The 274,169-nt window shown below is 49.6% G+C and overlaps 17 protein-coding genes and 1 non-coding gene across 49 annotated transcripts; 11 read left to right on the top strand and 7 right to left on the bottom strand.

The window, feature by feature from the left end:
* Nucleotides 1-887: 887 nt before the first annotated feature.
* LOC112308130 (small nucleolar RNA SNORA66) lies at nucleotides 888-1,019 on the bottom strand. Its single transcript, XR_002975130.2, has one exon. It is a non-coding gene; the product is annotated as a small nucleolar RNA SNORA66 (small nucleolar RNA).
* Nucleotides 1,020-13,316: 12,297 nt separating this feature from the next.
* DNPEP (aspartyl aminopeptidase) lies at nucleotides 13,317-22,055 on the top strand. Of its 3 annotated transcripts, none has more exons than XM_024563944.4 (15): nucleotides 13,317-13,377; nucleotides 13,964-14,057; nucleotides 14,139-14,227; nucleotides 14,345-14,458; nucleotides 14,716-14,841; nucleotides 15,056-15,186; nucleotides 15,475-15,550; nucleotides 15,667-15,774; nucleotides 16,377-16,454; nucleotides 17,658-17,741; nucleotides 18,681-18,841; nucleotides 19,210-19,249; nucleotides 19,347-19,448; nucleotides 21,385-21,552; nucleotides 21,916-22,055. In XM_024563944.4, the coding sequence occupies exons 1-15, from the start codon at nucleotides 13,372-13,374 to the stop codon at nucleotides 21,964-21,966; spliced, it is 1,428 nt and encodes a 475-aa protein (XP_024419712.1). In that variant the 5' UTR covers nucleotides 13,317-13,371; the 3' UTR covers nucleotides 21,967-22,055. The 3 variants fall into 3 exon arrangements, with proteins under 3 accessions (XP_024419712.1, XP_024419713.1, XP_045054438.1); XM_024563945.4 differs by lacking the exon at nucleotides 13,317-13,377 and adding an exon at nucleotides 13,780-13,839; XM_045198503.3 differs by lacking the exon at nucleotides 13,317-13,377 and adding an exon at nucleotides 13,815-13,889.
* A 17,755-nt stretch (nucleotides 22,056-39,810) lies between these two features.
* Nucleotides 39,811-45,725, top strand: RESP18 (regulated endocrine specific protein 18). Its single transcript, XM_024564097.3, is given in 7 exon segments — nucleotides 39,811-39,981; nucleotides 39,984-40,048; nucleotides 40,050-40,106; nucleotides 42,003-42,108; nucleotides 43,485-43,617; nucleotides 44,011-44,098; nucleotides 45,675-45,725. Coding segments are annotated over 7 exon segments (621 nt in total). The 5' UTR covers nucleotides 39,811-39,860.
* A 4,407-nt stretch (nucleotides 45,726-50,132) lies between these two features.
* PTPRN (protein tyrosine phosphatase receptor type N) lies at nucleotides 50,133-68,127 on the top strand. 2 transcript variants are annotated; one of them, XM_053919092.1, is made up of 23 exons: nucleotides 50,133-50,310; nucleotides 51,751-51,801; nucleotides 52,033-52,146; nucleotides 55,307-55,403; nucleotides 56,284-56,545; nucleotides 56,629-56,983; nucleotides 57,408-57,539; nucleotides 58,129-58,163; nucleotides 58,832-59,106; nucleotides 59,275-59,361; nucleotides 59,676-59,755; nucleotides 59,919-59,983; nucleotides 60,625-60,843; nucleotides 61,296-61,496; nucleotides 61,596-61,743; nucleotides 61,905-61,978; nucleotides 62,211-62,288; nucleotides 62,362-62,481; nucleotides 63,208-63,374; nucleotides 66,213-66,266; nucleotides 66,940-67,004; nucleotides 67,149-67,222; nucleotides 67,451-68,127. In XM_053919092.1, exons 1-23 carry the CDS (start codon nucleotides 50,196-50,198, stop codon nucleotides 67,520-67,522), a joined length of 2,940 nt encoding a protein of 979 aa, XP_053775067.1. In that variant the 5' UTR covers nucleotides 50,133-50,195; the 3' UTR covers nucleotides 67,523-68,127. The 2 variants fall into 2 exon arrangements, with proteins under 2 accessions (XP_053775067.1, XP_053775066.1); XM_053919091.1 differs by having other exon boundaries at nucleotides 50,177-50,310; nucleotides 57,405-57,539.
* Nucleotides 68,128-69,707: 1,580 nt separating this feature from the next.
* On the bottom strand, nucleotides 69,708-76,804 carry DNAJB2 (DnaJ heat shock protein family (Hsp40) member B2). 4 transcript variants are annotated; one of them, XR_008426213.1, is made up of 10 exons: nucleotides 76,596-76,804; nucleotides 76,220-76,320; nucleotides 75,521-75,630; nucleotides 74,423-74,476; nucleotides 74,138-74,260; nucleotides 73,293-73,385; nucleotides 72,989-73,091; nucleotides 72,748-72,818; nucleotides 70,824-71,915; nucleotides 69,708-70,612 (listed from the first exon to the last, which is right to left on the bottom strand). XR_008426213.1 is itself a non-coding variant. In XM_024564127.2 (10 exons), the coding sequence occupies exons 2-10, from the start codon at nucleotides 76,282-76,284 to the stop codon at nucleotides 70,602-70,604; spliced, it is 834 nt and encodes a 277-aa protein (XP_024419895.1). In that variant the 5' UTR covers nucleotides 76,285-76,320; nucleotides 76,596-76,804; the 3' UTR covers nucleotides 69,708-70,601. The 4 variants fall into 4 exon arrangements, 3 of the variants coding, with proteins under 3 accessions (XP_024419895.1, XP_024419894.1, XP_071076820.1); XM_024564127.2 differs by having other exon boundaries at nucleotides 71,712-71,915; XM_024564126.3 differs by lacking the exon at nucleotides 69,708-70,612 and having other exon boundaries at nucleotides 70,619-71,915.
* A 5,954-nt stretch (nucleotides 76,805-82,758) lies between these two features.
* LOC112307926 (tubulin alpha-1D chain-like) lies at nucleotides 82,759-88,608 on the bottom strand. The gene is made up of 4 exons (XM_045198391.3): nucleotides 88,505-88,608; nucleotides 84,998-85,220; nucleotides 84,488-84,657; nucleotides 82,759-83,764 (listed from the first exon to the last, which is right to left on the bottom strand). The coding sequence occupies exons 1-4, from the start codon at nucleotides 88,505-88,507 to the stop codon at nucleotides 82,766-82,768; spliced, it is 1,395 nt and encodes a 464-aa protein (XP_045054326.2). The 5' UTR covers nucleotides 88,508-88,608; the 3' UTR covers nucleotides 82,759-82,765.
* An 8,911-nt stretch (nucleotides 88,609-97,519) lies between these two features.
* TUBA4A (tubulin alpha 4a) lies at nucleotides 97,520-101,331 on the top strand. Its single transcript, XM_024563881.3, has 4 exons — nucleotides 97,520-97,638; nucleotides 99,363-99,585; nucleotides 99,895-100,043; nucleotides 100,289-101,331. Exons 1-4 carry the CDS (start codon nucleotides 97,636-97,638, stop codon nucleotides 101,258-101,260), a joined length of 1,347 nt encoding a protein of 448 aa, XP_024419649.1. The 5' UTR covers nucleotides 97,520-97,635; the 3' UTR covers nucleotides 101,261-101,331.
* A 1,438-nt stretch (nucleotides 101,332-102,769) lies between these two features.
* STK16 (serine/threonine kinase 16) lies at nucleotides 102,770-106,466 on the bottom strand. Of its 7 annotated transcripts, none has more exons than XM_024564194.3 (8): nucleotides 106,360-106,466; nucleotides 105,809-105,998; nucleotides 104,960-105,236; nucleotides 104,637-104,770; nucleotides 104,344-104,464; nucleotides 104,108-104,218; nucleotides 103,580-103,701; nucleotides 102,770-103,472 (listed from the first exon to the last, which is right to left on the bottom strand). In XM_024564194.3, exons 2-8 carry the CDS (start codon nucleotides 105,892-105,894, stop codon nucleotides 103,334-103,336), a joined length of 990 nt encoding a protein of 329 aa, XP_024419962.2. In that variant the 5' UTR covers nucleotides 105,895-105,998; nucleotides 106,360-106,466; the 3' UTR covers nucleotides 102,770-103,333. The 7 variants fall into 7 exon arrangements, with proteins under 7 accessions (XP_024419962.2, XP_045054076.2, XP_053775064.1 ...); XM_045198141.2 differs by lacking the exon at nucleotides 106,360-106,466 and adding an exon at nucleotides 106,204-106,349; XM_053919089.1 differs by lacking the exon at nucleotides 106,360-106,466 and having other exon boundaries at nucleotides 105,809-106,350.
* A 15-nt stretch (nucleotides 106,467-106,481) lies between these two features.
* Nucleotides 106,482-116,333, top strand: GLB1L (galactosidase beta 1 like). Of its 6 annotated transcripts, none has more exons than XM_045198140.3 (17): nucleotides 106,482-106,650; nucleotides 107,076-107,135; nucleotides 107,830-107,937; nucleotides 108,096-108,262; nucleotides 108,520-108,670; nucleotides 108,828-108,888; nucleotides 112,941-113,035; nucleotides 113,134-113,308; nucleotides 113,395-113,677; nucleotides 113,787-113,827; nucleotides 113,956-114,074; nucleotides 114,388-114,462; nucleotides 114,607-114,696; nucleotides 114,834-114,947; nucleotides 115,246-115,377; nucleotides 115,575-115,790; nucleotides 115,957-116,333. In XM_045198140.3, exons 3-17 carry the CDS (start codon nucleotides 107,869-107,871, stop codon nucleotides 116,224-116,226), a joined length of 2,058 nt encoding a protein of 685 aa, XP_045054075.2. In that variant the 5' UTR covers nucleotides 106,482-106,650; nucleotides 107,076-107,135; nucleotides 107,830-107,868; the 3' UTR covers nucleotides 116,227-116,333. The 6 variants fall into 6 exon arrangements, with proteins under 6 accessions (XP_045054075.2, XP_045054073.2, XP_045054072.2 ...); XM_045198138.3 differs by having other exon boundaries at nucleotides 107,818-107,937; XM_024563911.4 differs by having other exon boundaries at nucleotides 106,484-107,135; nucleotides 107,818-107,937; nucleotides 113,395-113,453; nucleotides 113,556-113,677.
* ANKZF1 (ankyrin repeat and zinc finger peptidyl tRNA hydrolase 1) lies at nucleotides 116,327-122,659 on the bottom strand. 2 transcript variants are annotated; one of them, XM_045198136.3, is made up of 13 exons: nucleotides 122,128-122,659; nucleotides 121,220-121,332; nucleotides 120,675-120,777; nucleotides 120,362-120,555; nucleotides 119,857-119,969; nucleotides 119,618-119,765; nucleotides 119,119-119,347; nucleotides 118,778-118,927; nucleotides 117,656-118,139; nucleotides 117,387-117,498; nucleotides 117,085-117,252; nucleotides 116,821-116,949; nucleotides 116,327-116,662 (listed from the first exon to the last, which is right to left on the bottom strand). In XM_045198136.3, the coding sequence occupies exons 1-12, from the start codon at nucleotides 122,273-122,275 to the stop codon at nucleotides 116,842-116,844; spliced, it is 2,070 nt and encodes a 689-aa protein (XP_045054071.2). In that variant the 5' UTR covers nucleotides 122,276-122,659; the 3' UTR covers nucleotides 116,327-116,662; nucleotides 116,821-116,841. The 2 variants fall into 2 exon arrangements, with proteins under 2 accessions (XP_045054071.2, XP_024419678.2); XM_024563910.3 differs by having other exon boundaries at nucleotides 116,864-116,949.
* A 184-nt stretch (nucleotides 122,660-122,843) lies between these two features.
* ATG9A (autophagy related 9A) lies at nucleotides 122,844-132,430 on the top strand. Of its 8 annotated transcripts, none has more exons than XM_045198354.2 (16): nucleotides 122,844-123,020; nucleotides 123,985-124,039; nucleotides 124,484-124,615; nucleotides 124,734-124,853; nucleotides 125,300-125,372; nucleotides 126,192-126,353; nucleotides 126,548-126,689; nucleotides 126,929-127,677; nucleotides 127,759-127,912; nucleotides 128,016-128,195; nucleotides 128,566-128,814; nucleotides 129,021-129,199; nucleotides 129,309-129,426; nucleotides 130,494-130,716; nucleotides 130,913-131,058; nucleotides 131,340-132,430. In XM_045198354.2, exons 3-16 carry the CDS (start codon nucleotides 124,513-124,515, stop codon nucleotides 131,343-131,345), a joined length of 2,604 nt encoding a protein of 867 aa, XP_045054289.1. In that variant the 5' UTR covers nucleotides 122,844-123,020; nucleotides 123,985-124,039; nucleotides 124,484-124,512; the 3' UTR covers nucleotides 131,346-132,430. The 8 variants fall into 8 exon arrangements, with proteins under 8 accessions (XP_045054289.1, XP_045054288.1, XP_024419748.1 ...); XM_045198353.2 differs by having other exon boundaries at nucleotides 123,982-124,039; XM_024563980.3 differs by having other exon boundaries at nucleotides 122,845-123,020; nucleotides 123,982-124,039; nucleotides 124,734-124,777; nucleotides 125,308-125,372.
* Nucleotides 132,431-132,789: 359 nt separating this feature from the next.
* On the top strand, nucleotides 132,790-140,132 carry ABCB6 (ATP binding cassette subfamily B member 6 (LAN blood group)). The gene is made up of 19 exons (XM_024564224.4): nucleotides 132,790-133,646; nucleotides 133,951-134,088; nucleotides 134,348-134,534; nucleotides 134,688-134,789; nucleotides 134,966-135,149; nucleotides 135,670-135,791; nucleotides 136,564-136,673; nucleotides 136,873-136,938; nucleotides 137,110-137,235; nucleotides 137,397-137,473; nucleotides 137,559-137,622; nucleotides 137,744-137,829; nucleotides 138,027-138,084; nucleotides 138,288-138,392; nucleotides 138,804-138,978; nucleotides 139,106-139,218; nucleotides 139,440-139,534; nucleotides 139,609-139,677; nucleotides 139,858-140,132. The coding sequence occupies exons 1-19, from the start codon at nucleotides 133,098-133,100 to the stop codon at nucleotides 139,955-139,957; spliced, it is 2,526 nt and encodes an 841-aa protein (XP_024419992.2). The 5' UTR covers nucleotides 132,790-133,097; the 3' UTR covers nucleotides 139,958-140,132.
* Nucleotides 140,133-140,260: 128 nt separating this feature from the next.
* On the bottom strand, nucleotides 140,261-143,132 carry ZFAND2B (zinc finger AN1-type containing 2B). 3 transcript variants are annotated; one of them, XM_024563902.4, is made up of 10 exons: nucleotides 143,086-143,132; nucleotides 142,890-142,965; nucleotides 142,518-142,612; nucleotides 142,216-142,347; nucleotides 141,933-142,084; nucleotides 141,566-141,661; nucleotides 141,431-141,491; nucleotides 141,279-141,346; nucleotides 140,879-140,951; nucleotides 140,261-140,668 (listed from the first exon to the last, which is right to left on the bottom strand). In XM_024563902.4, exons 2-10 carry the CDS (start codon nucleotides 142,942-142,944, stop codon nucleotides 140,624-140,626), a joined length of 777 nt encoding a protein of 258 aa, XP_024419670.2. In that variant the 5' UTR covers nucleotides 142,945-142,965; nucleotides 143,086-143,132; the 3' UTR covers nucleotides 140,261-140,623. The 3 variants fall into 3 exon arrangements, with proteins under 3 accessions (XP_024419670.2, XP_024419672.2, XP_024419671.2); XM_024563904.4 differs by having other exon boundaries at nucleotides 140,261-140,564; XM_024563903.4 differs by having other exon boundaries at nucleotides 142,890-142,962.
* Nucleotides 143,133-154,506: 11,374 nt separating this feature from the next.
* On the bottom strand, nucleotides 154,507-159,620 carry RETREG2 (reticulophagy regulator family member 2). 3 transcript variants are annotated; one of them, XM_024564147.4, is made up of 10 exons: nucleotides 159,212-159,620; nucleotides 158,817-158,923; nucleotides 158,084-158,114; nucleotides 157,602-157,737; nucleotides 157,139-157,223; nucleotides 156,730-156,873; nucleotides 156,511-156,605; nucleotides 156,215-156,350; nucleotides 155,665-155,960; nucleotides 154,507-155,559 (listed from the first exon to the last, which is right to left on the bottom strand). In XM_024564147.4, exons 1-10 carry the CDS (start codon nucleotides 159,484-159,486, stop codon nucleotides 155,335-155,337), a joined length of 1,530 nt encoding a protein of 509 aa, XP_024419915.2. In that variant the 5' UTR covers nucleotides 159,487-159,620; the 3' UTR covers nucleotides 154,507-155,334. The 3 variants fall into 3 exon arrangements, with proteins under 3 accessions (XP_024419915.2, XP_024419914.1, XP_071076816.1); XM_024564146.4 differs by having other exon boundaries at nucleotides 154,507-155,960; XM_071220715.1 differs by having other exon boundaries at nucleotides 154,507-155,960; nucleotides 157,602-157,649; nucleotides 159,212-159,581.
* Nucleotides 159,621-160,930: 1,310 nt separating this feature from the next.
* CNPPD1 (cyclin Pas1/PHO80 domain containing 1) lies at nucleotides 160,931-165,438 on the top strand. The gene is made up of 8 exons (XM_024564017.3): nucleotides 160,931-161,179; nucleotides 161,618-161,726; nucleotides 162,262-162,343; nucleotides 162,507-162,627; nucleotides 162,713-162,841; nucleotides 163,421-163,482; nucleotides 163,845-163,962; nucleotides 164,189-165,438. The coding sequence occupies exons 1-8, from the start codon at nucleotides 161,111-161,113 to the stop codon at nucleotides 164,732-164,734; spliced, it is 1,236 nt and encodes a 411-aa protein (XP_024419785.2). The 5' UTR covers nucleotides 160,931-161,110; the 3' UTR covers nucleotides 164,735-165,438.
* A 900-nt stretch (nucleotides 165,439-166,338) lies between these two features.
* On the top strand, nucleotides 166,339-173,521 carry SLC23A3 (solute carrier family 23 member 3). Of its 2 annotated transcripts, XM_024564018.4 has the most exons (12): nucleotides 166,339-167,073; nucleotides 167,211-167,368; nucleotides 167,485-167,582; nucleotides 167,793-167,866; nucleotides 168,058-168,239; nucleotides 168,535-168,658; nucleotides 168,807-168,921; nucleotides 170,362-170,615; nucleotides 171,139-171,244; nucleotides 171,527-171,694; nucleotides 172,515-172,610; nucleotides 172,705-173,518. In XM_024564018.4, the coding sequence occupies exons 1-12, from the start codon at nucleotides 166,909-166,911 to the stop codon at nucleotides 172,995-172,997; spliced, it is 1,833 nt and encodes a 610-aa protein (XP_024419786.2). In that variant the 5' UTR covers nucleotides 166,339-166,908; the 3' UTR covers nucleotides 172,998-173,518. The 2 variants fall into 2 exon arrangements, with proteins under 2 accessions (XP_024419786.2, XP_045054306.2); XM_045198371.3 differs by lacking the exon at nucleotides 167,211-167,368 and having other exon boundaries at nucleotides 172,705-173,521.
* A 789-nt stretch (nucleotides 173,522-174,310) lies between these two features.
* Nucleotides 174,311-249,752, top strand: NHEJ1 (non-homologous end joining factor 1). Of its 2 annotated transcripts, none has more exons than XM_045198268.2 (8): nucleotides 174,311-174,404; nucleotides 177,171-177,394; nucleotides 177,776-177,919; nucleotides 184,526-184,664; nucleotides 185,263-185,321; nucleotides 247,783-247,900; nucleotides 248,452-248,570; nucleotides 249,037-249,752. In XM_045198268.2, the coding sequence occupies exons 2-8, from the start codon at nucleotides 177,218-177,220 to the stop codon at nucleotides 249,109-249,111; spliced, it is 831 nt and encodes a 276-aa protein (XP_045054203.2). In that variant the 5' UTR covers nucleotides 174,311-174,404; nucleotides 177,171-177,217; the 3' UTR covers nucleotides 249,112-249,752. The 2 variants fall into 2 exon arrangements, with proteins under 2 accessions (XP_045054203.2, XP_024419899.2); XM_024564131.3 differs by having other exon boundaries at nucleotides 177,776-177,988.
* Nucleotides 249,753-261,684: 11,932 nt separating this feature from the next.
* Nucleotides 261,685-268,401, top strand: IHH (Indian hedgehog signaling molecule). The gene is made up of 3 exons (XM_024564099.4): nucleotides 261,685-262,671; nucleotides 265,065-265,326; nucleotides 266,966-268,401. Exons 1-3 carry the CDS (start codon nucleotides 262,360-262,362, stop codon nucleotides 267,622-267,624), a joined length of 1,233 nt encoding a protein of 410 aa, XP_024419867.2. The 5' UTR covers nucleotides 261,685-262,359; the 3' UTR covers nucleotides 267,625-268,401.
* The last annotated feature ends 5,768 nt before the right edge of the window (nucleotides 268,402-274,169 follow it).

Raw genomic sequence — 274,169 nt, 5'->3', positions numbered from 1 at the left:
CTGAGACAATCCTGCCTCCTCACCTCCTGCTGTCCCACCTTTGCTCAAGGCAAGGGGTCCCCAAATTCCGGAGGACAGCATCTGGAACCAGACAGCCTGGGTTCCTTGGGCAGGTTGCTTCCCTCTTTTGGTCTCTGTATCTCACCTGTAAACGGGGATCCCATGTAAACAGGATCCCATCACCAGCCTCAGCCATGGCTTGTGAGGATTAACTGAATTACTTGCACTTCTAGGTACTAAGTAAGTGCTTCCCCCCTATTTATTTATTTATTCTTAGAGAGAGAGAGGAAGGGAGAAAGATAAGGAGAGAAACATCAAGGTGAGACAGGAATATCGACCTGTTGCCTCTCAAATATGCCCCCACTGGGGTGGGGGCCTGCAACCCAGGCATGTGCCCTGGCTGGAAATCGAACCAGTGACCTTTCAGTTCACAGGCCGGCACTCAATCCACTGAGCCACACCAGCCAGGGAGGCAGTAAGTACTCTTTAACTGTTAAACAAAAAATTATTTTTTCCTGCCTTGTTTTACAATGACTTTATTTGCTCCAAGTTAAGACACCATGAATTGTGGAACACTTCATTTATTTAATAACACCATTTCAGGGGGGAAGAGAAACGTTATGTGAAATGTACAAATTTCTGTGAGCCATCTTCCCGTTTCGCATATGTGTGTAAGTTGCTCAGCAACAGTTTTTTGTATCGCATACTCGTCTCTTCTCCTACCCAGTCCCTTTTCAGCTTCTGTGCATTCCTTGTTGAAGGTTGGCGCCCAGTGGTTCGGAGTCAAGTCCTTGTTTCCAAATTGTACTTAGCTGAGCCACCTTAAGTAAGTTCTTTGACTTCTTTCAGCCTCATTTTAAAATTTGTTTTTAATTTTATTTTTTTCACACTGTACTGGGACAGAATGGACCACTTCAGAAGCTTCTGAGGCTAATGCATTTCTCCCACCATACTTACTTTAGCAAACCTGGTTCCCCTCACTTCTGCAACAACACGTAGGCATCGATCAGAGTTTGCAGATAAGCCTCAGTGTTTTCTAAATAGCCAAGATAACTCACAGCAATTGTAGTGAACTTAAACAACATATGTTTAGGCACTGAGCGTGTATTGGATATTCAACACTAGAGAGCTATCAATATTGTGATGATTTTAAAATGTTTGTTGAGTTGAATCGCAGCTCTCCAAACCCCGGGGAAGATGAAGATCTGGAATTTCATGGTCGAAGTGCCCTCCAGTGGCCATTCTTGGAAACTGCAGGCCTCCTGATGTGCTTGGGGAGTCCCTTTGCTGGTCCAGGAACTACAGTAACTCAGCTCCCCCACCCCCCATGATAGGCTTACCTAACCCAGCTGGAATTCTTCACTTTCTTTCCTTTTACGGAAGACTCAAGGGGCTTTTAAAAGTACTTAATAGGATAAGATACTAGGGGCAGAGCTTTAGCCCAGGAAGGACTCATCCTGAACATAAACTGTCTCTCAAAGCTGTGGGCTGAGTGCCTGTGGCAGGGAGGAAGGATGGTGGAAGGCTGGGTGCTGGGCATTAGTTCTCCTCTGACCTGGGCGCTGTGCGATCCCGCCGGTGAGGGACCCCTCTTGCTGCCCACATCCAGATATCTAGTGTAGAACAAGTATAACCCATTTCAAACATCTGCTTCTTGGCTTCAACAGATTTGTCATTTGTTCTCCCTCCCTCCCTCCCTCCCTTGCTTCCCTCCTTCCTTCCTTCCTCCATCTGTCCAATTCATGGAACACTGGCTGTGTACCAAGCCTGAGTTCCTAGGTGCTGTGGGTTAAAAAGATCAGTCTAATACAGACACAGACACTGCTGCCAAGAGCTGTTAACAATGTCCCAGACACCGCATGCAGAGTTAATCCTTGCATTTGAGTGTTTACAGCTTCTCTGTGTGGCTGAGAGGGAGGACAGCAGCAGGGACATCGGACCCAGGCTGCCTGTTTGCCACTGATGAGATGTGTCCACAGCAGAAGCTTTGTCTGGCTGGGTTTGGGGGCTGACTTCCTTCTCCTGGGCCACCCTGCTCCTCTGAGAAATGTTCCCCATCTCAAACATTGACCAAACTCCAAGCTCCACCTGCACCGGGGTCCCTATCTCCCCTCGCCTTCCCACCCCTGCCCTTTGCCCAGGGTGCAGGGCTGGGAGTCAGAGAGGGGTGGCGTGTTTGTTAACCCACCTTGCAATGAATGGCCTGAGCAGGGATTAACTTCCTCAGTACTTACCGTGCAAACCCAACAGCTCACTGGCCAACTCCCCAGCATCCAGGAGCCTTCTCTGGAGTCTTTGGGTGGGAAAGTGGCTTGGACACTCTTTCTGGAAGATGGCCTGAGGGGGAGGAAGAAGCTGGGTGCGTGTGTTACAGATGTGCATTGTTCCCGGGACTCTGTGGCCTCTTTGGGCTGCCGTCTTCCCCCCGACCCTCAGGATCAAACTTCCCAAACACGTCCACCTCTTCCTCAGTAGCCCCTTGCTGCTCTGAATCCCGGTTTCCTCAGAACTTTTTGCAGCTGCAGTAGCACCAGTCCCTCACTGGGTCCTCCCAACTCCTAGACCAATGCTGTCCAACAGAAATATAATGGAAGCCATATACACCATCTTATGTATGTATGTATTCATGCATGTATATATGTATTTGCTTATTGCCATAATTTATTTTATTTTATTTTTAAATTACAGTCAACGTTCAGTATTTTATATTAGTTTCAGGTGTAAATAATTATTATTTTTTAATTATATTTTATTGATTATGCAATTACAGTTGTCCCAATTCCCCCCCCCTTTTTCCCCTTCACCCAGCACCCCCCACTCCCTCAGGCAATCCCCACACCTTATTCATGTCCATGGGTCATGTGTATAAGTTCTTTGGCTACTCCATTTCCTATGCTGTACTTTACATCCCTGTAGCTATCCCTGTTTGTACTTCTTAATCCCCTCACCTCTTCACCCATCCCTCCATCCCTCCCTCCCATCTGGCAACCATCAAACCACCTGGGGCCACTTAGCAAGAGGTTCTGGAGCTAGAGGCTCACTGAGGCTGGCTGGGGCTTGTTTGAGAGGATTTAGGAAGCTGTGAAGCAGGAGCCAAGACCAGCCATTCATAGGAAAAGCAGTTTCAGTGAGAGTTGGGTGAGACGGAGTCTCTGGGGATCTCTAGGCCTGGGCAAGCAGTATGAGCCAGGCTGATGGAGTCTCAGGTATGGCACACCAGCCTGCTGGCTCTGTGGCTCTGCAGGGGGAGGGCTCAGAAAAGGGACAATGGCCTCCGCCTGCCTTTCTGTCTGGGAGAAAGATCTATCCCCCAGCTCCCACCTTGATGCCAGACACTTCAGTTCCTCCCTGTACATATGCCACTGGTGCCTTTCAAGCTGCTACCCCTGTGCTGGAGCTTAGAGGGAGTGAGTTTGTATAATTCCGTGTGTGGGTTCTTTAAGGAGAACTGCTTGGGAATCCAGCAGTTTCTTCCACCAACTCAATCCCCATTGGTTTTGCAGCCAGAAGTTGTGGGGACTTGTCTTCCTAGCAGTGGAACCCTGGGCTGGGGGCCCTGGTGTGGGGATGGGACTCCTTGCTCCCAAGATATCCCTCCCAAATTTTAACCCACCACACATGGATGTGGGACCAGCCCGTTCCACATCTCCGGATAGATGTGGTTTCTTGAATTCCATAAATTGTCAGACTTCTATTCAACTCGATTTCTGACCGTTCCTAGTGATGTTGTTCTGTGTTTTAGTTGTAATTTCGATGTGGTTGTGTGAGGCGGCGAGCCGTCTTTACCTAAGGTGTAAATAATTTTTAAGTAAAAATGACAACTGAAAGTTCTTAAAGTGTTACTGTCTTAGCTAGTTTTGTGTTTTGTTTTCTGGTGACATTGGTTAGGGTAAAAGGGGGACAAATGGTGATGGAAGGAGACTTGACTTGGGGTGGTGAACACACAATACAATATACAGATGATAGATTATAGAATTGTACACATAGGCCATTTTAAATGTTCTAGTAGCCGCCTTTCAAAAAGGTAAAAGAGACAGGTAAGTATCTAACACATTTTATCCAAAATATTGTCATCTCAACATGTAATCAATATTGCGTGATTGACATGTTACACATATCTTTGGTGCCTTAGTTCATATGTCTGGCCTCCCTCAATCTGCATTGGCCGCATGTGGCCAGTGTTCAATAGCTGCTGCCTTGGGCAGCACTGTTCTAGAGCCTTCCTTCACTACTTGGCATACACGGTCTCATCCCGACCTGTCCCCAGGGCGATCGGAAGGCCCTGGCTCAGAGTCCTCCTTTCTCTCACTACTGTACCTCCCCTAGCACCTTAAACTGTCCGCCACACTCAGAAGGACCCCCGCATGCCTTTGTTGACGGGAGCCAGCGCTGCGGATTGATTTCTGTGGTTTCGCTATGGCTGTAAATGGTGTTTTATAGATTGCTTCCATAGAAGCGCCCTGCTGCGATATTAGCAGAAACAAGCAGCCGTGGCTGTCAGCAGCGGCAGAGGCCTTGGGGCAGATGAGGCTCCCTGAATCGAGCGCGGGAAACCCTGCCAGGCCACATGCCATTTCTCTGGTTTAAGAGCCTGTCATTGCCACCCTGTGCTCCTCTCTGCAACCCCATCTCCGTTAAACCTCGGATATATGGCCCTTGTCAGGGTGTATTACACAAAGGATGTGTCTCCAGCGTTCCACCACCAGGCTGGGAGCTCCTCGGGGCAGAAAAGGAGTTATTCAGGTTAACAAGAGCCTGACCTACAACAGATGTGCAAAACCTGCTTGTCAAATGAATAAATGAATGGCTGGCTGGAGCTAGTGAAGCCTCTCGTTCAGGTGTTTGTGCACCGCCCCCAAATCTTTATTGAGCACTTACTATGTGTCAGGCATGGTGCCAAGCACTGGGGACTCTGCCGTGAACAAGGCAGCTGTGGGTTGTGCCCCCCTGGAGCCCACCTTCCGGTGGGGAAACAGGCAATGCCCAAGAAAACACAAAATAAATAGCACATTGACTGAGGCAGGTAACAAAGGGGCTGAGCTGGAGAATGAGGGTGGAGGTCTTCGAATAAAGAAGGAAGTCTAGCCCTGGCTGGTGTGGCTGGCTGGATTGAGTGCCTGCCTGTGAACCAAAGGGTCGCCAGTTTGATTCCCTGTCAGGGCACATGCCTGGGTTGCGGTCCAGGTCCCCAGTAGGGGGCATGGGAGAGGCAACTGATTGAAGTTTCTCTCCCACTCTTTCTCCCTCTCTTCCTCCTTCCCTTCCCCTCTCTCTAAAAATAAGTAAATATATATATAAAGAAGCAAGTCTAACCCTGGCCGGGTGGCTTGTTTAGTTGGAGCATCGTCCTGTACACCAAGGAGTTGCTGGTTTGGTTCCCGGTCAGGGTGCATGCGAGAGGCAGCTGATCAATGTTTCTCCCTTTTATCGATGTTTCTCTCTCTCACCCTTAAAATAAATTTAAAATATATATATATCCATTCTCCGGTGAGGATTAAAGAAAATGTTCTTTTTAAAAAAAAGAAGATCAAAAAAAATAAAATTAAAATAAAAAAGAAGAAAGTCTACATCTATAGCCCCAACTCAGGGGACATCACTTGGACACTGGCCACAATAGACTACCCTGAGGCCTGGGTGCTGTGAGGACATCACTGTGTCCACTTGCATTGATGATGTCATAATGGGTCCTGCAAGCTGGAGCAAAGGGGTCGGGACAGGGGGAGGGGCCGGCCAAAGGAAAGAAATGCAGTAGGTCCAGCTGTCGTCCATTCAGCCTCTGGAAAACCCGGCCCAGCTCAGGAAGAGCAAGCAGCTCACCATGGCACTCAGCCTCTCCGACACATCTGTCCCCAACAACTGGCTCCCAGGCCACCCTGAGGTAACCGGGCCTGTGTCTAGGTCTGTCTCCGGTGGGAGCATCCCAGCCAGTGCAGAGCACCAGCCTATAAGCCGTGCCCTGTCTTAGGGATTGTGGGGGGTGACAAGACCCACGAGACCGGTCCCTGCCCTCAGGTTACTGACAGATTAGGCCCTGAGCAAGGGGTTTACCAGAACAGTACTCCATCGGCCAGCTCTGCAGGACACAGCCACTCCACCCAGCCCTGTCTGGGGCCTGAGCTTCTCTCCACATTGCCCCACAACATGGCAAGTGAGCCCAAGGGCAGACCACCGACGGAAATGGCGTTTTTGAGATTGCAGATGAGTGTTTCCCAGGGCGGTCTCAGGATAGGAGAATTGTTTGCAGCATGGCACGGGTTAAAAATGCACATCCCTGGGCCTCAGCCCCAACCTTCCAAATCAGAATTTTCAAGTGTTGGTCTCATGAATGTGCATGTTAAAAATCACCCTAGGTCACCCTCACCCAAAGCACTGCCATAGAGTTTAAACACCCCCACAGTACCCAAGTCCCATGTCTGGCTGACCAAAGTGGGTCCGTTTCTCATGATGGGAATGAGTTTTTCGTGTTTTTATGACAAATGAAAAGCCACGATTCATAGGCTGCTGGTGACCCGCTGTCAGCTTGGAAGGAACCAGAGGCCACTGAGTACAGAATTCTCTATATTTTCGACCCATCTATAAAATGCTTACCTGAGCAGACACTGTTTAAAGGCTATTAAAATCCCAGACACAGAATAAACTAGTCCCTGGAACTTTATAGATATATTTACTCAAACCCAAGTGCTTGCAAAAAGTAAATAAAAGGGAAGCAAAATGAGCAAGCACCCTAGAAATACGAACTGAAAGTAAATAGCCCTGTCCACCAAAATAAACAGGACAAATCCAGCGAGGATTAAATGACCTCTAGTCAGACAAGCTCAGAGCCAGAAATGCCGCATCTTGGCTTCCTGAGGAAGGGGAGGTGAGGACCGTCCCCAACACCAAGGGGTGTGCCCCCATGGTGCCACCGAGGGAGGCCAGGGCCAGCCTGTGAGGACTGACGTTCCCTTTGGGGTGGGCTGTGTGAGCGCTCCCCAGACCTCCCTGGCAGCCTGCCAGGGGCCTGAAAATCTCATGACAAAAGATCGAAGTGTACCTTAAAAGGCCTCTGATAAAATGAAAATTTCCTGGAGGTGGAGTACCTCGAGTCACTATTATTTGCCATTTATTCATTAACTGAAGTGACATTTGTTTAGCCCTTGCTGTGTTTCAAGCCCTGTGCCAGTCACTAAAGATACCGAGATGAGTAAGGCATAAACTTGGCCTTGGGTTGCTCACAGTTTACTATGAGAGATACTAATAGTTAACATCTATTGCTACTTGGCAGACTTCATGATAAGTACCCTACAGGATGATCTCATTTAATCCTCCTTACACTATGAGGTTATTACTGTTATCTTTCCCCATTTTACAGATGAGGAAACCGAGGCTCAATGTCTCTGGTATGGTGGTAAATGCTTAACAACTAGCTCTCTCTTGAAGAAAAAAATAAAAGCGCTGATTTGTTGTGTTTGCCAGTCTTGGTAGTATAAGCTCTGCCAGGCCAATTTCAAGTCACCAGCCTGCTGTCACTGGTGGCTCCAGCATGCCACTGCAAACACGACCCACAGCTAATCGATAGAGGAGCCAGGATTTGAACCCACATCTCTCTGATCCTGAGCCCACCATATAACCACTTCGTTTTACTGTCAATAACTCTACAAGATCATTGACATTCAAGAGGAACACGCCTGAAGGCCTTTGAGAAATGCCAGTTTTACAATGCTCTATAAAACTTCCAAGGTTAATAATCAGCACTTCCCAGTATCTCTTTTGTTTTTTATCACCAACAGGAGCACTGGGTTTTCTTTTGTGGGCCATCTAAAATGCCTTTTTTATTTTGGAAGAATTATACACTCACAGGTGGTTGCAAAAATAGTACAGAGAGGCCCTGTGTACCCTTCACCCAGTTTCCCTCAATGGTTGCATTTGACACAACTACTGTCCAATCTCACAACCAGGCAAGTGACATCAGTGCGTGTATGGTTATTTCTATACCATCTTTTTCCAGGGTTACCAGGTTTAATGAATACAAATACAGGACATGCAATTATATTTTGTGGATTCTTTTTTAGTGTAAGTATATTCCATGCAATATTTGGGACATACTAAGAAATTATTCTTTGTTTATCTGGAATTTAACTGGGTGCCCTATATTTTATCTGGCAACCCTAATTTTAGCACATGTGTAGAGTTAGGCAACCACCCCCATAATCAAGATCCAGAACTACTTCGCCTTTAAGGTCACACCCATCCCTTCTCCCACCCTTCCTAACCCTTGGCAACCAACCCTCCTGTTTTCCATCTCTGTAATTTGGTCATTTTTTCGCTCACTATAATGCCTGTGAGATCCATGCAAGTTGTGACAGCAGGTATCCACAGTTTCTTCACTTTTATTGCTGAGGAATATTCTACAAGGACCATTTTTCACAACGAACCATTATTTTTAAAAATTTCATTCATTCAAGAAATAGTTGCGGTATAGCTACCATGTACCAGGCACAGACACGGAGCAGGTGAGGCACAGACTGCAGTCAGGGCTAGGGTTTTTGCCTGGCGTGTAAGCAAATCCCGTGCAAGGGAGTGATGATAATGACGGAGCATAAGGTGGACACTGGGTGGGAGGGGAGTGGCGACCCGAGGAGAGAGGAACAGGGACAAGGTAGGATGAGGAGTTTGTAGTTCTTGTGTAGGTGAAGCATTAATGCAGCCGAGGACCTTTTTCTGAAGGTTTCCCTATCTCATCCCCAGTTGGTTTTCTTTAAAATATCAACATCAAAAGAAACATTCCATCCATTCTCCCTTCCTCATGTAGACACAATTTTCACATCAGAAGTACACACAGCTTTCTATGGGCATTTTAAACTTCAGGATTTAACATTCGATGCTAATCAACACATACTTACTAACTTAATTAGGGTATAGGAGAAAACAAAAATTATAGTCATGAAACACACTTCAAAATCATATTTCCACCTGTTACTTTTAGGTTTTCCTTATCTAGTTCTTAAAAGCAGCCCTGTCTGGGTGGCTCAGTTGACTGGAGCGTTGTCCTGTACACCAAAAGGTTGTGGGTTCCATCCTCGATCAGGGCACATACCTAGGTTTCAGATTTGGTCCCTGGTCAAGGCACGTGTGGGAGGCAATGATGGATGTTTCTCTGTCACATCCGTGTTTCTCTCTCTCCCCCCTTCCTCTCTCTCTCTAAGATCAATAAAAACATCTTCGTGTGAGGATGACTAAAAAATTAAAAATATGTGATTTAAAAAAAATTAAAAAGTGCAAAAGGATTTATAGGAAAAAAAGAAGTGTCTCTTCCTCCCCAGCCCCTCAGCCCCTCCCATTTCTTCTTCCCAGAGTCAGTTACCATTTTCTTGTGACATATTTTAAACATATAAGAACACATATGTGTGTCTGTGTGTTCACACACACAAATGGCAGCATCTCATTACTGCTATTCTGCACCTGGTTTTTTTTCACTTAATAGTATATCTTGGAAATTGTTTCTTATTAACACCTATACAGGTGCTTCATTCTTTGGAACAATATAAATTACTTTGTAAACCTCCATCCTAGAACGCAATTGGTTGGAAATTATAATTTTGCCTGAGCTACTCACCTCAAGGCATCCTGGGAGTTGTAGTTCTTGATCAATTTAGTCTTGCTCAGAAAACAGAACTTCAGCAGAAGACACGTGTTGGAAACTAAAGTGCCCTTCCAACAACACTGTCAGAGGGCAAATTGTACCGTGTTGTGTAAGTTCCTTTCCTTATACCCAAAAGCAAATTATTTATTCATTTAAACCACCAAGATATCTACCTGCAATAAGATACCCAGAGCTGTGTTGGCATCAGGAAATCAAGATCATCTGATTCAGCCCCGGCTCTGCACCCACTTTAGCATCCACAGGAGACACACACACACCACGCCTTCTCGTTCTTACAGCATTGCTTTGGTCTTCTGTATCCCAATCACCCTTAACCATTATGTGACAAATTACTACTTAGAAAGTTCTCTCATAAACTGATGGCTCAGCCCTGGCCTGTGTGGCTCTGTTGGTTGGGCATCTTCCCGCAAAGCGAAGGATCACCAGTTTGATTCCCCGTCAGGGAACATGCCTGGGTTATGGGTTTGGCCCTTGGTCAGGGCACATAGGAGAAGCAACTGATCGATGTTTCTCACATCGATGTTTTTCTCCCTCCCTTCTCCTCTCTCTAAAAATAATAAAATCTTTTTAAGAAAATAAATAAGCTGAGGGATCAGAAGAGACATGCGTACCACATCAGCCCACACTGAAGTGTGTGACACTGACCGCCATGCTAACACACCCACGTGTGCTACCCCTGGAAGATGGGTGCATGGCAGTGTGTAAACACCAGCTAAGGACTGGTGGGTAAGGTTTCCTCTGGAGGCTGAGGGTACAAATGATTCTCCGAAACTCTTGGAATAGCTAAGATCCCCCCTTGATCCTCCCACTTCATATCCCATACCATCCCCTTGTCCAGAGATGACTTGTCCTTCCAAATCCGTTTCCACGCATTTCCATGTATATTTTTATAAAATCTAGAAAAAAGCTCATTGTGTGAGTTTTACCTAAATGCCTTGTAAATATTATCCTGTAAGTTCCCTTTTTTTTTCACTCAACAATATGCTTGGAATATTTTCTATAATACATAAAGTCTGACCTCATATTGTATTTTACTACACGTGGTATTCAAACAAATCAGCTAGGGATCTCGTTCTGCATTTCTAAAACACTAAACACTCCCAAGTGAACAATCACAATCTGAGGAACGAAGATGTAGCTGGAGTGTGGGCGAAGTTGTGTGCTAGAGCAGATGTGAACCAGCTCATAGGAACTGAGTGTCCAATTTCCAGAAATTTGCGATCCCGTTGTTAAAGACAGCAAGCATTAAAAAAATTAAATTGCATAAACTTACAACTAAGTAAATTATATCACAAACGGAATGAATAAATACTCAAAAATCATCACTTTCCTAATTATCTTACCGTAAATCTAGGCTCTTGAGGTTATGTGTTTACCTTTTCTCTTCCTGGTTTCTCAAGAGGATTTCGTTTCGGTTTTTATCAAGAATGGATGTTCAGTTTATGTTTCACTTTCTAAGTTATGTGTTTTGGTGAATTTCTCACATTTACATGTACTCTCTTTTTTGTGATTAGAAGAACACTAGAGATTTTTCTTTAAGTGTCCTTCCCTTATATATTGTACCCCTGGTTCAGCTGTTTTTGCTGACCTCGAATGTGTCCCTTCCCCAAGAATGTTCTCTTCATGACCCATTCTGAGGCAGGAAAGGGCACAGGAAGGACTCTGAGACTGCACGGCTGTTACTGGCCAGCGTCTAGCATCCTGGTTGCCAGGAAATGCCTTTTAGCACTTAGGTAGAATGAATAGCAAACCAAGACAGGGAGAAGGAGAGAGACATGTCTCACCCACTAACTCAGCAGTCCTGAGCCTGGCCCGATAATATAGCCAGGTGTTCCAACGTCACAAGAACCACTATGTTAGCACAGGAGGAGGGAAGTCCTTGAAATTCTATGTAGCGTTTCCACCATCTGGGAAAGAAAGCCTTGTGAAACTGTGCTTTCATCCCAAAGCCTGAAATGTGGGACAGGGTCCACAGTGCACAAAGAAACAGCACAAAAATAACTTTGGGTAACTGCCCCAACTTTAATTAACTGCCTCCTGTAACGTATCTATTTTACAACAAGACGAACAAATGGAGTCTGGAGCAAGATAAGGATTCCAGCTAACAGACCCCCACACATACCTAAGTTTGGGTAGTCACATTCCCCCAGGAAAGCTGGCACCACATTTACCTGTCAATCAATATGTAACTTTTACTCCCATCCCGCCAACTATATAAGTCCTCAGAAAAAAGGACTTGCTCTCTTGGCTCTTGCCTCTCTGGCCTCCTGGCCTCTGGCCACCCCTGGGCTTGCCCCTCTGGCCTTCAGCCCCCTTGCTTTCACCACCCTGCTTTGCCCTGAACCTATGCCTTTCACCGGTCCCCCCCCCCAACCTTAACTAGGCCCGTTCTCTTCCATGGGAACGGACCACTAATAAACTCTGATTGCACGCTAATAGACTTGCTGATCTTTACACGCAATAGATCTTTACACTTGTAATTCTTTACACGCGGGAAGGGAGGCAGAGAGGGAAACATCGATAGGTTGGCTCTCGCACACCCCCAGAGGGGGACCTGGCCTGCAACCCAGGCATGTGCCCTGCCTGGGAATCAAACCAGCGACCCTGTGGTTCGCAGGCCCATGCTCAGTCCGCGGAGCCACACCAGCCAGGGCCATAATGTCACTTCAGTAAACGGCTAGGGAATGCCATGAACTTAACCTATCACCTGGTGTGTATGTTCTCGAACACTCCCCTGCAATATCTACTCCTTTGAAGTGAGGGTTGCAGGACCTTTCCAAATGCTCCCCACTCCCTGGATGTTCCCACCCCAGTACGTAAATGAAGATGGCTCCATCCACCTGTCCCCCCTGCAATGTTGATGACACCCCTGGCGGCAGGACCTAGGGGCCACCAAGAGCCCTGACCACAATCTGTGGTTAGGCAGCTGAACATTTTTTTTATATTGTTACTCACCAGTCTCGATAGGAATATTAGAAATGCCTCCAAGGACATCTGGAGCTTTTTTTCCTGCCTTAAGATGTGGAAAGAGTACATATATCACAGTCCAACCCCAGATGCCTCCTAACAGCTGTGTGATCTTGGGCAAGTCATTAACTTCTCTGCCCCTCAGGGGCCTCCTGTTTAACTTAAGATTTACCAAGAAAAAGAAAGGCCCAGGAAGGATCTGAGAAGGGGTTGTCCCAGGCCTCTGGAATTGAATCCAAACTCCACCTCTGCCATTTGCTACCTTGGACAAGGTTACTAGTCTCTCTATGTAGGTTTGTTCATGTATAAAATGATGGCAGTAAAAAGGACAAAGTCGACAGGGCAGGTGTGAAGATTAAACGATAGGGCACGTTAAGCTTTATCATAAAGCTGAAGGTCATGGTGAGCGCTCCATGACCATTAGCCATGTTGTTTCTATTATCTCAGGGTGCCTGTGGCGAGAGAGAGCACTTTGTACAGTACCCGTCGGACCAGGTGAGCGGGCGGGGTCGAGCGTTTTCTCAGACTTTCCGACCTCCTGGAGAGATCGGGGCGTGGGTTGGCGGCTGTCCTACCACCTCCCGCGCGGCAGAGGGCCCCCGCGGTCGCCGCGGAGTGCGGACTGAGGGCGGGGCGGACAGCGGAGGCGGGGCGGACGGGGAGGCAGGCGCGGCTCGGGGCGGGACGGACCTGGCGGAAGGAGGTGGGGCTGGCCTAGCGCAGGGCCCTGCCGAGTCAAGTCCAGCCCACGAGTGGGACCGATGCAGGTAGGTGGCCAGCGCCCGTCCCGCTCGAATTTCTACCTCAGACCCAGCCCGGCACTGGATCGGGCCCAAGCTCAGCAGCGCTCTAGGGTGAAGGCCGAGCCCGTCCCAAAGCGAAACCGAAAGTTCGGCCCCGGGTGACCTGACCTTCCTGGGGTTGGACAGAGAGACCAGTGGACGGGGGAGAGGGGTGGAGGAGAGATAGGGTATTCCCTGGAGAACAGGGCTTTAATTCAGAAAAGGGGTCGCGCACGTAGTGCTTGCGGGCTCAGAGTTAGGGACCGGCTTGGGAGTTCAAGAGTTTGCGACCCGACCAGGATTTCTCAGTTGGGCGGGCACATGGGGGGTGGGACTTAGGGGGCGGAGCTAAGGGCTAGGGGGCGCGGCGTCTTGGCCAAGTGGGCGGAGATCACGGCTAGAGATGTGATACTTCTGCTGGAGGGCCGAAGCTTTCGGCAGAGAGAGGTTCGGCCTGGCAAGGGCGTATCTCCGTCTGGCAAGGGGAGGAAGTAGAGGTCTGAGCCTTGGAGCGGGCACTTTGGGGGTTTAGTGGAAGTTCCCGGAGACTCTGAGCACCCTTCTCCCCTAGGTGGCCATGAGCGGCAGGGCCCGAAAAGAGGCGGTGCAGGCTGCGGCCCGGGAGCTCCTCAAGTTTGTGAACCGGAGCCCCTCTCCTTTTCACGGTAAGTGACTAGGGCAGCAGAGGAGGGTACGGTGCCCCCTACCGGCTTCCACTGCTGTAAAAGCGGGTTCTTTACCTACAGTTGTGGCTGAGTGTCGCAGCCGCCTTCTCCAGGCTGGCTTCCGTGAACTCAAGGAGACAGAGACCTGGGATATCAAGCCGGAGAGCAAGGTACTAGGGGTGGGGTGGGGACCAAAAGGCAGGTCCCTAGGCTGGGGCTCAAAGTCCTGTGTGCCAGTTGGCTGGTTAATCTAATTCAAAAACCCCCTCCCCCTGCCCCACGACCAGTACTTCCTGACCAGGAACTCCTCCACCATCATCGCTTTTGCTGTGGGAGGCCAGTATGTTCCCGGCAATGGTTTTAGTCTCATTGGTGCTCACACGGACAGCCCCTGCCTTCGGGTAAGGAACTTGGGCTGTGCTGTAATGGTGGAAGGCATTGTGGGGAAGGGACAGGCAGAAGGGAGCCAGGAGGTGCATCTTGGGGACACCATTCCGTGGAGCAGGGACTAAGGCTTTTAGCCCTCTTCCTCCACACTTTGGGCCCTCTGTGTCACTAGTGTTCATTCTGCATTACCTAGCTTGTGAACAGCCTGTCTCGTCTCCCCACCATGTCACACAGCCATCTCTGACTTCTCTTTCCCCGCCTTCACACTCAGGTGAAACGGCGATCCCGCCGCAGCCAGGTGGGCTTCCAGCAGGTTGGTGTGGAGACCTACGGTGGTGGGATCTGGAGCACCTGGTTTGACCGTGACCTGACCTTGGCTGGGCGAGTCATTGTCAAGGTAGTAACGGGTTGAACCTGGGAGATTCTTAGTTTCAGCTGCTTGAAGATTGACTGTCACCTTCCTTTAGGGTGCCTGTGGAGACCTGCCCTGGGGAAGGCGGGTAGGGGCAGTCCAGGTCAGAGGACCACCTCGTTTAGTTTGTGTGAAGTGGGGGATTTAACCAGCTGGGCTTGAGAGGCCCCCTGGGCTGACCAGGCCTGCTTGGCCACAGTGCCCTACCTCAGGCCGGCTGGAGCAGCGGCTGGTGCACGTGGACCGGCCCATCCTTCGCATCCCGCACCTGGCCATCCATCTGCAGCGAAATGTCAATGAGAACTTTGGGCCCAACATGGAGATGCACTTGTGAGACGGGGGCATGGGCTGTGGTGAATGGGAGGGGTGGGCGTGGCACCAGGTGACGGACGGGCCCCGGTGGAACCTGGGAGAATGCTGCCTGATGGTGGCCGCAGTCAGGTTCTCCTCTTGGGACCCAGTTGATGTCCAATGGCCCTCACAGCTGTGCCATTTGGGGGGTGAACTGGGAACTAAAAGGCCAGGGCCCCCATCAGGAGATGTCGGAGCTCAGGGGTGCCCTGTGCTGCGGTGCCCTCTAGCCCTCCCCACGACCCCTCCTCCTGTGTCTCCCTGCAGAGTCCCCATTCTTGCCACAGCCGTCCAGGAGGAGCTGGAGAAGGGGACTCCCGAGCCAGGGCCTCTCAGTGCTGCAGTAAGACAGTCCCCTGCTCACAGGGAGGGGTGAGCAGGTGGGGAGGGGACCCGTCCCCTGAGAAGAGGAGAGGAGGGGAGGGCAGACCCTCCTGCCAGCATCCTTCTGCCCTGCAGGATGACCGGCACCACTCGGTCCTCATGTCCCTGCTCTGTGGCCATCTGGGGCTGAGCCCCGAGGACATCTTGGAGATGGAGCTCTGCCTCGCCGACACCCAGCCTGCGGTGAGGAACTGCTGCAGGAACTTGGTGGGGGGAGACCTCGGGGATCTCAGCCTGTCTCAGCGTGTCCCCTGAGGCACTCATCAACTCTGCCAGTGCCCCAGTTACTCTCATTCCTGTTCTTCCCAGTAGACGCCACCCACCTCTGCCCCCCGGGCGGTGGTTCTAAAAAAATGGCCACTTCCCACCCTAGACCTGCCTCCTCCGACTCTGGTGTGGCGCCTGGGAATCAGTTTTTCCAGATTCCCTTGGGGTTTCTAGTACAGGTGGTCCTGTCCACTGTGACCCACACTGGCTCTGACCTCCACACTGGTCTCTTTCTTTGCTCATCTTCTTAATTTTTGTGACCATTCCGTTCCACCCTTTTCCTGCCCCATAGGAACTGGTCAGGAACTACAGGCCTGCAACTTCTGTCCCTCAGCCCCAGCCCCACCCCATTCTCCACTCCACCCTGCACAGCAGTATCTCAGTCCTAAGCCGGAGGTCAGGGAGAGGTTGTGCAAGGAGCCAAAGAGGTAGCTCCAGTGCCAGCCCTTGAGAGCAGGGAAAAGCTGGTAAGTTGGGATGAGGGTTTAAAGGTCAGGCTGAGTATCCTGTCTTTCTAGGTCTTGGGTGGTGCCTATGAGGAGTTCATCTTTGCCCCTCGTCTGGACAACCTACATAGCTGCTTCTGTGCCCTGCAGGTGAGGAGCTAGGACACCCCGAGGCATCACACAGCACCAAAAGAGGTGGGATGTTAGGGTACTGGGACTGCCTCCAGCCCCAGCAAGCTGTGAGACAGCTGCTGGCCAGCCCCGCAGTCTGCTGGTCCTGGTGGACTGTGGGCAGGGGCCTGAATGCTGCAGCCTTAGCATGACTCCTCTTGGCTCCATCCCTGCACTGGGCTGGGGGCTAGGGGCTGGGGCTGAGTGGGGAAGGCCGAGAGCTTGTTTCAAGCACCACGGTGTCTTGTCCTAACCCTGTTCCTGCTGCCTACCTTTTAAGTTAACCTTGGTTTCCAGGGAAAGACCTAGGTTAAACTCATTTTCACCGAGGGCCACATCAGCCTTGCGGTTGCCTTCAAGGGGTGGAATGTAATTTTAGGACTGTATAGATGTAACTACTCCTTAACAGTTAAGCAAGAGCTCAGCGCTGCCACCAGGTAGAAACAAGGTGCCGGGCCGGATAAAACAAGGTGGAGGGCTGGATTTGACCTGCGGGCCTTGTGCTTGCCCTGTGCCTTACCCCATCAGGCAGTATCACTCACCTCCCTCTGCTCCTGCCTTCCCCTATACCCCAGACTTAAGCTCCCCTGACCTTCTCTGTGCCTTGGGATCTCAGGGCGTGGTCTCTCTTCCTCCTGGCCACCTTGATATTCCCACCTTCTCTCCTCCTTCACTCACCCCTCCCTCTGCCCTTTTCACGCCTCTTCTTCCCTCCGCATCCTATTCTTAGAGACACACTTTGGGCTGTAGTTGAGACCAGAGCCAGACCTGGGAATTGTACCCACTCTACCACCAGCCAGCCAGTCATGCCACCTTGGTAGAGCTCCTGTCACCCTCTTGGACCCCGATCTTTTCACTGAAGCCACTTAGTTTGCATGATCTATGTGGTTCCTTTGACTTCATGGGACTCTGAGCCCTCCCCCTTTGCCTTACATCCCTGCCTGTCTTCCGCATGGGAAAATGTGGGAGAAGGACACCCAAAGGGTGGCCTGTCACCCCAGAGGTCCCCCCGACCCTCTCCCGGGCAGCGCCCTCGGAGGGGAAGGCCTATGAAAGCCCAGGCCTGCTTCCCGCTGGCCTTGGCGACAGCAGGCAGGTCGGGGTGGCCCCTCTGAGGTGTTGGTGGGCTGTGAGGGAAGCATGAAGGGTGAGGATGATGCTCTGGATCCTTCCCCAAACCAGGCCTTGATTGACTCCTGTGCAGCCCCTGCCTCCCTGGCCTCTGATCCACACGTGCGCGTGATTGCCCTCTACGACAACGAAGAGGTATGTGGGGGGCTCTGGGGGGGGCCTTCCATGCCAACCTATGCCAGGCACCCATGGCGAGCTTGCAGGGGAGACACTGCCTGTGCCCCCTTAGCACTGGTCCGCTCTGGCTCAGTGTTTACCTGCCTCTAGTGTCACCGTCCCTCTCCTGTCTCTCTGTGCCACGTGGACGGTGCCCTTCTGGCCTCAGAGCCCCAGGGCTCAGTGTGTTGTGCCAGCTCCTGTTCGGGGGCACTCCCAGGCGCTGCAACAGAATGGGAACAGCTGGCTAGTTCTCTCTCATGGGGCCGCACAGGTCAGAGTAAGCAGCTCAGGACGGGTCTCTGCCCTCCCGGACACAGGGCTTCTATCTCCGGATCCAGGGTGGCTGTGCCAGTTCATGCCGTCACGTCTGTTCTGAGTTAGTAGAAGGGGGGAAGAGGGCACATGGGGCGTGCATGCCCACCCTTTTACGGGCCTGTCCCAAAGGTGGCATTCACCACTGCCTACATGGCCCAGAGCTTAGCGTGGCCACGCCTAGTTTCAGGGGAAGCCAGGGATGTCATCTTTCCCTGGGAAGTCACGCGCTTAGCTGTAGCTTTGCCGTTCTATTATAGACGGTATCATGGACAGTTGGAGTCTCTGTCACACGCGTAAGAGAAGACTCATCCTTATGATGGGGTGTGCGTGCTGAGCCCTGGTTACAAGTGCCCAGGGAGAAGGCAGGAGGCAGTGCAGGAAGCCCACTAGAAAGCGCAGTTTCTGCCCCCGAGATGACTGAGGATTAGTCTGACCCCAGCCCACCATCAGGGTTTTAGTGACAGAGGGTTGGGGAAGTTGGAGATGAGACCCCGCTGACTCAGTGGAGTCCTGGGCCAGTGAGGGCATTGGCCCCTCTCCCGGGCCTCTGACTCAGGCCGTCAACCCAGACCCCCAGAGCCAGGTCTCTGCTGTTGCCAGGTGGGGTCTGAGAGTGCCCAGGGGGCCCAGTCCCTGTTGACGGAGTTGGTGCTGCGGCGGATCTCAGCCTCATCCCAGCACCTGACGGCCTTTGAGGAAGCCATTCCCAAGTCCTACATGATCAGCGCAGACATGGCCCACGCCGTGCACCCCAACTACGTGTGAGTGCCAGGCCGGCGGTCACATGGTCTTCACACAGCTGGAGACCCGGGCCCAGGTCTCCTCCCCTTCCCCTGCCTCATCAACCAGGAGGTTCACTGGGGACTTCCTTTTGATGGCTCCAGGGCTGAACTTGGGCAAAGTCATGTAAGCCCTAAGCCAGGGATGTTGAACGGGCTCTGTCTACAAACTTCTTTGCACTTGTTGCTAGAGGCTGCCTAGGACACTGTTGGCATGGCTGTGAGGTCCTGCCGGCCTGGTGGGAAAGCACGCTGTGACCCATTAGTGATGTCTTCCATGGGAGAGCTGCTGGGTGTTGACAGGCCCAGCTCCTGTTTGCCATCCCTTGCCCTTAAACTGTCTCTCACAGGGACAAGCATGAGGAGAACCACCGGCCCTTATTCCACAAGGTGAGGTGCTCCTGTTTCTTTCCTAGGGACTCATTGGCCTGGCTGGTTCGGGCCTCATCTGTGCCTCACTCTTGATCCCTGGCCTCCCTCTCCCCAGGGTCCCGTGATCAAGGTGAACAGCAAGCAGCGCTACGCCTCGAATGCAGTTTCAGAGGCCTTGATCCGCAAGGTGGCGAACAACGTCGGGGTGCCCCTGCAGGTGAGGGCAGGCCCCGCCTGGGAAGGGGTGATGGGGGCACAATCAGGTGGGCCCCCAGTAAGGGGGGAGCACGGTAGACAACCTTTAGTGGAGAGGGTTGCGGTAGAGTGAGGAGAACGGGGGTTTTAAATGCAGGCAAAGCTGGGATTGGCACTGATTCAGACATGGTGCCAGCCCTGTGACCTCAGACTAGTCTCCTAATTTCTCTGAGTCTCAGTTTGTACACCTGTGAAATGGGGGGCTGATGGCAATGGCCATTCTGCTGGATTTCTCTGAGGAATAAAGGCACCTGGTGAGTTAGTCCTGCCCGCTCCTCTGTGTCTCTCTTACATACCCTGGGAACTTCCATAAGGGAACCCCAGTGCTGGGGAGCTTGGAACTCCGAGTACTCATTTTCTTTCTTTCTTTCTTTCTTTTTTAAAGATTTTATTTATTTTAGAGAGAGGAGAAGGGAGGAAGAAAGAGAAACATCAATGTGTGTTTGCCTCTCTTGCGCCCCCAACTGGGGGCCTGGCCTGCCAACGTAGGCATGTGCCCTGACTGGGATTGAACCAGCGACCCTCTGGTTCGTAGGCTGTTACTCAATCTACTGAGCCACACCAGCCAGGGCCAAAATGTGTTTCTTAAATAACAAGACTTGAGAGTCAAATTATTCCTTGATCCATGGCCTCCAGAGTGGATGTTTTGTTAGCAGGAGTGAAAACACTAATCTCCATTAGGTCTCTTGGGTGACCACGTGCAATAAGGAGTAATGTTTTGAGGGGCGGGGTGTGGCCAGGCATGGTAACAGCTCCAAAGCTCAGAGGCTGTGCCACATGGAGGCAGGGGTCCTGTGGTCCGCTGCTGCCACTGCTCCAGCCTGTTCCACTGGTCCCCAAGGGTCCCGCCCAGGCCCTATGATCCATGGCCTCTGGAGCAGCCACCGGGACTTCTCCTTCAGGCCCTGGAAGTTGATGGCAACCAAGACCCACATCATGAGGTCGCAGATGTGAAGTTAGCTTATCATTGCATGTCCCATCTCCCCCCAAAATACTGTTCGGAGACCACATTTTAAGAATCCGACATGGTTCTGGCTTTGGGATTGAGATGATTGCTACAGATGCTCTACGACGTGGAAACAGCAGGCCCTGGCTGGTGGGTTGAGTGCCGGCCTGCGAACCCGAAGGTCACTGGTTCATTCCCAGTCAGGGTCCCCAGCTGGGTTGTGCGAGAGGCAACCACATGTTGGTGTTTCTCTCCCTCTCCTTCTCCCTCCCTTCCCCTCTCTCTACTTCAATAAAAAAGAAAAAGATACGTAAACAACTAGCAGGGAATGCTTAGAGTAGCGTGTGCGGAAGAGTGGCAGGGAAGCAGGATGCAGGGTGAACACATCGAGGTGGTTATTTAACCGTATGGTTGGGTTTTCTTTTTGTTATTGTTGGTGGTGGTTTCTTTTTATTCTCACCCAAGGACAGTTTTTTCATCGCATTTTTGGAGAGAGAGGAGGGAGAGAGATATTGATGTAAGATAGAAGCATGGATTGGTTGCCTTCTCGTATGCACCTCTACCAGATATGGAACCCACAACCTAGGCATGTGCCCTGCCCAGGTATCGAACCCGCAGCCCTGCAGTCTGGGGGACAACGCTCCAACCAACTGAGCCACACCGGCCAGAGCGAAAATGTATTCTGTACGGGAGGCTAGATGATGGTAGCTGGAACTAAGGTAGCAGTAGTGTAGATGGAGAGAAGAGGACCAATTCAGAATATACTGTCCTTTGGGCCTGCCATTTAAATGCTGCTTTTGTGATTTTATGTTGGTCACATCTGCTTTCCGAGGGGGTAGAAGGAGACCACCTGCCAGGCCTCCTTCAGCCCTGCAGCTGTAAGGTGACTTCCTTCTTGGACTTAAATGGCACAGACCACATGTTGCTCATAAACCTCTTCGCCTGTCCCCAGGATCTCATGGTCCGGAATGATTCCCCCTGCGGGACCACCATTGGGCCCATCTTAGCCTCTCGGCTGGGGCTGCGTGTCGTGGATTTAGGCAGCCCACAGCTGGCCATGCACTCCATCCGGGAGACAGCCTGCACCACAGGAGTCCTCCAGACCATCACCCTCTTCAAGGTGACTCCCACCCCACCCTTCCCATCGGGCTAGGCTCCCTGCCCCTGTGGTGCCAGGATTGGTTGCTCAGGCAACAGCACCACCAGGAAGCAGCTGGCTTAGGTGATAAGGCCGGTCATCTTGGTGCTACCAGGTAGAAAAATAAGGGTCTCCAATTTTTCTCAAGGCTTAGGGGTCCTGATCAGCCCCCAGAGGATAATGAGGGGACAGAGAAGGGGCCAGGGATGGGAAGACTGGAGCTGTTGTCACATGTAGGAGAAGCAACTGCGCTTCTCTTGCTGGGGCCTCTGTTGGTGGGAGGCGAGTCGGGGCCACCCCATCTAGTCTCTACTGATTCCAAATCCCATTTGCCTCCCATTTTAGGGCTTTTTTGAGCTGTACCCTTCTCTGAGCCGAAACCTCTTGGTGGATTGAGGCCTCCTGGAAAAACTTCTCTTTCACTTGAGAGGGGAAGTTCTCAGCTGAGCTGAAGCTAGATTATTAAAGTGGATTTTTCACTCAAACTTTCTGTTGTGCTTATTCAGCAATTGGGAGGGTGGAGGTTTGGTCTGGTTTAAACCTCTGGGGCCAGAACAGCAGGGAGGTTGGGGTACAGGGAGAGGAGACCACCACTCCTGGGAGCTGATGGAAGCATCATTTCCCATCTCTTTTCCTTAAGCTCATACCTGAAGTGGGCAATGGGTGGGTGGGTCCACAGCGGGAAGGCCATTTCTGCCATCCTCAGTCCTCCTGGGAAACGGCTGGGGTGCTCTTCTCCAGTCCCATTCCCAGAATCATCCTGAAGCCCCGCTCAGCCCTCTGAGGTCTCAGGGCTCGGCATCAGCCCCCTTGCTGCCCCTCCTCCTACCCAGCTGCTGCCCTGGGCAGCCCAGGCTGTTTCCCAGTCTCCACCACCCCTCCCTACCTCTCCCAGGCACCGCAAAGAGAAGGTCACAGCCTGGGCTTCAGCATCGCCCTTCATCATCCAGTTCACTTCCCAGCATCTGCTGGCATGACTTGATTGCTGATGTACAGGGTGGGCAAAAGTAGGTGTACAGTTGTGAGTACGTGACAGTTTATTCTTGCATCATTATTATGATGATTTGGGGGGTATTACAACTGTACACCTACTTTTGCCCACCTTGCATTACCAGGAAAAATGGTTACCACTGAAAAAGTCAAAATAGGAAAAGTCACAGACTCCTTATAAACTCTTCCATCAAAATAATTGTATTAACCGAAGTTTTTTTTCAATTCTTTGGATACCAATTTAAAAAATTTTATATGAATAGAACCATTTTTGTTTTTTTAAATAATATAATGATCATAAGACAATAATCATGCTCATAGGGTTTTAAGTATATCTAATAAAATTACCACAATAGCATAAGACTCGGGAGAGGTCAACAGGCTCGAGTGCGCTAAGGTTCTTGCACCATCCAGGAAGAGAGTGAAGGAACCAATTAATACGATACTTTGAAGTCAAGGACACCTATGGTAAGTTTTAGGAAAACCACTAAAAGAAAAGAGTATGTAGCTTCTGTTATGGGTTGAATTGCATTCCCCCCAAAAGACACTAAAACCCTAACCCTGGTACCTGCCCACACGATAGTATTTGGAAATAGGTGTTTGCAGATTATCAAAACGCAGCCATCAGGGTGGGCCCTGATGCAATATGACTGTCCCCCTACAAAAAGGACAACTGTGGGCACAGAGAAGATGACAATGAAGACACTGGGGATGTCTTGTGGCAATGGGGGGCTGGAGAGATGCCAAAGATCGCTGGCAAAGAGCTGGGAAGAGGCGAGAAGGATTCACCTACAGCGTTCAGAGAAGCCCAACCCTGCCAAAACCTGACTTCCACAATTCTAGCTTCCGGAACCCTTAAAGACAAATGAATTTATATTATTTTAAATCACCTAGTTTTTAGTACTTTGTTATGGTAGCCCTGGGAAACTAATACAACTTTGAACTAATTGAGTGGGGAAAATGGGATAATAAAAAATAATTGGTCCATTCTGCAACTTTGCTTCAAAGGGTTCAGCAAAACCGTATTATGCATATGTGTGAGTAATGTAAGATAGTGAAATGGGTTGGTTCTAGGTCAAAAAGTATTGCCTCTAGATGGAGAGGTGATGGGGGTCCATCATGCTATTCTTACACATATTTTCTGTTTGAACATTTTTATACTGAAAATGTGGGGATTTAAAAGTCAGTCCAGAAGAAGGGGAGAAGTGAGGAAAAAGAGATGAAGCCATACAGAGCACTAATAAGACGGCAGATACCCAGACACATCTAGTTCATACACAACATTCCGAAAAAGCGGGCTGACATCTTGATAAGGAGGCTATTTTAGAAAAGAATAAGTGAACTACACATTTCCGCTGAAACACAAAGATTGTCGGACTCCATATAAAAATCATCGTCGTCTCCAAGTGACACACCTAAAACCAGGAGACACAGAGGCTGACAAGACATCGCTATGGATGTGACGTTTTGAATTTCACAAATTTCGGAAACAGATGGGCTCTTTTTCTTTTTTATACAGATTTTTCCAAACATGTCAGGCTTTTAAAAAACCAATATAATATTTTTGAGGTTTATTTGTGTTGTTGCATGTGGAAGTTGTTCTCTTTTTATTGCTGAATAATATTCCTTTATGTGAGCAAACCATGGTTCTTTAAAACCCGTTCTCCTACTGGTTACGTTGGGCTACCCCTGGGGTCTGGCTGTGATGCATAAAGCTCCTAGGGACGCTCTTAAGGGCAAAATGCTCAAACAGGCGCTTCATAAAAGAGTGAGTCCAAATGGTCATTAACCACATGGAAACATGCTCTACTTCATTCTTCATCAGAGAAATATTAAGTCGACTCGTGAGATTGACTGTATTTGACCACTTTGACCCACAAAATGGTGATTCATAGGGTTTAACCTAACACAAGTTAAACGTGATAGGACAGACACCACCACACATGTTAGAAATAGCAAAAATATTGAAACCTGGCAATACCACGCGTTGGTGAGGATGTGGAGCAGCAGGAACTCCCATACGAGGTTAGCAGGAGTGTGAAGTGACCACAGCTGAGGCGTTATCCTCGCTGACGCAGCCATTGTGCTCTAGGTGCACACCCTTAGGTTCGCCTGAGGACCGGGAGACGTGCGCGAGACCGCTCACAGCAACGTTGTTCCTGAGAATCCCCAAATGGAAACAACCCAAGGGTCTGTAAACAATACAGTGGGTAGCGGCAGAGACCCCAGCTTTGTGGGTGCTGAAACATACACAATTTGGGGACCCTTCTTAAGTAGAACACAAATTTACAAATATTCATTATGAATTCATTATGAAAGCAAACACTGAATTATCACGAGGACAAATGTTTAAGGAAGAATTAACACCGGTTCTTCACAAACTCTTCCAAAAAGTAGAAGAGGTGAGAACACCAATATTACCCTGATACCAAAACCAGAGACATCACATGAAAAGAGAAGAAATTCATCCTGCACGAATGTAGATGCAAAAATTGCCGACGGAATAGCAAAGTGAATTCAGCAGCAAGTAAAAAGAAGTATACACCACGACAAAGAGAATTTATCCCAGGAATGCAATCTTGAGGAAGATTCTCAAGATTGAGTCTTGAGTCTCAAACAATACACCATATTAATATAATGAAGGACAAAACCCACATGATCATGTCAATAGATGCAGAAAAAGCGTTTGACAAAATCCAACCTCGTTTCGTGATCAAAATATTTACCAACCAGAAGTAGAAGGGAACTTCCCCAGCCTGATAAAGGGCACCTGTGGAAACCCACAGGCACCATCGCACTTAACGACGAACGACTGACAGCCCCCGCCTGGGGTCAGAAACAAGACGAGCGTGCCTGCTCTCGCCACTGTTAGTTAGCATTCCACTGGCGCTTCTGTCCAGGGCGATTACACGGGGAAAATGGAACTAAAACGAGAAAACGTGACAAATTACTTTTGCAAATCATGCAAAAACAATTTGGCCATGTGAGCACAGGGCTAGGGCTCCTCCCAGAGCCTTGGAAGAGGTCTGTGAAGAGGTCTGTCTGAGGACCCTTGAACCTAAAGGTTAGCTTCGTGGCACATCCTAGTCTGAACTGCAGTATAACATTATCACACAGTGGAAGACGACACGGCAATGAAAATGAATAAGAAATAGCTACATTCAACAATATGGGTAAGTCTTTAAAATATAATGTGGAGAACCTTGCCGGGTAGCTCAGTTGGTTGGAGCATTGTCCTAGGATGCAAAGATTGTGGGTTTGATCCCTGGTCAGGGCAAATACAAGAATCAACCAATGAATGCATTAATAGATGTAACAACAAATCTCTTTCTCCCTTTCTCACTCTCTCTCCCTCTCCCCCACCCCTCCCTCCCTTCCACTATCTCTAAAAATCAATCAATAATAATGTTGAACAAACGAAGTCAAACACAGCATAATACATATTGTATTGATGAGTTAAATAGTGTCTCCAGAAATTCATGTCTACCTGGAACCTTAGAATGTGTCCTAATTTGGAAATAGGGCCTTACAGAGGTAATTAGTTAAGTATCTTGAGATGAAATCATGCTGGGTTTAGGGTGGGTCCTAAGTCCAATGATTAGTATTTTTTATAAGAGAAAGAAAAGGGAGACTTGGACGCACAGAGACACCGAGGAGAAGGCCGTGTGCAGAGGGAGGCAGCCACTGGAGTGCGCTGCCTCGAGCCAAGGGGTGCCAGGAGCTGGAGGAGGTGAAGAAGGACCCCCCCCCACAGAGCCTTTGGAAGGAGCACAGCCCTCCCAACACATTGGGTCCAGACTCTGGCCTCCAGAACTGAGAATAAACTTCCACTGTTTTAAGCCACCAAGCTTGTGGTAATTTGTGGTGGCCCTAGGAAGCTAACAATCTGTACAATTACATTTCTAAACACGACTTCTTACAAATGTGAACTTACTTCTGTTGGTGATGTCCAGATAAGGAAGGACGCTGTGCCCACAAAGTCAGGAGACTGGTTACCTCTGGGAGGAAGGAGAAGAGAAGGAAGGCTGTCATTGGGAAGCGGCAAGGCGGCGTGTGGGGTACTGGTGGTGTTCTGTCGCCTGGAGAGTATCATACACTTGTTCACACGAATAATCTGTTGAGCTGTACATTTGCATGTTATCCACTTGTTTATCTGTGTTACTTTTCACAATCACAAAGTAGGAATACTTTTTAGAAGAGGAAAAAAGAAAAAAAGCATAAAGGCCTCCAAACACAAAAGTTGGCTTCAGAAACGTTCTAAATAGGAAGAGGAGTTTCTTCTGTGATGATTAGATTATTAGAAGTAGAGAAATGCCCCCTTCTTGCCTAATAAACCCAGGAGCTCCTGGTTTGGCCCCAGGCAGAGAATACGTGAGAGGGTCAGTCCGGCTCTCCCGGAAAATCCCCTTTCCCTCGTTCATCTCCCTTTGTTTCCCCCAGAGGGCGCTGCTCTCCACCGAATTAAGCTTCCACGGACTAGAGTCAGCCTTCTGCTTAATGCCCAGCTCAGGGAAGACTGAAGTGTTCAGACAAAAATGAACGGACAAGGAAGCCTTGACAAAGGAGAGCCAAATGCAGAGAGGACCATGTAGCTATGTATTCTGGATTCTGCCACATAGCCGGGGACATTTCTTAGCTTACGTGTGTGTGCCAGCACATAGTTACACACAAACACAGCATGTACATACTCATATTCATATACCTACACATACATGTCTCATGCACATGTATAAACATATCATATATACGTGTGCACAGGCATGTGCTCACACACACAATGCACCTACACAAACACACACACAAATATATAACATATAGGTGCACACATACACATACACAAATAAATGCATGAGACACAAGACATCCACCCATATGCACACCACCTGTAAACACACAAACCCATACATGCACACACATGTGTACACACACAAACACACTACCCCACACATATACCTGCATGTACGTACTGCACATGGTACCTCTTCCAAGATGGCCTCCAGTGATTCTTACCTCCTCTTATTCATGCTCTTGTGCAGTCCTCTCTCACAGCATCGCAGGGTTGGTCTGTGTGGCCAATAGAATATGGTGGAAATGATGGTACGTGCGTCCGAGGCTAGGTTATAAAAATATGGTGGCTTCTGCCTTGTTCTCTCTGTGTTGTAAGGACACTTAAGTGACCACAGGGAGAGGTTGGCACAGCAAGGAACTGAGGCCTCCTGCCAACAGCCAGCGCCAAACTGTCAGAAGGCTGAGTGAGCCACGCTGGAGGTATGTCTTCCAGCCCTGGGAGAGCCTTCAGATGAATACGGCCCTGGCTGACATCCTGACCACAGTTCCATGAGAGACTCAAGGGAAGGGGGCTGGAACAGAGAGGAAGATAAGAGGAAGCCAGGCTGGAGAGGAAGGCAAGGCTAGATCATGCTGGACTTTGTAAGTGGTGGGCGGAGGCTCCAAGGTGTAGAGGAAGCCGTGGAAGGATGCTGAGCAAGGGAGTTACATGCTTCAGTTTGTATTTTAGGACGCGCCCCCTGGTGCATGTTAAGAGCTGATAGGGAGGCGAGGATGGAACAACAAACAGTCAACAAATGTTTACTGAGCACCTACAATGTGCTAGACACGACAGCAGGCTCCTGGAACACAACCCAGTTATCAGTTTTCTAAGCAACCAGGGAAGGTGCAGTCCCAGGAGCAGGTAAAAGATGATAGTGGTTTGAACAGGGCAGTGGCTTAGGGTCCGGAGGAAATACGGACAACAGGAGAAAATTTCTGCCGAGGAAACCCTATCTGCCCGGGTGGGGGCACTGATAGGAAGGCAGGGTCAGAGCACAGTAATGGCAACGGTTAACTGAGTGCTTGCCATGTGCCGCTCGGGTCACGTTTCTAAATGCTTCTTGGGTATGAAACTAAAGAGTCCTTCTAAGAACACAGTTGGCTGGACACCGTTATCGTCCTCACGGGAGACAGAGATGAGCAACGGGGTGCAGAGACGGGAAAGAGCTGCGCGCAGGTGCGGGGATTTGACCCCAGGCAATCTAACCCTGAGCAAGGAGAGCCCAAGAAGGGACCCTGCTTCGCAAGAACTCCAACCCAGGTGCCGTTTACCGATACGCAATTACGGATATCAGCCCCCGTCCCCATCTTCAATCCTTGGAGATAAGAGCTGGGATGGAGGTGAAGCCCCTGTGCGTGGGGTGCGGTGCGGTGTGGGTGGGGATTGTCCTGTGAGGATTCTAGACAGGGGGTAAACTATATCAGGAGCAGCCCACTCTTAAAAGCTTGACTGATGCCAAGACAGACAAGAGTCGGGGTGGGGGCCTTGTCACCACCCGCGGCGACGGGCCGTCTGCCGGAGGGGGCCGGCAGGGCTTCCGCGGGGGTCCGGGGAAACCAGCAGCGGCCGAGGCAGGGGCCGGTGGCCCGGAGTCCCCGGGGCCCGCGCGGTTGCGCCTGATTCTTTGCTTCCTGCAGTTGACACCGTTAGTCCGCAGGGTCTGGAGGAACACCCGGGGAGGGTGGGGACGGTCGCGGGAGGAGGGGTAGCGGGGCAGTGGGGGCGCAAAGCTCGGAAACTCTAGGGGTTGGGAGGGAAGTTAGAGGGCATCTTGGAGATGGGGGTTGAAAATCGGAAGATGGGGGTGGAACAAAAAGAAGCGGGCTTGGTGGTAGTGGGAGATTGGGGGTTCCGCAGGGGGAACGGAAGGGACCACCGAGTGGGCCAAGGGACATAGAACTAGGCCGCGAGGCCGGGGAAGAAACTGCAGGCGCCCAAGGGCCAGGGCAGAGGTGTCTGGAGCAGAAGGGGCCGGGCCGCGGGCGCTCAGACCTCGGGAAGGGGACTGGGCCCCACCACGCGCCGGGCTTCCCCTCCAGCCTGGGGAGACGCGCCGGGGTAACGCGACCTCAGATGGGAGGGGCGGCTGCGGGAGCGCGACAGAGGCTACCGAGGGCTCCCACCCTTCCCCGCGCTCGCCCTCCTCGCCCTCCACGGTTCCTCCACCGGCCCTCGGACTGGGAGACCCCGGCCGGCGGCGCTGGGGTTCACGGAGTGTTGGGTGGGAGCGAGGGGAGCCAGGCCCTGGGGGGTGCCCCTGCCCCTTCACCTCCACCGTTTAGCCCTCTTTGGGGGCCACCTCCCGGCCGCGGCCGGCCCAGGGTTTCAGAACTGGTGAGAGCTGGGGCTGGCCCGGGGTCCGTCCCTTTGCCTGTCAGTGCTGGGATCGCCGCCTCAAACGCCCAGCTGCCCGAGGCCCTCGACCCCCGGCCCGCGGCCCCCAGCCCTTTCCCCCACAGTAGGGTGCTGGGGAGGGACGGGGCTTTCTCCCCCCCCTCTCTAAAAGTTTCTTCTTTATTTTTTATAGTCACTGCTGTCTATCGTGGCTATAGACATAATGATTTTCCACTTACATTGGCAACGCTTCCTTTTAAAATAATTTTACTTGAATTAAAAAAAGAATCAATTTTAAAAAGTAAGCCAACAAAAGTACAATGGCACAAAGATAAGCCAAAAATCTTGTCTCAAACAACTGAAATTTGGGAAAAGCTGTGTTAAGCCATAATACTTCCATTTTGTTAAACTAAATTTGTTGGTGACTTTTAAATAAATGCATTGAGATATAACGCCTTTATTTAACGGTTTTTAGCGTATTCACGGAGTTGTGCAACCCTCACCACAATCGATTTCATTACATTGTATCATTCCCAAAGGAACCACACCTATTCCCCCTTCGCCCCTCCTTCCCCCGGCCCTAGGCAACTATCCGTTTACTTTGTTTCTGTCTCTGAATTTGCCTGTCCTGGACAGTTCATAGAAATGAAATCATACAATACATATGTAATTTTTGTGTGACTGGCTTCTCACTTAGCTTAATGTTTTTGACGTTCATTCATGCTGGAGCATGTATAAGTACTTCATTTTTTTCATTAATGAATAATATTCTAGTGTGTGGATATACCATATTGTATTTATTCATTCATCAGTTGATGGACATTTGGGTTGATTTTACTTTTTTGGCTGCTGTGAATAATGCTACAGAAGTTGGGTGGACATGTTTTCACTTCTCTTGTGTGGGTACTTAGGAGTGCAATTGCTCTGTCACATGGTAACTCTACATTTAACCTTTTGCTGAACTACCAGACTGTTTTCCACAGCAGCCGGAGTCCTTTATACTTCCACCGGCAGTGTATAAGGGCTCCGGTTTCTCTACATCCTGGCCAGCACTTGTGATCATCTGCCTTTTTGATTCTAGGCATCCTAGTGGGTATGAAGTAGTATCTCACCAAGGTTGTGATTTGCATTTCCTTGATGGCTAATAGTTTTTAGCATCTTTTCATATGCTTATTGGCCATTTGAGCATCTTCTTTGGAGAAATGTCTATTTAAATCCTTACATTTTAAAATTGGGTTATTTGTCTTTATATTGAGGTCTCTGCCTTTTTTGTATGATTGTTAGGGTCTGCTTATGAACCGGAGGAGGAGAAAGATTCAGGATAGAAACAAACAAACAAACATACCGAGATTCTCTGCCATCCCAGCTACCCAGATTGAGAAGGGGCTGTATAATGGAAAGGTCATTTCCCGCATTGTGTCGGTGGGTATACTGTGGCTTTCAGGAAAAGAACCTGAACTTGCCAGCCCAAACTGTCTGAAGCCAGGTTCCATGCTTTATTCTTCCAAGGATTCCAGAACTTCTTCCAGCTCTCCTCCCAGGAAGCAGCTGGACTTCTTCCCTCTTTCCTAGCCTGTCCACTTGTCTGTGCATTCAATTTTTGTAGCCATCTGAGGCTCTGTTCACCTGTCTGTCCACAGGCTGCCTCTTTGCCTGAAGACTCTGCTCTTACCTGGAAGTCTGTGCCAGAGGATGCTACTGGGACCTTTTGAAGTCTTTTGTCTGAGGTCCCTACAGATGCCATTCTTGTGCCCTTAAAGGGACAGAGCCAGTGGGAGTGTGGCCAGACAGGCCCCTCCAAGAGTTCATCAACCTATTCTTCCAATACCAGCAAGATGTGCTCCAGCAGCTTGTGCCTCCAGATAAGACCTGAATTGCTGGAGGAGAGAGGCTGGGCCCGTGGGATACAGGGGTAGAGAGGGAACCCCCACCCTGACATTGAAAGCTCATTCCCTAGCCCTGGCTGGTGTAGCTCAGTGGACTGAGCACAGGCCTGTGAACCGAAGGATCGCCAGTTCGAGTCCCAGTCAGGGCACATGCCTGGGTCGTGGTCCCTAGTAGGAGGTGGCATGTGAGAGGCAACCACACATTGTTGTTTCCCTCTCTCCCTCCCTTCCCCTCTCTCTAAAAATAAATAAATGAAAAGAAAAAGAAAGAAAGATGTGTATAGCATTAGGGACTGCCCTCTCCCACCCCCTGTCCTGGAGAAGCAGCCACGCATTGATGTTTCTCTCCCTCTCTCCCTCCCTTCCCTTCTCTAAAAATAAATAAACAAAATCTTTTTTTTTTTTAAAGAAAAGCTCATTCCCCCAAATTTCTGCCTGAGCTTTCTCCTCATACCCACCTCTGGAGCCTCCCCTATCCAGATCCCGGGTGAGACGGGATGGTGGTCCCCCAACCTCACAGGGAAGCTGTTCACACCTGCTCTCTATAGAGAAGTGCAGTGAGGCGACTAGAAGTCCCTGGAAGAGACAGCATCCATCTCCTTGGGATGGGTCCAATGCCCTGGTGCCGTCTGCATGCTCCAGAGCCCAGAATCATGGGGCTCCCAGCCAGACGCTTCCCCACCCCAAAGTATCCCAGACTCTGAATTGGACAGTGGGCAGCTCAGAGCGCATGGAAATGGAAGACATAAAAGATAGGGGTGGAGAGTAGGAGGCGGTGCCTCGTAATAACGTGTCTGGCCCTTCCTAAAATCAGAGTTTCGTGGTTGCTCTCTCAGGTTCAGAGGAGACATCTGTTTTCAATTCAGATTACTGCTACTAATAATCACACTGTTCAATGTGTAATACCTTAATGTTTTAAAGCACTCTTCCCATCCTCAAATCCACTTGAGAACAACAACATCATTATTAAATTCCCATTTGATCATTTACTGCATGCCAAGCACTGTGCTAAGGAATTTATATGCACTACCTCCTTTAATTCTCTCACCAACCCTATGAGATTAGTCATTTCATGGATGAGAAAACTGAAGGGTGGCAAGTTTCATTAAGTTTCCCAGGGTCACAGAGCTAGGAAGAGCAGAGATTCAGATGCTGAGGTGGGCAGAATGCAAACTTCTGTACCACAACCCGTCTCTGGTCCCTCCAATGCCCCATGGTCCCTATGCACTTTGGGGAAAGCAAATTCTGGTTTTCAGGGTGGGCCAACCAGACTCTCCCAAGTGTCAACTCACTCCATCCTTTCACCCTTCAGGGCTGTTCTGGAAGGATGATGTCACTCAAGATGTGAAGACCCAGAAGATTCCCAGGTTCCACGCCCCAGAGACCTGCATGAGGGATGGGCAGCCAACCTTTGCCACTGCAACCATGGGGCTGAGGTGGGTGAGGCCTGTGGTCTGGCAGACCACCTGGGAAGGGAATGAGTGTTAGGGGTGCAGGTAGGAGCTGTCAGAAGTCCAGTGAATAGAATAAAGAGAGCACATGTCTGATTTTAGCCCTGTCCAGTTGGAATCTGGAATCTAAGGTGGTACCTTAGACTAAGATTCTGGCAGCATCCCTGGGAAGCTCCTAGCTGGGCTCCATCCAAAGGCAGCCTACATCTCAGAGGTGCTGTAACCTCTCACCCCTTTCAAGGAAATTGATCTCCATCCCTGTCACCATGGCAGCTGGGCCTCTGTAGCTTGGATTGGTTGCTGGTCCACAGGTTGGTCCTGTGACTGACCTTGTGATGGGGACTGGTTGCCATGGCTCTATCAAGTATGCAAACAAGGAGCTGCCATTCTCCTCCAGGCTCAGGGTACGCCCACACCTGTCTGACAGAAAATTCCAGGGAGGAGACAGGATTAGAGGTGGGGATCAGGAAAGGGCCTACAAAAACCTACTTCAGAAGTCTTCCAACTTTTAGCAGGGCTGAATCACTGGTCTCAGGGCTTATTCAGATCAAGACTGCTATTGAGACTTTAAAAAATTTGGTGGAGTAGGGGTAAGGGAGGGAGTGGCACCCATGCCTCAGTGCATTCACTGAGAATCCCTTGTTTCTCCCCATTTTAGGATGTCTTTGAGCCATATCTTACTCTGACTCACAATTCTGGAGATGTTTAAGGACTGGAGGGTGGGTGCGGAAGCCTCCCATACCCCACACTTGCCCTAGTGTTCTCAAGAAGAGCAATTTCAGGCTGACCCAAATCTGGATTATTAAAGCCAATTTCAAATCAAATTCTTTCTACAGACTTTTCTGGAGACAGGACGGGTAGGGTTTGGACCTGACCAGAGTCGGAGTTGAGACAGGAAGGTTGGGGTGTGGTGTGCCCTGGCCATGCCAAAGGCCTGGTTTCAGACCCCTTCCTCCCACAGATCATTTCTAAAGCCGGTGAAAGGCAAGGAGAAATCGCAGCTGGAATGACCTCCATCCCCACTCACAGCTTTCAAATGTCTTCTTAGTTTTCCTTCCAGTTGTACAAGGAAATCCTTCCCTCCAGCAGCCCAGGTCAGGCAGGCCTGGGACCTTTCTTTGCTTTCTGAGGTTCACTGTGCCATCTGGGCATTAGAATCCCCTACAGAGCAGTCATGCCAGCCCTGACCCCAAGAAATCACACAAATAATTCTGCAACCAAAGGCCCTGCATACGTAACATTTTGCTGCCCCTGGGAAAGGGGAGACCAGCCACCATTGCTCAACTCATACAAACCCCTGAGTCCCATGCTTCGAGCATTATAGCAATTCTCAAAGCACCCTCACACTCAGCTCACTGGGTCCTCACGAATGGGGACACATGGGAAAGTATCCAGCCCACTGTCTTAGACCATTCAGGCTGCAGTTACAAAACACCATGGGTACCTTATAAACAACAGAAATTCATTTCTCACAGTTCTAGAGGCTGGGAAGCCCAAGATCAAGGCACTAGCAGACGTGCTGTCTGCTGAGGGCATGCTTCCTGGTTCATAGAAGGTGCCTTCCTGCTGTAACCTCACACAGTGGGAGGGGCCACAGATCTCTCTAGGGTCTCTTTTATAAGGGCACGGATTGCATTCATGAGGACTCCATGACCTAAACACCTCCCAAAGGCCCCTCCTCCAAATACTATCACCTTGAGTATTAGGAATTCAACATATGACCTTGGGGACGGGGACACAAACATTCAGACCATAGTACCCACCCATTCATAGAACCCAGAGAAATTAACAGACACTCCTCCTGTAATACAGGCTTAGCCATGCAGCCAATGCATGTCTTCTTCCCTGTATCCTTGCATCTGAGGACATGGCTAAACGTAACACTCATCATATCAATTTATACAGTACCTAGTTCTTATTAGCTAAGCTGACCCCTACGACCCACCCTACTTTTTCGTATCATACATTGACTGTGTCTCGCCACTACAATACATGGTTCCTGCCTCAAGGCAACTGCAGACTAGTCAGGGATGTGAGTCATACATGTGACACATTTATTCAATAAATGCTTAATGGACACCTGTGTAGCAGACCTGTCGATGTCTTGCCTCACAGCCCCTGGCTCGACTCTGAGCTCACCTGCAGCTGTTGGTGGACAGTGTCTGCATGTGTGGACAGCCTCCCCCTCAAGCCCTGGGCTCTCCGTTTCTCTTTCTGTGGGTTTTCTGGAATGCTAGAGGAACTTGCCTACCTGTGCCCAAGACAGCCCAGATGTGTCTGGATTTAACACCCCCAGAGGCAGCCGTCAACCAGTTAAGGACTGAGTTGAGTGGATAAATATTCCAACATATCCTTCCCTTGGTAGGGTAAATCTGAGATAAGTTCTATACAGATCCTCAGGGGTTCCCAGCAGGGTTCATGTCCAGTTGCCCACTGTGATGGTCAGCTTCATGTGTTGAACAACCTGACTGGGCTAGGAGATGCCTGGACAGCTGGGAAAACATTATTGCTGGGTGTGTCTGTTGGGGTACTTCTGGAAGAGATTAGCACTTGATTCAGTAGACTTTGTAAAGAAGATGGTCCTCACCAATGCAGGTGGGCGTCACCCAATCCACTGAGGGCTGAAGAGAACAGGAAAGTGGAGGAAGGGTGAATTTGCTCTCTCTGATTGAGCTGGACATCAGTGCTCCTGGTTCTCAGGACTTTGAACTTGGATTGGGACTTCCACCATCGGCTAGCACTGCTAGACAACGTATTGGTAGAGGGCAACAGTGGAGCAGATAAACCTATTAGGAAGTATTGTTTTGGATGGGGACACTGGAAGTATTGTTTTGTACTGGGATTTCTCGGTGGGCCCAGCACCTCCAGCTGGCCATGGACTCTACCCAGAGGCAGCCTGCACCTCAGGGGGTATTCAGACTCAGACTCTCCAAGGAAATGACTTCCGACTCTTGTCACCATGGCAACCATGCTTCATCTGCCTGCATTGGTCGCTGGGGTGACATCAGCACTAAGTGACTGATCCCCACAAGAAGAACTGTTGCCATGGTGCTAAAGTATGGAGCCCTATTCTTCTCCAGGTCAGGGTCCTTGACTAAACATAAGGGAAAGTCAGAGGCAGGAGAGATCAGACACAGAGCCAAGGGGAGGCGAGCTGTCAGGCAGCTGCTGAGTCGCTAGGGCTCAGGAGGTGCCCAAACCAGGACTGCTATTAGAGCAGGTCATTTATTGGGGGAGGTGGTGTTCAAGTTGTGGAGGGAGAGTCCTCCAACACAAAAGCACACAGATGCCAAATCCCATGTTTCCTCCTATAGCAGAGCTTCCTTGAATTGTTTCCTTCTTTGAGCAAAACTTTGCGCACCCCATGCCCTGCAGCCTGTGTTCACATTCAGAGATGTTCCAGGACAACCTGCGTCCGATTTTTAAAGCGGGTTTGGCTGAGACTCTTATTGTGGGCTTGTTTGGCGTCGGGACGGGTAGGCTCCAGCCAGACCCTCTGAAGTAAACTGCGCAGGGCAGAACAGAGGGGACGTGTGGGGTGGGACGGAGAATAGATCCTTGGAAGATAGAGGCCTGGTTTCCGAACCCTTCCTCCTTCCAGGCACCATTCATAATGTGAATGCAAGGCAGGGTAGCACCGCAAATGAATTGGAATCTCCTCAACCACTCCCCCCTCCTTCTGCCAGACTTTATGGGGGTCTTTTTTCCCTTAGGAAAGGAACTTTCTTTGAACCCCAAGTCCAAAAAGCCTGAGATTCTGTTTGGTCTTCTGAGAGTATTAATCACAGCATTAGGACCCCCTCAAATAAATAGCAAAAAGAAGCACAGTATAAATGCAAACGTAATTTGTCATTTTGATAGGTATTTCCCTGGTAGTTTGACATCTTAAAAGAGAGAGAAGCACACCCACCTATGCTCAACCCACCCAAAGAGCAGTATGTCCCTTTTTCCTTAGCATTATACTCCTCAAAGAAGATTCACACTCATTTGCTCCTAGGCCTCAAATTATTTCTGCAATAATTTAAAAACATTATGTATAATACAAATCAATGATAACCAGATAAACCTCCAGTTCCTGGAGGGACAAAATCACTTGTGTCAGATTCTCCTACTAAGAAGACAAAAGAAAAATAACTGTGGGAAAGCATGGAGACTACCCCAAAGCAGGAAAAACTAGGTGGAATATAATCCCTGAAAAAAGGGTGAGTTACACATTCTCCCCTGAGGACACCTCACCGTTCCCTGCAGCACATGGGGAGATATGCCTCAGGTGGAAAGTGGCACCGAAACATCAGCGCAGCTGGAAATTGAGCATGAAATCTGGCAAATGAGCGAGCTGCAGAGAGGGGAAACCAAAATCCACATACAAAGTCCACTCAATTCCTTAGCTACCTTCTAAACGAGATGTGCAGGGTGGGATTTCACGGAACCTAGTAGAAAAGTCAAATATCTGACCTGAAAGTTGGGAAGATGCCACAGTGTTAGGGAGACCAAGTTTGGGGGTCAGGACCCATAAAATTAGAGGAACTTGGTAAAAAAAACTTGGGGTTTTCTTTGAAATCCTAAAAGGACCACACCCTAGGTATACTGTAAGTACAAAGCCCCAGGACTAAGGGATACAGCCTAGGATTAAGACAGAATTGAAATACTCCTGCCTTGACCAGGCTGCAAAGCTTTCTGCCAACAATTTAATGGCCTACTAGAACAAAGTCAACACCCTTTAGAGGAAGATAATTCGAAGTATCTACCATGCTTCAACCAGATGTGTACAATATATAATAAAAAATTAGTTGGCAGGAAAGCAGGAAAATGTAAACTATGATCAAGAGGAAATCATTAGTAGAAGCAAATGCATGGGTGAGTGAGATGTGAGCAGAAATAGAATTAAAAACATCTATTATAAATATGTTAAATAATTTATAAGAAAAGATAAACAATTGGGGGACCTCAGGAGAGAAATAGAAACTATAAAAAAAAGAATGAACCTCAAATTCTGTAAATGAAAAAATAACATTTGAAATGAAAAAATGTGTTGAATGAGTTTAATAGCAGACTGGAAGAAGCAGAAGAAAGAATCAAATCGATAGAAATTATCCGAACAGAAGCAAGGAGAGAAAAAGATTAAAACCAAAAGAGAACATGGAGTCTGAGACCTGCAGGATAATAGCAAGGAGGCTAACATGCGTGCAAGTGGAGTCTCAGAAGGCGAGGAGAGACACAACGGGGAACAAAAAGTGTTTGAAGAGATAATGATTAAAAGATTTTCAATATTGTTGAAATACCTTCACCCACAGGTGAAGCGGCTCAGCAAACCCATGGAAGATAAACACAAGAAAGTCACATATCGGCCTATTATCAAGTTGCTCAAAACCAAAGAGGAAAATATTTAAAGCAGATGAAGAAAAAAGATATTTCTTTCAATGAGGCAATACTAAAAATGAAAGATGTCTTTTAGACATATAAGCCAAAAGACAATAGAATGTCTTCCAATGCTGAAAGAAAAAGGTATACCCAAAATTCTATACATATTAGATACTATGTATAGAATATTCGCAAACCAGAATTATGTGAACTAAGGACTTGTAAATATTTCTAGATGTCGGAGTTAGTAGCTGCTGTACTAAATCATGTCGAACTTAGTGGCTTGAAACAACACAGACTTGTTACTTTAGGGTTCTGGAAGTCGGAAGGTTAAGACAAGATGTCGGCAAGTCTGTGTTCATTCTGGAGTCTTACAGGGAGGACCAATATTTGTGTGTGGGTTTCAGCTTCGGGAGGCTGTTTGCATTTCTCGGCTTGGGGCTCCTTCCGTGCGTCACTCCAGCCCCTTGTTTCCAATGTCATTGTCTCCCACCCCTGACTTGTTTGACCTTCTTACTTCTCTCTTACAAAGGTGCTTGGGATTACATTGGGCACACCTGAAAATCCAGGATCATCTCCTCATCTGAGGTTAGTCACCTTCTAAGGTTAATCACTCCTGTAATGTCTCTTTTTCCAGGGATTCAGATGTGGACATCTTCCGGGGCCATTATTCAGATGTCGTAATGGTGGTGTGGTTAAGTAGGAAAACGACCATGAATTCTGAGAGACGCATACTGAATTACGTAGCAGTGGAATGTTATGATGTTTATAAATTGCTTTTAGATACTTTATCAGCAGAAAGGAGCAATTGTGACCAAATCTTAACAATTGTTACTCTGGGTGGTAGGTATAGGGGCATTCATTTTCTTAATACTGAAAACTTTCATAATAAAATTTTAAACTTAAGAAACAAAATATTTAAATGCCAGTCTAGGGTTGAGAAAGCTCCCACACTAACCTGTAATTAAACAAGAGTGGAAATGAGGTTAGTTAGTTCATCCGCTAGTCAGTTATTGCAATAGCTCTACTGCAGAAAGAGTGCAGTGGTGTGAACCAGGGTGATGGCGGTGGTGTGGACAGAGATGTGCAGTCTACGTTGCGAGTCAAATCCATGTATGCTGAAGGCCTTTGGGAGGATGAGGGTAAAGGGAGCGTCGAGGAAAATAAAATTTGACAATACACTGTCTACTGTCCAGTCCTTGTTCATATTTAATCCTCACAACAACCTTAGAGGTGGGCACAATTCGCACTCACGTCTTACGTGCAATCCATTTCTCCAAGCCTGGAACCGGAGCAGAGGCAGTAATTAGTCCTTGGGCCCTGGCTTACAAACAACAGGAGCGGGCGCCTGGGGATGGTGACCTTAAACGGAAGGAGTTGGGTAGGCCTCCGCAGGGGCAGGGCGCGCCGGCGATTGGCCGAGCTGCCAAGAGAAGGATGTGCAGATCAACCCCACAAGCGGGTGGAGAGCATCAGCCCTGCTTAGCCTCTCCGGCCGCGATCTCCTCCTCCGCTGAGACTTGGGTGAGGAACGAGCGCGCTGAGCCTGGGAGGATGCGGCGCCGCTGTGGCCTGGGAGCTCCCGGGGGCTTCGTCTGCTCCTCTGCTTCCTGCTGCTGAACAGCCAGCCGCCCAGGGGGCTGCAGAGACCTTAGTGGCCACGATCAGGAGGAAACCTGGGGAGTGAGAGCAGGTCCAGAGAACGATCCTGAAAGAAGTGGGTCAGGGCGCCTCAAGGTTAGACACTCAGGAGGAAAAGAATGTGTTTGGGGGCGTGAAAAACTATAAATGTAAAAAGAGGCGCAGGCCTGGTGTGGCGCTCCGCATATGGGATCTAGACCTAGAAGAGGAGGACTGGGGAAAACTGGAGATTCTGGAGGAGGACGGGAAAATGGGCCAAGGGACCTATGCGACCACAGAAAAGCAAGACGCGCCACATGACCAGGGAAGAGATGCCCAGACCCGAGGGAAGGGCAGGGGACCAGGATCTCTGAGTATAGGAGCAGGGACCGCGGGTATCGGGGTCCTGGCTCCGGAGAGAATCTGGGCCGAGAGACGAGCCAGGGCTTCTTCACAAGCCCCTCAGAGCCTGTGCGTTCTGGTGACTGTTAAGAAGGGGGAGGGCTAGGGTAGAGTAAAAGCGGGTGCGAGGGGACAGGGTCCAGCCTTTCCCTCCCCCTCGGCTCTGCGCCAGCCGCGTAGACCAGCGCACACTCAGGTCTGAGCGGCCGGAGGCCAACTGCGCAGACTCGGGGTTCTGCGCCAGGCGCGCGGGGAGGACAGCGCAAACTCCTGGTCTGACGCCAGCTCTCCCTCCCGATTTTTGGGTCTAGAGGCCAAACCAGAGGACTTGGGAAGAACTGTGAGAGGAGGCCTAATGGCGGATGACACGAGAGGGCGATCGCAGGGGTGAGGGTGGAGGATGGTCAAGCCTTGTGGAAATACCTCGCGCTGTGAACCGCTCAAAGCCTCTTCTATGCCAGGCTTTGGCCGCCTCTTAGCACCACGGACAGCGCCTGGCGTTCTGTGGGTCTGACCGAGGGTTTCCTAGTCACCTCTTTTCCTATCAGTCCTGGGAGCAATGTCTCAGAGAATGATCCTCCCTTCCAGAAACGCTTTTCCTTCTCAGTAGGGTGCTGGAATTTCTGCTCCTTTCTAAAGCGAGGAAATTGATGTTAGGATCCATTTGGGAAGGAGAATTCCCTTTTCTTAAAGCTGGTCCCAAATGACGCACAGTAATTCCGCTATAGAAAAAAACGGACTATCCACCAACCCTACCACATCCAAATGGAGTAAGAAAGGGGTGTGTGTGTGTGTGTGTGTGTGTGTGTGTGTGTGTGTGTGTACAGCCCTGGCTGGTGTGGCTCAGTGGATTGAGAACGGGCCTGCGAACCAAAGGGTCGCTGGTTTGATTCCCAGTGAGGGCACATGCCTGGGTTGTGGGCCAGATCCCCAGTAGAGGGCGCGCGAGAGGCAACCACACATTGATGTTTCCCTCTCTCCCTCCCTTCCCCGCTCTCTAAAAATAAATAAATGAAAAGAAAAAGAAAGAAAGGTGTGTATAGCATTAGGGACCGCCCTCTCTCACTCCCTGTGCACAGCTGGGCAAACAGTGGCTGTCATGACGGGGACCCAGACACTCAAATCCTGCGCCTACTAATTCTTCCTGCTGTAAGGATTTCAGGCCTCCTCTCTGATCCCCCAAAGGCCTCAAATCCTTCTGCAAGTTCACCTGCTTCCCATGCCCCACCTGTTCACCGGATTATGCATTCCAGGTGTGTAGCTGTCGGAGTCTCTGCTTACCTCAACCTCTATAGGCTATTCTTTGCCTGTAAGCTTTGTTGTTACATGGAAGTTGGTACCAAAGGTGAATGAGGTGCAGGGGCTGAAGAACAAGGTAGGTGGTGATGGGGGAAGGAAAAATGAAAAGAGCAACACTTGAAAGGAGGAAGGAATCTGGAGAGAGGGAGAGAGACCAGGGAACTCAGGGGTTGTAGTGGAAGGAAGCTGCTTTTTTTTCAACTGGAACTTGGCAAACTCCAGGCCACGCTGCTTGCTGATGCCACTCTTTTGCCTTAGGCCGGTCAGGGCCAAGTGGGAGTGGGGCAGCTCTGGCCCTTCCAAGGATTTCCCACCCCAGTCTCCCAGCACTTGCAAGTTGTACTCCAGCAGATTATGCCCCAAGGTGAGGAAGACCTGAAGAACAGAGGCTGGGGCATGGTCATATATGAGGGCAGTGGGGATAGTGAGAGGCTGTTTGATCTGAGGACAAGCTTCCTTCTTCAGATATCTCTACTTGAAGCTTTCCTGTCATGCTCTCCTCATAGAGTGGGAGTGGAGTTGGATGGGTGGGCTGTTTGCCCTTGACACTCTCAGGAAGAGCCCAGCAGAGGTTCCTAGCAGAAGCCCCGGAAAAAAGTCAGCATCTAACAGTTAGGTTGCCTTCAGAGGGCCGAGTGTAATTTCAGCTCCTTAACAGTTAAGGAGTCGTTACATTTATACAGTCCTACAATTATTTCAGCCCTTTGAAGGCAACCACAAGGCTGATGTGGCCCCTGGCGAAAATGAATTTGACGCCCCTGATCTAATTCCTTCAATCTAGTCCCAACCACTGGCCCTATCTTGGTTTTTCTAGAACCAGGAATCCTTAAGTTCTCAACGTGGAAAACACACACCTACCCCCATGTCTGAGTGGGAAGAAGAGCAAATTGTGTGACAAATAGATGTGAGGAGTGAATGGGAGTAGAGTCTCTTGGAGACAGATGGCTGACTACTCCTTAGAGCAGAGTTTCATGAATGAGGGAGGATCAGATAAGAAATCTGCCTTAAGTCCATGTTACTACTGCTACAGATGTCTGGTATATGTGTAATGCCTTAGAGCAGTGGTTCTCCAAGTGCATCCTAAGACCAGCAGCATCAGCAGCATCAATGAACTTGTTAAAAATGCTAATTATTTTTTATTTTTTAATTAAAAATATTTTATTTTATTTATTTTTAGAGATGGGAAGGGAGGGAGAGAAACATTGATGTATGAAAGAAACATCGATTGATTGGTTGCCTCTTGCACACCCCCAACTGGGGACCTGTCCTGCAACCTAGGCACGTGCTCTGACCAGGATTAGAACCAGCAACCCCTTGATCTGCAGGATGATGCCCAACCCACTGAGCCACATCAGTCAGGGCAAAAAAAAAAAAAGCTAATTCTTGAGCTTCATCCAGACCTACTGAATCAGAAGCTCTTGTAGGAGATTCTGATGCACATTAACGTTTGGGAATCACTGCCTTAAGAGTTTTGAAAGCACTCTTTACCTCACTAATCTTATTTAATCCTCACGATAGCATCAAGGGAATCAGCAAAGATAATATAATCCTAATCCTAATGGCATATTATTACATGCCAGGCACTATGCTAAGCAGTTGTATACTATCTCATTTAATTCTGTCCACAAATGGTGATTGTTCACCTACTTGAGGGGGAGGGGGAGTGTTGATCTCACCTGGTCCCTGGAGTGGGCTACGGTGTCCCCAAGGGTCAATTCACTCCATCCTATCACCCTCAAGGTTTGTTCTGGAAGGATGACATCACCCAAGATGTGATGACCCAGAAGATGGAACACACAAGCAGACTCCATCCCCAAGATTTCTGTCTGAGGGGTGGGCAGACATCCTTTCCCACCAAAACCACTGGGGTGAGGCACGTGAGGCACATGGTCAGGCCACGCTGTCTGGCAGACAGACTGAGCTGGGAGGGAATTAGTATTAACACTAGGGGTAAGAGCTGCTAGAAACGCAGTGAGAATAATTCGGAGGTCCTCTCTGGGATCAGCAAGGAACAACTCCATGAGCCATTAGTGATACCTGCAAAGGGAGAGGAGGTGGATGTTAGCAAGCCTTGGCTCCATTGGTCATTTCTGTCTCTTCTAGGGGCAGGCAAGAGGAGAAACTTCGACTCCTATTCCCCAAGGTGAGACTTGTGTGTCTTCTTAAGAATTTTAAATCCCTGACTTTGGGTCCCTTCTCTTTCCCTCTGGGGCCCTACCACCCTTTTCTGTCTCCTTCTTGACTCCTGGCTTCCCTCCTCACACAGGCCAATGGTCCAGGTGAACAGGGATCAGTGCTTTACCTCCAAAGTGGTTTCAAAGGCCCTGAAACAACAGGTGGCCAACCCTGTCAAGGTGGGATTGAGACCCCCAAGGCCCTGTTTAAATGAGGGAGGCAGATATGAAGAAGGGAATGAGTATGGAGGCATGAATGGATAAGCCAAAGGAAAGATCTTTTCTTTCCCAGTGGAGACGTACCCCTTTCCTCTTCTCTCCTACAGACCACCTGTGTGTATCTGTGTGAGAGGTTGGGAGGGCAAGTGCTGGGAGCCTCCAAGAATGAAATGGTCTATGGGATCAAGTGTAAGCACAGAACTGCAGAGTTTTCAAAATTAAGTAAAACATTTTCCTTTTCTCCATGCACTCCCTGTTTATAGCGAGTGGTAGCAAAGCTCCTTTAGATAAATGGGAGAGGTAGCCCAGAGGCCACCACATTCAGAACACGCACACACTCACCACCCCCACCCCCCTCTACTCTGTGACCTGGGCTAGTCAGCTGGTAAAGTTCAGGGTTATTTCCTCAAGATGTTTGAACTCTTCAGAATCTAGATTGGAAACACCCATCCAGTACTCCTGTCTGTCTTTCTAGATGAGATATTGGGGTGCAGGCTGGTCAAGGGACTTGCTCGAAGCTGCCTAGCAGGTTCCGGACAGAGCCAGCACTGGGCCCAGCCCTTTCCCCTGCCGCCCCTGCTGCCCCTGCTGCCCCTGCCTTTCCTCTCTGGGACCACAGTAGGGATTGGGCTGTTCCAAACATCAAGTTCCTCCACATTGACCAAAGTCTTTGGTGGGGGGGGGGACTAAAACCTCAGTTGTAAGAAGGTGGCAGCCAGAGGAAGATATGAAGGAAGGGCCTCTCAGAGAGCACTGCAATAAGTGTTCTGTGACAAGGACATCATGGCTGGTTCGAGGAGCAGCGAGAGAAGCCAGGGGTAGAAGATTAGGTTGCAGAAGCAGGCCCAGGACTGACCATACAGGGCCTCATAGATCCTGGTAAACAACTTGGATTTTATTCTAAGTTTAGTGTCAAGTTAACTGGGAAATTTTAAGGAAGAGGATTGCATAATGTGACATGAGTTTATCAAAAGGCCACTTTAGTGATGTTAAGGAATGGATTGTGAAGAATAAAAACTAAATAAAAGCCTGTAAGGAGCCACCACCCTGATCCAGGGGAGACTTGAGTGGGCCTGGACTGGGGTAGTGGCAGTGGAACTAGCGTCCCCAGCTGGCCGTGCCCTCCATCCAGAGGCAGCCTGCACCTCAGGGGGCTTCCAGGCTCTCCTAGGAAACTGGTTCCCTTGGTTCCCATTCCTGAAAGATGGCACTTGGGCTTTGTAAACCTGGGTTGGTTGCTGGATCAACGCACTCAGAGCTAAGTGACAGACCTACCTGTGAGGGACTGGTTACCATGGTGCTTCTGCGAAAGTAAACAAGGTGCCCTTGTTCTTCTCCAACCCTGAGCCCAAGGGGAAAGTCACGGGAGGGAGGGTGAACTATATGCGGAAGCTGAGGGGAAAGGTAATTGGTGGGCTGAGTCACTATGGGCTTACTCAATCAGGCTGTTATGTAAGCATTTGGAGAAGAAGAGTAGAGGAGGAAGGAGCCACCTTGCCACATACTGATCCCAATCCTTTTTTTCTTCTTGTTTTAGGGTTTCTTTGAGCCACCCTCCACTGTGGGATGCAACCTCGCCACTGATTGAGACCTTGTGTGAAAGCTCTCTGCCCCAATGCCCTCCCCAGTGTCCTCTAGGGGGGCAGTTCTAGGATGACCCAAATCTGGGTCATTAAAGTGGACTCTCATGCCAATTCTTCCTGTGACTTGTCTTGAGGCGGGATGGGTGAGGTTTGGACTTGGCCAGGGCTTCTGAAGTGAGAGAAGGGGGACCAGAAAAGGGGGTGGAGGTGAGGAGAGCACAGCCCCTTGGTGCTGATGGCGGCTGGTCTCTGTCTTGTTTCCCTGCCCATGACCAGTCCTGAAGTGGGGAAAGTGAGGGTGGGACTACAGCTGGAAGGTCAGCCTTCCCCACCGGCACCCAGCTACATTGTGTGGCCTAGTTGCCCACCCTTCCATGTCAGACAGGCCAGCACCCTGCTGTTTTATGAGTCTTCACCTTTGGCATTACACCTCTTGCCAGGGCTCTCCTACTCATCCTGCTTCCAATAATCAACAGAGAAGCGCTACAAAGTGTATACACATTAACTGTTTCAATGGCTCTTGCCAGTTTGTTCCTAGTAGCCTAAAATTTTAAAAGGGAATAGGGCCCTGGCCCATGTGGTTCAGTTGGTTGGGTGTCATCCCATAGACCAGGAGGTCTTGGGTTTGATTCCCGGTCAGAACACATGCCTGGGGTGAGGGTTTGGTCCCTGGTCAGTGTGCCTGCTGGAGGCAACTGATTGATATTTCTATCTTGCATTGATGTTTCTCTTCCTCCCTCCCTTTCCCTCTATCTAGAATAAATAAAATTTTTAAAAATCTTAAAGGTAGTGGGTAATCCTACCTCCATGCTCAGCCCAACCAAACACTGGAATATCCTATTTGCGGAGCTTTATACTTCTTGAAGTACGCTCACTGATTGGATATTCACAGGTGTAAGCAAACAGGCAGGTATTCGGATTTAGTGTCTTTAAGAGGTAAGGAAGTTGTAAATATGTACTAATAATCACTCTATAGCTATAAACAAGTTTGTATACTTTAGTGGATATGTTATAATTTAATAAATAACTATGAACCTCTCAACAATGTGAAGAGTGAATAAAAGAAAAATTATTTTCGAACAGGAGTTGGTATTATTTGCTCTACCTGATATGAAGACTTAGTATGAAACCAGTCATTTAAAAAGTGTGGTATTGATGAAAGGATAGATGGGCAGGCCCATGAAACAAAGGGCCTGGAGACACACACAGCATGGATGCTTTATAATAAAGATGGCAGAGAAGAGGGTAATCTTTCCAATAAATAATAAATCGGGAACCATTCGGTACCCTTGTAGATGAAGAAGTCACTTATGTCCATAACTTAAAACACACACACAAACAGGATCCAGGTGGATTATAGATCAATGGGAAGAATTAAACAATGATGCTTATTCCATAACTTTAAGCCATTTGATGGTTGTATTTCATTCCTCTGAACTCCAACTCTGCAAAACTGTGTGGATGAAGCATTTAAAGGAGAGTATAAGACAACACCTTCATGTCCTAATGGCTGTAAAAGATTTCTTAAAGAGGAAACAAAAGTGCTAAAAATAAAGTAAAATATGGTACATTTGATATATTAAGTTAAGAAAATCTATAAGCTCTTCCTTAGAGCTGAAGTAAGACAGTTTTAGGGTATACCATTTTTTTCTGCAACTATGTACATACAAACATCTTCCACCGTCTGTCCCGAGAATAGAAAAGAAAGAATTTTCTGAGTCAGTGGTTGTCCAATAGGAATATAATAAATAATCATATATGTAATTTTAAAATTTCTAGTAGTCACATTTTTTAAAAAGTAAACAAGAAATAGGGCTATGTCCACTCTATTCTTCTCTGTAAATGATTCAATTGGAAACATACAACATCACCTATAAAGCATTTTGCTTAAAAATTTTTTTAAGCCTGATCAAATCAAAACTTTAGATGTAACTTCCAGTTTACAGGAAGTAAAGGTGAAATACAGGATATATACACGGAAAATACATCATGAGGAAATAATCAGACAGCACCAGGAGAAAAGCTGACCTCATCTCTTCAACCAGAAAATATCAAAAATTGGGGGTGGGGTAGAAAGGGAAGGAACCCTAAATATGCTAGTTTAAACAGAATTAAGAAACACAACCAAAACAGCACCAAATTACAAAGAGAACCGACAGTATGGGAAAACATATTTGCTAATGATACCTCAGACAAGGGCCTGATCTCCAAAATATATAAAGAACTCACACGACTCCACTCCAGGAAGACAAACAACCCAATTAAAAAATGGGCAAAGGACTTGAACAGACACTTCTCCAAGGAAGACATACAGAGGGCCCAAAGACATATGAAAAGATGCTCAGCATCACTAGCCATCAGGGAGATGAAAATTAAAACCACAATGAGGTACCATCTCACACCAGTCAGAGTGGCCAACATAAACAAATCCACAAACAAATGTTGGAGAGGATGCAGAGAAAAGGGAACCCTAGTGCACTGTTGGTGGGAATGCAGACTGGTAAGGCCACTGTGGAAAACAGTATGGACTTTCCTCAGAAAACTAAAAATGGAACTGCTCTTTGACCCAGCAATTCCACTGCTGGGATTATACCCTAAGAACCCTGAAACACCAATCCAAAAGAACCTGTGCACCCCAATGTTCATAGCAGCACAATTTACAATAGCCAAGTACTGGAAGCAACCTAAGTGCCCATCAGCAAACGAGTGAATCCAAAAACTATGGTATATTTACACAATGGAATTCTACGCAGCAGAGAGCAAGAAGGAGCTTATACCCTTTGCAACAGCATGGATGGAACTGGAGAGCATTATGCTAAGTGAAATAAGCCAGGCAGTGAGGGACAAATACCATATGATCTCACCTTTAACTGGAACATAAGCAATAGAAGAAAAAAGCAAACAAAATATAACCAGAGACACTGAAGTTAAGAACAATCTAACAATAGCCAGGGGGGAGTGGGGTGGGGACAGTGGGAAGAGGGGATTACAGGAACTACTATAAAGGACACATGGACAAAGTCAAGGGGGAGGGTGGAGGTGGGGGAGGGAGGTGGATTCAGCTGGGGTGGGGTGGAGGGATGGGGAGAAAAGGCATACAACTGTAATTGAATAACAATAAAAAATTTTAAAAAAAAGAAACACAACCAAACAAAATGATGGTCTATGACTCCTATTTTGAACAAAACAACCAAAAAATGCATTTTTAAAAACAATTTGAGAAATTTGAATATGAACTGATCACCAAACAATATTTGGCCATCATTATAAATTTATTGGATGCCATATAGCATTTTGATTATGTGAGAAAGCATCTTTATATCTTGGAGATGTATATTGAAATATTTATAGGGAAATATGTCTGTTATTTACTTTTAAGTACTAAAAGGAAGCAAATGTGGCAAAATATTAATAACTTAAGTCTAGATGATGAGTGCATGCGTATTTACTATGCACTCCTATCATTTTTTGTATTTTGGGAAACTTTTACTGAAAAGAGGGAGTAAAGTGATCAAATGTGAAGTTTAGAAAGCTCACTCCCTAGCTCATTGGGTGACAAAAATGGAAGCCAAACACTAGTTGGCTTATTACCACAGTGGTTGTGAGGAAAGAGCACAATGGTTTAGATTGGATAGTGAGTATGGAGAGACGTGGACCAATGGGAGAGACAGTATTTTGCAGGTGGACCACAAGATTGTTTGATAGACTCGAGGAGGAAGAGGGCAGAATAAGGAGAGTCAAGGCTAACAGCAAAAGCAAGTGTTCACCGATTGCCTAGTAAACGACGGTGCAATCATTGCTCTGAGAGGTCCACGTGTGTGTAATTCCTGCAATCCTCACCACCACCTCGTAATTTAGCTGCTAATATCCCCTCCATTGTGCACATCAGGAAATTGGGGCACAGAGAGGGTAAGCAACTCGCCCCAAGTTATATCCTCAGTAGGTGGCATTGCTAGAACTGGAATCCAGCACACACGCACAGCCATTCCTGCTCTTAATGGGGAAGCATAAGAATGCCTGTCCTATTCACTTTTCTGCTTCTCATCCCAGGGTTTTTACTACTCCACTCACGTATCTTTCCTGGTCCCCTCCCAACTATAACCCTTTTCATCAACCCTGTGACTGAGTAATGGAGGTGGTGGCCGTCGGGGAAAAGCATGTGTCAAAACGGGCAGAGCCAAGTGGGACTTCTAGCGAGGAACACACAGCGTGCGGTGCAGGGGCGGTAGGTCGCGGGTAGCTCCCACGCCCGGACAGTGCTCTTACGCCACGTGTGACGCAAATAAGCGTAAGAGCCGAAGGTGGAGATGGCGTCACCACCCGCCCCGGTTGGCCAGCTGGCGCGCGAGAGGGGCGAGTAGACCCCGCCTCTTGGGTGGGTGGGGAGTGGCAGGCCCCGCCTTGGACCCTCCGCCAGGCTCCTGCCTGCGTCTCTGCGGCGCCGGCTGGGGAGCAAGCGCGCGGAGCCCGGAAGGATGCGGCGCCCGCGGCGGCCTGGGGGTCCCCGGGGCCCCGGGGGGCTCCGGGTGCTCCTCTGCCTCCTGCTGCTGAGCTGCCGCCCGGGAGGCTGCAGCGCCATTAGTGCCCACGGTCAGGAGGAGAGGGGCAGCCGGGGTGGAGGAGGGTGGTGCCGGGAGCAAAACTCAGCGGGGAGCGGGTGGCGGGGAGGTGGCTGGAAGGCGGGACGCCCGGGTAGAATGTGTGGAGTGGGGTCGTGGCAGGCACTGTGAGATGGGAAGACGAGAGGGCTTCCGAGAGGAAAGGGGCGTAGGCCTGGAGGTGGGGCAGGGAGTACGGGGGCGGGACCTCGGAGAAGTGGGCTCGGGAAGATTGCGGGGTTGGGAGGAGGAATGGGGTGCATATGGACAGAATGACTTAGAGATAGGCTACAAGTCCCCGGGAGAAGCAAGTCGTGCCGAGGCGCCAAAGAAGTGACGACCGGTGCTGAAGGGTGGAGAGGGGGGTAGGAGGAGGGCGGGGGACCCTGAGCTCGAGGCCGTAGGAGTCGGGGCCGCGAGCATCGGAGTCCCAGCTCCGTGTAGAAAATCGGGCAGAGGGAAGAGTCAGGGTTTCTCTTTAAGCTTAGAGGGGCCATTGGTGTGATCTCATCTCCAACAAGCGGGGAGAGGTGGGGTAGCGGACAAAAGAGGGTGAAGAGGGCAGGGTCCTCTCCCGCCCCCCTCCCCACAGCCCCCCTCCCCACAGCCTGGCCGCATGCTGACTCACATCTTAGCGGACAGAGACAGTCAGCGCTGACTCATGGGCTGGGGGAGGGTGGGGGTGGGGGGCGCATGGGGGAAGGGGCGCAGCCTCGCCGTCTGGCGCCCTCCTGCACCACGGTCTTGCAGACTAATGAAGGATACTTCCTGTGGCGCTGTATTGGTAGGACGGTAGGTGAAGGCTGGAGCGGTGGAGAGCTCACGTCCAGTGGAGACTCCTCGCCCTGTCACCCTCCTTCCCCTGTAACTGCTTCCAGGCAAGCCCTCGGCAGCCCCAGCTCAGGGCTTCAGCACCGCGGACAGCGCCAGCGGCTCAGGGTCCACGCACAGGAGGGACGGTGTGGGGAGCCTTAGCGTCACCCCACCCTTTTCCCTTTCCCACACAGTGGGGAGATGTACTAGGGTTTTTACCTCTTCTGAGTCCCAGCATAGTTGGGATGCTTTTGGAGATTTGGGAAGGAAAGTCCCCTTTTCCTCAGAATTTGGCCACAGACTCCCCCATAGTAATTCTATGAGAATAGAAGTGTATGATCCTACCCCCATGAGTCTGGGAAGCTCCTTTTCCCCATCACTCAGTTAGTCAAACGGAACCTTTTAGAGAAAGAATCCAAGACTCACAGATCCTTAAAATCCAAAGCCAGATCCTGTGTTTCCTTAAGAATTCCAGACCTCTTCCCTCCTCTCCTCTCAGCTCAAACCCTTCCTAGGATGAAACAATGGACTCATCTGCCCCCCTTTCCCAGCCTGTCCATTCATTTGCCCATTCTGAGTGTGTGGTTGTCTGAATCTCTGCTCACCTGTCCTCCTACAGGCTGTCTGTTTGACCACAGACTCTGCTCTCACCTTGAAGTCTGTATTCAGGGTGAGTGACACTTGGGCATAGGTAGAAGATGGGGAGGGCACAATGAAGACTTGGGGAAGAGGCCTGGAAGGGAGAAGGGGTGCTGGGCTTGGGCAGCAGGGCAACTGGCCTGGAGGAACAGAACCCTCTGAGGCCAAGAAAGGAGGCGAAGACAGTACTGCCCATTTGCAGCCTGGACTTTGGAAGGCCTTTTGTTCATGTCCCTTATTAACCCAGCTTTTGTGCTCTTAGATGGCCTATTTGGACAGTGCCAGGTGGGAGTGGGGCAGGCTCGGCCCCTTTTGCAAGTCACCTCCCCAGTTCTTCAACGCTTACAAGGTGTGCTCCGAGAGCTCATGTCCCAAGGTGAGGTCTGGGTGCAGTGGAGGAAAGAGACTGGAACTTAATCAGATAAGGATGAGGGAGTGAGGGGCTACCTGACTCTAGGATTTCTTTCATGCAACATTTCTATCACACTTAGTCCTGGAGCCTCACCTTCCCAGACCTTGCTGGAGAAGGAGGCAAGACAGGAGTGTGGTGGAACCCCAGAGATGGGCTATTCACACTTAGGCTCTCTGAAGGAACCCAGAGGAGGCTTCTAGAAGAAGGCACTGGAAGAGGCCCACACCCATCTCTTTAGGACCATCCCACTCCCTGAAACTGAATGCTCCAGAGCCATGAATTCTGGAGTCCTCAACTAGAACATTCCAATCATCCAGTTCACTCATCCAGCAAGTATTTTTTGGGTACTTCCTATGTGGCAAGCACAGTTTTAGGTACTTGAGATGTAGGAGGGAATGAAACAGACACAGATCTGTCTCCTGGAGTTTGCCTTCAAGGTTGAGGGGAGGCAATACAAATAGTGTATCAAAAGGTAGTAAGTGCCATGAAAAAAAAAATGAATACTACAGCAGGATAAAGAGGTCAGAAAAGTGAGGTAGGGAGCTGCAGTATTAAATTGAGTGATCAAGATAGACTTTATTGAGACTATGAAATTTGAACAGAGACATCAAGAAGGTAAAAGTGTTTTCCGGAAGGTTGTCTGGAGCAAGAGTGTTTCAAGCCAACCATAGAACTAGAACAAAAGCCCTAAGATAGGAGCATGAATCTGAGGAAAACCATGGAGAACACCTGTATGGTATGTCTGTACAGGAGTGATCGAGAGGCAAAGCAAAAGATGCAGCCGTGTGGGTAGTGGGGAAGGGATGCAGACTACTGTAGAGCCTCATAGGAATGTGTGGACGTTGGCTTGACTCTGAGTAAAAGAGGAAACCATCACCAGGTTTTGAGCATCGGGGTGCATAATCTCACTTCTACTTTAAAAAGATCACTCTTGCTGCTGTGTTGAGAATAGCATGTAGGGAGACAAGGGTAGAGACAGAGAAACCATTAAAAGCTACCACAACATCTTTTAAATGTAAAAGAGAAATGCGATGTGGAGCAGGACGGCCGCAGGGAGGTAGTGAGGAATGACAGAATTCTGCATATATTTTTAAGACAGTGAGCATGATTTCATGAAATACTGGTTAAGGCTGTGAAAGGATGGGAGGAGTGAAAGATGACACCCAGGTTTTACAGACCAAACTACTGGGTTGATGAAGAACATTAATTATGCAGAAGAATCAACTTGGGGGAAAGAGTGTTTAGTTTTGAGTATATTGAGTTTAAAATGTCCATTAAGTAGAGTGGACAGTGAGTACTTAAGATTGGGTTTTAAAAGAAAGAAAGAAAGAGATCTGGAATGGAGATATGAATTTGGAGTTCTTTGATATATATTATAGATGGTAATTAAACCCATGAGGTGGATGAGATAATCAAAGGACTGAGTGTTAAGAAAGAAGGGCCCTAAGAGGACCAAGAGAAGGAGAGGAACCAAGAAGGGAGACTGGGAAGGTAGGTAGGTAGTGAGGTAAGTGAGGTAGGAGAGACAACAAGAGTGTTTGCTGTCTAGACGCCAAGTGAAAGTATATCAGGGAGGAAGAAGTGATCAGGGTCACATGATGAGGGTTGGTTAAGTAAGATGTCCTCTGAGAGCTGACCGCTGGATTTAGATATGCAGAAGTTGCTGGTGATCTTGATGAAAGCAGTTTTGTTAGAATAGTTGGGATTAAAGCCCTGGCTGGTGTGGTTCCGTGGATTGAGGACCAGCCTGAGAACCAAAGAGCCGCTGGTTTGATTCCCAGTCAGGGCACATGCCTGGGTGGCAGGCCAGGTCCCCAGTAGAGGGCGTGTGAAAGGCAACCACACAATGATATTTCTGTCCCTGTCGCTCCCTCCCTTCCCCTCTGCTAAAAACAAATAAAATCTTTTTTTAAAAAAAATAGTTGGGAATAAAATCTCTAATAGAGAGAACTAAGAGGGAGTGGGAAGAAAGGAATTGGATACAGCCAGTGCAGATAAGGGCTTTCAAGGAATTTTGCTATAAAGAAAAGCAAAGAAATGGGGTGGTGGAGGAGGCTGTGAGCTCAAGCACTGTTTTTTAAGATGGGAAAAATCATATCATGCCTGCATGCTAATGGGAGTAATTCCGTTGAGAACAGGAGAGGATGATCAGGGATATGAGAGAACTGTGAGGAAGATGTTCTTGGATAGGCAATAGGGGATGAAATTTAGTGCTCAAGCGGAAGAATTGGCCTTAAATAAGAACACAGACAGTTCATCTAATGCTAATAGGCATAAAAGCAGGTGTGGACGCTAGCAGCTCCCAGAAAGGACTCAAGAGCCTCACAGACTGTTGATCTAGAACCAGGGAGAAGGAATGTGGGTGGAGAGTGGGGATTACCCCTTTAGAATAAGTGACTGCTCTTTCCTGAGAGCAGTTTCATTGTGGGAAGAGATCAAACAGATCTGCCTCGGGATAAGATGATGATGATGATGATGGTGGTGGTGGTGGTGGTGGAGGAGGCAATGGAGGAGGAGGTTTGAAACAGGTTTATAGTGCTCTAGCATTTTCTAATCACTTTCATTTCCTTGATCACATGTGATTGTCATAACAGCCCCATGAAGTAAATGTTATTTCCACTTTAAAAATAAAGAAAACTAAGGTTCAGGATCAACTAAAAGAAGAAGAATAGGAATAGGTATGATAATTATAATAAACACAGCATTTGCTGAGAGTTCATTATGTGATGGGTACTATTCTAACCAATTTGTATTGTGTTATTTTAATTATCACAACAATCTTAGGAGGTATAAACTCCCATTTTACAGATGATGGAACTGAGGCTCAGACACGTTCAGCAAATTGCCCAAGGTCGCACAATTAGTAAATGGCAGAGGATTCAAACCCAGTCTTCCTGGGCAGTCTGACTCCAAAATCTGTTCCTGAGGGTAGGAACAGAGGGTAGGACTAGGGCAACTCAGGTCAACCACCGGCTCTCCAGACACCCCCCGCCCCAGTGCCCCTCTACTCTGCCAAACCCAACACACTGCAGGGAAGGGGGTGCAGCTTTGATCTCCACTGATCCCTGCTACTGGGCCCTCAGGCCACCCCGAGCCAAACTTACCCTGCCCTGTCCCCTGGCAGGATTGTCCTGGCATGATGACCTCACCCAGTATGTGATCTCCCAGGAGATGGAACGCATCCCCAGGCTTCGCCCCCCAGAGCCCCATCCAAGGGACAGGTAGGCATTCTTTCGCAGCCACTAGCATGGGCTGGCAAGTCTGTGGTCTCCCGGATGGACAGAGGGAAGGGAGAGGGACGTGGGCACTGGGGTCAGCAGGCTGGGGCATGGGTGTAAGAGGTTCAGGAATGGTCACACTCCCAGTTGGAGCTGAGTTCATCCCTGAGGATCCAGTACAACAAGGGTGTTTTTTTAATGTTGTGAAATGCTTGGATATTTTGCATTTTAAAAGAGCCATCATAGTAGTCACCATGAAAAAATTAGCATTTTATTAGAATTTTTTGTTTAAGGTTCAGTTTCATTACTATGCAGAATTGTACATGGTGGGAGATAGTACCATCGTCTTGTGGTTTGGGCCTCTGAAGGCAATGTTCAGGCCCTGTAAGGCAGAGGAAAGTAAGTGAGGGCCTAGGGCACAGAGGATGATGCCAGGATGAAGCAGGCGGAGTGGGGCGGCATGCAGAGTGTTAAATATTTGGACCTATATGGAGAGCCAGGTGTGGGGGGAGGGGCATGCACACTGGCAGTGGGGGAAGCTGCAGCCAGAGTTCATTGGGAGAGGTGCAGGCTGCCTTTCCCTGCTGCTGTTCTCCCCTTCTCCACCCATAGCCTCACGTTCCCCTAGCACCTGCCCCTGTGTTTCAGGGACCTAGGCATGCCTACCAGGGAGGCAACAGCTTCTGCCCCCCACTAGACCTTCTGGCCCTTCTGCATGTTATTCTCTCCTCTGCTGAGGCTGCCTCCTTTTTGAAGAGGTCAGGCTTACTCTAAGCCGCTGAGCCTGTCTGGTCCCACCAGCTCTGCTTCGTAGGCTCCGGATGCCCTTGTCCCGCACAGCCAGCCTTCTCCCTTCCCACACACATTGTGCTTTCCTCCCCAGATCTGGCTTGGTGCCCAGGAGACCTGGTCCTGCTGGGGAGCTGCTTTTACAGGGCATCCCCACTGGCTCTGCCCCTGCTGCCCCACACCGACTTCCTCGACCTCCAGTGGCTGGGAACAGAGCTGGGGCTGGCTCTTCCCTGTCCCCAATGCAGACTGAGCTGCTGCCCCCTCTCTTGGAGCATCTGCTGCTGCCCCCGCAACCCCCTCACCCTGACCTGAGTTATGAGCCTACCCTGCTGCAGCCCTACCTGTTCCAGCAGGTGAGCCCTAGACACTGCCCCGCCCCCACCCCAATCCCCCAGGCCTGAAGTCTACTCTTACCTGGATCTCTGGTTTCTCACAGTTTGGTTCCCGCGATGGTTCCCAGGGCTCAGAGAGCTCTGCAGGGATGGGCAATGCTGGCTCCCTGTCCAAGGCTGAACCCCCTGCCCTCTTCAGCAGAACTGCCCCCAAGGGCATGTTCGGGGCTCACTCTGCCTACTCCTATGGGGGCCCTCCAGGGCCCGCACCTGCTCAGGTTTTCCAGGAGGCAGGTCTGCTCTATCTGGCCGAGGAGCTGCCAGTGCCCAGCAGAGCCAGGGCACCAAGCTTGCCAGAGCAAGGGGACAGCAGCCAGGAGGAGGACTCCTCAGAGGGCTATGAGGAGGGAGAACTAGAGGGTCTTGGGGAGAAGCCTCCTTCCTCAGCAGAGAAACCAGGTAACAGAGTCCTCAGCACCTACTCCCTGCCTGTGGGGGCTGCTTTGGGGGGCTCCCTTCTGACTGTCCCTGCACTTGTTAGTTTGTCATTGAAGTCACGCGTACACTTAAGTAATGTTCACTGGCAACCAGATCTATGCCAGGCACTATGAAGGCAGTGTGAATATGGGGGCTGCGGGTGGGGGTGGAGCTGACATGACTTTTTCCGTTAGAGAGTCAAGATGTCCATGAACTTGGGTGTTTGCCCCAGGAAGGTCTTTCCCCCAAAGTGTGGACAAGGGCTGGAAGGGGAGGGCATTAGTGTCCTGGTATCTGAGAAAAAGCTCTTACGTGTGCTGGTCCCCACCTACCCCCAACTCACGCATCTGAATGCCCCAAGTTCATCTTGCCAGCCGCCCTTAGCTCTGTGTCTGGCTCCCAGCAGACACGACTCTGCAGAGACTGGCAGCAGTGTTGGCGGGCTACGGGGTGGAGCTGCATCAGCTGACCCCTGAGCAACTCTCCACTCTCTTGACCCTGCTGCAGCTGCTGCCCAAGGACACAGGACAAAATCTGGGTGAGTGTCCCAGCGGAGAGACTAGCAATGGCCTCTTGCCCCACCTCTCAAGACCAAATGTAGCAGCCTAGGGGGGAAAGGTCAGGGTCAGGGAAGAAGAGTTCTTTCAAGACATGGGGTCACTGCCAGCAAAGGGCAGGGAGCAAGGGGGTACAGTGATGAGCTGGGGAGTAAGACGAGGTAAGGACTGGAGGGTGGAAGTACTAAGAAAATAAATCAATAGGGTGAGTGAGCAGCCATCAGGAGACACTGAGAAGGGGGGTGGATGATACTGAGGACCTAAAGAGGGGCGGGGCCGACAGGAAGGAGAAGGCAATATTTATGGGTAGAGGGAGGACTACACAAATAGCTGAGAGGTGTGGCCAATGACAGAGGGACGAGTGAATAAAACAGTTAAGACTGAAGCACAGGGACGTGAGGCCACACTAAAGATGAGACCAATGACAGGGTCTTGGTCACTGACCGAGAGGAGAGGCCACAGCAGAGGTAACAGGGTCAGGCCTCTGGCCCTTTCTCCCACCTGCATTGTGTGGACCTTGGCCTTGGACTTGGCCCTGTGCCCAGAGTCTTGTTTTTCCTGTCTCTGCAGGAGGGGTTATGAACATTGGAGCTGACATCAAGAAAGTGAGTTCCCAGTACCTCTCTGACCCATACGTGCCCCACGGCAGCGAACCCCCTTGCTGAAATCTAAGCCCCAGGATCAGGACCCAGAATCTGTAACATCCAACCCCTTGTTTTGGGGAAATTGAGGCCCACGGACTACAGGCCATTGCCTAGGTCTCACCTCAAGTGGATGGCGGAGCTCAGACTAGAAGCTCAAATTCTTGATTCGTTGCTGTTTTCAATACAGTCATTTGAGACCATGCTCTGAGGACCCTTCGGGGAGGAGGGGAGCTGTGAGTGGGTGGGGTCCCGATGCCCCTGGAACTTGAGTAACCCTATCTGTTTCATGCCTAAGATTTTGTGGCTAAATCAAAGCCTGAAAATCATTGCCTACCTATTCACCTTCTACCCTAACTATACTCCAGAGATTCTCTCCTCTGCAGCCCCATCCTGGGGATTATCACTGATCATGTTCCACTCATTCAATCCTTCATTTATTCACCTACTTCGCTTTCTTTTCTGGGTACCCTCTCTGTACCAAACCTTGCACTGGGCCCTGGGGATAGAGAGAGAAACAATCGCCACCGTAGGGAGCTCAGGGTCCAGGGAGTAGACCCCCGGCACACCCCAGCCCCTCCCCAACCCTTCCACTGTCCAGAGACCGTATTTCTATCATCTCTTCTAAACAGACAATGGAGGAGCAGGTGCAGGGTGGAGACGCAGCGGAGCCTCCGTCCCCTACACCATCCCTGTCTGGATACCTCACTGCCCACCCCACCTCCAGTAAAGCCCAGCAGGTGCTGAGCTCTGGATCCTCTGAGCCTCCCAAAGCTGCTGGCTCCCCCACCATGCCTGTCCTGATGGAGAAGAAAAGTCTACTGGGCCAGAGCCAGCCCACAGTTGCAGGGCAGCCTTCAGCTCGGCCATCAGCAGAGGAGTATGGCTACATTGTCACTGACCAGAAGTAAGGGCTCCAGCCTGGGGAAGCCTTCCAGTCCCCGGGGGTTGGGCTGGCCTGCCTGAAGGAAACAGAGTAGAAATCCATAAGTGAAGTAGAAAGGGGGATGGCCTATTTCAAGAAGGTGGCAGAGAGGGTCCCCACCTTCTCTCTTCTGCCTCCTGCCCACTCCAGGCCTCTGAGTCTGGCTGCAGGAGTGAAGCTGCTGGAGATCCTGGCTGAGCACGTGCACTTGTCCTCCGGCAGCTTCATCAACATCAGGTGGGGCCGGCATCTGGCTGGGGAGGCAGGGCTCAAGAAGGCAGCCTAGGTGGGGAGGTGGCTGGAGGGGCTTAGGGGAAGAGGGGAACAGTCCGAGGTGGGGTCAGAGGTGCTCCCAGCTGCACTGAAGGCACAGCCACACCTAGCCCTGCTGCTGGCCCCATCCAGTGTCTCCCTGGCCTCAAACACCCTCGGAGGGCATCTCTGATCGGCTCCAGCCCCATCCTCCAATGGGAAGAGGGTCAGAGCTGGCCTCTCTTTTAGAGTCTTGGGCCTAGCGTGGGTGAGGTAGTAACATAGCTCCTATTCGGCAGTGTGGTGGGACCAGCTCTCACCTTTCGCATCCGGCACAATGAACAGAACCTGTCTTTGGCTGATGTGACCCGGCAAGCTGGTAAATCCTTGGCCCCCCTAGTAAGATATATCCTGGCCCATGACTGATGCTCCCCTTGAAATAGTCCAAGTCCACGTCAGCCCTGCCTGCCAACTGGCATAGCATGACATGGGGCGGGGACCACGTGGGGCTGGAGAGACCCTGACCTCTGTCCTCTCTGCAGGGCTGGTGAAGTCTGAACTGGAGGCACAGACACAGCTCCAGATATTGCAGACAGGAGTGGGTCAGGTATGAGCTAACTGGGGAGTCTATCAAAGCCCCAGGGGGCTGATGTTGCCCACAAGAGATAGAGGCAAACTTGACAGGAGACCCAGAACTGAAATCTCATATATTTGGCTGGCTCACCCGCTTCTCCAAGGCAGCCCTTCCCCCTGTAGTTCTTTTTCTGGCCAGCAGATGGCCCCAGTGGCTCCTCCCTGCAGGACCAGCCTACCATCTGTAGGAAGGCAGCGTGCTTGGCAAGAACTGAGATGCCCATAGCCTTCGGAGCAATCTCTAAATTCCAAGGGACAACCTTGCACAGAAAGGACATTAAACTCAAAATATACTTCTATTCTGCATCCAACACTGATGCCTCACAGTCTATCATCCAATGCCTTGGGTTCTCTCTTCCCTAATTCCATTTTTAAATGCAAATACTGCTGGTGGGGTCACCCACTAAGTCTCCAGCAGTGCACTGTGGCCGAGTTGGTCTGATGTAGATGGAGAAGGAGGATTGCGGGGCCATCTGAGGCCTTTGGCCCATGCCACCATGGCCCTGCCCTCCCAGCTTTGCCCCAGGGGTTACCCTAGCTGGGAGCGTGGCGTGGGACAGGGGTGAGAAGCAGCTCCTAAATCTCCCCCCACCCAAGCCCCCCTTGTTCCCACAGAGAGAGGAGGCAGCTGCCGTCCTTCCCCGACCAGCCCACAGCACCTCTCCCCTGCGCTCAGTGCTGCTTACTCTGGTGGCCCTGGCGGGCGTGGCCGGGCTGCTGGTGGCTCTGGCAGTGGCTCTGTGTGTGCGGCAGCATGCTCGGAAACGAGACAAGGAGCGCCTAGCAGCCCTGGGACCCGAGGGGGCACATGGCGACACGACATTTGAGTACCAGGTGTGTGGCCCCAGAAGCTTGTTGAGGAGAGGGTATGGAAGGGGTTTGGGGTCCTGGGTCTCACACGGGATGAGGGTGGGGAGTTGGATGGAGGGTGAGCACCCATTCTTTGGAATGTTTGGGGGATGCTGGAGGAGCCCCAGGGGGGGTGCCGTGGGGTGTTTTGAGTGGATGAGAATTGGGAGCAGGTGGTCCCTAAGTTCTTCCCAGTGCTGCAAGTTTGGGGTCCTGAGACACCACTCAGTAATATCTAAGGCTGTAATATCATAGGCACCACCCACACAGAGCAGTCCCAAAAAGGACAGGGGTCTAGGCAGAAAACTCTACCCTAGAGGAGATGGGTGTCATTCAAAAATCAATCAAGGATCAGCCTAGGGACCCAGAATTAAACCCAGGACCCTGTTGGAAGTCTTCAGGAGACCCTTGGACCTCTGTCGATCCTTTCTCTGCAGGATCTGTGCCGCCAGCACATGGCTACAAAGTCCCTGTTCAACCGGGCAGAGGGTCCGCCGGAGCCTTCCCGGGTGAGCAGCGTGTCCTCCCAGTTCAGTGATGCGGCCCAGGCCAGCCCCAGCTCCCACAGCAGCACGCCGTCCTGGTGCGAGGAGCCTGCCCAGGCCAACATGGACATCTCCACGGGACACATGATTCTGGTCAGGACAGGGCCTGGGCCCAGAGGGGTGAGGGGACAAGATGATGGGAGAGGCAGGGCTGAAGGGGTGGGCCAGAGCCAGGCGGTGGTGTCCCTGCAGGCATACATGGAGGACCACCTGCGGAACCGGGATCGCTTGGCCAAGGAGTGGCAGGCCCTGTGTGCCTACCAGGCAGAACCCAACTCCTGCGCCACTGCCCAGGGGGAGGGCAACCTCAAAAAGAATCGCCATCTGGACTTTGTGCCATGTGAGTGAGTTCTGCTGGCCGACCCAGGCCAGCCCTCTCTCAGCAGGGGCTCTGGAGGGCCTGGGGGAAGGGGCCGGGCTCCTGGCTCAGGCTGGGTGGCAGACGTGCCAGGACCCCAGTAACTTGAGGGGCACCCGGGATGGGATGTGGGGTCTGCGCAGATGACCACGCCCGCATCAAGCTGAAGGTGGAGAGCAGCCCTTCTCGGAGTGATTACATCAACGCCAGCCCCATTGTGAGTGGCCCTGCCCCACCCTCTACCCCATGTTTATTCTTCTCCCCTAAACTCCATTCCTCTATGACCACCACCCATCCCACCTGAGGTCCTGGAATTGTGGGGCTTGACATCCTAGCATGGGAGTGGGGGGTTCGCAGGCTCCCCCGGACCCTGACCTTCTCCCTTTGATCGAGCCTCTCCATAGAGGCATCTCCCATCCTGGCTCATGTTGTGTCTTCCCTGCGCCCAGATTGAGCACGACCCTCGGATGCCAGCCTACATAGCCACACAGGGCCCGCTGTCCCATACCATCGCAGACTTCTGGCAGGTGGGCTCTTGGAGGAAGGGCTTCTCCAGGGACCGGGGGTTAAGAATGGAGCTTACTGAGTTTCTGTCCCTAGATGGTGTGGGAGAGTGGCTGCACTGTCATTGTTATGCTGACCCCACTGGTGGAGGACGGTGTCAAGCAATGTGATCGCTACTGGCCAGATGAGGGCTCCTCCCTGTACCACATATATGAGGTCAGCAGGACCCCCAGCCAGGAGACAATGGGAGTGGGGAGAGTGGACAATAAGCATCCATATGTAGGTGAATATATATGTATGTAAACATACATATGCATACACGCATATATTCACATTCATATACCTGTGTGTGGGTATGGGTGTGCCTGTCCAGTCTAGGGCCCAAAAGCATTTGTAAGGACCTATCATGAAAGGTACAGACATAAAACTATAAAACTGCTGAAACTGAGGCCAGGAGACAGGGAAGATAAGGGTGCCCCAAGACCCTGATTAACCCCTACTTTAAATAAGCCCAATTTAGTGCTGAGTTCCCTGAAGGCCAAAGCGAAGAAAGAAATACCGTTAGTCACACGTTGCTTATGAAAAATAGGAACAAACTTCTTCATTAGAAGAGAGACGGGGAGGGAACTTGGCTGAGGCAAGGCAGAGAAAGGAGGAACGGTTCCCGGCCAATGGGAGGTAGCCCTCCTGTAAGACCTGAGGCCCAACAGAAGCTTCTCATCACCAGATGAGCAAAGCTACCAGTTGTCCTAAGTGGTAGATAAGCGACACAGACAGGTAGGATTCTTGGGGGCAGTTGGGGCAGGCGGTTGGGTAAGCTTCATGGAGGATTTAGAATTTGTGGTGGCGTAAGATGCTGGGAGGATTTGGAGAGGCCGAGGAGCGAGCACGCCGACGTGGAGTGGCCCTGATGCGCTCCGGCCGGCCCCCACTCCCGGGCAGGTGAACCTGGTTTCTGAGCACATCTGGTGCGAGGACTTCTTGGTGCGGAGCTTCTACCTGAAGAACGTGCACACCCAAGAGACACGCACGCTCACGCAGTTCCACTTCCTCAGCTGGCCGGCAGAGGGCACTCCGGCCTCCACCCGGCCCCTGCTGGACTTCCGCAGGTGAGCGCCCTGGGACCCTGGGGGTCACCGGCCGGGGGCCAGCGGAGGTGGGGTGTCCTTGGGGCAGCCCTGGAGAAGCCGGGGAGCAAGCAGCACAGGAGCAGGGGGCCCGGAGCTGGGATCCTCACCTTCTCCCAGCCCACCAGCTCCTCCTTCATTGGGAGGCTGACCCTGACGGCCTCAAAGCACAGAAGTGCCCATCTCTCCACCCCTGTGGTCCAGCTCCGTTTCTGCTCCCTCAGATCTTTGCTGTCTCCCTCTCCGGCCCTCTTTTTCTCCCTGCCTCTCTGTCTGGCTCCTCTTTTACACACTTCTCCCTGGGGAGGCTCACCTTGTTTCTGACTCCTCCCCTTTCTCCTTCCCTCCCGCTCCGTGGCCTCCGCCTGCGGACTCTGACTCTCCTTCTGTTTCCTCCTGTTCTGCTCTTCCAGCCTCTGGTACTGTTCTCTGTGTCAGCTGTCCCCTCCCTCCCTCTTACTCCTTCCACCCATCTCCTGTTCTTCATTTCTCTCCATCTCTTGGCCCCTATTTTTATTTCTCTTCCTCTCTGTCTTTCCTTCTTTTTCTCTCCCTTCCCTCTCCTTTTCTGTCTCCCCTCCACCCGCCTTCTCCCCCTTATTTCGTCATCTCTTTGCATCACTGTCTCACTCTTACTGTCTATCCCACTTCTCTCCATCTGCACCTCTTTCTTGTTCTGTCCTTCCCCACCCCTCTTTTTCTCCACTTGCCTCCCATCTCTATTTATTTCGTCCTCTTTATCTCTGTCCTCCCCCTTCTGTCTCTCTGCATGTCTCTGTCTCCCCCTCTCTGTCCTTCCTTCTCTCCTCCCTCTTCTGCCTCTCTCTCTCTCTCTGTCTCTCTGTCTCTGTCTCACAGCTGCCAGTGTCATTTTTGTGATCTGCAGCTAGTGTTCTTGCTCCAGTTGCATAGTCACAAAAGTGACCATTGGCAGGTGTGGCTGCAGCATGGGCAGGACAGGCAGGACATGTGGGCCCAGGGACCACCCCAAAGCTGCTGGGAGGGCTGAGGTTTGGGGGGACACAGAGAAGAGACAGATACTACCCAAGGGGGTGCCTGAGGATCTCTGGATTCTTGGCGACTCCGTGGAATGGTGGGGCTGGAAGCTGGCTGAGGGGCTTACCTGCTCTGAGACAGAAGCCACCGCCAGGCCAGGCCTCCAGTGTCCACTGCTTTCCCTACCCAGACAGGTTGCTGAGAAGCCTGTCACCACTGGCAGGGGCCTCCCAGCCCCGCAGCCTCCTCCTGCTTCTCTGCCCCTTGCCAGGCTGGCCTGCAGTCCCTAGAGGCTGGGCAGAAAGCAGAGGAACAGAGCTGTGGTGGGGCCCTGGGGGTAGTTTCTGAGTCTCAGGACAATAGTTTCTCACCGAGGCCCATAGGGCCTGAGGCACAGGCTTCTCTGAGCCATGCCAGGGGCATCAGAGCTCTTTCCTGTTCCCCGTATTTTAAAAATCCTTATAGAACATAGACCCATTTTAAGGCTGCACAGGTAAGCTAGAAGGTTCTGTTCCTTGCTTTAGGCATTAGACACCCAGAACAAATGAATTGCTATTTAGTAAACACAGTATTTATTGAAGGTCAGCCAGAGGGAAGGCAAAATGATTTTTTAAAGTCTTAGAAAGTGACCCCAAGCAAGTCCGTTGACCTCCCTCTGTTTCCCTACCTGTGAAATGACAATGATGACCCATACTAGTGGCAATAATCAATAGGATGCAGCCTGTGAAATCCAGTTCAAGTGTCTGGCACATAACAAGGCTCCATTAATTCTAGATACTGTTTATTACCATTATTATTAAACAACTGGGAACCACTACTGAGACTTCTGTTCAACTCCAGCCCTCTGACGTACGCACCAATGTGCTAGAAAACTGTGCGGATTCCCATTAAACCACCCCAAGTCCCCTGGCCCTTGCAAGTCTGGAGGAATCAAAGTGGGGGACCACTAAGTCCCAAACTTCCACTAAAACAATCTATTACCCCCTAAGAAGGTCCTCCCTAGTCCTCGCCCATTGTGGATATCAGGATTCTGCAGGTTACTCTTGAAGCAAGAAGGTTATAAGGGTCAAGGGCAGGTCAGATGGGGCCACTAAGAGAAGGAGAAATCCTCTGGTCCTTGGTAAGCTGTGCTCAGGGCAGTAGAGAGGAGTCTGAGGTCCAAGTGGACCCCAAGTCTGCATATAACCCACCCACAGAGCGCCTGCGCTGAGGTGAGGTTGATCTGGGGGGATGGGCAGCAGCACAGTGTTCGAGTTGAGGCCAAACCAAAGGGAGCCTGAGTAGGGAGGGGTCGGCCTGGTCAGTTGTGAGGAGGGCAGAGGGGCAGAGCAGTGATGTGGCAAGACTGACACCCTTGAACTCACCAGAAGGCCCATCTTTCCTGGACTTCTGGCAGAAGTGGCTGTTCATATTGTTCTGTATTGTCATTAATAGTAGCTACCATTTACTAAGCACCTGCTGTGTGCCAGGGCTTGTGCCGAGTTCTTTACATGGATTATTTCCTGTAATCACGGTGAGAACCCTAAGGAGAAGGTTACTATTATTATTATCATCCCTACTTCACAGGTAAGAACTCCGAGGCTCAAAGAGGTTAAATCAGTGGTTCAGGGCAGTTTGGGCACAGAGCTTGTAAGTGACAAGGCGCGCCCAAGGCTACCCACGCCACCTCTGGTTCTTTGCCCTCAGCCAACGCCTCTCTCAGTCCTCTTCCTCCTCTGTCCCGGGAACGTGGGAGAAAAGAAAGAGAGGCCCACAGGTGTGCGTTTCGGCTCTCTTTTCCCTCTGCTGGTGCCCCCTTCCCCTCACACCCGTTTCTCGTTACAGAAAGGTGAACAAGTGCTACCGGGGGCGCTCCTGCCCCATCATAGTGCACTGCAGGTGCGTGGGGGGGGGCGGCTGTGGGGCGCAGGTGGGGGTGGAAGGGGACAGGACGGAAGGGCCCAGGTAGAGGTCCCTGGTCTGGTGCCTTCCTCAAATTTGCCCCTCTGGTCCTACACCCTGGTGCACGTCTCCCAAACACACTGCCTGCCCGTCCCCTTGATGCCTGGAGACGATCAACAGCCCATGGGTGAGGTCAGCATATCACGTTTTTGTTAATGGCCCACGAGCCAAGGACGGTGTTCACACGATTTTAATGGTTAAAGGAAAAAAAGAAAATATGCCCCAGAGGCTATACATGGCCCACAAGGTTGGGAATGTTTACCACCTGGCCATTCACACAAAAAAACTGTTGAACAAAAACCTGGCCAGAGGCTGGAAACCTATTCCCATGTCCTGCCGTCTCCACCCCGGGGCTGAGCCAGGGCCCTCCTTTCTTATTGGCCCATAGCCCAAGTGACACCCTGTGGGTCACAGGCTCCCAACTCAAGGTCTATTCCTGGGACCCAGATGCTACAACCGGTCCCTCATCCTCAGCTCACTGACACCCTCCCCAGCCAACCCTAGCGGCTCCACCAGTGTCCTCTCCGCCCCTAGCCTTCATGGCTCCTCCACCCCTCCCCCTTTCTGCTGGCTGCTGAGCTGAGCTGAGCATCACCATCTGCTGTTTCAGTGACGGTGCAGGGCGGACTGGCACCTACATCCTTGTCGACATGGTACTGAACCGCATGGCAAAAGGTGAGGACCTTCCCCGTGGTGCCTGCAGCCCTGGTGCTGGCTTCGCCCAGTCCTTGAGGCCTCCCATCCCAGGTTGGCCCAGGCTGTCTGGGTCCTGTCCTTCTCTGGGCACCCCCTGAGCAGCCCCGTGCCCCTCGCACTCAGGAGTGAAGGAGATCGACATTGCTGCCACGCTGGAGCATGTCCGTGACCAGCGGCCTGGCCTTGTCCGCTCTAAGGTGACTTCCTTCCACCCCAAACCTCACTGCCACCCTTCCCCAGGCAAGCCATCAGCAGCCTGCCTTTCCTGCCTTCCCCTCCCTCTGCCCTCCCCTGCCTGCCTCTATTACATCCTCGAAGGACTCCCACCCCCCTCAAGTGACCTCCCAGCTCCCCTTCCTAAAGGCCCCTGTGGGGCTGGAGCAGAGACCAGGCCTCCCCTGACCCTCCTCCCACTGCCCTCCCAGGACCAGTTTGAATTTGCCCTGACAGCTGTGGCAGAAGAGGTGAATGCCATCCTCAAGGCCCTGCCCCAGTGAGCCCCAGGCCGCCTGGTGGGCAGCCAGGCTCCGTCCCTTCTCTGCCTGTGTGAGCATCTCTCTGTGCACCCATGCTTCATTCCCCCATCCGCACCTTGGCACCTCCAAGGCACATCCCTTCTGAGAAGTGTGTGTAAGGAAGGCAAGGGAAGTGGGAAGGGGCAGGCCCGCCCAGCCTCCCACATGCTGGAGCCCTGGGCGTCCCCTGGGGGAGCTGGCAGCCAGCCAGGAGGAGGGAAGTCATGGGCAGTCACTGCCCCCAGAGCCTTCTCCTGCCTGATCTCCCTGGCCCCCATCTCTGACCGTTCCAGATGCTCCTTCCATGTTTGTGGGGACACCCCCGCCCCGCCCCTGTGTAAACAGAACAGGGTGGAGGGGCCACCACACGCAGCTCCCACTGCTTTCCCAGTCCCTGCTGCCCGCTGTCCTGGCTTGCTGACCTACTCCGCCCCCTGCCCTTCCTGACCTGTCCCTCAGAGCTCCTGTGCCCAGCCCCCTGCCCTCCCACCACGTGCCACGCAACTCACCCTCTGGCACAGGAGAACATTTCTAGAAAACTCTACTTTTGTATCAATGTGAATAAAGTTAGTGTGTTGTGTGTGCAGCTGCAACCTCAACTCCTACGTACTTCTGTCTGCTGTGCTTCCAGACGGCAGCCCAGCCTCCATCTGGAGCCGGGCTGCCGTGTTCTCGGGGGACGTGCAGGCTCCCTGGGGTCTGGCCACCAGGCCTTCATTCTTCTGTGCTTCCTGAGTGTCGGGCAGCCTCCCAGGTGCCTACATACATTCATTTAACCTTCATGTTTAATCTCACGCATGAAGAGACTGGCACAGAACATGCCTGAGGTAACATGACTTGAGAGAAGTGGCGTTAGGATCCAAACCCGGGCATGCTGAAGCTCTACTGCCTCTCAGTTCTCAGGCAGCTGCCTCATGTCCTTGGGCCTCGGGAATAACGTACATTGTGCAGGACTGAGGATTAAGTTAAAAAACTGCCTTCCACACCTTAAGCAAAAGCTAGCTAAACTCGGATAGACCGAGCCTGTGAGATGTCACAACGGACATTCACCTGGTGGCAAGGGGCGCCTTCTTCCCTGTCCCCTGGCTCCCAGAACTGTCCATCTGCTACGGTCCCAGAGGAGCCCACGCCTGTGTCACCCTTGGACAAAGGTGATAGACATAAAGTGAGACAGAATGAGCCTTGGCCCTGGAGCTACTTGGGATTGAAGGCTCCTTAACCTTCCCAAGGTTCAGCCCCCTCTCATGGAAAATGGGGCAAGTACCACCTGCCCCGCGCAGGGAGTGAAGGCGCCAGCGGGCAGCTGCGGGTCCTCTACGCCTCACCTGGGCTCGGTTCAGGTGCATCCAATTCCAGCATGTTTGACGTCTCACAGGCTAGAAGTTTGTCAAAACAGCCACTGCACCAACTTCCAGCAGATTCTCTCTCTAAGATAGAGGCTTGAAATTCTTCTTTCAGGGCAGGCTGCTTCCTTGCTTTGAGAAAAATACACTATAGGCCCTTTGGCTCTTGAAGATGAAGGCAAGCATTTATCCTGGAGTGGGAGAGGGAGTTGGTGGGGGACCGCACTGCCCTGCTCGGCAATGGAAAGGTGCTTGTCCCGTGGCCGGAGGGGCATCTCTACAGGATCTGGAGAACAGGAGCAGTACCTGGCTTTCTCCTCCCTGGGTCCTCACAAGTTGGGGGCCTGGACCCTGAGTGGCTCGGACTTGTGCCACTCCACGTGGGAGAGGCGGGCCTCTGAGACTCACCACTGGCTCTGGGATAAGGAAACCTGGGAAGAGGTGAGTCTACATACATTTTCCTGTAGTTCCCTGCTTTTGGTTGTCCCCATGCTTTCAGTCAACTCACACTGTAGTCAGGTCCTAACTGCTGCAGAGTATTGCGTGGGGGGTCCCCACTAAGGGGACCACAGCTGTGTGGGGAAAGCTGTTTGTGGGGCCCCAGGGGGTGAGGGCAGAAGAATGTGAGCATTTCTCAGGACTCCACAACATACTCGAGGTGGGCCAAAAGAGCCCGGCCCGCGAGGGGACATCTGCTGTCAGCTACGAAGGCTCACAATCTCTAGATGTTCGGACAATAAAGGGAGGTGTGTGTCAGCCACCCGTCCTGTAGGTCCCCGGGCCATCCTGGAAGGAAGGACACAGGACAGAGCGTACAGCCGAGCTCTCGAAACTCAGCTTTATTGGCTTCCAGTGTTTCCCTCTGGTGTGAGCTCAGCCCAGCTGGCTTTGATAGGTCTCTGAGACACAGTGTCACAGGGTCTGGCGATGCCCTGGCGCTGCCCTCCCCTCCCCAGCCACTGGGCTCCCCCAGCAGGGAGGAGGAGAGGCGGCTCAGCTGTGGTGTTGGAGAGAGAATGGGCAGCAGGGGCAGAGGCCAGAGAAGCCACACAAGCAGCAACATGCCTGGAGTGCCCATTGCATGCCAGTCCCAGACACAGACACACATCCCAGAGGGCCCTTCCCTGCAAGCTCTCCGCCGGTCCACACCCATCAGCTTCTTGGTGATCCCGTCCCAGCGTGTTCCTCAGAGCCCAGCACTGCCCACAGGAAAAGAGCTGCTCCCAGATGCCACGGGGCCTTCATTTGTACACTCAACCTTTCTAACCTCGGTGCTAGGAACAGGTGTCAGGGAAATGGAAGCTCGGACCATTACCCCTTCATCCACATTCTCATCACCCCTGCCAGGGACCACTCAAAGGATAAGATCTCCCCCATCTCACAGTGAGTGACAGGCCGACCTGGGCTGGAACTACATGGCCCAAGATGCACAGCTCCATAACCACACACCATTTCCCACAAGCAAGATCTATCAGAAATGAGGCAGGGTGTGTTGCATTCTGGGACTATTAGTCCCCAAGAGACAGCACCAAACACCCAGTGAAGAGTTTATAGGCTAAGACTACTGCCGCCTCCCACCCGGCTCCCACCCACCATCCAGGCCCAGTTCTATGCTTAGCACAGGTGAGGGAGAGGAATGGAGGGTCCCCTCCCAGAGCACAGGGGAGGGCGCTGTCCTGTTGGAACTGTGCATCGACTCTGGATCCCGGACATCCAGCTCAGAACACATCTGGGGAGAGAGTGGGGGTGGGTGACAGGAGAGAGGGTCAGCAGCAAGCCATGGAGGATGGCGCTGCTAAGCATGCAGACCTGGGCTAGCCCTGTGGCCTCTCCCTGAGCCCTGATGCATGGTGAAGTAGGACAGGGCACAGTCCCCTCCTAGACCTCCCTCCTGGGGCACCCTGGCCCTATCCCACTTCTCCAGGGTTAGCCGGCCTCACCTCTGCCTAGTCCCGAGGCCTGGGGCAGGCTGAGGCAGCAAGAGGAAGGGAGGAGGAGTGGGCTCCGGTTCCGAATCTGGATGGCCGAGAGGCTCCCGCCCCACCCAGCTAGCCTCCCCGGAAGACCTTATGGCCCTACCGGCCACAGCATCTTCCTCGTCACACTGAGGCCTTCTTGGGGAAGGAAGAAGGGAGTCCTAGCCAGACGGCAGTGAAAGCAAGCGATGCGGCCCACGGGGAATTGCAGAGAGTGTGAGGAAGAAGAAGCAGCACCAGAAGGGAAGCAACAGAGACAGTCAGAGCTCAACACTGCGCAGAAACCAGGGTGGGGTGTCCGCAGCTGAACAAAGAGAGCCGAAGACTCCCCGGTGTAGCTGCCAACTTGGGCTCAGAGAACCCCAGGCCAAGTCCTCCTTCCTTGACATCATCAGCAACACAGGTGGCAGAAGACCTGGGCACAAAAGGCCTGCCCCAAACCACTAATGCCCCTTAGAAGCCCCCCGTCAAATAAGAAGTGCATCCTGGCTCCTCAGGCCCTCCCACAGCCCTGAGGCCCCCACCCTGGGCTTCACCAGGGACCTGTCAGCTCAGCAGAGCAAAGCCCAAATCCACACTGGAGCGTGGAGTGGGGGGACCTGTAGAGGGAGCATGGAGTTGAAGGGGCCACACTCTTCTCTGTTCTGACAGTGAGCGGGACCCCAGGCCATCCTGAATCGGGGTGGGCCGAGCCTGGTGATCAGAGGATGAGGCACCGAGAGGCCTTCTCCTCCGGGGGTGTGCCGGGTTTGGCTGCATTACCCCTTGAACTCTCGTGAGTCCCCCCTGTGCCCCATTCTTGGTACTGAGCCTTGGGATGCCCATGCCGTCTTCGCTGTGCCTCCCGCCCACCTGCCGGTTTCTTCCCAGCTGCCTCCATCTCTGACAGGCTGTAGGCCATGGCGAGCTGCAGGTCCTCGTCATCCTCCGAGAGGTCGCTGTCCAGGCGGGAGGCAGGGGTCTGCCGCACCTGCGTGCCTCCGGGTCTGGAGGTGACAGACTGTTGCTGCTCGCGGCGGCTCAGCTCCAAGCCCAGTGCCAGGTCATCTGGAACACCTGCAGGAGTCATGGCCCCCATGAGGCCCTCTGGCCCAGGCCAGGGGGGCCTGCCAGGCTGCCACATGCACGATGACTCTGACCACTTCCAGCCCCTCTTTTGGATCTGCCATGCACATGTTTTAACACCTAGCACAGTGTTTACAGCCATGCGCAGGCATTCAGCTCCCGTAGGTATAAGCTACCTCCTCGGGCAAGTTACGCAACCTGCTTGAGTCACCCTTTCCTCATCGATAGAACGGGAATGATGAGAATGTCTACCTTGTCAAAATGTTTCAATGGTTAACTAAGACAGCATAGTGTTCCCAGGGTGAGCGGCATGAAAGGGTAGCCATGGCGAACACCCTGTACAGCCAGGTGTAGTGGCAAGAGATCAGCTCCAGGAATCCTGAGTTTCATTCCTGGATTTCCCCCTCGCTAAGTAGGACAGAGCCTTGGACCTGGGGGTACTCGGGATCGCGGCCATTTAACTGTGCTGAGGAGCAGCCTCCTCAAATGAAAACTAGGGCAAACACCAACTGCCCTGCTTTCCCCTGGCTGTTTGAGGAACACAGGGATATGGAATGCGTGCAAGTGCCTTGAAAATAGTAAGAGTTCTGCAGATGCACCCCGATAATGATGACAGCCATTAGCTGGCCCTCTGACGCTCCTCCAGCCGCTGTCCTGGCCCCCTTCCATGTGATGACCATCCAGAGATCCTGCCAGTCTGGCCTGGGGTTGCCATTCCCTCCATGCCCCAAGGGAGTTCAGACTGGAGCAGCTTGGGGAGGGAGCTTTGGGGCCTGGAGCTGGGGCTTCCTGCCAGGGACTGAGCGGCAGAGCCACTCCTCACCATTGATTGTGATCGACTTCAGCTGCCCGTCCTCCTCCACTTCCACCCGTTCCTGCCCGTTCTCCATGATTCTGTGGGAGACAGTGCAGGTCACTCAGCGGGCATGCCTGAGAGCTGCAGGTGCTCGTGCCAGCTCTGGGATGCTGCGGTGACCGGGACAGACGGGGCTCTGCCCTCAAGGGGCTGACTTTCCGGTCAGTGCAGCTTCTCCACCCAGCAGGGTCCCAGGAGGAGCCCTCACCTGCGTGTGGTGATGCGGCGTCCCTGGACAAAGGTGGTGGATGTAGAAACAGAGCGAAAAGCACCAGCTCCAGGACTGAAGGAGAAAGATGAGGAGGAGAACTCTGGCATTGGGACAGAGGAGGAGAGCGGTTAGACAGGGGCCGGCTGCAGCAGGCTGCAGTCACAGGGGCTGCGAGCCTCTGTGGGCTCTCCCCGCAGGCAGGGCTCTGGGTGCGCCAGAGAGAAGTCTTGGAAGAGCTACGAGCTGAGGTGAGGTGTCCCAGGACTCAGAGCTTGCAGAAGTGGGAATGGACAGCACTTACCAGAGTGCCCAGGGAAGGAAGAAGAGAAGGTGAAGAAGGGGCCTGAGTGTCGTGAACCCCGATTCTGAAGCTCTGAGAAGGGGCCCAGGTCATCTGCAACAAGCAAGCAGATTAACAATCATCTGGTGAAGACATTTCCCCACCAAAATGTGATGTGTAAATCCTGCTTATAAGACTAGAAACATAAGCTGCTGAGCAACTGGCTACATTTCTGATTTTTTTTTTTTCTTTTCTGCTAGGACTGACTTACAAATTAAATTCCTTTTCAATATTATATATGAAAAAGTTCCCTAGTGAGTTTTGTCCACAATAGAGAGTAAAGGAAGGAATGGTGGGAGGGACAGTGGGAGGGAGGACAGGCAGCTCCTTCGACAGAAGATCGGCACAGCGCGGTGTCAGGCCAGCACGGCTCCGAGACCCGCGCTCCCACGCGCTGTGTGTCTGCAAGTGAATTACTCGAACATGCCTCAGTCATCTTCAGATGGGGATAAAATGATCTGCCTCACAGGGTTCATGTTCACCATTCCAAAACGTGGTATCTGCTGTTGTTTGTAATGGCATTATTATTGTCACATGAGGCTTCGAGGCTTGCTTTCGTGGCTGTCATTGTGGAGGTCTAACAATGTAGTATTGTTATCGTTTAATAAGACAAGTCTCTGAAGTGTCACTACAGGGTCATGTGAGGTCAGGCCTGTGTAGGGCTCTGTCTCCACTCTCACTGGATGCACCCCCACAAAATCCTAAGTCTGTGGGATTCTGCTTCCCTCTCAGCCTCCCCCCAGGACCTCCCAGCTGATGGAGGGCAGGTCTGGAGGGGGCAGCCGAGCTAGTCAGAGTCCACTCACCAAAGAGCTCCGCAAAAGGGTCTGCACTCCCGAAGAACTCCCGGAAGACCTCCTCAGGGCTGCGGAAGGTGAAGGTGAAGCCAGGCCCACCACTGCCAGCTTCCGCCCGAGATGGGCCAGTTCCTAGAGGGGAGGCAGGATGAGAAGGGGGCTTAGGGCGTATGCTTGCCCGGGCCAGGGGACCCCACCTAAGGCACAGCCAGAAGCCCCGAGAGAACATCCATTGCAAGAATCTGCCCTCCCCCTCACCTCCCTGGCCCACTTCTGTCCCACTGTTCCACCTACCTGCTCCAGTCAGCCCTTCCCGGCCATAGCGGTCATAGATCTCTCGCTTATGCTCTGGAAGGAGAGACCAGATCATGTGTCCCTGCCTCTGGGGTGCTGGCCTCCCCTGCTGGGCTAAGACCCTCAGAGGACTGCCCGGAGGCTGACACTTGGGGGCAGCAGGGTGCACAGGGGACGGGGGCTATAGGTTTTAGCAGCAGCTCAGCCCTTCACACAGTGACTCCTCATCGGTAAAAGGGACGTGATAACAATGCCTACCTCCTAGGATTGGTGAGGATTAAATGAGATAATTCATGTAAATGGCTCAACACACAGTGCCTGATATGTGGTAAGTGTTCCATAAATGTTAACTAATTATGACTGTGTTATCATTGATCAGGGCTTAGCCTAGATGTTACTTTCTCAGAGGGGCCTTCTGGGACCATCGCCACAACAACTGCTGCCTGGTATTCCCTGTCACACCCCCTGCTACTTTCCTTTGGAATATCTCTTCTATTTATGTATTTGGTTAATGTCAGTCTTCCCTGAGCAGAATGTGATAAGCCCGTCAGGACGAGGACAGTGCCTGCTTGTCCTCCATTGCTCCCCAGTACCCAACCAGGGCCCAGCACCGTAAGCATCCAAATGAATAGTTTTTGAATGAATGAAAAAAAGACCTGGATTCATACTCCAGCTGTGTGACCTTGAGCAGGTTACCTCACCTCTCCCAGCCTCAGTTTCTTTGCCAGTAAAATGGGGCTGATAAATCCTGCCTCGCGGGATGGCTGCGAGGACTCACGGAGGCTACACCCATCAATGCCTGCCACAGAGGAGGCTCAGGACACATTGGTTGCCTGTCCTGCAGCCTTTCCTTTGCCAGGGCTCATGCTGCCACTAGTAGATGCTAGGGAGCAGGCACTGAGCACAGGGAATTAGGGGAAGAGTAAAAAGATGCTTTGCACATAGTATAGGTGCTCATTTAAAGGGAAAAAAAGCCCCAGAGTCCCTGTGGGAGGAGAGCACTTAAATGCCAGGTTGGAAAGGCACAGCTTTGGGAAGGAGTGCAATGGGGCGTGAAGTGGGGGTGATGGGTGCTGCCCACCCGGACCCTGGCCTTACTGTCTGACAGCACTTCATATGCCTCGGCCACCTCCTTGAACTTCCTCTCAGCAAATTCTTTATTATCTGGGTTCTTGTCTGGGTGCCACTGTAGAGCCTTCCGCCGATACCTGTAGGAAGTGGGTTCAGAGGGGAGGGGAAAGGGACAAATGTAGCCACTTTCCACCAGAGAACAGAATGACCCATTTTCCCATTAGCCAACCAATGTCCTTTCACCCCAGCTGCTGGGGCTGCCTCTGCTGCGGTGTTTTAATGGGCTCCCTATCTCCCTTCTGCAGCCAGTGCTAGGACTGCTTACATTAACAGATGATAATGTGAGGGTGAGAAGGCCCCAGTCCTAAACCCTCCCTGGGGCTCGCTGGGGCTGGGGTTGCACAGGTGGGGTTCCAAGGACAGTAGAGGGGCAGTGGTCCCTCCTGGTCACATTGCCTGGGCATTTTTGCACTGCCTCCTAAGAAAGCCCACGTCTAGGGCTGGGGAGAGGAGTGGAAGGGAGGGTTTACTAGAGAAGGACCCACAGTGCAACTCCCAGCAGAACTTCACAGCTATAGACTTTCTCCTACCCACCCAGGGGTCTCCTCCCTCCCTACAGATGTCAAGGACCTGGTTCCTCGGGCACTGCCTCTGAAGGGCCCCGTGGTGCTGGTGGCGGGGACCAGGGGTTTGAGAGGCTTTGTGGTGCACAGCGGAGGCACTTACGCCTTCTTTATGTCATCAGCGGATGCACTTCGCGGCACGTCTAGGATCTCGTAGTAGGATGCCATGGCAACTCGTCAGCAGTCGGGCTGGCTTCCGAGGGGCTGTAGGAGAGAAGGACAAGTTAGGCAGAAAGACCCAGGGGCGGCTCCCTAGGGTTGAAGCCGCCCAGAGTGCCGGGAGGCGCTCCTAGGGGGAAGCGGAGCCCACTTGGCTCTGTTTGGTGCAGGTGGCTGGGCTCGGTCGGGCAGTCTTATCGGCCCCTGCAGGCCGATGCCACTGTCTATCTCGGTGCCTAGGCCCGGGGAGCCCTACCGCAGTCCCCTAACTCCGCCACCGGGCCCAGGGCCCCCAGCCTGACGGGGCACCCTGCCCGCACCTCCTCCTCCCCGAGTCCTCGGGCTCCTGCGGTGCCCCGCCCCTGCACCAGCCGGGAACCGTCTGGCACCCGCTGCCGGGCTCGCGGCTGCTGCGTAGGACGCTCCGGCCCAGCTGTGCGCGCAGGCCTGCGTCAGCGGCGCCGAAACTACTAGACACTCGGAGGAGGCCGGCTTGGCCTGTCACCCGGGGGATGGTGGCCGGGGTGAGGGGGGGAGGGGGAGGGGGGAGGGGGAGCGCTGCTGCAGGGGTTGCCGGGAGATAGGGGCGGAGCCGGCTATTTCGGGCTTCGCTGGGACTACGTCATCCCCAGCTGGGAGCTGGGAGACGGAGGCCGACTCCATCCCGGCGTGACGCACTTGCCACCCGGCAAGCCACCTAGTTGTTGGTCCCTGTCACTTTTCTGGAAAAAGGCTCGATGATCGATGGTTACTCACCCCGCAGGAAATCCGCACCTCAAAGACTCACAGACTTCCCTTTGGGCTAAATCCTCCTGCAGATTCCACCTCTAGCCCCAGGTCTTCAAAAGAGGCTGCCCCGACTCACCTGAATAGGTCGGACCTGCCTCTCCTCGCACCTTGTGGCATCCTTCACCACTCCTGTCAGAGTTACAAATTAGCATTTGTGTATTTGATGGACATCCGCTTCCCCTACTAACATGTAAATTCATCAGGGCAGACGTAGTATTAGGGCAATGGTGGGGTTCAAAAATAACCATTGGGTGATTAAATAATGGACAGATGCGAACCTTTTATTGACAGTTTTGACACATTTGGGGACATGGGGTTAAAGGATACAAGGAAAACAAGAGGGTGAGGGGGGAAGACAGAGAGAGAGGGAGCGAGGGAATTCCTGGTTTCAAGGTTTTTCTTCCCAAAGTAGATTTCTACCTGAAAGTGATTCCTGAGTTCAGGCCTCATGGGATATGTAGAGAACCTTCCAGAATTGACTCCTGCTTGATACGGTTCAGGCCAATCCACCAAGCATTAATTGAGTGTCTTCTACATAGTAGGTGTTGCCAGGATATAAAAAGAAGAATGTGGCCCAACCCCTGCCTTCCCAGAGCTCCAACTTGGAAAAATACCAGCCCGTTAATACAGCCCACTGGGAAACCCCAAGGCTTTGGAAATAGACAGACCTGGGTTTGCGACCTGGCGCTACTGTGTGATTTGGGAAGACCTCTGAGAACTGTTTTTCCTCCCTAAACACAGGTAATGTCTAGGGCTGTTTAAAAGTCAGATGAGGCGGGGTATATAGTAGGTTTTAGTACAGATCTTCTCTGGCATCATTGCTGGCCCGAGCAGTAATGGTTATATGAGTCCAGAAGAGTGTTTTAGGCTAGTGACCCAGAAAATCTTCACCGAAGAGCAGAGCTTGAGCCAGATACGAGAAAAGAAGAGTGGTGTGTATTTGTCCAGCTGCCCCGCCTGCCCATAGTCTGGGCCTCCTGCCTACACCTGGGGAATTCCCATTGCGTAGGTCTTGGTGGCAGGCAGGCCGGCCACAACCTGCCTCAGAGCCCGGACACTTGCTCTCCTAGACTTCTCGGCTCCAAGGGTGCAGGCAAAAGACATAAGCTCTGCTAGTCAGAAGCTCCCACTGGGAGTTTGAATCTGGATCAAGTCACGGAGAAGCTGGGGCAGTTGAGAATTCATTTCTGCTCTGTGGTGGCAGCAGAGCCAGCAGTGGCCTCTAGTGACTGGAGGAGAAAATGTCAGCCTCAGTGCCTGGTTGGGAGGGGGCTCCACTGCAGGGGGTAGAGGGGACAGGGGTCTTTCAGGCAGTCAGTCTTGTACCCTGACCTTGACAATGTGCTGACTGCCCAGGTTTCCTTGGTGTCTACCGGTTTGCAGAGGCCTGTTGGGGGGCCATCGTATGGATTCTGTGTGCTACCCAGTATCTCTCCAAGTCTCTTCATGTTTTTTCTTTTTTTAAAGAGTTGTATTTGTGGGGGGGAGGTGCAAGGCAAAGGGGTAAAAAGGGGAGAAAAAATGGGACAACTGTAATAGCATAATCAGTAAAATATACTTAAAAATAAAAAAAAGAGTTGTATGTTTTAATCTGCACCCAAGGATATGTTTGTTGATTTTTAGAGAGAGAGAAAGGGAGAGAGAGAGAGAGAGAGAAACATCCATCGGTTGTCTCCCGTACACACCCCGAGTGCGGACTGAGCCCGCAACCTTTTGGTGTTCTGGACGATGCTGCAGCCACCTGAGCGGCGGGGCCTGGGCTTTGCCGGAGTTAGTTTCTGCTGTTTACAAGAGTCCTAGTGATCTTGATATAAGAGGGAGGAATGGTTAAGGTTAGATTACTCCAAAACCTCCCAAATCTTTCTTCTTACTTCTCTTATCTCCACAGACATTTGTCTAGCACCTACATGGGTGTGATATTATGTTAAGAACAGGAATACGAAGAGGTTTAAGTTTCAGTCCCTGTACTCAAGAAGATGAAAATCTAGTTGGGCCATAGACAAATGACAGCTGAGGGAAATTAAATAAAACACATCAGGCAAACAGGGTTAATTTCCTTCGTTCACAAAGAATTCCAACAAATTAGTGAGAAAGACAAATAATGCCATTCTTTAAAGGGGGAAGGGCACAGACAAGACACTTCACAGAAGAGAAGGCACTGACTTTTAAACCATTGAAAGGATGCTCAATCTCACTCATAAGAAGAGAATTATACAGGAAAGCTGTGACGAAATACTGTTTTACTCACCAGATGATTGACAAAGGTCACAAAGTTTAATACAGCATTCAGGCAAGGCTGTGGGCACGGGCATTCTCACACACTGGTGGGGGAGTGTAACTGGGTACAACTTCTAAAGAGAGCAATATGAGGTGTATCAAAATTAAAGGTTCACAGCCTTCGATCAGCAGTTGCAATTTTAATAATTTATGGTTGTACATATGTACAGAGAAGTATGTACAAGGGTTACAGCATTCTTTCCGATAGCAAAGAGTTGGAAACGACCTAAATACCCATTTATAGTACAATGGTTAAGTAAGTAAGGTGGCGGAATGGAACACAATGGAATATTACATTGCCACCAGAAAGAGTGAGGTATATTTATATGTTCTGATGTAGACTATCTTCTAGATTTATTGTTACGTGAAAAAAACAGGTGTAGAATGAAATGTACCTAGATGTGTATGTACACATTAGTATATACACAGATGCCTCTGGAAGGAAACACTAACAAAAAAGTTAACAGTGATGGCTGTCAAGAGGGGAGCCAATAAAGGAAACATTTTCACTGTATACACTTACTTTTGCTAGATCTGTTTGTTACTTTTTGAATTCTGAAGCGTGTACCGATAACTGTACAAATACATACAGAATTTTAAAAAAATCTAATTGGGGAAATAGGGTAGTGGCAAGAAGCCAAGTGCTACCATTCAAGGCAGTCCATGCCAAGTACCAAATGAGTGACAGAGACACAGTAGGGGCCACGAGAGTTGAAAGGATCCAGAGCTTCCCAGGGTTAGATGGGTTCTGGGTGACCGTGACCTAAGCTGGAAGGAATGGCAGCATTGAGACAAGCAGGGGGAGGTGGCATTGCAGAAGGGAGGAATGGTGAGAATGCAGCTTTGGAGGCAGGCCTGTTCCTGCCACAGCAGAGGCCCGGGAATAAAGGTGCTTGGTGGGATCCAAGGCTGGGAATCTGTATCTTGTGTCTGCCTGCAGGAGATAATTGTAGCCTGGCTTTAGAAGCATCATGGATGACATCATTCCCCTACACAGAGGGAGTCCCCAAGAACCAGGCTGGGTGGCACTCCCAGCTGCCCCGTGGAGACCAGAGTTACCACTGCCCCACACCCACACCCACACCCGCACCCAGTCCAACCTAGGCCTGCCAGTGCCTGCCAGCAGAGTTTCTAGCTGGGGGGACTTTCAGGGTCTGAGAGGAGATGGCCTCACAGCTGCCCAGGGTGGGCTGGTTAGTACAGCTGACAGGAGGAGAGCCTGACCATCTCTCTGGATGCCCAGCCATCCTGGCAGGTGAGACTCACCTCCCATCTTGGCTCTTCCTGCTGGTCTCTCCCAAGCCCTCACCTCACCTCCTATGGGATGTTGGGGGTTAGGGAGAAGGCTTTCCAGAGGGCACTGATGGCCCCAAAGACACCTCTGTCTCTGCCCTTGTTCAGCCCAGAAACTGGGTCCCTACACCCTGCAACACATGCCCTCCACCACAGCGCCTGGGCAGGGTAGTGTCAAAGGGAGTATCACCCCCCTCCCTGCCTTCTAGGCACCTGAGTCACTGTCTGGGAACTAGGGACCTGGCAGGCGCAGAAGAGGTGGTGTCTGGAGGGGTGCCTAGGACTGCTGTGGGCAGGAGAGGAGGGGAGGGCATCTGGAGAAGGGGAGGGCAGCAGCATAAGCTTTGGCCCAGGCTGGCCTGGGTTTGAATCCTTACTCCTCCCTTTACTAGCTGAGTAACCTTGGGCAAGTCACATAACTTCTTTAAGCCTTAGTCTCTACATTTATAAAATAGGCATTCATTTAACTAGTCTACTCCACAGATATCGAGTTAACTAATATATGTTGGACAACATTCTGGTACTGATGGGAGAACAGGCCTTATTCCCATGAAGCTTCCAGTCCTGTGGGTATAACTGCATTTACCTCGGGGTTAAAGAAGATAATATGGATGCTGGACCTAGTACATAGTTGATGCTCAATAAATGACAGTGATCTCTTGAGGTTTAAAGTGTCCCCCCAAAAAATCTCTTCCCTTCCCAAGTTTGACGTGAGTCAGGTAAAGATTTGGAAGTCATTCCTTTTAGTGAAAAAATAAACAGATTTGAGAATATAGCTGAGCTATTCAGCCAAAATGGACTTCTAAATACCCCCTCTGAATTCAAGTGTCCTCCACCAGCAACACCAGACACTCATATACACACACCTACAGGCCTCCTTCTCCTTGGGACAGAACTTCTCCTGGGAGCTTACATTCTCCAACTGGAGTTGAGAATACTGCTCTGCCTGGACAAATGATTCCAGACCAGAAAGAAGAAAGTGCTACGCTGGGCACGCCCATTTTCTTCTCTAAACCCTCCCCCCACACACACCCTGTTGCTTCCACTCCATCCTCTACTTATAACAAAGTAATTATTGGGACAAGAGTGAGTGACAGGGACAGATAATGGGTCCCTGGGGAAGGGCAGGTGTCACTCCATTTCCAGGGCTAGACCCAGGTGTAGGTATGTATTTTACTTGCCTGTTTTCTCTGAGATCCATTCACCCACCTTCCCTGCCGTGCTCTATATCTGGCAGGCTGCGCCCTCTTTTTCCTAGGCACCTTTGCCAACGAGCTTCTGTTTTGACTCAGCCAATGGGAGCCACTGCCTGGAGGTTGAGGGTGAGAGGAAGGAAGAAGCCAGGGTATTTCTCTCCCTCTCTCTAGATCAGGAGCTCAATTGTCTTCTTGGGTGTTGATGGAGTTTCCTGGAAGGTACGCCCAGCCCCTCCCCGCCATTCTCCCATTGTTGCTATCAGAGTGCCACTGTTCTGCTTTAATGCCAGCTTGGGGTCTGTCTAAACCCAAACTGCCTCCCTGAAGAAGATAGAACCCCAGTCTGTAGGGTGAATGAACACCAGCTATGTCAGACTGTGTCAGCTGTATCAGACTCCTCTAAGGCAGCATTTCACACCCTCCTGGCCTCCCCAGGCTCTGGCTGCAGTCATGTGAGGCTCGGACCAACGTCACACGCGTGCAACTTAACAGCACCTTACTTCCTGTCCTGGGGATTCTCTGTTGACCCTGCAGCTCACATGTGTATAACCCGGAAGTGCAGGGGGGTTCCTGCTTAATGCACTGAAGGGTTAACCAATGGAAGGATGGAGTCAGCGCACAAATTCCCCCTCCCTCACCACCACTCCTACACCCTCACCCGAGGAATAGTTCTGAGATGCCATTTATTCAACTGCATCTACTCCAGGGTGAATTCTCCCTCTTTCCCTGCTTTACTCACCTCTGCCCCTGGAATTTTACTCCCATTCTGCTTCCTGGAACTGCACCCTTTGTTATTGTGAAGTCTGAAATCAGATCTTCTTTCCAGGGAGCTCAGGTTAAGATACCAGCCTTCCTAACTCTCATTAAGAAGCTTTCCCCCCATGGTTTTTCCCAAGAGAAGACATTTGTGAGACAATAAGGTCACAGCACTTTATTTAGGGCAAACATGAAGGATTCCCCTTGTATTCATCCGCCTCCTCCTCTTCTCCCTCCCACTCCATACTATCCATGCCCACCTCTTTGTAATCCTTCTCCAGGGCGGCCATATCCTCCCGGGCCTCAGAGAACTCACCCTCCTCCATGCCCTCCCCCACATACCAGTGCACAAACGCCCTCTTGGCATACATCAGGTCGAACTTGTGATCCAGACGGGCCCAGGCCTCGGCAATGGCTGTCGTGTTGCTCAGCATGCACACGGCACGCTGCACCTTGGCCAGGTCACCCCCGGGCACCACAGTGGGCGGCTGGTAGTTGATGCCAACCTTGAAGCCCGTGGGACACCAGTCCACGAACTGAATACTGCGCTTGGTCTTGATGGCAGCGATGGCGGCATTGACATCCTTGGGCACCACGTCCCCACGGTACAGCAGGCAGCAGGCCATGTACTTGCCATGACGGGGGTCACACTTCACCATCTGGTTGGCCGGCTCGAAGCAGGCATTGGTGATCTCTGCCACCGACAGCTGCTCGTGGTACGCCTTCTCTGCAGAGATGACTGGCGCATAGGTGGCCAGGGGGAAGTGGATGCGTGGGTAGGGCACCAGGTTGGTCTGGAACTCCGTCAGGTCCACGTTGAGGGCCCCGTCAAAGCGCAGGGAAGCTGTGATGGAGGAGACGATCTGGCTGATGAGGCGGTTCAGGTTGGTGTAGGTGGGGCGCTCGATGTCCAGGTTGCGGCGGCAGATGTCATAGATGGCTTCGTTGTCCACCATGAAGGCGCAGTCTGAGTGCTCCAGGGTGGTGTGGGTGGTCAGGATGGAGTTGTAGGGCTCGACCACGGCTGTGGACACCTGGGGGGCTGGGTAGATGGAGAACTCCAGCTTGGATTTCTTGCCATAGTCGACAGAGAGCCGCTCCATCAGGAGTGAGGTGAAGCCAGAGCCGGTGCCCCCACCAAAGCTGTGAAAAATGAGGAACCCTTGGAGTCCTATGCACTGGTCCACCCAGCAGGTGAAGGCGAAGAGAATGCAGGGTGAGAAGCACAGCTGACAAACTGGAAAGAACCAGCTTGTGCTGTTTCAAATTCCTCGAAAGGAGAATCCTTGGAAGACTTTTCCAAGAGCACAAAACAGATCCTCATAAAGTCGGCCCACTTTCTCTTCCTCATTCCTCTCCTCTCTAAAACCTCCTGAGGTCCCTAACAGACAGCTCTCTTGAATCTTGTAACATTGTCATTTTTGTCATCATAATTTGCTAGCTCCACGTGTACCTGTGTTTCCCTGATTAACTTCAGATGTTTCTGAAGGGCTTTCTCTACTGAGATCAACAATCCAGGAGGTCTGTCCCCATCCTCAGTGGAGAACAAAGCCTATCATAGAGCCTTGGGCCAGCATTATCTGGACCCCTGTTTTTCACAGGGCCTCTGCCCACACCCTTATAATACCAGGTGATATTCTGGGAATGCTTATGGATCCCCATTGCTTGGCCAGGCAGCCCATGGACAGGTCTGCCCTGGTGGCCACACTGCCCAGCATTGGGCCTGTTGCTAGAGAAGATAAAGAAGACACCCAGCTCCAGACTTCATCCCATACTCTGCCTCCCCTGATCAGAGTGCAGGGCCCGGATCCTGAGTGTGTAAGACTTTTCCAGGAGGCTCTCCTAAGGGCTGAAGCTGCCCTTCCTCTCTTTGGTCTCCAGACCACACAACAGGAATCCACAGCCTCCAGCCCTTCTCTCACCAGCTTTCGAGTCCAGTCCAACACCAAGTCAATGAGCTCCTTTCTAATAGTGTAGTGGCCACAGGCATAGTTATTGGCAGCATCTTCCTTGCCTGTGATGAGCTGCTCTGGATGGAAGAGTTGGCGGTATGTGCCTGTCTTAGCTTCATCTGCAATGAAGACAGTTTTAGGAACCCCTCCTCTTGCAGCCTGGCTCCCAGAGCCCCAGGGAACCCAGTAGAAGTGGGATCTCTAGGCCCTGAGTTCCACCCTGGAGGAGCCCCATTCACACTGCTGCTATTGCCCTTGATTTTGAGTGTTCATCAATGAAAAGGGAAGGGCTGTGGGGTGACATTGAGACGCTGGAGCTGAGTGACAGGGGTTCTTCAGATCTGGAGTTCTAATTGGCTGCAGCAGTTGGGAACCACAGACTCCAGTGCTCTCAGCTATGGAGAAGGACTTGCTGGGGTGCCTGGGACAGGGCCACAGCAGAGACGGGTCATCTCTCACCAATCACAGTGGGCTCCAGATTCGCAAACACCGCCCGGGGCACATGTTTTCCAGCCCCAGTTCCACTAAAGAAGGTGGTGAAGGAGCCATCCCCTCCCCCGATGGTCTTGTTGCTGGACATCTGCCCATCTGATTGGATCCCATGTTCCAAGCAGTAGAGCTCCCAGCAGGCATTGCCCATCTGCACGCCGACCTGCCCCACGTGGACTGAAATGCATTCACGCTGAAAGGACAAAGGGCAGAAAACACCCTCAGCAGAGAGAAGAGTATCCTGCCTGGACACAATTCCTGCCTTCCTTCCTTGAGTGGTTCTCTGGCCGAGGGCATAGGTTCCTGGACTCTGCTTTCCTTGCCCCACCTACTGTGGCTAAGCATTTACTGGTGGCATTGAGCACCAACAGGCATTGGCGGGGGGTGGGGTGGGGAGCACTGGGCCAAAACCCTCAGGGGAAGCAGAAGATGTGGGCAGTTCTCAGATTATAGAGTCTCACTCAGTGACTAAGCATCTTGAAGAATGTTGAAGGGATCAGATGAGTCTGGTAGAACGCAAAAGTCAACTCACTCCTGTTCAGAAAGAAATTAGGGGCCACTAGTGTGGGAAGCAAGATCCAAATGAGGTTTCAGGGGTCAAAGACAAGGAAGAGTCCCCAGCTGAAGTGGCTCATTGGGTTGGGTGTCATCGAAAGGTCCCCAGTTCAATTTCAGGCCAGGGCAACTATACCTGGGTTGCCAGCCAGGCCTGCAGTTGGGAGCAGGCGAGAGGCAACCAATCAATGTTTCTCACACATCGATGTTTCTCTCCCTCTCTTTCTCCCTCCCTTCCCCTTTCTCTAAAAATAAATAAATAAAATCTTTTTTTAAAAGATAAGGAAGAGGTTTATAAAAGCAGGAAGAACCCTGGATTTATGTGGCAGCCAGAAATGCCAGCAAGGAAGGGGAAATTGGGCCCGGAATAGGTGTGCAAAGGCTGCTCTTTCCTCTCTCGCGTGTGCGTGGTTCTGGAGCCGGGTGGGACTGGGGAGAAAGGTCTTCCCCACACGGTTCAAGGCTGGTGATCAAAGAACTCTCGGTCCCTGACGCAGGACTGGGATAAGCCTGTCAGTCTAAGGAAAGAGAAAGGTCGGTGCCCTTCCTGGGGAGACCCATGAGAATCAAGAAGGCTTGACCCTCCTGCTCCATCAAAGATTTATGGAGCCTCTACCATGTTCTGAGCATGTCTGACACTGGGAACACATAACAGCTAACACTCAGTCCAAGAAGCTCACTGCCTAGGGAAGGGGGAGTTTCATATGTTAACAGATGTACAACAGTGTGGTAAGTGGGATACCAGAGTACATCTCCCAGAATACTTTTCTGGGTGCTACCAGAGTGCCTCTCTGCTTGAGAAGAAATTACCACAGACCTTAAAAACAAAATGAACACATTCATCAAACTTCCCCAAATGTTAAGGTTTAACAATGTGAAGGATGCGGAGAAATGTGAACTTTTAACATTGCTTTATTGATGTATCTCAAATTAAGAAGAATCATACAATATGATGCCATTTATATCAATCAGTAACTTGTAAAACAATACTATGCATCATTTACAGATACATTTATATATTTGTTATGTAGTCGTATAAATCTGTGTATATTGCAAAAATAAAGCAAAGGAAAATCTTAGCTCTAAATTTGGAATAACAGTTCTCTTTGGTAGAGGTGAATGCAATTGAAAAGAGGTTCTATTTCTTAACGTGGGTAGCAGGTGTTCATTATATTAGTCTTTATAACTTTCTGCATTTTGTAAAATAGTTCACAAATGTTTTTAAAATATTTTATTTATTTTTATAGACAGAGGGAAAGGGAGGGACAAAGAGAGGGAGAGAAACATCAATGTGTGGTTGCCTCTCATGCGCCCCCTACGGGGTCCTGGCCCACAACCCAGGCATATGCCCTGACTGGGAATCAAACTGGTGACCCTTTGATTCACAGGCCTGCACTCAATCCACAGAGCTACACCAGCCAGGGCTAAAATAGTTCATAAATTTTAAATGAGGATGCTTTCTCCATGAATTTAACATGTCAGTGACGTTTTTAATGACGTAAGGGTACTGACTATGATTTTTAGATGGCTGGGATTAATCCATCAATCATTTGTATCCCAGCCTCATTACTTCTCTACCAATCCTGAACAAGAGTCTTAATCTCTCTGTTGATGTCTTCCCTTATAACATGGGGCAATAGTAAAAGCCCCCTCCTAGAAATCCCCTGAGGATTGAATGAAAGAATGCATGCATGTTGCCTGGCTCATTTCATGACACATGCTAGGGTACACCATATGTTGGCTCCCCCTACCCCCAATTGCTGGTGTCATAGTAAGAGAAGTTAATGAATTAATCTGGGAGGGATTTAAAGACACAAGGAGTTCAGAAATCCCCTGTCCAGGAGAGAGAGCTGACTCAGCTTCGCAGCTCACCAACCACCTGGCAAGGCCAAGGCCAGCTGCTGCACCTCCGAGCCTGGCCAGGCTCTGTCTACAAAGCCAGATACTGTCACTGTCCCCAGAACCGCTGGTTCACGTAAGGTGTTTCTGACCTCTCAGGTGTGCCCGGAGTGCTGGATCGATGGCCCTTATGGTGGGACAGCAGGTTTGGGGCAAAGAAAGCCCCTGGAGTCGCACAGACTTGGCCTCAAAGCCCCATCTGTCTATGACGACAAATGACTTCACCTCAGCTGCCCTAGCTCCTTTTTCTTGACTATAAAAATAGCATAATCTCGTACCTGTATGCAATGAGCTTTGTCATTACATTGATTAGTCCCCGTATATTAAGCTTTAATTAGGTTTCAGGCACTATGCTAGGAGCTTCACATACATTATCGCATTTGATCTTCATAACAACCACATGGGTAAGTACTTTTATTAACCCATTTTACAGAGGAGCAAACTGACTCTCAAAGAGGTTAAGGAACTAGCTCATGAGCAAAATGAGGACTATTTAAAGCAGGGACACCCTTGCCCCAACCATTCTCTTAACTGCTCTTCTCTCCTGCCTGGTCTGGAGACAGGTTAAAGATATCAAATGATCCCATGCCTAGCCACCTCTCAATGACTGGGAACCCCCCCTCCCCACTGATATGTAACTGCAGTTGGGCAGGGCTATGAGGATGTATCCCCACAGCTGGGAGACGGGGCCCAGGTTTTGTAGGGTAGTGCCTCCAGTTTGTGCCCCAGTCCTGCTGACCCCACAGTCCCTACCCCTAAACCCAGAGCCCCTTAGCAGCCCTGCTCCTGAGCCCAGGCTCAGACCCACATCCTGGTTTCCATCACCCTGTCCTTTAGCCCCTGCACATGCCCCCACCTAACAGCACTTTTGGGAAGGGGCGCAAAGTCTCTTTCTCCCTCCCCCACCCAACCTGTCCACACACTGTCGCCCCATGTGTACCTGGACTCCCAAAGGTCCTTCATACCACCCTCCTGGGCCCACTGGGCCCTCACTTGTTTGCTCAGGCCCCCACCTCTGCTCACCATGCTGTTTGGTTAGGAGCTGCCTGGGGTTGTCCATCTGCTGCTGGATGGAAAACAGGGAAGGGTCTAGGGTCTGTGAGAGACCCACAGCCTCTGGCCTCCTTATACTTTCTGGTCTGTTCTCAGGGTGGGAGTGTTGTTAGAAACATCCCCAGGAGGGCAGGTCTGTTGACTTGGTTACCAAGCAGCAGGCAAGTCCTGGGCCTGGGCCCAAATAGGGGAGTGAAGTGGATGTGGGTGGGGTTATGAAGTGTCTGCAGTGAACTAGAAATAAGGAGTCCTGGGGCATGAGATCAACCTCAGAGCCTTCTGGGTAAGAACATTCGATACTAGAGCTCAGTTTTAGCCCCATCTCTAGCATTAAAACCTTTTGCCTCTTTTTTCGCATCTGTATAATGGGGAGAGGTAGTATTATGAGGATTAAACAACATAAAGTTTCTTAAGTGCTTTGTCCAGGATTGCTGTTGATCTCCATGGGGAAAGCAAGCTGACGAGGAGGCCTCAAGGCTGTCTGTCAGTGTTTCTCCCTATTTCCATGCATGTTGTTGCTGGTCTAGCCTGGCCTGATTTCTCCACAGAGGAATTCGCCCTATGGCTTTAGGCAAAATTATGAAATCAAAATGTTTATCTCTCACATCTGTATGCGTGTTGTAGTTCGTAAGGCAGCTTCGCCCCTTATCTCCTTGGAGTCCCTCAGCAAATATGTGAGGTAAGCAAGGCAGGGCGTCTGTTCCCAAGACGAAGAAAAGGAAGTGGAAGCCTCTTCTGTCTTGCCCAAGGTCACATGGGAGTTAATTAGTGGTAGAATTAAGAGTCATCTGGGACTCCAGCTCAGTGCTTCTCCTCTTTCCACATGGCAGAGCTGTCATTGTCCCTCATCCCTTTCTCGTGTTGTTATTTTCTTCCTCCCTGTTTTAAATTGCATGGTCAGTGGTGACCAGTCTCTTGCATACTGGTTAACTCTATAATCTGAGACTCCCTTGCCTTCCTCCAGCTTCGGCAGCCTCTTTGGTTAAAGCACAACCCTCGTTAAGTCCATTTCTTCACCAGCTCTGTGCCTGCATGGATCCAGCGAAACAGTGGAAAAGCCCAGAATCACGTTGATGGATTTGACTTCAAATTCATGACCTCAGATGAACCCTAATGCTGCCTGGAAACCACACTACATCTTTCCTGTCACTTTTCCAAATAGCAACCATGACCTGGAATAGGAATGCCAGATTTAGCAAATACAGAATTTTATCTAGCAACCTTACCCAGGAAGTATTGGGTTGGCCAAAACTCCATTTAGTTTTTTCCATAAAATAAAAGATATGTTTTTATTTTCACCAATAACTTTATTGATTTGGATATTTTGAGTATGTTGGCTATCTCCCATGTGGTATAATGTTGCTTGTTCTCAATTAATGTCTCAATTTGATCGCTATTAACTTCAACTGGTCTAACCGACTGTGGAGCATCGTCCAACAAGAAATCCCCAGCATGAAACTTCCCAAACCACTTAAAAAAAAGATTTTTAAAATTTATTTTTAGAGAGGGGAAGGGAGGGAGAAAGAAAGGGAGAAAAACATCGGTGTGTGGTTGCCTCTGCTGCGCCCCCTATTGGGAACCTGGCCTGCAACCCAGGTGCCTGCACTAGACTGCTAATTGAACTGGGCGACCCTTTGGTTGGCAGGTCGGCACTCAATCCACTGAGCCACACCAGCCAGGGCCAAAAACTGCTTTTTGACACATCGGATCAATCGCAGTACCTTTTCCACACGCTGCACAAATCTTTTTTGTTGTTGTTGCACTTCAGTTGTGGTTTTACCTTTGTTGAAATAATAAAGCATAGTATGCCGAAAATATTGTGCACTTTCCTCCATCTTCAATATTAAAATGGCTACACAAAAATTCACCAATTTTGATGTTTTATTCAATGTACGCTGATATGACAGCTCTCACAATACAATCTAACAAAATTGTTTCAAATGAAGTTAAAGACTCCTAAGCTCTACTAGAGCCATCTTATGGAAAAAACCAAATGAATTTCTGGCCAATCAGTAACTGGTACAGTGAAATTTCAGTTGCTGTGGATCTCAAATCATGGGGGTCATTTTGAGGCAGGGGCTTTCAGAGTATACGAGGGAGTGACCCAGAATATCAAGATGGTTAACTCTGGTTTTGGTTGTGGACTGAAGTCTTCTCTTCCCACCTGGAACTAAGAGGCCAAGATCCCCAGAGAGAAGACATAGCCAACGAGCACTTCAAAGGTGCTCATCCTTCCATGGGGTCGATCCATGAAGCCATGGGCCTGAAGAATTACCATCCTGAGGAATTATTATCCAGACTGGGGGATTTAGAGCCTAGAGGCCCACTGGGCCTAAAACTCTGTTGTCTAGCCCTTCAACTTCTTCCAACTGGTCTCCCAGTTGGGCTCAGAGTCAACCAAGATATTACTAACTCTGGAAGGAAAATGATACTAAAGGCAGGTGAGGGAGGGGCCTTATGTAAAACAGCATAAAGAGACAGATTTTTAAAGCATATTAATGTATCTAAGTTATAAAATAGGAGGCAGCCAATACTGTTAATTCCTTCAACAAGTATTTATTGTGTCTGCTCTGTGCCAAGCACTGTTTCAGATGCCAGGCGTACCTTGGTGGACAAAGAGGCTGTGCTCTTAAGGAACTGACATTTTCACGGGGAGACACACACCAAATAAAGAAGACAGCTGCAGAGAGCAATAAGCACGTGAAGAGAGCAAAACTGGATAATGGCACAGAAAGAGATGGGAGGTGGGGGCTACTGCTGAGAGGGAGCAGCTCTCTAAGAAGGCGACATTTTAACTGAGACTGAATGACAAGGAGTCAGCCTCGGCAGGACCTGGATAAGAGTGCTCCAGCAGAGAAAACAGTGAGTGCACAGATTCCTAGGCAGGAGCAAGCCACACGTGTTCAAGGAAGCAGAGTGAGGAAAGGAGAGAACTATACAAGATGAGGTTAGAGAGGGAAAGGGGACTTGGAAGGAGAATAGCTTTTTATCACAACTGTGGTGGGAGGGCTTAAGCGAGCACCACTGCCTATTTTATGTTCTGGAGAGATTACTGCTGCTGCTGCTGCGTGGGGACTGCATTATAGGGCTTTGAGAGTAGACACAGGAAACTGGTTAAGCGGCCACTGCTGTAGGCATCCAGAAGTGATGGGAGAGGGGCTTGGACTACAGTGGGGATGGTGGGAAGTATTAATAGCTGAGTTCAAAGTAATATAACATGCTAATGTGTGTGGCAAATCTACCCAACAGTCTTACCTGCCCCCTGCCTCCACGTCTTTGCTGGCAGAGTCTTGATTTCGTTCAATTACTTACCCTTCCACTTGCTCAAGGAAGATGGCCTTTCCCCAGACCTAGAGGTGAGTATAGAGCAGTTGAAACCATTCATGATAATTCTGTTCCCTCTTTCCAGTGACTGGTTTAGGCATGGGGCTAGTGAGATATAAGGGGAAGTCTGCCAGAGTGCTTTAAGGAAGGGTTTCCCCCCCTGATAAACAGTAATGTGGGAGGAAACCTCCCTTTCCTGCCTTAGGACAGTGTCAGATGAAGACTTGATGCTTGGAGCTGCCGCAGGCATCTTGTGATCACGAGGGAAGATGTCACCAGCTCTCTGAGGATGCCAGAGCCAAACGCTGGAAACACTGGAGTTATCGATGACATTACTGAGTCACCCCTGGAACCGCCCCATGCTCGGATTTCTTGTGGGATAATAAATATCCTCATTGTTTCAGCTGCTGTTAGTTAGGCTTTCCATTATTTGCAGCCAGAGAAAAAATTCGAACTAACAAAAGAGGAGAAGGAGAGAGGGAAGGAGAGGCATGCCCGATGATCCTAGGTTTTTAACTTAGGCACGTGGGTGGGAGGGGATATTGTTCCCTCGGACTCATCAGCCTGGGACAGAAGCAGGCCTGGCAGGGAGCGGGGGCCTATTGAGAGTTCTACTTTGAGATGGCTAACGCGCTTTCAAGCAGTGATGCCAAGGAGGCGAAAAGTCGCATGAGTCTGAAGTTCATAGAAGAGGTCCAGAATGGAGACACGGATGTGAGAGTTATCAGCATATAGGTGATATTTCTTTCTTTTTATTCCATTCTTCACTGTGATTTGGGAATGTAAATACTCTAGGTATTTTCCTTTTGGATAACCCTAGAAATGTTATAAATTTTTATTAAGGACATGTTAAGATATACTTAAATTAGAGATAATATCATAAAACCCCATATACTCATCACCCACTTTCAACAGTTGCTTTTTCAGGGACAAAAGCAAAGAAAAGAGAGAGCCTGGGACTGAGCAATGGGAACTCCCTTTAGAGGTAAGCCATCAAAGACCACCAAGAAGGAGCAGCCAAGACAAAAACCAGGAGAGAAAGGGTGTCATTGAAGCCAGGAAGGAGGTGCTTCAAGGAGGAAGGAAGGATCAGCTGTGTCAAACACAGCTGAGAGGCAGAGAAATGTAAAGATAGAAATGTGACCTATGGCTTTGGCAAGATGGAACTCACCAGAGAAGTTGGCAAGAGCATCTCAGTGGAGCATGGGAACCAAGCTTGCATAGGGAGTGGGGAGGGGAGCAGACAATATCCCTTTAGGAAGGTTGAGCTGTGGGAAGGAGGACAGCTGGTAGATGCTCCAGTCTGAACAACACAGAAGGATGTGCACTAAGGCTCAGCTCCTCCTCTCGCAGAGGGAGTTAGTGGAGTACTGGAAACTTTGGGGACCTTGTTGCACTGTTCCAGGATGGAGGTGTGAGGTTCTGGGAAGGGGTTAGAGAAGATGGAGATGGCAGTGGGCAAGGGAAAGAGGGACAGAGATCCAAAGAGAGTGGGGCTTGCTGGGCACCCATGTAGGGTAGCTGATTCAATGGGAAGAGTGAAGAAGGGCCTGGAATTATTTTTTAGGTTCATGCCTGTGAATGTCTGAAAGTTCTCAGTCTGGTCCATGTTACCTGCACACCCACCCAGTGCTTACGGCCCTGATTCAGAGGCACCTGTATATATCCTGAGGACATACACAGTCACGTGTGTGCACATGTGTACACACACAAAAATCAGAAGCAGAATCTGCATTTCACTACATGCCTTGGTATTTCTCCCTGCACCCTTGTCCTCTCCATTTTCCCTGCCAGAAGGCCTCCTCAGGGATTGTAAACTCCTTGCTACCTGGGCCAGGGTAACATAAAAGTGTAATGTAGGCCCAGCAGGTGATGTTAAATGGCAACAGGCGCTTGTCTTCTGTGTCAGGGAGACATAAAACAGTGTGGACCGAGTGAACTGGTGCAGCTTGTTGCTTATCATAAGGCAGCCACCACCCAGCTCCATTTGTCGCCATAATAGTTTCCTGATACTGCTGTAACAAATTGCTACAAACTTAGCAGCTTAACACAACACAAACTTATTCTCCTACAGTTGCAGAGACCAGATGTCCAAAGGTCCTAACTGGCTAAACTCAAGGTGTTGGCAAGGCTGCCTCCTCCTAGAGATTCCAGAGGAGAATCTGTTTCTCGCCTTGTCCGTCTTCTAGAAGCTGCCCACACTCCTCGACTCATGGCTCCCTTCCACCTTGAAAGCCAGCATCACATCACTCTGACCTTTGCTTCTGGCCTCTCCTTCCCTGCCTCTGACCCTCCTGCCTTCCTCTTCCCCTTATAAGAACCCTTGTGGGTGCAATGAGGCCACCCAGAAAGTCCAGAATTATCTCCACATCTCCAGATCTTTTTTAAAAAAGATTTATTTATTTCCTTTTAGAGAGGGGGAAGGGAGGGAGAAAGAGAGGGAGAGATACATCAAATGGTTACATCTCACACGCTCCCACGGGGGACCTGGCCCACAACCCTGGCATGTGCCCTGACCAGGAACGGAACCGGCAAACTTTCCTTCGGTTCGCAGGCCAGCACTCAATCCACTGAGCCACACCAGCCAGGGCTCAAGATCCTCACCTTAATCACATCTGCAAAGCCTTTGCCATGTAAAGTAACATAGTCACAGATTCTGGGGATTCTGATGTGGATCTCCTTAGAGGGCTGTTATTCTGCCTACTGCTGTGGCTAAATGGGAATGCAGGCCTAGTAGGGCCAGACATTCCAATTCTTTTCCTTCAAAGCTAGAAATCTGCACTTTTCTATGACTGCTGAAAAGAGTCAACACGGCAGGCCTGAGATTGCTGTCCTCAGAAAGGCCTGCTCACAAGGTAGGCCCTGGGCTGGCACTCAGGAACTTGGCTCTCAAGATGTTCCCGATCAGCAGTTAGCTGACAATGGCGGTTCATGGTACCTAGATCGTTAATGTTAACGATGCAGTTTGTGCTGAGCACCTGCTCTTCTTCCAGGAGTCTGGAATTTTAGTATGTGCTAAGGCAGAGCTGTCTATGTGTCCAGCACTCAATAAAAACCTTGAGTTCAGAGTCTCTAATGGGCTTCCTCGGGCAGAAGCACTGCAGGGAAGCATTGCTCCATTTTCATTCTACAGGAAGAATACCCTTTGCGAGCCCTTTTGGGAGGGAGAGGGCATAGATTCCTCCAGACTCCCCTTGTGTCTTTTCCCCTTAAAATCCAGCTCTGTATCCTTCCTACGTTGCTGTAATGAAGCTTAGTTGTGAGTATGATTTTATGCTGAGACTTTTGAGTCCTTCTATCTAATCTCCTAACATAGGGGTGGTCTTGGAAATGCTCCAACACAAAGATAATTCCTGATTTTTTGGTTCATATTCTAACTGTTACAGGGTTAACACTGTGAGGGCCAAACAAAACATTTCTGAGAGGGAATGTGGCCTCCAGGCTGCCAATTGATAACTTCTGGCTTCTCAGACTTTTACCCTAAGTTTAGTCCCATCTCAGACGTGAAACAATTAATCTGACACACACCCCACAAATGCCCACCATGTGCTGAGCACCATGCTAGATACTAGGGACACAAAAATGAATAAGACAGAATCCTTACCTTTAACAACTTTGCTATGTAGTAAGCTGGAAATGTACACAAATAACTTCAGCATGATGTGCTACGCACACTAAAATACATGAATAAGCCCTGGCCGGTGTGGCTCCGTGGATTGAGTGCCAGCCTATGAAACAAAGGGTCACTGGTTCAATTCTCAGTCAAGGGCACATGCCTGGGTGGTGGGCCAGGTCCCTAGTTGAGGGCACCTGAGAGGCAACCACACATTGATGTTTCTCTCCCTCTCTTTCTCTCTCCCTTCCCCTTTCTCTAAAAATAAATAACATCTTTTTAAAAAGTAAAAAAAAATAAAATAAACGAATAAAATGGTCTAAGAATCCACATAGCTAAGTACCCAGTGCTTTGCTGTGTCTTCCACATTCCTAAATTCATTTGGTCCTCACAATCTGAAGTTACCCCAGTTTTACAAATGAAGATCCTGAATCTGAAAGCAAAGAGGTTTAGGGTTTTGCCTAAGCTGAAATCTTGTTTGATATTCATTTCACTGGGGTGAGGGTGCACAAGGGGAAAAGAGAGCCAGGGAAGGTGTGCAAGAGGCCACGTGTTCTGTAATCACCAAGGGTTCTTGCTCAGGAGAGACCATGACCCCATTTCCCAAAGCAGCCTCACTCTATGCCCTTGTCAGTTTTCTTTTTTGTGAATGAGTCCTGTTCTCCCAAGCAGATGGCAAGTCCACTGGGAAGAGAGACCTTGTCATATTTCACTGTATTCCTTTCCATGCCTTGCCTAAGTAAGGTGTTGGTTAGCTATTTTGTTGATAGAAAGTTGCCATGCTAGTTATTTTATCCTACTGTGTTGTGTTGTCAGATAGCCCTGGCCCCGGGAAACACAGTGGCAGGAGAGGCAAGTGAATCCTTTCCAAGGGACTAGCCTGGGAGACAGGTTTCTTGAGGGTGTGTCGATGGGCCCATGGGGCACTTCCTGAGGAATTTCCCCAGTGAAGGGAGACAGCTAGAAAATGTAAGGGACGTAAGGTAAAACAGAAGCAGATTGAAAAGCTGATTCTTGCAAGAAACATAGAAAGAAGGAAAAGCTTCCCCCTAAGGCCTCCAGCTGTATGCTGAAGGTGTTAAGGTGTGTGCCGTGTGCTGGTAGTTGATCCTGCCCAGGCTTGAGGGACAGAAGAGGATGTGAAAGTCAAAATCGGCCACGATATCAGAATCTTCATTTCCTTTTTCCCTCTTCAGCGTCAACAAACACTTTGATAGCTCACAACAATGCTTTCAGGGCGGAATCGTCTCCTTTTCACTAATGGAGAAGCCAAGGACTAAGTGATGTTAAGTCACTTGCCCAAGATTACATAGGGCAGTCAGGATGCGAATTCTGGTCCTAAGGACTTCAGTCCAGAGCTCCCACGGTTCTGAGAGCAGGAAAGCGGGCAGGTGGTAGTGGCAAGGGCTCGCTAATAGTGACAGCGCTGATGACGAGGCCACTATCGGTCGGGCAGCGGCCGGTCCGCCGCACATTCTCCATGTCGGCTGTCGCACACAGGCTGCGGGTCTCGGCTCGGCGGGGGCATTCATTCTAAGAAGTCGGCACGCTGGGGCTCAGGCTGTGCCGCTCGAGGTCCTCGGCTGCCCACAGGCGTTAGCGAAGGCCAGCCGTCGCGGCTGGGGACCGGCAGGCGGCGTGCAGCCGCACGGGGTTCCTCGAGGACCAGCCGGAGCCAGACGGCTTGTTGGAGCCTCCAGGGAGGCAGGGCGGGGAGGGCACCGGCGAAGGCCTGCCGCAGACACCCCGGACAACAGCCTCCATGGCATCCGGCCTAAGCCAGAACACCTGAGCCACCGGCGCCCCCATGACGCAGGTGCAGGCGAGGCGCACTCTGGCACCGCGCCCCGCGTACCTGCAGCGGAGGTCGAGAGCCCGGAGTATCAGCTCAAAACCGAGAACGAGAGTATAAACCTGGGTTGCTACTCCTAAAGCTCGTCAGACAGGTGAGGGACCAGTGGGGGAGGGGACCCGCTCTTGCCCCGCCTCTCCGAGACTCCTACCCCCTCGGGGGCGTGGCCTCCGGGCCGCTCTGCCTCCAGTGGGCGAGCGGAGCGCGCGGCCCCGCCCCCGCATATAAGAGCGGTGCGGCAGTGCAGCTAGCGCACTTCTCACTGAGACCCGTCGCCCGGACTCTACGTGAGACCCACCGCCCGGACTCACCATGGTGAGTGCGGCCCCACCGTGATCTTGCCGGTCCCCTCATTGCGCTGCTCCTTCAGGGGCGTCCCTCGCGAGATGCTCGGGGACCGCCATCTGGCGTTCCGGGTCTCGAGGAGGTGCAAGGGTGTTTGCATTACCCCCACCCCCACCCCACCTTCCTACTGACTTTGGCCGGGCTGTGTTGTCCACTTTCGAAGGCTGGGGAAGGGGGGTGGGTGGAGTGTGATTCTTCACTAGCAAAGAGGAGCCCTCCTGGAAATCCCCTCCTGCTCCACCAAGCATTTATGCCCTAATCCGCCTGAGGGGCGTCACGCAATCCTGCGCCCAGTTTCCGCGGGAGAGGGAGACCCACTTGGCTGCCCTCGCAGCCAGCCTCCCCCACCCCCAGTCCCTGGAACTGACCGAACACATGCTTGGCACAAGAAGGTGGAAGGGGGTCAGGTTACTTGGTCCAGCATCCCCTTTTCCTCCGACTGTGTGTGCATCCCTCCTACCCACAGTCTCCCTACACCGTGACTCAGCACCCCGCTTCTGAGCCAGGAATGGGGTTCGGTCTCGTGAGGCGGGCCGGCCCCTCTCCAGCCTGAGCCCGGTTGCGCGGACGGGCAGAGACAGCTGTCGCTGAGCGGGAGCTCGGGCCGAGGCCAGGTTGGGGGGAGGGGAAAGAGGTGTGTGTAGGGGGTGGTATTTATAGCCCAGGAACGGGGGCCGAAATCCAATCCCCGCTTTCCGCTGGGATGTAATTAGAAAGAATCTAGAAAAGGGGCGAATACAGGTCCAGGGTGCAGGACGGTACTCACATTGCTGGGGGCAAGGCGGGTTACCTTTGGGGCCTCACCGCAGGTTCCGCTTCCTTTTCTGAGTACTTGGAAGCCGTCACCCCGCCATTTCGGTGTCGGTCAGGGAAGGCGCCACACCACTTTGGCGTTTCAGGGGTTACTTTCAGACTGGCATGGACGAGCCTAGGGCAGCGACTGCCCTAGTGCTCACCACCCTTATTGCCCGCACGTGCCCTCCGCGCTTACCAGCTTTATCGCTATTTTCCCGAGTGGGGGGGTGGGTAGAGGTGGGAAGAGGAGCCAGATGGGACTGATCTCCAGGGCCAGATGGGATTTAAAGGTGGGGGAGAGGGCACCCTGATGGCACTGTGGTCAGTTGACGCCAGACTGGAAGGCCGAGATGCCTCTGTAGCCCACAGAAAAGAAAAGGGGAGAGGGTTATATGAAATTCTAGTGGTTAGTCCTCAAAGCAAAGAGTTCATCGAGTGGGGGGTCTCTAGCTATAAACTCGAAGGTCTGGAAAACCTGTCTTTGCTCAGGCTCTGGAGAAGCTGGTTTTGTGGGAGTAGAAATTGGGAGCAGCTGAAAAGTCGCCTGTCCTTGTCTGTTACTGCAGTCGCTGCTGGTCTCACATGCACTTGCCCTCTCCATTCTCCCTGAGTGTCTTATAAATGTGGCAGGGTCATGTGGAGTCACAGCTCTTACTTGACAAGGTCCCCATGGAGAAGTAGGCTGAGGGGCTGGCCTGCAGGTGGGTGCCTCCAGGTGGGGAGTCCTATGCCAGGGGCAGGGGGCAGTGGTGATGGGGCAGGCTGCCAACCTTTTCTGACCTCTGTCCAGCCCCAAGCCTCCACTTTTCCAACTGAGTCATCCTAGCTGGTAGGTGATAAGGTGGGGGTGAGGTTTATGAAGTGGGGCTTATGCTGTGTCCCCTCTCTTTATCCTGCAGCGTGAATGCATCTCAGTCCACGTGGGGCAGGCAGGTGTCCAGATGGGCAATGCCTGCTGGGAGCTCTACTGTCTGGAACATGGGATTCAGCCTGATGGACAGATGCCCAGTGACAAGACCATCGGTGGGGGAGACGACTCCTTCACCACCTTCTTCTGTGAAACCGGAGCTGGAAAGCATGTGCCCAGGGCAGTTTTTGTGGATCTGGAGCCCACTGTGATTGGTGAGAGAAAGAAGGGGGTGGAATTGAAGGGAGTGGAGAGTGACTCTGGGCTTCTTTCTGGAGAGCTGGTGTCTAGACCTGTCTTTCCTAGCCCTGAAAACTCCACCCAATTTGAATCTAAAGAAGGCAATCTAATCGAAGGCCAGCCTGCACAGCAGGTCTGGGCTCCTCACACACTGGTATCTCAGGCTGGCAGAAGGATGGACTCTTCCACATATCTGTCTGCAGCTACCACAGTGAGGGAGGGAGGTCCCTGCTGGGCACAGCCTTGTGGTTTGGGCCCTGACGATGTGGTTTATGCCCTTGCAGATGAGATCCGAAATGGCCCGTACCGGCAGCTCTTCCACCCAGAGCAGCTCATCACTGGGAAAGAGGATGCTGCGAACAACTATGCTCGTGGTCATTATACCATTGGCAAGGAGATCATTGACCCAGTACTAGACCGGATCCGCAAGCTGGTGAGAGTCTGGTGTGAAAGGGAGGGAGCTTTTCAGATGACGCTAATGGTCAGGGACATTTCTTTTTCCAGATCTTTTTCAGGGAGTCGTCTCTAATTGTAAATGTTCCAGAGCATACTGCTGCTATGGAATCCTCATTAATCTTTGCCCTGGCTCCGGAGATATTTAGGCTTTTGTGGAGCCAGTGATAGAGTTCCTCAGGCCCCTTCCCACCTACATTGCTCTTTCTCTTTCTTGCCTTTCAGTCCGACCAGTGTACAGGGCTTCAGGGCTTCCTAGTCTTCCACAGCTTTGGTGGGGGCACCGGCTCTGGCTTCACCTCACTCCTGATGGAGCGGCTCTCTGTCGACTATGGCAAGAAATCCAAGCTGGAGTTCTCCATCTACCCAGCCCCCCAGGTGTCCACAGCCGTGGTCGAGCCCTACAACTCCATCCTGACCACCCACACCACCCTGGAGCACTCAGACTGCGCCTTCATGGTGGACAACGAAGCCATCTATGACATCTGCCGCCGCAACCTGGACATCGAGCGCCCCACCTACACCAACCTGAACCGCCTCATCAGCCAGATCGTCTCCTCCATCACAGCTTCCCTGCGCTTTGACGGGGCCCTCAACGTGGACCTGACGGAGTTCCAGACCAACCTGGTGCCCTACCCGCGCATCCACTTCCCCCTGGCCACCTATGCGCCAGTCATCTCTGCAGAGAAGGCGTACCACGAGCAGCTGTCGGTGGCAGAGATCACCAATGCCTGCTTCGAGCCGGCCAACCAGATGGTGAAGTGTGACCCCCGTCATGGCAAGTACATGGCCTGCTGCCTGCTGTACCGTGGGGACGTGGTGCCCAAGGATGTCAATGCCGCCATCGCTGCCATCAAGACCAAGCGCAGTATTCAGTTCGTGGACTGGTGTCCCACGGGCTTCAAGGTTGGCATCAACTACCAGCCGCCCACTGTGGTGCCCGGGGGTGACCTGGCCAAGGTGCAGCGTGCCGTGTGCATGCTGAGCAACACGACAGCCATTGCCGAGGCCTGGGCCCGTCTGGATCACAAGTTCGACCTGATGTATGCCAAGAGGGCGTTTGTGCACTGGTATGTGGGGGAGGGCATGGAGGAGGGTGAGTTCTCTGAGGCCCGGGAGGATATGGCCGCCCTGGAGAAGGATTACGAGGAAGTGGGCATCGACTCCTATGAGGACGAGGATGAGGGAGAAGAATAGACCAGCTGCCTGGAGCCCACTCACTATGTTCGTTGCAAAATCCTTTCGAAATAAAGTTTCCTTGCACGGTTTCTGGTTCCCTCTGTGAGTACTTGAGCTTCTGCTGCCTTCTTTGTGCTGCTTGCTGCTGCGTCTGCTGCTGCCCTCACTATAGGCTGCTCATGACCCCTTTCCCTTCCATGGCTGAAGGTGAGACCTGCCAAGGAGCCCTTGCCAGGCCCGGGAAACATGACCCCATGCACCTTGATGTAAGATCCTAAGGGGCACCCAGGATAGGGAGGAAATGAGGACTGAATCCTGGACCTGTCCATCCACCCACAAACTCTTGAAGGATATGAGTCTTCAGTTCCTTTCCAAATGGGAGTTTAAGTCCAGCAGTTTCTGTATTTGAGTTAAGACTAGTACCCTGTTCTTCCTGTGGCTTCTGCATGCATTGACTTTCGAAGCAAGGCTTGGCCCAGGCACCTTGTGTTATGAGGGCTTGGGAGTGGGGCTGAGCTGCCCTAGAGTTCCTTGGCATGGAGCCTAGTCATAAGCTTGGGGGATGGGAGGGAACAGGGCCACCTCCTGGAGTTGTTTATGTCACTGCATGAACAGCTTTGCATAGCTCACTGACTTGCTGCTTTGCTGGGGCCTAGGGCTGTGCCATTAAAAGTCAGGTCATCTCCCCTGTTTGTGCCTTCTTTCTGGCCTCAGCCTTTGTTTTAGCTGGTGCGACCCTCCTGCCAGGGCCCTAGGGAAATTTTCAACTTTGCTAATAGGCACCCCAGGGCCCACACTGACGTCAGCATGTTGGGGTGGCCAGGGTTGAAGTAAAGCAGCTTCCATCTCAGGAGCAGGAGATGCCAACCCTGCCCTTGCCTTCCCTCCCTGTGATTCAGGGACGTAGTCCCCTTCCCTGGGGAACAGGTTGTAAGCCCTACAAACGCAGGGCCTCTGTTTACTCAGCACAGTAGGCAGGAAGTGGCAGCCGGACACTGCCACACCACACTGGCCTCATTAATCATTAACCATGAGCGAGCTAAAACCATCTGGGAGAGATGGTAGGCCCAAATGGCTGCCACCTCCACTCCCTTTGCCTTTGGGCTGAGGCTGGGAGACCTATTATGTAGCTGTCCCAAAGCTCCCTACGGTGTCTCCACCCAGAGCCCTTGCCTGGCAAACCAGCTGGGCTGCTCTGACTAAGCTACCCACCCCTGGGAATGAAGGAAGGAAAGAATGAGTTGAATGGGCCTTTTAGGGGACCCTGTTCCCAGTTCTTGGCATGGAAGCCCACTCAAGCCAGAGCAGCTTTAAGTTTTTAAGTTAGACAAGCTAGATGTGCCCATTGCCAACCAGCCAGGTTTAACGTAAGAATACCTGCCTCCTGACGTGGAGTGATGACGTCATGCCATCCTGAATCTACACCAGTCCCTCTTCTTTCCAGGCTGTTCCTTGGAAATGGCAACAAGACTTTGGGCCCCTCGCATCTCTTTTCTCACTCTGGGAACAATGAGACTGAGATCCATACCAAGTTGCTCTCCCTTTATTTTTTTAAAGATTTTATTTATTTATTTTTTAGAGAGAGGAGAAGGGAGGGGGAAAGATAGGGAGAGAAACATCAATGTGTGGTTGTCTCTTGTGCACCCCCCCACTGGGAACCTGGCCTGCAACCCAGGCATGTGCCCTGACTGGGAATCGAACTGGCGACCCTTTGGTTCACAGCCAGCACTCAATCCACTGAGCCACACCACGCAGGGCTCACTTTATTCTTTCATTTATACATTCTCCTGCTCCCAGACTTGGAGGCAGACCATGATGTAGGTTCAGCAGTCCTGCTCGGAACCTTTACCATATTCTTTCAGTTTCCCTTTCCCCATACATCACCCTCACCCACCCCAACTCAGGCTCCCTGCCCAATTGTTCTGGAAATAAGAGAACAGAGCAGAGATAGAAGACCGAGCTGACTCTCCCTAACCCCCCTACCCCCAACTATAAGAGAGCAGGCCTGGATAGAAAGGACAGAGATTCCAGTGAGGAACGGCAGACTTGTTCCAAGGCACAGGGGCCTCCTCGATGTGGCCACTGGTTTGGTCAGATTTGGGTAGTGTGCTGGCCTGGAGCTGGGGGTTGCAGTGCCTCCAACTGACTGAGGAGGACAGGAATGTGAGGGCGCTGCTGGGGGTCCACAGTCATCATCGAGGCCAGCAGCTGCCGCAATGCTGAAGAATGTCTGTGGAGGGAGGAGTGCAGGGTGACTGAGGGGTACCCATCCGCCATGCCGAGGCTCCAATAATGTCAAGGAGAGTCTGAAGTGCTTGGTGCCCTTCTATTGCTCACCTGGGGCTCTGTGGGATGCTGAGTTGGTTCTGCACAGCCAGGGCCACACTGTCGCCCTTCTGGAACACCATGTCATAAGGGCCTTCTCCAAACATCATAGCATATAACACACAGCCTAGAGACTGAGCATAACTTGGTTACTCCATGGAAGGGGATCGGTGGAGGTTATAACCCTCCTCTTAATTCTGTAGTGAAAGGACACTACATGAGCTAAAAGGACTATGCTGACTTCAGCCACATGACCCCACCAGGGCCCAGAGAAACTGCCAGGTAGCTGGAAGCCTCTGCAGCCCTTGTTTAGCCACTGTCTTCAGCCCCAACACTTAGCTGTACCAACCCTGTTCAAAGGGCAGGGTTATACCACTTCCTGAGCAATTAAGTACAGTGTCGGTGACAGTTGCCAGGAAGGAAGTTGAGGGGGATGGGGACATACATGTTTCCTGGGGCCCCATGCACTGGAAACCAAAGACCTGCTCCTCTACTCCACAGTAGGTACAGAGCAGAGCTCCTCCCCTCCCAGATTCCCACCTGCATGCTCCTCACCCAGACATCAGTCCGCTCATCGATGACACACTGACTCTGCACAGAGAACAGCTCCGGGGCCCGGTAGGAGATGGTGCACCGCTGGGCTGCCCAGTCCTGGAACAGTGACCCCAGAGCTCGAAAGTGGGGCACAGGTTATGGTCATGTGACCAAAATGGGGAATGCACCTGAAGAGGTCAGGGATGGGGAACAGGTAGGCAAAGGACCCTGGAGACTCTTACCTGCAGAGCCAGGGCTTGGCGGGAGCTCTCCACATGGATCCGTGCTTGATTCATGGAACCCAAGTCCATTAAAACCGGCTGCCCCTCATCTCCAAGCAAGACATTGGTGGGCTTCAGGTCCCTGTCAGGAAGTGGAAATGACCCATGAGCATCCCTGGACAGGGAGGCTAGAGTCCCAGGGGGGCAAAAAAATCGTAGGGGCTGTTCCTTGGGAGGAGAGCCAAGACTTCTCATTTCTCTTGATGGAGCTCTTCCTTTCTGCCCCAGAAAGCATACAGGGCCCTCCCACTGACCTGTGGGCATAACCCTGGGCATGTATGGCCTCAAGACCTCTGCAGATACCCAGCAGCAGCTGAAGGATTTGCTCTTCAGTCAAGAAGTTGTCTTTGTCTTTCAGCCTCTCTATCTCGTCCCACAGCGTACCTCTCTGCAACATAAGTATGCCCACAGTTGTTTTTCAAGCCTCTGCTCCCTGAGCCTGGTCCCTTCCCCATGTCAAAAGCCTATCAACCTTCTCACCACACACACCACACACTCTACAGCCCCATTTGGATTCCTCTAAACTCCAAACCTGAAGTGGTCACACCCAGGACATAGCCTCTGCTTCCTCACGTACTTGACTGCTCACATAGCTCTTGGTTGGTGGCCCTCCACAGCCAGGAGCCTTTCTGACCTTGAAGAAGGGTAGCAGCAGCCAGGCCTCATGTTTAGAGCCCCTCTCCCTCAGACAATAAGCCACGAGGTGAAGGATGTTGGGGTGTTGGAAGAGGTGGTGCATGTCTGCTTCTCGTTGGGCCTCCTCCCGGTCCTGCTGCTCGTGACACACGATTCGCTTCAGGGCGTAGAAGTGTCCGTCATGTAACCCCTCCACTAGGTCCACATAGCTGAACCCACTGTGGGCCAAAGGGGTCAGTGAAGGACCATGGTCATCTCCCATGCTGCTTGGACCCAGAGGAATTCCCTGGGGAGAACAGGGGGTGTCTTTCCCATTTAATAGAAACCCTCCCAAGATGTGACTCTAGGAGAAGCCTGAAGATTATTACACTTGGAGCTCCAGAGCTGGGACATAGCAATCTTTGAGGTCCTGTGATCGTAACCCAGTGCTCTGCACATAGATGCTCAATAAACATTAATGAGTAGTTACCATTTATGAAGTGCTGTGAACCAGGCACTGGTCAGATATTTTATATGCATTATCTCATTTAATCCTCACAGCTCCATTAGTGACACAAGATAGTAATTATCTCCATTAAGCAAATGAAGAAACCATGGCTTATCAAGGTCACAAAAGGTGGAGTAGGAGGCCTGGTTCCAGAATCTACTTTCTTGACTAGCATGTCACTAGGGCTCTGCAAGGTGAGTTAAAAGATAAGTGACAGAATAAAACCTTTTTGCCATTATCAGGTGCAGATTGCTGTCCTTCGATCACCATAATCCTGGGGACTAGTGATTTCCAAACACTCACCCCTCCCCCAGTTTCTGGATGAAGAGGTAGCGCTTATTGTCAATGATGACAGTTCCCGGAGAGCAGATACATAGCGCGTGGCCCATAATGTCTCAGTCATCCTCCTCACGGGCGGTCTGAGGCTGCCAATGGGCTCGTCCAGATTGAGTGGGCTCTCCCAGGCGATGCGCCGGGGCCCCGCCGGATCATGCTGACAGGAAAAGAACAGCAGGATCGCGGGTCGGGCACAATTCAGACGGCCCCTGAGGTACTAATGTGGAGAGATCAGGCCCAGGTATCGGAATCTATAGAAAACAGGCCATGCCGATACCATCTCCAAGGAGGCTGGGATCAGGTGCCTTAAAGCCTCAGGCCGCGCAGCAACTCCCAGACCGCTTCCTTCACCTCCAGCCCACCTTCGGGAGGCCCCGGCTCTCATGCCCATCGGGCCGCGAAGGCAAGGGTATAGCGTAACTCCCAGGGAGTGCGAGGCTCGGACCTATCCCTTGCAGAGCCCACCCCTGGCCTCTGCGTGTACACCCCAGGTACGCCAGCCCCGCTTCCCCACTGACCTGGCTTGGGCAGAAGGGAAGCGCCAGGGACCGGAAGCAGTGGTTGTGTCATCATTCCGCGCCTGCGTAACAGCCCGCGGTATCCTAGCAACCGCCGGGCATCCGGGCGATGCGCTGGCACAGAGCTGACAGGCGGACGGGTTAGGCCTGCGGAAGGACGGGTTTGGGGACCCGAGTGAGGGTTCCACACCTGGCCTTCAGTAGGGGTTAGGACGCAAGCACCTACGCCAAGGGGGAGAAAAGCCGGGCCCGGCCCGAGGCCCCCAGGACCTCCATTTCCCAATGCCGGAGGTAGGAGGCCTCATACCTCCCGCGCGCTGGATGGCCGACTACCGTCCAGCCCGAGTGGGTGAGGGCCACCTGGGCTCCTGGAGCTCTGATCTGTACAACCCTGGGGGCTCCGGCCTATATCCCACTACCCTAGTCTCCCTGATTAAGAGCTCAGGCTCTTGAACCAGACGAGGGTCTAAATCTGGTCGTTAATAAAGCCTACTAGGTGTGTGACCTCGAACAAGTCATTTAACCTCACTTTTTCTATTAATTAAATAGATAGATTAGTACCTAAGGTTAAGTGCATGAACCATGAGGCCAGACTGCCTAGTTCAAATTCCAACTCTACTAAACTACTCATGTGACCTTGGACAGGCTACTTAATGTTTCTGTCCTTCAATTTCCTCATCTGTAAAAAACAAATGTTAATTATCTACTCTCTGAAGTTGTTTGAAGACCAAATGATATGTGAAGTGCCTACGAAAATATCTGACTCATAGCTCTCAGTAAGTGTCAAGCAGAATTATTATTGTTGTTGTTATTATTATTACATTTATTACTATCCTGGTCCTCACACCCTACACCTGGGACTGTGACGGTAGGAGTAATGGAAATTCACAAATTCTCAAGCCTTGGCAGGGAGCTGCTGTCTTTGACATCTCTGTCCAGGCAGGCAGGGATAAATTGGAAAGGAGCGAACATCCAAAGAAGATGGAATATCCTGGGTGGTGTTTGAAATAGGGTTTTCCACGGAAAAAAAGATCCGTTTTGTAACCTGCCCCCCCCCAATGCCTCCCTTACATATGACTGGGATGATCTTCCTACAGTTTCCCTTGGTTCTGACAGTCATCTAGATTTAACCTGCTATGTGTGGGCCCTGTTCTAGAGGCTGAGGATTGGAGATGGACAAGGCACCCCCAACCCTTAGGGAGCTCAGTCTAGTAGAGCACTGCTTTTCAATCTTGAATATGCTTACGATCACCTGGAATCTGGTTAAAATACAAATTCTGGTTCTGTAAGTCTGAGGTGGACCCGAGACTGCAATTCTAACAAGCTCCCAGGTGACGCTGATAAAACTGGCTCAAGATGTAGAGGATTTTACAAACTAGTAGAGTAGCTGGAGACTAAGCCAGGCTAGCAGATTGCTTGGCAACTTGAGGTGGTCTCCGCCCCTCCTTGCTCGCCGAGGTTTCCTCCCAGGAATCCGCCACGTGACAGTTGGACCGCCGTTTAAGCGCCATGGCTCCAAAAAAGCCGCTCTGTCTTCCCTCCCTGCTGCTGCTGCCCCTGACGCTACTGCTGCCCCAGGTAAGATGAGAGGATGGAACTAGACTGCAGTGAGGCGTAGGAGAGAAAGTGAAAAATAACAAAACACTGAGCAGAGCCGCGGCCCGCACCCCAACCCCCGCCCTGGCTCCGCCCCCCTTCCTCCAGACCTCTACTGTGCACGGTCTCTCCCTTTGCAGGCAGACAGTCGGTCGTTCGTAGTGGATTGGGATCACGATAGATTCCTCCTGGACGGGGCTCCGTTCCGCTACGTGTCTGGCAGCCTTCACTACTTTCGGGTACCTCGGGTGCTTTGGGCAGACCGGCTTTTCAAGATGAAAATGAGTGGCCTCAACGCCATACAGTTGTAAGAAGGGCTCAGGAGAGGGGTGGGATTTACTCTTCCTACCACCCCCTTAAAAAGGGGGTCGGGACAGGAACACTGGCTGGGTATGATGAGGGGTTAGAGTTCCAGGACTTCCAGGCAAAGGGTGGGGAAGGGTGGGCCAGGACCTCCTTCCGACAGCTTTTTCCTGGAGATTTCCTGCAAGGCCAGGAGCCCTTATGCCTCCCCAGCATTTCCCCATGCCTGCCTTGGGCCCTGTTAACCTCTTCCTTTCTCAGTTATGTGCCCTGGAACTACCATGAGCCAGAGCCTGGGGTCTATAACTTTAATGGCAGCCGGGATCTCATTGCATTTCTGAATGAGGCATCTTTAGCGAACCTGTTGGTCATACTGAGACCAGGACCTTACATCTGTGCAGAGTGGGAGATGGTGAGTTAGTTGGAGAAGGGATAGAACCGAAGCCACCCAGATGGGGTTCCTGGGCTACTCCCTTCTGCCTGTCCTCTAGGGCCGCTTTCAGTGCAGTATTTAACTTCTCAGACAACAAAACCCACAAGCTTCTTTGTTGTCTTTATGTTTGTCTTAGGGGGGTCTCCCAGCCTGGTTGCTTCGTAAACCTAACATTCATCTGAGAACCTCAGATCCAGGTAAGTTGAGACAAAAAAATTTAACACATAGCCATGGCTGGTGTGGCTCACTGGACTGAGCACCCCCCTGTGAGCTGGAAGGTTGCTGGTTCCATTCCCAGTCAGGGCACACGCCTGGGTTGCAGTCAGCCGAGGTCCCCACTTGGGGGCGTGCAAGAGACAACCGATTGATGTATCTCTCACTTGGATGTTTGTCTCCCTCTCCTCCCTCCCTTCCCCTCTATCTAAAAATAAATAATTAAAAAAATTAACACAGAAAAAAGCAAACAACAATGACAAATGGGTCACTTGGGTGCCCCAAACAGAAGATACCATCCCCAAACTGGAGATCATATTGCTTCCTTCGTGCCCAGCAGAATGCTAGAAACTGGGGAACCAGACAGACCTAGTCCCTGTGTAGCAGAAGAAACAGATTTTTAAAGAATCCTAAACCTCTTATGTTGCAAGTTGTAAAAATACCACACAAGAGAATAGACAATGAGTTGGGATAGTGAGTGAATAATAGAGAGGGCCTCTTTTGGGTAGAGAGGTCAGGAAATACTTTTCTGAAAAGACGACATTCTGTTGACCAGAGACAAGGAAAAGCTCTGGTCATGTGAAGAGTGGGGAGAACGACCGGGTAGAGGGGCCAGGCTATTCTGGGGCCCAGAGACGGGAAAGACCATGGCATGGTTGAGGCCAGCGTGGCTGGAGCATAGTGGGTAAGGGAGAGAGTGGTATGATGTGAAGTTAGAGGTGGATGGTGACTGTTGATGCAGGATCTCATAGGCTGTTGTAAGGAGTTTGCATTTTATTCTCAGCACAGTGGAAGGCCATTGAAAGAGTTTAGCCAGAGATGTGATGTGATTGGATTTGTTTTCAGATGACATCAGCCTGGATGTGGAGGGTGGATCAAGGGAGGGAGAGTAAGAGTGATGGTGAAGCGACCAACTGGGAGACTGCGCCTGTAGTTGAGGAGACAGTGGCCCCTGCACTACGGTGGTGGTGGAGGAGGAGGAAATGGGGAGAAGGGAGCAGAAATGAGGTATAGATTGGAGATAACATCACCAGGACTCTTGATAGATTGTAATGGGAAGGGTGGTGTGGGGAGAGTGCTAGTAGGGTCTGGAGAGACAGGAATGCAGTTTCTGGCCAGTCCAGATGGTGGTGCTGTTTACTGACGGGGAGGAGATAGAGAAGGCCAGGGGTGGCAAAGGGACTTTTGCGGGGAGAAAATGGTTCAATTTTTATCATTTGTAACTCAAGTGAGGGTATTAAAGTAAGTAATAGGATATGTGAGTGTGGAGCTTAGGCGGAGGTCTGAGTTAAATTTTGGAATAAGTGCCAGCTAAAGATGGCACTTGAATTTATGGGTGCTGAGACATCACCTGGGGAAAGAGTATAGAGAAGGAAAAGATGAACTCAGGATTAAGCTCTGAGGTGCCTAATATTTCAAGGAGTTTGGATTTCGTTTCAGGTGCAAATAGGAAGTCAAGTCATTAGAGCAAGGGAATAATTTTATCTTTAAAAAGATTGCTCTGGTACCACTTCATATCTGCTGAGGACTCTCCAGGTACTGTTCTACTTTCCAGGGCACTGGAGAGCTTTATGCTCCTTCAGGCATTTCCCAAACTCAACTGACTATGAAATACATTTAAAAAGAAAGTATTGATGGAACACCAACATGCAGTCTGTTTTTCTCAAGAAAACCAGTGACCTCTTTATTGTTAATTCCGTGGTGATTTCTCAGGCCTCATCCTCCTTGGCCAATCAGCAGCACTCAGCACAGCTGATCACTCTCCTTTGCAATACATTTTCCTCTCAGCTTCCACAATACCACACTTCTCGTCTTTGCCTGCCCCCCACCCCCCAATCTTTCTGGCCACCACTCAGTCTTTGCTAAATGCTTGAGTGTTTCAGGGCTCAGTGCTTGGATGCTTCTCTTCTCTATGTTCATGCCCCGGATGACCTCATGGATTTGCATGCCTTTACTTTCCATCTAATAGCTCATGACTCTGAAATATGTTATCTCCAGGACCTTCCTTTGGCCTCCAAATACATACATCCAACTGCCTGCTTGACTTCTGCATTCAGAGGTCTAAAACGTGTAATGATACAACTAAACTCTTGTTATTGCCTCCCAAACCAGCTATTCCTACAATCTCCCCATCTCAGTTAGTGGCAAATCTGTTTTCCAACTTATCAGTCTAAATAAACATTATGGTATAATTCTTCATGCCTTTCTTTCTCTCACACCCCACATTTAATCCCTCAGAAAATTCTGTCAGCTTTACCCTCAAAATATATTGAATTCAACTACTTCTTACCATCTCCACTGCCACCACCCTGGTCCAAACCACCTCTCTCAGCTGGATTATTTTAATAGCTCCCTAAATGGTTTCCCTTCTTTGCCCTTCCCCCATGTAGTCTGTTCTCAATACAGCAACCAGTGTGATCCTGTTAAAATACGTTTAAGTATATATCAGATCATGTCATTCCTCTCCTTAAACCTCTCCAACAGGTTCTTATGTCTTTCAGAATGTGAACCATAGATTCCTTCAGATGGTCTACTAGGTCCTACCCAGTTGGCCCAGTCCCTCCCTGACACCTGCTCTTCTCATGGTTCACACTGGCCTCGTTGCTATTCTTCACACCCACCGGGGCTCCTGGCAGATTGCCTTCGCTGTGAGGCCTTCCCTGGGCCACCCTTTAAAATTTGAGCTCCCCCACTGCACCATTTTACATCTTCCTTCTCTGCTTTACTTTTTCTCCTTGGCATTAACCCACTGTATATTTTACCTCTTAATTTCTTATCTGCTCCCCTCACTGGAAAGGAAATTCCACAAAGGCAGAGATTTTTGTCTATTCAATGTCCCTAACACCTAGAACAGTGCTTGGTGCTTAGTCACTACCCATAAATATTTGTTGAATGAAATTTAATGTATGCTTGGATTAAAGAAAGCAATAAAACCTGGGCCTCATTAATACATAACACACAAAATATAAAGGAATTAAATCTTTTATTTTATTTTATTTTTAGGCAGAGGAGAAGGGAGGGAGAAAGAGCGAGAGAAACATCAATGTGTGGTTGCCTCTTGTGCACCCCCCACTGGGGACCCGGCCCACAACCCAGGCATGTGCCCTGACCAGGAATCAAACCTGTGGTTCACAGGCCAGCACTCAATCCACTGAGCCACACCAGCCAGGGCTAAATCTTTTAAGAATACAAAAATATCCTCCAAAATATTTTGCATCAAGTCTACCTTCGAGAATCTGCTATCTGCTAGGCACTGTCCTCCGTGATGGGGACCAAGAAAATGAACCCGACAAAGCTCCTGCTCACTAGTGGGGGACCCAACAGGAAATAGTTATAGAAGTACATGCTTGACTGCAATTGGTTATGTGCTTGAAAGAGAAGTATGAGGTGACAGGAGAGCGTGTAACGGGGATCTACCCCAATCTGGGATATCGAAGGCTTTCTTGAGGAAGTGGAATATAAATTAAGACCTGAAGACTGAGTTGGAGTTGGCTAGGTAAAGGAGGATGAGGAGAAAGTGTCAGGCAAAGGTAATAACACTCAGGAAAACTATGAGGATGAATCAACAAAAATCACAAATAGCAGTTGAGAATTTAAGGCATGATAGCTAATACAATGATCGTTCAGTTGATGACATGTCACCTGGACTGTGGGATTCCATTGAGGGCAGGTCAGACATTTTACACTTCTGTGAATTCCCGTGCTACTTCACAGCAATCTCAAGTGTACATTGATTACATAATAGTAGCCCCAAGAACATTTTTCTTACAGTTAAAAAATAAATTTACAAGAAATACCGCTTTAAGTTTGCCTGTGTTCAAATTTTCTTGCCGAGCAGATATACAGGAGCTCAGGGTTGAAAGCTGCTTCTCACAAGAGTCACTGCTTCCCACGTTTAGCTGTGGACAAATGGGATGCAGACTTTGGCCCGGAGTTCAGGCAGCCCTGAATGAAGAAGCCACTAGCATCAGTGCTGGGGGTGGGGATTGTGGAGGTGCTGGTGCCCTAATGAGCAGAGCACTGCTCCTTCCTTTAGACTTCCTTGCTGCAGTGGACTCCTGGTTCAAGGTCTTGCTGCCCAAGATATATCCATGGCTCTACCACAATGGGGGCAACATCATTAGCATTCAGGTACAAGTGGAGAGTTGACTGGGCAAGGGGAAGGGGTGCTGGGGTGCTGAACCTTCTCCACCTCACGGCTGAGCTCCACTTTTCCTTTCTCCTGGCAGGTGGAGAATGAATACGGTAGCTATAGGGCCTGCGACTTCAGCTACATGAGGCACCTGGCTGGGCTCACCCGTGCACTGCTGGGAGAGGAGATCTTCCTCTTCACCACAGATGGGCCTGAAGGACTCAGATGTGGCTCTCTGAAGGGACTCTATACCACTGTAGATTTTGGCCCAGGTCTCCTGAGCAAGGGTTAGGAGTGGAGTCTGGGGAAGGGGCACCTCTTCCGTGATGTCTTTTTCACCTGTGCCTCCTTTCTGCAGCTGAAAACATGACCCAAATGTTTGCCCTGCAAAGGGTGTATGAACCCCACGGGCCATTGGTGAGAAGCCAGAAGGGAGGACAGTTAAGGCAAGAGTCGGTGTTGGGAATGGGTGGAGTTCAGTTCCCCATCTTGCTCATGGCTCCTTTCACTTCCCACCAGGTGAATTCTGAGTACTACACAGGCTGGCTGGACTACTGGGGCCAGAATCACTCCACACGGTCCGTTAGAGCTGTAACCAAAGGGCTGGAGAACATGCTGAAGTTGGGAGCCAGTGTGAACATGTAACTGGAGACACGGGGGTCAACATGAAGCTGGAACTGGGTGCTGGGGGTGAGAGTTAAGATTCCATGGGTCAGCTTGTGCCTTTCCCTCCACCTTCCCCCACTTCAGGTATATGTTTCACGGAGGTACCAACTTTGGATACTGGAATGGTGAGTGCAGATGGTGTGAGGGGTGGAAGCAGGGACATAGCAAGGAATTCAAATCTGAAGGCTGGGTGGATGAGGATATCTAGAAAAAAGCTGGATATGGCCACAGCTGCCCCCTCTGATGGCAACAGGTGCTGATGAGAAGGGACGCTTCCTTCCAATTACTACCAGCTATGACTATGATGCACCAATATCTGAAGCAGGGGACGCCACACCTAAGCTTTTTGCTCTTCGAAATGTCATCAGCCAGGTGCCCTACCACTTCATTAAGCCCTAAAGACTTTTATTAATTTGGGGGGACAGTGCCTAAATTATTTGTAAAGGGTTTCCAGAAACCACTTGGAGTTGTCTGGACCACAGAGCCCTGTGAGCATCCCATAGAAACATTTCTCACTTGCCCAAGTGGAACTACCTGGGGAGATATACACCAGTATGTGCAAAATTACAGGATCTTTAGGACCCCTGAAGCCCTTTCCTGCACCGCAGGTTAAGAACCCTGTGCTAGGGTCTTGAAATAGGAGTTGTGTGGTTTTTCTATGGCTCCTGAGAGAATTTGGGCTCAGTTTCAGGAAATTCCCTTGGGACCTTTACCTCCCCCCAGCCCTAAGATGATGCTTGGACCTTTGACCCTGCACCTGGTAAGCTCCTCCCCATCTCTTGATTCTATCCTATTATTCTTTAAGTAGCCCTCTATTCTGTCTGATCCCTATTCTGAAACTTCCCTTTTATTCTGATATTGCCACCTTATTCTACTTTTTTTTGCTGTCCCTTTATTCTAATAGGATGGATATTTACTGGATTTTCTGCACCTCCTGTGCCCCCAAGGGCCCATCCATTCAACTTTGCCACTGACCTTTGAGGCTGTCAAGCAGGTAAGGCATAATCCCACATCTGGTGGGTAAGGCAACCTTCCTCAACAGCTGTAGCCAAAGGTTCCCTAGGTTCCACATCTTCCCCACAGTATCATTTTTGTCCCAGTTTATCTTAAGTGCTCCTCTTCCACACCCAGGACCTTGGCTTCATGTTGTACCGAACCTATCTAAGCCACACTGTTTTTGAGCCAACACAATTCTGGGTGCCGAACAATGGAGTCCATGACCGTGCCTACGTGATGGTGGATGGGGTACGCACCTAATTCCAGGCTACCTGTGAGCCCCACTTTCCTCTCCTCCCATGCACCTTTAAGCCTTAAGTTCCCCTGTCTACCTTTTCCCACTGCCTGTCCACATTTGCAGGGGGTCCAGTCCAGGGATAAGCTGAGACAAGCGTGAGTTTGACTGAGGGTGAGGTTCCAGAATGAATGGGTAATTGACAGATGGGCTACATTTTGCCCTCCAAATAAGTGTCCTAACGTGGCTTCCTATTTGGTGGCCGGGAGCTAGATGCTGAGCACTTCCCCTCATAGATCCTCTTATCTACAGGTGTTTCAGGGTGTTCTGGAACGAAACACAAAACACAAACTATTTTTGACGGGGAAAATGGGGGCCAAGCTGGATGTCTTGCTGGAGAACATGGGGAGGCTCAGTTTTGGGTCTAACCACAGTGACTTCAAGGTGAGCTAGCTTTGCCCGTCCCTTCTCCCACGTATCCGAGGGGCCTGATGGAAGATAAAAGCAAGAGCCATATCCTTAGCAAAGCAGTGTCTCATGGGGATGTGGACATGGCTACTAGTTGCATCTCAGGGCTGGATTAGGGAACCTTTCACCTTAGAGGTTACTGAGTGCTGAATTTTCATTTGCCTTCTTCACAGGGCCTATTAGAGCCACCAGTTCTGGGGCAAACGATCCTTACCCAGTGGCTGACGTTCCCTCTGAAAATTGATAAGCTTGTAAAGTGGTGGTTTCCCCTCCAATTGCCAAAAAGCTCGCATCCTCAAACTCCCTCTGGCCCCACCTTCTACTCCACAACGTTTCCAATTTTAGACAAAGGCGGGGACACATTTCTCTTTCTACCTGGATGGACCAAGGTATTGCTGATGGTGGTGGTGGGAGTTGGGATGGGGGGTGGTAAGACAGGAAAATCATGCAAGGGGTATCAGAAATTATTCCTCTGATTATAATGAGCCCAGAAGGGGGTGATTCTACCACCCTGAGAACTGCCCATTTATTTCCTTCTCTCCTCCCTCCCCCCAGGGCCAAGTCTGGATCAATGGGTTTAACTTGGGCCGGTACTGGACAAAGAGGGGGCCACAACAGACCCTTTACGTGCCAAGACCCCTGCTGTTTCCTGGGGGAGCTCTCAACAAAATCACCTTGCTGGAGCTAGAAAATGTGCCTCCCCAACCCCAAATCCAATTCCTGGATAGTCCTATCCTCAACAGCACCTTGCATAAGACATACATCTATTCCCTCTCAGATGATACACAAAGTGTCCCCGAACCAATGGAGTTAAGTGGGCACTGAAAGAAAGGTAACCCCTGGACCTGGGACATGGAGCGGGCAGGATCTCTTGGTGCTGGCCACAGTGACCACAAAGAATCAAAGGCCATAAGAACTGAACAAGTGCAGTTCCCTTACCAAAAACTTTATTGTAATTAAAGTTCCAGAGATAGTACCAGCCCCACACACCTCTGTGGCCATCTTTGCCCTGGTTCCTGAGTGTCTCTCACTCAAATCTTCCAAATACCCTGGTTTCTTGGGGAAGAGGAAACCTAGGACCAGTGTGAATGTGCCCACTCAGGGTCTAGAGCTGACCCCAGGTGGAGCTGTGAGAGGTCAGGAAGAGGGCTTCCCAGCCCGGCAGCGATGATCCTGCAGGCAGCGTGTGGAGCAGAAGGAGAAGTCAAGATAGTGAAAGGGAATGAGGCCTTGGAGAGATGTCCCACAACTCCAGCAGCGTCTGAACAGAGGAAGAAAAATGGATGGACAGGTACCCCAGGAACTTTCCAATCCAAGTTCTCCCCGTCCCTCCTGCCATTTCTGTTTTCACTCCAAAGGTTCAAAGAACTTCTCAAATCCCCTCAAAAACCTCTCTTTGTAGGCACTCATTCAACTTGCCCAAACGTTATGGTCCACCTATCACTCCCGCCTCTCCACATACTGGGCATTGGCGATTGCAGAGTCAGGGATCTGCGGGGCAAGGGCTCCCAACTGGGCAGCTAGTCGGCGCTCGGCAGCCAGAGCTCTCTAAGGGGGAGAGAAGTTGTGTTAGGGCAAGTCTCCAAGGGGGGACAGGGTACCCTAGAAGTGACAGCTGCACACTGGAAAGGGATTACACCTCCAAGGAAGTCTTGCTGTGGAAGAGAAAACCTCCAGCCTCACCTTCTCTCTGTCGCTGAGAGCAGCAAATCGCTGCTGCTCTTCTTGTTCCCGCTTCTCCTGCTCCCGCTGCTTCCGCTGCTGTTCCTCCCGTTGTCGCCGGGCTGCCTTCTGCTCCCTTTTCCGCATAGCCTGCCGTGCCTCCATTTCTGGTGTCAGTGGCCCTGGCACCTGGAGTATTTCCGGGAAAGTATGAGGTAAGACCTATACAAACTACCCTTGGTAAAACAGTAAGAAAGTAGAAAAGATCCAGCCAGGATCTATGATGCCTTCCCACTCTGCTGCTTCTTCCTTTCCCAGCTGACCTGAGCCTTGCTGTAATCATAAGCATCTGGATTCTTCTCCATGAACCTTCGGAACTCATTCCGTGTTGACTTGTCAGCTGCAACGGTATATGGTGGCCGGGTCCGGGAGTCCCTAGGTGTGAAAACCCCCAAAACGGGTTCAGCTTGCCTCGTGCATCTCTAAACAGCCACTAACAAGACCAAGGAGAATACTGTCAAGTAGCTAATGCCAGCATTAGCCCTCAGATCATCTTCTACATGAAGGGCTCAGCATGGGGACCCATACTTACTGAACGGTGGGGTCAGCACCTGCCTCCAGCAGCAGGCGAACCACTGAGCCTCTCCCAGCTGCGGCTGCTGCATGCAGGAGGGTGAAGCCACTGGAGCCCAAGGGAGCACTGAGCAGAGACAGAACTTCAGGGTCTATGGGGCTGGCAGCTAGCCAGATTTGCAGCATCCCATCATCTCCAGCTCGACAAGCAGCAAGAAGCGTGTCCCAGAGCTCTGAATGACCAGGGACCTTGGCCTCATCCAGGGAAGGCTCCAAAGGGGCTGCATGTGCCCTGGCTGGCTGTGAGAAGACATCTTCTCGAGGCTGCTGGGGGAGAGTCATATGTGCCCCAGTCTCCAGGTCTCGGCTTTTCTCCCTCTTACTCCTTTTTCTCCTCCTCCGCTTGGGCAATATCTCACACTCACGAAGATCCAGGGTCCCAACTGTCGACTCTACTAGCTCCAACTCTACCTGGAAGTCATCTTCTCCCTCTGACCCTGAACCTAGGGAAAAATTTGACATGTTACATCCATCAGAAGAAAAAGCAGAGGGTGGAAGGGTAGGGGCTGCCCCAGATGCATAAGAATGTACATAAAGAGATAATACAGATCACTTTGAAATAAAATTATTTGTATTGTCAGCCAAAATAAAGTAGCACATCAAGAGTTAAATCCATTAGTATCACATGAAGAAATGAGGATCTCAGCCCAAACAAGGGCAAGTCCAGAAGGAGCTAGGCAGGGACAAAAGTCCCTAGACTCGCGTATGAGCAGCCTTAGGATGGTGCACACAGAGGAAAGCACAGGAGCAGTGACAGCTATGCAGGCCGAGAGTGCAGCCAGGGAAATAGTCCTTAGCATCCAATAAGGCCTAAGATCCAAGGGCTAGAAAATCAACTTCATGTTAAGACTTTTCTGAGTATTAGTAACATATCAAGGAACAAAAGAATAACCGGAGATTTGGAAAGGTCACTAAATACGTCTCAGTAAATACTATCCCATATCCAGTACTATAATCAGACCTGTGTGCATGTTGGGTAAGGGCTCATCTATGAACAGGAAATGAGAGTAGGGGATTTGCTATTGCATTTCCAGGACAGACCCCAGATACAGCCTTGACGGTTGACAGACAGTGTTCCAACCCTGTTCAGGAGAGTCCTCATTCTGCCCTAGTGCCTCGTTTTCATCACTGGGGACCTTGTTTTCTTCCTTGATAGCCTTCTTCCTCTCTCTCATCGTCTTCCAGTGTGTCTGAGGTGAGTCCAACCTGACTGTCTCCCGGGGGTCTTTTCCTGCCATAAAACAAAAGATGTTGCTCCAGTTTAGCTGAGGAGAAGCCAGCCCAGATCTTTCTCAATGAAGGTGTGATTGGGCTGCAGTCCAAGAGCTGGGAAATCATCTGGATGCAGAAATGAGAGCCCGAGGTTTGGGTTAGAAGGTACAGGAAGGTCTAGGGAGTTGGGGGTCAGGATCAAAGGCTCACCATGGATGTGCAAGGTGGTCAGCTTATGGAGCACACGCTGTAGTTCTTTGAAGGTTGGTCTGCAGGTAGCGAGGGGGATATCCCAAAGCCGGGGATCCCCCCGTTGCAGGGGTGCCCCTTGGCCTCCAAAGAACAAGGACCGGCCAGTGCGGGGGGCACGCAGCAATATCGTCCCAGCCTCCCCCAGCGCCTTAGCCCAGCCTGGCTCTGCCAGCAGGTCACGAACCTCCTAGAGAAGAGAGTAGCTCAGTCCTGTACCTCTTTACTTGTTATTTTTAAATCTCCAACCAAAAAATGGACCCATGTATAGGAAGTAAAAGGTAGAAATTAACACAGAAGAAGGAAAGGACTAAGATTCCTGGGGATCCATCCTATTCTACCTTTGTCTACCCAGAAATAACGAAGACTGGATGTTACAAGATTCCACCTTTTTATTGTAACATTTAATGAATTGAAAATGTGCATTAGTGGACCACCAGATCTTAGATGCCTAACTTACCTTATATAGTGTGGCTTCATTATAGCGCCTTAGGTTGGCTCCAGCAGAGCGACAAGCCCCACCCCGGGCATCACGAAGTCCTTGGGCTGTGCCGCGTTTGGCCCGTACCGTGTAGCGGTGAAAGGTCTTGTGTGCCACCACTTCTCTTCTGCAGACAACAAAGACTCAGTGTTGGAAACCTGGTACTCCCAGCTGAACAGGATCCACTCTGTCCATAACCCCACTCAGCACCCCCTCACCCTTGGTAAATGGCACCAGCAAAGTGCCCAGCCGCAGCCATGAGTACCACGCAGTGTCTAGGACCTCCACTTTGCAGGTGCTGTAGCAGCAGTTCTGGCTCCTCTGGGGGCACCTGACAACAGAGGAGCAGGACAAACATCTGTTACATTAATTGACAGTAAGAAACCAAGTGCCAGTGCTAACTGCTTCACAAGCAACAGCTATTTTAATACAACCACCCTGAGGCTTGTCTCCACTTTACAAATAAGGAGACTTGTAGAGGTAGTCAAGATCAAGTGGTAGAACCATAATCTAAACCCAGATTGGTCTGTTTCCAAACTTGATTCCATTACACTTGACCCTCCCAAGATCCAGGCCACTCAATCCAAGACTGTGAAGTCAAGCACAATACTCGCACTCAACAGGAAGGAGGGGAAGAAGTGAGGAATGGACTGAGCTAAGTGAAAATCTAGGCCGAGTGTACCAAAAATTGCAGTTAACCATACAACCTGTGCTGTCACTTGCCTGGCGAGGGCCTAGGACACAGCGATAGGCGTAAAGAAACTGGCCCTGGGCATTTTGGAAAAGAACCCGATGGGAGCGGAAGCCTCGGGATCGGTTAGACTTCTCAAGCTCAAGCTTCTCCTCATGTAGTATCTGCAAGTCCTCCTCACTGGCTGAGTCTGAGTCTTCTGATCCTGAGATGCTGGAAAGGTCTCCTGAAACATAAGACACCCAAGTTCGGTGCTTCAACTTTCAACTTTCCACAAGCTCCTAAACAAGGGTCTTCTTCCACCCCCACACCCTACTCCCACAAAGGTCTCCCACCAGCCATCACCTGTGGAGCTCTGCTTTTCAAAGTCCAGGGCAGACAGGAGAGGCTTGTCCTTGAGATGTTGCTTTAGGTTAAACCGATGCCAGTCAAGCTTATAATGTTCCCTCTGGTAGGAATCAAAGAGGGAAGCAGAATATGGAAATATGCCCCAGCCTAGCCTTTTATGCTACCCAAGACCAGTAACAGAATGCCAAGAAGTATGACCAGGTAACACCAATTGCCTTATTCAAAACATGGACCTTTAGCCCCAGCCAGGTGGCTCAGTTGATTGGAGCGTCGTTCCATTGTGAGTTTGATCCCTGGTCAGGGCACATACCTAGGCTGAGGGTTCCATACCCAGCTGGGGCATGTACAGGAGGCAACCAATCAATGTTTCTCTCTCTCTCCCCCTTCCTCTCCCTCTAAAATCAATAAACATATCCTCAGGTGAGGATCTTTTGAAAAAAAATGGATCTTTATTCATTAAAGACATATCAAATACCTACCTCTCCTAACCCACTATTTTACTTTTGTTTCCACCCTTTAGTTCTGTACCTGGCAGCTTTTACCTGTTCGTGGTGGTTCTGGAAGGTCTGGTTACAGGTTGAGCAAAGTAACTTCCCTGAAATATCCAGAGGACCCTGGAGTGGTTTTCTTTCTGGGCTTGCTCTCTCCTCTGAACCTAAATAAGGGAAGGGTAATTACAGGTGGAAAGGGAGTCCAAATCCATAGTACCTGGAATTATATTAAGTGTCTAATACGTAAAGCAGAGGAGGATACAAAACAAAGAAATGGCATATCCTTGCTTTCAAGGAATTTACAGTCTAGTAATCATGAAATAAATGGTACAGTAATCACTTTATACAGTAAATATGCTTCTGAAAAGATATGTGCAACATGACTGTAAGTCAAGCATTGTATTTAAATTAGCCAAAGAGATTTAGATAATCTTGCAGAAAATATATTTTGGTAAAGTTATTTTTAAGTGTGCAAAAATCCCTTCCCCCAACGCCAATTTTTTAGCTTACATTTCCAATTACAGTGTGGTTTGTTTTTAAAAAAGGTTCAAAAAACAAAAAGCCAGAGACAAACTGAAACTGTACAATGTCAAATAATTTGTTGTTTCATATTCAGTGTGAAGGAATGATTTGATTGGAATCCAGTTAAACTTGAACTATATCTAGGAATTTTGGAAAAATACCTAGGAATTTTGAAGTGTTTTTGCAGGCAGTGGTGTTAATAAGACAAGACATAAGCAATGGCAAGAGACTTGTTTGGAGCTAATTCGAGGGGCCTGTACTAGAAACGACGTAGAGATTGGGTGAATTTAAGGTAAATTTTATCCCGTGGAAAGTGATGTCAACAAGAGCTCCTAAGCCGGGAATACCAAACTGAATGTTTTCTCTGGAGGAGCAAAATAAGCGGCAAAGAGCCCTGTCATGTTCCTCGTGGGTCCACCCCAAATCTTCCCGGATACCTGGGCAGGAAGTCCGCAGGGCCTGGGCCAGAGTCTCTCCAGGAGGGTGTCTCACCAGGCTCAGGCCCTGAAGGACCGGCGCATCCACGTTGAGATCAAACAGGGAGACCGACATAGGACCCTGGGCAGCAGCTGGAGCCGGCGACATGGCTGAGCAGAAGAGGGAAAAAACCAGACCTCTCCCCGCCTCCCGCGGTCTCCACCGCGCCGCAGGGCACCTCGGCCCTCACCCAGGTACCCGGAGTCAGCTTTGGGGTTAACACGTAATCCCAGCCCGCTTTCTCAAACCCCCAGTCTCGAACCACTCAAGAGTGACATGGGGGATCATCCAGCTTTCTAATAGAGTTCAACAGAGACAAAATCACTGAGGTTCCTAATCTACCGCTCTTCGTTAACCGTGCGATGAGCTCCAGCAGTGACTAGTCCGCGTGTACTCCTCCCAGCCCTCAGAGGTTGCACCACAGGCCCCCGGCAGCAGAGCCGCACCGCAGAATCATCAGCTCCGAGCCCGGATTTCTGCAACACCACAGCAATCTCGTCACTACGGAGCAGCGAAGAGGACAAACGGTAGCGCCAACATGTGGGCCCCGCCCCACGTCGAGCTTCTTATTGGTCCTCTGACGGCTCAAGACCCGCCTCGAGCCTTTAGTCCCGCCCCCGAAGCCAAGAATTGGCCGTTGTGTCTCCACCCACCGTGTTCATTGGGCAGGCTGGCTGCGGTGACAGTGAGTGGCAGACGCCGGGCCTAGCTCTCGCGATCTGGTCGAGCCCAACGGAGCCGTCGGAGCCCCTGGAATCACCCGGGTCACGATTCCTGAGGTGAAACGCGAGACCGGTGGCTGGTTGTCTCAGGGCTCCGGCTGACCTGACCAAGGGTGTCCACGGAGACCTAAGTGAGCTCGCGGCGGGTAACGGGGGTAGGGGCGCCGCGGGCGGGGCACAGGCGCGCAGCCGGAATGTTTTGATAGCGGGGGCGCGCCGGCGGGGGCGCGCGCGGGCAGCGGGCCCGCGCGCAAGGTTGTCCGCTGTAAGGGAACCGAGCCCTTGGCCTGGTGACGAGCGACCCTGGGGTGCCCTGGGCTCGGGTAGTGGCGGCTGGGTGTGGGGGGGCAACCCAGCCCACCTGGGGGGTCGGATGTCGGACTGGCTCCTTCCTCCAACACCTGCAGGAGCCCTTGAACCCAGGCGGGGCCGGCCGGGGTTCCATGGGCCCTGGGTTCACATTGCCCCGGTGAGTGGTGAGCTCCGAGGGTTTGGTCAGCTCCTTTGGACCCGGTTTTCTCACTAACCCGGGGAATCCCACCGGGGCCAGGCTGGGCCGTGCTCCAGGGCTCCAGGACTGGGTGAGTGCCACCTAGACCGTGCCTGGCTCCGTGGACTTACGGAACGCACAGTTTGCCCTGCATCTGTGTCAGGACTTCCCACCCAGGAGCTGTGCCTGCCTGCCGGGCCCTCAGTGCTAGGGAAGCAGGGGAAGGGGTCGACCACAAAGGGCCTCTTCGGAAATGACTGTCACCTTGGGTTTTGGGTTTGGGGCTTTGTGGACCCTGTTGGCCTAATTTCTGAGGCTGAGGTGGAGCAATGAAGAAACAGTTCAGAGGGGCCTTCCCATCTCAGACCTGTACTCAGTCTTCACAGCTTTTCAGTAAGCCTCCTGTTGAGTTGAATGAGTGGCCCTGTATAGTACTACCAGAGGACATGGAAAAATGCATAACCCTAGGCTGGAACGGTGCCCCCCTACCCCCTGTTGGCCTCCTCTTAGCTGGGGAGGAGGGGTGGGTGGGTGCCTGGGAAGGTTGGGTTTTTTTCTGTCCCCACTCCCTAGTCTCTGGGGCCTGACACCTTCTATTCTAGCAGCTGCAGAGCGAGGGCATCAAGGGCTGGAGTGGAGCAGACACTGTCCATGGAGCTGGTAAGGCCATGTGCTTATTTCAAACTTTTGTTTACAAAGTGCTTCCAAACTTCCAGTTTCTTGGGAGACCAGGCTCTCCAGGAGGCAGGTGGAGGGCTGCTTCCCTCCACTAACGGAAGATGAAACAGCCCCCACCCAAAGGAGCAGAGTCAGTAAGTCCCCAGCAGACACTCAGTAAAGGCTCTGGGAGAGAATCGCTTCTCGGCCTTTTGGCTGAGATCAAGTGTAAGGGCTCTAGGAATGACTGACCTCATTGGTCAGTTAAGCTCTCCCAAGCCCTGAGCTTGCTGCTCTCCTTTCATTACTCCTCCTCCTCTGTCTTTGAGCCAAGAAGACTGGTAGTAGGGGCCAAAGACTCTTTCTCACTCTCGATTTAGTAGGCAGGGCAACGGACAGGCAGCACCAGGGGCTGAGCCAGGGTCTTTTCTTCCGTGTTCCTGACAGGTGGATAAGGCGGGTCGGGGGCGGTGGTGATGGCGCAGTTCGACACTGAATACCAGCGCCTAGAGGCCTCCTACAGCGATTCACCCCCAGGAGAGGAGGACCCGTTGGTGCACGTCCCTGAGGGGAGCAAGTGTGAGTTCTTGGCCGTGACAGCCAGAGCTGGGGCATGGGGGAGAGTTGTGGAGGAACACTGGGAGCAGGGGGCTCATGTTCCTCCAGGGCTCTGACAGCTCTGCTCTTGTGCACACAGCACCTTGGCACCACATCGAAAACCTTGACCTCTTCTTCTCTCGAATATCCTTTATGTCTCTGTGTAGGAGCTCTGGGACCTTTAGCCCTTCTCTAAGCCAGGCCCCTGTGGGAAGTTTGGGTGGGTTTGACTGCAGTCCCTAGAAGAGGGATGGAACTCTTGAGGCTAAAAGAAGATGAGGAAATAATGGTCACTGTACACAGTGATGGCCCACGTTTACCAAGAGCTACGTTCCCTTCACTTTGTGCTGTTAATTTATAAGGAAACTCTCCAAGGGTGATCCTCCTTTTTGATGGGATTCTAATAACCATAATAATTAATGTCTTTTGACTCATTCTGTGTCACCTCTGTGTTAAATACTTTACATGCATTATCTTAGACCTAATAATCCTTTGAGAAAGGTGCTATTATTCCCAACATACCACTGCAGACAAAAGCTTAAAGAGATTAAGTACTTGGCCAAAGTCACGTGGCTAGAAAGTCATAGAGCTAGGACTTAAGCTCAGGTATGTGACACCAAAGTCTGTGCTCTTAATTGCTATCTCTACCAACCACTTTTTCTTAAGAATTACACGTTTATAATCTACACCAGAAGAATGGCTTCACTTGTATGCTCATCGGGGAGATCTTTGAGCTCATGTAAGTATAAAAAGGGATGGATGATTTGGTGAAGGAATACATCTCAGTCTGTCTTCTCCTTGACCTCAGCCCTGGCCCTACCTGCCAAAGCATCTCGGTCCTGGGCTCAATATTCTGCAAACCTTTGTAGTTTAGGGACTGGGAATACCACCAAAATTTACAATCTTCACCTTTTTTTATTTTCCATATGAGGAAAACTTTACAAGTTCTGTCTCTTCCATGAAGATAACTCAGACTTGATCATTTCCTCCAAGCTCCAGTGTGATGGGCATGGTTCATTCAGAGATGCCACCCACTTGAGAAATGTCGCTGTTCTGCCTTGGTTGCACCCTAGGCCTGCTGCTGGGCAGAGAGCCTTCTAAGAGGAAGGAGCCCTATGGCCTTGCCAAAGAGGAAGGGGTTGGGAAACCCTCCCTCAGTAAGAAAAGAGTTCAAATCCCCCAAGGGTTTCTAACTACCACATCAAAAGGAAATCGGGGACCAGGATCCAGAGATAACAATCACAAGACTTTTGAAAGAGTCTTACAAGCAGTGGCAAAGATTACTCTGAGGCGGGGAAGCCCACTGATTCTGTAGGGCCTGAGGCTAAGAAGAAAAAAATAGGAGCTTGTTTGTGGTGCTAAGCAGTAGAGATAGCCCACTGGGAGTTCTCCAGTCCTTCCATTTCCCAGAGGCTGCTCCGCAATCCTGTTCTGCTGCTTCCAGACTTCTCTCTTGCCTACTTTGTTTCACTGGCACCTCTCTGATTCTGTACACGTGTTCCCAACTTTATTTCACTGGCATCTCTCTGATTCTGTACACCTCTTCCTAACCCCCCAGGCAGTTCCTCTTTGTGGTTGCCTTCACCACCTTTCTGGTCAGCTGTGTGGACTATGACATCCTATTTGCCAATAAGATGGTGAACCACAGTCTCCACCCTACCGAGCCCGTCAAGGTCACTCTGCCAGATGCCTTTTTGCCTGCCCAAGTCTGTAGTGCCAGGTAAGGGCCACCATTCAGAGGGCATCAGAGCCTATAGTTATGCTAGCAGGTGGGGAATGGAGTGGAATGTGAAGCAGTAACACATTCCTTAGAATACAGACTCGGGCTCAGCCTCACTGAATCCTCCAGCAGAGCAGTATGTCTGCCAAGACTCCTTAAGGGCACCCCTCTTTCCCCTTTCTTCCCTCAACCAGGATTCAAGAAAATGGCTCCCTCATTACCATCCTGGTCATTGCTGGTGTCTTCTGGGTCCACCGGCTTATCAAGTTCATCTATAACATTTGCTGCTACTGGGAGATCCACTCCTTCTATCTGCATGCTCTGCGCATCCCCATGGTGAGACTGGGAAGTTAGGCAGTTAACACCACAGCCCAAGCCATCTCCTGCAGCTTGGGAAGGGTGGGGCGTATTCCCGGGCATCAGGCATCCTCAGCCGTCATTGGCAGATCACGGAGTGTCTGCTTAAGGGCTCCACTCAGCTAAGCACAGAACACCTGACCCTCACAGCTAATGCAGGGCAAGGGGTCAGGCCAACTACCCCACCTTCCATACCGCGTCTCTTCCCCACCCCACAGTCAGCCCTTCCATACTGCACGTGGCAGGAAGTGCAGGCCCGGATCGTGCAGACCCAGAAAGAGCACCAGATCTGCATTCACAAGCGTGAGCTGACTGAGTTGGACATCTACCACCGCATCCTCCGTTTCCAGAACTACATGGTGGCGCTGGTTAACAAATCCCTCCTGCCCCTGCGCTTCCGTCTGCCTGGCCTCGGGGAAGTTGTCTTCTTCACCCGTGGCCTCAAGTACAACTTCGAGCTGATCCTCTTCTGGGGACCTGGCTCTCTGTTTCTCAATGAATGGAGCCTCAAGGCTGAGTACAAGCGTGGGGGGCAACGGCTAGAGCTGGCCCAGCGCCTCAGCAACCGCATCCTGTGGATTGGCATTGCCAACTTCCTGCTGTGCCCCCTCATCCTCATTTGGCAGATCCTCTATGCCTTCTTCAGCTATGCTGAGGTGCTGAAGCGGGAGCCAGGGGCCCTGGGAGCACGCTGCTGGTCACTCTATGGCCGCTGCTACCTCCGCCACTTCAACGAGCTGGAGCATGAGCTGCAGTCCCGCCTGAACCGTGGCTACAAGCCTGCCTCCAAGTACATGAATTGCTTCTTGTCACCTCTGCTGACACTGCTGGCCAAGAATGGCGCCTTCTTTGCTGGTTCCATCCTGGCCGTGCTTATTGCCCTCACCATCTACGACGAAGATGTGTTAGCTGTGGAACACGTCCTCACTACCGTTACACTCCTGGGGGTCACTGTGACCGTGTGCAGGTGGGCAGGGTAGGAGGTGGGAGCAAGCTGACTAGCATCCTCTGGCAAGGCTGACCTCTCACCATAACCCCAATCCCATAGATCCTTTATTCCGGACCAGCACATGGTGTTCTGCCCCGAGCAGCTGCTCCGCGTGATCCTCGCTCACATCCACTACATGCCTGACCACTGGCAGGGTAATGCCCACCGCTCGCAGACCCGGGACGAGTTTGCCCAGCTCTTCCAGTACAAGGCAGTGAGTGGAGTTGGAGTTAGGGCCTGCTAGAAGCTGGCTGGGAGCTCGGTGGTGAGGGCTGGTGTCCCTCCTGCTGTTGTGACCTTGGTCCCCTCCCTTTCAGGTGTTCATCTTGGAGGAGTTACTGAGCCCCATTGTCACACCCCTCATTCTCATCTTTTGCCTGCGTCCGCGGGCCCTGGAGATTATAGATTTCTTCCGTAATTTCACTGTGGAGGTTGTCGGTGTTGGAGATACCTGCTCCTTCGCCCAGATGGATGTTCGCCAGCATGGGCATCCCCAGGTACTGGGAGAGGAAGGGGGCAGGTGGCCAGAGGTGGTGTTGGCAAACTGCAACAAGGCACCCCTTCTAAGCCAAAACGTCACAGAAGGGCAGCCCTGTACCAGGGCACACACTGCTTGATAAACAAGAGCCTGGGCTGGATTTTAGCCCTAAACTTGAACCCTTGGCCAAGAAGCTCCCTTGAGAAAAGCACAAACCAAGCAATTGGCTCAGCATGTGGCCACTCATAGGGTAGGCACCAGGGCCCCTGGACAAGACAGAGCAGTGCGCTGCATTCTCTGTCTTCCGGGGGCCAAGCCTCTCCCCAGCAGGAAAGATACCAAACGGTTCTTGTGAGAGGACTGTCCTCACTGTAGCCTCCCTTGTGCAGTGGCTATCTGCTGGTCAGACCGAGGCCTCCGTGTACCAACAAGCCGAGGATGGGAAGACAGAGTTGTCACTCATGCACTTTGCCATCACCAACCCTGGCTGGCAGCCGCCACGTGAGAGCACAGCCTTCCTGGGTTTCCTCAAGGAACAGGTTCAGCGGGACGGAGCAGCTGCGGGCCTTGCCCAAGGGGGTCTTCTTCCTGAAAATGCCCTCTTTACATCCATCCAGTCCTTACAATCCGAGTCTGAGGTGTGTTCCTGGGGACCGGGAGTGGATGGGCAGAGTGGACTCTAGGAACTGGAGTTGAGGACTACGCATGGGGTGGAAGGGCCCACCCTATAGTTTTCCTTCTGTCTGTTCAGTCTGTGCCATTGGGTCCTGACGTGCAGAATAGTGGGGGGCCCAGAAGTCTCCCTCCAGCCCTGAGAATTCTACTCACCCCTTTTCTTTCATAGCCACTGAGCCTTATTGCAAATGTGGTAGCTGGCTCATCCTGCCGGGGCCCCTCACTGCCCAGAGACCTCCAAGGTTCCAGGCACAGGGCTGAAGTCGCCTCTGCCCTGCGCTCCTTCTCCCCTCTGCAACCTGGTCAGGTTCCCACAGGCCGGGCTCCTAGCACCATGACAGGCTCTGGGTGAGTAGAGGTGGACCAAGATGGGAGGGCATGGCAGTATAGCACCTAGCAACTCGTGTGGGTCTCAGAAATGTTGTTGACTGCTGTATGTCTGTGCTGGGAGGGACAGGGTAGACGCCAGGACAGCCAGCTCCGGGAGCAGTGTGTGGGAAGGACAGCTGCAGAGCCTGGTGCTGTCAGAATATGCATCCACCGAGATGAGCCTGCACGCCCTCTATATGCACCAGGTGAGTGGGCAGCAAGGGGTAGGGCCATAGAACCAAGGTGGCAGTTGAAAAATAGAGTAGAGCAGCTGTCCCCAACCTTTTTGGCAACAGAGGCCGCTTTCATGGAAGACAATTTTTCCACAGATGGGGGGTCAAGAGAGGAGGTTGTGGTAGATAGGAAGCGGAGCTCAGGTAGTAATGCAGGCGAAGCTTTGCTTGCTCGCCTGCTGCACGCCACTCACTTCCTGCTGTGCGGCCCAGTTCCTAACAGGTTACGGAAGGTACCAGTGTACGGCCTGGGGGTTGGGGACCCCTGGAATAGAGGACAAAGCTTGGTCCTTGTTATGGCAGAAAAAAAAATAGAGGGTTTTAGACATGGAGAAGCAAGATGTAGGTTCACATCCCTGCTGTCCTTTACCTGCTCTGTAATCTCCATTCCAACATACACCCTCTTACTAGCCTTTTAGCCAAGCTTATTCTCATCCAGGGTCTTTACATACTGTGGTTTCCCCTGCAAGGATCCCCTTCCATGAGATACCCATATGATTCCCTCCGTATTCGAGTCTCTGTGTTTACCTTTCCCATGAAGCCAGCTCTGGCCACCTTGAGTAAAAGCCTCCATTGTTTACCCCTCTGAATCTCCCTGCTCTGTTTTCCTCCATAGTATTTAGCACCATCTGACATATTTTTTCCTTGTTTATTTGTTTATTGTCTGTCCTTTTCCCTCCCTCGCTCCTGAGTGTATTGGCCCCACAAGGCCTGGGGCCTTTGTCTATTTTTCCCTGCCACATACCCAGCACCCAGAAGAGTGCATGGCACTTAGATGTGCAGTTTGTTCTTGAATCAAATGACTGTGTACAATGAGTGCTGCTCTGACCTGTGCAACGGCTCGTTGCAGGGGTCTGCTAAGAAGTTAACCCGTGAAATACCACTTGTATGTTACACACTACTAATACACTAGGTACTCTGGGTCACTTATACCACTTGGTGAGGGGATATAAATAGGAAGTGGCTGATACCATGGTGGGAAGCAGCTGTTTCAGACAGATATCCTTCTGTTCCCAAATAATGAGCACCCCACTTCTCAGCTCCACAAGCAGCAGGCTCAGGCTGAACCGGAGCGGCACGTGTGGCACCGCCGGGAAAGTGATGAGAGTGGGGAGAGTGCCCCTGAAGAGGGGGCAGAGGGTGCCCGGGCCCCCCAACCTATCCCCCGCTCTGCCAGCTATCCCTGTGCTGCACCCCGGCCTGGAGCACCTGAGACCACTGCCCTGCAAGGGGGCTTCCAGAAGCGCTACGGGGGCATTACAGGTATCCAGTGGGCGTACAGGAGGACACAACCTTCAGGGAAGGGTGGTTCTTTTGGGGCCTCTCGGGAAAGAAAGAGGTCAGAGGAACCAGGCCAAGGAAAATAACTCCTCCCTGCCTTCACCCAGGGCAGCCCCAGAACCCTTCTGCACATTCCTGTTTGTATTCATTCTAAGAGTATGTTTATTTGTGTCTCTAGATCCTGGCACGGTGCCCAGGGCTCCCTCTCACCTCTCCCGGCTGCCCCTTGGAGGGTGGGCTGAAGATGGACAGTCAGTATCAAGGCACCCAGAGCCCGTGCCAGAGGAGGGCTCAGAGGATGAGCTTCCCCCTCAGGTGCACAAGGTAAGGGCTCCAGGGCCTAGTAACAAATGCCAGACGTAGGAACTTCCAGGCTGAGGTCAGAGCTTCTCATGCAAAAGAAGGTGGGCCTCTCAGGCACAGATACTGCACCCTTCCTTCCAAAGTATACTCCCCTTTCTTTCCTATCTGCTCTGAAATCTAGGGCTTGATTTTTCCTTCACTTACCTCCCCAAGAATCAAGCTTTCCTTTTCCTTTATCTCCACGCTTCTGTTGGGTAAACAGCTGAAGACTGTCTCTACTACCAACCCTTTTCTTTCTGCAGGTGTAGACAAGACTGACGAGGGTCCCTGTGCCCCAGGATGCAGGCCTCTGTTGCCCTGCCATCCCCTCCGCCCGCCATGGAGGGCTTCTCTGAGTGTTGCCTGGCTCCACGCGTGTGGTGTTTGTGTGTCCGTGCCTGGCCAAGGGAGGTGCCAACACTGGGCTCACCACAGCCCTAGGAGAGAAATTGGGGGCCTAGGAACCAGGGCACACAGGACTCAAGCTCATCCCCAGGAACCCCCATGGCTCAGAGTGTGGTGCTAGAAACTGGTCCCCAGCCCCAGTACTGCCACCTTTGCATCCACCCCTGCAAATCTCCAGAGGACTGCCCACCACAGAAGCTGCCAACCAGGGAGAACCTGTGCCAACTGTGGAATGGGGAGGTTGGGCCTGGACCCTCAACCTCTGCAGCCTCCCTCTCCTGGCCCCAAACAGATGAGCAGCTCAGGCTGTGGCCCTTACCTCACCCCCAGCTCTCTCCCAGTGCTGCAGCCTGCTCACCCCTCTCCCTCCTGCACATCCCTGGCATGTGTGCTGCTTGCTCTGGTTTTGTTCGCTTGCTCCCCTTCTGTTCAGCTTTTGATTTGCGTTGGCGTAGAGGTCCTAGGTCCCAGCTCCTCTCATGCTATCTTTTGACACTAAGAGGGAAGTTTTCTCAATTGCAGGAGCAGGATGGAAATTTTTTGCTGCCCTGTCCAATTTTTCGGATGGGGCCCCGAGAGACTGAGACCTTCCTGTGCCCCATTACTGCTTATTGTAACCCCCCCCACCCTCACCACTACCTGCACAAGGGACAGGATTGAAGTGTGCCCTGGTCTGTCTACCTCCCAGCAAGAGAGCTGTGGCCTGCCTCCGGCTGTCCCCTAGAGGGTGACAAAGGGGCGACAGGATGGCCTCGCCCTAGGCTTTGGGCTGCCGCATTGCATGCTGGGACTCGGCTCTTCCTCCGCCCCACCCTCTCACTGAGCTCTGGTCCGCTGCGGGTGAACGGTGAATTGCCCTTCCTGAGCTCACAGCTTCCTGAACTCACAGCGGAAAGCGGTGGGGACCGTGTACAGCTTGATAACCCTTAATAAAGAAGGGACTTTGACCGGTTGTGGCTTTGTTTCGCGCGGCTACATTTCTGGGAACCAGAGCAATGAAGTGCGTGTGATCCCTCCAGGTGGCTTGGGACCAGGACAGGCCCTGTAGGAAAGTGGGCCCACGCGGTGGCTCGGGCACACTGAGCTAGTTGGCTTAGTGGAAGGTCCCTTTCCGATCCGTGACTCCTTGGAGGTCAAGGTCTCCAGCCAGACTGGCGGTCAGATTTCCCGCTCAGAGCGCGTGACCAAGTTGCCTTCCCCCTTCTGTTTTGCCTTCCCCCATGTATCATTTACCCCCGCCCCTTCGGTGACATTTGGCCAATGGGGACCCTAGGTAGGGACTGGAGGCGGTCACGGTGGGCTGGGCTGCTGCGAATTACAGTGGTTGAGTCAGACACTGACCATTCCCGTCGCCGGGATTTAGCCTGAGAGGGTCGTGGGCTGGGAGCAAGGCGCAGACAGGAGGAGACGGCATACGTGCCCTGCGTGAGTGCGTGGTGGCGCGTGCGTGAAGCGAGTGGGCGGTGTGGCTGCGTCCACGTGCATCCCTGACAGCGACCCCCGCGGCTCCATGACCCGAGACTCCCCATCCCCGGAATCCGTGACCCTCCCCAGCCGCCGGTTTCGTTCTCTCATCCCGCAGTCCCTGCAGCCTCAGCCTGCGGCCACGCACTGCCATGGTGACTGTGGGCAACTACTGCGAGGCTGAAGGGCCCGTGGGGCCAGCCTGGGTGAAGGGTGGCCTGAGTCCCTGCTTCTTCTTCACGCTCATGCCCTCGATGCTGATGGCCCTGGGGGCTCTGGCCTTGGTACTGGCCCTTCCCTGCAAGCGTCGGGAACGGCCAGATGTTGCCGAAGCGCTGTCTTGGGGGACCGGCCCTCATGTCGCTCCCTACGGGCTGCAGCTCCTTCTGGCCACACTTCAGGTGGCATTGCCTCTAGCCGGCCTGGTTGGTCGAGTGGGCACTGCCCAGGGGGCGCCACTGCCAGGTTACCTGCTGCTGGCTTCCATACTGGGGACACTGACCAGCGCCTGTGGCTTGGGGCTACTCGTCGTGGAACGGAGCCAGGCAAGGCAGAAGCTAGCAATGGGCGCCTGGATCAAATTCAGTCACAGCCCGGGTCTTCTGCTCCTCTGGACTGTGGCGTTTGCAGCCGAGAACTTGACTCTGATGTCTTGGAACAGCCCACAATGGTGGTGGGCAAGGGCAGACTTGGGCCAGCAGGTGAGGAACCTCATGGGGAGAGGAGAAGCATGGGTGGCAGGGGCTGATTATACTGGCTCCAGGCTTTGGGCTGACTATAAGAAAGGGAAGACAGGAGGGGCTGGCACTGGCTGGGAGCTGATAGCCAGCTGGTGGGGTGTGTCTGTGCTGAGTCATTGTGGATTTTTTTTTTGCAGCATGTTAGATGCTGGGCCCCTGAGACAGACCTGCATGTGTGCCCTACAGCAGTCCCTAGCCGTGTTATAAGTAGTAACAGTGGCATCTGGCCCTGTCTGATACTCTTTCCAAATATGTTTCATTCTAGATTCAGTTTAGCCTGTGGGTGCTGCGGTATGTGGTCTCTGGAGGGCTTTTTGTCCTGGGGCTCTGGGCCCCTGGACTTCGTCCCCAGTCATACACCTTTCAGGTCAATGGAGAAGACCAAGATGTAGAGAGGATCCAGGTATACCTCGATATCTGAATCTTAGTGTGTGCCTTAATCTCTGTCATCATTTTCCCCACCACAATAAACTCTTTCTTTCCCAAATATCACATTGCGCTGAGTTAGCCTTTCTGACCCCATCAGGGGTTACATATGGGTCTAAGGTGCCTAACAGTCCCCTGGGAGCCATAATCCCACACATTTTCCCTAGAAGGTTTCTGGCTAGTGTACTTAATTTTGATTTCCGAGCTTCCCTCTCCTATGTGCTTCACCATCCTAGGTTCAGTCAACAGAGGGATCACCACAGTCTACCTGGCAAGACCTTGGCAGGAAGCTCCGCCTACTGAGTGGTTATCTGTGGCCCCGGGGGAGTCCAGCTCTGCAACTTGTTGTGGTCATCTGCCTGGGGCTCATGGGATTGGACCGGGGACTGAACGTGTTGGTCCCCATCTTCTATAGGGACATCGGTGAGTGGGAGAAGGAGTGCCAGCTCCATGCCCTGGTCCTTCATTGGCCTGGTGGGTGGGGGGACCCTAACCTAGAGTGACAGAGCTAGGAGCTGGGTGGTCAGAAAGAGGCCCTAGGGGCCATAAGTGGGCTTTGACTCATTATCTCCACAGTGAACTTGCTGACTGAGAAGGCACCCTGGAACTCCCTGGCCTGGACTGTTACCACCTACGTCTTTCTCAAATTCCTCCAGGGGGGTGGCACTGGCAGTACAGGTATGAGGGATTCTCACCCTGGTTGGTACTGACCCTTTCCCCTCTTCCTGATGTTCGCCTCCCACAGGCATTTCTACCCTGGGCCCTTTGGTGCTTTCCAACCTTTCACATCTGGGTGCTGGGCTGATGTTACTTGGCCCCTCAGCCCTCCTGAGGCCTCCCCCGGCTCCCCCCAGGCTTTGTGAGCAACCTTCGCACATTCCTGTGGATCAAGGTGCAGCAGTTCACATCACGGAGGGTGGAGCTGCGCCTCTTCTCCCACCTGCATGAGCTCTCACTGCGCTGGCACCTGGGGCGCCGCACAGGGGAAGTGCTGCGGATCGTGGACCGGGGCACATCCAGTGTCACTGGACTGCTCAGGTGCCAAGCCTGTGGAAAGGGAGTGGGGGAGGGTGGGGCTGGAAAAGCAGGGATGGAGGGGCTGTCAGAACAGACCCAGAATAATGTACATATTCCCTGCTAATAAATTGAGAGCGAATCTCTTGAATGCCGCTCGCTTTTCCAGAGGTTCCCACTCCGTTTAGTACGAGTTCTGCTTCTTTGCATTTTTACATATATGTGGGCAGACTCCCAGGGCTAAAGTGGCGTTGTGTGGGTTTCCCCCAAAACAAATGGTATCATGATGCAGGCATCATTCTCCGAGTTGCTTCATTAACAAAATGGTATGGAGCCATATTCTCGGCCGAGCGTGCAGATCTTTCTTCATCAGGACTGACCCAGAGCTTTCTGTAGTTTGGGCATGCTGGGTTTCATTTAGCCATCCGCCCCTTGAGAGGCATTTAGCTGGATTCCAGTCTGTGGCTGTTGAAAACAAAACACTGCACTGAAACCGTGGCTCTGAGCCCCGAAACCTTTCTTTGTCACTTGACTCCCTTCCCAGCTACCTGGTATTCAACGTTATCCCCACGCTGGCTGACATCATCATCGGCATCATCTACTTCAGCATGTTCTTCAACGCCTGGTTTGGCCTCATTGTGTTCCTGTGCATGAGTCTTTACCTCAGTGAGTGCTGATTGGTGAAACCAGCTCCCTGAACTCTTCAAGGACTCCCTTGGGCATGAGCCCTGACCCCACTTGGGTGACCCAGTTTGGAATGCTGTAGATTAGTGGACTTGGAATAGTCCCCTGCTGTTCCCCAACATGGTGGCGAGCATGCTCCTCTGCCAAGGGAACCTTAGCTCAACCTGGGTGGAGAACCAGAGCATCCTGGTCACATTAGATACCCATTGTGGTTACGGGTCAAGGAGAAACCTCACTATGTAACAGATGCAGTTTGCCTTGATTTGTTCACCAAAAGCATTTTCTTTTTTTAAGAAGAATCTTTTTTAAAAATATATTTTATTTATTTATTTTCAAAGAGAGGAGAAGTGAGGGAGAAAGGGAGAGAAACATCAGTGTGTGGTTGCCTCTTGTGCACCCCCAGCTGGGAACCTGGCCGACAACCCAGGCATGTGCCCTGACCGGGAATCGAACCAGGGACCCTTTGGTTCACAGGCCAGCACTCAATCCACTGAGCCCACCAAGACCAAAATCTACTTCCCAGCCAAGGCCAAAAGCATTTTCATACATGAGGCTTTGTACAGACTGCAGAGATATCTTGGAAACAACACAGCCCCTTCCCTCAGAGAGCTTAGGGTACTCTCCCTTAAGAATCCGGGTCCCTGGGCTGTAGCGTAGGGTTAGAGTGTAGTAGGCAGCAGACATACACACGCGGTCTCTGCTGTTGGGAGTAATGGCTTGACCTCTCCTCCTTTCCTCTCCTTCCACTCTCTAGTCCTGACCATCGTGGTCACTGAGTGGAGAACGAAGTTTCGACGTGCTATGAACACACAGGAGAATGCTACCAGGGCACGAGCTGTGGACTCTTTGCTGAACTTTGAGACGGTAACAGAGACCTCAGTGGCAGTGGTGTGAGGCACAGAAGTGTGGAGGAGTGTGTCTGGGACCACTGGGGCTGCCGAGGAGCTAGGGGGTGCGAGGAGTGCTGTTTAACATTAGGAAGGAGGGATTGGGGATCTGGAGGCAATAATCCAGGTGCCGAATGCTCCAGCCACATCAAACAGTGGTGCTTTGAATTCATCAGGTGAAGTATTACAATGCGGAGGGTTATGAAGTGGATCGCTATCGAGAGGCCATCTTAAAATATCAGGTGAGGATGCTAGTTTGAGGCCTACTGAGAGCAACGACCTGGCTTTATGGAACTGCCCGGGCCAACAGGAGTAAAATTTGGGCTGGGAGGTTGAGGGTCCCTGGGCCCAGTTTTGGGTTGGTGATGGCCAGCACGTACGTGACAATCCTCTCGCCTGTATCATTTCCACAGGGTTTGGAGTGGAAGTCAAGTGCTTCACTGGTTTTGCTAAATCAGACTCAGAACCTGGTGATTGGACTTGGGTTGCTCACTGGCTCATTACTTTGCGCATACTTTGTCAGCGAGCAGAAGCTACAGGTGAGGGGATTGTGCTGGGGACAGGGAAGAGGGCCCTGGAGCCTGTGTCTGAGCCACCAGCCTCCTGGGTGGGAAGTGGAGAGATGACAGGAGGTGGGCAGGGTGACACTGAAGGGAGAGAAACCTGTTATAACTTGGTTCTCTTCCCTGGATCTCCACAGGTTGGGGACTTTGTGCTCTTTGGCACCTACATCATCCAGCTATACATGCCCCTCAACTGGTTTGGCACCTACTACAGGTAACCTGACCCCTGGCACTCACCTGTCCAGGTGCATTGTTTCCCCAGCGCTTCAGGAGACCTCCAACCAGCACTCTTGTTGCAGGATGATCCAGACCAACTTCATTGACATGGAGAACATGTTTGACCTGCTGAAGGAGGAGACAGAAGTGAGTGAAGACGGAAGGGTGGGGTTTCGGCGGGGGGGGGGACGGGGGGGGGGGGGAGCCTGCATGGTGTTTCTTGTGTCTGGACCTATAACCGTGGCACACAATGGTGGCGCTCTCCCAGGTGAAGGACCTTCCTGGAGCAGGGCCTCTTCGCTTTCAGAGGGGCCGGATTGAGTTTGAGAACGTGCATTTCAGCTACACTGACGGGTGAGCCCCTTACCGCCTGCTACCCCAAGGCCCCCTTTCCTGCTGTCCATTTACACACTGCCTTCCTGCCCTTCGTCCCTGCTTTTTGGGAAGAGAGTCCAGGCAGGGAAGGGTCAGGGCACAGTAGGAGCTCTGTTGTTGGAAGGGGGCACTGGGAGTGCAGCAGGCCTGCTGACCACGCCCACTCTCCTTTGCAGGCGGGAGACCCTGCAGGATGTGTCCTTCACTGTGATGCCTGGACAGACCCTGGCACTGGTAAGGGGAAACCCAGCCACTTGGCACAGCCTCCTCCACCTTCCCTTATTCCAGTGCCCATGGTTGCTTGTGACCCCGGCTGGGTGTCAGAGACCCCATCATGACGGGTCACAGGAGTGAATGTAGGCATTGGTGGTCTCTTAGAGAAAAAGCCTTAAAAGCCAATGGGCCCAGGAATGGTTTTCCTGTTTCCAATGCCATAGGTGGGCCCGTCTGGAGCAGGGAAGAGTACAGTATTGCGTCTGCTGTTTCGCTTCTATGACATCACCTCTGGCTGCATCCGAATAGATGGTCAGGACATTTCACAGGTGAGGTTGTTTGGGAGAAAACTCATTTGGGGGCCTGTGTGTAAAACAATGTAAGTGCTGAGCATCCAGGAAGAGGAGATGTCACCTCTGCAAAGAGCTGGGCAGGAGACCTCAGCCTTTCTGGCACCATCTGGCCTACTCAAGGAAAAGAGTCATGAGAATGATTTGTACAGTACTGCCCGGGGCGCAAAGGTCTACGGCAGTCTGGGAAGCCGCGAGAGGATGTGGACTTTCTCCTTATCATTGGGAAAGAGAGAGGTTAAGTGACTTGCCCACACAACTAGGATTTGGAGGGTGGTGACAGAAATTTTGCCCAGGGCCTTTCATCCCATTTGCTTTGCGCCAGCCCATCCTACCTCCCAGGCCTGCAGGGAACCTCACAGGCCAGGGCATGTGGTCTCTTGGCCCCAGGTGACCCAGATCTCCCTCCGATCTCACATCGGAGTTGTACCCCAGGACACAGTCCTCTTCAATGACACCATTGCCAACAATATTCGCTACGGCCGCATCACAGCTGGGAACGATGAGGTGGAGGCTGCCGCCAAGGCTGCAGGCATCCATGATGCCATTGTAGGTTTCCCTGAAGGTGAGCTTCCCTGGCCCAGGTTAGCCCCGTTACTCCCTCTGACCTCTGTTCCATCCCTTCCTTGCCTCATCTGCTCACAGAAACCAAGTTTATCATGTGTGACTTGGGAGGTGGGCAATATCCACAGGGTACGAAACGCAGGTGGGCGAGCGGGGACTGAAGCTGAGTGGTGGGGAGAAGCAGCGTGTCGCCATCGCCCGCACCATCCTCAAGGCCCCCGACATCATTCTGCTGGATGAGGTGAGGTCCCTGGGCAGCCTTGGCCCCTCCCTCCCGCCCTGCCTGGGCACTGTTTTCCACCTGGGAGAGATGCCACAAATCCACATTTCACAAAACACCTTACAGTTCTCAAGCACAAACAAGGTTCTTTTTGATTCCCGAGGCCTCAACCAGCAGCTTGCATGCACCTTCCACTGGGAATTCGGGTGGCAGGGGCAGTCATACCCAGACCCTCTCTGCAGGCAACGTCAGCGCTGGACACGTCTAATGAGAGGGCCATCCAGGCTTCTCTGGCCAAAGTCTGCACCAACCGCACCACCATCGTAGTGGCACACAGGTACACGACTGGCACAGCAGGCAGCAGGGCCCACCTTTGGTGGTGTGGTGCATAACTGGTCTCTGGCTTCGCAGGCTCTCAACTGTGGTCGGTGCCGACCAGATCCTCGTCATCAAGGATGGCTGCATTGTGGAGAGAGGACGGTGAGGAATGTAGCAGAATGGACAGGGCTGGGCCTCTGCACAGTGGGCCCAGGATATGGCTGTGAGGCCCCAGGGCTTTCTGGAGGAGCTCTTGCCAAACCCCCATCATCTCTGTGAGCTGGTGGCTGGTGCCAAGGACTCTTGTAGTAAAGCTAATTTACACTTTTCTCCTTGCCACAGGCACGAGGCTCTGTTGTCCCGAGGCGGGGTGTATGCTGATATGTGGCAGCTGCAGCAGGGGGGACAGGAGGAAGTCCCTGAAGACACCAAACCTGCCTAAGGCATGCTGACCAAAGTTGTGGCCACTTCCTTCCCAAAGGATAACTCAGAGGGGAGTAAGATGTGTCCTTCTTCCCTGGCGTATTTCACCCTGTTCTTGGGGTGCGGTGCTGGCTACAGTGAGGGAAAGGGACCTTTCAGGAAAGCCCTTTCTGAGGAAATAAAGCTGTGGACTGCTCGGATCACTGTGACTTTGTGGTGCGGCATACAGCAGGGGGCCTTTCCCCTTAGGTCAGGTGAGCATTCTGGACAGGACTCTTACTGATTTTCGTTGGAAAAGAGAAAGAAACACACCACTTGGATGTCTGATTAACCACCCATGTCCTTTATTCTTCCCAGGCCCCTCCCTGTCCCTACACGTGGAGGCAACCCCAGTGTAGGAGGGATGGCACGATGCAGGGGGTGGAGCAGGGCCTGGCCAGCATCTTCCGGGGGCCCATCCAGGGACCACTTCATAGCTGCCCTCTCCCACACAGCTGCAGGGGCCGGCAGGGCCTTCTGTTGGCTCAGTTCCACAGGCTGATTCTCTTAATGCTCCCTGGAAACAGCCTCTCTGTCACTCCTTGTCTTCACTCCAGGCTGCTCCTGGCCTCCTCTCCCTGTGGACCCTAAAGGTGTGAGGGCCACAGTCCTCCTCAGGTGAGCCTCCCTCCCCAAGCCCAAGGCCCTAGCACAGGCTGCAGTTAGACGGCTTCAAGCTGCGGCTTTGGGCCTGGAGCAAGGAGAGGGGAAGACAGGGTGCCATGTCAAGGAAATGAGGGGACAGTTCTCACTTCTGAGCTCACCATGGGCTGTAGGCATACTGAAAACAAAAGGATAACCTCCATTCCAAAACTTTCAACCATTTGGAAGAACCACTCCCCCGCCCCAAACTCCTTACACCCTCCCAGTGCAGGATCCCACTTCTACCCCATCCTCACACCTGCTGCCGCTGGTACTCTGCCTCACTGGCTGACAGTGCTTGTGCCAAAGCTAAGTCTTCCTCCTCCTGAGAACTGGGGGAGAGGAACAGCATAGGTTGGATGACAGTAACATCTAAAATGTAGACGTCTGATCTATTAGGCATCACTGTGCTGAGTACTTTTGAGTATTATCTCAATCTCTGTACAACCTTACAAGGTAGGTATTAGTATGGTCCCATTTTATAGAGAAAATTAAGACCCTAATGGGTTAAAGAACTTGGTCAAAGCTCAGTTAGTAAGCTTAATTTTGGGGCCAAGTTTTCAACTATTATCTTACAACAGGTCTGAGCGGTCCCACCAACCTTCTACCAAACAGAGCCCTTGCCCATATCCCACCCTCTTTCACCAGGGAGTAGGTACCTTGGGACCTGGGGTTTGGTCTCTGCCAGAGACAATTCCAGGGCTCGCTGCAGAGCCTCATCCTCACTCTGAGAAAGGAGAAACAAAACCAACTGCTTTGGACTCTACTCTGTGTAGGTTTGCTCTGTCCCTCCAACCTCTGCCCAACTCACCAAGCCATTCTGCAAAGCTATCACCGGAGGGGCAGTCTGGGACGGAGACTGGGCTGTGGCTCTAAGGCAGACATTCAAGAGGCAGAGGTCAGAGGTGTGAGGGGAAAAAGGGAGAGAAGAAACGGGCAGGCCTACCTGCTGGGCGAAGGAGATGAAGGCAAGGCCCGACTTGGGCTGGGGACGGTGCGTGTAGAAGCAGCCAGACTCTGTGCCCTGGAGATGGCAGCAAGCCTGTAGGGAAGAGACAGTCTTGACAAGCCTCCAAGAGCGGTCAGCGTGCGTGCTCCTCCCAGGCCTTACCCAGGAAGTCGGGGATGTGGGGGTTGGGGGGCGGGGAGTTCCTCCAAACAATCTGGAAAAATACGCACTTGAAAAGAAGCTAAGACTGCCCTACTCAAAGGGGACAGGGATCAAGCTTCCCACCTTGTAATGCAAAAGGCTGAGTCAGTTCCAGAAGGATGGGACAGCCCCAAAGGCAAGTAGAAGATTCAGCTGCAATTACCCTGCCCGGCTGGTTGGGTGCCCATCCCCAGAGCAATCATGGTCCAGTGGGTGACGATGCTTGATGCAGAAGTTTCGGCCACAGCGTTCACAGGTCAGTTTCATCATTTCCCGCTGCCGGCAGCCAGAGCGTTCACACTTGTTGGTGAAGATCTGAGGTGGAGTGGGAAGGTTTGTCTCTGCTGAGGCTCTGACCCCCTTTTCCAACCCAATCAGAATAGCTGTTCCAGTTTCCAGGCATCCAAAGGCCCAGCTGGGTCATGGCCACCCCCTCCAACACTTACCTTACGTTTTTGCTGTGCTGGATCCGAGCGACAGTCTCTGTCAATGTGCTCCCCCACAGCTCGGTCAGGGGGCTCCCCTCTGGCCACAGGCACAGGCACATTACAAAGTGGGCATACAGGTACTTGGATATCCTATAGTTAAGGAAGAGGGCTCAGTCCGTGACCCACTTCCACTTCAAATCCCTGGTCCTGAAAGAACTTCAGAAAGACCATAAAGGAGAGAAAACAGGAGGCAAAGGGATTGCGGGGATTCTACATGCATCCTCCACCCTTTCCCATCACCTTCAGAGCACCCTGTCCACCTTTTGGTAAGCAGATCCACAGTGATGCTGAGCATAGGTTACATGGTCTGCGCAGAAGATGCCAGAGCAGGCGTCGCACTTGAGCGGCAGAAAATCTGCGGAGAGTACATCAGATTGCAGGTTCAGCGGGAACTTGAAATCGTTCCGGGTCAGTGAAGCCTTCCACTTGGGAAGGAAAACACCCACCTTATTTGCAACAAACCACCCCCGCGCACTTCATTACTCTTAGCCACGCCCCCTTCGACACCGCCCCAACTTCGAGCCCCGCCCCTCTCGGGCATTTCCAGTTCCCGTGAGCCCACCCTTCTCCCCACTCGCAGCTCCAAGCCCCTCTCCACCCAGCCCTACCCCACCTCGCGCTCCGCCCCTTACCCAAGCGCTGACAGCTCGACTCGGAACAGTGAGCCCCGAGGTCCGGAAACTCCATTGCTGGGCCGGGCAGGGCCTGCTGGGAGAAGAAGCGATGATGAGCATCTCTAGGGCTCCCGCCCCGTGTCCTGACTGCGACCCCGCACTTTGGGGGGCTCCCTGCCCCTCCCCTTCCTCTCCCCCGCCCAGCCGGGGTTACCGGAGCCTCTGCTCCTCCCGGCCCGAGGCTCCCACTCCTCCCCCAGCGCGCACGGCGCGCTGACGTCACCGCGCAGGGCGGGCCAGTGTCGTAGTCGCCAGGCGGCTGCGGGAGCACCCCGGCAGAAGCCGTTCCCGTTTGATTTTGCTCATCAAGGCTGGGAATTGAGTTTATCCTGTGTCGAGCTTAGCTCCACGAAGGAGGAAAGGACCGGCAAAGGCAAGGACAGAATAAATGTTGGAGAAGGAGGGCTGGCATGGTTTGGGGTCTTTCGTACGTCGGTCCTTCGCCCACTTCTCACTGTGTACCTGGCCATTTCGCTCATGGCCACGGTTGCACTTACTGTCCAGAAGCTGACAACTCCCATATTACCTTGAAGTACAGATTTCTCTCCAGAGCTTCAGATCCATCCTACAGGTTTAGCTTTGATTCCCTTTCTGTAAGACTTCCCTGACCATCCCCAGTTTGGGATAAGCACACGGGCTATGCGATCTCCCTAGTTCTGTTCTTGCACCCATATCATCTTATTGTAATCATCTGTTTGCACACGCAAACACACTGGGAAGTCGTGAACCACGTCTGCCTTGTTCTGTTTTAGGTCCCTAGCACCCAGCGCCGTGTCTAGAACTGTGTGGCTTCAGTTTGAATGGGAATTACCTACAGAGCAGATTTTAAGTGCAGATTCCTGGACCCCGGAGCTTCTGATGTAGTAGGAAGCATCCAAGAGAATTCTGACACGTTATCCATGTACTGCACTTTGAAAACACGAGACTTGAATATTCTGACTGCGTATTCAATATTTCTGGAGTGAAGCATGAGAGTCACTGGTTTGATGACATCCTGCCTTTCCCAGCTTCCGCACATTCTGCTTGTCACATGCCTCTCGCCTCTCCTGCCTGGGGGTGGTCACATTCTATCTCCCCATAAGTTTGACCACGGGGAACAAGTCAACAGGTGGAGTGAGCTTAGAGTTGAGCAGTGCCCTACAAAATGTAGGGGTAACCCAGGCCACAAGGGAATGAGGAGACACTCTCTTCTCGTTATTCCCCTCTCTGTCCCACTCCAACTTCTGGCTGTGTTTCCCTATGTGTTTGCTTCTTCTGTCCTCACATCTCTAAGGCCAATAGAAATGAAAAACACCTTTCCTGGTTCCTCAAGCAGAAGGCCTAATCTCAGCCCCGACTGTGTCCTATTGTTTTGACTTGGAACCTGCAGAGCCCTGACCTGTGGCCCTATGGCCAGGGCATGTGGGCCAGGCTTGAGTCTCATGGTTGGAGGAAAGGAGTCAGCTCCACCTAAAGTGAAAATGAACCAGCTGGCTTAGACAATCCTTTAAAAAAAATCCAAGAGAAGCCATTTGGCTCATTTCTTCCTTCAACTATACCCAGTGTCCTCCCACATGCCCGTCACTGGATGATAGATTCAAAGAAAAAGGCAAGGTAATGTGGCAGCACATGTCAGGTATCCCATTCCAGAGTTGACATGTATTCAAACCAAAACCTGAGGGGTGAGTAGAGAGGTGTTGGCTAGGTGAAGTCCAAGGGAGAAAGGAATGGGGTGGAAGGAGATGATACTCCAGGCAGAGGAAACAGCAGAGAAAAATACCCGGGAGAAAAGAGAGAATGAGGTTATATAAATGAGCTTTTAAAAAGCTTGGGGCATCTGAATCTTAGGGAATATGACTCAGGCTAGGAGAGAACTGAAGCCAGAAAGCTGGCAGAGGCCAAATCACCTCCGGGAGTAGAGGCCAGGTTAGTATTGAGAATGTTAACATAAATATAATGAGAAACTCTAGATAACCTTAAGCAGGGGAGTGACATGATTGGATTTGTATTTTGAGAAAGTCACTCTGGCTTCAAGTGGAGAAGGGATTGGAGAAACTATGAGATTGGTAGAGGGGGGACCAGGTAGGAGGCTGTTGCTGCAATCGAGGCAAGAAATGATGGCCTGAACCAAAATGGGAACAATGCTTAGAATTAATGAGAGCTCAGCCCTGGCAGGGTGGCTGAGTTGGTTAGAGCTGGTCCCATATACCAAAGGGCTGTGAGTTTCATCCCGGGTCAGGGCACATAGGTTTTGGGTTTGAAACCTGGTCGGGCACATCCAGGAGGCAACTGATCGATGTTTCTTTCTCTCCACCCTTTCCTCTCTCTAAAAGCAATGAAGAAATGTCCTTAGGTGATAATTAAAAAAAAGAGAAAAATTTTTTACTACTTTTGAAAGACAAACATTATAAATAAACACATAACTGAATGTAAAATGGTAAGCTTAAAAAATATGATAGTTAAATATACATTATTTTAATATAAATTATTAGCATATTAAATTGATAAAATATTAAACACTAAATCGATAAAAATTAAAATATACTTAATTGAACATTTTTTATTTTTAAACATAATAATTTAAAGAAAATACATAAATGTGCCACTGTTAAGTGGTAAGTGTATTTTTTACACAAATTTTTCTAGCTGCTGAAAAACTGGTGTTTTACTACTCAAGAGAATGCGAGGAGATAGCTATGAGCCTAACTTCAGATATAGTTCTCCGACTTTTGTGCAAATAATGTCAACTCTTATTTGATAACTTTGAGGAGCTCTTTTTTGAGCAAATATTTTTCTTTAGGCGGATGTGATTTTTTTCTTTTAATTTCTAGCAAGCTCTATTTTTTAAGTGGAAATTTTCTGATTTATATTCATCTTCTTTAATTTCATGAAATAGATTGAGATTCTGATGCAGAGAATCAATATTAATTTTAATGTTGTCCTGTTCCTAAACCTACTTGTTTGAAGTGTCTTTAAACTAGAAAAATTATTCCTATAATTAAAGCTTGTTTTGTTCATTGACATTTCCCCCTCTCCTTGGTCTGTGGAATGCAACAATGCTTTCTAAACAAATAAACCTTTGTGCATTCAAATTTTTAATGCAGCTGTATCTCGTTTATAAATGATTCAGAATTCAGATTTGTTTTTCTAATGTTGAAAGAACTGTTTCGCCTCAACTAGATAAGGTTGGTGTGGTGGTCTTAAATTATGTCCACAAATTCTTTGCTACTTCTCGCTTCAAGGGTGTGGACTGGACTCAGTGACTTGCTTTTCTAACAAGTGGAATATGGTGGAAGTAACAGAGTGTGACTTTTGACAATAGGTCATGAAAAGCACTGTGGCTTCCATCCCGCTCTCTCAGATCACTTGCTCCATGGAAATTAGCTGTCATGTCCTCATTTCACTCAAGCAGCTATAGGGAGAAGTTAGTACGATGAGGACTGGAGGCCTCGTGGCAACAGCAAGTGAGGAGTTGAGTGTTCTAACTAACTGCCTTGTGAGTGCACCATTTTGGAAGCAGATCCTCCAGCCCTAGTCGAGCCTTCAGATGACTGCAGCCAGCCTGGCTGACATCTTCATTGCAACCTTGTGGGAGCCCTTGAACAAGAACCACTGAGCTAAGCTGCTCCCAAAATCCTGATCCTCAGAAATAGGTGGGATAATGAATATTTGTTGTTTTAGGATGCTAAGTTTGGACTAATTTGCTATGCAGATATTGAGAATCAATACACTTTGGTATTGACCCCCTACCCCCTCTTATCTGGCAACCATCGAAACCCTCTCCATATCCATGATTCTCTCTCTGTTCTTCTTGTTTGCTTAGTTTGTTTTTTAGATTCGACTGTTGATAGATATGTATTTATTGCCATTTTATTGTTCACAGTTTTGATCTTCTTTCCCCTTAACTTTCCGTATAATAATGATTTGGTGATGATGAACTCCTTTAGTTTTTTTCTTGTCTAGAAAGTTCGTTATCTGCCCTTTGATTCTAAATGATATCTTTGCTGTGTAGAACAATTTTGGTTGTAGTTCCCTGCTTTTCATGACTTTGAATATTTCTTGCCAATCCCTTCTAGCCTGCAAAGTTTCTTTTGAGAAATCAGCTGACAACCTTATGAGAATTCCCCTGTAGGTAACTAACTGCTTTTCTCTTGCTACTTTTAAGATTATTTCTTTTTAAAAAATATATTTTATTGATAATGCTATTACAGTTGTCCCATCCCCCCCCCATTCCCCTATGCCCTGTGCACCCTCTGCCCTGTCTATCTTCTACCTACCATTTATGCTACTTATTCTCTGCACCTTTCCCCCTCTCTCCCCACCCACTCCCCTGCTGATAACCCTCCATGTTGTCTCGGTTTCTGTGGTTCTCTTCCTGTTGTAGTTGTTTGCTTAGTTTGTTTTTGTTTTTCTTTTAGGTTTGGTTGTTAATAACTGTGAGTTTGTTGTCATTTTACTGTTCATATTTTTTATCTTCTTTTTCTTAGATAAGTGCCTTTAACATTTCATATAATAAGGGCTTAGTGATGATGAACTCCTTTAACTTGACCTTATCTGGGAAGTACTTTATCTGCCCTTCCATTCTAAATGAAAGCTTTGCTGGATAGAGCAATCTTGAATGTAGGTCCTTGCCTTTCATGACTTGGAATACTTCTTGCCAGCCCCTGTAAGGTCTCTTTTGAGAAATCAGCTGACAGTCTTATGGGAACTCCTTTGTAGGTAACTGTGTCCTTTTCTCTTGCTGCTTCTAAGATTCTCTCCCTCTCTTTAATCTTGGGTAATGTAGTTATGATGTGCCTTGGTGTGTTCCTCCTTGGGCCCAGCTTCTTTGGGACTCTCTGAACTTCCTGGACTTCCTGAAAGTTTATTTCCTTTGCCAGATTAGGGAAGTTCTCCTTCATTATGTTTTCAAATAAGTTTTCAATTTTTCTTCCTCTTCTCCTTCTGGTACCCCTATAATTCGGATGTTGGAATGTTTAAAGATGTCCTGGAGGTTCCTAAGCCTCTCCTCACTTTTCTGAATTCTTGTTTCTTCATTCTGTTCTGGTTGAATGTTTCTTCCTTCTGATCCACACCATTGACATGAATCCTGGTTTCCTTCCATCACTATTGTTTCCCTGTACATTTTCCTTTATTTCACTTAGCATAGCCTTCATTTCTTTCTCTAATTTGCGACCATATTCAACCAATTCTGTGAACTTCCTGATTCCTAATAGCATTATCAATAAAATATATTTAGTGTTTTGAACTGTGCATCTGATAGGTTGCCTTAGTTGTATTTTTTCTGGAGCTTTGATTTGTTCTCCCATTTGGGCTATTTTTTTGTCTTGGCACACCTGTTACGTAGTAAGGGGCGGAGCCTTAGGTGTTCACCAGGGCAGGGCAACCCACGTCACTTCATTGTGACACTGTATGTGGGGGAAAGGTTCCAGAGGGACCAGTGCCACTTGCTCTGCTCCCTGCCAGTTTTCAGTCACTTTCCCCGCTACCCACAATCAAACTGGGCCCCTCTGGTGCTGATTCCTGAGTAGGTGGGTTTGTGTACGTTCTAGGACCCTATGGGTCTCTCCAATGAACTCTCCTGTGAGGCTGGGAGTTTCTCCCACCACCTCAACACCCTCAGGTGTTTTCAGTCAGTGGTTTGAGGCTTTATTTCCCTGCACTGGGACCCTGGGTCTCTCAGTCTGTCTCACTTTCCAGTTGTTCCTCCCGGTTTATCTGCACACGAATGTGGGACCGCCTGGTCCTCCAGCTGCCGCCTCGCCGAGTCTGCCAGCTGCCACCTTGCCTGCCCCCGTCCTCCAGCCGCTGCCTTGCTGAGAGTCCTCTCTGTCCGGCTTCCCATCTCTGCCCCTCCTACCGGTCTGGATGAATGTTTCTTCTTTAACTCCTTGGTTCTCAGCCTTCCATACAGTTTGATTTTCTGTTAGTTCTGGTTGTTTTTGTTTTTAAATTTGTTGTTGTCCTTCTTTTGGTTGTGCAAGGAGGCACAGTGTGTCTACCTATGCCTCCATATTGGCCAGAAGTAAGATTCTTTCTTTATCTTCAACCTTTGGCATTTTAAGTATGATGTGTCTTTGCGTGGGTCTCTTTACATCCATCTTGTTTGGGACTCTCTGTGCTTCCTGGACTTGCATGTCTATTCCCTTCACCAAATTAGGGAAGTTTTCTTTCATGATTTTTTCAAATAGATTTCCAATTTTTTTTGCTCTTTCTTTTCTCCTCCTGGCATCCCTATGATGAGAATGTTGGAATGCTTGAAGTTGTCCCAAAGGCTGCTTACGCTATTCTCATTTTTTTGGATCCTTTTTTCATCTTGTTCTGATTGGTTGTTTTTTGCTTCTTTATGTTCCAAATCATTTATTTGATTCTCAGCTTCATCCACTCTATGGTTTTTTTCTCTGCAAATTGTTCTTTATTTCAATTAGTGTATCTTTTATTTCTGACTGGATCTTTTTTATGCTGTTGGGGTCCTCACTAAATTCCTTGATCATCCTATAACCAGTGTTTTGAACTCTGCATCTGATAGATTGCTTATCTCCATTTTGTTTAGTTCTTTTTCTGGAGTTTTGATCTGTTCTTTCATTTGAACCATGTTTCTTTGTCTCCTCATTTTGACAGCCTCCCTGTGTTTCTATGTGTTAGGTAGAGCTGCTATGACTCCTTGTCTTGGTAGTGTGGCCTAGTGTAGTAGGTGTCCTGTAGGGTCTGCCTCCCCTATCACCCAAGCTTGGTTCTCAAGGTGTACCCTTTGCAAGAACTGAATACACCTTCCTCTTGTAGTTGAGCCTTGATTGCTATTGGCAGGTCAATGGGACAGATTTACCCAGGCCTGTCAGCTACAAGGACTGGCTATGACCACTTACCACCAAACTCCACCCTTCATGGAGGATCAGCTGTGTGGGGGCAGGGTGGTGATGCTCCAGGTTGGTGTGTAGCTGTCCCCTGGGTGCACATGTTCTGGGGTTTCCTGAGTGGTGCAGGCCAAGGTCAGCCCCCACCTGTGTTCTGCCCAGGGCTACCCTGCATGAGCTATAAAGCAATCTGAGATGGCTGCTACTTGTGCTGGGCTTGGAGATTCCTAGTTGAAGCCAAGCTGTTGAAGCCAAACTAGTAACTAGGCTGGCTGTTACTAGTATGGAGCCTGGGGCCACTTAGCAAGAGGTCCAGGGGCTGGAGGCTCACTGAGGCTGGCTGTTGCTTATTTGAGAGGATTTAGGAAGTTGTGAAGCAGGAGTTGAGACTAGCCATTCACATGGAAAAGCAGCTTGGGTGGGAGTTGGGTGGGACAGAGCCTCTGGGGATCTCCAGGGTGGGGCAAACAGTGTTAGTCAGGTTTTTGGAGTCTCAGATATTGTACCAGGCTGCTGGCTCTGTGGCTCTGTGGCAGGAGGATTGGGAAAAGGGACAATGGTCTCTGCCCTCATTTCTGTCTTGGAGAAAGCTGTCCCCAGCTCTCACCTTGATGCCAGACACCTCAGCTTCTCCCTGTGTACCACTGGTACCTTTTAAGCTGCTACCCCAATGCTGGAGCTCAAAGGGAGTGAGTCTGAGTAAGTTCATGTGTGGGTCCTTTAAGAGTAACTGCTTGGGACTCCAGAAGTTTCTTCCATTGACTCAATCTCCCCTGGTTTTTGCAGCTAGAAGTTATGGGGATTTGTCTGCCTGGCACTGGAACCCTGGCCTGGAGGGGCCTGTTTTGGAGCTAGGACTCCTCACTCCTGCGATATCCCTCCCAAGATATCCCTCCTGAATTTTTATCCTCCACTGTGGATGTGGGACAAGACAGTTTCATGTCTCCACCCCTCCTCCCAGTCTGGTTGGATGTGGTTTCTTTAATTCTGTAGTTGTCATACTTCCTTTTCACTCCATTTCTGATGGTTCTGAGTGATGGTTGTTCCATATTTTCATTGTAATTCTGGTGTGTTTCTGCAAGGAAGCAAGCCATGCTTACCTATGCTGCCATCTCGACTGGAAGTCTGGTCTGCTTTTAAATCTTGAATAGTTCCTTAGTTTTTCATGATCTTTTGTGAAATTGATATTTTTGGAGTCAACTCACTTTTTATACTTAAAGAAAACCCCAGATTTGTTTTAACGTTATTCAATTACTTCAGAGTCACATTGTTTTTCAAGCAAGCACTAACACATGTAGTTGAATTTTTGATCAAAATATTTAAATATTTAGCTGAGTCTAAATAGTTTGGTCAAAATTGTTTTTGAAATAATATAATTTAATGCAATCACAGAAGATGAAGCTGGTTGGGTAATCTTACCTTAAACTCAGAAAAGCCTTTTACTTCAAAACTATCAAATATAAACTTGCAAATGTAGATCATTTTTGATTGCCTTTAACCTAGTCCGGGAACAAAGAACTCACAATTTTGTTTGTGGATTATTTTAACTTAGCTGCCATCCACTCTAGAACAGCAGCAGACAGAGGCAAAATATTTATTGTCAACAGATATGTACCAAGCATCCAAATCTATTTACATCAGCTGCTTTGATAGTTAGAACTCCAGTGCGCCAGTTCAGTTCATTGAACATCTGCTGCGTGCCGGGCACTGTGTTAAGTTCTGGGAATATTCAGACGGTTAAGACAATCCCTGCCCTCAAGTGTAAGTAGTATAGTAGAAGCCGTACACATACACCTATACCTATATACCCCATATACCGTGCTTACCCAGAGATAATGAAGATTCTGTGTGACACGTGGAAAAAAAGAACTATACTGAGGGAGCATGAGGAGAACAGGTCTGATATCATGGGCAGGTGACATGGGACATCAGGGAAGGCTTCGTGGATGAGGTATGGCCCAAAATACATCTTAAAAGGTAAGTGAAGCATTTCCCAAGCAGAGGGTTAGGGTGTGTGTGTGTAGAGCAGGATGGCAGAGGGCAGCACAGCTGGACAGAGAGAAGGACAAGCTGTTTAGGACTGAATGCTGTAAAGAATAAGACAGGGCAGAAGATCTCAGGCATCTAAACCGTATCAGGGAGCTTGGCTGATATCTTGTAGGAGGAGAGCCTTTGATTCATAGGAAATAGCAGAAAGGTCATCAAATTAGTAGTTTAAAATAATGTAGCCATTTTGTTGGGCATGAATTTTGGTGGGGGACAAGAGTGCTGGCAGGGATATGTCATAGTAGGCCAGGTGAGAGATGAAGAGGGTGTGAATCACGGCTGTCATGGAGGTGACAGAATTAGGAAATAACTTGGACATCTAATTTGATTAACTGGTGATTAACTGGGTGAGAGATGAGGAAGAAGTTGGCCTTCATAGTTGGTGGTGCTGACAAGCAAGATAGCAAATTCAGAAAAGCCTATTTAGGGGAGGTGGGGGTGGGGTGAAGTACACAGTGGAAAGTATGTGTCCAGTTTTTGTATGTTGAGTAGACAGTACCCATGGAACATTCAAGTGGAGATGCCTAGCTAGAAGTTCTGGGAAAGGAGCTGAGCTAAGATCTAGAAGTCATCAGCATATGAGTGGAAACTAAGTAGGTGAGCATGTGAAATTGCCCAGGCAGAGTGCAAAGAAAAGTGAGGCGGCGACGGGCCAATGAAAAAAACCCAACATTTAAGGGAGTAGGTGGAGCAAGTCCAAGGAGACTTTAGTTGGACACTTAATTCCATGATGGAATTAACAAGTCTTAGAATCTGCACTTGATGTTTTGTATTTATACAGGTCATTTAAGTAAAACAGTAGATTTAAATCTACTGTTTTGCAATATCCCTTGACCAGAAAAACAAATTCTGCCCAGCACTATTAATCTCTTCTCAAAGATCTAATTTCTGCCTTCTGAAGTCCTATAAATAACCTTCAAAGTCTGAAGGCAGCTAATGTGACTCAAGTCAGGTTTTTCTTCTCGGCTTAAAAATTCTTAGTTCCATCAACAGTTAGGTTCTCATATGATTTTCAACCTTCACCTCTGGAGAGCCCCTCTCAGGAACACTGCAGTTTGTCAACCTGCCCACATGTGGAGCAACCCATCGGCTGGCAGTGTTCTAACTTGTGCTTAGTACACCATGGGTATTATCTTCCTTGTTTTGGAGACTATACTTCCAGTGATGTAGCCTAAAATTAAGTTGTTTATGAGCAGCCATATTACATTGTTGGCTGTTTGAATGTATAGTTACCTTAAGTGTGCCGCCTTGCCCACAACGTAAACATATAACCAATTCTTCTTTCCCCAGCCTGTACTTCTACAACTGATTTTTGTTTAACCTGATTGTAGGTTTCACATTTTTGCTCATTTTTCTTTCACTCATGTAAAAAAAGGTTTCTTCTTGTCCCTTTCATCTTGGGGCAGGAAATGGCCTGGGCACCTGATTAAAAAAAAAAATTGTAGACAAACATGTAGCAAGCATGAGACCGGAGTGAAGATCAAGAATGGACCCTCATGACCTCCCCAACTATGGCCAATGTTTTGATTCAACTACAGGCTTCTGGATCTGTCTCCAAATTTCAAGTTTAATAAGAAAATGGTCTAAGGCGGCGGGGGGCGGGGGGGGGGGAGTTATATGGCAGCCAGTGTCTTTCGTATTGGTTAATTCTATTTCTTAAAATTTCCTGTTTGTTTAGAACTGTTTTTCCATTTTCTTGTGAAATCTCTAGATGAAAAGTTTATGTTCCTTCAGTAGAAGTGGATAGGGCCTCAATCAACCCTGATTTTCTCAGGGAAATGTGAAACAAATGGTAAGGAAAAAAATTCTCCAAGCTTAGGACAGATGTGGCAGGGAAGTCAACTTCAGAAAGACAGGTAGCAATGCCACATAGTACCTCCCGCTGAAGGCTGAGGATGTGACTCAAAAAGGCCATCTGCCTAGTTCTGGGCTTTCTCTAATGTTGTTCTTCCCCTAAGGGCAAGGAGCGCTGCATCCATTCTTTGTGAAGTTGAGATATTGGGTTGGCTCTCTAGTGTCCATGTCCCTGAGCATCTTTCCACTTGTGTCCTATTATGCACAGGGGCTTCCTGCTTCAGTGTGATTGCTGGAGCCAGACTGCTTGAGTTTGGATCCTGGCTCCACTATTCACTAGCACTGTGGCCTTCTGGAACGTTAGCCTAGTTCTAAGATAGAGTGAATAACAGTATGTATCTCAAGAGTTGTGAGGGAAAAAGATAAGTTACTAAGTAGCAACCATTTTTGGGGGAGTGCCAAGCACATATTATATATTCAGGTAGCGCTGGATACTGTTTTAGTGTTCCTTGGCCTGAAATCAGTTTTGATACAGGCATGGGTCCTGCTTGTTTGGTTCCCCTGTATAGATTAACCAGAGCTGAGCCAGTTAGTTACTTTTTAAGAAGACAGTGTTAAAAGGTTGCAGGAAACGCAGTAAGACAACTGTTACCCAAATTTCTATGGATTGGGAAGACGAGGCAATTTCTTCCTGTTACTCATACAAGCTTTTATTTGTACAAGCTAAATCTCACTGAAATGTGACACTGCCAGGAAGATGGCTAGGGCTGTTGGGGTAATCCTTGCTTCTGGCCTCATTTCGCATCAGGTAAACAAACAGCCAGGAGCAAGACTGGGGATGAGGTAAGGGGTGAGAATGGGACAGTGTGTAACAGGCAGCTCACAGTGAGGCAGGCAGGCAGTTCTCACCAATCAACACTTTATTTTTGCAGTCAACACCTGCACAGATGTTACCGTCCACTTCCTGACCCTAGCAGGGGTCCCACCCATGCCCCAGAGGAGCAGGTCTCCGTATTCCAACCTGGGGTATTGGGAAAGCCCCTCGTCATTGAGACAGAGCTCCTGCTCACTAACGCAGTGCTGGTGCGTGTGCCGTGGGATCCCTGCTCTGCTCCTGTATCATGAAAAGCTGGGGCAAATTAGGACAAGGAGGTTCCACAGGCTACAGTGACCTAAGTGCTCAACTATCGGCCTGACCCGCCACCCCAGGTTTATTCTGTACCTTCCAGACAAGAGCCTCCCTAAAGTTTAGCCAGGGTGGAGGAGCTGGCAGAGAAGGGACTGAGCTGCTAAGGGCAGGACACATTAAAGAAATACAGCAGAGGAGCACAGGACAGGAGAGGTAAATGATAAAGTGCCCAAACTAAACAACCAAGTGGGACACAGGACAGAGCAGCACAGGTCCCTGAGGAGAAAAAAGGGACAAACCACCAGGGTTTGGGGCAGAGTGGAATGAGAATAGAGAAGGCAGGGAGGCAAGTGCAGGCTGTGGGGAGGACTTCCCTAGCCCTGTTCACATCCACTAACCCAGATGTAAAATTATTTACAAACTTAAAACCAACCCGAGGCATAGCAGCAGGCCTGGGACAGCAGGCAAGCAGAGGGTGGACTAGCTACCATGTGACAGTCAGCTTCCCCACGTCTTATCCCTCCTAGAGTACTAGAGAAAGGAGGAAACAGGGACGCCCATAGCCAAGTAGCCCTACTGTGCCTGCAATTCCTTCCATGGCTCATGGCTCTGCCACGGCCTGAGCCTCTTGGCCTGACTGTAGCAGAGAAAGGGTGTTGGGCCCTAGGGGTGGAGGAGGTGGAGCATCAGGGGGCTCTGGTGATTTCTCTGGCCTCAATCCCAGCTCTGCATTCAGCTGCTCCAGCTCCCCCTGATCCAGCAACTCGAAGTCCTCAGTGGTGAGTGCCTCTTCTTCCTCAGGGGAAGGTGGGGGCTGGGGTGAGTCCTGGGGAAGAGGTGGGAGCATTGAGAGGGAAGGGACTGGGTCACTTTGAGCAAGACAAAGTAGGGGTGGCAGGGTGCTCAAGGGAGTGGTGGGGTCACCACTCACTGCCTCTGGGCTCAATGTCTCCACTGGTCCTCCAGGGGAGAGCTTCACTTCATCTGTGGGAGAGCCTGCCCCATTGAAGTGCGTGTTCACAAAGTGAAGGGGGGATGAGAGCCGAAGCAAGGTTTCCTTGGCTGCCGTTTCTTCTTCCTCCTCCTCCAAGTCCAGGTCTTGCCTTGAGAGGGCCTGAGGGGGGCCCAGCAGGTCTTCGGGAGGGGCCAGCTCTGTCTCTTCTCCTTCCCCCAGCTCCCGGCTCCCAGCTTCCTCTGGCTCACTTGGCAGGCTCTGCTGGTCCAAATCTGTGCAGAAAACAAAGGGTCGGGAATGGGCCTGCTGTTCTGATGGCCACGATAGGCTAATACGTTTAAGAATAAAACTCAGGACATGGACTGCCGGGCCAGCCCTTAGGTGTTAAGGTCTTTCAGGAACTTCAAGTAGAATTAGAGGATCAGTTCCCCAAAGAAAACATTTATGGGGCAAAAATCAGAGAGCGGTAGCCAATATCTCACAACAGGGACCAGGAAGATGAGGAAGGGCAAAGGGCTTCCCATACCCTCTGAGACATCAGTTAGCTGTGGAGTTGTGGCCCGGGATACTGAGAAGCCACCACTTTCCAAGATAGACGCCTCCTCATCTGACAGCTCCGAGTCTGTAATGGCCAAAGCTAGTGCTGTTTTCTTCACATCCACCTGCAGGAGAACCAGGATGAACATGACAGGTAAGGGAATATGAGAACCAATTATCTAGGGGCACCCCCTCACCAACTCCCACCCCCTTGAAAGGTGTCTGCTCTAATGCAGAGATTCTTCCCCATCTTCTACTTGACACCCCAGCACCCTTGAACCTCACCACCGGAGAGAAGCCAGCCAGTTCTGCCTCGCTTTCACTCTCTGTCTCTGCCAGTGGCTCATCACTTCCAGAGGGTGCGTTCTTCCCTTGCCGCTCTAGAGAAGCAAGAGGAGCAGGGTACTCACCAAGCAGGGACAGCAGTGGGGGACAACCATGGCCAAGGGACTGGAGAGCATCTAAATTCCAGGGTGTCCCCCCTGCATTACAGGAGCCCCTTACTCCTCTTGTCGTGTTTGTGATGCAGGGTATCAGCTTCTGCCTTCATGCTGTAGTCCAGCTGCATGAGCAGGGGCTCAAGGCGAGTGTACATCCTCTGGATCAGCTCATGATAAACCACCAGGGGCCACAGCAGGATACTCAGCACTAGGGAATAGAACATCCACTCAGAGCTCCCTATGCTTATTTCCTAAGGGCCCGTATTAACTGGCCCCTAAACGAAACGGCTGAAAAAAGACAGGGTCCTTTCCTGAGACTGTATCAATCTCTTCCCTCCATATGCTCTGCCCTCCTCCCTTGGGGACCTCTGTAAATGGGGAACTGAACAGAGAGAGCAGTCCTCTCTTCAGATCACTGCAGGGAAAGAAGACGAGAAGAGGGCTTTGGAAAGGGCAGGGTTAGCCCTACTCACAGACAATGTAGGAAATCATAATCCCCGGAACATAGTGTCCCAGCACAGCCAACACAGCACAGCCGGAGCAGACTCGAGCACAGAACTGCAGAGAAGAGCATGGGGTCTAAGTACTTGGGCTGAGGTGTGCGCCCCACTCATTCAAGTTAGATGTTACTGCTCGGCTGGTGAAAGGAGGGGTCTGCCCTCTATGACTGCAGTGACCCAGTCTAGTCAAGAGGATGCCCAAGACCACCAGTACAGGAGTTTACAACAGACACCGCCAAACACCTATAATTCAAACTGTTCTGCTTTAGCAGGAAATAGTGTCAGGACATCAGCTTATTCCCTGAGGCGATACGCCTCCTGTACCAGGCTGTGAATGGTGCCTCAAGTAGGCACCAGGTCTCCCCCTTCGGTGTCCAAACACTCCTCCCCACCCCCCACAGTGCGGGGAACTGTTATATGTCACGGGGGAGGTTACCTGAGCTGGATTCTGCCTCTTGTACTGCAGCAGCTCCTGCAGGTGAATCTGGAAGGTGAGCCAGCTCTCAGCCAGGTATCTGCACAACTCGGGCACACTCAGCAGGTGCGGCCGGGCGCCTGACCCCGCACCCTCACTGGGGAGACATGACATGACCCCTGGAGGCCTCAGACACCAGCTTCTTAAGCACTCAAATCCCTCTGAGAATGCCAATGAGATCTTCAGTCTAAGAAAATGGATAACCCTACCTCCCAAAAGGAGGCTGTCCTGGTCGAGGGAAGCGAAGCCCAACCCTGTGCCCCAAAAGGAGCAGGCATATAAACGCCTACATGGGAACCTAGAACCGAACTACTTATCAGCCCACTCACTATGCCGGGGCCTGTGCCTACAGAAGCTGCCCTGCTGCCCTGCACCATGGTGACACTGGTGCCAAAGCAAGACGGGATTTGGGCATTTGTTTTCAAGAGGTGGCCCGCACTCACCTGTCAGAGTGTGGCTCCTCTGGGGATGACGCTATAGAGAGAGGAGGGGGAGAAGTTACTGAGTGGCAGGGGCTTTGGGAGACACTCCCCAGGGCAGACATAGTCGCGCCTCTTCTGCAGTCCCAAAGGACTTTCTTCAGATGCCAGCTGCAGGGAGCGTTACGTTGTGTCGTTTGTGTGTGTCTCCTTTTTTAGACTTTACCCTTTTCAAACACAGAAACTACATCTTATTCATGCTCACATCCCAGGCAACTTGCACACAGCCTGGCACCTAGTTGTTTCAAAATGCCTATTAAGTAAATACACAAACAACAATAAAACAGCAGAGCTAACGTTTACGTAATTCCTATCACATGCGAAGCTAGACCATAAGCATATAACATGTATTAACTCACTTAATCTCGGCCTCCTGGTGAAGTTCTACCATCCCTGCTTTGCAGATGAGGAAAGTGATGCAAGCAGATTGAGTGGCTTTTACAAGATGGCACACGTGGTAAACGGCCGAGCAGACAGTGGAGCCCAGGCAACCTGGCTGCGGAGTCCACAATCGTATCTACTACTTTCACAGTATCGCCAATTTTGAAAAAAGAGCAATTCTAGATTTCCTACCTGGGGGAGTGGTGGTGACTGAGGGGCAGGTGGCCACTGCCCTCCCCGTTCTACCCATCGATCTGAGCCAGGCACAAAGCAAGTGCACAATGGAGACTGCTAAGTGAAAGAAGTTAACACTCACCTGCGGTGTCAGGGAGGAAGCGAGGCTGCCACAGATCCAGCAGAAAATAGGCCAAAAGTGAGATGCTGAGTAAGAAGATGGGCCGGAGGGATGACGAAGACAGCAACCTTCGGGAGAGACAAGCACCTCAGTGGTGAATGGGTGAAGAGTGGCTCCCGCAGCCATCGCAAAAGGCGGAAAAGTGCCCACTGACGGGGAATGGGCCTAACTCGAGACCCGAAGACAGAGTAGTGGGGTAACTCAGGCAGCAAACAGTCTTTAGAAACCGGGATGGATCATTCCCCAGGGCCAGCGTCCACCCGGGAAAGAGGAAAGGTACCCGATCCCTCCCGCCCCCTCCCGCCCCCTCTCTTGCCTCGCAGCCCGGCCCCGCCCCCTTCCTCCGCGGCCGTTACCAGAAGAGGCCGTTGAGCGCGGCCGCAGTGATCAAGCTGTGCAGCGGCTTCTCCCACACCAGCAGCCGCTGCGCGGCCGCCAGCACCGCCTCCCAGCCGCGGAGCCGCAGCCACAGTGTCTTGGCTAGGCGTCCCACCGCCTCAGCCGTGGCCGCCTCCTCCTCCGCCTCGCTGGTGGCCTCACCCATGCCTAGGCTCAGACCCAGGCCGAGGCTCAGGCCCAGCGCCGGGCCCCCACCCGCGCCAGTGTTACCCCCACCACCGCCACTCGCCATAGCCCCGCCGCAGCCGCCGCCCGAGCCCGCGAGGAGCCAGGGCTGCGCGGCCGCCGCTGGGGGCGCGTCAGGCGGAAGGGGGCGCACGCCAGGGAAAGCGCTGCCGAGGCAGCCACAGGGCAACACGTGACGGCGGAGCGACAGCTCGGTCACGTGACGCACCCTAACCGCCCGGATGAGGTGGTCCGCGCCTGCGCAGAAGCACTACTGGTGATTCTGGCTCCTACCCAGGTGTGCTTTGACGGTGGAGTCGTGACCACTGTTTGCGGGGCAGGTGGTGGTGTCTGTCTCCTCCGGACGTGAGGATTATGTCTCGGTGTTTCACTGCCCCAGCCCTTGTTCTCCTTGTGTAGGCAGGGCGGTTAGGGAGTCTGGTGCTGGCCCGATATTCCCGGTATGATGCGGAGCTAAGGGGCAGGAAGGGGGCTTCTGGATTCCCAGTGTCCTCTGTAGGTTCTGCTTCTGCTGTGGCAGGGCGGCGGCTGTCCCATTACTCAACTCTCGGCCTACTGGTCGTCCCAGTTCCTCCTCTAGGTGGATAAACAAATCCCAGCGCGTGACCCAACAGACTCAAAAACAGCTTCACCTACTCAGAGAAGTTGTTTCCTGTCTCTTTTTGTAAACTTTCCTGCCCCCATGTATCCGAGGTCTTTCTAATCCCTCGCTCAAAGCAGGAGATTGTGGTCAGGGGGTGAATTTAAAAATAACACCCAATTTAAATGCTGTTTACTCTTTGGGGACATTCTAGCACATTTATTGAGGCTTAAAACGTACCGGGCGTTTTATAGGCCCTTGAATCACTTAACCTCTGCAATAATCCTACAAAATGCTATTTACTTAGGTTTAAAATTCCAAACTACACTAAACGGTATACAGCAAGTTTCTCTGCTTCCTTGCTCATAGTTCACCCATTAAGTTTCTTGTGCATCCTTTGCAACGCCTTTTATGTATATTGCGCTGTGTGTGTGTGTGTGTGTGTGTCCCCTTTTTAAAACAATCGGGAGCAATTCGTGGTCCTGCGTTTTTGGTTTATTCACATTAAAATCTACATTGGTACGAAAAGTCAGCCGGGGTCGTTCACCTTCAGTGCGGAATGATTCGCCAGGAATTGTCCCCATTTCTCAGATGAGGAGAGGGAACGCTGGGGCTCAGCTCTGACTTGCCCCGACCCAGTGTTACCAGGATTTGGAGCCCAGTTCCTTCCCGGCCTAAGGAAGCTGGCGGCTCGGACCAGCGGGCAGCAGGAAATGCCGATCGCTGACTCGCCGGCGACACCCCAGCGGCTTGTAAACACGGGGCAGACGCCTGGCACGGCGCGACACTAGCACTGTAAGCGCTGCTCCCTCGCAGCCAGCTTTCCTTTCTACTCCGCGAGGTGAGCGCCCCGGCTTGCACGCACAGCGCCGCAAGCCCAGATCCGGGAGTCGGGAGCCCCGCCCGGGGCGGAACAGGAAGAGGCGCCCTCCAGCCCGGGTTCCCTGCTGCGGCTGGCGCGAGGGGAGGGGTGGCACTGGCAAGGGCGGTGGCTCGCGCTGAGGAGGCCAGAGGGCAGGTGGATCGGCGGGCCGGGACGGCTCCGCGGCCCCTTTACAACTAGTGTTCTTCGCCAGCGGCTGGTGGCGCGATGGACCTGGCCGGGCTCCTGCTGGACGAAGAAGGCACCTTCTCCCTCACCGGCTTCCAGGACTTTTCGGTGAGCGCGCTGCCCACTCCTGCCCCGGCTTCCCCGCACTTGGAGCAGAGACCCGGGGCTCACCTCTCGGGGGCCGAGTAGAGCCGCGAGCTCTCCTGACAGTCTGCCCCGGAGCTAGGAGGCAGACGCTCGAATTGTGCCTACTTGAGGCCCCGGCTGCTTGGGCCCTGGGGGAGAGTCGCGGGTACAGGATTGGGAGTAGAGGTGGCCAGCTGGGGCCCTTTCTAGGAGAACCTCACTTGGGGAGCCCTCAGCGGAGGAGGATTCCTTCCCCTGTGGACAGACTGCCATTGGTAAACAATGCAGAGAAGACGGGGCTGGGTGGGGCACCCATCCCTCGAGCAGTGAGGCAGGCCTGCTGCCCCGCACCCTCTTCTAGCCCGGAGCCAGGATCTCTATCATACCTTCCCTGCCCTTCACCCTCCTGCGCTGTCTCAGTTCCTGCCAGGACACCAGAAGTTGAGTGCCAGGATCCGGAGAAGACTTTACTATGGCTGGGACTGGGAAGCTGACTGTAGCCTGGAGGAGCTCTCCAGCCCCATGGCAGGTCAGACAATGTTGTGTGACCGGATGAGTGAGCAGCATGAAAATGGGGGTGTCGGCAGGCACCAGAACAGCTCTAGGTATAACCCGTGAGCTGCCCTGTCTCGTCCTAGCTTACTGGTATTTGGTGTAAGGGCTGGGTTTGTATTTCACCTTTTTTTTTGGCCCAAATGAGTAAAAGATGTTGCTCTTTTACAAACTGTACCACTTCTGATGTGTACACCAGAAACTCTTAAGTTTCCAAGAACACCCAGCATGTTTCCCAAATGAACAAGGCATGTTTATTTCTGAAATGAACAAGAATAGAAGACAAATTTAAGTCGCTCCAGGTGAATGGAAAATACGTTCCTGCTGGAAAGAACTGAAGTTCGGGAAGGGCTTTTTGTCTCATTGTGGGAGACTTTGATCTCTATCTTGTTACTGTGGTCCTGTCTCCAGGCCTCAGCTAATAGGGATCTATCTGGATCTTCTGCTGGTAGCAGTGGGGACGAGAGGGGAGGGGCAGAGTTGTTTGCTTACTCTGTCTTCTGCCCCTGCAGACATTGCTGTGGAATTGCTCCAGAAGGCGGCCCCCAGCCCTATTCGCCGTCTCCAGAAGAAATATGTAGCCCATGTGTCCCGGTGAGCCTGGAATTGAGGGGGACAGAATGAAAGTGTTTGGATCCTATAAAAAAGGGAAGGGTTATCCATAAAGAGAATATATAGAGACACGGGATGAGCGTTAGAAGAGTTACAAGAGCTGAAAGGCCCTTGGGTTTAATTACCGATCCTTCCCGCCACACAGGGAGGCGTGCATCTCCCCGTGTGCTATGATGCTAGCTCTGGTGTACATTGAGCGGCTCCGGCACCGGAACCCGGACTACCTACAGCATGTGTCCTCCTCTGACTTGTTCCTGATCTCTATGGTAAGGTGCCCCCTCCCCTTTGTTTCCCTGGTGACCTGGGAGCCCGGGGTGAGTTCTGTTGACACCATCTCTGGTTCCTCTGCAGATGGTGGCCAGTAAGTACCTCTATGATGAAGGGGAAGAAGAGGAGGTCTTCAATGATGAATGGGGAGCTGCAGGGGGTATGGCTGTGCCCGCTCTCAATGCCCTGGAGAGGGGCTTCCTGAGTGCCATGGTGAGTAGCTCTTCTCTCTCTCTTGCTCTGTTCCCCTGGCCCAGCTTTATGTTTCTGTCGCCCCTTGTCATTTCCCTCTCAGCTTTCTGTTTCTTCATTTCTTTCTGCCTGTCCTCCTTGTGTCTTTCCTTATTAGTATCTTTCCTTTCTAGTCTGGACTAACTTCAGCCCTTGGATGTTCCTGATGTGGTGAACCCAGAAACGGAGCATCCGCGCTTCCCAGCAGGGTGCACTCTGAGTCAGAGCTTATCTAACTGGGTTCTGATTATTTATTTGCTTCCAGACTCTCTACTCCTAGACTCTGAGCTCCCTCTAAGCCCCCTATGGGCATGGACCGCTGCAGGATTATTCTCTCCCTATGCTCTTAATCGGGGGGGGGGGGGGGGGGGGGATGTGAATCCAGTACACGATGATTAAATGAGTTAATATATAAACGCTCTTGGAAGAGTACTTGGCACATAGTGCCAAACCAACTAAGTGGTACCCATAGTGGTGGTTGCAGTGCTGTTGCGGCTCTGGTTATTGAATAACCGGCTCGTGTCTGAGCCTGGTTTGGTGCCCTTCTCTTCGTACCCACAGGATTGGCGTCTCTACACTGACCCTCGGGAGATCTTTGAGGTGCTGAGCTGGTTAGAGAGCTGGTAGGTTCTAGGAGTTGGGAGGAGGGGCTTAAGGGCTGAGACCTAAGCCGGAAGAGCTGGACTGAGATGAGAGTCTGTGTAACTGGGGGGAGGGAGGAGGCAGGACAGAGAATCGCCCAGGGTGGTGCTCCTCAAACGTGCCCACCCTCTTTGTAACCAGGCACCTTTGGGAGGGTGAGAGAAGCCCATCAGAAATACAGATCTTGGTCTCACCCTCAGTTTCCGGATCAACCTGCAGCCTAGGAATCTGTACTTTTAACATGTTCCCCAGTGTTCCCTGGCGGGTCCCGGGGAGAATGAGGGTGCATTGGGGCCAGCTGCAGGAGAGTTGCAGATGCTCTATTTTTTCTCTCCCCCAACAGCGTGGCTGAGCATCAGGGACGGCGACGGGGCTGGTACACCTATACAGACCTGTGTGTGCTGCTGGAGCAGCCGGCCTGGCAGCTAGCCCTGGGCTCCCTCTGCCATCAGCTGGCAAAGGTGAAGACGGGTCAGGGAGGATAAGAGGCTTGAGCGGGCTGGTGCGTGGGTGGTGTGATATAAAGCAAATGCTGAAAGGCTCAGGAGAAGAGTCTGGAAGTAGATGGTAACAGTGAACTCTAACTTGAACTTCTAGAGATCAGGGGTGGGTGTGTTTAAAATGGTCAGAAGCATGTTTTAAGGGAAGGGTATTTGGCACTGACCTTTCTTATTCTCTCTCCTGCAGCTGTCCTGCCTATTAGCAATAGCATATGTGAGCAGTGTGGCCCTGGCTGTGGCATCAGTGGCTGTAATATACCAGTCCTTGGGACTGTCCTGCAGCCCTCCACCTGGCCCCCCGGACCTTGGACTGGCCTCCAGGTGCCTCTTGGAACCCTGCATACCTCCTCCTTTGCCACAGTGCCTGCCATCTCCTGCCAATGTCTCCAGCTGCCTGGAAAGTGACTTAAGGCTGCATTCACTCTGGGGAAGTCTTCTGGCCTCATTGACCCCCCCACCATTGCCTCCCCCAGACCCTCCTGCCCCTCCCACTCTTCTTCATAACTGTCCCCTTTGCCAGAAGCTCCAGAAAGACTTGCCAACCTGTCGTGCCTGCCACCATCCCAACCATACGGTGCCCACAGGGCCCCCAAGCCCCTGGTACCACTCCCATGGCCCAGCTCCACCCTGGGCCTGGAGCCCCATGCCCTCCTTGCTCCCACCACCCCAGCAGTGTTCCCTTTTTGGTATCATGGAGCTGGCCCGCCTTAAGTCTTTCATTTTCCCAGGCTAGGTAGGGTTCTGAGGAATACCTGGCAAGGACTTGGGAGTCCCTGAGAGCCTGGAGGAAGAATGCTTGATTTAGATCCTCTCTACCTCTCTGGGTCCTTGGCTGGTCCCCTGTTATTCTGGGTGAGGGAGCTTAAGGGGTGATGGGGCAGGAGGCCTAAAGGTCACTTGGTCTTTTAGACTTCAATGGCTGGCTGCTTGGGCAGGCAGTGATGGTGCCACGGAAAGCCTCAATTCAGTGACCAGGGGCATGTCACAGATGGACAGAGAAGCCCTTGTCTCCTTACCTCTAGACTCTTTTTAGACTAGCTTTTTAGTTCCCTGGGATGGAAAGGTAAAGGTGGGAGATGAGAAACGGGTGAGGGAGGGAGGGAGGGAGTGCTGACCGGGCTCTATGTGATGTCTCTGAAGCCAGAGAGCCAGGGACTGATAGGGCCAAGGGGAGAGCTGCTGAGCGAAGGCGGGTGAGGTGGGAAGCCCAATCCACACCTGCCCCTTGGATGTGGTCTAAGGGAGCCAGGGACTGCTGGGACCTTCAGTCTTGCCCTTTGGTCTTCCCACCTTTTCTTTTTAGTACTCTGCTCCTGGGCTTCCATTTCTTCCGGTTCCCCTCCTGGGTGTTCTCACTGGCCTCTCTGGCCACCGCTTTGTATCTGGGTTTTCCACGCTTTTGTAGAACTGAGGTTTCAATAAACAGTTTCAGTTGCATGGCCTGGACTCCTTCTCTGGCAGCCCTTGGGAGAATTTTCTCCCCCACATCTGCCTTCTGAGCCTCCTACTTCCTGACTCCGTCATCCTGCAACTCACTCTCTGCCCCGTTTCAGAAGAACTTCCCTGCATCCCTGTTCCCAGCACCCTGGGGTCACTAGCGCTGCTCAACTTGGTTGCCGTGGGGTGTGGGTGGAGACTGCCATGCCTGCGGTTGGCCCTGTCTATCGAAGGTTCCTGGGCGAGCACCGCTCTTACAGGTTCTGAAGCACATTTAGGGGGAGAAGGCAAGCCAAGTAAGCAGCAGAGTCCTGCCAGTTTGAGGGCAAGCCCCGAGAACACCTCTGAACCCTGAATTCCAGCCCGGTCTGGCCCGTGGTGGTAGTTGGTGGTATTAAGAGCAGTCCTGGGGATTCGTTGGAAGAAAGAAAACCTCTCTGGGCTGAACTGAGGGTATTTGAGACTACTTAAGACTATCCATAGTTGGGGTGTATTACCTGCCTGCCGGGGGGCATTTTGGAGGCAAATATTTGAAGGTATGCTACTTGCATTTAGTTGGCCTGGGTGGAATGCTAGACACCCCAAAATGCTGAAGACCCCTTTTACTAGGAAGAATTCCCAAGATGGCTTTGGAATGACCAGCTGCACGTCGTGCGTAGGGAAACCCTCTTTATATTTGAGCCTAGAACTAACTTTGCATGTAAACACAAAGTCCTTTTTGTACATTTTGAAAAAGACTCAATTTTCCAGGAATGCACATCCATGTAAATTAAAACTAACTTTGCTTCAGCACTTGCCCATGAACTTGTTCATTATTTTGAAGCATCAGGTCACCAATGGCAGCACTGCCTGTTGGAAAGCACCAGTTTTCGGCGGAGCTACCACATCCACGAACATTCTACATATGGGGGTGGGGACTGAACCACCTTGTCTTCTAGGTTAGCTGGGCCCAAGCTTTCACATAATGAAATACCTTTTATTATAAATTGTATTTCGCCTTTGTATCAGTGAGGGCATCGTGTGAAGTTGTGGTCACTGTGGTCTGTCATCCATTACCTGTGCATTCCCTTTGGACGTAGTCCGGGGGGTTGACCCTGAAAGGGTGGAGGAGCACAGCGCAGTGATGGTTCCAAACTGTGGTGGTGACGGGGGACAAAATCTAAAATCTTCCCAGATTGTTTTCTGGGTCTCCCCACCCCTCCTACCCTGCTTTACAGAGCCTGGAACAGGGGATTTGGATGGAGATTCTTGGGGGAGGGCTCCAGAACATGGCTCCCGGTTAATGGGTGACGGAATTTGCACAAGAACTGGGCAAAGGTGAATGGGCTGTGTCCTGCCCCGAGTTTCTCATTCCTTTACTCTGCTTCACCCACACCCCCACTGTCTCCCCACTCTAGGCAGCTAACTTCACCCAAGCTCTACTTAACTCTCGCCCAGGGCAGTCAACACAAGAATGAAAGGCAGGACAGAATGAGCCGATCACACTCCCATCCCGTCCAACTCCGATCTGTGGGCTCCTGGGATGCCCTGGCTCCCCTGCCGCCCCAGCCTGCTGTCCAAAACCCCTCTTCCCACTCTTGGGGTTCTCTGTGTGGGCCTCCTCCCTGGGGCCTTGGCTGTCTTCTGGCTCTTCAGGTAGGAGGCAGCTGTGCAGGAGTTGGTGCTGGCTGCAGGGGGTGTTTGGGGGAGTAGATGTGGTGTGGGAAACCCTCTAGAAACAGGTATTCCCTCCTTTGTCTGAAGACCACCCCTTCCCATACCTCTACTTGCAGCATATCTTGGTTCTGGCTTCTCTGCTTTGTGCCTCCCACCTGCTTCTGCTTCAAAGTCTCCCCCCAGGAATACTCTCTTACTCCCCTGCCCACCTCCTGGCCTCCAGCCTCTTTTCATGTGGTGTGTCTACCACCCTGCAAACTTGGATGGGCAGCAGGTAAGGGGGACTCCCTAGAAGGAGAGAGCAGGGTCCCAGGGTGGGATAGGAAGGGCTTGGAAAGTCCTTTTGGCTGCCACCTGTTTCCAGACCTGCCAGGGCTGCTGTTCCTACAGGCTGCCTCTTGTCCAGGCTCCATCCTTTGAGTTCCTTGCACCTGCTCTCGTGCTGACTAACCAGAAGCTGCCTCTGGCCATCCAGACACCTGGAAACTGTGAGCACAGAACAAGAGCATGGGGGTGACAGTGGGTTGGGTGCTAATCTGAGAATACAGGTGTAGATAGGTGCAGGATTGAGAATGGACAATGGTGGGACTGGTAGGCACTCTGGGGTCTTGGAACTGTGCCAGTCACCAACTAGGACTGCACAGCAATGGGTCTCCATTCCCTTTACCTCTCTCCTCTCCATGCCCCCAATTTTCTAGCCTCTGACACACTGCGTCTGTGTGAGAGGCCTGGCTGCCACAGCCTGGAGCTCTGGAACACTTCCCTCCGAGAGGTAAGTGCTTGGGGATTGGGGAGGCTCTGGTTTCTGTAATGCAGAGACTGAACTTCTCTGGGGGAAGGAGGTGGGGGTGGGTCTGGGTGAGGGACCCGCTGGACTGCTCCTGGGTTAGTTAGGAAGTCCAGGCTGAGGTTAACTCAGTCGAGCCGAATGTTTTCTCTTTGCCTTTCCCTCTACTCCATTAGGTGTCTGGGGCAGTGGTGGTATCCGGGCTGCTGCAGGGCACTCTGGGACTGTTGGGGGCTCCAGGCCACTTGTTCCGCCACTGTGGACCCTTGGTGTTGGCCCCCAGCCTGGTTGTGGCAGGGCTGTCTGCTCACAGGGAGGTGGCCTTGTTCTGCTCCATTCACTGGGGGCTGGCCTTGCTGTACGTAAGTCCTGAGAGGCATGGGGTATGCAGGACGGGAGGAGGGCAGAGCTGCTGACTCTACCAGACTGAGCAGCTGTATAAGCAGGCACAGCTTGGGGGATTCAGAATCCAGGGCTTTTGTTGGATTCAGTTGGTCTCTCTGGCTTTTACATTGTCTCCTGCCGACCCCCAAGGTGCCCTCTTTCTCTGTCCACAGGGGCTTTCTTCTCTGGGACCCCCTTTGTGGTATTCTGCCACTTCTACCTCCATTACCTACCTTCCTCTTGCTTCTCAATCTCCTTCTCTTTCCTAGGCTTATCTTGCTCATGGTGGTCTGTTCTCAGCATCTGGGCTCCTGCCAGTTACCCCCATGCCCCTGGAGGCCAGCTTCATCCTCTTCAACCTGCACTCGCATCCCTGTCTTCCGGCTCCTCTCGGTATGTGCGGGTCTGGGAGGGGCAGTTAAGATTAGAAGGTCTGGCATGGAACACTTGCTCAACTCCCTATCCTATCTGTTACTCCACTAAGGCTGGCCTGAGAGGATGTGGGGGAGGGGTTCTTCTCCATTTCCTTCTTGCCCTTCAGGTGCTGGTTCCAGTGGCCTGTGTGTGGGTCATCTCTGCCCTGCTGGGTCTCAGCATCATCTCCCTGGAGATGACTGCTCCCAGTGAGGCACCGTGGTTTTGGCTGCCTCACCCAGGTACGTTTGCTCCTAGTCTTCCATCCCCTTACTGAAATAAAGGTGTCTGTTTCATTCAACTCAAGATTTAATGAATTTTATTTCTCAGTTAAATCCTATGTTTTCTCAAAACACACGGGGGAGGGAACTTGCTATTCTCAGGGGCAATGCCAGCCCCTCACCACAGATGTTTTATTTAGTGTTAGAGAGATCTGCAAACGTTACCACTCCCTGCTGATACTCCTTACCCAATTTACACATTACACTTATGCTACCTATCCCACAGGCATTTGAGTTAGTGAGCTGTGTATTAAAAAATTGCTTCTGAGCCCTGGCTGGTGCGGCTCAGTGGATTGAGCGCTGGCCTGCGAACCAAAGGGTCACTGGTTCCATTCCCAGTCAGGGCACATGCCTGGGTTGCAGGCCAGGTCTCCAGTAGGGGGTGCACAAGAGGCAACCATACATTAATGCTTCTCTCCCTCTCTTTCTTCCCCGCTTCCCCTGTCTGTAAAAATAAATAAGTAAAATCTTTAAAAAATTGCTTTTCAAGCATTACATCTGAAATTTGCTCATTCATCAATTTAATAAAGGTCTGTTGAATGCTGATTAAGTGCTAGGTACTTGATAGGGGACAGCGACAAACATGAAAAGCATAGCACCTGTGTTCATGAAGCTTATAATCTATTGGACAGTACAGGTACTGATTAAATAGGCACCCAAGTAAATGCAAAATTGCATGTGGTAAGTGTAAAAAAGGGGAGGTACACTGTATGATGAGAACTTATACTGGGGAGTCCGACTTTATCAGAGAGGTCAGGAAAAGATTTTTTTTGAAGATTTTATTTATTTATTTTTAGAGAGAACGGAAGGGAGGGAGAAAGAGGGAGAAAAACAGCAATATGCAAGAGGAACATCGATTGGTTGTCTCTTGCATGCCCCTAGCCAGGGACCTGGCCTGTAATCCAGGCATGTACCCTGACCCGAATCAAATCAGCAAACTGTCGGTCTGCTGGATGACACCCAAGCAACTGAGCCACACCGGTCAGGACAGGAATGGTATTCTTGAGGAAGTGATCTTTGAGCTGAGCTGTGAGCAATGAGTAGGAGTTAACTGGTGAAGGAAAAGAGCATTCTAGGTGGGGAGAACAGCACATGCACAAGCCCTGTGGTGGCCAGCAGCACAGCAAACACAAGGGCCTTAAACAGGTGTATCTGTAGTGAAGGAAGTAAGGCAGAGTGTGGGGGAAAACGTGGCTAGAGGGACCGAAGTAAGGATCAGACCAAGGGGGACCTTGTAGACCATGGTAAAGGGATGGTCTTTATCATGAGTTTGATGGTTTTGTCCCAAGACATCTTCAAAGGCAATGGGGCCTCTAGGATTCTTGTAGCACAGGCCTCTGGAGGCAGGGGGATGCTCTGAACGTGAGCCTCACCCCAAAGTGATTCTTTCTCTCTCTTCAGTGGAGTGGGTCTGGCCCTTGCTGACACCCCGGGCTCTGGCTGCAGGCATCTCCATGGCCTTGGCAGCCTCCATCAGCTCCCTGGGGTGCTATGCCCTGTGTGGCCGGCTGCTGCATTTGCCTTCTCCACCTCCACACGCCTGCAGTCGGGGGCTGAGCCTGGAGGGCCTGGGAAGTGTGCTGGCCGGGCTGTTGGGGAGCCCCATGGGTACTGCATCCAGCTTCCCCAACGTGGGCGCAGTGAGTTTAATCCAGGTATGTGGACAGGACAGGGTGGGGGTGCAGGAGGTGCAGGAGAGGGAAGGCACCTCGTGCTGACTGACTGACAACTGTGGGCTGTATTCTGTTAGGCAGGTCACATTCATGATCTCATTTAGGGAGGTACCTAGAAGTAAGGGGTTAGGGGTGTAAGGAAGACACCTAATCAATATTGAACTCCTTCTGTGCCTTCAGGCCCTGTACCAGGGCTGGGCTTTCAGTGAAGAATGAGTCAGATAAAGTCCCTGCTTTCTTGGGGACTTCAGAGAGGGAAAGGCAGACAATTTAAGAAAACAACATAAATAAGGTAATTTTCCAGAGTGATAAAAGTGCTATTAAGAAAACAAAGCAGGGTAGTTAGTGGGATATGGTTGAGTAAAGGAGGCCCCTTAATGTAGAGAGCTTGGCGATGCTTCTTGGAAGGATAACGTTTGAGTTGGGATGGTGAGAAGGGACCACCAGGCAAACATCTTGAATAGTCAAAGAGATGGCTGTTTTCTAGTGTCTCTTCTTCATGTAGGCTGGATCTCAGCGAGTGGCCCATTTGGTGGGGCTGTTCTGCGTGGGGCTTGGGATCTCCCCAAAGCTGACCCAGCTCCTCACCACCATCCCGCTGCCTGTTCTTGGTGAGTAGGTGTACCAGCAGCATTGGCATTGACCCAGTAACCCCCAGCATGGTCCAACTGGTGGCTGGCACCCCTTCTTTCTGAATAACCCCCCTGATACGTGGATGTCAGCAGCCTTTATTTTCTCAGCCCAACAGAAGCCATCAATGGTGCTCCTGGGCTTTGGGCAGAATTAGAAATGAGCCTTTTTGTCATCTCTGTCCATCCCAACCTGCCCTGCCCTGCAATCCCCCTGCTGTGCCAGCTCTCTCTCAACCCCTTGATTACTTTCCCATGAGACAGGTGGGGTGCTGGGCGTGACCCAGGCTGTGGTTCTGTCTACTGGATTCTCCAACTTCCACCTGGCTGACATTGACTCTGGGCGGAATGTTTTCATTGTTGGCTTCTCCATCTTCATGGCCCTGCTGCTGCCAAGATGGCTTCGGGAAGCTCCTGTCCTGCTGAGCACAGGTGGAAGGAGGAGGAGGGGGAGAAGATTGTTCAGTGTCACAAAAGCAAGGGCTTGAGGCTTCGGGCTCTCTGGATTGCAGGACCCACACCGTTCTCTGGGCTTTGGTACAAGCAGTTCATCAATTTGTTTAGCAAATATTTATCGAGCACTATGCAAGTTCCTTGGGATACGAAGGTACCTCCAGATGTTAGAGTTTTATGGGGAAAGTAACCTTGAGCTGGTCTTGAAGGATGGTAAGGTTTGAATGCATTTGGTGAAAAGGTCATTCAAATAGCCTCATTCATTAGCTCAGCTTAGCAGGTGGCAGTGGTTCTCAACGGAGGATGATTTTGGCAATGTCTGGAGGCATCTTTGGCTGTTACAAACAGGGGAGAAAGGATTGCTATTGGCATGTAGTTGGTAGAGGGATAGTGCTGAGTATACTACTATGCACAGGACAGCCTCCCTCAAAGAATTACCTGGTATAAATTATTAGTAGTACTGAAGTTGAGAAACCCAGGCTGGAGCATAAAAGGGAAGTGGGAAATAAGGTTGGGGATTTTTAATACAAAACTTTCCAGAGACAGGGAGCCTGGAACTATCAAAGCATATCTGGAGAGCATGTGGATGCTCAGAAGATAGGGTGTTGAGCAGAGATCCTGTGGGAAGAGCCTGGGTGTGGAAAATGGAGCAGGGGGACAAAGGACAAAGGGGATAGAATGACGATTCAGAAAGATCTGCTCTTAGTCCAAGACTTAGATTTAGGTCTGGAAGTGTAAGACTCCTTGGCCTTGCAATAAGATCAGGGTTCCCCTCCTGACTGGTCCCAACATCCTGTAGGCTGGAGCCCTTTGGATGTGCTACTTCGCTCGCTGCTCATAGAGCCCATCTTCCTGGCGGGACTCTTGGGTTTCCTCCTAGAGAACACCATTCCTGGTAAGTTATGGACAGGCCCTAGCAGATTGGGGAATGGCCAGGAAGTCATCACTCCCTGGGTTGGGCAACATCCTGACCAACCTCTGTTTTGCAGGCACACGGCTTGAGCGAGGCCTAGGTCAAGGGCTGCCATCCTCTTTTGCTGCCCAAGAGGCTCAGATGTCTCAGAAGTCCAAGCAGAAGGCTGCTCAAGAGTATGAGCTTCCTGTCCCCCTCCAAAACTTGTGTCCCTGCATCCCCCAGCGCATCCGTTGCCTCTGCCCACTGCCTGAAGACCCTGGAAATGAAGAAGGAGGGCCCATTGAGCCAGGAGAGACAGCTGACTTGCTGCCTGGTTTTGGGGAGCAGTGCCCCAGGTCTAGCAGAGAAGAATTTAGGTCTCATTAACGCCATGACCCATACTTTTGCTATGGTTAGATTAGCCCTATCTTTCAGCTTGCTGAAGAATTGGCTCCCAGGCTCCACTTTCTGAGAGAGAAAGAGAGAGAGAGAGAGAGAGAGAGAAAGGAGAGAAAGAAATGAATGGGCCCACATAAGGTTTTGTTTTCCAATAAGTGTTCCTTCTCTTAATCAGGCCTAACTGTTCCAGAGCAGGGGCCGTGAATGATTAAATGAGATTTTGCTTGTGAACTATCTGTACTTGAACTCTAGCATTCACTTAAATATTTATGAAGTGCTGGCTGGTGTGGCTCAGTGGATTGAGTGCTGGCCTGTGAACCCAAAGGTGACTAGTTTGAATCCCAGTCAGGGCACATGCCTGGGTTGCAGGCCAGGTCCTTGGCTGGAGGTGTGGGAGAGGCAACCAACTGATGTTTCTCTCAAACATCAGTTTTTCTCTCCCTCTCTTTCTCCCTCCCTTCCCCTTTCTCTGAAAATAAATAAAATATTTAAAAAGTAAATATTTACTGGGCCCTTCCCATGCTCAAGGTCCTGGAACTACAGATATGGATAAGACAGGGTTCCTGCCCTCTCAAGACACTTATGGTTTAAACAGACTTATGTAATTACTAACTAAAATCCAAAGCAGAAGGCAGTCTGTAATAAAGACTAGAACAATGCTTTGAGAGCAAAGAGAAAGAAACAGTTCTGACTGGGGACAGTGGGAAAGGCTTTCTGAAAGAAGCAGCACTGAGGCTGGCTTTAGCAAGAGGAAGATTTGGGGTTGTGGAAAATGCACGGGGAGAATTTTCCAGGCTCAGGTATCCAGCTCAAGAGTACAAAGTACAAGATGAGGGATTTCAAGCTTCTCAGGGGTGATGAAGCATAATTATGGGAATGGATGGAGGGAGAAATGAGGCAAGCCAGGAGGTAAAGGATGAGAGATGGTGGGATTTATGCTTGGGAGACATGTCGCTTAAAGAGTTGGAGAGGACCAGAGAGATAATCTAGTGAAGCTAGACCTCTTCCTATGTATATCAAAGAGGTTGGACAGGTAGGGGAGGGTGGGGAAGTGGCGCTAATTGACAAGTTCAAATACAGGGATCCCCTCTCCTGCACCTCACCCTGCATTCTTCCCACTCGGCCAGTCCCACTACCCCTCCACCTCTCTACCAGCGTGTCACCCTGCCTCTCTAGCAGTTAAGACCACGGTGGGCCTGCAGCTCAGAGTGCTCGTTTAATCAGCTCAGTGGGCCCAGATGTCTCATTGACGTCAGACCCGGGCTCCGCCCCTGTGTCTCAAGGCCCCGCCTCCCCCTTGTGGGGAGCCGAAGGAGTCTACTCTAGGCTTTTTGGCTCGGAAGAGCCTGCAGGCCTGCTGCGCGGAGGAGGGTGGGAGCTGTCGCACCGTGCACGGTAGGTGGGGGTTGGGCTCCAATCAGGGCGGGAGCCGGGGTCGGGCTGTGAGGGGCTGCTTGGGAGCCTCGTGCTGGCGCGGCCACAGGCGCTTTGTCCAGGAGAGACCCACGCGTGGCCCATGTTCCGAGTCTGAACTCCCGGGGAGTGGGCGGGGCTTTGGGAGCCGTGCACGCACAGCCCGCCTCCCCGGCAGCGAGGCGGGGTCTGTGAGGCTACTGCTTGGCGGGCTGTTTGGTTGGACCTGGCGGCTGTGGTCGCAGCGATGGTCGGCTTTGTTACCCCCCTGAGGGGTCTGGAGCCGCACCTCTGCAGCGGGTGCTGTAGGAATGGAAAGGCCCGTGGCGAAGGCTCTTCTAGCGGACGCCAGGCGGGGCTCTTGGGGTGGGGCTATGGTAAAGGTAGCAGGGCTTGTCCCCTCCCAGAAGGATGGGGTGTAGTCTAGCCGGGAAGGTGGCTGGGGCGTTGCTGCCGCTCTGCAGGATGGCGGAGGAACTGCAAGGAGAGAGCGCCTGGCGGCTTGGTGCAGAGCCGGGTTCTCAGTTATCCCCACCTTGCTGTTGGCCCTCGGCGCACGCCAGCTTCATTCAAGAATAATAAATGGCCCTGGCTGGTGTGGCTCAGTGGTTGAGTGCGGACCTGTGAATCAAAGGGTCACGGGTTGCACATGCCTGGGTTGTGGGCCAGATCCCCAGTAGGGGGCGCGTGAGAGGCAACCACTCATTGATGTTTCTCTCCCTCTTTCTCCACCTCTCTAAAAATATATAAATAAAATCTTTTAAAAAATGTATTTAAAAAATAACAAACGTAAAGGTTAAAGGCAATCTTGAAGGAAAAAAGAAAAAGGTGGGATGGAGATGCCTGAGACTCAGAACAGGACACGTGTGGTGGGGGCATCTGACCCCAGGCCTGATGCTGGATATCTCATACCTTTTTATATGACCTGTTGACCCTGCCTACACTTTAAACTCCTACCCTGCTCCCAATACCGCCACCCCCCAACATCCATACAGTTTGATGGTCTTGAGCTAACGGGCTTTCTGAAGTGACAGGCTGGGATGATCAACCCAATTTTGGTGACTCAGAGTGCACACTAGGTTGTGCCTATAGGGAGAGAGGGGCTTGGCGACTTCACTTGCACTTGTGCCCTTTGGCAAGGTGGAACTCTGGTACAGTGAGGAGTAGCCCAGTCATTCCGAGATCTCTTCCCGATAGAAAGAGCACAATAGGAAATGTGACTGATGTACCATTCTCCAAACATAAGTCACAATGTGTATTTATATTTCACCAGTCTGCTGACTATACAAATTAGGTTCTGTTACAAGGCCACACTTCAGAAATGAGGCGATGGTTGGAAGACTAATGGCTTCAACTGAGATGGAGGTGACTGGAGGAACAAACCATGTTAACTTTGTTAATGAAGTCCAAGGAATTTTCTTTGTATTCTGAGATGACCCTCCACTTTGTTTTTATATACTGAAATAATGAAAGAAATTGTAACACCTCCCCCCTTTTCTTAAACCCACAGGAAAAAGAAAATTTGTCAAGTAGCCATAGTTACGTCTACTAGGTTAAGACTACAAATTGAGTTGTTGAAGTAGGAAAGTTAGTTTCCAGTAGTTCCAGGATGCGCAGCAGGGCGGGTGTCATTGATGGTAGCGCCTTGGGGTGGGGATGTGCGGGATGAGTGAAGTGGCCATTATTTCATCACCTCTGCCTCTGTGATGCACTCCGCCTTGTATGCATGAGTTCTTAGTCTTGCAGGTTCTTCTGGAAATGGGGTTTGGGCTTTCCTGTTTGCTCTGCACACAGTGTTTATGAGTTCTTTCTTTATGTGTCATTGATCCCTTTGAGAATTGTCAATTGCTGCAGACTCCTCCCCAAATGAGGATAGGCATGTACACACAAATTGTGCATGTAATTCCAGAGGATTCACATACATACACTCTAGATTAAGAATATGTCTTAGGGCCCTGACTGGTGTGGCTCAGTTGGCTGGGTATCATTCCTCAAAGCGAAAGGTTGCCAGTTCAATTCCTGGTCAGGGCACATTCCTGGGCGTGCACGAGAGGCAATGTTGTTTTTCACATCAGTGTGAACCTCCCTCTCTTCCTCCCCACCTTCTCCTTTCTCTGAAAAGAAAATCTCTCTTAAGGAATATATTTTACGTTATTTTATATGTATTGTTTATTATATTTATTATTCTATATTATATTTGTCATTATATATACTTATGGAATATATATATATTTAGGGAATATGCATATATATTTGAAATTCTGAGACCTTCCAGAGTTTTGTTTTTAGATAATGATCAAATAACTTGAATTTCCTCTGATGAAACTTATGATTTATGATGTTTTGTAAGACAAGAACCACTTCTCTTCTAGAAGATCTGGGGAAGGATAGCATTGACGTATTTCTTAGGAATGTGATAAATATGCAACAAGAATGGTTTCCATACTAAGTTATATTATTAAAAAGCAGAAATACTAATACCAGTATGCTGAGGCTTAAACACAATAGAAGAAAGAGATATTTTATGCCCCCTAGGAACTTAACATGGAAAAAACATCCCTCAAAATTCTAAACAGATTTTTAGTGGTGAAGAGGAACTAAGATGAGTGCTCAGTTGGGTGTATAGTGGGGGTAGGGAGGTGCGGGGGACTGAATGGGGTAAGTGTAAATCCATGCTTCCTGTTTCAGTAGGGAGGGATTTCATGAGACTTACTCAACTGTCTGATGGTCTTTTCCCCCACCCCCCAGGCCTGTAGCACCTTTGGACACTTTGCTAAATTAAGATTCTCCTGAAGATGGAGGAACTGGAGCAAGGCCTGTTGATGCAGCCATGGGCACGGCTACAGCTTGCCGAGAACTCCCTCTTGGCTAAAGCTTATATTACCAAGCAGGGCTATGCCTTGCTGGTTTCAGATCTTCAAGAGGTGTGGCACGAACAGGTGGATGCCAGTGTGGTCAGCCAGCGGGCCAAGGTATGTGCAAAGAGAAGTAATTCTGTGTTGTGGTAGTGGATATAATTTCTTTCCTAGTGAAGGTCAGGGGACGTTAACATCAACCAACTTGCTGGCCTGTCAGTTGCAAGGAAGGTTGAATCAGGTTGAGACAATTCCAGTTAATGTCCTGCACTTTTACCTATAGCCCTGGGATCTTTCCACATGGGTGTGCGTGCATGTGTGTGTGTGTCAGTTTGTGCGCTGCATACAGTACAAGGCAGAATTGTGAAGTAGGCCAGTTGACCTCTCTTCTCATGCCCAGTGTCTTCATGTTAACCCAGGTTTTCCTTTGCTGTTATTTATGAAGGAGTGATTTCCTTTTAGCACCCTCACTCTGTACAACCCCTGCTATCTTTTTAGGAGCTGAACAAGCGCCTGACTGCCCCCCCGGAGGCTTTTCTCAGTCATTTGGATGATCTGCTTCGCCCACTATTGAAGGACATTGATCACCCTGGAAAAGCTACCTTCTCCTGTGATCGTGTGGCGGGGGCACTGATACTGCGGGTGCGGAGTGAGCTCTCTGGTCTCCCCTTCTATTGGAATTTCCACTGCATCCTAGCTACCCCTTCCCTGGTCAGTAAAATTCAAATTTGAGGTAGGGAAGGGGGGGTGGCTGCTAGCAGCTTTGAAATGAAGCTTTAGGTGCTCTTATTTTTTTGAAACTACATTTGAAATTCTCTGATTAGAAGACTTTCCTTGTCTAGACGGAAGGCAAAAAGGATTCTTGACTGGTACATGCTTTCCTTGCAGAGTTTGAGTCCACATAGTTTACTGGGTGTCTTTATTCATTATTCTATTCAACATTTATTAAGCATCCACTCTGGGCCAATTGTTGGGTGTCCAGATCTAAGACAACATGGCCTATTCCTGGAGTTTGTAAACTAGTGAGGAGACAGACAGGCAACAGGATGAAGTATGGGAAGTTCTTTGATTGAGGTAAGCCCACGATGATTTAGGATCCAACAAATCTTCTTGAAGAGAGAGTTTCCGAGCTGAGTTTTGAGGGTGAGGAGCAACTAATTGGGAGAAAATAAAGAGGTCATTCTGGGCAAGAGTGCACCTTGAGAGGCATGGAGTTGTTTTAGTGTGGGACAAGGGGGGGAACTTTGTGACTGCAGGGAGTTGAGAGAAATAAGGTAGGCGGTGGCCGGATCTTGAAGGGTTCTAGCGAGTTTGGACTTTATCCCAAGGGCAACTGGGGTTCATTGAAAAACTGAAAGCCGGGGCTTAACGTGATTCAATTTATACTTTATGAGTATCACTCTGGCAACAGGGTAGAGTATGCACCAGTGTTAGGTTCCTTTCTGAGCAGTATTTCATCACTTAAGTCTCACAATTGTCCTGCAAGACAAGTATTACTTTCCCTGTTTTTCAGAGTAGAAAACTGATGTTGAGTGTAATTTGTCCAAAGTCATCCAGCTTATAAATGAGCTGGAATTTGACTTGCAGGTGGGTCTGATTTGACAGCCCATTTTCAGGGACTAGGGGAATACCGTCCTCTGCTCACTTGCAGCTTTCTAGGCCCCAGGAACTTTTAAAAAAAAATTTGTTAGTTGAGCCCTGACTGGTGTGGCTCAGTGGGTCGGGTGTCATCCCACACATCAAAAGGTCACTGATTGGATTTCTGGTCAGGGCACATGCCTGCATTGCGGGCCAGGTCCCTGGGTGGGGGCGTGCGAGAGGCAGCCGATAAATGTTTCCTTCACATATCGAAGTTTCTGTCCTTCTCCTGCTTCCTCTCTTCCCCTCTCTCTAAAAATAAATAAATAAAAACTTAAAAAAAAAGAAATTTGTTAGTTGAGAGTGGACATTACGAATTAGTTTGTGGGCATCACTGCTGCCGGTCTCTTCTGCACTTCTGTAATGACGGAGCTCGTTTCAGTTGCTCTAGAGGAAGGGTCTTCTGTGCAAGGCCTAAGGGTTAGGTTTGCCAGCAAAGGGATCTGATGAGTGGGCATCATCTCCTGTCTCCCTTCTTTAGTCTCCCAGAGGTGATGTGGTGCTCTGGCATCAACAGAGTGGATGGGACAAAGTACCTTTTGAGAAACTGTTCTCTGGTGTTTCTCTTTGATCTGGAACCCAGTAAAGCTAGACTTGAGTGCTTGGAGGACTACATTTCATTTAACTCTGAATTTCTAAGGCCCATGAACAGTGCTTTGCAGATAAGAGTCACTCATATTTGTTGACGTTAATTGAATTTCTTGTGAAATTTTCTATCCGGCTTTTACGTACAGAATTTACCTATTTTGTTCAAATCCCCTGTAACTTTATCCAAGTAACACCAGGGGGCACTGTTCCCTCAATAATGCTTGTTCTGAGACCAAAACATTTGGGTCACCTTAGGGAAGCACAAATAAATGATGGCTAGTCTCATTTTGCATCACATAGCCCTAGAAACTTAGGGGGAAAGAAAAAAAGGAACTTAGAAGTGATACTGGGGAGCAGTTCCCCTTGGAGGCTGATGAGCTCTAATAGTTTTTTCTTTCAAAAGAATAATGATATTATAATTGAAAATAATATGAAAAGAAAAACCTGGGGGGCAGGGCAGGGGAGAGCAATGGGGGAAAATGTGGGACAACTGTAATTGAACGACAATTAAAAAAAGAAAATGTAAAAACGAAAAATAGAAACCACTATTCTAGGCACGTTCCTGTAACTGGGGAGCTGCAGTCTGAAAAGAGGCAGCAGCTTTCAGAGCGGAGGGGGTCTTGGTTGGCTGTGGGAAGGGGTGAGTGCTGAACAGTTGATAATAATTATACTTTCATGTACAATAAAATAATCATTTTTACAAGAAGAATGCCGTCCCAGCAAAATCCCTGGACCTGAGGAAGCTTTATAGGGAAAAAGTTAGAGCCCGTGGACACTGGCAAGGGTGTAGGCGGTTACTATTTCAAGCTTATGCATGTGTCTGTGAGGTCACCCAGTCATAATTTGTGTTTGTTACTCATTCTTGTGATAGTTTTTATTTCATTGTTTTGAATGAGTAATTCATGCAAGAGACAAACATTTCAGATATTTAAGAGTAAACAGTGAAAAAATAGGTCTTCTTTCTACCCCCTTTGCCAGTCCCTCATTTTCCTTCTCTAAAGCGACTACTGATACCAACTTCTTGTGAGTTCTTAAAGAAAGCTATATATGGGTACATACATATGTATGCTTGTATGTTCTCACACAGTCAAATATTATCTGGGTAAATGTATGTTTTCCACAAATGGCAGCACACTATTCACACTGTTCATTACCTCGCTTTTTTCACTTACTTCCAGGACTTAGAAATCATTCATCCCAATACATGTGGAAGACCTGCCTTAATATTTTTAACGACACCATCGTGTTTTATTTAATGAAGATGTCAACATGTATTTAATTGATGTGCTACTCGTAGACACCTAAGGTGTTCCCATTCTTTTTCTGTTACAGATAGTGAATATCCTTGCATTTACTTTTGAATGTGTAACTGTGTGGTTAAATTACTAGAAGTGGAATAGCTGAATGAGGAATAGTTGCATCTTTAATATTGCTAACATAATGCCAGATTGTCTTCCAGAGAGATTATGCAGTGTAACTCCCACTAGTCATACAGGAGAGGAGGAGAGTACCTCTTTCCCTACCCCTCTACAGCATAAGGTATTCACATTCATAATTTAATAGTTCTTAAGTCTCTGTAAGTTACTATGCAATATATAAAGCTTCGGGTCTCTGCTTTCCAACACTGAGCCCATTTCCACTTCTGGCCAACGTCTCTTTTCTTCTTCTTCTTTCCACTGTGTATTCTTTCCAGTATCTAATGTAATCCTTTTTGTTGTTGTTTATACATTTTTCTAATATAATTCTTTTTATTTTTTTGGTTTCCAAAGTTTATTAAAGATCAAAGGATAGGAAAACTTCACATAAAAATATGTCAATTTTGGCTTCTACACTGTTGTATACACACACACACACACACACACAAAATCAACACATGATATCTATTTGTTAAACCTGTAGGGAGTGACCACAGCGGTAGCCAGGCCAATTCATTCGGTTCCCCATGACGAGGGTGGAGCATGGCGCCTGTGCCTGTGAATCGAGCTTTAAAATGGGCACCCACGGGACACTTGCCGCTGTCTCGGTCTAATGTAATTCTTGATACTCCATATTTTGACTTTCAAATTTGTCACTCTTTTGGCCATTTTCTAATTCCTAGGACTCACATGCGGAGGGTTTTGTTTGTTTGTTCGTTTGTTTTTAAAGAAGAGCAAAGAGCACAGGCTTTGGAACCAGCGGGCCTGAGTTTATAACTCAGCTTCGCCACTTTGACTATTTGTATTACTTGGGATAAGTTACTGCATTTTTGTGAGTCTCGATTTCTTGATCTGTAAAGCAGAAATACCAATCACAACCTTACTGTGGCGTTATGAAGATTAAATGGAAGGACACAGTAATATTTCTTACCCTTACATTACAGTGGGCCTGTGAGAACAAGTGCTCCAACTCCATACTGCTTCTTTTTAGAGAAGACTGGGACCACGAGGATACTCGGGATTAAGCCAGTTTTACATCTAGGTACTCTCAGAGCTAGAACTAGAATCCAGGTCTCTGAATTCCCAGTCTGTTACCCTTTTCGCTATATCTAGACCTGATATCATTCATCTTGGGGTTGATAACTGCCATTCTGCTCTCCTGCCTATGACTTGTGAGCATTTCTATGAGAAATCTGAAGGCTTTGTGGGGAATTCTCAAGAGCTTTTCCTTTGGAGAAGATTGCCACCCCCTGCTTCTGTATCCACCACACTTCCTGCCCTCCTTAACTCTTGAGTTCTCTGAGGGCATAGGCCTCGGAGGGTCAAAGCATCTATTAGGCACTCGGTAGGTATTTGTTGAATTCACTTGTTGAACCGCATCTCTTCATATGTTGCCGTCTGTAAGTGAAGGTGCGGGGAGGTGTGTCTGTACCCTCCAAAAGCATTTCAAGATTTTCCCTTGTAGTGTCTGTGGATTTGCTTTGAAATGCGTTCCTTCAGCCGCAATGCCTTGTTCTAATTAACTGATCTGAGTTAGCGTTCGTCTAACTTTGAAGTGAGTCAGTGATTCAGAGTGATGTAACCCAATCCTATGAAATATTTTAGAAGTTAAAATATTTACTGATAAAATCTTTTTTTTTTTTTTTTTTTGCTATGGGGACACTGGAGTCTGATAGATAATTTCAGGTGCCTGGTATAGCATTAGCATATTTAATTAGACATGGCATTGATTAAAGGCTGTTTCTCATCATGTTTCATGTTGTTACCTTTACTACCACTCAAAGAAATCGCTATTAAGGGGGCCTCTTCGAGAGAGGCTCGTTACTTAGCTTGAGGAGTTTCTGTTATTGGAGGGCTGCCCCAAATGGATGGTGATACTGCTTGGTCAGCCAGCACAATTACTTTAATTCAACCCACCCCACATTGACTTGCTTTCATGCAAATACTCACCTGTTTTTCTTCCTGATTTGCCTTGAACAGGGCCAAAGTTACCAAAAACAATTGCTAGATCACAGGGTTGGATCTAGAGCAGATAAATTTTCCCAAAGCAGAACTTCTGCCACATTCTGAATAGTACTTCCTGGACGCTTAAGTTTATACTAAGGACTGAGCCGGCAGACAGTACCAGGCTGGGATGTGCTATGTGATGAAGAGGGACTGGTGTCTAGAGCTGGACTTGATTTCTGGCCTCCACTTTGCGCAGTAACCCTGCGTTTCTTGGGCCCTGGTGCTGGTACAAAAGGTACTGCCACGAACCCCTAACCTCCCTCCTGCCATTAGAGAAATGTGGAAAAAAGTCCTTTCCTCTCAGTTTGAGCCACAATACAATGGGAGTTTTTAGTAGTAAGTTTTACTAGAAATGTAATGGAGAACAAAAACACGAAAGTCTGAAGTGTTCAGATGCCGATCCTGGTTGAGATGAGTCTGGCTTGCCCGTCGTACAGGGCACTCCGTTGTGCACTCGGCACTGTTTCCTCACTTCAAGCCTGCGGGGGCTATCTTGTCTAAAGATTCTCCGTTGTAGATGGGGGCCCGGGCTTGGTATACTGTGGTCAGCAGGCCAACCCTGGCTTGCTGCCTATTTTTGTACAGTTTTATTGGAACTCAGCCACCCTCATTTATTACATGTTGTCTATGGCTGCTTTCATGCTGCAAAAGCAGAGCTGAGTATTGCGACAGGGACTGTATGGGCCACAGAATCAAAAATATTGACTCTCTGTCCCTTAGAGAAAAAGTTTGCTGACCTCTGGTCTAGGGCATTTCTTCTTACTGCCTCCTTAGCTCATCTCCTTCGGGGAAGGGAAAGAAACTCAAGTCACATCCCCGAGCCACAAATAGATTATTGATTTTAGTTATTTTCTTTGGCTAAGGCTTTTATCTTCCCAAGGCTAATAGAAACCTTGCATAGGCGAATTAAATGATGATTTTGTATAGCTGCACATTATCATATGAGAACAGCATCCTAGCTGCACTGCAGTATGGCTGTGCTTGCGACCTTCTTACCTCTTGTTAAGGGCAAGGTGTGTGTGTTGGTAGTTTATCCCCTCCTAGGCTGGCCTCTCGGTGACTGGCTTGCTTCTGTTACAGCAATGGCCTTAGACTTCGCTGCATTGGTGGAAACAAATTGAAATGGCTCTTCCGTAGGGTGTGGGTCAAATTTGACTTCAAAAATCTCTCTGCTTTCTGTGGGTTTTTGTCTCCTATTATACTGCAGCGAGCACATTCTGTTGTAGCCACACCCTACTTTCTGGAAGCTTACTTGGATCTTCTGCTTTTGTCCCTCGTTCTCTGCTGAGAGCTGAGTTGGTACCTTCCTCTCATCAGCTGCATCACATCCTTCCCTTTACAACTCCAGGTATCTATTCATGAGTATTCTTTGTTCTTCTCATCTTTTTATCTGTGACACAGAGAAAATCCTTGAACTTCTTTAATAATGAACTTCTTTAATGATTACTTTTGTATTTACATTCAAGTAAATGGATTGCTTGCCTATGAAACAGTAAGTTCCTATGAAAACCTTTACTCCAGTATTTTTCTAGTTACTAATATACTGTTAGGGAATATTTTATAAGTATCTGTTGGCTCATTGCTGTCTCTTCCGTGAAAGGTCTCCCAGCATTTGATTCGTCCTCTGATGGGCATGAGCCTGGCACTGCAGTGCCAGGCAAGGGAGCTGGCGGCATTGCTCCGTATGAAAGATCTAGAGATTCAGGACTACCAGGAGAGTGGGGCTACGCTGAGCCGAGGTGAGAGGACATTCTTTGAGATGTTGGGTGGGGAATGGTACAGGTAATCAAAGGCGCCTCAGAAAAGGGGGAGGCTTTATTTATATTAGAGAGGTGCTTCCTTGAGGGTGGGGGCTGGGGACTGACCAAAATGGAGACTTGATGCTTGGTGACACTTCTCTCTGCCTCGAGTACCTGGCTGGTGCCCAACTGGCCAATAGAAGCTGCAACCGAGTTCAGACATGCCCTAGGCAATGGCAAAGAAAGACTTGGAAAGGGGCCAACAGCTATACAAAATTGTACGAGGGCAACATGAACTTGGGACTTCAGGAAGCTGCATAGCTCCAACAACTTCAGAATAGAAACCCAGTCTGACCTTTGTCTTCGTGCTGGGAAAGCCTCCAAGAGCACGTGCTGCCACCGACCCGCCGCTTGTTGCTGGTCACCCTCCCCCGTGTGCCCAGCACGCTCACCCCTTCCCCCAGGGGACCAGGCGCCTCTGGGAGTTGCATCTTTGTGCTCTTTCCCAGAAATTTCGGGCTCTGTTTCTTCTCTGCCCCACAGGTAAAAAGCTTGTCCTGAGACTCACATTTCTTTTCTGTATCCCTTCTTGTTACAGATCGGTTGAAGACAGAGCCATTTGAAGAGACATCTTTCTTGGAACAATTTATGGTAGAGGTAGAGCATTTGTTATTTCCTTTCTCCTGTGCAACTGGGCTTTACTTCCTTTTTTTCCAGGTGCTCGAGTGGTGACTTGTGTTTGGGTATTAGGTTGCTTGCATGGTTGGAAAGCTCTTTCTCTGAAAAACTTGCCTATAGAAAGTCTGGTAAAGCTTGAGATGTCCTTGGGAAGTTGGGGGAAAGAACGTAAAAGGCAAAGGTGGGCTGATTAAATTCAAAAAACATCTCTGTTAAAGTACCTAGGTATTTAATTTGGAATTCTATGGCCTTGGAAAGCTTGGTTGCCCAGTTGCTACATTTTTGCTTGTTGAGGTCTGATCACAGGTCTGAATTATGGAGCGGGGTGGGGGTTGGGGGGGTGGCTAGTTATTATTACTTGTCCAGGCCCCTCAACATCCCACAGTAGAGGAAGGGGGAAAGCACAGGGCTACCATTTGGGGACTGTCTTGTGGGCACAGTAGGCTGTGGAAAATCACAGTGTTTATACAAGGGGACTGGCAAAGGAATGAATGGGGAGTAGATAATTGTGGCCTGTCAGAAGCTCCTGCCCGGGTTTCCCTTCTAAGGATTGAGCTTGGCCAAAAGAAACAACTGTGAGATGCCAAACAGGGGGAGTATTATTAATAGTGACCTTTGATAATACCAGTCAATATTGATCTTCTTCTTCTCTAACTCTTCTGGGACTTGTCGGTTGTACAGTTAGTACCTTAATATTATTGCCCTATTTCCTAATTGTACATGTTACCCAAATTGGTACTTTATTATATAAGTAAATAAGGCTATTATAATATTACGTTATATGTAAATGATTCATGTTTCTATCTTCTTGGCTAATTTGTAAACTCCTCTCCACCCAGCTGTGCATCTCCGCCCCTCCTACCAGTCTGGATGAATGCGTCTTCTTTAACTCCTTGGTTGTTGGACTTCCATGTAGTTCGATTTCTGTCAGTTCTGGTTGTTTTTTGTTTTTAAATTGTTGTTGTCCTTCTTTCAGTTGTTCGAGGAGGCACAGTGTGTCTACCTACACCTCCATCTTGGCCGGAAGTCTCTGTAAACTCCTTATGGATTAGGGCCTGTAACTATTACTGCTTTTGAACCTAAAATTAGTACTTTTCACAGAGTTAGGCATAAAGCAGGTGTTCTTGAGTTGGAGCTTTCTGTTATGCCTTCGTGTGTTGGCTGAGCAATGACTCCAGAATGCTTGGGGTCTTAACATTAAGGACAAAATAATGCAAGTTGAGTGCAAAGTCCATCTAATTGAAGCAATTGTAACTGTGGAGAAGGAAATCATGTATTTGTTAAGTCCTGAAACAGGATAGGTTTCAAGTCTTTAAGGGGAAAGAGAGACCATTAAATGTAGATTTCCTAGGCTCTTTTTCTGTAGGCTTCCCCTGTCTATGAGTGTGGATACAAGGTTAACAGAGGTTGGAGATGACATACTAGTTCGTGCCATAGCTCCTTCATTAAACAATGCAACGCCTATTCTTAGCTCAGCAGAGGGGTCCCTTCCTAATCTAATGCCTACATTCCTCTCCAGCTTGGTTTCTTGACATTTTTCTTAATGTACTTTGTGCTTGGCCATATAGAATGACTTCTAATTCCCAAAAATGCTTTTTCTCTAACCTTTATGTCTTTGTACACATTGTTCCCTTTATCTAGAATGCCCAGGGTTCTGGGCTTATACCTTGTAAACTTCTGTGCTCAGCTTCTCTAGGAGACCTTTCAGGACTCTTGTAAAGATAATACTTCATCGCTGCTACTATAGTCCCTTGGTTTGTACCTTTATTTTGCCACTTAGCACTTTGTAATATTACTGTTTGTATGTCCGCAAGACTGTCTTTCTCCTCCACCAATCTATGGGTTACTTGAGGGCAAGGACAGTGTTGAATGCATTTCTCTGTCCCCAGCACTGAACACAGTGTGTAGCACTAGTGGGTTTTCCATAAGTGTGTGGGGGAATATGTTGATATATATACGCCAGGGAGATTTTATGGAAATTGTGGCAGTGTGGCCTGTAGATAACAGTGATGCTTGCTAGACCTGTATTTGGGGTCTTCGATTATTCTCCTGGTTTATTTTACAGCTTTGGATAAATCACTTCTCTCAGAGCTCCTATTTTCTCATTTACAAAATTGGAGGCTAATCTCTCCCACGCTCTGGGAGCTGGGGAAACCCCACAGAAGTGAATGTGAAAACATATAGAAGCCAGTTGCTAGTCCAGGAAGGATATTAGTGTTTTAGAATCAACTATTTCAAGAATACTGGCCCTTTAGACTTTGGGTGGATCACATCCAAACCACATAGACTTGTAAAATTTCATTATATCTGCAAAGGACCTGAGAGATAGGTAGTTGTAGCTTTCCATTTTACAGATTAAGAAACTGGGCCTCTGAGAAGTTCCGTGACTTGCCTAAGGTCATAAAGCTATAACTGTATGTTTGGGACCTCCTATCCTTCTTGTCTAGCATCATCCCTGTTTCACTTTGCTACTTTGGTTGCACACACCAATTAGATGGGAGTTCAGGGCTAGGATAATGTGAAATTCTTGTGACCTCTAGGATCATTGTACTGTCCTCTGGGATCATCGAATGTCCTGCGTCGCTGTTAGAACTGAGAGCTTTCCTAGCGGGACTGCAGAATTTCTTACAGCCGCTGCATCTTTGCAGTTACACTGCTGGCCTGGGGTCCTACAAACAGGACACAGAAGGGCCATGGGGTCATTCAAGACTGAGCTGAAAGGATGTGCCATCAAAATAAGCAACATAGGAAGATAAACAAACTAGGGACAGAGAGCTCGGGATGAAGGTGCAGGGGGGCCAGGACTGAAGTCAGACGGCCATACGGTCAGTGCCCCGGGGGCTGTTTTTTCTAGTTCTCATTGGGACTATTGCTGGGCAAAAGGCCATAGAGATAGGGCAGGGGATAGTAGGACAGGGAAGTTTGTTTCTAGGATACTAAGGCCAGGAAAAATACTTAAGGATTGAACAGAGGTTGTTACTTCTCCATATTTAGCCCCCACACCCCACTTGGGGGAGGCTCTCCCCCAAGAGCCTCTGATTTCTTATGTCCAGGGAGCCCAAGGGGGCCAGTTGATGGTGGCCCTACTAGAGGGGGGATACTGGCAATGTTGATACAGGTCAGGTGGGTGGGGTGGCTGCTGGCTGATCCTCACAGAGGGCAAGACCCCATGTAGAGCATTTCCTAGGACCAGGGGCCGAAAGTCACCTTTAGGAGTAGAAGGTGAGTCAGGGAATTGGGGACTGATATTGCATGGCAGCAGGAACTGTGTTAAAGGGGAACTTTGAAATGAGTGGGCTGGCCCAGCCCACTCTCAGTCTAGTCCACTGGAGGGAGTTCCTTCCCCTGGCCCTGTCCGTGCCTTTCTCTCTCCATCTGGTTGCCATCAGGCTGTGTGGCTGCTGGCGGGGCCCTTTATTTATTTATCCCAGTGTAATGGGGTGAGGAGGGAGCTGGCCTAAGGCTGGCATTCCGAGGCCAGGCCACTGAGCCACAGGCGGTTTGCATGGGTGTGTGAGTCACTGGGGCTGCATGCTGCTCAAACCAGACTCGGCCAGGCTCCGGGACAGGCTGCCCAAAATAGAGCCCCGCCCTCTGCAGCTGGCAGCCCCTGGCTAGGAATCAGCCCTTGACACCACAACCTGGGCAGTTGCGTGAAGTTGGCTTTCTTAGGGAGGGGAGCTTTCACAGAGGTAGAGATTTTGCAATTCTCTTCTCTATCTTTAGAGGAGAGTATTCAGCATAGCAGTCACTTCTGTTACTGCATTCTGAATGCCTTGTAAGACTTAATCTGTTCAGTATAATTCTTTAACCAATTTCCATTATACAGTTTTAGTTATATAACTTCAGTTAACATTGATTTGACTCAGCATCCTAAATGTAGCCATGGCCTTTGTGTCCTGTCTAGTTTTAGTTACTGTCTTCATCTGCTGTCTGGTTGCAGCCTGATTCTAGAGTAGATCCATCAAGCAATAAAGTTATTCATTGCTGCTCTTAGGAAGCTAGAGGTTGTAGCAAAGACACCCGGGGAAGATGGAGAGTCCTTTAACCTGAAACTTGTTGTCCTGTTAGGTTCATTCACAGACAGCTGCTACTTGGTTTCCTTGGCTGGCTTTCCATTCTTTACCTGCCCCTTAAATGTTAATGTTACCTCGAATAGTGTCCTTGATCCTCTCACCCTTCACTCTCTTTCTATCTTATCCCAGTTTCAGCTCTCACGGTGCACCACTGAGTACCGAGTTTATATCTGCACTGTTTCCGGCCCTTATTTCTCCCCGCATGTTTGACATGTCCACCTGGATGTCTTGCGTGCAACATGTCCAAAATTAATAATCTACTCCCCCTAACCTATTTCTCCTCTTATATACCTTGTCTTGGGGAATTATGCTGTTTTCTAAGCTAGAAACTTAGAAAAAGTGGGAGTCACCCACTTTTCTCTTTGTCTTTACTTCCAAAGCCTAACTGGTTAACTGTCTTTTGAATCTGCTGTTTTTCTCTGTTCCAGCTTCCATTGTCTAAGCTTCGCCCCACCCTGCTCCATTTTTGGTTTGACCATGCAACAGCCTCCTAACTTTTCTCCCGGTCAGTACTTACTCCCCTGCAGTTGAATTTGTGGTGATGTCAGAGTGATCTCTTTGAAACAGAGACCTGATTATATCACTCTCTTGCTCAAAGTCCTTTAACGGTTCTCAATAGCCTATAGGATAAAGTCCAAAATTCCTTGCACGTCACCCAAGATTATTCATGATTTGGTCCCGCCGAGCTCTTCGGCCTGACCCTCTGTCACTTGCCCATCCACCCACAATTTCATCATACTGAAGTACTGACAGCTTCCTGCCCGCACACCTCTGGGCCCATTTGCTCTGTGTTGTCTTCACTCTTGTCCTCACGCCAAACTCCGGTTAACTTTCCTAACCTACTTGGGCATCATCTCTGTTTTGAGTTTTCCATGACAATTTTTCCTTTCCTCAGCCTGCTCTCCTTCTCCCAAGCACAGGTATACTATCCTGCTATTCCCATAGCCCCTATCCCTACCCCTGCCACTCGGGTCCGAGCCGTTGTCTTTTTTCTGCATTCTTGCAATAGCCGCCTACTGGTATTCTTGCCGCTACCCCTGTGCATCTTTGGCCGACAAAGTGATGTTATTAAAATATAAATCACATCACGCTACTCTACTGCTCAAAGTCCTTCACTAGCTTCACATTTCTCTTACAAGGTAAAACCAGGACCTTAGGATGGCCTACAAAACCCTACATGGTCTGGACCTAGTTACCTTTCTGACCTCATCTCCTACTACTGTCTCCCTCACTAACTCACTGCAGCCACACTGGCCTCTTGCACTTTTCATTAACACTCTAAGCATCGCCTGCCTTTAGGCCTTTATGCTGCCTGTTCCATCTGTCTGGAATGCCCTTTCTTCAGGTACTTTTGTGGCCAACTCCCTCTTGCTCTATGACAAATCATTCCAAAACTAAGGGCTTAAAACGTTTAATACAGGTTTTGAGAGTCGGAATCTGGAAGCAGCTTGGCTGGGTGATTCTGGTCTCTCCTGAAATTACAGTCAGGATTTGGGATGGGAATGCAGTCATAGGAATAGATTGGTGCTGGAGAATTTGAGTCCAAGCTCTCTCACATGGCTGTTGGTGGGAGGTACCATTTCCTTGCTACATGGCCTCTCATAGGGCTGCTTACATGAACATCCCTGGTGTCCTCCAGAGCCAGTAATCCCTGGGAGACCAAGTCTAAGACCAAGATCAAGACCAAAATGGAAGCTGTAATCTTTTTATAACCTATCTCAGAAGTGACATCCCATCTCTATCTTGCTGTATTCTCTTCAGTAGAAGTGAGTCACTAAGTCCAGTCCGTATTCTTGGGGAGGGTAATTAGCTCCACCTCTTAAGGCAATATGTGTTAAAAAATCTGTGGACAGTCCTGACCAGTGTGGTTCAGTTGGTTTGGGCGTAGTCCCACAAAGGGAAAGGTCACTGGTTTGATTCCCGGTCAGGGCACATGCTTGGGTTGCAGGTTCCATCCCCAGTTGTCATGCATGTGTGGGAGAGGCAACCGATCGATGTTTCTCTCCCTCCCTTCTCCTCTCTCTAAAAAAAAAAATATGGACATATCTACACAGAGTACAATAATGTCTTTGTTCAAATGTTACCTTCGCAATGGAACTTACCTTGACAATGGAACTTATTTAAAACTGTAAGCCACATCCCTGCCCCTCTGTACCTGGCATTCCCATTTTGCTTTACCACCTTCTACTTCTTATTTTTTCCATAGCCCTTATTTTCTGACATAGTACCATAACACTCACTTATTTTATTATGCTTACTATTTGTGCCCTGTCTCCCCTCTGCCATGCACCTGTTTCTCAACATGTAGAGGAAGACATAGGACTCAGACAGAGTATGTTTCGTCAGTGTCCTCACAGGCGCCATACAGAAAAGTCCAGATGCATCAGTGTGTCCTTCCTACCATTGTGTGCGTCACTTCTCTGATCCAGAGAAACTCACAGTGAGTTCATTCTTCTGGAATTCAGGGTCGTGCATACGCGCTAGGCCAGGTTCTGTGCGCATGTACGGTATGGTATGATAGTATTGTCATCAAAGAGCTCACTGTGCTCAATGAGTATTAACAGGGCCACAGGAGTGGAGTGATTGAAAAAAGCTTCCTGTAAAAGTGAGGTCTTGAACTGGCCTGTAGAATATGTTTGGGTTTTTTTTTTTCAGTTTTGCTAGGGAACTATTTGGAAGGTAATTTAGGTGGATAGCACATGGACAAAGGATATACAATAAGAATGAGAGCGGGTGAGGATTAATAGGGAATAAGATCAGCAAGGTAATGACTTGAGGCCAGGTTTTAGAGGGCCTTGAATGCGGGTCTGAGAGATCGGTGCTTTGTTCTGAAGGTGAATGTCTTTCAGCTTTTTTTCTGCCTGGCATCCGTTCATTTGTCGGTCTCAGTCCCGTCGTTAGCGTTACATGCAGTGATTCTCAAACAGAGGCGCATCTCCTGGTAGGAGACGGGGCACTTCCTTCTTGCAGTTATTAATTACCGTTGTAGATAGTGGGGAAGCATTGGAAGTTTTGGCTGGAGAACTGACGCAGGAAAGTAATCTTTCGGGAAGATTGGGCTGTCAGTGGTGTGCCTGCGGGATCTGAGGAATGGGGCGCTGTTGACAGACTGGGGAAACCATGGGCGGGGCTCCATTAAATCTAATCTTGGGCATATAAAGCAATGGTTTTCCTTATTTAAAACGCAAATCCACCCGTATTTGAGCTCCGGACTGAAACTCTCCAGGGAGGAAGGGATGGCTGCACATGTTTCTCAGCTATATTTCTTCTGAATTTCACCTTCTCTTTGGGGCTTTCTCACTGTGACTCCTTTAGTCGCCGTGGATCCCTGCTCTGGGGGTCACCACTTCTTTTCTTCTGGCCCAAGAATGTATAAAAAGGCCCCTTTCTTTATTGTCCTTTTACAACGCTTTGTAAGGGTCCATGCTTTCAAAAGAATATTTATTAGAAATCGGAGGAGAAACTAAAAGGGAATCAATGTAGAATATGCAAGTAAGATAAAATGACTCATTTCTAAAAGATAGGTTTCTGATTCTGGGAATCCCAATAGTGAAGGACTTTATCATGTTATAAATCTCTTATCTGAAAACACTCAAAACCAAGTGTTATAAACTCAGATGCCTACATGGGAATAGGCACACGACATAAATAGCTGTATTGGGCTGGGGAAGAGACGACAGAGGCTTCTGAGAGCCTGTGGAAAACTAAATTGTATGTCCCCCCGTGTCCAGACCCAGACAGGCTAGCACAATCTAACGGACACTGCTCCAGGAAGCTGCGTATCTTATTTAATTTAAAGGGAGTTACCAACTCTCCTAAAATAAAAACTATTTTGTTTTGGTTAGCTTTACCAAATCTACTGTTAGTCTCTCATGTGGTTTTATTATTTTTTTAAAGATTTTATTTCTTTATTTTCAGAGAGAGGAGAAGGGAGGGAGAAAGAGGGAGAAAGAGAAACATCAATGTGTGAGGGACACATGCCTCTCGCACGCCCCCAACTGGGGACCTGGCCCACAACCCAGGCATGTGCCCTCACAGGAATTGAACCAACGACCTTTTGGTTTGCAGGCTGGTGCTCAGTCCACTGAGCCACATCAGCCAGGACTCTCCTGTGGTTTCAATCTCCAGTCTGAGAAATCTACTTAGTTCAGAACTGAGTTTGAGGCAATGTTGATTGATGCCTTATTTCTGGCAAATAATCTAGCCTAACCCATAAGCTTCACATACCTCTGGAGCATTTTGCTCTGATATTATCCTTATTTGAGTCTCCCCTTCTTCCCCCTTGTAGAGGAAGGGTGCGGCAAAACTCCATCGACTGCAGTATGTCCATTTAACAATGTCATCGCTTACACAAACGTTGGTGGCTTATATGTAATTAGAGTTCATTTGAAAACATAACATGAAGATTTTGTTTATTGTATTTTTTGAAAAATATTTTAGTCCTCACTTGACAATATATTTATTGATTTTAGATAGAGAGGAAGGGAGCGAGAGAAAAATATTGATGTGAGAGAGAAACATTGATTGGTTGCCTCCTGCACATGCCCTGACTGGGGATCAAACCTGCAACCTAGGTGTGTTCCCTGACTGGGGATTGACCCTGCAGCCTTCCGGTGTATGGGACGATGCTCCAACCAACTGAGCCACGGGGTCAGGGCAAGATCTTTTTCAATAAATTCTGGATTTAAATGGATTATCGGACATACAAGTTTGAATGTTCAAGAAAGAGTTTTAAAAAATAGGGTTGACCCTTAGGTTGAAAAAAGGACCTATAGAAATAGATTTGGGAATCATATGCAGAGGAGCAATATTTGGGAATGGACTCATGTTTTCCTGGGAAGAGCATGGAGAAAAGAACAAAAGTCCAATGATGAGATTGGAGGAAGTCGTAACTGGAGGGAGTAATAGGAGCCAGTGAAGGAAATGTGAGATAGAACGAGAATCTGGACAGAGGAGTAAGTTAGCCAAGAAAGGGGGAACTAACCATTATCGAATACATGCTGTATTTGTGCTGGACACAATGCTAGGCGCTTTATCTAAATTATAACTTTTAATCCTTACAACAAACCTGTGAGGTCAGTTATCCTATCCTCATTTTAAAGATAAAGAAGCAGAGTCTTAAAGGCTAAGTAATTTGCTTCAAATCACTCAGCTGATTTACTCATATTTGTCTTTATCAAATCCCTTGCTCTTCCTGTCACCGAGGAGAGCGATTCACAGAGCCACAAGCAGGAGAGAGACCAGAGAGAAAAGGGGACTGCCTGCCCGACTGCCCGAGGAAAAATCCTCCTGCGATTCCTGGCAACGGGCAACACAAGCAGATTGCAGGCAGCACGAGGAAGGCTCAGTGGGTTGGGCAGCGGAGGCAATGAATGCAGAGCTCTCCTCAGAGAAGTTTCCCAGTGAAAGGAAACAAGAGCTAGCTGGAAAGCCAGAAGGTGCTTAAACAAAACCCTTTTTTTAAAGATGGGAAGACACATATGTTTGAAAGCAGAGGAGAACCCAATGGAAAAGGAGAGTGTGAAAACAGGGACCTGCGGAGCTGAGCAAAGTGAAAGGGTTCGTCCTTCCCCTAGGGTTTGTGGATGGCACGAAGGCACGGGAGGTATTCTGAAGATTGATGACTTGATTTCTGCCTATTTCCATCCTCTTTCCCCAGGAGATGGAGCCTTTTCATCCAAGAGTTATATAGTCCTTTGCGAGGGCATTTAATCTGCCTTACTTAAAAGTGGGTCAGACGGTTACATGACTTGCACTATGACAGAAGCAAAAGTATAAGCTATATTCTTCTCTTCTTCTGAACTCTCACCTTGTATCTTCCCTGTGACACTTACCACTTCGGCCTTCTATCATAAGAATGTCTACGCTTGTCTCCCCTGCTAGATTACCTGCTGCTGAAGTGCAGCACTGGCTTGCTCGTTTTCTTTCCTTTTCTGAACCTGCCGCAGCACTTTGTAGGTAGGAGGTACCAATGATGAGTGCTTGTAGCTTAAAGGTGTTGGCATTGGAGGAGTCTCTCACATTGTCTCTCTCTGGTTATAGAAATGAAGAGAGAAAGCTAAAGTATCAAGTGATTTATACCTTTAAGCTTTATTTGATCTATTGGCTTCATAACCTTAGCCTTATACCTGAAGCGTTCTCTCATAGCCATCACTTGTGGGTGATATATTTTTGGAGAGTGAGCCACATTGAAAAGTGAGAGTTCTGCAGAGACTGAGTACTATAGGTTAGCAGCTGAGCTGTCCAATATTTAGGGTCCATGGGCAGCCTTGTTATCTGCCATAGGGAATGGTCAAGGCAAACATTTTCACAAAGTCTCAGGAAGCATTGTGTTCATTCTGTGTGGGAGATCTTTGGTCTATTTGTTTTTCTATTTGGAAGTTTAAACACTCCGTGGACAGTGCTTACTAACTACCAGTGAAAATATTAAACATTGTGATATTTAATATTTTCTGACACTACAAAATTACAACATGGTTTCTGCCTTTGAAAGATAGACTTTTAAGAGAGATTAGGCCACTGGAATTTACATATGTGCAAAGAATATTCTAAATACATGAAATGTATGTTACCCAGGAGGAGGAAGAAGTAGATTCATTTGGATGGGATCTAGGGTTCATACCAGGCTAGTTGGGGTAAGGTATTTCTGGGAGAGATGAATCTTGAGCTAAGAGTTCAGAGGGATTTTGTGTAATAAACGGCTGCCAAAGGAAAGACACACTAGGTGTTTTATTCGGTTACACAATTCTGAGAGGCTCCCCTGAGGTATGGTGGTTTGAGGGAATCCTGCAGGAGCTCTTTGGCATCTGTTACTCTTATGCTTGAAGCCTGAGCAGTTCTGATGCTGTACATTTTCCCCTTAGAATCTTACTCCAAAGAACCCATTCCGATTCGATTTGAGTAAAGCTAGGAATAGGGGGGAGCTTTGAAACAACAGTATGACAATACTTCTTGGTTTAAAGAAGGAATAGTTGACAATCATCTTGGCATTTAGTTTTCTGCAGCCCCCAACAGCTGGGGGTGAGCAGAGCGAAAGTGCTGAACTTAGTAGGTACCAAAGGAGATGCAAATTTCAAGCAGAGTATTTCCCCAAATTTGGGGTAACCTCTGATAGTGAGATAAGTAAGAGTCCGTGCACAATGGATGAGATTAGCTGTCTACAGAAGTAACTCACCCAACTGTTTGTAAATGTAGTATCGCTTATGACACTGGGCTACAAATTCATCAAGGGCCTAGGCCTAGTACCTTAACAAAGGAAAGCTTGGCATCTCAGACATCTTGTACAAAGATTGGAGCAATCAAATTTTATGAGCTTTAGGGGGGTTTATCAATCTAAGAATATATCAAGCCTCTTTGTTTTACTTAGGAGGAAATTAGGGCCCACAAAGACAAAGGAATTCCTTTGGGACAAACGGTGGTAGATTTTGGCACCAGGACTCAATTTACCACCAGCACGCAGGGCCCTGAACTTCCAGTCCAGTATTCTTCCATCATGTCCCAGCGCCCTGCCCCTTGGTACACAGCTATGCTTGGAGCTTGACGTGGACAGTAGGCAAGGCCGAGACCCCCTGTGAGCAGTGCAGAGACCTCACTTAATTACGAGGTAGGAAAATGGTGCCTGGCTGGAGAACTCTGCCCCAGTACTGCCTCATTTCTCACTCCATGTTCCTTTCTTCCAACTCTTAGTGTGCACATCCCTAGGCTCTTACCTGCAATTTGAGAAAAGCTGTTAAACAATTAATTCATGAAGCCTGAGGAGAAGTACTAACAGAGGGGCAGAGTTGTATAGAACTCAAAGAAAAGAAAAGAAAAAGAAAAGCCGAGGAGTAACACTTTATTAACTTATCTAGCACAGTGCCAAAGCAATGCTATAGTAGAATGTGGGTGAATATCTAGCTCTTTCCACAATGTATATGAAATATGCCATGAAGTCATTTGCTGGGGGAGGGTTGTTTTGTTTTGGGATTTTGGGGTTTTTTTTGCCTTTTTCTGTGTTTAACAGGTAGCACTCTCAATGTTTATTCAGCTTCCTAGGAAAAATCAGCTGAAGACACATCAGTCACTGTAATGGTACAGCCCCTACCTTGTACACTAATAAGTTGGCACTTTAACTTCTAAATTAGTCTCTTATGATTTTAGTTAGCATCAATCAATCCTCTAGAGTCTGATTATCCCTAAATTAACTAATGAAAACCAAGTTAGAGACTCTGGACCTTTGGTGACCCCTGCAGACCCCCTATAAATTCCCTACGAGATGCTGCTTGAGCAACCACTCAGGGTCTCTCAGTCCAGGTATCGATTGCCCTTCCCCCAACATTTCTTATGGAAAATACTGAATGTCAGAGGCTGCTCTAACTCCGTTTTAGAGTATCTAGCTAGGTTTGAAAGCATCCCAGGTCAATACCAGAGAATATTGGATGCTGTGCCTTTCATTCAGTGCAGTGCATGGACTTGACCATACAGCTCTGTTCATTGGACCTACCACGTACAGTAAGAAATCCTTTCATCAGTTTCAGGGCTTTGTCCAGCTGGAGAGGCCCTTTGGATTGGGGGTGGGAGGTGTGGAAGTCCTAACTTGGAGGGGGTCTCTCTCAGCACTCTCCTAACTCATAGCTTTCCTTTCTTTGGCTTCATCCACCAGTGAAGGAAGTGCCCCTTTTTCTTTTCTCACACCCGTTTTAGGGAATTCAGTGTCAGAGGACTTCCCAGAGTTTTGTTGCCCTGATCTAGAGATCCCTAGTGCCTCAGAGTCCGAAGATTGCCGCTAGCTGTACCAATGTGGTCAGAACCGCCCGGACCAGCTAGCAGTGATGTACAGTCCAATAGCTCCTCTCTCCTGAAACTCTCTCCTGAGGCCTAAAAGCCTGAATCAAATAACCATTGTATAAGCCCTCATATCAGGGCTTAGAATGTCAGTTTTCAGTGTGTCCATACATATAAATATAGGTCTCTCTAGATATAAAAAGTGAGAGAGTCTGTAAGATGCCTTTTTTTTTTCTATACCCCCTTTCATGGGGCAAGCTAATGAGATGCATATCATTAAAGACTCGATGTGTTGTGGGACGGAGCCTTTTAAACTGGATGTGCCTGGCTTAGTCATGGCAAATATTTACCAAAAAAAAAAAAAAAAAGGGACATACCATATAAAATTAGAGTTCTGAAAATAGTACTGAGAGAGGGAGAAAGAAAGAAAGAAAGAAAAAAAAAGCCCGGGACAGAAAATACAGGCCAGTCTGTTTGGGGAAAAGGGAAAAAGAGATAAAATGAGAGAAACCTCGGCAGTAAAAACAGCATCTTGGTAAACAGACTATAAAAAAATTGTGACCTGCTTTCTGGCAGCCCTGGCGGCTGTCGAGCGGGTGAAGGTGGCGGAGCTGGCGTCTGTGTGGACACACGGTGCCCCGGGCGCACGGCTCCCCTGGCCGCGCGGGGCGTTAAATTTAGCCACATAATGATGGGCCTGAGGACAGCCTCTTGTTGACCACACCATAATTACTGCTTCGCTTTATGAATTTTATTTTGCTTATTCTGTTTCCTCCTTCTTTGGCATGAAGGAAGCCTGGAGTGGGGGGAGTCCCGCCCCCACAGCCCTCCCTTACTGGACAAATGAGTCTTCATAGAAACTTGGGCTCTTGGGCCATCAGGGTAAAGAGTAAGCTCCCTTGATTATTCAGAAAGAGAGAAAGATTTGCTGGTCCCAAGGCTCTTGATTTATCATAGTAAAGTCATAAGGGGGACTTACCAGCCTTACCTCTCAGAACTCTTGGAGAAAATGTCCTGAAGTCTTTGGTGTTAGAAGGCACTTTCATGGGAGTCTACAGAGGTTGATACTCTTACTCTGTTTGCACCCTCAGAGCTAGTCTCCCAGGTTTGTTTGACTTTTTGGTCTTTGGTCCTGAAGTCCTTAGCTAGCTACTTCGAGGTTTAGTTTTTTAACCTCTGCATCGCGAAGAGGTGCATTGTTTCATATATGCTAGTCGTGGTGATAACTGGGTTCTCCAAGCTGAGGATCTAATGTAATCAAGTGACCCTGTTCAGGTAACATAAAAATACTTGATCAAAATATTTTTTTGAAACTTTCAAATATTGTTCTCGGGCAATTGGATGATGCGGATCTTCTTGGTTTTAGAGTTAAAAGAACGTGGTTTGCTAGAGCACACCATGGCATTGGCCAGAGTGGTGCTCGGTCACGTAGCTTTACCTACCACTCTCCGGAAGGAGCCCGCAGCCCTTGGTCTTAGACCAAAAGTACCATATCGGAGAGAGAAAGTAGGCTGTATAAAGGTCATCGAAGAGTTGTATGGAAGAGGGAATGGGTCACTGGGGGTGAAGTTCTTGAATGGTGACCGAGGCTGGCGGCCACCTATGGCCCCACAGTGGCCCTCCAACTAAGGAAGTTGTGGAAGAGGAAAAGCAAACAGGAGTTGTGGTCAGGGTACTGGCTTGTCTATCATTGGCCAGAACTGTCCTGTTTGTGTTTGGGGGGGGTTGGGCTTCTCCTGAAGCCAGGCAAGAACGTGTGAAGGAGAGGCTTCTTGCAGCTCTTGTTTTCCCAAAACAAAGGAAACTCCTTGCATTGCTGGAAGTCAAGTGCTTGGATGCTGAGTTTGTTATTGCCTGATAACCTGGCCACCAACTCCTGCCCTCCTCTTCACCCCACGCAGCCAGTGGCTTGTTGGGAGCAGCTTCCTGTTCCTCATCCTACACAGCAGATTCACTCTCTGTTGTACCCAGAAGGGAAAAAGAGAGGAGAGCTAGCCTCCCCATACCTATTCTCTTTGCTTCCCATGGAACCTTCTAGAACAATGTAGTGCTTTTCAAAGTAACCTGATACATGTCTTACTGCACATAGCTAATATGCAATGCATGCCACATGTGACAAGTTGAATAATACTCATACCATTTTATACCCTGTCATTGAGACGAGTCCTGTGAACGTGTGTGTGGAAGTCATGGCAATGTCAGATCACTATAAAGGTTTTAAAACACTTACACTCAGTTTCTGTGCTTACCTTATCATAGGCTGGTAACGAAGCGCTCATGGATAGGCAGCAGTGTGCTGACCACACTGAGTAGCGTTGTTCTAGAACCTTAGGGCCTAGTGAGTTTGAGCCATTTCCTATTGGAGATAAACCATTTCCTACCCTAAACCTGTTTAGTGGGGGATGAATAGAAAAAGAATTCTGTTACTAAGGAAATTTTCGGCAGTAAGAAATAATCTGACCTCAATGACCATGCCATGCCAAAGAACTCTGATATTGAGGTGGAAGGTTGGATAGATGGTTGAAGGCTTCTTTCCCGGAGCTAAGGTTCTGTGATTCTAAGGTTAAAGGGCGAGGCCAAGAGAATAAGTTAATGGCCGGGAGATTTTCCCTTAGGGCAGTGATTTTCAACCCGTGTGCCACGAGGATTTTTAAAACATGCAATACCTGACTGTTCAGTCAGGGACACTGCCCTCTTTTCCCTTTGATTGTCAAGTAAAAAAATGACAACAGCCAACACAACAATAGCTGTCTGGTGTGAATGAATCAAAATTATATCCTTTTTTTTGCCAAATCGGCAAAAACATAATACATTTTTTGGTGTGCTGCAGAATTTTAGTTATTAGTTTATTTGTGCCATGAGATGAAAAAGGTTGAAAATCGCTGCCTTGTGGTATTGTTTCTAACCTTCAACCGCGGCTCCAGTGACGTAATGAAGCAAAGAAAGGAGGGGACGTTTTTCATACAGTTTATTTACTTGGGCGTTGTTGCCTTCTGCATCACGAGGTCTTTCTTCTACACATGGGTCCTACGTTTGGTCAGCATTATCTTAATCTTCTGTTAGGAGGCCACCAGATTGTTTCTAGAAGTTGAGAGATCAGGAGGGAGGGGGAAAGTAAATATTGGCAGAGTTGGTGAATTCAAGTAAGAGATAAGAAATGGGGCTTTGATTAGAAATGTGGATTACTGGAGGGGTTACCTGGCAGCCCTAGTTGGGGGTGGAGGGGAGCAGGGAGGGATACTTAAGAAAGGAGGTTAACACCTCAGGTCCATAGGACAGCTGGTTGGAAAGGACTTGCCAAGGGGTCAAAGGTTCCTCTTTGCCAGAGAGAGAGGAATAAGGGGACTGAGAGGGAAGACTAGAAAGTAAGCCAAGAATTAAAAGGACTAGAGAGTGCCATGAGGAAGGGAATGTGAATCTGCTAGGTTCCACCCTTGCTAAAGGACAGAAGGAAAAGGAACAGGCCAAGTCTCACTTCTACTTCTTTTTTTCTTTTTATCACCTCACTAACCTCAGGGATCTGTAGTCAGGAAAGGAAACCAGATGGAAGCTCCTGATTAAAGTAATTCTGGCCACCTGTCCCTCTTAAAACTGCTCGATGGCTTGCTATTCACCTTAGGATAAAGTCCAATCTCCTTAATAAAACCATTAAGACCCTTCATGATCTGGCCTCTACTTGCCTCTCCAGCTTCATCTCCCACTCTTCTGCTAGGCTATACTCACCCCCCATCAGTACTCCCTACCTTCCATCCCAAATCTACACGCAGTCATGGTGAACTGCTGTCAATTCCTAGAGCCCATTATTCTCTCTCATCTCCAGTCCCTGGCACATGCTCTTCCCTCTGGAAACCCCCTGGCACCACCAGCAAACCTCACCTGGACAATTCCTGTTCATTGTTCAGACTTCAGTGAAGGTGTCACGTCCTCTAGGGAATTTTCCTTGGCTCTCTGCTGTATCATAGGCCCTCTCCACACTGCATTGTAATGACTGGTTTTTCTGGCTCCCCCCACTAGATGATAAGTTATACAAGGGTAGGGATATTATCTGTCTTGATTAACTTGTTTGATCCATTGTAAGAAATCAGTAAATTCACCCTGGCTGGCATGGCTCAGTGGATTGAGCCTGCAAACCAAAGGGTCACTGGTTCAGTTCCCAGTCAGGGTACCTGCCTGGGTTACAGGCCAGGTCCAATCCCCAGTAGGGGGTGTGTGAGAGGCAACCACACATTGATGTTTCTCTCCCTCTCTGTCTTCTTCCCTTTCCCTCTGTCTAAAATAAATAAATTTAAAAAATTTAAAAGATATATAAATTTTTAAATATAAATATATAAATTTAAAGAACTCAGTAAATTTTGTGGGGCCGTGTTTTGTGGTGAATTTTTGTCTTTATTATTTAATTTGATGCTGGTGCAATAAACAGGCTTCATTGAGTAAAATTCAACATAAATATACTGATCACCTACTCCGATAAAAAGAGAACTAGAAAGAAAGAACAAATTTACATACTTTTTTTTTTTACCCCATAGGGCCACTTCAGGTTGAGGAGATATGATGGACTGGCTCAGAGAAATTAAGTGATCCTGAATCCCACAAGTAATCGCAGATGAAACCAGAGCCTCCTCCTCCGTCTTTCTAGTACAGAGCTTTTTCCCACTATCTCACACTGACTTAGAGGCTCTGTTCTAATGAAATCTATTTGAGAAGGGAGGATGCTCAGAGACTAAAAAGTGTTCCTGTAACTCTTCTTAAATCTGCCCATTGAAACCCAGGCCTGAAATTACAGAAAAATGGCTAAGCACCAAACCAGAGTATCATCCCATAGAAGGTCAAGAAAAAAATGTTAGGACCATGAGACATGGAATGAGCTGAGACATAGTTGGAGGGGAATCCTCTATCTTGGAGAAGGATCTGAGAATTTCCACTGACATTTTCCACTGCCAAAATGTTTTCCTTGGGGCCGCCCTGAGAACAGGAGAGCAAAGTGGGATGAGAAAAGAAATGGGGGGTATACTTGCTGGCCCTCTTCCACCTCCAGCAATTTCTCAGCCCCTGAACAAGTAAGGTAGACAAGCTAGAACCTTTAAGGCTGCCTCTGAGCCCTTTTTGTCCTTTCACTCTTGGGAGCTGGAGGGAATTGGTATCTCCCCCAAATCAGCGCTAACCTAGTCTGCAGCAGAGCTGGCTCCAGGCCAGGTTCAAAATTATTCCTGCGCCTTGGCCTTGGGCAGGGAGAGCGTGGCCCAGGTTCTCGCACCAGCCGGGATCAGTAAATTCTAGCCATACAGGACCCAGACACTCTTTATCCAGCAATGTTTTCCCAGTGTCTCCTGGGGAGTGATTCAGGGCCAAGGTGACAGTGGGTTTGGAGCCCAGATGAAAGGATCGCAGGGACCACAAGACAAGATCCCTTGTGTGGTGGCCGACTGGAAAGAGGAGGGAGTGAGTATGTGCGGAGGTCAGTGACGCAATTCTCCTGGCTCGCAGAGATGGAGGAGGAGAAGGCTCGCGGTGTGTCTTCTTATAAAGAGGCCCTTACCACATGAAGCAGGGGGTGAAGGTGATCCCACTGTGAGTCACCCAGGAAGGGACGCCGTGTGCCCAGAGCCCAGAAGAGAGGACTTGTGGATTTCCCACTCTTTCCTTCTATGATGTTTTGCGTAATCTGGTTGCTTTAGTCACTCAAGCTGCGCTGCTTCTCTGCCTTCCAGTCTGTTCTTGCACCTCACTCTGTGCTATCCCTGCTGTGTATGGGTTTTCAATCTATTGATTTGTTCTTGATTTCAATAGTTGTTTTTTTTAATCTAAAGTGTGATATCTGTTGATTACAAGAGACCCAAACCATACTAATTGTGTTTGCCTTTGAGAAGATGGCCGGGCGGCTCTTTGCCAAGCCTGGTTGTTCTTAGACTGTTTGCTTTCCTTCTTATCTTCAACCACGACAGGTATCATATACTGGACTGGAATCCCAAGGGATTCTAGGGGCCCCCTAGATCCAATTGCCCTTCAGTTGAAAGCAACTCTAGTCTGGACTTTATTGAGGTCTGGGGTTGCAGAGAGCTCTGGGGAGTGTCCCTGTAATCACCCAGCCACCAACCCCACACTGCCTTGTAATAAAGCAGCTCTATATTTGTTCTCTTTATAGTCTCCTCTGTAATAATGCCACAGCCCTCACTGTTCTCTCTTTGGGGAGATTTTCTGGGTAATAGAAAATTTTGAAATGTTAAAGAGGATTGTAGGCTCAGAAAATGTTTTTTATCTAGGTTGTGTCTTAAGTTGGGAAGATGCCTAGGAAACCAGGCAGCCAGTGCCCTCGGGGAGGAGCGTGCTGCGGTGAGCTAGTTGTGTGTAGGACACTGTGGCTGCGAGGACCAGCAGCGAGGAGGGGAGGTTTGGGAGAAGCTGCGGGTGTGTGCTGTGCGGTTGTGGCAGGTGTGGAGCGCACTGCTCCTGTGGTGGTGCGTGGGGAGGGTGAGAGGTGAGCGAAAGGGCCCGTGCAATGATGGAAAACCCTATTTTGGCAAATTTCAGAACTGTCAGGTATGTTGGATGGTAAGATCTAGAAGTTTAGCCTCAGAATGGAACCTTTTTTTTCTTTTTAATCCTCACCCAAGGCTGTATTTTATTGATTTTAGAGAAAGAGGAAGGGAGAGAGAGAAAGACAAACATCGATGTCAGAGAGAAATGTCAGACAGTTGCCTCCCGTACGTGTCCCGACTGGGGACAGATCCCACAACCTTTCGGTGAATGGGATGACGCACCAGCCAACCGAGCCACCTGGCCATGGCAGAATGGAGATTTTAAAACTCACATTCCATTCACTCTTTCACCTGACAACCCCTTTACTCTGGCTTTTCAGGCCTAGGCTCTGCGCAGTTCCCAGTTCCACTGACATTCCTTCTTCCTCCTTCCTCCTCCTTCCTGTTCCTTCTGGTTTCTCCTGTCTTTTCTTTGGAACCCAGGAAGAAGTCAGAGACTGTTATGGAGAGGAGGTGAGCAGTCAACCACCTTGATCTAGGTCAGTGAGAGCGGGACTGGTGTCCCAGGCTAATGGCTTTGACGTTCCCCGATGGGATGCACACTGGGAGTTGTTGTTGCCAGGGTTCTTGTGAACAATTCTGGTTCCTTCTTTCTCCCTCCCTGCTTTACCTTTGCCCACCCCCACCCCCCGGATTCTATAAATACTTTATTATATGGCACTAATAAAACTTCAAGTATTTCTTTTTATTAGAGCTACATAATATGGTAATTGTGTGACAGAACACAGCTCCCGTGAGCAGCCCCCACCCTCTTCCTAGGTGTGGCCTCTCACCACCTCAGCCTGGGCAAGGCCCACAGGCCTCTCTGTTCCTCTTAAGTGTGTGTGAAGGGGGCAGGGTCAGCTTTTCAGACAGAGCTAAGGGGTCAAGGCCTTTGCGTAGGATTAGGAGAGAGGAGTCAAGAGGTACTTTTCTACTTTTAAGCACAGTCTGTCCTGGTGTGTGAGTCCAGCAGAAATCTTATTGCATTAATTCTAACCACTGCATAAGGCCTCTTATCCTGCCTTTGATTTTAGTAGTGTTGTCGGTGTGCCATTAATTAGGTTTTGAACCTAGACCCAGGCCCGGGGTACATGGGTTTCTTTGGTTGACTCTGATTCAGAGCGCTTCTCCGTTATTTATTTATTTGTAATACCAGTCATCGTGCTTTCTGGCGTCTCCTGGTTCGGACTCTGTCGGTGCTGAGAGAACCTGGTCCCTTCCGTCTCTTGCTGCGTTAGCCCTTGAACCTCTTTCCTCTTAAATCCTGTGTCGGTAGTCTCTGTGTCTGCTGGTTTCATGAGAGGCATGGAGCTAGAAACTCCACAGTCTGTAGGTCTTTTGTTACTGTTAATGTGTGACCCACTAACTGTGTGTTTTGTTGCCTGATTGAGCCTTATTATTTGATTCAGGTTTTTGTCCAGTGAAATCTGGCTTTGAACCTACCCTACCCCTCTACCGTAGCAGTTGAACTAGGTCACTGTGTCCCTACCTGTTCTTCTCTGAATTGAGTAGGACTTAGTTTCCACATCCTTCCTGCTGCAAAGCTTGAGAATGGGGAATTTCTGCCTGGGTAGCAGCTAACAGAACCTTCCGTGCCAGCGACATGGGGCACAATGTCAAGTCCTGTCTTAACTGCCCTTGTGTCCAGTGTTTGCATAGGAGCCAGCCCCCAAACTGGACTCTGCCATGCACACCTTACTCCCCATGGAAACATACGGACATGTGCTCTTTCCACCTTTCGGGCCTAGCCAAGGTTAATATTAGACCTTCTCGCTGGGCTGCTGTTCCCGAAAGCCACAGGGTGATGTTAATATTCATGTGACCACAGAGGCTCATCAATATTCATGAGATATCTGCAGTCTTCCTTTAGGCCCTTAGCTTGGAGAAAACAGGAATGATTAGAGTTTCTAGGACTTAAAACTAACCCTATTTCCTGGAGTCTCTTGAGGAAGAGGCAAACCTTAAGAGTAAATGTCTGGGCCAAGAGAAAAAGGAGTTTACATGCCAATATCCTAAACTGGTCTGACAGCTTAGTGGAGTGGTGCTAGGTGGCTGCTGTTAATGTTATCATCCTTAGCCAGTGTTTATTGACTCCCACTGGGTTCAGGTTCTTGTGCAGGAGCTAGGAAACTAGCACTGTTAAATGCTCAGTGAGTGCTAGGCATACGGCAGTCACTGGCATGATTCCTGCCCTGAGAAGCCTATGGAGGAGAACGGGAGACAGGTGTACACAAACCTATAATCCAAGGTGAGAGTGCTACGTGAGCGATATACAAAGTGCTGAGCAGGGACCAATGAGGAAGCAAGCCATCTTCTGTGGGGAAATTAGTGAAGGATTCTCAGGGAGCTGTTGAAAGGAGGGTGGATCTAAGTAAAGTAAAACAGAATCTTCTGATTCCTTTAACAACTCTCAGGAAGGCACAAATCCCCTCTAAATGCTTCTCCTGGGCTCCCTGCATAGCAGCCTTGCATGCTGCTCCTTCTGTCAGATGCTTTAGTTATTCCTGCATCTTATTTAATAGAATGTCTTTGCCATAAAGTACCTTCTATTTCCTAGTGGGAAAACTTCCTTTTTTCTGAAATATTTAACTAGTGAGAGCTCCCGATTGTGACACAGTCTTTGGCATAGTCTTTGGCATAGTCTTTGGCATAGTTTGGGTATGTAAAAAGGTGAGCATCGTTCCAAACCGTACAGTTAAAATGAGGACATGAGGTCCTGAGGCCGCCTTCCCATTGTATTTAGCACTAGTTGGGCCTCTTAGGGTTTTGGTGTCCTGTTTAAATGGTGCATGGGGCCCAAGTCCCATAGGAAAATTAGGACAATGATGAAAGAGATGGAAACAGAATTTTTTTTAAGTATCCAAGGAAAAGGAGATTATTTAATTCATAGAGTAGATTGAGTAGGAGTAGTAGCTCACTCTTTTACGTGTGAAAACAGCATATACAGGATGGTCGATAGCTTTTTTGCATTTTGTTCAAGATAACACAAGAAAGGATGAACCTGAATTATAGAAATAAGGATGTAGCTGAAGTAGGGAGAGGAATTTTTTATCTGACTAGAATGTTACCAGGGAAGATTTGGAAACTCCCTTTCTGGAATTCTATACGATTCTTTTCCCGTGGACAGGTGTAGCATGGGTAGTGCTGCTTGGGAACGATTGGAGGGCAAGCGGGGCGGGGGGGGGGGGGCATGTCTAGCCCTGAGGTTCTGTGATTGACTCCATCCTCCTCAATTTCCTGGGTCATACGAGGGCCTATAAGAAGCTGCTCCCTCTTCTCCCAGATGACAATGCTTTTTATGGAGCCCTACATATTTCCTGTGGTGACATTTGGGAAAATACTTGCATATAATTTAAGCTGTCAATCCCAGGCATCTCTCCGTAATTTCTACTAAGGACTTGTAAATCTTGAGGTCTGAGGAAGCTGCACGCGGTTCCTAGAGTTAGGTCCAGGAATGGGTTTTAGGGGAAAAGCCCCCCACAACTTATCTGTAAGGAATATGTGGAAAGAATAGCATTAACAGTTCTTTCTCTGTACACATTCACTGTCCTATTCTGTATATCCTTCCTTTTGTAGCATTCTATATTTCTTTATTCTGTCTCTTCACAAAGTCTGTTATATTTTGGTCTTGCTCCTTGCTGTTCACACAGGTATTCTTTAGGACAGTGAGCAATTGCTGGACCACCTTAAATACATCAGATAAACGATGCTAGTATGAGGGCTCCGTGAGAGCGGGAACCTCACGTGTCTTACTCCGCACTGTACCCCTGGCTTGTCCTGGTTTGTATTAGGTGCCTCCGAAATATTTGTTAAACAGATGAACAAGTGTTCATATTTGTGAGATGAACTGCTTTCTCAATGAGACTATTGCTTATTAGAATGTTTTCCCAGACCATCCTGAGGGCCACAGGAACGGGAGAGCAGTACAAAATATCTCCGTGATGGCTCATTGGGTGACACTGCTTTCGCTCTGTTTGATGACAAAGGAGCGGGTCGTCTCCGTGCAAAATTAGAATTTCTACCTAAAGCCACGAAAAGCAGAAACTGTGATATAGAAATATATATATGGAATTCACTAAATAGAGAAAAGGGCTTGTTGAGTATTAACAGTTCTCACGTCAGAAAGACTCTTGGAAAAGGAACTTCACAGACTAATGGCCATTAAGACTAGACCTAAAAACCCAGTGAAGAGGTTCTGGTTAGTTGGCGTTCCTAAGACATCGGTCCCAGAAAACAGAAGGGTGGATTGCTGGATTTGTCCATTGAGTGCCATAGGACTATTCCCTTTGGTAGAAGTTTGGTTTCTTGTTTCTTGGATTCCATCCCTTGTGGGCTTATGATGAATTAAGGTGAATTTGAGGTCCATCCAATTTTAGGATCTATTCTACACAGCCGTCAGAAAAGGACAGTAGGTGGCGCCAAAACATTGTCGTACTTCTCATGCTGGGTTTGGGAAAGATTCCAGGTGGAGGGAGGGAAGGATTTCTCTTTTGAACTGGGGACAGAGGGGGACCCTGGCTGTTGCTCAGGTAGGAAATCCTCATGGGCTCATTGTCTGCTGGCTTCCTGTCACCCGGCATCTGTAGCTCCAACGGGTCTACGTTGGGAGAGGATTGGTGGGGAGAGGGGCAGCCGGCAAATTGAAGAGTGCAAGAACGACCTGTTCACTTTTCATCCTTGACACACAGTGTCTCTTTTAGGGCCTGATTCTGTCGGATGCCATGGTTTCTCATAAGGCTCTTGCCTTAATCTGGTGAGGCTCTTTTTCCATTCTGTGAATTTATTTCTCTCTTTGGGCATATGCTCATCTTAGGATATTTTTCTTGTTTCAGGACTCTTTCCTTATGGATAGATTTCTTTTTTTCACCTGCCTCCCATCCCAGATTCTCTGCGAGGCTGCGAGTGAGGTTGAGGGCGTGGGAATGGAGACGCTGAATCCTGGACAGATTTAAAGTGGAGGTGCTGGTCTGCAGAGCGGAGGAGGACAGGGAAAGCCGGTTCGTTAGTTCTGGGTAGGCAGCAGGGCTCTATCAAGGTGGTGGGACACCAAAGCAAAGTGTTAAAAAGTCGCCTCCGATCGGCCAAAGCTCAGAGTCTGGCTCTTTAGCGTCCACGTGCCCGGAGCAGCCACAGCTCCCTGAGCCCTGATTGATTCCCACAGCCTGGTCGTTAGCTCTCTCCTAGCATTGTCCCTGACGCCCCTCATTTCCCCACTCCCTTCCTAAACCCGCCGGGCTGTCTCCAACCTTCATTCCTTGAGCTTGTTCCTTCGGCCTCCCCCCTTCCCTGGGGCGGGTTTAAGGGCTGGGCGGAGCTGTCCGCCCGAATCCCTTGTGGCCCCTTTGGTTCCTGGTTCTATATATATCCCTGTCCTTCTCTGAACAGGGTTTGATAGGGCTTTATGGGCATTTCCATCCGCTTCACAGGCACGGCCGTCACAGAGACGTGTTTCACCCGAGAAACCTCAGCGGAGCCTGGCCTGTGGCGGACTCAGTCTGGCCCCTGAATCAAGGCTCTCTTCTCTTCCTGCCCTCCCCCAGCCCTCCCCCTCCAGCTCTCCACTACCTACCCCCAAGTGAATAACAGAGCTCTGGGGAGCACTCAGCCTCATTGGCAGGGCACTTTGGAACTCCAGAGACTCATGGAGAATGCTTTAGTGTCAGTTTCTCCACTAAGTTAGCTGGGGAAGATGTGAACCCTGACTTCTGGCTTCGACTTTGCTGTAATAGGGCAGGCGGGCATTTCTTGAAAAGAATGGACCCCAGTGGGTGCTGGCAGGTTCTCTTGAGGCGTATGAAGAGAAAGAAGGAGAAGAGCCTTTATGAACTGAGGCTGAAGGAGCCAATGGAAACCTAGTGATGAGGGTCGGGGGCAGAACTGGGTCCTATGAGTTCAAAGGGGTGAAGGGACAAGGGTATTTAAGACAGAGGGTAGGAAAGAATATCCCCCAAGGGACTCCTTTTTGCTCATTCTCTGACTAGCGGATGGACTGAGGGAGTCTGCTTTATTAAGGGAAAGTCTGTATAGAATAAAGGGGAAACCTGTTAAGCCGGCTAAGAATTACATGGAAAAGCAATAGGACTGCCCCCATACCCCCCGCCCCGCCACACATTTTAGGCTGTTGAACATCCCAAATAATCATATTAGCTACCATTTTTTTGCACCTATTGAGGCCTTCTGGCTGTAAATCTTGTTACTCTTCACAACCTTTTTATGAGTTGGTATTTTCCCATGGTACAGAGAGTGAAACCGATTTAGAGAATAAAAGTTGACCAAAGTCACATAGCTCATAAATAAGTGATGAAGCCAGCTTTCAAAGCCAGCCGGCTAAAACCAAAGCCCACGCTCTTTCCACCACACCGTACTGCCTCCCTAAGGAACCCATAAGAAGGTGACAGAGCTGATGCCGACTTAGTTTGTGGTCTGAATAATGTTTAGTCTCTTTCCGTTATTTAAAACTTCACATTTCCACATGGTTCTCTGAACCTGACACCTGTGTTTACTTGTGAGTTTCCCTGACATTCTGGCTGATTCCTTGAGCCTGGGAATTCCCAGGGCACCAGAATGCTTGGCTGTGCCCCATAAAGGATTGGCCCATCTGTGTACATCTCTTTGTTATTATCCGGCTGAACTCAGGCAAGAACGCAGCTCACTGTTGTTGCCTAAAGGCCTTCATCCCTGGCTGAGAGACATCAGTCCATTTGTGACTTCGCTGTGTCCAGAGTGGCTGGCCTAGGTATTTTCTTTTCCCTGCTATGTTTACTGTACTTTCGTGGGATTTCAGATTTCCATGATGGCGGAAGGCTTGTAAAATGCTGGGGTGGGGAAGGGTTACTGTGGCAGGAGCCCAGGCCAGGCCAGGTCGAGCCAGCATTACAGACAGCTTTTATAATGGTGTGCAAGGCTAGGAGGCTTGTAAAGGCAATGCAGGCAGATAGGGGGATAAATCATGCAAGCAGCGGGCAGGGTGGTGAGCCGAGGTTAGGAATTAACTTTGTGTTGGATGGAGCCCAGATTGTGGGATGGGAAGAGAGGCCTCTCCTCTTTTCCTCTCCTCTCAGCTCTGTTCTTTGCCTCTCCTTTCTGTTGGCCCTATTCACTGCAGGCTGTGACATGTTTGCCCTGGCCCTTCCTGTCCCTCCTCCGAGTTGCCTGAACTAAATCAACAAGGGAGAGGGTACCCCAGAGCAAGGGAAGAAAGTACTTCATGCTTCTACCAGTCATATTGCTTTGTTTTATTGCAAGTATAGAATGGAACTTCCTTCCTACAGCCATAGATAAGGGTGTCCATTCCTAGTTCCTTTCTGCTTGTTCTCATATATTATGGCCTTTACCTAGGAAATGGACCCGAATCCTTCAGGATCATAAAGAAAGCAGAAAATGACCTCAGCTGTTCTGAGGTTCCCCATCTTGATGTAGCGTCTCAGCTTGCCTGAGCCAGGGCACAGACTTTGGCTTCTTCTCTTAAGGGCTGAGGCACATCCTGATAGCTTCATTCAGGAATTGTATTTGATGATGGTGCCTTTTTCAGTGTGTGTGCGGGGGCAGGGGTGCCTCTGTGCGTCATGTATGGAAATGGAGAGGGAGTTGGGAGAAATGTAGAGAGGCCACACGAGCGGTCAGAGTGGACTTTATATATAAAAAGAAGTTGAGGTAAAACTTTCTCTGAAGACTTGTGCACACGCACTCAGTGGCTGAGTGGTAAGAGGTGGGTACTTATTGCAGGAATGGTGTTTATAAGCCTCTTCAGGTCTGAGTTCCGTCTCTTATAACCTTTGTTTCTCCTTACATCCCTTTGTGTAATGCTTTGAAAACTGTGGGCAATCAATAAGTGTTTTTGACTATCTTTTTTGGCTTTTGATTGACATGATCAGCCAGCCGCTAGGCCCCTTGCTCCCATTCCCCCTTTCCCTCCAGCATCTCTCACCATACGCTGCCCCTCTAATCATCGCAGCTTTCAAGTGGATGGCTCAGCCCAGACTCAAGTCATCGACTGCATTTCTCCCTCCCCAGATCTGTAATAGTAGCACCGCCACTTTTCTTTCTAATTAGGCCCTAATTGAAAACTGGTTGCATTTGGACTTTTCTTCTGTTCTGCTTTTTAGTTCCAGTGGTGGAAAAACATTCAGCTGAGGTTTGGGTTTTTCCTTTCTTTCCCCCACCCCTTTTTTTCTTCTTCTCCTCCTCCTCCTCCTTCTTTATTTAATATGGTGGGATTCTTTTGGGAAAGCTGTCCCCAGCCTGTTGGAGCCCCACTCACAAACCCCAGCCTTCTCCTAGAAGACCGGGTCTTTTCAAGTGGTTTGCGTTGAACACGTCGGAGGCCCCCAATGCCTGTGACAGTTTCTGTTAATTATAGAGGCTCTTTCCCCCTCTCACATTAGTCAAAGGAGTTTTGTGTGTTTTAACAGAGTTTTCCCTTGGCTTGAATAAGACTCTGTTCAGACATTTCCTAGCGCTGGTGAGTCGGCAGCACACACTGGTACCCGGTAGCAATGTTTCCTTATTTGCTTCTCTAGGGGCTTCGGAGGTTACAGTGGAGGGATGCTTCCTAGTATGCCTGAAAGTTAGTTGTTTCTGGGTTACAGACATAGTCCTCACACCATCAAAAGCTTCTGCAGTGTCTGGGCTCAGCTATAAAATAGTTGCGCCCTCGTGTGTGGAGATGTTCTCCAGGCCTCTGGGTCTCTTCTTTGTGATGTCAGTCTGCTCCCAGCCTTACCCAGTCCCTGTGTGAGAGTCCCCATCTAGCCCTTGCCATCTTTGTTGCTGGGTTACATCAGAGCATTTCCAGGACCCTGGCAATTTCCATTTTCTATTTCTTAGGCCTTATTAGCATTACCTCTTACAGGCCTTTGGAAAACTTATGCTGCTCTTGTTTTTAATAGTAAAGTGCCCTGCCCTTCTGTCTTAAAACCCCCAAGAATGACATTTTGCTTGTTAGTAGGCCAAGGCATTCTAAGTAGGAGTCAGCCCGGGCACATGATCTGCCTAGGGACGTCTCTGAGACGTCAGTCTGCCAGTGTGAGTCGGAGAGAGCAGGTCTCTGAAACATGTAATATTCAACTAGAAATCCTACGTGGGGCTGCATTTTGCTGAATTCTGTTGAAAGTAGACCGCCTGCCTTTAGTCTGGGAGGGGATCAGCACACAGGGTCTCACAGAGGCAGCTGTGGGTGAGGGTCAGGAGACCCGCCCCCCGCCATGGTCACGGCGTCCTTGGACACACCACTTGTAATTGTTGGATGATAATTGCTTCTCCCATTGTGGGCTTCATTGTTTTTTTCTTTTTTCTTTTTCCAGAGATTTACTGAGCCGTGAATTTCTCCTTAAGAACATTTTGCTTTTGAAGATGCTTGTTTTTGGCCCCTGCGCCATTGTCCTAGCCCCCCTGTCTGAGGCAGTGGTCTTATTTGGGTGGGAAATGAGATCATGAAGAGTGATAGATGGACAGGTTCTGTTCAGGGCATCTCCTGTGGGCTTCGATGCTTAGAATGAGAAGGATGAACTTTTGGGGGGTATGAAATAGGTGACAGTCTTAATTATGCTCTCATTTCCCTTTTTCTAGAAGTGTGGTGTATTTGAAAATAATATCAGTTCTGGCTATAGCTTAGTAGGTTTGACAGGGATCTTAGGCCATACAGGGAAGGTCAGCTGGTTCAGCTTCTCCACAGTTTATAGAAGTTGGAACTAAGACTTGTGGAAGTCATTGCTTGTGGAAAAGATGGGCATGGAGTGAGGAGAGGACTCTTTTCTTTCTTTTCTTTTTAATCCCCACCCAAGAACATGTTTTCACTGCTTTCAGAGAGAAAGGAAGAGGGAGAGACAGAAACATTGATGCAAAAGAGAAACATTGATCAGTTGCCTTCTCATATGTGCCCCAACAGGGGACGAACCCACAACCCCGGGCATGTGCCCTGACTGGGAATCGAACATGCAACCTTTCGGCCTGTGACACAACGCTCCAACCAACTGAGCCACACCGGCCAGGGCAAGAGGACTCTTTCCTACGTTAGAAAAACAAAAGCTTTAGAGTCCAAGAGCTGCTGAACCTGGAAGCATATCACTTCTCTGGAGACCCTGAAGAAGGACAAAGCCATAGGAAGAGGGTTATGAAAATTCATAATGATCACATTTTTTAAAAAGTTCTTGGATCCAAATTCAAGGAAAGTGATTCCCCACATGGAGTATAATTTCCCCATCCTCTTCCCCGTTTCTTTCCTGTCTGTCTCCCCCTCCCCGATCTGTTTGGAGTCTGTGCTTCCGCTCGTCTTTGGTGCACCGAATGCAAAACATCTTCCTGCCCTGTGACCCCAGAGACTGCAGCGTTGGGAATTCTTCCAAAGTGCTGACACGGTTGTGCTGTACATTGTTTACATTTTATGACACACGTTTAACAATATAAACTGTAATATATTAAGGTAAAACATTGAACAAGGAAAGCAGAGGCAAAAGACACTAGTGACGTGTTTGGTTAGCCCCGAGGAGGTAAAGGACTTTAACTTCATCACTGCATTTTTCCTGTGCCGTGAAGTGATAGACGCGTGTCTACCCCGTGCTTTGAAGGTGCAGGGTGTAAACAGTATACCACGTAAAGGCACAGGAGCTTTCTATAAAACTGGGCAACTCATTTCAGCAACATCTTTTCATGTATTTTGCGGAGTATATTTATTTGAGATACTTTTAGATTGTGATTCTTGATGGCACAAGTGTTGGTTGGAGGGTGCTGTCATACCCTACTATGTGGTGATTGGATTAGACTTGTCTGCTTATTATTATTAATCATGAAAGTCACGAGAGTAAGGAAAATATAAAAGGGGGTGAAGGCAGCAGAAGTTCGGAACAGGACTAAGTAGCCCAGCAGCTGTGATGTTTGTTCCTGTAAAACCGTGGGTTGCCAGAGATCAGCTTTCAGGAAAATAGTGTTTATGAGTCCTCTCTCCCCCTTCAAATAGGGACCTCTGAAACTGGGGATATGGCTTTTGGGGCATATTTCAGCAAGCTGGCCTTCCTGTTATCTGGCATCAAGGGAAGGATTTAGGTGTGTATGCCTTTAGGAGGCTTCTAACAAGTTCAGGGTAAGCTCAAGTTCTCCCTTCTGACCTCTGGCTTTACTTTTAGAGAGACTGTAGTTAACTGGCCAGTCTGGAGTATAAACGTGCACAGTTAGCTGGGATAGAATTAATAAAGTAATGATTTATATCTGTGCGGTGTTTACGGTTGGCAGAGTGCTTTCACTTACACTGCCTTCTTTAGGTTCTGTCTTTGTGAATTAGGGTGAAGTTTTTGTATTATTACCCCTATTGTATAGATGGGGAGACGGGGGTCCTTCGATTTCCCACGGTTACTTAACATGTAAGCAGCTGAGCCAGGACTCAAACCAGGTTAGTTTAGACTGTTCCATTAGGTGAAGCTGGTCACCTGGTCTTCTCCCTCATGACTCTTGGTTTGACCAAGGGCCAGGGTTCAAAAGGATAAGCTTCCCAGTGTTCTCTCCATTCAGCTTCGGTCTCTGTTATATTTTTCACTATTTTTAGCAAATTATTTTCTTTCTGACATTTTCTTTTTCCTCTCTATTCCTACTTTTCTGACCCCCACTTTCAGAGACTGCCTTATTTGCTTTCCTAGAAATTCCTCTTTTAAGGCTTTTGGGAACTTTGACCTACCAGTAGTAACTACGTTTAAGAGAGTGTTTAAAATCTCTCCTGCCCCTCTCATTCATCCCCCACCCCCAAAGCATGGCCTCGCCCCATCCTGCCATCGTGCTGGCCAAGCGCGTGGGGCAGCTGTGGTCAGTCCCATTTATAAAACTGGTAAATATGGGACCGGTTTCTGTCCCCTCCAAAGGTCAATATTTGTGCAGAGTTTAATTTTAACTTAACAAGCAGTTGTTTTCTGCAGCTGCCCCAGTGTGTTGTGTTGTGTGTGCTTTCCTTTCCCCTCCTTCCCACTGACTCTGTGCGTCTGTGTGTGTGTCTGTGTTCACACTGTAGACTTAGTTCTGGTCTCCAGAACCTGCAGCCCATGGGCTTGGCTGGCTTGTATCACAAAGGACGTTTGGGCTGAAGGGAGCTGGAGAAAGAGCAGTGGGCCCAGCACGTGGGGAGTAACAGCCTTTTTTCTAGGGGTCAGGGGACAGAGAACACTATTTAGTCTCTGGTAACCCTAGGGTCATCGCCATATCCTCCTTTGCAGGAGAGATTCTAGAATGCGGGATTTGAGAGAAATGGTCCCCTCTCAAAATCAGCACTGTCCCCCTAAGGAGTTGCTTTTTAAGGAGTATGGTGAGCCCCTTATCCAAGAGCCCTGGGTTCTAAATGTCAGCAGCTGCTTCTTGAGTAAGATGAGAGGAATGGATAAGATGATCTTTTAAGGCCTCTTCCAGCTTTCGAAATTCTAAGATTTTATGACTATTAGGGCATTGGACTGGGTATCAAGGTAAATGCTATTCCAGTGCCTAGCTTTAACATCATTTTAAAAATGACTTTTCCCTCTGGTCCTTGTTAAGGGGATATGATCTTTGTTCCTTACAAGGATTTTGTGCGAATGTATGAGATTTTATTTAAAAGAACTCCAAGCTGTTTAAATAAAGAGAAATACTTTAATACTAAGCTCACCTTACCTACCTGTGTCCCCTCTCACCAAAGCTCCTTAAGTTTTTCCTGCTTGTGGGCCCGGCCCTGGCGTAGAAGTTTAGCCTACCAGGTGATCAGCCCGACCCCTCAGAGCCATAGGGTGTAAACTGGAGGAGGAGCTGTTGCGAACAATGGCATGTGAGCTCCAGGCACAGGGGCTACCTTATTACTCTTCCTTGAACATACTGGACTTGTGTCCTACCTCAGGACCTTTTCACCTGCTGGCCCCTCCGCTAAGAATGCTTTTTCCCCTGGTATCTGCATGGCTCATCTCTTCTCTTCCTTTGGGTCTTTTTTCATACGCTACCTTCTAGTTGAGGTCTTCCCGGTCACCCTATCTAAAACCCCCACCCCCACCAGCACTTTCTATTCCCTTTCCTGCTCTATTTTTCTCCTTAGCACTTATTACCCAATGTACTGCAGATTTTTATTATGTTGCTTTTCGCCCCTGTGAAGGCATGGATTCTCCACGAGGGCAGGGATTTTTGTCTGTGTGTTCATTGCTGTCTCCCCAGTGTCCCCAGAACAATACCTGGCATATAGAAGCTCTTAAAATGTGTTTGTTGAATACATGGAAGAAAGGGAGAGAGGAAGGAAGGAGAGGAAAGTTCTCTCTAAGGCTCCCTAAACTGGTGATTCTTCATAGGGGGTACACAACCCATAGGGAAGGTGGTCAGAATAATTTGGAGGCCTTTTCAAACTATTCATACCCTTGCCAAAAATTCTAATATATGCCCCCCCTACCCTGGCATGGCTAGGGATCATTGCACATGACCTATAGTTACTGACGAAAATAGATGATATGCCTCATGCGTGTTGGGCGGAAAAAAGCCGGGAACCACTGGCCTAGGCAGCCTGGCAGGCCTGTCCCCTCCTGGCCTATGAACTGCAGGCAGCCATCATGGCTAGGAGGAAATTTGTTGTTTTTCTCCCCCTTCCCAGCTTCCCCTACCTCCTATATGCCCCCAACCCATGCCTCCTTACCCCTCCCCTTCCCTTTATTCTCAGCCAGACACCCGCCCGCCTCCAGCACACAGAGGCTGCCTACATTGTGAATGGTTGTAGTTGGGACACAGAGAGCCCTTGATGGCAGCAAGCGCTTCTTGTGACATCAGCTCTGTGGCTTTAGGGGGAAGGCTGTGGCTCCGGGTCCCCAAGGGAGGGGGCTGTTTTTCTCTTCTTGATCGTTCATGTTGGTGCCGTCTGACTTATAAACTTTAATGGCCAGTTTTAAAGGTTACTGCCATGGGGCACCTTTGTTGCCAGTTTTAGTTTTTTAATTTGGAAACTTTTTTTCCCCTTGTGGTCTTGGGAGGAAAGATTTGGGGCCATTTGGGGCTGGGAATTGGCATTTGTGGGTGAGGATGAGATAGCACAGCAGCATTCTGGTTCTGGCTCCAATAACCAGAATCTCTGGCATGTTATCCAATGGTCCAAATGAACCCCCAAATGAGAAGGGGAAGACTGACATTGAGATGTATAGTCTTGGGCAGTACTGGTCAAGGATATAGAGGGGTGGGAACTTGTTGGGCTGTCTGAGAAGAATGGTAACCATAACACGGAGGTGCAGGGAAAGGAAGCAGACATTTCATTCTTATTCTAAGCCTTTAACTCTTCCTTCACCTGAGTCCCAGTCCTTTGCTCTGAATATGAACACCATTGACAATGGTTAGGTTTAATAGGGATGGACACAAGGCTTCAGACATAGAATTCATAGTCGGGAATGTGGCCGGTTGGTTATTGCCCAGAGTAGCAGGCACACAGAACAGAGAAAGCTTCACTGAGTCTTTTTGCCAAGAGGAACCTGCTACAGAAGGAAGGGATGGCTCAGATCTCTGAGATATGCAGTACAAGGGCAGGCCCCTCTGGACATAATACAGGGTCTTGGATTCAGATCTCACTCCTGGCTGTTCTTTCCTGGGCTGGACAGAGCTGGATTTGCTTCTCGTTCCCTGTGATGCAGGGCGGGGGAGGAGGTGTGGGGGTTGGCTCGGGGCTGGGCCACAATTAGTGACCTGGAAGCTGGGCTGGGCACCCAGAGGCTATAAATAGCAGACATGGAGCAGTCGCTGAGCGGACTCGAAGCCCAGCCAGACTAGCCGCGTTTCAAGTGGTCTGGGTGGGATTTTTTTTCTCTGTTAACCATTTGTACATCTGGTTTCCTCAGTGTTGGTGGGGGCAAAGGAGGAGGGTGGGGTTGAGAGCAGAACCAGAAGTTCATATGCGAAGTAGCTCCTTGATTAATTATGTTATATGTGTGTCTTGGAGCTCCTACGGTCCTTACTAGGCATCTGGGAGTAAGAACGGTGGCTGCTAGATCAGGCCCCAGAGCAGGCTGCGTGGTGCGGGACATGCGGAAGTCCTGCAGGGCCCTTGTCACTAAGGCACGGTGGGTGTTTCTAAAGAGGGAGGGAAGTGGGGTCTCAGATCGTTTGGGAGCAGACTGGGGCTTCTTATTTCTTAATGCCCTGTGAAACTCGGTGCCACAGACCCTCTGTCACCGCCAAGCCGATCGCCTCACCTTCTTCCTTACATATAGGCCTTGCTCCTTCTCTCCTCTCTGCATTTGTCCCTGTCCTCTGCCCTGGATTCGAAGTCGGATACTTTGGTCTGAATTCCAGTCCTTCCACTTACTTTTCACTTGGACATATTATTAAGCTCCCTGGGCTTCTGTTTTGTTCATCTGTCAATGAGCAATTTTCATAAAATACATCCTAAGATCCCTTCTAGCTTTTATAAGCCCATAAATTGATTCCAGTTAGCCCATTGCTGTTTCTCTTCTTCAAGAAGAAAATGCACCTCTGCCAGGAAGCCTTCCCTGAGTTAGCAGTTTAATTCTTCACAGACCATTAGCAGTTACATAAATAGTGTATCCTATTTTCCCTTGCATTTATCATCTCTTTCTTTGCGGTTATTTTCTTGCTATTTCCACATATTTATATTTTGTCTCTTCAAGTAGATTACAAGGCCTTTGAGGCAGGCAACCATGTCTTCTCTGGCTCAACCACTCACAGCACTTAATGTTGTAAGCACCACTGAAGCCCACTAAAACGGCCTGGGAGTCAGGCAGCAGGCAGACTTGAGTGGAATGGGAAATGGGAAGAAATGAATATGGCTTCAGCAAACTCAACTTCGGGAGGTATCTTTGTTGGAATAAAATGGAAAATGGCAAATGGGAACACAAATGGGAGATTCCAGGAGTTTTACCCAACCTTGGGATTCCAGTCCCACTGCTTTGCCGATGCTTTTTCTTGCTCTTTTTTTCTTCTCTCATTGTCAGGTGCTTTTATTTCTGGGAGCGGCCTGAACCAGTGGGTTTTTTGGACACTGCTTTAATAACACTGAGCGTGGGGTTGTATCTTGCATAATGGCAAAAGGACTTTCTGTTCCAAGCGTAGGCTCTTTGTATTAGGTTTCAGGTCTCCTAGTTTCAATAATCCACCTGTTTGTAGACTTCCTTTATGCCTGCAGATAAGGGTAATAACACTTGCTGTATCTGTGAAAGTGTATATGACATTGTTTTCTCTGAGTCCAGGGAGAACAGTGTCTCTCCTGGTTGGCTTTTCTATAACAGGGCTTTGATCTTCCATCCATTGTTTCATTTTTTCTCCTACTTTTAGCTCTTTGGACCAGGCTAAACAATTCCTCCCCTCTTGAGTGTTTACACTCTCCCAGTGTTAGCAGAAGGTTATCGTGTCTAGTCTCAGACGTCACTTAGGCCATCTGCCTACTTCAAGCCCCTAATCGCCCTTTTTTCATCCTTCCCTCCCCCACCCCAGGTCAGTTATGTTACTCCTCCTGGAATTCCCTCAAACTGATCTCTCCAGTTTTGGTGCCAGAGTGCCCGATAGTGGGCATGTGAAGGCAAGGTCTCCTTAAACCAAGGGAAAAACAGCATTTCTCTGTCTTCAAGGTATGATACCTTTCAGCCCTGGGTTTTGAAGCAAAGAACTTGGTTTTGTTGGTATTACTTTTCTTTCAACTCATTCATGTAATAAACATTTATTGAGCACCTATAACATGCTGGCTTCTTATTAGATACCAAGAATATAATTCTATTTTACTAAACTTAGCAGACATTTAAGTAACTACTATTTGCAAGATATTATGTTAGAAGATAGGGATTCAAAAATAACTGAATCCAGAATTTGCTCTCAAGGAGCTTATAACCCAGGAGAAGTACCTGCCAGACACATGAATACTGAACTACAATGCAGAGCAAAATGAGAGTGAATATAGACCTAAGTAATTGGCTTTGTAAGAAAAGAATAAAGTGAGGTTTAGACCGGGCTGGTATGGCTCAGTGGATTTAGCACTGGCCTGTGAACCAAAAGGTTGCTGGTTTGATTCCCAATCAGGGCACATGCCTGGGTTGCGGGCCAGGTCCCCATTGTGGGGCACGCGAGAGGTGGCCAATGTATCTCTCGCACATTGATGTTTCCCTGCCTTCCTCTCTCTCCAAAAAAAGTAAATAAAATGTTTTTTAAAAAAGAATAAAGGAGGTTTAACTTTGGCTCTTTGAAGGAGGTCGGTTTGTGAGCAGCAGGAGGCAATCAGGGAAGACTTTAAGAGATTTGAACTGGAGCTTGAAAAATAAGAATTTCTCTAAGTAAAGAATGTGAAAGAAGATATTAAAGTAAACAGCATTCATTCTTTCTAGATATAATTTTTGAGAGAATTGGGAAAAGGGCATATTCAAAGAATGGCCCTATTTCTGCTTTAAGTGTTTTTTAGTGCTTCCTCTGTGCCAGTCGCCGTTCTAGATGCAGCGATAGAGCAAGAACCAAAACAAGTGTTTACTGTCTTAGAACTTACAGTCTCGTGCACTGTCAAAATCAGTGTGGCATTGTTTTTCTGTCCCATTGCTGTCATCGTTCACTATACTTCTTGCTGTAGTAAGTCCTTCGAACTGAAAAGAAATAATGTCTCGTAACTCTCTGGGCCTGTCATCTCCTTATTTGGTGCCATCTACATATTTCTTGATTGTTTCTTTTTAGCCAGGTTTTGGCAGGTCAGTAACTGAGACCAGATTCTGTCACTTCCTTAAATAGCAGTGACGATTGATATTTTTGGTAAATACCCACAGCATTGGAAGATTATGAGTTGTCTTATATCTTATGTCTTATATTTACAACACACTTTCAAATTTTGGGGAAATTGATAATCTGTGTGAGTAACAAATGGTAAATATTAAACTAGAAAATGTGACTAACTAGAATTCCTCAAGCGAGCAAGAGATTGGCACTCACTAGTATTGTGTTTACCTTGGCCGAATCTTCTCCACTTCTCTTGGTTACCGTGCTGATTCTCAGGGCCCATCTTTTGCTCAGCTGATGTGTGTTTCTGTTTTATCCATGGTCTCTTTATGGCTTTAGGCCATTTTCATTTGGTCAAGTTAAGCCTTTCTTCCCAAGTCTGCAATTGCCTTTGCCTCAATTCTAAGAGAGGCTGACAGTAGGAATGAATCCAAAATTCCATTCATTTTATATTCACCACATCTGGGTTTCTTTTAGCATCATTTTTCCCCTTGAGAACATTTTCAAGGTTCTCCTAATTTTCTAGTGGGTTTTTTTTTTTTGGTAGTGGAGGGGTGTCTTTTGGAAGATTTACTAAGACATTTCCAGGACTGATTATCTAGTCTTGAGTCTATTTATGTACATCCCCCCTTCTCTACCACCTTCTCTCCTATAGTAAAATTGTTTCCTTTCCGCTCTTCATTTACTGTGTAGGCATCTTATTCTTAAGACCCGAGTTGTTGGTGATACTTACCCTCTGTTCCCCTTTGTTTCCTGGGGGACCATTGGTTCTCCAAAGAGGAGTCTTGATATATCTTGCATTCTCTTGTAAGGGAACACTCTAGGTAGAGAGTTTCACTTCAGCAACTACCCTAGTCTGTCAGTTCTGGAAGTCTCTAGCTGGACCTTTGTCAGTACTATTCTCAGCCATAGGGGACACTCTGTTGGCCCAATTGTGGGGCAAAATCTCCCTTTCCCGTTAGTCAGTCTGTGTCTGGTCCTGGGGCCACCACACTCAGCCTCCCCATAGGTGTATGCTGCACAGCTCCGGTGAGTTCCATTCCCGAGTGTGACGCCCCCACAGTCTTGCACTTTAGCTTAACCTGCCTTTAGCTCAACCAAGGCAATGGCAGTATTTTCAAACCTTAGGCAAAACAGAACCAAAAATACCAAAACAAGAACTCCCCACCCCTCCCAAACAAACCTTTAGATAGGAATAAATTCTTCCTCACGCTGTCATAAAGTAATGCATAAATAATGCAAATTCTATTAAACACACACACACACACTTTACATATGTGTGCCCTGGAGTTAGGCAGAGCTGGGTGTGAATCCTGACTGTAACACTTACTGGCTATGTGACTCCGTTTGAGCAAGTTACTTAACTTGTCTAAATGAGGAATCTGGAGTCAGGTAGTCTGGGTTCAAAACCTGGTTCTACCAGTTATTAGCTGTGTGACTTTGAGAAGTTACCTAACCGATCTGGCTTAGTTTCTTTTTGTATAAAATGGGCATATTAATGCCCTCTGTAGAGTTGTGAGAGCTCAAGAAGATAATATAATATAGTTAGGTACTCTTCATAGTGTCTGGCACATAATAAGTATTCAAAAGTATTGGCCATGTATATAATTATCATTCTCCTGTTGTTTTCCCTTTATCAATCACTATATTTAATGAAGACAGTATCCTCTTGGTTCAATGTTTATGTATACAAACAAATTCAAAAACCGTTTTTATTATTCTTAAACTGATATATCCTCCCCCACCAAAACAAAACAAGAAGGCATTCACATTAAAAGATGAGATCCTCTCTTTCTATCAGCCAGCAAAAATTAAGACAGCTTTGACAAGAGTACGGGGTCTTGGGCATCCTTTATACAGTTTTGGTGAGAAGGTAAACTGATACATTATTTTGGGAGTGCAGGTTTTGGCACTGACCGATTCAGCCTTTCATTCAGGAGGTAGGAACGTAATCTGTAGAATTATTACGTGCGACGGCATGTGCACAAGTGTTTTCAAAGCCGCACTGTTTATAATAGGGAAAACTGGAAACACTTAAAGTGCCCATTGTTATGTAAATCTGAAAAATTATGGTTTATCCATACTCTGTAGTACAGTGAAACCATTGAAAAGAACGAGGTCGACTTGGATATACCTTGAAAAGATGGCCATGATAAGTATTAAGTGAAAAACACAGAATGCATAAGAATATATGTAACGTGACCCCATTTAAGGGGGGAAAAATCCCTGTGTATGGGAGTTTACATAACAATCGGAAAAATCTGGGAGGATACACAACAGGTCGGGCACAATCGTTACCCCTTAGGAGTGGGTTGGAAGTGAAGAGGGGGTCTTTTACTTATATACTTCTGTCGTGTTTAAACTTAATGTAAAGTCTAAACTTAAGTGTTAAGTCAGTAAGTTTTTTTGTAACTTTTTAATATTTATTTATTTAGATCCTCACCTGAAGACATGGTTATTAATTTTAGAGAAAGGGGAAGAAAGAGAGAAGGGGAGGGAGAGAAACACTGATTAGGTTGCCTTTCATACATGTCCAATGGGGACCAACAATGCAGCCTAGGAATGTGACCTGACTGGGATTTGAACCTGCAACCTTTCAATATGTAGGATGACACCTAGCCAACTGAGCCACACCAGCCAAGGTTTTTGTAACTTTTTGAAAGGAAGAAAATAAATGGATGAGTTTACACAGCACAACTCCTTATCCTGGTTTCTTAGCTCCTTAAACCTTATCCTGATTTAGCTTCCTGGCCTCACTTAGTCGAGTCTCCTTGGCTCGACCTGTCTGGGCTGGGGGGTGTAATTCTCAGTCCCTCTGGGAATTTACATTCTAATTCTCTTCCAGAGTGTAAGCACTAGATGAGGTCCTCTGGATTCTTGGCCATATTTCATGGCCTCTTTGCTACTCTGCCCTTTTTAGAACACCCTAATTTCTAATCTAATGAGGAAGGTACTTCCCTAACTGGCCCCAGGAATTCTACTTAGGGCTTTAGGCATACCTGTACTAACCTTTCACAAGTTTTTCCTTTCTTGAAAATTTCCTTAGCTCCAGGATCCCTGAAAACCTTGTTCTCAACTCTTGATAGAGGTGTGACTCTTTGACTTCCTGATATTAAAGCTGGTGCTGTTCTTTGGTGATGCTTAGAAAATTATCCTGTTTATCTAGACTAGTTCTAGACTGGTTCTAGACTGGTTCTAGACTAGACTGGTAAATACAGTGTGACTTGTACTGGCATTGCCACATTCCTGGCTGATTCTTACCTACGTCCACCTTCTTGCAAAGATAATAGAAGGCTTCCTCTCCCCTTAGTGGACCTCCCCCTGGAGTCCACCTTTTAGTTTGAGGAACACATCTTGCACTTCGTCATTCTGTCCATCCCTGGTTCCTGGACCACTGTGCCTTCTGGAATTAATAGTGTATCTTCAGCAAAATCTTATCTCCACTCTCTGAGCATTTCTTTCTCCTTCTTGCTCAGAAACCTGGCTTTGCGCTGACAACACTTCTTTCTCTTTAGCCCTCCACATGGTGGCTATTTTTTCTCCCATAGTCCCCTAACCACTGAATTTTGGGGTGGGATATGTGTCCTCCTTGCTTCTAATCAATGCTTTCTTACCCTCCCCCTTCCTCTTCCCTAAAAAGCCCCGTTTTGAATCTCCTATTATCATATTTTGTATCGTCCAGGGCTCTTCACTGTTGCAATGCACTGACTCAGAGTCATTCCCACTCATTTCTTGAGGACTTCAGCTCCTGACTCACTGCCACTTTCTCCAGTTTTCTCTAATTACTGTGACTTCTGCTCTGTCTCATTCACTGATTTCTGTGGACATGCTCTAGAGCAGCAGTTTTCAACAAGGGAAGATGTTACCCTCAGGGACCATTGGCGATGTCTGGAGACATTTTTGGTCGTCTTAACTCCAGACATGCTACTGGCATCTAGTGTAGTGGGTAGCGTCCAGGGGCGTCGCTCAGCATCCCATAGTGCACAGTATGGCCCCCATGACAAAAGCTTGTCCAGCCAACGTGTCAGTAGTGCTGCTGTTTAGAAACTCAGTTCTAGAGTCTACGCTAGATTGTCATCACCAGTAACTGCAACCTCTCCCCCAAAGATCAATTTTATACATTCTACTTTCCAACCACTTCCTCCTCTTATTGTTCCTGCTCTCTTTCTCTACCTCTACTCAATGGTCCTTTCATCCCACGGAGACCTCCAGTTCACTGATCTTACCCTCATTTCCTTGTCCTGACTCCTTTGATGTCCTGCTTCCCTTCCTTACCCAGCTTCTACAGTCAGTCATTGGAATCACTGTGCCGCCTGCACTCCTGATTCTGTTGCCCATCTCTTGTGATGTGTACAGTTAAATCCCAGTCTTTCACCTCTTCCATAGCTGCATACATAGGCAAAGGTAGTCGGAAAAGAGACATAGCAACCATGCCCATCAGTTTCAATTGAAATCCTTGAACATGAACCTCAAATGCACCCTTAATACTGCCAGACAATCCTATTATATTTCCCTAATAGATATTTCACTCTTCCATCATTGTAGACACCTTTCATACCTTCTCCTCTTTCCTCAAGTCTCTCTCACCTTAACCTTGCTTCCAATTTTGCTGGGGGAAAAAAGAAAAGTCAGTCAAAAGTGAACTTTATCAGACTTACACCACCACTTTTATTTGCTGCTGACACCTTCATATACTGCCTTTCAAACTGTCTGCATAGATAAATTAGCTGTCTGCCTGTGTAAAGGCAGTCCCTCCATTTGTGCATTAGATTCTGAGTCACTTATCAATTTGTCCAGTAATTCTGTTTCCTTTCTATAGATTTATCATATCAATAGACAAATGTGCTATTATTTTTCCCATTTAAAAAACGCTCTTCTTGCTCTGAGAGGTGTGGCTCAGTTGGTTGGGCGTCATCCCCCAGAGCCAAGGTTTGCTGGCTCAATTCCCAGTCAGGGCATGTGCCTAGGTTGCAGGTTTGGTCCCCAGCTGGAGCAGGTGTTGGGAAGCAAGTGATCAGTGTTTCTCTTGCATTGAGGTTTCTCTCTCTTTTCCCCTCTCTCTAAAAAATAAATAAATATTTAGAAAATTTAAAAAATAAATTAAAATTTCCCTCTTGATACCCTGATTTGCCCACCAATAACTACCCTACTTTTTTTGCCCCTTTTGCTGTAAAACTTCCTGCAAGAGTTGTCTATTTTATGTGTGTGTTCCTCTCTTCCAGCTCTTTCTTAAAATCATGTCAGAGGGGTTGTGACACCCATCACTCCACTGAAGTTGTTCTTGAAAAGGTCACTGATGACTTTCTCTCTGTTGCAAAATCCAACGGTTAGTTCTTCGTTCTCATCTTATTTGGTCTATAAGCAGCTTTTGATATAGTGGCCGCCCAGTTCTTGTGTGTGTGTGTGTGTGTGTGTGTCTTCTAAACTGTATTTGGAACTGAGAAAACATTTGGAACTGAAAAAAAATCTTCGTAGAGACAAGGCCCTGAGCACAGAGTCTGTCCTCAACCATGAAGTTTTACATCAACTGTACAGAACAAAATTAGCAACAAGTGATCTTTGGCACTAGCACGGGTAAGTCCTTCGCTAGTCGTACAGTATTCAAACTGCATACCACATGACATTAGATTGCTGGTCACAGTTGGATTTTACATTGAAATTACCTTCAAAAGTTGGAAGTCCTAGCTTAGTTTTTCAGTATCAGCATACCGACCACAGCTCACACTTAGTGCCTGCGGTAGAGACTTCTATAAGAGATTTGTTAAAGAAAACGCAACTGAGTGTACAGTGAGAAAAAGGTTCCCAGTCGAGGAAGCACACAGCCAGTTGTCTTTGTTGGTTCCACCAGCCAACCCTGAAATGCAGAACTCTTACTTCTTTAATTTCTGTAGATACTTGGCACAGGAGTAGAGCTTTCTTCTGTTTGGACTCCCGGGTTTGGGAACACTGCAAATAGCGGCGTTAACTGAGTGGGGTCGTGCTCATTCTGTGTTAATGATCACCCAGTCTGTCCTGACACATCTTCTTCGCTTGGTTTTCAGAGCTGTGTGCACTTTCCTGGCTTTATTTTCCACCTCTCGGTTCCTTCTTCACAATCACCTTTGCTGATTTCTTCTTTTCTGCACTAGCTCCAGGGCTCAGGCCTGTTCCTCTGCTATTCTCTACGTACATTCACTCTGTTTGTGATTGCATTCAATCTTATGGCTTTAAATACCATCCTCCCCAACCCCAGACTTCTCTTTCCAACTGCTTGTTCGTCATTTCGACTTGAAGTGTAAGAGACATATCAAGCTCAAACATTCAACTTGAACTCCTGACTTTTCTCCCCCTCTCCCCACCACACATGTGCCAAGCATCTTCCCCTATAATCTTCTCCTCCCCATCCTTCCACTTGCATGGGTTAAAAATCTTGGAGTCGTGTTTGACTCTGTCTTTCTCTCATACTCCATGTCTAGCCTATCAGGAAATTCTGTGGGCTCTTCTTTAAAAATAAATACAGACTCTGCTACCGCTTTTACAACCTTGATCTGAACCACCATCATTTCTTGCTCAGACAACTGCAGTAGCCTCCAAACTTGTCTCTGGGCTTCCTCATTTGCTCTCCTTAAGTCTTTTCTTAACTTGGAAGCCAAAGTGGTCCTTTCAAGTTCTTACAAAAGCCACCTCGGTAGTTAGACTCAATGGAACTGAGAAAGGAAGAAAGCTGATTGGGCCAAGTCTTTCCTTAGCCTTTCTCTGGTATCCACCACTCACCTCCCCTTTCTAGGAAGGGACCAATAAGTCTTTCACGTCCTTGGTCAGCCTTTTCTTTAGATCCTCCCCTAGGTGCCCTTCTACTCCAACTAGAGGCCTTTGAGGTGGGGGCAGGGCAGTATTATTCCCTGGGATGGGAATCAGAAGGAATAAAATTCCTCTCCCAGTCTCCTTTTTTGGTAGGTTGGAGGGCTGAAGGCTTGACAGATAATGTTTTATTATCAACAGGTGTTCAAGATGCCCTGTAACCAGAGCCTAGATTTGGTCCTTCCTTCATCCTCTCACCTGGAGATGAACCCTGGAGTGGCTGCTCTGTTCCCCAGGGTCAGCCTTGTGTCAGGGCTGCCTGTTCTTGCCTCCTAAGTGAGCCTGAGGATAGGAGGTTAGCAAACTCAGTGGGAATCCTAAACCCACAAAACTGTGGCTTCCTGTATCAGTTAGGAAACGCTAAATTAGGTTAATCGAGGAATTCTCTCCTCCTCAGTGAAACCTAGGTCCAAAAGAGTGCGTGATGTACTGTACCTCCAAATGATCTGAGTATTTTAGGGCACCAGGTCTATAGCCAGGAGAGAGGACAAGGAATGCTGTGAGTCCTGGACTGAGGGACCAGAAATCTCAGGAAGCAGCTTTTAGTCTCAAGCCCATTCACATCCCTATGGGAGAATTTCCTTCCCATCAGGCCCCTCTCAACTCCTCCGCAGATTCACACTCCTCTCCTTCTCCAGCCCCTTCTCCCGTCACCCACCCTTGCTGCCCCCACAGTGCCACCGCACTACTGTTCAGAGTCAAGGTCCGACTTGAAGTATTTCTTTTAAACCTCCACTTTTTCTCCCTGTATTCCATCTTTTTTCTGGTATCTCTTTAATGCCTGGTTGGGCCTGCTAATGTCCCCTAGGAACTAGATTTTAGACTCCTCATTGCACAATATTAGGTCACATCCCTCTATTGCTACCTCAGCCGTGGCTTAGGCAGGTGCCCTGTTGTGAATGAACACTGAGTAAAACGCTGGCAGATAACTAGCATTGACCTTCTAGCATTTCAGCTTCCTAAACCTACAACCTGCTACTCCTCTTGACGTGCGATCCAGAATGCTTTTTCCCCCTAGAACCTCGACTCCTTGGAATCCTTGTGCTTCTTTAAACTCGGGGTTCCTGGGCCCAGTCACTGGTACAGGTCTGGAGAGTATGTCCCTCGCAGGACTTACAGGCTTTGGTAGTCACTGCGGATGTTGTGTTAAATAATTTTCACTTTTTCACTTGGATGTTTGATTTGGATTTCACTGTTTTTAAAAATATTTTCACTATAAAGTATTTAGTACATACAAAAATATATGACATATTTAAGACATAAAGCATAATTAAATAAGCACTATATCCCACCACTCACTGCATTTTTAAACACTTAATTAACAGTAATATTCAATCCCTTGTCTGCTGACTTCTCTCCTGCTTGCCCTCAGTGGGATTACAAACAGTGGGAGGAGCCGCTGGAGAAGACTTGAGGGTCATTCTACTCCCTCTCTAAAGAAGTGCCCTGGGCCTACATCTGTCTGGGTGGGCGAGGGGTGGGGGTTAGGCATCAACAGGAAAGCTGTTCAGGACAGTCTGTCCTCCTCAGTTTCTCCCCCTCAATGACACAGCATACCCGTTTACGATGTGTTTTCCGAGAGGACCTCTGACAGTTTTGGCTTCATTTTCTGGATATTTATGTCTCCCTTTTGCCCTTCCGCCCGTAAGTCTAAAGATCTACAGTGATTCAGGTAGTACTGAGACTTCTTCACTGATTTTTCATCCTGCTCCGTTCTGTCTGGCTCAACATCTAGCAGTAAACTGCTCAGATTTGCCAGCCAGGTGTAGCTGCAAGGCAGAGGAAAGGCAGCTTTTCCTCTTCCCCGAGACGTTGGATATTATTAGTATCTGCTACAGCAGATTCACGGCAATCAGCAGCTATGGGCTTTACAGGATTGAGAGTGTACATATTCTGAGATATTAAGAATTTACTATCTAGCCCTGGCTGGCATAGCTCAGTGGATTGAGCGCGGGCTGCAAACCAAAGGGTTGCCGGTTCGATTCCCAGTCAGGGCACATGCCTGGGTTGCGGGCCAGGTCCCCAATGGGGGCCACATGAGAGGCAACCACACACTGATATTTCTTTCTCTTTCTCCTTCCCTTCCCCTCTCTCTAAAAATAAATAAATAAAATCTTTAAAAAAAGTAAATACATATTAAAAAAATAAAATAAAGAAAATAAAATAAAGAATTTACTATCTAGTAGAATGTTAGTATATACAAACAACTTAATACATTATTAACATATTTCAACAAGCTCATTTGTTTAAGGTATTATCTCAGTAATTAACTGTAAGGAAGAAGATCCCCTCAATGAGTTTAAGTAAAATAGCAAAAGGGAAGTTGACTGAAAAGGCACAGTGAGATCTCTCAGTCCCAAATTTACAGACAGTTAGCCGTGCCTCACAGTGACCCGAAAGGCAGCTTCTTTCTCTGGGATCTCGGGAGCGCTCATCTCTGCCCATCATAGCCAGCCCACTGACCAGCTGGGTTCTGCTCCCGCAAACTGTTGACCGACGTGTGGCTTCTCTTGTCTTATTGAGAATCCATACTTGGAATTCAAGGTTTCACGATTTGGATGGGAAAACAAATTGTGTCCTTAATTTCACTAACCTATAACTGAAACTTAGCATTTTCTAAATGTAAGCAAAAACCACTGTGGCACTAACAGTATCTGTGATTTTTGTCTCCAGTAGAAATCGCAGGTATTTTCCTGTCTTTTTATAGTTGTAGCAGGTACCGTGAAATGTAGTTTATTCTCATTGCTACTTGCAATTATGGTAGTTATTAGACCCACTACTAGATCTTGTAACTTAATTTGTCAGTAAAGAAGCACATATGTTATTATACTGCAAATCTTTAAAATATTGGAATAATGGCATTTTAATGAATTAGTTTATTTCATAATTCTATTTTATTTTATGCATTAAAAAAAAGGCTCCACAGCCTTCACCAAGGTTGCCAGAGGAGTCCATAGTGTAAAAAAAACCCAAAAGCAAAACCAAGAATCCGTGCTCTATGACTTTTGGGTCACGGAACTGATGGAGAGACTCTAGTCCAGGGATTGAGTTCTCTTAGGTCAAGTGCCCACCCTTCATCTGATTAGCTGGGGCCAGGGGCCTAGGGTCACACACTACAGATCTGACCCCCTCCGTCATCTTGCCCTTTTAAGGAGAGCTGTGGGTGAGTAGGACGTAATTCCAAAGAAGGGAGCTTAACTGAGCTGGCCGCCTTAGTTTACTCTGTAGTCATTTGTATTTGATGTAGAGAACGTTTTTTTCCATAGTCATATGGTACCATCCATCTAGAAAATATGTGCTATTGATCACCAAAGGAAAGGGGAAGTAGAGTGTAGGTATACTGATATGAATTCAGAAAGAGCCATACTGATGGCCCTATGTAGCATTTTGGTGTGGTAAAAAAACACAGCGATTGGAATAATAGCAAAGATTTGATGTTGAATGAAAAAATATATTCTCCCCCCCCACTCAGGATCATGGATCCTGGGAGAGCCACTCTTCCACCCTCATTTTCTCCAAATTGTAGTTTTCCCAACGTTGATTATGGACGGGCCCTGTGTATTCACCGAAGATTTGCAAAGTCCTTACACCAGGAGAGCAACACGATGCCCCCGCTCAAAGACGGGCGAGGGAGGTCCGTGCTGAGGACATGCGTTCTTCTCACCTTGGGCTGAGAATCTCATTTTCCTGGGACACTCTCACACAGATTCAGTTGCAAAACATCATTTCCCACGTACCACTCTTTCCCCTTGCCAGCCTTCCTACAGTCTCGTCATTAACTCTGCTAGACCTGGCAGCAGTGATTTGGGATGCGGCGGCTGCAGCTATTAGTTGGCTGGTTCCTGCGGATTTGCCTCCTGTTTTCCACTCGCCATGCTGTTCTGATTCAATGGACATACTTTGACCTTAGTCCCACCCTCCAGATCTACCCTATGGTCTTGCTTCTGTTTGCCTCTAGGGCAGGTTAAAAGCAGGGAGTTTGGGGGTAGAGCTAGGAAATCCCTGACAAGGATGAAAAATCCTGCTTGCTTTCTGCTCTTCTCTCAGAGTAGACTGTGCACAGGCCAATGTCATAGAACTGGACCTGTTTTACCAAATGCACAACTATTCATGTATTTCTTTGGACCTAGAACAATCTGGCTCAGAGAAGGTGTCTAGTAAGTGATTCTTCAATGGATAAATTTATTTGTTTTTATAGCTTGAGACTTTCTCCCTGATTCTGCTTTTAGGACATTATCTCCTGCTATTAAGCAAGGATTTATTTTATGTGTGCGTGACACAGACACATATATACACACTTTTATTCATTTAATGCAGACTTTGAAGCAGCTTTTTTCAATAACCCTTCGAATGTTATTTTCTCCCAGTCCTAGAAAATAGTGTCTCTATGGCCTATCCCAAGATTCTGAGGTAGAATGTACTTACGGGAGACTGATTCAGCATCCCTAGACCTCTGGCTGGCTTCAGCAGGAAGCACCCTCTGGGACAAAGTCAGGCTCAATGGTAGAGAAGCTCAGACTAGGGAGCACTGTCTGAGGATCTCAGGGCACTGACTGTGAAAGATTATGAGAGCTCGGCACCGCCAGGTCCAATTATTCCTTCTGTGTGGGTCTTAGGGAGACTCACCTCCCTGCCCCCACCTCCTATCCCACCCCCACCAAGCCAGTATATCCCTTGCCTGATGCCAATGATTCTTTCTCTTAGAATGCTGATATGGAGAGCTCCATAAGGAAAGAACTTGCAGAAGTGGCTCTGGGGTTGTGCTGCTGGCTCTAGCTTCAACTCACTGGGCTGTGAGCACCGGAGTGTAGGCCTGCCAAAGGAAGAGCTGAGATGTCCCCAGAGTTTCAGCTTTTCGTTTTTTGGACTCAGTGAGAGATTGGCAACCAAGGGCTCATATCCACCCAGGCTAGTCAGAACAAGGTTCCTATCCAGGACTGGGGGAAACTTCCATCCCAAAGCTCTGCCACAAATATACACTATAACCTCCGTGAGAGCAGTAGCTGTGTCTGTACCCCCAAATGGAATCCCCAGCACCTACTTCAGGACCTGGCACATAGTAGGTAAATGTTGGCTGAACGAACCTGAGCTCTAGGAGCTCACAGCCTAGTGGGGGAGATAGGAAACAAGGAAACATAAATAATTGAAAATGATTATAATCATTTTGAGGGAAAAGAATAGAGTGCTATAAGAGCAAATACTTAAGATGACATGGTCAGCGGGCCAGAAGAAGTGACATTTGAACTGAGATCTGAAAGATGAGAAAGAACCAAGCACTTGAAAAGCGGGGAAGATAGAATTATAGGAGATGCCCTTAAGCCCCTGGCCGGTTCATGGTAATGCTGAGGAGGCAGTCTGCATGCCTATTTATCTAGATTCTCGTAGGCTATTTATAGAAAAAAGAAGGGTCTACTGTTGATTCATGGTTAGTCTGTTCACCGCGGCCCCCACCCCACACCGTTCCTTACATATCCAGCTTTGTTTTATAATGCCTTAGACCTAGTGTTATTGCCTGGGAATCAAAGGCTCCAGTGTGTGCCTGGCCATGAAGAACAATTATTTGTTTATGTGTCTGACTCCCCAGCCCAGACTATGAGCTCCTTGAAGGCAGTGAACTCCATCTTATCCTTAGGACACAGCATGCTATCTGGCATACTCAACGATTTTGTTTAATGATTGAATTAATAATAACAGTTAATATTTATGGAGTGCTTCCTATGTGCCAGGCAGTGTAGTGAGCACTTTCCATGCATTATCTCATTTAATCCTCATCATAGCTCTGTAGTGCAGGTAGTGTTATTATTCCCATTATACAATTGGAGAAACTGAGGCTTAGAAAGGTGAAGTAAGGGACTTGGGATTTGGGCAGTTCAGCTCCAGAGCCTACGCAGTTTTGCCAAAGTAAAGTGTGTTTTCTGCTTGCCTTCAAGTTGCTAAGATTGCTTGGAACTTTCAAGGGAAAGAAATTAATATGTTACATACATTATCTCATTTAACAATCCTCTCGACAACCCCTATTGATAGGAGTCATTTTACTCATTTACAGAGAAAATTGAGGCTCAGAGAGATTAAGTTACTTGGCCAAGATCATAAAAACAAATATGTAAGTGGTGAACTTTTTTTTCAAAACTAGGCCTGTGTGACTCAAGATCCCGTGCTCTGTCCCCATTCTATGCTAGCTCCAGTCCCCCAGTCACCAGGCAGGAAGCGGCTCCACCGACTGTGTTAGTCATGAAGGTTGTCCCGGCCTGCTGGGAGCCTGAGAGTCTATTCCTAAAAGAGGGAACAGAGTAGAGAAAGGCAGAGGAGAGGGAAGAGTAGAGACTTTATCTTTTTAAAGTCCTTTTTAAAAAATGAGATATAATTCACATACCATAGCATTCAGCAAAACATGCACAGCAAAAGTGTACACTTCGGTGGTTTCACAGTATTCACGAGGCTGTGCAACCCTAACTACTCTGCTGCCAGAGCCTGTTCTTCACCCCAAACAGAAACTCTGCGCCCACACACGTGCAGTCACTCTGCACCCCCTTCCCCTGGCGGTTGGGAGTCCCTAACCCACTTTCATTCTCTGTGTGGATTTGCCTATTCTGAATATTTCATGCAAATGCAGTCATAGAATATATGGTTTTCTGTGTCTGAATTCTTCTACCTAGCATCTGTTTTCACAGTTCACCCATTGAAGCAGTGCCTGATTCCTTTTTAGGACAGAATAGGATGCCATTATATGGCTGCAGCGCACTGTTTCAGTTCATTTGACCGCTGGTGGACAGTTGCGTCGTTTTCACCTTGGGGTTATTATGAATAATGCTGCTATGAACATTTGTGTACGAGTTTTTGTGTGAACATATGTTTTCAGTTCTTCGGGGTATATACCTGGGAGTGCAACTGCTGGGTCATGTAGTAACTCCACATACAGCTCTTTGAGGCCCTGTCAAATTTTTTTTTATCATGGTTTATCTTTTACTAATAGATTTAAAAAGTTGAAATAAAAGGGGTATCCAGAAAGGTGCCCATATCACAAGCACACAGCTGGAAGAGTTGTTCCAAAATGAACATAGCCATGTAAGCAGCACTCAAATCAAGAACTAGAAAATTGCCAGCACTCGGCACCCACCACTCCAATGGTATCCACTCCCCTGAAACTCCAATGTGATGACTTGCCTGTTCGAACTTCATATAAATGGAATCGCATGGTATATACCCTTTCATGTCTGATTTTTTCACGCAACAAAATGCATATGAAATTCACCCATGTGGTGTGGAGCGGTACTTTGTTAATTTTCATTTCTGTGTAATATTCCAGTGTAAGACTGCTGCCATGCATCCATTTGTGTTGGATACACAGAGCGGGACAAAAGTAGGTTTACAGTTGTGAGCGCACAAAACACAGTTTATTCTTATATCATTATTTATTAATTATTGTATTATTTCCCATGCAAACAACTGCAAACCTACTGTTGCCCGCCCCGTATACATACATGTGGAACACTTGCTCCATAGTTATGCATATGCTTAGGTTCAGTGCAGTAGGTTCTGCCAAACAGTCTTCCAAAGTGACTATATCAATTCATACTCATGCAGGCGGTGCCATGAGAGTTCTGGTTGTACCACATCCTTGTCAACACTTGTCAACCCCCCTGACATCTGCCTTTTTCCTTTTAGCCATTATAGCAAATATGTAGGGACATCCTATTGTGGATTTGAGTTCCCTCATGACTAATGAGATCTCGTACATTTTCATGTAGATATTGGTCATTTAGATATGACCAAGTCCTTTGCCTGTTCTCTGTTGGGTTGTTTTCTTGTTGATTTTGGGGAGTTCTTCATGTACTCCAGAAACAAGTCCTTTGTTGGTTATATGTATTGCAAATATTTTCTCCCACTCTACTCTTTTACTTTTTTTGCTCTTTTAATTGTGCCTTTGATGAACAGAGGTTCCTCATTTTATTTTTTCCACCTTTTTTTAACTAGAAATTTCCTTTTTCTTATTTCTCAATTGTAGTTTATATTCAATATTATTCGGTATTGGTTTCAGGTGTACAGCATAGTGGTTAGACAATCATATACTTTACAAAGTGTCCCCCCTGATATTTCCAGTACCTACCTGGCACCACACATAGTTATTCCAATATTATTGACCGTATTCCCTATGCTATACTTTATATCCCTATGACTATTTTGTACCAATTTGTACTTCCTTTTTAAATTTTTGTCCTCATTCACAGACATTTTGTCATTGCTTTTAGAGAGAGAGAGAGGAAGGGAGAGAGAGAAACATCAACGTGAGAGAGAAACATCAATTGGTTGCTTTCCACACATGCTTGGACTGGGGATCATACATGCCTGAGCCAGGGATCGAACCTGCAACCTAGGCATGTGCCCCTACTGGGAATCAAACCTGCATCCTTTTGGTTATGGGATGATACTCCAACCAACTGAGTCACACCACCCAGGGCCCAATTTGTACTTCTTAATCCCTTCACCTTTTTTACCCACTCTCTCAGTTCCCCACCTCTGGCAATATCTATTCTCTGTATCTTTGAGTCTGTTTCAATTGTGTGTGTTCATTTATTTTGTTGTTTAGATTCCACATATAAATGAAATCAAGTGGTATTTCTCTGACTGACTTATTTCACTTAGCATAATACCCTCCAGATCCATCTATGTTGTCATAAATGATAAATTTTCACTTTTTATGGCTGGGTGATATTTCATCGTATATACATGCCACATTTTTTTATCCATGCATCTATTGGTGGGCACTTGGGTTGCTTCCATACTTTGGCTATTGTAAATAACACTGCAATGAGTACAGGGGTGCATAAATTCTTTTGAATTAGTGTTTGGGGTTTCTTCAGATATATGCCCAGAAGTGGAATCTCTGGATCATAAGTCAGTGTCATTTTTAATTTTTTGAGGATCCTCCATATTGATTTTCATCATGGCTGCACCAGTCTGCATTCCCACCATCAGTGCATGAGGGTTCCCTTTTCTCCACATCCTCTCCAACACTAGTTGTTTGTTGATTTATTGACAATAGCCATTCTGGTAAGTGCGAGGTGATATCTCATTGTGGTTTTAATTTGCATTTCTCTGATGATTAGTGACATGGAGCATCTTTTCATATGTCTTCTGGCCACCTGTATGTCTTCTTAGAGACGTGTCTATTCAGGTAGAGGTTCCTAATTTTAATGTAGTCCAATTTATCAATTTTTTCCTATATGATCTGTGTCCTCTTAAGAAATCTTTACCTACCTAACATCATAGAGATCAGGCCTTGCTCTTGAGTGTGTGTGTGTGTGTGTGTGTGTGTGTGTGTGCGCATGTGTGTGTGATGCTGTGCATCACCCTGTGGACTAAGAGTTGGCTGGGTGGAGAGGACATTGTGTCACCCTATAGGAAGGGAGCAGGCAGGGTGGGGGCAGGGAGCCCATGAGACCACAGCCACCGAGGGCTGTGTTCCCAGCTGTCAAGCGTGTAATCTGGAGTGAAAGAGAATCCCTTTGGTGGTAGCTGCCCTACAAAGGACATTACCAGGTCCTCTAAATCACCTCCGTGCCCTGCAGACCCAGCTGACTGTCCTCTCTTCTCCCCTAAAACAGGAAAAAAAAATGAAATATGCACTCGCGTGCTATGCTCGTGGCACGGGGTGGGGCCCAAGCTTTCAGGGCCAGACGCCTGCCCCGCAGCTGTGATTTTCTTTCTATTCCTAAACCTGCGTCTTTTGCTTTCTCATTTGCACCACATTGTTTCATTTCTATTGGGAAAAGGATGGTGGGCTGGCTGAATTTGAGAGAGGTGCTAAGCTATCATTCGGACTTTTCCCCTTGATAGGCTGGCTGGAGCCCCCTACCCTGAGCCAGATCTGACAGGAACTGCTTGTTCTTCCTGGAGGAGTGGGAGTAGAGAAAAGAGAAATGAGAAATTGCTACTGCACTTTCTGAGAGCCTCTGAGGATTCGTCCACCCCAGGAAAGCCCTTTTGTCCGCCCGGCCCCTTCGCTGCTGTCAGTTGCTCTCCAGACTAGAAAGCCGAGGTTTGTGCTGTGCCTGGGTGGGGCTCCAGTCACTCTGTAGGCTCTGGCCCTCCAAAAAGGGGAGGCGGTGGTTAAGGAGTGAGCAAAGGTCACAGCTTAGGCTGTACCATTTGCTTGTCACCTTGAGAAGTTCCACCTTGTCTAGCAAAACCTCCTTTCAGAGGCAGCCACCACAAAGGGCTCTTATGAGAGCGGCGGCCCCTGCCCCCACCTTCACTTCCACTCCCTTCGCCATTATTTTTCTTTTGGGGCAGAGCTGAGGGGCCTTCCTGCTAGGACTTTGAGGGGCTGTACTTATTTTAAAAGGCAGTTTAGAGTCTAGAGCCTCCCCATATGAGACATTCATTTTTCTGATTTTCTGGTACCATTGGAGCGTACTTGGGGGTTCAGTCAGGGTTTCCTTCTCTGCGGGGCATTTTGTCTTCTCCCTCTGTCCACCTCTTGAGCTACTTGGAGATTTAAGAAAAGAGGTGAGAGCTAGCATCTGATACAACTAGACCTCCGCACAGGGGCCAGCCTTCTTCGGGGGCGGGTGGGAGGGAGAAATGGATGTCTCACTGGGTGATTCTGAGAGGCATGACTGTGTAGTGTGGTTCAGGTATGTTCTGGAGTTCGGCTTCCCGGGTCTTCTGCCTCCCCGTTCTGCTGCTTTCTATCTGTGGTCTTGGCCAAGTTATTTCACCTCTCTGAGCCTTTGTTTGCTCACACACAAAATGAGAACGATTTTAGTGTTTAGCTGATAGGGTTACTGTGAAGATTGAGATAATGCATTAAATGCTAGCTAGTACCTAGTGCTCGGAATACATTCCAGAATGTTAATCTTAACCAGTGGTATTCAAGCTTTCTGTTTGGACCTCTCTGCATTGTTTTTCTTCCTCCCTCCTGCCCTTCTCTTCTGACTGTGTGGCTCAGGGAGCTAGCTAGGCCTCAGGCAGAACTACCAAAATATGAGTAATGTAAGACTGGACTTTATTTCAAACTATTTTGAACTCTGTACCCATCTTATCTCCATTGTATTTCCACCTCCGTGAGAGAGTGAGGCAGCAAAATTATCCCATTTTCTTAGGCAGCCACAAAGAAAGGGAATTAGGGATTTGATTAGATTTCATACATGCCTGCTTGAATGTATGTATATATACATGCCTCCATTCCCCCAACTTGCTTTGAAAGGGTGGAAGGGTAAAGTGGACCATAATTAATTTGCAAGTCCCAAACCCAAGATTAAGTTCTGGCCTGTCTGTTTTTTTCCCAGCGCTAAGTGGGCGGGTGCTCCGGAGTCCCGGGCTGCTGGGAGAACAGGGAGAGGTCAGCAACGGCAGGCGGGACTGGACGCTCAGGTAGCCTTGTGCCGCACACACCCAAACAAAGCTGAACCAGACCAAACACAGGAGTGGTGTCCGCTGTCTCGTCGACTTCACACACAATCTTCAAGGGCACATGCCTTGTGTACTTAGGGTGCTGTGTTCTCTCCCAAATCACCAAGGCTTGTGCTCAGTGAACAGGGAGAACAGAGCAGTGTTCTGTGAGGGATAAAACACAGGGGCCCCCCGGGGCTGGATCTTGCCCGAGACTGTGAAACTGCCTGAGCTCATCCAAGTGAGACGTTGTGCAAAAACCTGAAGTGAGGAGATGGGAGAGTGAGACGGCTGTCTTCTAAAAATCTGGACATCACCACCATCTCCCTCTCTCTCCCTCTCCCTCCCTCTCTCTCCCTCTCTCTCCCTCTCTCTCTCCCCTTTTGTCCTGTTATTTGTTTCCCCTCAGACTCTGAAGAACTGTGAGATTTATCCCATCAGAAAACATTTGGCTGTTCACTATTTGGATGATATATCTGCAGGTCATGTTTTTCTGCTTTCCATAGTCCTTATTTAAAGTGGAAACGCCACAACAGAGCGTCTGGCACGAGCCACGGCAGGGAGCAGGGAATGGCGGCGGGCAAGGGTTGCTGGCTGAAGCATTGTTAGACCGTGTGGAGTGCTTCTGCTATAACCTTTTGAGGCGCGAGCTGTTTGCGCTCTGTGTGCTTCTGGAGAGGATAGCTTTGCTTTCCTCTGTTGTACCCACCTCCTCCCAAAAAGAGGATAAGGAGAATGAAAGTGAAACTTGGGCCTCTTAGGGAGGTCCTGAATATGGGGAGGAGCAAGGAAGTCTTTGAGAAGCAACAGGGCAGTTTGGGGGAGGTAAGGAGGCATGACATACATATACTGAGTAGGCCACCTTTGCAGATATTAACCAGAATAATCCTTCTGCCAGTCTCATAAACGTGGGTTGGGGGTCTCCTCATTTTTCTGGTGAGGGGACAGAAGCTAAAAGAGGTTAGTAACATAACTACTAACTGGAAAAACCAGGATTTCAAACCAGGACCTTCTGATACAGAAGCCTTCTGGCGTTGGGCCCTGCCAGTGACTGAGGAGTGGGCTAGCGTAGCGATGGTGGGTAGTGAACAGGTTGGTTATCTCCCTGGTCTGGGCTTTGACTAGTCACTGAATTATTAGGAGGTCACATGCTTTAGGGTACCGTGGGGAAGGGTTAATAATCAGGTCAGACCCTGGCCTCTCTGTACACTATAGCATTAGAGCATTTCTTGAGTCTCCTTGGCATTGGATGGGGGCCAGGCAAGAAAAGTCTCTATGAGCCTCACAAAGGGAAGGGACACATTTCTTGAGTACTTACTCTACTTTCATTTATTCCTTTCACCAACTCTATGATGTCAATGTTGTTAGTCTCACCCCCATCATATCCATCTCTACCTTCGCTCCTCCCCTCCCTTTTCCCTCCCCTCCCCTCCCTCTCCCTCATCCTCCTTCTCCCTCTTCCTCCTTCTCCCCCTTCCTCCTTCTCCCCCTTCCTCTTTTTCTCCTCTCTCTTCTCTCTCTCTCTGTCTCCCACAATAAGATGTTGATTAAATGTAATAATTTACCCAAAATGTCACAGCTAGCAAATAGAAGACCAAAACCTTAGGTACAAATCCAGGTCTTTGAGACTCTAAAGACAGAACTCAAAGCTCGCTTCTACTTCTCTCTTTTTTTCCCCTAAGAAGTCCGCCCCCCTAATTCCTGGATTTTCTTGCTTCTTTCTCTTTGAGTGAGAAGCCACTTTCAGCTTTTTCTTTTTAAACCTTTATACTTCCCTTGGCCTTGGGTTCCCCTTTCCTTCTGACTCACTCTTCTACCACCAAAACCGGGTCTATATTATGGACCCAGGAGCTATTTCAGGGGTTATTGTCTTTGACTTAAGGATTTTAGCTGAGGTTTCTGGATTATCCCTCGGTAACATCTACCTTATTCCCTGGAGTGGTGTCATCCTTGACCCCTCTCGTGTCCTACACCCAGTTTGTCAGCAAATCCGCTTGGCCATACCTTCAAACATGTCCAGAATCTGTCACTTCCCACCACCTCCACCGCTACCACCTTGACTCAAGCCACCACCATCTCTCACCTGGTTGTTGCGGCGGCCTCGTGCAGATCTGCCCACGTCTCTTGTCCTGCTACACTCAGAGCGATCCTTTTAAAATGTCAACCAGATCGTTTCATTCTTACAGGGAAAACAGCTGGTATGCTTCATTATCTCACAATTTCAAGTAAACACAGATCCATGTGGACATCTATATCTGAGGTAGAGAGACCATCTCATTTATCGTCCAAAGTGGGGCACTTAGAAGAGAGAAAGGGAGCTCTGTTAGCAAACAGCGAGCAGAAACCGGGCCTGGACCCAGGCAAACTGGGAGTCTGGTCACTCCACCCAGGTTCATGGCTCATTCTCTCACTTTTGTTTAGGTCTTTTAAAAATGTCACCTGTACACCTGAAACTAATACAAAATAAGGTTGAATGCAAACTGTCATTGAAAAACAAAATTTCAAAAATGTCACCTTCTCAACGAGGCTTCTTTGACCTCTGTTTAAAGTGCTCACGCATTCCTGCCCCTACGCCAGAATGCCTGCGCTGGTTTATTTTCCTCCCCCGCATCGTCACCACCTCGGTCTCCCCTCTCTAGAGTGTAAACTTCAGGAGGGCAAGGGATTCTTATCTCTTCTGTTCGGCATCCTATATCCCCAGCATCTAAATCATCCTGAGCACTGTAGGTGGTCGGTAAATATTTGGTTGGTTTGGGGCGGGGTGGGGAGGGGGGGCGTGGCACGGGCCATGGAGAGCAAGAGTTCTATTTCTAGAAGAGCCTTTGTCTTTAGAGTTTCCTTCCTAAACCATTTTTCTTGTTCCCTTCTATTTATCCTGGTAACCCTTTGGTAATTTGAGACCTTAGAAGAGCTTTCCAATGTGCTCTTAACCCTAATGGGAGCTGATGATGATTTCTAAGCTAAGACTGGGCTCCCTAGGATGAAAGTTTGTATCCAGTCCCAGCACAGTTTAGCAGGTAGCAAGAGGTAGGAGAGTTCTTACCCTTAGGAAGTCACTGTGGGGTCCCTGCCCTGCAGTTGTGACATTGTGACAGTCTGTCAGAGCCTTGGGGCTGTGCCAGCCTCTGGGACAGGTACCAGCACCAAAGACCTGCTTCAGGCTGATGCTGGGGAGCTCCAGTTTGCTCATTTCCCACTTTTCAATTTGCATCCTCAGCCTGTGGGCCCATATTGAGTAGGGTGAGCAGTGTATCAGGATCCAGCCTTTCCTTCCCCAGGATGCTAATGGCTTCTTTTCTGAAACAGCTCCAGAGGAAAGGAGAGATGAGATATGAGATGGGGGTGGGGCTAAGATCACAAACCTTATTTCTAGTTGAAAGTGGCAATTGGGATCTCTGAAACAGATCCTGTGGGGGGTTAGAGTAGGAGGGAGTCTTAGGAGTCCTGGACCACGGGGAGTGAATTTCAGACCTGACGGAGATGGCAGTTACTGCTGAGAGGGGAGTGTGGACCCTCGAACCAAGACAGGCTGCAATAGGGACAAAAGGGGAACTAAAATGCCCTGCGGGATTTCTGTAACTTTGGTCTTCTTCAAGCTTCTTACATGGCCATATAGCAGGAGCTAAAGTCCTAGTGGATTGGAGACAGGAGAGCACTATAGCTCTTGGGACTATTGAAATGTCACAGTACTAGCGGGAAGCAGTGAAGAAGTTTAGGTAGATGTAGCAGAAAGACTGAAAACGGAAGCCCAGGGGAAGTTTCTGATTCCTCACCATTGTATCAATATTAGTTTGGAGCCAGGGAAGCCTTGGCAAGCGGTGGTATCCTAGAGAAAGCCACTCTGAGAAACAAAGGAAACTCCCACAGGCATATCCTTAATTCGGAATACGAAGTCCTTTGCGATCTGCTGGATATGAATTTAGCCTTCTAGTCTCATTTCCCATGAGACACGTCTGTATATCCTCTCTTTTCACACCTGCGCGCCTCCGAAACTCCCAACGTGATCAAAGTCTGACCTTGCGAGGCTTAACTCGATGTCACCACCTGCGAAGCTTTGTGAGGACTCTCAGTCAAAAGTCATCCCTTTCTTCTTCTCTAAGTTCCTATTGCCCTTTGTTTGTAATTCTGTTGTACAATTGCATAACACGTGAAAATGTATGTGTTTATATATATCTTCCTATCTCCCTTTGAGGCAGGGACTCTGGCTTACTCCTGTCCCGGGGAGGGCTGCCGTATCCATCTTCCCGCCCCCAAGCCTGTAGGGCTTGGCACATGGTAGAATCTCAGCCGTTTTGCTGAGTAGAATTGATTCTGGGTTAATCAGATGGACACATTATACAGGAGAACACATTACCCAGTATTCTTGCCCTCCCTCTCTGGGCAGTGACCCGCTTTGTGGCTGGTACACCTTGCTCCTGGCTCAAACATACTTGTAGCAGGGGCCCTGCTATTTGCTTTTCTTAGTCCTGACTCCAGCATTCTCCCTTTGATCTCCGCCACCCGCTCCAGTTGGCCCCTACCATTGTCCTGGGCAGGGAGCTAAAAAGTCTCTCCTTCCCAGGCTCAAGCCTCTCCACCTCTCTTCCCCAGCATATCCTGGAGATGATGCCAGGGAAGCAGTGATGACAGAGAACAGCTAGAATAAGATTAAGGGTGTGTGGCCTGTCCCCCCTTGAGGCTACCAGGAAGGGCCAGCTGCCTCTTTTTTATCTGTTCACTTCTTTCTTGTCACCCAAGGGAGCTTGTTCCTGGGCGGGATGGGAACGTACGCAGATGATCTGTGACTGAAGGTTGCGATCCTGGGAAAGGCTGCATTGGCCTGTTGACTAAAATCCTGCTGTTCAGAGAAGTAAATAGGGCAGTCATAATATTTGTGGGCCCTGAAGCCAGACTGTTTGGATTCTAATCCTGTTTCACCACTTACTAGCTGTGACTTCCTCAGGGAAATGGGGTCATACTATTGCCACCATGTTCATTCATTCACACACAGTTACTGCTCCCCTACTGTGGGCCAGATTGTTCTAGGTGCCAAGGAAATACCAGTGAATAAGACAAAAATAGGTTAATACAGTCAATACTTAGAATGGAGTCTAGCACATAGTAAATATCAGCAAATGGACCAATATTCTTTTCCTAGTACTTTTCTGAGAATATATACTCGGGCAGAAAAAGCTTCGGCAGCAACTGCAGGACGAGCTCTCTCTGAGCAGGGGAAAGATACAGGGAGGGCTGATGTGTAAGCTCTAGATTTGGACCCAGGTCCCAGATGGCACTGGCTTTAGTGGCCTTTCCGTTCTGCCACTTCATTTTGAGACTACATACGTGCCCCGGCTAAAGATCACCCTGGAAAACCAATGAGTCTGTTCCGTTCTCTAGAAAGGGCAGGAGGCGAGGCCCCGGACCGCCTGGATTCTGGCCATTTGTGCACACAGCACAGGGCCAGCCAAGCTGTGTGTAGGTGACATGAGGGGAGGCCACATCTCTCGAGCAAAAGGAAGGGCAAACTTAGAGACCTGAGATAGAAGGAAGAGGAACAGCTGTTGGCCTCTCCACTGTCAGGGCTCTCCAGCTGTGGAGAAGAGGACCTTCTAGGGGAGGAGGTGGCTTGGGAATTGGAGAGCTGGACCTGGAAGGGAAGTGAGGTAAGGTGGAGGTGTGGGGCCTGATAGTTCACTTTCCCTGTCTCGGCGTCTTCCTCAGGTAATGCTGCCAAGAAGAGCTGTTTTACTCCTGGTGTGATTCGTGGCTAGAAGGAAAGTTTGTGCTCAGGGCTTCTGATTCATTGTCTGTGGTTTCCAGTGGAAGTCCAAGAGTGGTGTCAGCTTTATGGTGAGAATCAGGTTAGAGTAGAAATGGAAGTTACATGTCCTGGGATCGACAGGTCTTTTCAGCCACCTCCATGCTTGGGGAAAGGTAACTGTAGAATCTTGACTGTGGTTCAGCAGCTGCTTCACTGCTTCTCCCGCTTTCTGTCTTCCATCCTTCTCCCTCACTGGGTTTTCAGAAATGCATGCCCTCATAGCCCAGAGGAAGTGCCCTTGACGAGAGATATGGACCAACGCAGGATTCTTGGGTCGGTTCCCACAGGAGCTGCTGGTATGACTTCCTTGGAGACCTGCTGACTTGGCTGGGAACCATACGAGTTGCATGCACAGGGACAGATGAAGTAGTTCTGGGCCCTGTCCAAGATTCGGAAGTGCAGCCAAGTTCGGGAACACAGGAGATCATGCTCTTTCATCTCATTTTTATTGCAGTTTCTTCAGCCTTCAGCATTATTTCACCTCAGTTCAGCCAATACAGGAGAGTGGAATTAGGCAAAGCATTTTGTTGTGAATAAAAATCCACACAGTTCATTCTGTATTGAGGGAATATAACAGTGCTTCTCAACTTTTTTTTATTATCATTTCCCTAAGGAACCTTTTAAGACATTTTTGCCTAATCACCCCCGCCTCAGGAAATTTTAATATCAAAAATATACCAAAATTCTGGGGTGTGTGTGTGTGTGTGTGTATATATATATTTCTGTGCTTTATACTTTAAAAGAGTAAGATTTTTTTCACCCATCAAGAACCCATTTTCACCTCCCTGAGGGGAGATATTTTCCACTGTGAGTCCGTGGATCATAATAAAGCACGGTGGGATTGCAGCAGGGACTACAAGATGTCAGGTATGCCCCCAAAGCAGTGTAAGCGTTATTTCTCCCATCTCCTCTGACTGAACATCACAACCCCATAATTTGCTCTTGTCCCTCAGTCTGTCATTCCCGTATTGCACTCACTCCCCTACCCTGGACCTCATCGTTCTTTCTCTCTAGTACGGAGTTTTTTAGGAGTGAATTTAATTAAAATACTAATCTCTACAGCTCAGGGATAATGATTTCCTGACATCATCCCTTTAGAAGAAAGAACCCAGAGACCTATGGGGTATTCATGGGAAAACATAATAGACCTAAGTATTGGGGAAAATAAAGATACACATTTGGAAATTGCCTTTCAAAGGAGATTTACCAAGAGATCTTTGTATGGGTCCCAACAAGCGTGGGTATGCGTGCCCTCTATGGGATCTAACTTCTTTATATAAATGCATTTGGGGTTGACGCCAATTCTGCCAGTGGAATATCAAGTCCCCTTTCTCTGGCAGCACAGTGTAACCAACCACAGCATCTCCTCTCCCCTGTAGAAACTCCCAGAGGCATGCAGTGTTGGTGACGGAAGACCCTTTGTCACGAATCTACAAACTCTGTACACGGCAGTCACCAGACAAGAGGTCCAAGTGAGGCAGAAGCATGAAGACACTGGTGAGGAGCTACAGGGGACTCGGTCTCCCTGGGGTTCGAGTTAGGGTCTAGCTTTGTGGTAGCTCTAGCTACTTGTGTCTATTTAAATTTAAATTAATAACAATTAAATAAAATGAAAAATTTATTTCCTCATTTGCTCTAGCCACATTTCAAGTGCTCAACAGCTGATAGAGGCTACAGAGGTGAACAGAGGAGATACAGAACATTCTCATTGCAGGAAGTTCCATTAAACTGACCTAGGCACTTAGGAGAATTAGCAAGAGAACCGGGAGAAAGATGACTCCCCTACCCGAGACATGTCAGGAAAGGTGGAGAAAAACAGTTGGCTTTTTTGAGTCAGGAAAGCTCTATTCCTACTTGGTCAAAGTGGACCTGGGCAACCTTCATAGTAGAAACAGGACTTTTCAAACGTCAGCTGGAAGTTGGATGTGGGGCTACTCCCGTCTGTTCATATATTAGTACCTACCCTGGCCTTTGTGTCGGATTTCTGATGTCTTCCTGGTAAGAAGAAGGCATTTATCACTATCTTCCCTTGATCTTTCTGATTTCAGGAGATCCTCAGACCTCAGGTAGTGCCTCCCCACACGGAACTGACGGCCAACTTCTGAGCAAGCTGGAAGATCCGGTTTCCTCCGAGCCCTCCCACCTAGTGCCTGAGAAAGGGCCCACAGTGAGTCGTGAGCAGCTTCCTGGATGGCATCCTCAGCATTGGAGGAGTCCACGCCTATAGCCCCCAAGTCCGTGGTCCCTGGAATGGCTACCTGGTTGATGCTGTCTTAATAATATTGGTGGATATTTGTCACCAGGCTTCCAAATTGTGGCTTTCTAGATGGAGAGTCATAGTTTTTATATCCCCGCTCTGCAGTTCTTGTACTGATTGATGGACCTCAACTTCGTTTCTGCCTTATCCCACTTCCTTGGTCTGTGGGGTTGTTCCCGGGGGAAGAAGGGATATATTCGCCTGTTGCATAGGGTCTTATACCACATTCTCAGCCTGACATAGACTCCAAAACACTGTGTTGGCCACTTCAAGAAGGCCTCATCCAAGCCAGGGCCACGGGAAGAAGAAAGTTCCTTTCCTAAATGAAGTGGACATGTTCAAAGCCCCTATTAATTTGGGTTTCTTTTTTTCCTAGGGTACTTCAGGCCCTGTGCAGAGACCTCAGCTGTCCAAGGTCAAGAGGAAGAAGCTAAGGGGGCTCTTCAGTTAAACTGCCTACTGTCTCAACTGCTGAGGATGGACTTGGGGAGTAGCTTCCTAGAGCCGCCTTGAAAGGAGCTCCTGCGGCAGCAGTGTCTCTGACGCGGTATTTCAGTCAGAGGCAGGATCACTGAAGTTCATCCAGATCACTGGAGGCCACCTGAGCGGGTACTGTTCAATGAGGGAATCCTGGCTCCAACCCCTCAGGCACTGGCCTTCCCCATCCAAGAGCAAGCTGGTCTAGGAATCCCATACGCTCCTCTTTTTTGGTGGAGGTTCTCTAGACCCAGGACCCTACCGCAGACTTTAGGTATACAGGACAAGTCAGCAAAAAGGCAGGACACACTTAGGAAGCCTTGTCTACCTTTCTCAAGAGCCCCCCCAGCCAGTCCCAGGTGCTCCTCAGAGACCCACTTCTCTCTCTAGCGTGGAATAAAACCCCTCACGCTCCCCTGCTTACTTATTCTGTGGAACCCATTACCCACTTCACTTTACTGGATCCCACCCTGCTATTTTCTCGGGTTAAAGTTTAGGCCCTCAGTCCAATCCTTCAGGTTCTTCTTATGCTTCTCTGCTGTGGATGCGCTAAGCCCCTACGTGGGAACTTTAATCTTGAGAATTCTGTTCATGGTGGGCAGCCAGCAGAGCAGATGGCTTAGATGGCTTGTGCTGTCCCTTACCCAATTGATGTGGGTGGGTTTTTTTTTGGGGGGGGGGTGTCTTATTCCAAGGCATAGACAACAGGTTAAACCACAACATGGGATTAATATTCCAAAGAGCTTTGAATAGTAGGGCCAAGGTAGTTTCCCACTGGAGTGAGAGAAAAGGGAGTTTCACCTTCCCATCCTTCACTCCACCTCAAACAGCACAGTAACTAAAAAGAACTAGGAAATACAGGAGGACAGGGAACAGGAAGTGGCCACAGGAGTTCTCTGGGACAACGTAATTGACCTACAGAATGAATAGTGCGCAGCAAGAAAAAAATGTAACGGCTGTACGAGATAGACAGAATCTTAGACATCTAGGAAGTCGCTCTTTGGACAGATCTGGCAAGATTTAGCAGACCAGGATTCTCAAAGTCCCTTGGCCTTCTCTGCTAGATGTTAAGCTGGGAGCTGTTAGGTAGAGGGGGAGGGGTCAGGGCAGAACCCACAGAGGTCTTTTACAGTTTATTTACATAGGATCGTCAAATGCCTCCTCACCCTCATATCCTCTCCAGCTGGAACCAGTATTTCCGTCCTTATGCCAAATCACGGGAGAGCGGACAGTCCAAGCAATAATAAAATAATAATGGTTATGAAGAGAGCAACAATAATACTTATTGAGCTGTTAATGTGTACTAGGTTAAGTAAGCACCTGGCATTGAATCCTCACAACATCATGTGAGGAAGATACTGTAAACCCACTAGGAAATGGAGTCTTGGAGAGATTAAGTGGCCTATCAAAGGTCACACAGCTAATGAGTGCAGCCAGCATTTGAACCCAGACAGCTGAGTTCATCATTCCGTACATTACTGAAAACATTTTCCAGAAAGGTTGTCAGGTCCTCCTTTCCTGCCTGTTGCTGTAACATCCTTCTCCTAGGCCCCTGCCTACTTTCAATAGGATGTTCTACTCCTCATTGCTCTTTAAGGCAGGAAACTTCCAGGACTCCAGGGCTTACCCCCTTGTCTTTCCCACAGGCAGAGCCTGAGAGCTCCACCAGGGCTCACCCCAGTTGCTGCTGATAACTTGCTTTACCGCCAATCCCCAGTGTCCCGGGGTGCAAGCATCCCACAGCCGGCTGTGCCTGTCATTGAAGTGAATTGGGAACCAAGAAAAACAATCTATAGGTAGCTCATTTCATTGTTTAGTTTCTTTTTGGCATAATTTAGATAGCCAGATTTCAGGGTCTACAAGATATGAGACCACATGGAAAATGAAATGACTTCCCCAGCAAGCTGGGAGAAAATATAGGTTCTTTACCTGGGTAATCACTCTACCTTAAAGCACAGTCTCCAGAGCAGGCATTTGTAATCATAGGGAGGCCAGGGGGTTGTGAATCCCCCCAAATTATGAGTAAAATCATAAGAGCATACTTTTTTCATGTTCCCAAAAGAATGTGTACTTTTTAAAAAGGTTAAATAAGAATATGCCTAATGACCGCTCCATCCACTGCCCACTCTGTCCCCAAAGGTTGCTGTCTCCACGGGGATATTGCCCAAACACACCCTTCTGTAAACATTGCTTCCAGACGCCCTGCCTCAGGCCTTCTTGCCCTGAAGCTCTTACCCCCCAAACCTAGGGGTGGTGGTTGAGAATCTTGCTTCCTGGGGCAACTCCAGGGAATCCCTGCCTTGACAAATTGGCCTAACCAGGCTGTATTCCAGCCCTGCCCCCTGGCTTGGGCCCCTCCCTGAGGCCCCCAGCCTGACCCAACCCCCACTCCGCATGCACATAAAAGGGTCGAATTCTCGTGGCTGCTCCATAAATTTTATTCCGTAAATATTAGTTTTCCCTGTGTTTAATAAAGCAGTGGCCCACCTCCCCGCCTACCCGCCCGCTCCCCGGGGCCGGGGTTGGGGCCAGGGCTGGCTGGTGGGAGAAGGGACTCTTTCAATTGCTTTGGAGTATTTTTAGAAAAAAAAATAATATAAGGTGGTTTACACGAGCAAGCCAGCAAACCAGGAGCAGGACTAGAGACCTCGAGGAAGTTCCTGCAGGAACTTGACCTAAAAAGTAGAGAAATAGCGCCACCTAGGCTGCAAGGCCTACTTGGCCTTGCCGGTTGGCTCTCCCCTCCCCCACGGCCAGCTAGGACGGCCAGCTCTTGCTGGAAGGGAAATCTGCATCCCTTAGCACTCCAGCTGGGCTGCACCTCCTCTCCTCCGGCCTCACTGAGGGCTTTCCCAGCAGTCCTTGAGGGCAGAGCCCAGGCTGGGTCCTGGAAAATCCCACTAGGGTCATTCTCTTTTCTCCCGTGGCTGTCAGCCAGCCTCCCAGATCAGGGAGTGTTTCCAAAGGATAGCCAAGTTAGTTTTTGAGAAAGGAGGAAGGAGCTTCTAGTCTCTGTCCTCATGCTGAATCTTGAGGAGCTCATCCTGGGATTCTGAGGGTGTAAGTGGCAAAGAGTGAAGTTGGTGCTCGTTGCTCTGGACTTGGGAAGAATCTGTCCCTGTCAGATCTAGAGCCTTTCTCAGGGCTGACGCAGGTCCCCTGCAGTGGTGGACTCAAGTCTGCTGCATACTCAGGCCTCCTGCTTCCTAATTTTACCCTGTGGTACATCCAAACTCCCTTTTGTTGCCTTCCTCTTCATTTAAATCGCCCAACTTCCGCAGCCCTTCCCTCCTTCACACTGGTCCTCTGAGATGAGCAGGGGCCCCGTGTGTTATGCTCAGTACAAAGATGGTGGAAGGAGCGAGAATGGAAAAGGTGGCTCTTCCCTGGGTCCTGATTTCATCTCATCCTTGGCGTTGCCACCAGGGCATTTACTTCTCTCCAATGATGATGTCCCTCACTTTCTCCTAGTGACAGAACTAGGAAGATTTGGCCTGAGGAGTGCAGAGGAAACCTAAATCCACTTCATAACCTTTCCTCCTGATGTGGGAAGCTCCCTTCATCTGTTCTGCTCACCCCTCGCCATCCATGCTGTCAGTGTAATCTGTGTTTCTATACACGTTTTTATATGCTTTTCGTTTTCATTCTTCCACTAGATTACACGCCTTGGGAACAGGGTCAGTTTCTGGCCCTAACTCAGAAACTATCCCCATGGCGGTATTACACTACCGAAGCGTGCGACTTACGGTAACTGGGTTTTCATACAATCAGGAGCTTTTCTAAGCTGCTCTGATGTTTTTCTATCTTCCAATTTTCCTGAAGAAGAAACTGCTCAAAAGTAGTAAGTGACATGTGACAAGGAAGCCACCACAGTAAGAGCTCAAGGCCCCTGGTTCCTTGTCCCCATTATTGAGACATCAGTAAACCTATGGGCTCACAAAATTGATTACGCCAGGCACTTAGATACAGAGATTAATGCCGGAGGAGAATGGAGCCCACGCTTGGGAGGGAGGGTTTCTTTGAGATGCTATGACGTCCTGGAAGCTGCTGCTGGGGGTTCCTGTTGAAGGTTCCCATTGCTCTGTTTTTCTTTCCTGTTCCTTGGCCAGGGCCTCTGGAGACACCACCCTAAGTGGGAGTGTACAAGGTGCCTGTGCATGAGGGAAAGGGACCTGAGGGAATCCCTCTCTACTTGAGGAACTACAAGCCCATCCGTCCTCCATCTTTCATCCCAGACCCTTCAAAGAGTACTTTCCCATCTCCTAAGACTTTGCTTCGGGGCTCTTCCCCTCAATGCTGGTGTCTCACCTTTCTACCATGGCACATGGGAAGGCATTGGGTAGCACCAAAGCTTTCTAGCAAAAGCTCAATTGTTCTTACCAGCTGATAAGTCCTCCCTGTGCTCAGTTCCTCTATCCTGGAGCCCAACAAGTGTTGCTCTGCTTTCCACACTCCTGGACCCTTTAAATGAGTGCTCGCCTCTCCTCACCTAACTCTCATGGGCTCCTGAGGATCTGGGCCAGCCTAGGGGAACCCGGAAAGAGGCACTGGAAGAACTCCAGGTGTGGGGAGCACACAGTCATTGACTCACCTGGGAAGACTGTGCCCGGATTACTCGTCCTGCTGGGCTCAGGGCCAGGAGTTAAAGGAGCGTGCAGTACCACACTCTTCCTCCCCCCCGTCTGGGGTCAAAAACATTAGCAGGGTTAGAACTGGGGACTAGGACTCTGGGGCTGCTTGAAGTTGCTTCTGAAATCTGGGTGTTACATTTACTCTTTCATATTGGCAGCTGGAAGGGGAAGCCCATCCCAGCTCGGCATTGTTGTCTAACATGGTTAATCAGATCCTATAATCCTGCTGTGGAAATATTGGGCCTCACTCAAAACAATAGAGACCAAGAATATTGTGGTTAAATTTCAACCAAGTGCCTCCCTGGCTTGTTTGCCTAACCCCTACCCCCCTCTCCTGGGCCAGAGTCCTCCTCGCTTTATGGACCCCTGATAGGATCGACAGCAGTCAGAAATCGGTGACAGGAGAAGGGAGAATGGAGTAGGGGAAGGGCAGTCCTCCTGACTGGCACTCTATCCTGCCTTTCCCCTCCCACCCTGGGCCTTGAAGGATGACCCGGGGTCGGTGAAAGGAGTTGGAGTTGGTAGGGAAGGCCCTTGGTGCCTGAATCTGTGTTCAGGGGTCAAGAGCAGCACTTCTGGGAATTCTGGGTGGTAAAGAGATCCCTTATTCAAGACAGGAAGAGAGTGCTGCCAGATCAGGAGAGAATCCCAGTGTTATTTATTATGGCTGCCTGGCACTTCCAGGGCACAAAGCAATGCCAGTTTTTGTCCTATGTCACATCTGGAAGACACAGGAAGGCACCGGTTGGGGGAAGGGGAGTTGGCAAAAAAAACCTTTCTGTTTGATTAGTAATCTGCTATAGCAGCAGTATAAATACTACTAATACTCTGATGATGTATGAAGGTGATGCTGACACCCTCACTGGAGTGGCTTTCTGGTAGGGGCAATGGCCATGGTGTTGCTCCCGGCAGTGAGTCTGAATTAACTGTGACAGGGTAGTTCACATGATTAGAACAGTGGCACAGAGGGAATAGAAACACTGTACAATGACATTGAGAATCAAAAAAGATGCGGTGCCTGGATGCTAAAGGGGAAAATTATCGTGGTGATATGTTGGCAAAAGGCAGAGGCCATCCCTCTTGCAGATGGTCGGCCATCCGGCTTGTGAAGTGGCCGACTTCAGGTACTGGGCAGTCATGCATCCAGATGCCCGGGGCACAGGCTGCAGCCACACTGTGTCACCAGTCAATGAGGTGAAGTACAGCGAGGCCCCAGTCCAGCACCGTGGACGATTGAATGGTCAAAGTGTGTGCACATTTCTAGGATTGGAACAATGAAATAGCAGGACTGTGCCAAATGAAACTGCATTTACTCAGTCTGTTCATATAGCGTGGAGATGGAGGAACAATAAAGAGCACTCGGTGTTTCTCACCCAGGGTGCTATGTGATCATTCAGGGCCTGACGTGGTTCCCATGGGTCATTCATCAAAGCCGTTTTAAAGCTGGGACTGCTTGGTGGGAGCTGAGCTTTCCACCAGAAAGGCATCTGGAATGCAGGTCCTGAATTGAGACTCTAAGAGGTGTATGTGTGCTTCTGGGTAGGAATCTCAAAACCAAATTAACAGCAGTCATCATACAGAATTGTAGCAAGTATGAAACTGACATCAGAATGATCTAAAGGTGATGGAAAACATTTCAACAGTTAAACAACTTGAATAACTAGTGGGAAGTTTCCATGAGAACAATGGTTGCCAGTAGATGCTTCGGAGAATGGGCCACACTGCTGACCAGAAGGGTAGATGAAGAGGCTGGACTGTTGGTTAAACCTTGTGCTGGGGACGGCAAATGGGAAAGGTCAACAGGAAAATCCCTGGTCACACAGAGGAGTTCAGAGGAATGGCACAGGTTTGTAGGAAATATATTGGGGATGAGATCGAAAAATCCATTTTTAAGAAGAAACAGTACACATTCATTTACTCAAGTCATTATATATATAAAATATCTTACTAGCATCCCACTAATAGGCATTCTGCTACATACATGTGCACATGCAAACATGTGTGGCCACGAAGACAAGGCTCTTGCTTTCAAGAAACCTACAATCCAATGATGAAATTCAAAAAGATTTTTTCCTAAAAAATTTTCAAGTGTGTGAAGTACAAAGTGAGAGCCATGACTATGTATGACTGTTAAAGTTAAAGAATCATGTATAAATGCTATTTTGCTCTCTGCTGTTTAACTACATTGTGTCCATATTTCCATGTCAATACATAGATTTCTTCAAAGGGTGCATTATCTTCACTCTGAGCTTTATAGAAAGTTTGAAAAATACCCTCATCTTCAGAAAGTAGGAAGTCAAGCATACTCACTCTATCCTGCCGCCCCCGTAGCTTCATCTTCGACCTCCTTGCCATTTCTCTAATCTGCAAGCACTTCAGGGCCTGCGCTCTGTGCAGTTCTCCCCGCGAGAACATGCTCCCCCTAGTTCTCCACTTAGTTGAATCCCTTGCCTCTTCAGATCTTTGCTTAAGTCGCACCTTCTCACTGAGGCCTCCACTGACCACCCCGCGAAGCATAACCACCTGCCTCCTGACCTTGCACCCTCTTCCCACAAGCTGGCTGCACGCCCAGTCCTTTTATCCCATTTTATGTTTTGTGCTCAGAGTCCTTCCTTATTCCCTTCTAACACATTACGTATTTATTTTTATATGTTTAATTGTCCATCTCCCTAATACCTCCCCATTAGAATAAAGCTCCGCAAGAGCAGGAAACTCGGGTCTTGTGTTTGCTGTTCTCTCACGTCCCAAGCACCTAAAACAGTGCCTGGCACTTAGTAGGCCCTCAAAAATAGTTATTGATTGAATAAATAAGAGAGATTGTCTCTCACACACGCACATGGATACACACATCTACTCATGCCAGCAATATCCTGAAGTTGGTTTAGAAATTTGTGGGTATAAATGAATGTAATCTTTGTTGTGTGCAACAACCAGTTATAAGGAGAAAGTGGGGCTTAAATATCATTTTGTTAGCTATAACCATAAGAGAATGAGTTTATCATTTTGCCGAAACTAAGAAAAGTTGTTAAAGAGCAAGTGACTATATACCTTCTTTATTTGGCTACAGATCCCCAGCATCCTTGGGGGACTACCTCTACCAAGAGAGACTGGTGAGAGAGACAGTGCAGGTGACCAGTACAAACGCAGTCACAGAACACTGACAGGCATGGCGGGAGCATCACTTGAGGATTAAAAGAGCAGTACTCCTGTGCCCCTTTACTGAACATTCACTGGGCTGGTATTTTCCAAGATTCTCTTTAACCAACAATTTCTTCCCAAACGGAGACACTGGGGTGGAAATAAAGCTCATTATTTAGTAGGCGTGTTATTATCCACATACAGACATACATTTATATGTATATCTTCCTGTCTATAAGTTTCCCACAATCTTCAGTCTCTGCCATGAGGGGGAAACACACATCCTCCTTGTCACTAATTCTGCTGCCTTTTCCGCCCCTTTCAAAGTCATCAAAGCAAGGTCTTCAATGCTTGGATCTCTCTGAAGTGCCTTGTAATGAGCTTACTGTTTGGGCAAAGGTAACTTGACATACCCATTTCCAATCAATAGCTAACTTTCAAAGCATTGTTAGTCTTGAGTGGCTTTAATTGGTTGTCCAAATGCATTCCGGACTCATCGGAGGTTTGAAAGGCAGACATGATCCCATTTCTGCATATGGGAGATTTGGTGGAGTTGCTAACCTCTTTTAAAAATCCACAGCAGAAGTTCGAGTGCTCGCAACCAAGTGGGGAAGTGGTCAGGCAAACAGAGTTTGAGGTCTTAAAAGCCCAACATCAAGATAACAGAAGAGTCCTCTTGATTTAGAGAGAAAAATGAGTGATTTGAACAAAGGTCAACAACCCAGCATGCTTGTCCTCACCAAGAATCACTCACCAAGAAACTGGATTATTAAGGAGTCAAAGCAGCTGGATTCCAGCTCCAACTTCCCCACCCACAAGCTCTGAACATCAGTCTGTCATTCAGGAGGTGGCGCCAACTTCATAAGCTTTTTATGAAGGTTACATCGGCTGATGTTAGGGATCCTCACCTTTGCTAGGTCGTTCAGCTTGGCCCTTCGTTGTTGCGAGCGCCATCATCGTTGCTGGGACCACTGCCTTTTCTGAGGATCTGCTTCATTCTCGTCCTCATTCCTGTCCCTCCTTCAAAACATTTTTTCCAAGAGATCTCACCCCAGACTCTTTGTTTCTTTTTCTCTTTAATTAAAAAGTTTTTCAATTACAGTTGACATTCAATATTATATTAGTTTCAGGTGCACATGATTGTTTCTTAACTCCATAGTCTTCTAGACCAAGTTCATCTTCTCTATTAACTGGTTTATAATACATTATTCTGTGGTCATTCATGGCTTTGTAACTGCTTTTTATTTTCATGATGTGTCTTTAGGCTGAAACAGTAAATTCCCAGAGGACAATAAGTGTGTCTCCTACTTTTCCGTTTGCCTTTTCTATCCTTGTGTACCTATTATACTGGCGTCCACAAGGCAGATGCTCCCTAATGGAGAGAAGTAGGGCCTCCTAATCCCCACTACTGTCTTGGGGCACACACATATGAGCATCCTGACATATTACCCCTACATGGGCAATAAGAATCAGAGAACCGAGGCTACCGCTAGTGGGCCCAGCAGAGAATTACAGTAAATTTTACACAAGACTTGTACTTACAGCTTGTATTTTAACCGTCTCATCAACCCAATGGGGTAGGTGGTATTTTCACTTTATAGATGAGAAAACGAAAATGTAGAGAAGTCCAGTGACTTTCTCAAGGCCATGCAGGTTGAAGGTATCAAAGACAGTGTTCAGGCATGGCTCTGCTAAGTCCAGGCCTAGTGCTTTCTCTACTAGCCACAGCTGCCATGCACTGGGCTGCTGGAGGGTATGGGACTCACTGCGCTCCCGACACTCGTTTGGTTGTGGCTCCGCACCATGGATTTAGAGCAGGGTTGGTCTGTCCAAGTGGCAGGATGAGGAGAAAAAGACTAGTTCAGTATAGAAGTACGGACCTACACTGTGTGTACATTCACACACACATATACGAACATATCACTATACACTATATTTGTACTATGACGTTACATTCAAGACCGGCTGCAAACACTAGCATGGTAGTCGACTAAACAGATGTTAAATTATCAGGTTCTGGGTGTGTTTCCCCCGCTCCTTACTTTCCAGCCTGTTTTTCCAAGTTTCACTCTTGTGAGCAAAAAAAAATTAATATTAATCAGGTTATCCAGACAGATAGACTTTACTTGTTCTCTTCAAAATAGAGATGACCGAGGGGTACCAGGCTCTAAAAATGAGAGAAGAAAAGTGACTTGACCCACTGGCCCAGGACTCAGATGTGAGGTGCCTCGATCAGGTTGTCACTGCTGCTCAGACCCCAGGCCTTCAGTGGCTCCAGAGTGGACACATCAGTTCTCCGGTTTCCCCGCTGACAAGACCCTGGCAGTGACCAGAAAAAGAGCCAGCCTTCATCTGATAGATCTAACGGATTGGCCCAACTCAAAAGCTACCCTTCATCTACTGAACAGCTAAGAACATAGGCAGCCGAGAAATGATCAGTGTTCTTAGGCCCCAGTCGGCTAAAAAGTGCTCCAAGGTTGCTACTGTAGAAATTGCAGTGCTCCTAATTTCTCCCCTCCTCTCCCCCTTCCTCTGCTGAAGGAGATTGGACTGATGCTGACCTAAATTTGAGCTTCAGCTCTTGAACCACCACTGTGTCCTGAGAAAAGACTATATATAGCTTTGGAGTAAAAGATCTCCCGGTTCAAATCTTAGCTATAGGATCACAAGCAAGTCACTTTATTTCTAAACCTCTAGAGTTGTAGATCTGTAAAATGAGGGTAATGATGACTGTGTACAAGGGTTATTGTGAAGATTTACTAGGTGTTTGAAGCACCTGTCATAGAGAAAATATTTGGTTAATGTCGGCTCCATCTGCTTCTCCCAGTACACACCCTAGAAGAAAGGCAATGTTAATAAATCACTGGAGATTAGAACCTCTGAAAGGATCCCAAAGAAGCAGTCTTTCACTGGGAGAAAAGTGAAGGACATTGGAAGTGAATCTAACCAGTCTTCAAGAACATGCATATGAGATAATAAGGACAATGGCCCTCGTCGCTAAGGCCAGAAAAAGAGGAAAGGAGATGAATTTTCATTAGAGAGGTAGGAAGGAAGAAAGCTTAGACTGAAGGCAACACTTGTATAGATAATGATAAAAGGCTGGGAGAGGTGACCGTGGAACCCATAGGATTTTCTCCTTTGGAGCTCCGTGAAAACAGAGCTCCCATTTGTCTGGATTGGGAGAGGTATTGACCTGACTGCGTGGTCTGCCCCAGAAATCTGAGTGGGGATGGGTGGGGCGGGGCAGAGATATTGCAGGGATAATTGTTGAACCCCAGAAAACACAAGTTAACGTGCTCTGAAAGCTTTCCAGGAAAAGAAGCAACATCAGAGTGATCGGCTGCTCGCAGACCTAGAATCAAATGTTAATGTGAGAATGATTGAGGCATGGGGAGGAAGTATGAACCAAGGGGGAGAAAAGGAAATAACGCATTTTGTTTCCAAGTGACACGCATGCCACGCCACTGGGGTCAGAGCCATCCTGAATCTCTGCTGTGGGCCTCAGTTTCTTGTAACACGAAGTGCTTGGGTTAAGCATTCTCCTGAGTCCCTTCCAGTTCGGAGCTTCTGTTCACAGAACTGCTCTAGAGAAAATGTGATACATCTAGGCAAAGCCGCCTTAGCCCCAAACACAGGCTGTGCTGGATGAGGGTGCTGCCCAGAGAGAGGGCCAAGGCATCTGCCCTGGGGTCAGACCCCCAGGGCTTAAGTCTTCCCTGCTCCTCAGCCAGGAGCAAGTTGCTTATCCTCTCTGAAATTCAACTCTCCACTTGTAACGAGGGGATAATGTAGTTCATTTGAGGTTGGGAGTTTGTTTGTTTATTGGGGGTCGTGTTGTGAGTTTAAATTAAATAATGCAAGTAGAATACTTGCTATAATAATATCTGATAGTTTCCATGTATTGGGCACGTAAGTAGCAATAAAACTGTACCTATTGTATTAATATTCGTGAAATGAGAATTTTTAAACCTTTTTATTTCTAAACCTTTATTTCTATTGCTAATGACTTTGTAGAATACACCTCAACCAAATCAAATATGTGATTTGTTGTTTTGCTTTTTAACACACTTGCATATTAAAATACACACACAACCTATATTCCTTCTCCAGCTGCCTCTACATAGCCTACGTCCTTGTTAATTTGTAAAGCAGATCTAGAAGAGTAATTATTTAGCAACTCCTGTATACCACTGGCTTTGAATCTTTTTTTTCTTTTTTTCATTCATTCTCAGCAAGCCGCGCCACTGAGATCTGTGTTGCCCCTCTTGAAAGTGGCCGGCAGCGGAGCCCCGAATCCAGATGACGTCTCCATTTTGGCTGCACTTCTCTGCACCTTGGCCTGTCCCTTTGCAATTTCATCTGCTCCTTTTAACAGTGTTTCCAGCCCCCAAACCCGTACTGATTCTTCTAAGGATGGACGCCCCACTCCCAGCTTCACACCCGGCGGCAGCCGGCGGGCCGTGGGATGTGCACTGAGTTGATACTGAACTCAGCTCCACCACGCTGAGAGGGAGCGTCTCCTGGGCCAGGGTGGGGCACCAGGTTACTAGTGGCCTCCTGCCTTCTGGGTTTTCTTCCCCGCAGGGGACACCGTAGGCGGCTGTGCGGTCCGGCCACAGCCCCCCGCCCCTCGCGTCCGGCCGCGCCGTGGGTTGCGGTCGCCGTGGGGGTGGCAGCTCCTGTCCGGGAGGTTTGCGCCTGGCGAGGCACCCCGGAGCCGCGGGGAGCCCAGAGGCGAGGCCAAGGCGGGTGGGGCGCGTCCGGGCGGGGAGGGCAAACTCAGGCAGCGCAGGGGGCGCCGAGGGCAGCGGGCGGGCGGACTCGCGGCGGAGGAGCGAGCGGGACGAGGGCTGGCTAGTGCCGGGGGCCGCCCGCCGGAGGGGGAGGAGGCTGTGCTGCCCTTGCCGCAGGTTCGCTGTCGAGCACACAGGAGGCAGGGACATGGGTAGGGTGCGGTCTGCGCGGGGCCCGAGCCCGGATCTCTTCCATTTCCCCTCTCACTCGGCCCCGGGCTGCGCCGCAGACGGCAGCAGCTCCCGCTCCGCCCGAGCCGCCTGACCGCCGGGCCGGGGTGCTAACCGCGGGGCCCGCCAACCCGCCGGCCCGGCCAGCCCAGCCCAGCCCGGCGGCCCGCAGCCCCGCCGTCCGCCGCCCCCCGCCGCCGCCGCGTTGCCAAAACAAACGGGCCGGCCTATTTATTGGCGGCGGGCGAGCCGGGCAGCTCAGAGTCGAGGCGCCGAGGGGGACAGCTCGCCGCCACTAGCCAGGGCCCCGGGCCCCCGCCCCGCACCTGAGTCCTGCCGGCCCTGCGCCACGCCGCGCAGCCCATGGCGCCCCCACCTGGAGCCCCCCGGAGCCACCCCGACGCCTGAGCCCCCGCAGGGCCCGGGTCGACTCGCCCACCCATCAGCCCACCAGGCGCCCTCGCCCACCGCGTTCCCGGGCTCCCGGCCATGTCTCCCGCCCGGCTCCGGCCCCGACTGCGGTTCTGCCTGCTCCTGCTGCTGCTGCTGGTGCCGGCGGCGCGGGGCTGCGGGCCGGGCCGGGTGGTGGGCAGCCGGCGACGGCCGCCGCGCAAGCTTGTGCCACTCGCCTATAAGCAATTCAGCCCCAACGTGCCCGAGAAGACCCTGGGCGCCAGCGGGCGCTATGAAGGCAAGATCGCGCGCAGCTCGGAGCGCTTCAAGGAGCTCACCCCCAATTACAATCCCGACATCATCTTCAAGGACGAGGAGAACACGGGCGCCGACCGCCTCATGACCCAGGTGAGCGCGACCCGCCCTCCCAGCTCCCAGGGCGCCGCCGCCGAAGCACCGCCACCTGCCCGGCCCTACCCGCCCCTCTGGCACCTTTTCTCGACTGGCTGGCACGCCCTCTGGCACCTGCCCCTCTCAACAAGCCCAACTGCCTCATGCCCAAGATGGGACAGCCAGGGGTCCTGGCGGCAGTGTCGGCATCCCAGAGCTCACCGGTGGCTACGAGAAGAGCCCCCTGCTGCTGAGCGCCACAGCCCAGCCTGCTGGCCGCGGCCCCACTGCCCCGGAGGGCAGGCGGCTCGGGTCAGACACGGCACCCGGAGGCACCTCGACCCGGCTCTGCCTCCTGTGCCTCTGGGACCCACACGTTCCTTCCAGGCCTAACCCACCGCTCCACTGGGTCTCTTTCAATTAGGAGCCATTCGGCACCCTGAGGTGAAGAAGCTCCGAGCCCAGGGGGCCCCACGGCCTCCTCTCCACGCGCGCTCTTGGTCTGATGCGCTGCCCCCTCCTGGAGCAGCGTGCGGGTGGGGTCTGAGGTTAAGGAACAGCGAGGAAGATGGAGGTGGGAGAGAACTTGCCAGGAGAGCGCACGTGTCTGTCTAGAGAGCCGAGCGGCGCTGCTGCGGTTGAAGGGTAGGGGGCAAGGGCGTTCGGCTCCGGGATCGAACTTGGGGAATCCCTGGGCTTGGCGGCAGTAACGGGTTGGATTGGAAGGGAGGGCCCCGGGTGCCGGAGAGGCAGGGAGCAGAGCTAAAGCCAGTCTCCGCGTGCTCGGATCCGCGCTCAGTAGAAACGCTGGGGTTTGGGGGGTGGGGAATGAGGGGCGGGGGTTTGGAGAGGAGGCGCAAACTTTCTTGCCTGCAACAGGGTCCGCAAGGGAAGAGACCTACGTCCCCTTCCTTAGCGGTGTCCCGGAGCTTCCCCCACAGCCAGGCAGCCCACGTTCTGTGCTTTAGGAAAAGCAACTAGACCACGGCCCTCAGAATGCGCCCTGGCGCCGGGGCTGGACGGCCAGAGTCGGGGCGAAGGTTGGCTGGTGGCCGGGCCGGGCTGGGCGCAGAGGAATGCAGATAAGGATCCGGGCCACGGGCTGGGCAATCATTGACAGCGCGCGCCCCGGCTCTGGACCCGCGGAGGGGGTGGCGGGGGAGAAAGGGGCGGGGAGAAGGGGCGCGCCAGTGAACATAGGTGGGGAGCTAGGATCCCGGAGCGCGCAGAGCTCCTTCCCCAGGCAGTGAGCGTCCCAGCTAGTCTGCTTGCCGTGTGGACGGCCGGGCCTTGGGTCATAACCGCTGTTGGCTCCTGGGAGACGGAGTCCAAGGGTCTGTGGGCCTCAGCTCTGCTCGTGGGGGTAGGTTGAGACACGGACTGCCCAAGTCTGGCGGCACCTCGAACTTCAGAGTCAAGGACTGTGGAAGGGCCCCCAATCAACTGCCGGGTCCTTTGGGCTGCAGGCACGGCGGGGAGTCAGCACAGACGGGTGGTCTCTCCCGTCCGTACCTGGGGGCGCGGTTCTACTCCCATCCAATGTGAGGCGGAGCGTGGAGCCGGCTCCCTGAAATTAAAGGCTGGGTTTCTCGGGTCTCTTCCCAGATGCGGGCAGCGTAGAGGCGTTGAGGGCTCTGGGCTCAGGGGACATTGCCTATTTATAAACCCCGGGGAGTCCCTTGCAGCGGGAGACGCCCGGCGTCGCCCTCCATCGGGCCAAGCCGGGCACTAGCTTTTCCACCAACTTCTGGTTCTAGGGCTGTGGTCTTTCGGGGAGGGGTGCGGGCAGGTTTTGGACATAGGAGGGTCCCAGAAGGAATGTTTTTTGGCGCCCGAGGGATCCAGGTAGTACTGGGATTCCCTCCAACACACCTCCACGCTGCGGGGACTCGGCACCTGCCGTGCCCGCAGGGCTGGTGTCCCAGGGCCTCAGCCCTGAGGCTACGGTGACACCTACTGGGCGTCTCCGGCCTTGCACGCCTCGCAGGCCAGCCCGCGGCGGTCGGGTCCGCTCCCCTCCCTCCACGTAGCAGGCCATCCTTGGTCTCCGGTGCCTCGGTGAGATGAAGGGACTGGGCGCTGGAAAGGCACACTCGGGTCTGTGGAGGAATCGGTAAACCGAGCGGGCAGAAAGAGTACGGAAGGGAGGGGCTACTTGTCAGATAAAGGAGCCCCAAGGGTGTACGGCTTGCCGCGACCACCAGATTGGAGGCGTCGCAGTGCGGTCCAGGGCCTTGGGGCAGCCAGAAATTGTAGCGTCAGGAAGCAAGTTAGGGCTCTGTGGTCCTAAAAGAGAGCGAGAGAGCACCCTCCCGGTTTTCCCAACTCCGGCGGGCGCTCTGGGAGAGCGAGGCGAGCCTCCACTTGCACGCGGACCAGCGCCTCCCCAACTTGATGCTTTCCTCTCGCAGCGCTGCAAGGACCGCCTGAACTCCCTGGCCATCTCGGTGATGAATCAGTGGCCTGGCGTGAAGCTGCGGGTGACCGAGGGCTGGGACGAGGACGGCCACCACTCGGAGGAGTCTCTGCACTACGAGGGCCGCGCAGTGGACATCACCACGTCGGACCGCGACCGCAATAAGTACGGACTGCTGGCGCGCTTGGCAGTGGAGGCCGGCTTCGACTGGGTGTATTACGAGTCGAAGGCCCACGTGCATTGCTCCGTCAAGTCCGGTGAGCCGCTGCCTGGGGACTGGGCCCGGGGCCGGGGCCGCAGGGCGTGGGCAGGCGGCGCAGGGCCGGCTGGCACCGAGAAGGTGAAGAGACCCGCCCGGGGTTGGAGGCGGGAACCCCGGGAAAGAGGACTTCGGCGGCGCTCCCCACTTCTGCTTGTGACCGCCTGCTCCTCCCGTGCCCGGTAGTGTCAATGGCGGGAGCCTAGGGAGACAGGGCCCTGTCCCAGTGCTACTGGGTGCCAACCTTGAGGTCCACAGTACAGAGCCCGCTGCAGGAGGTTCAAGACAGAGCGAGCTGAACAGATGTGGAAGCGAGGCTGTGACAGAGACAGCCTTCCCCACCCAGCCTGGTGCAGAAGGGAGGGGCGGGGCAGGGGCCAGGGAGGGCCCAGAGGTTCAGAACCCACAACTGGCCTGCAGGCCAGGCCCTTTAGGCACTAAGTCTGCTCTTCCCAGGGGGCGCAGGCGTCCCCAGCCTCTCCCTCAGGGCCCTAAAGCTGGGCATTTTGGGGCAAAGCCAGCCATGAGGGCCAGAATAAACAGAATGGACTCAATAAAGTGGATTTTCCCAGATTGGCCGCCTTGTTGATCGGAATGGGCAGGCATTGGGGCCCCGCCCCTCTCAGATCTTGTCAGTGTCCCTGTTCCCCACACTGAACCCAGTCATGCATGCTTCGGATGGTTCCCGTGTGACTGCCAGCCTGGCCCCGCCGGGCTGCGGGCTCAGCCCTCCATGCTGGCACCAGGCAGTAGCCGCTCTTGCAGACCCTGCACACTGAGACCAGGCCCGCTTTTTTACTATTCGCGGTTCCCCCTGCGCCCACAGTGCTGACCCCACCCCCACCCGCCCCCTCAGCACTTTCCTGCCAACAGTATCTACTTCAAGTCACACACCCCCTTTACCTGCAAACACTGGCCCGGTGCCAGCTCCCAGAGTGGCCACTTCCATTCACTGTCCCTGACCCCCAGACACTCTTCTCCATCCCACCCACTGACGTCGCTGTGTCCTCTCCCTGCACAAGGACCCAGCCCACGAACTGAAGATGATTTTCCCTGGCCACTGAGCCAGGCTTCCCCGCAGCCTGTACTCCCCCGCAGCTGGTCCTCCTCTCACTTCCCTACACACTCCAAGGGCTGGCTCTGGCACCGAACTTGGGGTGTCAGCCTGAGAGGGCAGTTTGGGGGAGTGTCTGCTTAAGGGGTGAGAAATAATGGCACATTGAGACCCCCGAGGAGCTAAGCGACTCGCCTTCTCCACGAGGCTGCAGCTTTCTGGGTGTCAAGTCACAGCGGGGCACTGCCTGGCTCAGCTGACCTCTGACCTCTGTGACCACCTCACAACACTGTCAGGATTAAGAACGAATGGGGGGCTCCATCTGGGCTTCCAAATGGCTGTTTTCTTCTCACTCAGTGGAGCCACGACATGCTCCTCTCATTGGCCAAGGCATAGACTGGGGAGGAGGGCAGGGATCACACTGTGGGTTGGGCCGGGTTCAAGTCTGCAAGAAAAGTGGGGAGAGGGGCCAAAACATGGTGACGGGGGCTCTCAGGGAGGTCTGGCTGGGCTCAGGAGGGGTGCTGTCCCTGGTAATCTGAGCTTCACGGCAGTAACACCTTCATGTCCCTTCTTCCCACAGAACACTCAGCGGCAGCCAAGACAGGTGGCTGCTTCCCTGCTGGAGCCCAGGTGCGCCTGGAGAGTGGGGCACGTGTGGCTTTGTCAGCTGTGAGGCCAGGAGACCGGGTGCTGGCCATGGGGGAGGATGGGAACCCCACCTTCAGCGAAGTGCTCATTTTCCTGGATCGGGAGCCAGATAGGCTGAGGGTCTTCCAGGTCATCGAGACCCAGGACCCCCCAAGACGCCTGGCACTCACACCCGCCCACCTGCTCTTCACCGCCAACAATCACACAGAACCAGCAGCCCACTTCCAGGCCACATTTGCCAGTCAAGTGCAGCCTGGCCAGTATGTGCTGGTGGCTGGGGTGCCAGGCCTACAGCCTGCCCGAGTGGCAGCTGTCTCCACACACATTGCCCTTGGGGCCTATGCCCCACTGACGAGGCACGGGACGCTGGTGGTAGAGGACGTGGTGGCCTCCTGCTTCGCAGCTGTGGCTGACCACCGCCTGGCTCACTTGGCCTTCTGGCCCCTGAGACTGTTTCACAGCTTGACATGGGGCAGCTGGACCCCGGGGGAGGGTGTGCACTGGTACCCCCAGCTGCTCTACCGCCTGGGACAGCTCTTGTTGGAAGAAAGCAGCTTTCACTCGCTGGGCATGGCCGGGCCCGGCAGCTGAAAAGATCCCTCCAGTGTCCTCCTGGAACTGCCCAACTGGATCCAAAGGCCTCCCCAGCAGGAGGGCCCTGGCCCTGGAAGGGACCTGAGCACAGGGTACTGGGTCCCACCTTCTCGTCCACCACAGAGTTATACCATTGACACTTGACTGGGCAATGCCAGTGTCCCCCACCACCATCTTGATGTGGTGACAGAGATGCAAGCTGAGCTGGCAAAGGGAGTGGTCTGTTCTTCTAACCTATTGGCCTCCAGGCTGGCACAGTGGGTCCCAACCCAACCGGCTCTCACTACGATTTTCATACCTGCCTCCCCCAATGGGGAGAACCCATTCCATCTGTCTTAGCCCCCCCATTCGGTGGGCTTGCACCTCAGTTGATGCTGCTAGATTCCCTGGGAGCCAGCAGGGAGCTGGCTGGACTCAGTGCTGCCCGGAACTGAGAAGGCCACAGAGTGGGGCAGCCGTCCTGGCCATCCTGAGATACGTCCTTCCTCCCTGGCCACACTCCTCGGGACACATCCAGAGACTGTCGCTGTCAGTGGGTGGAGTTCTGTGTTCCAGCCAATGTGATCATAGTGCCTGGGCCCAGGGGAGTGAGCTGGATGTTCTTACCATCCCTGCCCAGGCTCAGCCCCTCTTCTGCTGAACCGTGACCCCCTCCTCCTCTGGTCAGTCTCCCCCACCTTATTTATTGGCGCCAAGGGGGAAGCCCATGGGAGAATTTGGGGGATGTTTTGGTCTTTTCTTTCTTTTGTAATAAAAATTATTTAAGTTGTTAGAGCCAGAGAGTCCAGGATGCTGAGTGGGTTCAGTATACAGATGGTCTGGAGTCAGGGGTGGGCCTGTCCAGGGGCGTGCTCACCCTCCGCTCAGGGCAAACCCTCCGGGGCTCCGCCCCCTCTGCAGGGCCCTTCTCACCAGCAGCTCTGTAAGGTCCCAACAGAGAGCTATGCTCTATGCCAGGCCAGGCCTTACCACACCGACCCCGAGGTTGGATCAAAGAGAGAGGTGAGGTAACTAGTCCGTGGTCACTTCGCGCATCTAGAACCACTGCCCTGCTCTAGTCAAGGTGTTTTCCCTGCTTCCTCCAGTCTTTCTTGGGGCCTGGGTTTCTGACTCTTCACTACGATAATGGGCCATGGAAGGGAACAATTCTGTAGAGGGCACATCTGCCCTGGGGCCCCTTCTGACTTCTCCAATAAGTCAGGGTTCCTTAACCTAGCAGCGCTCAGACTTCAGAATCATCTGGGCAGCTTGTTTAAAAATTATCCTTGGCCCGACTTCCAAGATTGTGCTTTAATAGATCCAGAGCGAGGCCCATGAACTTAGTTTTCCACATACCCCAAACATGGCAGGTGGTCCACAGACTACATTTTGGGAAACATTGCTTAGTCTAGAGGCCCAGTTTATGGCCAAAACAGGATGACCCCTTACTTCATTTTCTCTTGGTCTCTTCATCCCAAGGCAGGTTTTTCTGTGTTCACTACAGGTTAGCCAATTCCCAGGCTCAGTGGTTCAGTTGTTAAATTTTCAGGAATTTCATGAGCCAGTTGGCAGAGGCTGTGGTGGGACAGTTTACACCATGGAAACTGGTGCACGCTACAGATCAGAAGTCCCCGCCCACACTGTGGAGGGCCAGGTGGGAGAGCGCACCAGTGCCCAGGTCTATCCTCCTGCAGAGAGTACTGAGTTGGGGGAGACAGCTCTTACAGATTCTTACCTGTCCCCCATCTCCATGGAGGAAAAGTCCAGAGAAACTTCACTCCCTGGGGACTGTGTCATGGGGGCGGGGGAAATAAGCCCCCGTGGGCTGTAACAAGTAAAAACTGCCATCACTTGATAATGAAGATTCCCCGTTGCCAGGCATTGTTCTAAGTGCTTCACATGTAGAACTCATTTAACTTCCATAACGACCCCCTGTGGTATGTACTATAATTATACCATTTTCCAAATGAGAACTTAGAAGCACAGGAAGGCTAAGTAACTTGCCCAAGATTATGCAACAAGTGACAGAAGTAGGGTTTGAACCTGTGCATCTGGCTCCTGGCCCCACTGTTTTGTTTTAGTTTTAGTTTTAATTGAGGTAACATTGGTTAATAACATTATATAACTTTCATAGCATTATAATTCAATGTCTGTGTACACCATAGTGTGCTCACCACCGTAAGTCTAGTTTCCATCCGTCACCATGCATTTGACTTCCCATTACACATTTCTCCCTCCTCCCACTGCCCTAACACCCACTTTTTATACCACAGGCTTTTCCCTTGGTGAACTTGGAAGGTCTACTTAGCACGGAAGGCCTGGACATGTGCTTTGGTAGAAGATCTAGCATGGACTCATCCCTCTGTGGCAGACTCTCATGGACCAGGCTCACAGGAACCAGATGTCCATGAATTTATTTATGGTGACAAACATAAGAGGTCAAGGTCAAGATACTCTTCACTCATTTGCACATTCTCTCCCCTGCAGGCATTTCTAAGTGAGAGAGATTCTTTCCTATAGAATCAGTTGTGGGGTGATGATGGTGGTTACCCCCTCTTTTACTGGCCCTGGGTACGCTCTGCTCTGTAGACACAAAGCCATTTGGTGTCTCCAGACCTTTCTGTTCTAGATGGGCCTCCACAGAGGAAAAAAATCCATTCTCTGACAGGGAAGACTGCAAAGGTTCAGAAAAATCTTTGACTGAATTCAGCCCCTCAAAAGACCAACCTTGGGGTGAAAGTGGAGCCGTGTAGCTTTCTGCGAATCCAGGACTCGGGTCTGAGAGACTGTGTGAGCAGGGAGACAAGGAAAAACAGCCTGAAAAGTCATCCTTCGCCTCTGCACTGTGATGGCCCTAATCCCTCCCTCCAGAGCCCAGCTTCCCTCACCCTCTGTGCGATGCCAAGGCCCAGAGAAAGGTCAACCACAGAGCCTAGGCCCAGGCAGCTGCTGACCCAATACCTGGCTCTCCCCTCAGGCGCATGCTCAGCCCCCAGGACTGCTGCATCCACAGCTGCAACCTTCATTCGCCATTCAGTCACTGTTTACTAGACACCCTGTGTCAGGCTCTGTGTCAGAGCAGGGGGAGGGGCAGTGCCTGCCCTCAGTGAACTGGATGGTAGGGAGCAGTGTGGGGTGATGGGTGTCCACGCCATGGTGTGAGTGCTGTGCCTGACACCCGTGTGCCTGAGCGCCAGGGAAGGCTGGGGACTAGGAAAACCTCCTGGAGATGAGGACGATGCAGGGAGGGCAAGGAGGTGTTCCAATGGCAGGTGTTGGAAGGGAGAGCAAGGAGGTGTCCAAGCTGAGGACACAGTAAATGCAAAGGTTTGGAGACTTGAGTGAGGCTGGGCGCTTGAACGAACCACCATCAGGGCAGCACTGCAAAGCTATACAGTGCACGTGGGCTTGGCCAAGCTGAGGAAGAGCAGTCACTTCGCGCATCTAGAACCACTGCCCTGCTCTAGTCAAGGTGGGCAGGAGTTCGACTACACAGAGCCTTGTGCTCCAGGCACTTGGACTTGATGCACATGTCCTGAGGGCTTGGCGAATGCCTGGAGGGCTTGAGGCAGGGGAAGCTTGCAACTATATTGTTCCAGGAAGCTCACCTGGCTGCAATGTGGACGACAGACCAGAGAAGTCAGCTGTGGAGGCAGGGAGTCCTTTTACTGGGTAAAGAAGTTCACCAACATCTGGACTGAAAGGTGGCCGCGGGAGTCAGAAAAAGGTAATGACTGTAGACAGTCCTGCTTGAGGTGGGAAAATGACAGGGACTTGAGGCGTTTTGGATGAGCAGTGAGGGTGAGGAAAGGGCCAAGTCAACTTCAGGTTTTTAAACCTGAGATCCAGCTCCCCAATGCCCAGCACCCTTGACCTTGACCATGAGGCCTCTAGAGCAGCCTGGGCAGACTGCCCTCAACCCAAGGGCCATGGCACCCAGGACACTGGCTCATCCGTGCAGAGGCCTCTCTTCAGGTACCTGTCCCCAGGTTGTTCTCACAGCCTCCTTTCTCCTGTTTGGAAAGACCCAACCACCCTGGGCGTGGTTCTTCCAAAGCCACGTGGCCTGTACTCACTCTTCTCCCCACTCACAGCCCGAAGGTGCTGCCTGCCTGCAGATGGCTTCTGACAGTGACTGGTGCTGCTGGGCAGGCTGAGCCCGGTGCAACAGTCGTTTGGGCAACCAGGCCTGCTCTAGCACCTGCAGCCCCAGTGAAGAAACCGGAAATAGGTGCCTCTCCGTTTAAAAACAGCAAAATGCCCCCTGAGGAGGTCCAACTAGAAAAAGCTACTCTTCTGGCCTCTTCTGGAGAGACCCTCGTACATGGGGCAGGCTGGGGTATGCAGCACCCCTGGATTTCCTGGCAAGGGTGGGGGTGGCAGCTCCCCTCACCCCATGCTCTCTGCCCCCTGGGTGGAACGCCCATCCCAGGGCTCCGCCCCATGTCACACACCCCAGCCTGGTTCTCAAAGCCTATTTATTCTACTGGGACAAGCTGTGGTCAGCCCAGACCTGATAAGGTTGGGTTGGCTGATAGCAGCCCCACCCCTCAGCCCCCAAACCACACCCAGGCTGCCTTGCATGCACAGGGAATCCGCCTCAGATGGGCATGGATACAGGGTGCTTCCCACCCAGGTTGGGGTCCAGAAGCCTTAACTTCTGGGATGACCTCAGTGCATTTAAGACCCCCTCTCATCTGGATGCAGAAGTGGGATAAGGGAATTATCGCATTTTAGAGATAAGTGAACCAAGTCTCCAAGAGAAAAAATGACTTGCCCACATTTATTTATTCCATAATCAGGATCATTGATTGTGCAAGGTCTGCCATTTACAGTATCTTTTAAAATCCTAACAGCCTGAGAAATGAGGGTGTTCTTAATTCCTACTTTGCAGAAAGGTGAAGTCCAAAGGCCCAGAGAGGTGAAGTCACTTTCCCATGGTCACACAGTAGCAGATTCCAGATCAGAACCCAAGTCCCCGGCAGCAGCAACTGAGGGAGGTGGGAACTGAGGAGTCACCATCCCAGAAGAATGGGAGGAAGTCACTCCCAGCATCAGCCTAAAAGATCTGATGGAGTTGGAGTGGCCAAGAACCTTTCGGGGAAAGTGGTCTTGGAGGAACAATGCTCTAGATGCTATGAGAGGATCCCATTTTGATGGGAGTGGCAATAGTAAAACTATGTCCACAATTATGTGACACTCCTCTGCCCTTGAATCTTGTCTGAGGCTAGAAAAGGCTGTGTAGCTTCTTCCTGCTTCTGCCCTGAGATTGCCAAGCTAGAACGACTATAGTTGGTGTTCTCATCCACGGCCTAGCGAGTGCCCAGCTGAGAGCCAGCACAAACTGTCAGCTGTGTGAGGGCACCATCTTGGACTTCCAGCCCAGCGGAGCCTTTCAATCGATGGCCACAGCCCTGGCCAACTTCTGAAGGCACCTGCACGAGGGGCAGCTGCCAGGCCCAATCCTTACTGAATTCCTGACCCACAAATGCATAAGCGAAGTAAAATGATTGTTTGGAAACTTGAAGTTTGGAATAATTTCTTACACAACAATAGTAAACAGAACAAAGGGCAAAGAGGGAATGGGAACTGAGAAAGGCATCTTCTGGGGCTTTCCAGGGGCCTTTGATCACTTTACACAAAAACTTTTTAAAATGGAGCCTTCATGTGGTTGGAAGAGGTGTGAGGCCTCTTCATCATGTAAAGGGGCAGCGTGAGAAGACACACTGACTTGGGATGAACTTGGGGCAGATAGAGATGGAGACAAAGGGAAGGGCTGGATAAGCAGATCTCTTCACACTCAATGGATTGAAAAAATGTTGTGTAAATGCTCTGCCGGCAAGGTCTACTAGCAAACTCTTGGGGGAATGAAGAGCCTTCTAGAAGGAAGGAAGCTTACATAACTGTACTAGTGGCTAGCAAGAAATTATGCATGGCCATGTGAAAGAAAATGCTATTAGAAATCTTTAAAAATCCAATGTTACATGTTGAAGAAAGTAGCTGGACATTCCTGTGGACACTCGCTGGCCACATTTTCCCAGAGTGCCCATGCAAGAAGAAACTTGTAGGGCCTCGACCAAAGTCCTCAAAAATGAAGTAAAGCTCCCTGTTGCCCTAATAAACTCCAGGTGTGTTTGCATCTGGCTTCTGCACACACCTCCAAATGCTCAACTTAAGAAAACCCCCTGGAAAGTGACCAGGCAGATAACAGGGAATGGATGTGGCTCTGAGGAGGGTAGGGGTTGAATGGTTAGCTCGAGGACAGGTTTCTTGGTTTTGAACTCATAATCATAAAGAAGCACAAAATGGGCATGACCAATCTAATAAAGAAGAGGGAATAGCATGTTTACAGTGGAGAAGCCTGGCAGACACGCGTTAGCCAAGCGATCAAAGTCAACATCACCAGTAAAACGTACTGGTGCCCTGATATGAGGCACTGAGAAGGGCAAGCTGCCCCCTGCTATGCTTCTCAATAATGCACACGTTGCTCTGTTATGAGAAATAAACCCAGATTGAGTAAAATTTACAAAATAATTGACAGTACTCTTCAAAAGAGTCAAGGT

The sequence above is a fragment of the Desmodus rotundus genome, chromosome 2 (genome assembly GCF_022682495.2).
Source record: "Desmodus rotundus isolate HL8 chromosome 2, HLdesRot8A.1, whole genome shotgun sequence".
NCBI lineage: Eukaryota > Metazoa > Chordata > Mammalia > Chiroptera > Phyllostomidae > Desmodus > Desmodus rotundus.
Note: the sequence above shows the minus strand (reverse complement) of the source record. Positions and strands in the feature narration are given on the sequence as shown.

Bases quoted from the DNA above. Each gene is read 5' to 3' on its own strand.
- RETREG2 (XM_024564146.4), bottom strand. From the start codon at position 159,486: ATGGCGAGTGGCGGTGGTGGGGGTAACACTGGCGCGGGTGGGGGCCCG. The intron at 158,924-159,211 runs GTAACGGCCGCG...TCTCTCCCGAAG, and splicing joins GCGCTCAACGGCCTCTTCTG to GTTGCTGTCTTCGTCATCCC. The intron at 156,606-156,729 runs GTAAGGGGCTCC...TTGCTTCTCTAG, and splicing joins TCACAAACACGACAAGAGGA to AGCGGCAAGGGAAGAACGCA.
- SLC23A3 (XM_024564018.4), top strand. From the start codon at position 166,909: ATGAGCCGATCACACTCCCATCCCGTCCAACTCCGATCTGTGGGCTCC. The intron at 167,867-168,057 runs GTAAGTGCTTGG...CTACTCCATTAG, and splicing joins GGAACACTTCCCTCCGAGAG to GTGTCTGGGGCAGTGGTGGT. The intron at 171,245-171,526 runs GTGAGTAGGTGT...CCCATGAGACAG, and splicing joins CATCCCGCTGCCTGTTCTTG to GTGGGGTGCTGGGCGTGACC.
- IHH (XM_024564099.4), top strand. From the start codon at position 262,360: ATGTCTCCCGCCCGGCTCCGGCCCCGACTGCGGTTCTGCCTGCTCCTG. The intron at 262,672-265,064 runs GTGAGCGCGACC...TTCCTCTCGCAG, and splicing joins CCGACCGCCTCATGACCCAG to CGCTGCAAGGACCGCCTGAA. The intron at 265,327-266,965 runs GTGAGCCGCTGC...TTCTTCCCACAG, and splicing joins GCATTGCTCCGTCAAGTCCG to AACACTCAGCGGCAGCCAAG.
- ANKZF1 (XM_024563910.3), bottom strand. From the start codon at position 122,275: ATGTCGCCGGCTCCAGCTGCTGCCCAGGGTCCTATGTCGGTCTCCCTG. The intron at 120,778-121,219 runs GTAAAAGCTGCC...GATTCCTACCAG, and splicing joins TCCAGAACCACCACGAACAG to AGGGAACATTATAAGCTTGA. The intron at 118,928-119,118 runs GTGAGCCTTTGA...GTTTTATGGCAG, and splicing joins GACCACCTTGCACATCCATG to GAAAAGACCCCCGGGAGACA.
- NHEJ1 (XM_024564131.3), top strand. From the start codon at position 177,218: ATGGAGGAACTGGAGCAAGGCCTGTTGATGCAGCCATGGGCACGGCTA. The intron at 177,989-184,525 runs GTCAGTAAAATT...CTTCCGTGAAAG, and splicing joins TCCTAGCTACCCCTTCCCTG to GTCTCCCAGCATTTGATTCG. The intron at 247,901-248,451 runs GTGAGGAGCTAC...TTCTGATTTCAG, and splicing joins GCAGAAGCATGAAGACACTG to GAGATCCTCAGACCTCAGGT.
- GLB1L (XM_045198137.3), top strand. From the start codon at position 107,869: ATGGCTCCAAAAAAGCCGCTCTGTCTTCCCTCCCTGCTGCTGCTGCCC. The intron at 113,309-113,394 runs GTCTCCTGAGCA...TCCTTTCTGCAG, and splicing joins CACTGTAGATTTTGGCCCAG to CTGAAAACATGACCCAAATG. The intron at 114,948-115,245 runs GTACGCACCTAA...TCTTATCTACAG, and splicing joins CCTACGTGATGGTGGATGGG to GTGTTTCAGGGTGTTCTGGA.
- ATG9A (XM_045198354.2), top strand. From the start codon at position 124,513: ATGGCGCAGTTCGACACTGAATACCAGCGCCTAGAGGCCTCCTACAGC. The intron at 125,373-126,191 runs GTAAGTATAAAA...CTAACCCCCCAG, and splicing joins GGGGAGATCTTTGAGCTCAT to GCAGTTCCTCTTTGTGGTTG. The intron at 129,427-130,493 runs GTGAGTGGGCAG...CCCACTTCTCAG, and splicing joins ACGCCCTCTATATGCACCAG to CTCCACAAGCAGCAGGCTCA.
- DNAJB2 (XM_024564126.3), bottom strand. From the start codon at position 76,284: ATGGCATCCTACTACGAGATCCTAGACGTGCCGCGAAGTGCATCCGCT. The intron at 75,631-76,219 runs GTAAGTGCCTCC...CACTTCCTACAG, and splicing joins GCTGATGACATAAAGAAGGC to GTATCGGCGGAAGGCTCTAC. The intron at 74,261-74,422 runs GTAGGTGGAACA...CCTCCCCTCTAG, and splicing joins GGAAGGGCTGACTGGAGCAG to GAACTGGCCCATCTCGGGCG.
- CNPPD1 (XM_024564017.3), top strand. From the start codon at position 161,111: ATGGACCTGGCCGGGCTCCTGCTGGACGAAGAAGGCACCTTCTCCCTC. The intron at 161,180-161,617 runs GTGAGCGCGCTG...GCGCTGTCTCAG, and splicing joins CCGGCTTCCAGGACTTTTCG to TTCCTGCCAGGACACCAGAA. The intron at 162,344-162,506 runs GTGAGCCTGGAA...CCCGCCACACAG, and splicing joins TATGTAGCCCATGTGTCCCG to GGAGGCGTGCATCTCCCCGT.
- ZFAND2B (XM_024563902.4), bottom strand. From the start codon at position 142,944: ATGGAGTTTCCGGACCTCGGGGCTCACTGTTCCGAGTCGAGCTGTCAG. The intron at 142,085-142,215 runs GTAAGTGTTGGA...ACTCCACCTCAG, and splicing joins CAGCACAGCAAAAACGTAAG to ATCTTCACCAACAAGTGTGA. The intron at 141,662-141,932 runs GTAATTGCAGCT...TCTTCCCTACAG, and splicing joins CACCCAACCAGCCGGGCAGG to GCTTGCTGCCATCTCCAGGG.
- STK16 (XM_024564194.3), bottom strand. From the start codon at position 105,894: ATGGGCCACGCGCTATGTATCTGCTCTCCGGGAACTGTCATCATTGAC. The intron at 104,771-104,959 runs GTACGTGAGGAA...CTTATGTTGCAG, and splicing joins AGAGCTATGTGAGCAGTCAA to AGAGGTACGCTGTGGGACGA. The intron at 103,702-104,107 runs GTGGGAATCTGG...AGTTATGCTCAG, and splicing joins TCTGGGTGAGGAGCATGCAG to TCTCTAGGCTGTGTGTTATA.
- PTPRN (XM_053919091.1), top strand. From the start codon at position 50,196: ATGCGGCGCCCGCGGCGGCCTGGGGGTCCCCGGGGCCCCGGGGGGCTC. The intron at 56,984-57,404 runs GTAACAGAGTCC...TCTGGCTCCCAG, and splicing joins TTCCTCAGCAGAGAAACCAG to CAGACACGACTCTGCAGAGA. The intron at 63,375-66,212 runs GTGAGCGCCCTG...TTCTCGTTACAG, and splicing joins CCCCTGCTGGACTTCCGCAG to AAAGGTGAACAAGTGCTACC.
- LOC112307926 (XM_045198391.3), bottom strand. The intron at 84,658-84,997 runs GTGAGAGATGAC...TCTTCATTGCAG, and splicing joins TCTGGAGCCCACTGTGATTG to ATGAAGCTAAGACAGGCACA. The intron at 83,765-84,487 runs GTGGATTCCTGT...TGGGTGGACCAG, and splicing joins TGAGAGAAGGGCTGGAGGCT to TGCATAGGACTCCAAGGGTT.
- ABCB6 (XM_024564224.4), top strand. From the start codon at position 133,098: ATGGTGACTGTGGGCAACTACTGCGAGGCTGAAGGGCCCGTGGGGCCA. The intron at 137,623-137,743 runs GTGAGTGAAGAC...GCGCTCTCCCAG, and splicing joins TGCTGAAGGAGGAGACAGAA to GTGAAGGACCTTCCTGGAGC. The intron at 137,830-138,026 runs GTGAGCCCCTTA...TCTCCTTTGCAG, and splicing joins CATTTCAGCTACACTGACGG to GCGGGAGACCCTGCAGGATG.
- TUBA4A (XM_024563881.3), top strand. The intron at 99,586-99,894 runs GTGAGAGAAAGA...ATGCCCTTGCAG, and splicing joins TCTGGAGCCCACTGTGATTG to ATGAGATCCGAAATGGCCCG. The intron at 100,044-100,288 runs GTGAGAGTCTGG...CTTGCCTTTCAG, and splicing joins TAGACCGGATCCGCAAGCTG to TCCGACCAGTGTACAGGGCT.
- DNPEP (XM_024563944.4), top strand. The intron at 14,459-14,715 runs GTAAGGAACTTG...CTTCACACTCAG, and splicing joins CGGACAGCCCCTGCCTTCGG to GTGAAACGGCGATCCCGCCG. The intron at 15,187-15,474 runs GTGAGACGGGGG...GTCTCCCTGCAG, and splicing joins CCCAACATGGAGATGCACTT to AGTCCCCATTCTTGCCACAG.